The 288358-nt window shown below is 41.8% G+C and overlaps 1 long non-coding RNA gene and 1 pseudogene across 3 annotated transcripts; one reads left to right on the top strand and one right to left on the bottom strand.

Moving 5' to 3' along the window:
• Positions 1-70405: 70405 nt before the first annotated feature.
• LOC131280542 (uncharacterized) lies at positions 70406-158568 on the bottom strand. 3 transcript variants are annotated; one of them, XR_009188149.2, is made up of 5 exons: positions 158430-158568; positions 152027-152122; positions 110598-110674; positions 76639-76789; positions 70406-70728 (listed from the first exon to the last, which is right to left on the bottom strand). It is a non-coding gene; the product is annotated as an uncharacterized lncRNA (long non-coding RNA). The 3 variants fall into 3 exon arrangements; XR_009188151.2 differs by lacking the exon at positions 158430-158568 and adding an exon at positions 152562-152676; XR_011650193.1 differs by lacking the exons at positions 70406-70728; positions 76639-76789 and adding an exon at positions 107661-107907.
• A 20408-nt stretch (positions 158569-178976) lies between these two features.
• LOC131280770 (thyroid receptor-interacting protein 11 pseudogene) lies at positions 178977-182665 on the top strand (annotated as a pseudogene).
• Positions 182666-288358: the final 105693 nt, after the last annotated feature.

Below are 288358 nucleotides of genomic sequence, written 5' to 3' on the forward strand. Positions count from 1 at the left end.
ATTTTTGGTGTAATTTTACATGTTTTATATCCATCCTTGTGTACTCTTGTGGAACACTTCTATTGCCCTCACAGTTACGTTGCTTCCATCTATTCAATACCTATTTCCCCCTTCCCTTAGGGCCCAAAGTGACAGTCAATCTTCATTTCTTGAAGGGCCATGTTCAGAGATACTTGCAACAGTGTTGAGGGCTTGACATGTTCAACTGCCCTAATGCCCTGGGAACCACCATTTCTCTTGAGAGATACAGTTCCCTCTATTTGATGGCATCAGTCTTCCCCAGGATGTGGATATACCTTCATTCTCATTATATAGGTCTCTACCCCAATGATATAACCCACTATGGCAAAATGAACATTCACATATTCCCTAGGAGTCTGTCCTGCATCAAATTATCCCCTTTAAGTATCTTAAACAGGTGACTTCCTTATTATATTTTTGAAAAGGTTTTCTCAGCATTATACTCTCAATGAACACCTGACAACCTCCTATGTTCATATGTTGCTCCACCCTCCCCCCAATTTCTTGGGCAATATTACCCATCTGCCCATCCCTAGCCCCCTCAAGCCCACAAAGCCCCACCAAAAGGTAACCCTATGCCCCCATTTTATCCCTTCCTTGTACACATACTTACCTCCAGCTTATCATAGATTTCACCCATGTAGATGTCAGCTTACATCCTTCCTCTACCCCCCGATTTCCTGTAAGCCTGTCATCCAGTCTCTAATTCTCGGAGGCAGCTTGGTTTACTTATTTCCTATCATTGAGGTCATGTAGTATTTGTCCTTCAAGGCCTGGGTTGCTTCACTCAACATAAGGTTCTCAAGATTCATCCCTGTTATCACGTGTGCTTGTAGTGTATTTGTTCTTAAAGCCGAGTGGTATTCCATTGTATGTATATCACATTTTATTTATCCATTCATCTGTTGATGGGTATTTGGGTTGGTTCCAACTTTTGGCGATAGTGAACAATGCTGCTATGAACATTGGTGTGCATATATCGGTTTGCGTCCTTGTTTTCAGTTCTACTGGGTATATACCCAGCAGTGAATTGCTGGGTCATATGGCAAATCTATGGTTTGTTTTTTGAGAAACTGCCAAACTGTCTGCAAGAATGGTTGGATCATTCTGCATTCCCACCAGTAGTGGATGAGTGTTCCATTCCTCCACCTCCTCTCCAGCATTTGTATTCTTCTGTTTTTTTCATAGCAGCCAATCTTACGGGAGTAAGATGGTATCTCTTTGTAGTTTTGATTTGCAATTCCCTGATAGCTAGAGATTTGGAACATTTTTTCATGTGCTTTTTAGGCATTTGTATTTCTTCTTTGGAGAAGTGTCTGTTTAAATCTTTTTCACATTTTTTAAATGATTGTTTATCTTACAAGTCTCTTATCCGATATATGGTTACCAAATATTTTCTCCCATTGAGTAGGCTTCCGTTTTACTTTCTTAACAAACTCCTTTGAGGTGCAGAAGGCTTTAATTTTGAGGAAATCCCATTTATCTATTTGTTCTTTTGCTGCTCGTGCTTTTGGTGTGAAGTTCATGAAGCCATTTCCTATTACAAGGTCTTGTAGATGCTTCCCTACACTGCTTTCCAAAGTCTTTATGGTCTTGGCTCTTATATTTAGGTCATTGATCCATCTTGAGTTGATCTTTGTATAAGGTGTGAGATGGTAATCCTCTTTCATTCTTTTACATATGGATATCCAGTTCTCCAGGCACCATTTGTTGAATAGGCCGTTCTCTCCCAGTTGAGAGAGTTTGGTGGCTTTATCGAATATTATATGGCTATACATATGAGGTTCTATATCAGAACTTTCAATTCAATTCCATTGGTCTGTGTGTCTCTCCTTATGCCAATACCATGTTGTTTTCACTACTGTAGCTTTGTAGTATGTTTTGAAGTCAGGTAGTGTGATTCCTCCAATTTCATTTTTCTTTTTCAGTATGTGTTTGGCTATTCAGGGCCTCTTTCCTTTCCAAATAAATTTCATAGTTAGTTTTTCTAGTTCCTTAAAGAAGGCTGTGCTGATTTTTATTGGGATTGCATTGAATGTGTAGATCAGTTTTGGTAGGATAGATATCTTAATACTATGTAGTCTTCCTATCCATGAACAGGGAATATTCTTCCATTTATTTAGGTCTTCTTTGATTTCCTTGAACAGTCTTGTGTAGTTCTCTGTGTATAAGTTCTTTACCTCTTTAGTTAAAGTTATTCCCAGGTATTTGATTTTTTTATTGACTGTTGTAAATGGTATTTGTTTCTTGATTTCCTCCTGAGCTTGCTCATTATTGGTGTACAGAAATGCTACTGATTTTTGTGCATTGATCTTATAACCTGCGACCTAACTAAACTCATTTATGAGTTCTAGAAGCTTTGTTGTAGACCTCTCAGGGTTTTCTATGTATACAATCATGTGATTTGTAAATCATGAAATTTTGACTTCTTCCTTTCCTATTTGAATGCCTTTTACATCTGGTTCTTGCCTCAGTGCTTGAGCAAGTACTTCTAAGACAATGTTAAATAGAAGGGGAGAGAGTGGGCATCCTTGTCTTGTTCCTGATCTTAGAGGGAAGGATTTTAGGATTTCACCATTGTAAACGATGTTGTCTGTGGGTTTTTCATATATACTCTTTATCATGTTCAGAAAATTTCCTTGTATTCCAATCTTTTGGAGTATTTTTATCAAGAAAGGGTGCTGTATTTTGTCAAATGCTTTTTCTGCATCTATAGATATAATCATGAGATTTTTTTCCTTCAATCTGTTTATATGGTGTATTAGATTGATTGATTTTCTTATGTTGAACCATCCTTGCATACCTGGAATGAATCCCACTTGGTCATGGTGTATAATTCATTTAATGTGTTGTTGAATACAGTTAGCAAGTATTTTCTTGAGGATTTTTGCTTCTAGGTTCATTAGAGAAATTGGTCTGTAATTTTCCTTTCTTGTGGTGTCTTTGTTTGGCTTTGGTACTAGGGTAATGTTGGCATCATAGAATGAGTTTGGTAATGTTCCTTCTGTTTCCATTTTTTGGAAGAGTTTTAGCAGGCTTGGTGTTAGTTCTTTCTGGAATGTTTTGTAGAATTCACCTGTGAAGCGATCTGGACCTGGGCTTTTCTTAGTTGGGAGGTTTTTAATGACTGATTCTATCTATTTGTGATTGTTTTTTTGAGATCTTCAATTTCTTCTTTCATCAATATAGGCTGCTTATGTGTTTCTAGGAATTTGCCCATTTCCTCTGAATTGTCATTTTTGTTGGAATATAGTTTTTCAAAGTATCCTCTTTTGATAGTCTTTATTTCTGTGGGGTCAGTGGTGATATCTCCTTTCTCATTTCTTATTTTGTGTATTTTCATCTTCTCTCTCTTTTTCTTTGTTAGTGTCGGTAAGGGTTTGTCAATTTTATTGATCTTCTCAAAGAACTAGCCCTTGGTCTTGTTTATCTTTTCAAGTGCTTTCTTATTTTCTATTTCATTTAGTTTTGCTCTTATCTTTGTTATTTCTTTCTTTCTTCTTCCTGTGGGGTTACTTTGTTGTTTTTTATCCTTATGTCTCCAAATGTGCCGTTAGTTCTTCAATTTTTGCTCTTTCTCCTTTTTTGATGTATGAATTTATGGCTATAAATTTCCCTCTCAGTTACTGCTTTTGCTGCATCCCATAAGTTCTGGTATGTTGTGTTATCATTATCATTAGTTTTCAGGTAGTTATTGATTTCTTTTGAGATTTCCTCTCTGACCCACTGTTCGTCTAAGAGTGTGCTATTTAATTTCCATATCTTGGTATGAAATTTGGGCCTCTGGCCCTTGCAGATTTCCAGCTTCACTCCACTGTAGTCAGAGATATTATTTTGTATGATTTCGATATTCTGAATTCATTCAACCTTTCTTTCTGGCCTAACATATGGTCTATCTTGGAGAATGATTCATGTGCACTTGAGAAGAATGTATATCCTGCTGTATTTGGGTGTAATGATCTGTATATGTCTATTAGATCCAGCTCCTCTAATATACTGTTCAAATATTTTGTTTCTTTAGTGATTCTCTTTTGAGATGTTCTGTCCAAAGTTGATAGTGGTGTATTAAAAACTACCACTATAATTGTAGAGGCATCTATTCTTTCACTTAGTTTTTCCAGTGTTTCCCTCACATATTTGGAGGTGCCCTTGTTAGGAGTATAAATATTTATGATTGTTCATTCTTCTTGAGAGATTGTCCCTTTCACTAATATGTGGTATCCTTCTTTGTCTCTCTCAATTGTTTCACATTTAAAGTCCATTTTGTCTGATATTAATATAGCTACTCCTGCCTTTTTTTTGGTTATTGTTTGCTTGTATGATTGTTTTCCAACCATTTACTTTCAGCTTCCATGAATCCCTGGGTCTAAGATGTGTTTCTTGTAGACAGCATATAGATGGGTCATATTTCCTTATCCAATGTCCCAGTCTGAATCTTTTGATAGGTGAGTTTAATCCGTTGACATTCAGTGTTATTCCTTTCAAGGAATTATTTATGTTAGCCATATTTTGATTGGACTTGTGTTTGTCATATTTTGTTTGTATTTTTTTCCTTCTCTTTCTGTCTTTTTTGTTGCTCTTACACTCTCCTCCAGCTCTGCCGGTCCTGTTTTTTCCTTTCTTCCTGCAGAACTCCCTCTGGTATTTCTTGAAGGGGAGGTTTCTTGTTGGCATACTCTTTGTTTGTTTATCTGTGAATATTTTGAACTCTCTATCACTTTTGAATGCTAGTTTAGCTGGGTAGAGTATTCCTGGCTGGAAATTTTTTTCTTGTAGTACCTTGACTATATCATACCACTGCCTTCTTGCCTCCATGGTTTCAGTTGAGAAATCAGCACTTAATCTTTTGGAGCCTCCCTTGTATGTGATGGTTTTCTTTTCCCTTGCTGCTTTTAGAATTTTCTCTTTTTCTTGAACACTGGATAATTTGAAAAGTATATGTGTTGGGGTGGGTCTGTTGGGGTTTATGATGTTTGGGGTTCATTGTGATTCCTGGATATGTACATCTGTCTCTCTCAGTAGATTTGGGAAGTTTTCAGCTATTATGTCTTGCCACACCCCTTCTGTCCCCTTTCCCTTCTCTTCTCCTTCTGGGATGCCTATAATACATATGTTTGTGCATTTTGCATTGTCATTCAGGTCCCTAAGTCCTAGCTGGATTTTTTCCAGCTTTTTATCAATCAATTGTAGTATCTCTTTGATTTCCCATGTACTGTCTTCCACATCGCTAATTCTCTTCTCTGCCTCTTCTAATCTGCTGCTATTTGCTGTGAGCGTATTTTTGATTTCTTGAACTCTGGTGTTCATTCCCATCATATCTGTTATCTCTTTGCATATGTCTGCAATTTCCTCTCCAAGTGTTTTCTTCATATTGTTAAACTCTTCCTTTACTTCATTAAGTTGGTCTCTAATATATGTTCTGAGATCTTTAATGACTTGTCTGATGTTCTGCTCCCCTTCCTGGTTTTTAGTTTGTTCATTGGATTCAGCCATGTTTTCCTGATTATTGGTTTGGTTTGTAGTTTTTTGTTGCTGTCTGGTCATCATTTTATCTTGACGGGTTTAATCACTTCCTTAGCTTCTTTGTCTAGTCTTGGGGATTAATTAGCTGTTGTTCTTGCATAAGTGTTATATCTTCTCCTTGTCACTTTCTTCTTCTTATTCTAATTTCTTGTTGCTGGCTGAGTTCACTTTAAAGGAAAATATTAGGGCCATGGAAAGACAATTGTGTAAGAAAGGACAATGTGTAAAGGAGTATTGGTAATAAATGTTAACAGAGCCACAATATGAGATCTGGGAGAATGGATATTAGATTCATGTAAGTTGTGTAGTTATAGCAGTAAGTAGAGTACCTATAATGAGATAGTCAACTGAATATGTGGAGGAATATAGTATGAATTTAAAAGCCAGTGTTTTCATGAGAAAGGGAAAGAGAAAAGAAAGACAATAGTATCAAGAGTAGATAAAAGACAGAAAACAAAACAAAGGTATTAGCAATTAAATGTTAGACAATTTTAGGACCAAAGAAAGGGGGGTGGAATGTAGGAGAGACAGTAGATGATGGAAGATAGGAAGATGTGGGGGAAAGGGGGTAGTGTGGGTGACCAAAATCAGTTCACACAGAAACGAGGAAATGGAGAATGAGGAAACCCAGCAAATGTAAGGCGTTCCCTGCAGCACCTATTGTATAAATAAGATAAAATAGAATAAGAAGAAAAAGAGAGAAAAGGAAAAAAAGGGGGGTGGGCAGAGAAAAGGGAGGGAAACAAGCAAGTAAAAGAAAAGAAGAAAGGAAAAAAAAACCTAAATAAACGAAAAAGGACCTTGGGGTATACAATGGGAGAAAAGACTAGGAGATAATGAAATATTAGCAACCAAGACAATAAAAAAAAAAAAAAAACACAAACGCTGAAGGCTAGGACAATCAAGGACCTCAGATGGGCCTCAGGGTGTGGTGGATTCAGGGATGGGAAGTCTGCGATATTGCAGACTCAAGAGGTGTGAGTCTCTGATGTGTGGGCCACCAGGGTTTAGGGGACACAGACCAGTTATCAGGGAGTCTGGGAGCACCACAGTGCAACACAGCCTTCAGGGATCCCCGCAGCTGGGTGCCAGCCCTACGAGGGGGGTCACATCCACAAACTCTGACCTCTGTGTCAGAATCCCAAAATTCCCCCTCTCACAAGGGTCTCTTCTGTCACTGTCTCACCAAGTTGACTTCAGGACACCTCCCGCCCTGCAAGCCCCCTATGCAGCCTGCTGGGGGTGCCGCTGTACTACAGACAATTCGGGGACTGCTGCAGATGGACTGCCAGCCCAATGGTGAGGGGCTCTAGCCGGAAGCTCTGATCTCTGTGTCAGAAACCCAAAATTCCATGTCTCGCAAAAATCTCCTCCGTCTCTTTCTCACCAAATCGGCTTCCAGTCACCTTCCGCTCTGCAAGCCCCTGAAACAGCCTTCTGGGGATGCCTCTGTATTACAAACAATTCAAGGACCTCCACAGATCGGCCGCCAGCCCTACGGGGAGGGGCTCTAGCCGGAAGCTCTGATCTCTGTGTCAGAAACCCAAAATTCCACATCTTACAAAAATCTCCTCTGTCTCTGTCTCACCAAATCGGCTTCTATACACCTCCTGCCCTGCAAGCCCCCAAATAGCCCACTCAGAGCTTAGGAATTCCACAGCACAGCAAAGCCTCCAGGAATTGCCGCTACCATGCCGCCTGCTCCAGGGGGAAGTGTCCCGTGCGCAGCCCTGATCTCCATAAAAGAGACCCAAAATTCTACTTTTTACACAAATCTTCTCTGTCACCATCCCACTAAATCAATGTCCAGACACCTCCTGCCCCACAAAACCCTGAAACAGCCTGGTCCAGAAAAATTCCAACCCTGCTCAACTGCTTCTTTGCAGGAGAGATTATAAGGTGCACTCACTCAGACTCCATCTTGCCCCGCCTCCCTCTCAAAGTAATTTTTTTAAAAATACTTTCTGCCAACATGTGTCTTTTGATTGGTGAGTTTAATCTATTTTTTTTTATTTTTTAAAGTTACTTAGAATACATAAATATTACGTTAAAAACATAGGGTTTTCCCGTATGCCCTATTCCCTACACTTACCACATTTTTCCCCATTAATAACATTTTTCATTATTGTGGTGTATTTGTTATAACTGATGAACGCATTTAGGAGCATTGCTTCTAAGCATGGATTATATTTTACATTGTAATTTACACTGTCTCCCACACAATCTTAAATGTTATATCAAGATATATAGTGACCTGTATCTGTCATTGCAGTGTCATTCAGGGCAATTCCCAAGTCCCAAGAATAACCCCATATTGAACCTGTTTTTCCCTCTCCCTGCATATAGAACCTCCAGTGGCCTCTGTCTCCACATCAGTGGTATAAATTTTTCCGTTGTTAGAATCACAACTAGTCTATAGTAGGATACCTGTAAGTCTACTTTAGTCCATAGTTCTTTTCCCAGTCCTGAGGATCCTGGGATGGTGATGCTCATTCCACCTCTAATTGGGAGGGGGCTTCACTCCCAGGGAGCAGATGGATGGGACTCTCTTGCTTACAGTTGTAGACTCTCTACATTCCTTGGGATGATTGTTGCCCATCTTCACCTCCTTGTTACTTGTACTGGGTGAGTCCAGTGAACCTGTAGAGTAGGTGTTTGCAGCTCTGTTGTGATTCAAAGCCCAGCTGGGACATGGACAGCCCAAAGATTTAGGTCTCTTGGAAGTTTATCTTATAAGCTATTTATTTTGAAGCCATTACTTTGAAAAGCAGGATTTATTTAGGCATTGTAAATTCATTTCTTGTACATCTTGTACTGTTTACCCCTCATTTCCTCCATTGGTGCCTTCTTTTGTGTGGAGTTGATCTTTTGTAGTGAAACAGTTTGATCCCATTCTTATTTATTTTTCTGTATTTTTTAGATAATTTCTTTGTGGGCTTATAGTGGAGTTTATATTTAACATCACAAATTAATAATAATCCTTGAGTTGACTAGAACTTACTTTCAGTTTCAACAGTAATAATAAACTAAAAGTTAATAATTAAATACATATAAACAAAATTTATTTCAGAAATGAATTACATTTTAAGATGTTTAACTGAAAATACCTTTGAAACTAATTGATTCTGAAAATACATGCACATTTAAAGGTGATGACTACATTTTGGCAAGATGATGGCATTTGTTCCCTTTCAGAACAAGAAGTTACTATAGGGATAAAAAGCAATAATCAGATGCAGAATGAAATAGAACAGGACAGGTGCAATAGAGGTAGTGAGCACAAAGACCCATATTTAACAGTGGGAGAAATATGGAACCAGGAAACACCCAGAAGTAAGCTGCCATATTTATGAGCATTTTACAGAAACAACAGGAGAGACAGTTCTGTAAGGTAGGAAAAGCGATTCTGAATCATACTACTACCTACAAAGTCAAGGAAAAAAACAAGTAAAATGACCAATAGAAAAAATAGTCATGTCACAAAGGGAATACAGAACAAAAAAGGAGTAAGTGCCTAGTAATAACCCTACAAAGAGAAAAAAGCTTCATCTTGGTGACTTTATACTGTACTTTTTAAAAACAAGTTATAAGGCATTACAAAAATGAAGCAAGATATGAAAAGACACCAGGTAAGAAATACTCAAAAAATGAAGGAACAAATGTGAGGAAAGAACATGAAAAGAAAGGAAAAATTACTTTTAAATGTAATGTAAGCTAGAATAAATACAGTGAATGAGGGAAACGGACTTTGGCCCAGTGGTTAGGGCGTCCGTCTACCACATGGGAGGCCCGCGGTTCAAGCCCCGGGCCTCCTTGACCGGTGTGGAGCTGGCCATGCACAGTGCTGATGCGCGCAAGGAGTGCCGCCCCACGCAGGGGGTCCCGCGCGTAGGGGAGCCCCACGCGCAAGGAGTGCACCCATAAGGAGAGCCGCCCAGCGCGAAGGAGGGAGCAGCCTGCCCAGGAATGGCGCCGCCCACACTTCCCGTGCCGCTGACGACAACAGAAGCGGACAAAGAAACAAGAAACAAGACGCAGCAAGGAGACACAGAAAACAGACAACTGGGGGAGGGGAGGGGAATTAAATAAATAAAAATAAATCTTAAAAAAAAATACAGTGAATGATAAAGCCATATTTGAAATGAATAGAAGGTGAAAAGAGAAAGAAATATTTGAGAAATTAACAGAAATTGTAAAAGATTTGAGAAGATGTGTCAAAAGTTAGTGATAGGTACAGAAGAGCCAATATGTGAATAACTGGAGTCCATGAAAAGACAAAACCAAAGTAGAGTACTGAAACGAATTTTTAAAATGTCATTTTCTTCTGGAAGTAGAAAATGCTTTGAAGCTGCTTCTTAAAAGCGCATACTGAGCAGTGAATGAGAATGAATTTTATGGCAGTATATGTTCTAGTAAAATTGATGGGCTTTAAAGAAAAAGAAAAATCCTTTGTGCATTTAGGTAAAAGCCAGTGGCGTAATAGAAAGAAAATTACAATCCCATCAAGGTTTTGGAAAACAGCACGTCATGTCAGCCCTCTTCTCCAAATTAAGGAGCCCTCAGGGGCGGCTGAGCAAACTAAGGGCTTGGGTGGAAAGGGTTTCTGTCCCCTGGTGGAAGTTCTCAGGACATCCTTCACTTTCTGTGCCTACTTCTACCAGCTAGTTCTTATCTCCACATTCAAGGTCACATAAAGTATTAATAGCAGCTACCTAGTGTTCCCCTGAGTTTTGCTGGATTTCCTGAAATGCCAAAAAGAAAGCTAGAAAAGCAGAGGATTCCATTTGCACTTGTTTCCCTCCACATTTCCTCTTCTTTCTCTTCATCTTTTGTTTTTTTTTTTTAAGATTTTAAAAAATTTATTTCTCTCCCTTTCCATCCCACCCCGCCAGTTCTCTGGTATCTGTGTCCATTTGCTGTGTGTTCTTCTGTGTCCACTTGTATTCTTGTCAGCAGCACCAGGAATCTGTGTCTCCTTTTGTTGCGTCATCTTGCTGAATCAGCTCTCCGTGTGTGCAGCGCCACTCCTGGGCAGGCTGCAAGTTTTTCGTGTGGGGCAGCTCTCCTTACAGGGCACACTGCTTGTTCATGGGGCTCCCCTTCCAGGAGGACACCCCTGTGTAGCACAGCAATCCTTGCTCACATCAGCACTGTACTTGGACCAGCTCACCACATGGGTCAGGATGCCCTGGGTTTGAACCTTGGACCTCCCATGTTGTAGGCAGATGCTCCATCTGTTGAGCCAAGTCATCTTCCCTCTTCATGTTTTCTCACTTCCCAGATCTCTTCTCTTGAATTTAGTACAGGATAATTTCTGGAACCACATTGTCCTGGAACAGTGTTGACAGCTGGGGGAGGGATGGAAGGAAACATTTATGCATCTCCTAGTGACGCAGTGCAGGAAAACACCTGTGTGGCCTGAATAAAGTTCACAGGGAGGGGCATGTGTAGAGCTTGGGGCACAGGGCGGGCTGTCTTACTGGAGCTGTGGGTTTTGAGAAAGCAGGGAGCCCTGGGCCCTGTGGTCCAGAGACGCTGTGGTGGGCCTGGTTCATTCCAGGAGAGCAGGTCAGCAGAGGGGGAGAGCCAGGGTGTGAAACAGGCCAGTCAGTAACCCCTTCCCCAAGTCCTCCAGAAACCCTGCCAGGCCTTGGGAAGTGTTGTGGGGCAGCTGGACAGCACTTTCTCTCAAATGGGAGCCAATTCAGTTTTATTCCTAATCCTGGAATTTTGAATTTGGGTGAAGAGTGGAGTCTAGAAGTGAGTTCAAGGATATGCCTCCCACTGCCTGGCTCCAGGACACACACTCACACCCCTCCCCTGCCCCCACATTCACCAGCACAGCACACAGGCTTACACCTAGAGACTCCCATCCCTGCCCACAGAATCCACGCCAGCTTACAGGAACACCGATGCTTACAAGAACTGTAGTTCTTTACAGGAAAATCACTTTCTCTAACCATACCCCAATCCTTGTTTCTTCCAGGAGATGGAACCAGAATGGTTCTCCAGGATGCTCTGATTTTCTTGTGCAGATTTTTCCTCGGAAGTGAGTGAATCCTGGGAAGTGGATGTGGCTCAGGTGATAGGGCCTCTGCCTTCCTGCCATAGGAAGAGGACCTGGATTTTATCCCTCTGGCCTCCCAGTAAAAAAGAAGAAGAGAAAGCATGCCTGTGTGGCGAGCCAGTGCCCGCGTGGCCAGCCCAGAGTCTGTGCGGTGAGCTGAGCACCGATGCGAGTGCCTGTGTGGTGAGCCTTGTACCCGCACGGTGAGCCGAGTGCCTGCGTGGCAAGCGCCACATGGCGAGCCGGTGCCCGCACAGCAGGGCAGTGCCTGCATGGTCACCCCAGTGCCTGCACAGTGCTCTGAGTGCCCCCACAGTTAGCCAAGTGCCCGTGTGGTGAAGAAGTACCCACGTAAGTGAGTCATGCAGCAAGATGATGATGCAACAACAATGAAAAGTGAGTTAATCTAGAATCCATACTGTTCTGGTTTCTCTTAGAGTAATGCCCAGTTGCCCAAATGAAAACTCTTTGAGAATTGGACCCTGCTGTGCACTCTTTGCTCAGATGCTTTTCTCTTGGTGCTTTAGAAGAACAGATGGGATATGGTGGTCAAGTCAAAGGCCCTGTAATGAAGTGTGGGGACACTTGTGGAAGGGCACATGCTTTGCTTGGGCATACATCTCCCAAGTCCATTTTGCTTTGTGAGTCCAAAATTCTTAATCAGTGAAGGAAAAACTTTGCTGAGATAAAGACCCCTACCAAGTAGTTTATAATCTGCTGCTACTTTTTGTGGGTGCCCTTTTCAAAAAGGGGTCAGTTTGAAGATGCCCCCACTTGACACTCTCCTCTTCTAGGAAATTGTATATGTCAAATATACTGTACATAATTAGATATCCTTATCTGAAGTCAATGGAAAGAGAAAGAAACAAAAAAGATAAGATTTGTATCTTAGACACAGAAGAGCAACCCCACCTCAGCATCAGATGGGGCCACCACATCTTCCTGGTCATTAGGAAGCTACACCATCATTTACTATTTGGGAGCTCAGAGGACATAGAGTATCTCTGACTCATTAGTGTTTAACCATGAATTGCTGAGGGAACATTCTGGCCTTGGACAAGAGGGTAGACTGTGTAGAGTTTTTGGTATAACTCTGTGTTAAGTCATTTCCCTCATATCTCTCCTGAGTCAGATGAGGAAAGGCACTGGGGGCTGTGCTGGGGCTCCCAGGGCACAGAACAAAGACAAAAGGGAAAGTCATGGTGTCGTCCACCTTCCTCAGTGTCAGTCTAGGCTCTGCCCACACTGATGGGCATGTCTCTAAGAATAAAATGTGATTTTCAGAGTAGGGAGGGAGCCAGAGACTTGAAGCTGGGGGTGAGATGAGAGAGGAAGCCCAGGAACCTGGCAGGAAGGCCCATCCCTGCCTCCCTCCACTCCCTGGTCCTGGGAAGAGCTTCAGCTCATTGGTCCTGATCCCACTCAGTCCAGCCCCTCCTAGGCTCCCTGAAGGACCGACCTGGTTCTGGCCTCACACTCCCTGCCTCACCGCCTTTGCCTTCTCTCCTGATGACTACTGAGCCCTCAGATCTCAGGTGTTTCTGTCGTAGAGGCACATTCATTAACTTTTCTTGGGAAGGGCACTCAGCTTTCAACTGTCCCATGAAGTACCCATGACTCTTGATGAAACACTTTGTGCTTCACCTGTTTATGTGATTTCAGCATTTTCCAAGGGAGAGGAACTCACTTGGCCTGCATTCCTGCAAATGCACAGACGCTGGACCCTGGGACCCATTCTCTATCTCCATATCTTTGTGTGTACATATAAAATATGGCCAGAAGAGCTATAGATCAATACCAACAAGAAATTCCAAGGCATTCAAATTAATTCATCATTGTAGGTCAGTGATATTACTCCATGGTAGAACTCATAATTTATTTTAATGTTCTCATCACTTAGAATTTCTACTTACACAAACAGTAAAAATATTAACAATAAATGACAGAAGCCCATTCTGTGCAGTGTGAAGGGTAGGAATGGCATAGTTTAAGTATGTCAGTCCTGTAATTTTGCATGTGCGTATACTGTGTGAGACAGGAAGCTCTTAGAGGCTATCAAGTTGGATGAACTGAAACTCCTGAATCAGGCATAGGTTTCCCACAAGCAGATCGGGTGTAGAGGGACGAACAGCTTGAGACATGAACCCAATTTATTAAGCAGGTCCTAGTGTGTCAGCATTAGACTGTCGGAATGGGTTTTCTGGATATGGGGAAATGGGTGAGATGACCATGAGTGGCCTGCAAGGATCTGGCACATGGAGTGGGAAAGGGGATTGAGAGACTCTGGAGTCACTGATGAGGAGACAGGGAATATGATGTCCACAAGACAGTCATGTCTTCCTGGAGACAAAGTAGACAATGTCTTGGTGGTCAGGGTGGTGGCAGAGGCCGTGCCATCACTGGGAAGGGGCCCATGGGGAGGGAGCATGGGACAGAGAGGAAGGATTATGGGTTTGGGGATCCCAGTGCTAATTCTGGAAGGAGCAGTTGAGGAAGCAGATTCTTACAGCCACTTGCCTGGGCTTCATGAAGGCACTGTACATATATCAATCAGAGTGAAGAAAGTGATGGGGGTGTTCCTAGGAGAGGAAACACTGGGCCCTGCCAGGAGCCCTCCTTCTCATCACACTCTCCCCATCTGTCCTCCCTGACCTGTAGCCTGGATGTCAGCACCTTGTCCTGCACTGGGAGCCAGTCCCAATGCATAGAAGAAGCAGGAATGCTCCCTCACACATTAAGTTAAATCGAGTAAATCATAATGGAGATTTATTTAGTGTGAAAACTTACAGCGCTGAGGCTGTGAAGTGTACAAATGAAAGCACCAGCAGAGATGCTTTCTCACCAGTGTCAGCACTGGTGACCCTCAGGTCCTGCCCCATGGCACAGCTGGCTGCCTGTCTCTGCCGAGATCCCTGCCTTCCCCCCCCCCCCCCCCAGAGTCCACTCTCTCCTGGGGCTCAGCTCTGGGTAACTAGCCATAGCATTCATCTCTTAACAAAATCAGAGAAGGAAATAAAGAACTGCTATATGGTTATTTGCATTTCTTTCTTTTTCCCTTTTATATATTATGATAAAAGATCAATGTTTTTAGTTTAAATGGGTTCACTTCAGAGAAGAAAGGGCATATTATATAGCAAACACTTTTTCTATAACATCTGTAATTTCTAAAAGTACTTTAAGGACATTTTAATTGAACATAAGGAAAGTACAACTACAAAGAAATACATGACTTCTTCCAAAAGGCCACATTGTGATAAAACATGAACACCTAATGTTCAAGGTTGGTTTGCCTGTTTCAAAGTGCTATATTTTTTATAGCTTGAGAATCACCTATTGCTTTAAAAAGTCTTTCAAAATAGCTCCAGCACTGTTGTCAGGTAACATGGCAAAGGGGTATATATGGGCAACTCATCTGAAATGGCTTTTAAAAGAAGATTCCCAGGCCCACCACTTCCAAGTCCAGGTAGGTTGATATGAGGCACAGCTGCAGAGCCGGGAGGTAAGACTGGATTCCCCTCTGTTCTTCTGGTTCTGGTCTCTACTGTATCTTTGAAACATGGTGCTACATTTATGGCTAATTTTGTCTTTCCTGGTGAATCTAGAGGTTTCATAGCATGAACAGAAAGCTTTGGTGCTGGGACAGATGTGTGAGATTGTTTCTAGAAATTTAACAAAAACTTCTGGAAAAGAACTTTTAAGCACACTCTGTTGATTCTGTTTCAGAGGTGTTGTGGGGACACTTTTTCATCCCCCTGCAAGCCAACCATTCACCCACCTAGTAACTCTGCCCAGGTCTTCAGTGAAAAATAGATCCCTTTCTTCCTTTTTGATACCCAGGATGCTTCCCAAAAATCTTCACACCTCATGACATTTGTTTTTTGGTGTGTGAAAATGTCTAATGAAAAGGTTTCTCATTAGAACTTCGTCCACTTTTCCTTCCGTGCAGTTTATTAAATTAATCAGTATCTTTTGTACATCATCCAGCATTTCCTGTTGGAGCTCATTTTCTCTTTTAAGTTCTTCAGTTTGTTCCTCCTTCAGATCTAACTGTTCTGTAAGTGTCGATGCTGCGTCCAAGGCAGCATTCGCCTCATCCAGACGTTCCTGTAATAACACCAGTTTTCCATCCAGATTTTCAGCGATTTTCTTCCATTTACCTATGATCTGATTTTGCTTCGAAATCTGTTGGAAACTGAGGCACAGTGGCCTCTCCAGGAGAGATGTGTTGTCTCCATGCTTGTGCTGTCTTCATGGCTATGCTTACACCCTAAGGAAAGCAGGTAATTAAGAGTTCCAGGCAAATGGGATGAAGCTGTTAAAGGCTGAAAGAAAAGATGAGCACATACCTTTTGTAGTGAATAGTACACTTAGACTTTGTACCTTGAGATAAGATTTTTTAAAATTCCTTCGACTATGCATAATGCTGGTAGTTAATACATGTTGCTGCTTGATGTCACGTATGCTACGTGTTCCTGCTTATTGGCATGTAGGCTACATATGCCTGCTTCTTGTCATGTACACTGGAGTATATAGAGAGCCCCTTGTAAACAATAAAGTTATCTGAGGAGCTATTACTCACAGACCCCCTGATCCCAGCTCTTTCTTTCTTTCTTTTTTGCTCATCTTTTCTCTTAGTTTCCTTCTCCCTTTTCTCTTTCCTTCATTCCTGATACCCTTTGGGTCCAAATCTCCAACATCTGGTGCCCCAACATGGGGCCTGAAGAAGTGAGTCTTCCAAATCAGTATCGGGAACCATGGAAAAGACCTTGTCGAGGGTTGTGTGATGTCCAAAGCAGAGTGACTTGAGTCTTCTTTTAAGTAACATTTTCTGCGAAGTCATCAGGGTAATGGGTAATCAAAAGGGGCGTGTGGAAGCATATTTGCAAGTGTTAGGAACTTTACTGAAAGTTAATGGGGTGCCTGTAAAAAGCTATGAATTACTAGAATTGTTAGCTTTAATACAAAAGCATTGTTGCTGGCTTCAGCCTCAGAGGCATAATGTTTTAAATTTGAAACAGTGGAGATGTGTAATGAAAGCTTTATGAAGAGCATATCAAAAAAGGGAATTCATTCCGTTATCAGTATGGGCCTTATGCTACCCGACAGTGGCAGCTTTAGATCCTTTACAGTCTGAAAAAGGAGAGAAAGATGAAATTATTTCCTAAGCACATAAGTAAATTTGAAATGAAAGAAAGTAAATTGGAACAAGAGCAGGAGCTTGAGGTGAATGGGGAATATTAACTCTTTCATCATCAAAAACTCAGTGAAATGTCCTAATGAAATATCTTCTGTGTATCCAGTGCAACCCTCTGCACCTACCTCATTGCCTTCTGTTCTGTTTTGTTTCCATGGTAATTCTGATTGGTCCTATTTAACCAAAATAATAAAATTAGTACAAAATTTTTCTCAAGGTGGTAAAAGGAATTTTCAGTTTTAAATCAGTAGTTTACTACTAAACTTCAAGTCTCAGTATAGTCTTACAGAGTAGTAATCCAAAAATGTGTGTTAACGGTCTGTCTAAACTGCTAAAAGCTTAACTACATTTATGCTGCTCAAGTTATCTTAACTAATTGCTAATAATTAGTAAAAATGCTTCCAAGCACAAGCTTGCATGTTACAGGCAACATGGGTTCCAGAAGAAATTTTTAAAAGTACAATCTAAGATGTGATATAACAGAGAACTTAAAAGCAACTATACCAAGAAAGTAAGAATTATGAGTCAATTATAAACTGTATGTTTCTGTTAATGTGTTGTAGTTGTTTTGTGTTTGTTTGTTCAATGTCAGTGTATATTTTGATACCCCCAGATGGTGATATAAATTAATAAATATAAAGGACTCTATTCAAATGGCCAAAAATAAGTCCTTATATAATACATAAGTTTAAATACATAAGTTTAAATGTTAATAAGATATCTACAATGATAAAAAAATTGTAAGTCTTGATTAACAAAATTACTGTAAGTCTTTTCATAAAAAATAGTTCTTGCCTAGATTGAAACGAATAGTTTCTTTTTCCTCACAGGATAAAATGAAGGATGTAAAACTTAAATGAATATTAAAGAAGGTTAAAAGTTTGTGGGAATGCTGACTGAAATTTAATAAGTTTTTTTCTAAAAGGTGTGTTTTGTCCTAAAGTAGGATGGCTAGTTTTCATCAACTCTTGGAACTTAAATGCATGTGGCAAGTTGTAGAAGGTATTGTGGTAACTTTAAGTAAGGAAATGTGTTCTGTGAAGGTAAAATTTGTCTTAAAAATAATTATAGTCTACATGGTTATAAATAATTATAAGAAGTTTAATAAAGCATTGTTTAAATAAAGGTATTTAAATGGCTCATTCCAAAAAGTCTTTATTAAACAAAATCTGAATTGATGATACTACTAATAAAAGGTAATTTTATAACAGGAAAACATGGTGGCCAGCCTCCCGTGCCAATTTGCTTCTAGGGGACTGTTTCTAGTATTGCATGCTACTAAGTATTTAAAGTGAAGAAAAGTTCATTATTTTAACAAGCTTGTTTACTATTGATGGCAATTATATGTTGTAAGAAGTTTGCCTGGTAACTTAGTATGTGGAATATATAGAATGTTTTTATTATTAAAAATAATAGTAATAATTTTGTCCTAATGTAAGGGTAAGGCCACGTTGGGAAAATAGGAATAGAACTACATTAGGAAGTAGGAATTGCTAGTGCCTTCAGATAAATAAATAACTTAGGACTGTCTCCAAGGAGAGTGCCAATAAATAACTTAGGACTGTCCCCAAGAAAAGGGCCAGTAAGTAACATGGGGATGCTCACAAGAAGGGGCTTTTAAAAAAAGAAAAAAAATAGATATGCTATCTTCAGCTAACTGCAGTGTTCCGCTTCTGTGCCTGCTTGCTTGCTCGCAAATGCCCCCCTTCCTAAAAGGCTATAAAACCACCCCTTCCCTGAGACTCGGGGCTGCTCTCTCCTCTGCATAGGATGAGGCATTTGCTGCATGGCTAATAAAGCTCTCAACTGGAACTTTATTCAAAATCTGAGTCTGGTCAATATCGCTGGTCTATAACACTAAAATAAAATAATTGGTTACTAAGAAAATATAAAATGCAACAGTCACAAATATTGCTAGTTTGTTGCAAGAAGTTAATGTCCAGCTATGTCACTATCACTTTATTTTAAACATGCAAAGACTTTCTTTAGTATTTCCTTAGGCAACTCAAGCCAACCTGCATTCTCCTACCTGTAGAAAAGTCAACAATGGACTTTTGCAGTGCTTCCCCAAGGCTGTGTGCATAGCCCAACCATCAGTCCTGGCATGGTGATGATAATCTACCTGCATAGAAAAAAACTCAGTGGCTGAAACTCTACTGATGACATTGTTAACCAGTAATCCTTTTCTCAGAATGAAAAGAAACATCAGAGACAATACTATCTTATCTTAAGAGCCTGAACTAGGCAATCAATTGGGACAGGCTGCAGGATCCCTGCTGCTCTATCAAATTCTTCAATATTGTTTAGTTAGGTAAAACAAAACTATAACCTACTATAATTGATAAAGTACAATGTTTTCTCTCTCACTTAGTCTCAAATATTAAAACCATTGTATGTATTAATTGGGAAAGGTCCTTCATGGAAGTAGGAAAACCTCCAGCAAGCTGCTTTAAATAACAGAAGGAAGGTAAATCATGGACATTAACTTAGCCTATGAATTGGATGTAGCAAGCACCCATATTGGCTTTGAGTAGATTTATGGCAAAAGCAAAATTCTGAACAAGTACCCCTTGGGTTTTAATCACAATTGTGGAAGGAGGCCAAAAGTAAAATATAAAAAAGCAATTGTGTGCAGCATAGGAGGTCCTGCTAAAAGTGAAAGACTTAACCCAATAGTGTCTGGTCACTCTAAAGACTGCAAACACTAAAAGCAAGACAGAAATGATGGACTGCTGTAAATCATCCTCAGATTGTGAAAAAACATCTGGGAACATGCTAGTAGTAACAGGTGACTGTCATGTCTCTGCCCACTCCACTAACATCCCTTTTAGGACTGTTGACGCAGATGCCTTTGTGAAGATCCAGGGTCCTACCACTGAAACCTGAGAAAAGGCAAAAGTGGCTCCACTGAAAAGGTGAACATCGATGAGCCATGGCCAGAAAAAGAAAATGCATCTGGATACCAGTGTGAATGATGCAGATTTGGCAGTCAATTATTTGAAATTATTTGAAAGTCAATTATTGCTACATAAGAATTCTTGAAATGGACTAAATGCTTTATTGGACTGCCTCTTATAAGCATTTTGGGACTGATTGGAATCATTACAGCTGCTGCTACTGCTATGGTACCTTTACGTGAAAAGTACAGACTCAACAATACGTGCATGATTGGCATAAAAATGCTAGTGATTTGTGGCATAGCCAAGAACACATTGATGAACAGGTAAATAATCGGGTTAATGAGTTTTGCATATTGAGATGTGATTGGAATGAAAGCAACTTTTGTATTACTCCTCTTGCCTATAATTCATCTGATATAGAATGGGGGGAAATTAAGAATCATTTGCTCGGCCATAAAAGTAATATCTCTGGAAATAATGGAATTACAAAGAAAATATTAGAAATGTCTCAAAATCAAATTCATGTAGCCAATGATAAGGATATTTTCTCAGATATGATTTCACATATTACAAAATTTAACCCAGTTAATTGGTGGAAATCACAGCATTTCCTGTCAGCTTTAGGAATAGGGCTAATCATATTTGTTCTATTGCTCATGATTCTTGCCTGTGCCGGACAGTGCTATTGAAGAAAATTGCAAAGCTTAACAGCCATGGGACATGCAAATAATCTGGTGCTAGCAAAAGCACTTCAATAATTTCCCCAAGTCGAAGAGCTTGGCCAGTAGCCAATGATGTGTAAGACTCTCAGAGGAGGACAACCTAAGACAGGCATGGTCACCTCGACTAAAACAAAAAGGGGGGATGTTGGAAACTGAGGCACAGTAGCCTCTCAAGGAGAGACGTGCTGTCTCCATGCTAGTGCTGTCTCCATGGCTAGCTTTGCAACCTAAGTAATGCAGTAATTAAAAGTTCCTGGCAAATGGGATGAAGCTATTAAAGGCTGAAAGAAAAGATGAGAACATACCTTTTGTAGTGACTAGAACACTTAGACTTTGTACCTTGAGATAAGATTTTTAAAAATTCCTTAGACTACAGATAATGCTGATAGTTAATATGCATTGCTGCTTGATGTCATGTACACTACATGTTAATGCTTATTGGCACATAGGCTACATATGCCTGCTTCTTGTCATGTACACTGGGGTAGATAGAGAGCCCCTTGTAAACAATAAAGTTGTCTGATGAGTTATTACTCGCAGACCCCATGATCCCAGCTCTCTCATTCTTTCTTTTTCTTTCTTTCACTTTCTTTCATTCCTGATACCCTTCGGGTCAAAATCTCCAACAGAAATCCAATGTATCTATTTTTTTCTTTGATTACTTATGCTTTTGATATCATATCCAAGAATCCCCTGCCAAATACAAGGTCTTAGAGGTTTACTCCTGCTTCCTTCTAAGAGTTTTATGGTTTTCATGTTATATTTATGTACTTGATTCATTTGACTTAATTTTTTTATATGGTATGGAGTTCATCCTCATTTTTTTAGTATGTTAACAGCCAGTAGTCCCAGCACCATTTGTTGAAGAGACAATCTTTCCCCTATTGAAGGTTCTTGGTATCCTTGTTGAAAATTAATTTGATGAGGGAAACGGACTTTGGCCCAGTGGTTAGGGCGTCCGTCTACCACATGGGAGGTCCGCGGTTCAAGCCCCGGGCCTCCTTGACCCGTGTGGAGCTGGCCCATGTGCAGTGCTGATGCACGCAAGGAGTGCTGTGCTACACAGGGGTGTCCCTCGCGTAGGGGAGCCCCACGCGCAAGGAGTGCACCCATAAGGAGAGCCACCCAGCGCGAAGGAGGGAGCAGTCTGCCGAGGAATGGTGCCGCCCACATTTCCCATGCCACTGATGACAACAGAAGCGGACAAAGAAACAAGACGCAGCAAAAAGACACAGAAAACAGACAACTGGGGGAGGGGAGGGGAATTAAATAAATAAAAATAAATCTTAAAAAAAAATTATTTGATGATAAATGTATGGGTTAATTTCCAGACTGCATGGTGGATTTTAACCTGAGGCTTAGTCTTTTTGAAATATTATAACATGGGAGTTTGTTTTCTTAAAAAAAAAAAAAAGCATTCAATGTCCCATACTTCACTTATCCCCACCTCCCACTCCCTGAATAGATGACCACTGTAATTAAACAGTACCTTTACATTTATAAGGAAGTATATAGCATGACACGTTTGCCCAATCAGATGGAGTCTGGAAATTGTAAGATGCAAAGGAACTGCTGTTCCTAACACTAACAGGGTTCAAATACTTTTTTTAAAAAGAAATAATCAGCTATTTTGGACCAAAAAAACAAACTGAGCAACCTCCTAAATCTTCAATGCCACCCAGAACCTCCAGAGTTATAAATGAAATAAGTACCCTGTGAACTGCTTGAGTGTTCATATAAACATGAATTTTATTTAGCATGTCATAAAAATATCTGCTAAGTGAACAGATCTTGGTTATTAATATTAAAAGCAGAACATAAGGGAAAGCTATTTTTCCAGGTACCAGGATGTGGTGAAATCATTGTAAAGAGGTATTTATTATTTTTGACATTATTCCTTTTTGATCAAGAGTGTTTGGATGTGAATGTGCTTGTGTGTTTACATACTATAAGTGCAGACTTAAAAATCAATTTAAAGGTTAAAAGTCCCTTTTCTGGGTAATATCCAGTGTCAAAAAAAAAAAAAAAAAAAAAAACAAAGAACAGGTTAATATAGTCCTTGAAGTCAGACTCAGTGTCATATAACATCAAAACTCTCAAGACCTCTGTATTATCATGTGTACCAGTAAAAACTGCTTAATGGCGAAAACAGAATATCAAACGCCTTAATCAGAAACTGGAGGACCAGCTATGTTCTCATTTTTCTTACACCTCATCAATGTGCTTCTCCTCTAACAGCAAGCACAAATTTTAATTTGAAACTCCAGTGTCTATCAAAAAGCAGTCACTAGAAACTAGCAAGACAGTAGCAGAGTAAGGAACTTCTAGAGTCAGCTCCTGCTACAGGGCAGTTAGTAAACACCCAGAGCTCTCTGGAGCTATCTGAAGCACCTGTTTGGGGTCTTTAGGAGGCCAGAAGGGCATCCTACAATATACTTGGAGGAATGGAAGGAGGAGACTGCCCATCTGCAGAGAAGATTCATAAGTAGAGCTCCACTGGAGGCACAAACTGCCTCGGGAGCTGTTCCGCACCTGGTATTGAAAACTCCTCTTCCCAAAAATGGGGGAGGAAGAGATGGTTGGGCACCAACTTCAGCTATTGATGAGTGAATTCAGCAGGCTAAAGTATAATCCTAAGAACAGCTGAAGGTTGAGCCTGTGAAAGTCACAAAGAGGCCAGGAGCCACCATCTTCCACACCCGGGCAGGGCAGAGTAAAAATCCCAGCGCCAGTGGAGATGGGCTTCTTTCCATCCAGATCACATTGCACTCTAGCCTAAGCCCCAGCCCCTCCTCCAGCAGGGAGGAAGCTGCTGTGACCTGTGCTGGGCTCTCTGGGAAATTACCAGCCAAGACATGGAGGCTGGTAATTACTTTACTTTGGCAGTGCAAGTCACCTCAGGAGCTGTTTTATGACTGGAATTGGAAGCTCCATTTACCAAAAACAGGGGAGGAGGAGACAGTTGGCTACGGATTTCGGCTACTGATTAGTAAACTCAGTTGGCTAAGGTAAAACCCTAGGAACAGCTGAGGTGTGAATCTGCCCAAGTCAAAAAAGAGTTGAGTAGCCACCTTTTTTTTTTTTAAGATTTATTTCTCTCCCCTTTCCCCCCCACCCCAGTTGTCTGTTCTCTGTTGCTATTTGTGGTGTCATCTTCTTCATCCACTTCTGTTGTCAGTGACAGGAATCTGTGTTACTTTCTGTTACATCATCTTGTGTCAGCTCTCCATTCCTGGGCAGGCTGCACTTTCTTTCACACTGGGCAGCTCCCTTACGGGGCACACTCCTTGCGCATGGGGCTCCCCTATGCAGGGGACACCCCTGTGTGGCACAGCACTCCTTGTGCACATCAGCACTGTGCATGGGCCAGCTGCACATGAGTCAAGGAGGCCCGGGGTTGAACTGCAGACCTCCCATGTGGTAGATGGATGCCCTAACCACTGGGCCAAGTCTGCCGCCAGTAGCCACCGTTTTTATTCCATCCCCAGCATGAGGGAAAATTGGGCTGACCAAACACCACAGTGATGGTAGGAACCAGTTTCTTTCACCTAGATAGGCCTGCAACCCTACACTAGGCTTCAAGGCCACCTTTGGCAGGGAGGAGGCTACTGGGCCCTGCACCAGCCTATCCAGAGAACTGGAGGTACCTTTGGCTGGCACAGAGTGAATAATCGGAGGTCTACCAGGGCAACTGTGGTCATCTTGGACCTGCACTGTACAGATTGCTGCCCACATCTGCAGCTCCATCCCTGCCCCAGGCAGGATAGTAAGGGCCATGAAGATTCATTAGTCCCTCTGGGGCAACTGCAGTGTAGGCCTGCATGACCTGGATTATTCCACATAGTTGTGACTCTATCCCTACCCCAGCAAAGGAGAAAGTTGGGAGAAGCCTCATGGGTCGCTGAAGCAATGAGGGCAGCTTGAGCCTCCAGAGGTTGTAGCACCAAATCCATCCTTGGCTCCTCCTGCACAACCAGCAAGGAAGACAGGGCAGGATGCCTTAAAATAAGAGAAAAACTGCAACCAGAATAAATACTCTAGTAAGCCAGATGTCAAGACACCAACAAGAAATTAAAATCCACACCAAGAAACAGGAAGATATGCCCCAGTTCAATGAACAAGATAAGCCTCCAGGGAAGCGGACTTGGCCCAGTGGTTAGGGCATCCATCTACCACATGGGAGGTCTGTGGTTCAAATCCCGGGCCTCCTTGACCTGTGTGGAGCTGGCCCACATGCAGTGCTGATACACGCAAGGAGTGCCCTGCCATGCGAGGCTGTCCCCACATAGGGGTGGCCATGTGCAAGAAGTACACACCATAAGGAGAGCTGCACAGCATGAAAGAAAGTGCAGCCTGCCCAGGAATGGCACCACATACACGGAGAGCTGACACAGCAAGATGATGCAACAAAAAGAAACACAGATTCCTGTGCCGCTGACAACAGAAGCAGACATAAAGAAGAACATGCTACAAATGGACAGAGAACAAAAAAATGGGGGGAGGGAGGAAGGGGGAGAAATAAAATAAATCTTTGGAAAAAAAAGAAAGATAAGCCTCCAGATGACAGAAAGTAGTTGAGACAACTAATCATAGATGTTCAAACAAATCTCCCTAGTGGATTCAGTGAGATGGCTAAAGAGATGAAGGATATTAAGAAGATACTGGATAAGCACAAAGAATTTGAAAGCATACATAGAAAATAGCAGATCTTATGGGAATGAAGGTGCAAAAAATGAAATTTTAAAAACTTAGAATCATATAGCAGATTTGAGGTGGCAGAAGAAAGGATTAGTGAGATTGAAGAAATGGCCTCTGAAAGGGAACATACAAAAGAATAGAATAAAAGAATGGAAAAAAATGAACAAGGTCTCAGGGAAATAAATGACAGCAAAAGTCATGCAAGCATACATGCCATGGGTGTCCCAGAAGGAGAAGAGAAGGGAAAAGGGACAGAAGGAATAATGAAAGAAGTAATGGTAGAAAATTTCCCAACCCTATTGAAGGACAGGGATATCCCTGTCCAAGGAGTACAATTAGTCCCATCCGAAAAAATCCAAATACTCATCAGAACATCAAATGCCAAAGATAGAATTCTAAGAACAGCAAGAGAAAAGCAATGCATAATATATAAGGGATACCCAATAAGATTAACTACTGATTTCTCACCAGAAACCATAGAGGCAAGAAGACAGTGGTCTGATATATTTAAGATACTACAAGAGAAAAACGTCAAGCCAAGGATATTATATCCAGAAAAGCTGTCTTTCAAAAAATGTGGGCGAGATTAGAATATTCACAGATAAACAGAAGCTGAGGGAATTTCTAAGCAAGGGACTTTCAGGAAATATTAAAGGGTGTGCTAGAGCCTGAAAAGACAAGACAGGGGAGAGAGGCCTGGAAGGGCGTCTAGAAATGAAGATTTTATCAATACAAGTAACTAAAAGTGTGAAAACAGCGGTGAAATAAAATATGAAGTATAAAACTCAGTCAAGATGAACAATGTAAAGCATTTGTATTAAAAAAACTGCAACTTGATGTTAAAAGAAGTCAAAATAGGCCTAAATAATTGGAGGAACAGTCCATGCTCATGGCTTGTAAGACTGAATATTAAGATGTTAATTCTACTCAAATTGATATGCAGATTCAATGTACTCCAGATCAAAATTCCACCAGCATTTGAAAAAGAATTGAAACATGATTATCAAATTTATTTGGAAGGGTAAGGGATACTGAATAGCCAGAAACACATAAAAAGGAAAAGTGAACCCTCATCTCCAGACTTTAAATCATATTACCTAGCTATATCGGTAAAAACAGCATGTTATTGGCATAAAGAGAGACACATAGACCAATGGAACCAAATTGATGGTTCAGAAACATCTATGATCAAATGATTTTTGACTAGCCTGTCAAACCCACACAGCTTGGGCAGAGCAGTCCATTCAACAAATGGTGGTGAAAGAAATGGATACCCATAGGCAAAAGAAGGAAAGAGGACTCTTATCTCCTACGTTATCCAAAAATTAACTCGACATGGATCAAAAACCTGAAAATAAAATCAAGAAATGTAAAACTTCTTGAAGAAATTGTAGGAAAATATCTTCAAGAATTGGTGGTACAGGGTAGATTCTTTTTTTTTTTAATGTTATTTTTATTTATTTCTCTCCCCTTTCCCCCCCCAACCCCCCCAGTTGTTTGCTTTCTGTGTCCATTTGCTGTGTATTCTTCTTTGTCCACTTGTATCCTTATCAGCAGCACCAGGAATCTGTGTCTCTTTTTGTTGTGTCATCTAGCTGTGTCAGCTCTCTTTGTGTGCAGCACCACCTTGGGCAGGCTGCACTTTTTTTGTGCAATGCGGCTCTCCTTATGGGGCACACTCCTTGCATGTGGGGCTCCCCTATATGGGGATAACCCTGCATGGCATGGCACTCCTTGTGCGCATCAGCACTGCGTATAGGTCATCATATCACATGGGTCAGGAGGTCCTGGGTTTGAACCCTGGGCCTCCCATGTGGTAGGCAGATGCTTTATCAGTCGAGCCATATCCACTTCCCACCATGCCATTTTAACCACTGTAGTTTTGTAGTATGTTTTAAAGTCAATTTCATTTTTCTTTTTCATTATGTCTTTGGCTCTTCGGGGCCTCTTTCCCTTCCAAATAAATTTCATAGATTTTCAAGTTCAATAAAAAATGCTGTGTTGATTTTTATTGGGAATACATTAAATCTTTAGATCAGTTTGGGTAGGATAGATACCTTGATGATATTTAGTTTTCCTTTCCATGTACTGGGAATATTTCTTCATTTATTTAAGTCTTCCTTAATTTCTTTTAACAGTGTTGTTTTCTGTGTATGAGTCTTTTACATCTTTAGTTAAATTTATTCTTGGTATTTGAAATTTTTATTTACTATTGTAACTGGTAATTTTTTCTTGATTTCCTCCTGAGATCCCTCATTATTGGTGTATGGAAATGCTGCTGATTTTTGTGCATTGATCTTATAATCTGTGACTTTACTGAACTCATTTATACGTTCTAGAAGCTTTTTTTTGTAGATATTTCAGAGCTATGTATAGGATCATGTCTTCTACAAAGAGTGAAATTTTGATTTTTACTTTCCAATTTGGATGCCTTTTCTATCTGGTTCTTGCCTCAGTGCTCAAGCAAGTACTTCTAATACAGTGTAAATTGGAGGGGTGATAGTAGGCATCCTTTTCTTATTCCTGATCTTAGAGGGAAAGATTTTAAGATTTCACCATTCTAAATGATGTTAGCTATGGGTCTTTCATATATGCCCTTTATCATGTTCAGAAAGTTTCCTTCTCTTCTTACCTTTTGCAGTGTTTTTATCAGGAAATTGTGCTGCATTTTGTCAAATGCTTTTTCTGCATCTGTATATATGATCATGTGATCTTTTTACTTACATCTATTTAGTGGTATATTACATTGATTGATTTTCATATGTTGAACCAACCTTGCATCCCAGAGATGAAGCCCACTTGGTCATGGTGTATAATTCCTTTAATGTTTTGTTGCATTTGTTTTTCAAGTGTTTTGTTGAGGATTTTAGCATCTAAGTTCACTAGAGAGATTGGTCTGTAATTTTCCCTTCTTGTGGTGTCTTTGTTTGACTTTGTTATCAGGGTGATGCTGGTATCATAGAATGAGTTAGGCAATGTTCCTTCTATTTTAATTTTTTGAAAGAATTTAAGCACGATTGGTGTTTGTTCTTTCCGGAATGTTTGATGGAATTCACCTGTGAAGCTATTTGGCCAGGGCTCTTCATAGTCGGGAAGTTTTTAATGACTGATTCCATCTCTTTATTTGTGATTGGTTTGTTACGCTCATCGATTTCTTCTTTCGACCTTGTAGGCTCTTTATGTGTTTCTAGAAGTTGATCCATTTCCTCTAAATTGTCCTTCTAGTTTGCATATAGTGTTTCAAAGTATCCTCTTATGATAGTCTTTATTTCTGTGGGGTCACTGGTGATATTCCCTTTCTCATTTTGTATTTTATATATTTGATATCTCTTTTTTCTTTATTAATCTAGCTAAGCATTTGTCAATTTTATTGATCCTGCCCAAGAACCAGTTCTTTGTTTTGTTTAGTTTTCTTAGTGCTTTCCTATTTTCTATTTCATTTAGTTTTGCTCTGATCTTTCTTTCTTTCTTCTTCCTTTGATGTTAATTTCTTGTTTTTTCACTAATTGCTCTAAGTGTGCAGTTATGTCTTCGATTTTAGCTCTTTTTTTTGATGTTTGAATTTATGGCTGTGAATTTCCCTCTCAGTACAGCTTTTGCTGCATCCCATAAGTTTCAATATGTAGTGTTGTCATTTTAATTGGTTTCTAGGGAGGTATTGATTTCTTTTGAGATTTCCTCCTTGACCCACTGTTAACCTAAGAGTGTGTTGCATATCTTCCATATCTTTGTGCCTGATCTGGTTCTCTGGCCCTTGTAGATTTCCAGCTTCATTCCACTGTAGTCAGAGAAATTATTTTGTAGGATTTCAGTCCTTCTGAATTGAGACTTTTTTCTGTGGCCTAAACTGTGGTCTGTCTTGGAGAATGTTCCATGTGTGCTTGAGAAGAATATCTATCCTGCTATGTTGGGTGTAATGTTCTGTATATGCCTATTAGTTATAGAACCTCTTATATGTTATTGAAAGTCTTTGTTTCTTATTGACCCTCTGTTGAGATGTTTTGTCTAATTGTGATAATGGTATATTAAATTCCCCTGGAGTAAATGTAGAGGCATGTATTACTGCACTTAATTTTTCTGATGTTTGCCTCATGTATTTGGAGGTGCACTCATTTGGTACATAATTGTTAATGATTGTTCTTCCTTCTTGAAAGATTACCACTTTTACTAATATGTAGTGTATATCTTTGTCTTTCACAATTGTTTTGCAATTAAAGCCCATTTTGTCTGATATTACTATAGCTACTCTTGCCCTTTTTTGGTTATTGTTTGCTTGTAAGGTTGTTTTGTAGCCATTCACTTTCAACCTCCTTGTATCCCTCTGTGTACGGTGGGTTTCTTATTGACAGCATATAGATGGGTCATATTTCCTTATCCATTCTGCCAATATGTCTCTTTACAAGTGAATTTAATCCATTAACATATAGTGTTATTACTCTCAAGGGATTATTTACATTAGCAATATTTTCTTTAGGTTTATTTTACTTTTTATTTCTCTTTGTCTTTCTAGTTGTTCTTACACTCTCTTCCAACTCTGTCTCTTCTGTTCTTTCCTTTTCTCCTGCAGAACTCCCTTTAATATTCCTTGAAGGGCAAGTTTCTTACTAACATGCTCTCTTAGTCTATGTTTATCTGTGAATATTTTGAACTTTCTGTCAATTTTGAATGCTAGTTTTACTGGATAGAGTATTCTTGGCTGGAAATTTTTTTCTTTTAGTACATTATGTCATTCCACTGCCTTCTTCCCTTCATGGTTTCAGATGAGAAATCAGTACTTGGTCTTATTGAGCATCCCTTGTATGTGATGGTTTTCTTTTCTCCTGCTGCCTTCAGTATTTTTTCTTTGTCTTGAGCATTGGATAATTTGACAAGTATATTTCTTGGGGTAGGCCTCTTGGGATTTATGCTGTTTGGGGTGTATTGCGCTTCCTTGACTTGTACATCCATCTTCCTCAATATCACTGGGATGATATAACCATTAAGTAGGTGGGGACTTTTGGAAGTGAGATATTGTTCGGGGACATAGCAGTGAGAGTCTGTTTTTGGGTTGAGGAGAACTGGTCTTTCTAAAATTAAATATGGACAGTTGCACAGAGCTTATTATACAGAGTGATTATTGCAAACAGGACATTACAGAGAAATGCTAAGAATTTGTTCTACTTGTGATATAGATTTATTTGTAACCAATCTTTTAACTTCTTATTAAGAATTCATTTTAATTAATAGCCTCAGAAAACAAAACAACTTTGATATACTTGATCATATCTAAGCATAGATATTTTAGAGTTAACATATATTTTTTAGGAGGTACTAAGCATTTAACTGGGGACCTCATAAAAGAGAAGCAGCCACTCAACCACCTTGTTACACCAAGTCCCAGCATATTCTTCTTTATCTACTCTGGTAGTAATCATCTAATGTACTTTTGCTTTGAACACACCTCTCACATCTTCCAGGTATTGGATGCCTATTCTATGTACAGTGGAACATTGTTTATAAGTGTTTTAAAGATGACTCCTAAACAACAAATTCAGTAATGTTGCTATTATCCAAATACATATTTATAAGGTACAAAATACAGTATTAAAGTAATAATATAAATTCATTGCTTTTTATGTATCTTATTTTCACTATGTGAACATTTGGCAGCCATGTGTGGACACGAAGCTGTGGCAGTCTCCAGTGGAGGTGAGGAGGTGGCATCCTCAGTTGGACACAAATCTGTGGCAACCTCAAGTGGATGGGAAGCTGTGGCAGCCATGAGTGGACACGCACATTTGGTAGCTGTCTGTGGACGTGAAGCTGTGTCAGGTTCAAGTGGGTGTGAACCGGTGGCAGCCACAGGTGGATGTGAAGCTGTGGCAGACATACTTGGACTTGAAGTTGTGGCAGCCTCAGTTGGATGTGAAACTGTGGCAGCATCAAGTGCACGTGCTGCTGTGGCAGGCACAATGGAAGTGAATGTGTGGCAGCAGAAGAAGATGAGAGGCTGTGCCAGACTTGAGCAGACATGAAGCTGTGGCAGCCTTCAGTGGACGCGAAGCTGTGGTAGCCATGAGCAGGGGCAAAGCTTTGGCATCTGTCAATGAATGCAAAAGGCCACTGTTCTCAATAGATGAAGCCTCAGAGAGGGGGTTGAACCTAAAGAGAGACAAAGATTGAGTAGGAAGACCAAAAGGAGAGTTGGGAACTGGTATTTGATCATTAATAACTGGTGTGGGGGAAGGTACAGGGGCAGAAAGGATTGGGGCCTGGCAGGCAATCAGCCAAGACAGTGACTGCTGTGGGGGTTGTACCGGGACTGGCCCAGTGACTGGGGCTTGGCGCAAGGCGTCTGTAGTCTCCACCGAAGGCAGAGAGGAAGAACTGGCAGGCTCGGGGACACTGCTCTCTGCAGAGGCCTCACTTTTACCTTCCTCCACGATGCCGTGGTCCTGTTTTTGCTCAGCCTTCTCTTCCCAGCATGAGTCTCCAGCTGCGGCTCTCTGAGGAAGCTTCAGGGCTGGGGGCTGCTCACTTCCACCCCACGACAGTGGCAGCAGCAGTGGCAATGGCAGCGGCTCAGTCCTTTCCATTTACGGGGCCTGACACTGGCTGGTGTGGGTAGAGCAGCGCTCCTTGACGGCCCAGCTGGACGAGATATTCCTGCATCTCCTCCCCTGGCTGTGAGCCTGGAGAGCTGCGGCCGTGGCTTCCCTCCAGCACGCATGGGGTGGTCTCTCTGACAGCAGCAGGAGGAGGCTGCACCAGGGAGCTGTGCTGCCCCTGGACCGCCCCTTCCAGCAGGCAGGATGCCTCCCGCAGGCCTGTCTGAGCCTGGGGTGGCCCAGTAGTGGACAAAGGAGCTCACAGACGCCTGGGCCTCCTGACACTGGCTCTCTCCTTGTCCGTCCCTACAATGGAGATGCTTGTTCCAGGTCCAGGACCGCCCTGGAAGGACGTGACCACCTCCTCGGGCTCCAGGGGCCTGGATAGGGCCCGGACGCTCCCTCTGGTGTGGGGTCCCTCTTCTGCCTGTCCTGCCCTCTGGTGTCTGCGATGCACCTCCTCCTCTGCTCGCTCTTCTCTGCCCTCTTCTGGGTCCTCTGTCCACTTTCCTTCAGGTGAAGAGGTGGGAGGTGTCTGGATGGCGCCAGCCTCCTTGGCATGACCTGCTCAGGGGCAAACACAGAAGGGACAGTTTGGGCCCTGGAGGAGGGATCCTCACTGCACAGAAGAGTAGCCAAACATCTTGGAGTTGTGAGATGACAGCACTGGCTTCAGACTCTCCCTCCTGAACACGGACGGCAGGACCCCCAGAGAGGAGCAGTGAGGGCTCCGGATGGGGTATCTCCTCTTAGGGGCAACGTAAGTCCCAGAATGTAACTTCATGGCATCCAGGTTGGACAGCCTGTGGGCAGGGCCAGGGAGGGGTGCTGGGGCAATGGGTGATCCGGATGAGCCCCAGGAGCACTGAGGAGGGGATAAACGGGTGGGCGACCCGGGCCCAGAGAAGCAGCTGCAGGGCTGGGAGCAAAGTTGGCTCAGGAAATTGCTCAGGAAGAGCTACCTGTGGCTGCCCAATCGAGGGAGTGGAGTGTGACACTCTAGAGAGGTCAACTAGCTCCCAGCGTCTCCAGGCAAAGACCACACTGGCACTGTTCAGCTCGAGGCTTTATATGCAGCATCTGGACGTGTCACAAAGGGAGGGCATGTCACAGAGGAAGGGTGTGTCACAGATGAGGGCGTGTCACAGAGAGAGGCCATGTCACAGAGGAGGGTGCATCACAGAGGGCATGTCACAAAGAGAGGGTGTGTGAGGGATGGGGAAGAGGAGAGGGAAGGGCAGACGGAAAAGGTGCAGAATGACAAACCGCTAGGCCCAGTGACCCGCCTCAGTGGTCCTCTCCAGCACCCTGTGCGGTCTTGGCATGTCTTCTCCATGGCCGTCCTGTCGATGAACATCACCAAGAGGGCCGCAGAGGTTTCCCAGAGGGCTCGCAATGCCCTGACCTGCCCAGATGCTGCACCCCACACCGTCCCTTCCTGGCACAGCTAGGTTCTCTTCTCTTCTTTCTATAAATTTTGTGAACACAACACTGAAGTTTTAGAACTTCCCTTGGGTCATGGAAATGATAATGCCCAACTCAGGATTTGAACCCCAGGCTCCGTGATTCCAGAGCTCATTCATTTAACCATCAGAGTGTAGGGCCTCCTCCTCATAGAAATTATGTGTTACCACTAAAAAATAATAATACGTAGGGTATTTAGCACCAGGGCACATCTATAATGAGCATATGCGCTGGCTTACTAGGAGCAATTATTTCATTCAACTCAAGTTCACCTTCGTCCACACTGGGCTACTGTACACTACTCAGGCGTGGGGAAGGAACCACCAATTGTCAGTGTTGCAGCAGTGGGTATTTCTCTATTATTTGATTCTTGCTGCACACTTTTTTTGGACTTGTTTGAAGGATTCATATATGTAAGGATATTTTAGATAAAATTTTATCGATCCTGGAAGGTATTTTACAATGAGTGAGGAGGCGAAGATGACAGCAGCAATGAGAGATTGATTACATTAGGGTGATAAATTATATCAGTAAATTAAGGATAATGGGTGTCAGCTTTCTTATCATTGGAAAAAGGAGTTTATTATATAGAGAGGGGGAAGCAGACTTGGTCCAGTGGTTAGGGCGTCCGTCTGCCACATGGGAGGTCCGCGGTTCAAACCCCAGGCCTCCTTGACCCATGTGGACCTGGCCCATGCACAGCGCTGATGGGTACAAGGAGTGCCCTGCCACGCAGGAGTGTCCCCCATGTAGGGGAGCCCCACATGCAAGGAGTGCACCCCGTAATGAGAGCTGCCAGAGCAAAAGAAAGTGCAGCCTGCCTGGAAATGGGGCCACACACATGGAGAGCTGACACAACGAGATGATGCAATAAAAAGAAACGTAGATCCCTGTGCTGCTGACAACAGAAACGGACATAAAGAACACACAGCAAATGGACACAGAGAGCAGACAACTGGGGCAGGGTGGGGGGAGGGGAGAGAAATAAAAATAATAATATAGAGAGAAAGAAACTAGGATAAAGCCTGTGGTAATGAATTGGATTGTGTATGTACAAGTTCACGCACCTAAGGCATGATATTCTTAGCAAATGATGCTTTGAAAAAAAAAGTATAAAAGTTGTCTTTACAGAATTATCTACATTAATAAGTGTCACTTTCCATATTGACTCAAATCCTTTGAGGAGTGTTCCTAAAATATTAGAGTATTCCAAGGTCTATTCTCTATAGCATAACAGGCTGTATTCTTCTTAAGACAGAGCCATATCCATCTTGTTAACCACTGGATTCACCTATATATAGACGAGTGCCTGGCACAAACTATGAGATTAGATGAATGTTAATAGGAATATTTAATATATACCATATGTATTCTCTAAACATGTCAAGTATGATACTAAAATCTAATAAATTATAGTTATAATTTTATGCAAAATATAAATATATATTGAAATACATAGTGTAAGTTTTATATAAATAATATTGAGTGCCTAGTATATGGTAGGCCCTGCATTAGGTGATTCTGTTTCATCCTATTTATTCCTTACAAAAATGAGATGTTTTTGTTATTTTATGCCCATTTTAGAGAGGAGAAAACTACAGCTTAAGAGTTGTGAATTGACGCAAATTTCCCGGACTTCATTCCAGTGGCGTATTTTCCAAGTTGGACATACAGCACCATGGTGTGTGCTGTGGGAAATAAGTGAATGACTGCTACAAAACCTCCTGGATCATTAAGTTTACTTTAAGTATTGTTTTACAAAAGCAATATTATAGTATAAACCATAAAACTTGTTCGAAATTTTCAAAAGCATATAAGAAACATTAAAGAAATTTAAAGTCCACTGCTTATTATGTCAACTGTCCATATATTTGCTTAAGGTACGTGTGTATTAGGCAAGAACTGAACTCAGCTACATTAAAGGGAAAACTGAAATACCAGTGCTTTATTTAAGGGAGGGTTTTATTGTGATGTCTGGAGCTTGACAGTCTCATGCTGGCAATGAGGCCCCACGATGTCACTGGGAGCCCAACTCCCTCTATCACTGGGCTCAGCAAGCCCCATCTCGGGCTGGTCACTTCATGGTCACAAGCTGTCTGCTATTCTGCCTCCACTACTGCATCTGTGTTCTAGACGTAGAGTACTAGTGGAAAAGGACAAAAGTTTAAGGCACAAGCCAACCAAGTTTGTCCCCTTTTAAATGATTTCTTGGAAGTACAAACTAAAATCTTCCTCTTCAACTCCTTAGCTAGAATTGTTTCATGTGGGAAACTATAGCTGCGAGGTAGGTTGGAAAAAATAGTTTTTAGCTGGCCAATTGCCACACCCAAACAAATTGTGATTGTGATTGTAAGGAAGTGGGTGAAAATGTTGCCCTGATAATAATCTGAATGCAAGTGGTGGCTAGAATAGGGCTTTGTCATGCTTTGGAGACAAGTCTATTGCTCATCATTGAATGTCTGCCCTAAGAATTAAGCCTCCTGCAAATGGAGTATGCTTTATTCTACAGATTTGGTAAGGATTGTTCTAATTCTTAACAATACAGTCCGTGAGGATAGTCCTATCCCTTTCAGAATCTACTGACTGCTGCTGGAACTTGCAAGCAGATCATTGATTTAAGACTCCGTAACTTGAGCTGAAGCTTTGCGTCTCTGAAATGAGGAAAGATACTCAAGCTAGGAATGTTCCATTCTCTGCTGATCCTGTGAGTGGTCTCCGCTTTTTATTATTTACAGTGAAAATTGTTCTCTTAATTTCTGAGAATTTGGCTCAAATCATTTAACTGTGGAGAGGCTTTAAAAACCTGAATCATGAAATAAAATGTAGTATATACATACAATGTAAGAAGGAATACAATACTAACACATGGGATAACATGGATGAATCTTGAGGACCTTATGTTGAGTGAAGCAAGCCAGGCATTGTAGGACAAATACTACAGGACCTCTCTGTTATGAATTAAGCAAATCAAGCTGTCTCACAGAGCTAGAGACTGGAAGATAGGCTTACAGGAAATAGAGGGGGCGAGGAAGGTGGTGAACGAATACCCACACATATGATAAAGTGGAGGTAAGTAGTTGTGCAGTGAGGGGATGACAGGAGTATACCATGTCAGCTGGCCCTACTTTGGAGTTTGCGTTTCTGTGTGATGGAGCTGGACTGAGATGTGATCTTTGTTCAAAAGTCTCTCCTGTTACTTTTACCGGATCTGTAGTTGGTGCTGGGGTTTAGTGTATACCCAGGGGACCTGAATCTCTGGACTAACCATGTGATAGCCAGGCCCTGAGCCTCAACAGACTTGCAACTCCTACACTCTGGTTGATTGGACTTACCCCACTCAGCTAACATGGAAGTGAAGAAGGTCAACCCCCACACCAGGGAGCCAAGAGTGCCTACAACTGCAAGCAGGAGAATTGCATCCAGCATCCATGTGGAATCTAAGCCCCATCTTGATATAGATATGGAGTGGACACAACCATTCCAGGGTCACAGGATGGAGGAATAGAGTATGGATTAGAGCGGACTTACTGATATTCTATTCATGAAGTATTGTGATTAGTAATTGAAGAAAATGTGGCATTGGTGTGGTGAAAGTTGCCATGGCGGCTGCTGGGGGTAGGGAGTGTGAGGAAGAGATGTGATGTGGGGGCATTTTTGGGGGTTGGAGTTGTGCTGGGTGGTGCTGCAGGGACAGTTACTGGACATTGTGTGTCCTCCCATGGCCTACTGGGTGGACTGTGGGAGAGTGTAGGCTATGATGTGGACCACTGACCATGAGGTGCAGTGGTGCTCAGAGATGTATTCACCAAGTGCAATGAATGTCTCATGATGATGGAGGTTGTTGTTATGGGGGGAGGAGTGGGGTGTTGGGTGTGACGGGGGTATATGGGAACCTCATATTTTTTTAATGTAACAACAAAAAAAGACCAAAAATAATGAAATAAAAAAATAGAGGAACTGTTGCAAATAGAAATATAGGGCTCTATTGCTTTTATTATTGGGGTCATTCAAAGGAATGTATTATACACCATCTAACATGTGCCAGAATTACAGATATAGCATAATGGTTTTGTTTTGATAAGTTCTGAGAATATCACAAAGATGAAGAATGTGGAGTAAAATTCCTCAAGTGGACATGTAAAGAAGCAATGAAAAACTGTAGTACTCTTTCTGTTTCCTCAAGGATAACCATCATGCAATTGGAAATTGGGAAAATCAAATTCTAATCTTTGGAGCCATGTGCGCAAGTGGTTGAATGCCTGTCTTCCAAATGGAAGGCCCTGGGTCCTGTTCCTGGGCTTCCTGAAAATGCAAGCAAAAAACAAACAACAAGCAAAAATAATGCAGAAATCAACTCAGGGAAGCCAATGTAATTCAGTGGTTGAGCACCAGCTTTCTATATACAAGGCCCTGGCTTCTACCCAAGGCCAGTACCTCAAAAGAAAAAAAATAGCAAACATTTTCGTTTACCATATGTGGTAGTTTGAAATGTGCAGTGAAGCTTGGTTGCCACTGTGGGCCCCAAGGGGAAGGGGAAAGAGGAACAGAATACATGGAAGAGAGGGTAACCAGGGGGCAATGGAAGTGTTGTGCATGATCGTGCAATGATGGATACAGGCTACATTAAATATCACCCAAAATTTATAAAGGCATATAGTCTAAAATGTAAACCATAATGTAATAATGGGTAGTAGCTATATTTCAGTATTTGTACATCAGTTGTAGGAAATGTAACATCCACATGTGAAAATACCCTTGCTGTGGTAAAGGGAAAACAGGGTGGATGTTGGGTATATCAGAGTCCCTTACATTTTATATTTGACTTTAAAATGACCTAAAACTTTTTTGAAGACATAATACAAAAAATCTGATGTAAGACACAGCAGAAGAAATGGAAGAGATTGCATTGCCACTGTACATGCACAACAACACCAATTACAGTGGCAAAAGGCAAAACATCAAAAAATTTTTTACTTTTTTCATTTTTGATACCCCAAATTATTTTTTACTTTTAGTTTTTCTAAATTATTATGTATTTTATTTCTTATCTTTAAATCTATCATTACTATTCAATTTTCCTATTAATTGAATTTGGCAATGTATTAGGCTCCATTTTTGAAGAGGTTTTGGATCACAGAGGGGTTCAACTATGGCAGGGGAGGAGCACTGTTATGGGGTGTCATTGACAGCAGATGCATGGGTGGGAGGGAGTTCTCCAGGGCATACATGTATGGTGTGTGTGTGTGTATATATACGTTCAGATGTTAATCGTGTATTGACATAGTAGGTAGAATTTCACATGACAACTGAGGGAGTGCTGAGTTCACATCCTGGGGAGCTCTGTCACATCCCCCAATGGAAGAGGAACAATCCACCAAGAGCAAAGGCAAAGACCAGTGGAGAAGGATGGTCCAATGATGGGCCCTTGATACTGATGACTATGCTTATGAGCCTGAGCTGTAGGGAATCTAAGAGTTAACTACTGAAAGCCTCCATGTTGCTCAAATGTGGCCATGCTCTAAGTCAAACTAGGCATGTAAATGCATTACCTTCCCCCAGAGCAGGATATGACTCCCAGGGATGAACCTTCATGGTAGTGAGGGTATTTTTACCAAGCACTGCCTGGCGATGCAACAAGAAATAGACATTGACTGAAAGGGGGAAATGGTGAAGAGAAATGAGTTTATAAAGCTAAGAGACTTCAAAATGAGTCAGGAGCTCATCAGAAGGGTCGCACTTATGCACATTTCAGCAGAATCTCAGAGACAGCCAAAGTAGATACAACCCAAAGTAGTGGTGCTCCTGAGGGCTATGGAGACACCCAGGGCCATTGGCCATGACAGATGGCTCTGGAGTTCAGTGCCTTGCCAGTGGGCCCTACATTGAAATTTGTGCTCCTGAGTGTGATGGAGTTGGACTCAGATATGACTTTTCTACACCTGACTCTTCTGTCACTGTTACTGAACCTGTGGTTGGCATTGGGGTTGGTGTATACACAGGAGACTTGAATCTCTGGACTGTCCATGTGTCAGCCTGGTACCAAGCCTGAGCAGAGTTGAAACACCTACTGGCCAGTTTGTTGGACATACCCAGGTCAACTAACAAGGAGGGGAGGATGGTTAACCCCACACCAAGAAAGTCTACAATTGAAAGCACGAGACTCCCATCCATCAGTCATGTGGGATCTAAGCTCCTTCTCAAATTAGAGGTGGAGAGGGCATCGTAATCCCAGGGACCTCAGGATGGAGGAATAAAATATGGATAAGAGTGAACTTACGAGTATTCTAGTATAGAATTATTGTGACTATAGCAATGGAAGAAATTGTACTATTAATGTGGAGCCAGTGACCACAGGAGTTGCCAAAGGCAGGGAGAGGGAAAAAGAGGTATAATATGGGGTCATTTTCAGGACTTGGGAGTTGTCCTGAATGATATTGCAGGGACAGAGGCATGACATTATATATCCTGTCATAACACTGAATGGACTGGGAGAGAGTGTAAACTAAAATGTAAACTATAATCCATGCTGTGTAGCAGTGCTCCAAAATGTATTCATCAAATGCAATGAATATACCACACTAATGAAAGATGTTGTTGATGGAGAGGAGTGGGGGAAGCGGGAGTGGGGTATTTGGGAACCTCTTATATTTTTAAATGTAACATTTTCTGTGATTTATGTATTTGAAAAATATATAATAAGAAATTAAATATAAAAAAACTGAATCATGAAATGCAATTTACTCAAAGTGACTCTACTATGGACAAATTTCTCGTCAAAGAAAGTCCACATTAGCTCAGTCATATTGATCCAAGGTACAAGCCTTGGAGCCTTTTTGTTTTTTCTGAAAAAGCAAAATCCTTAAACCAAGATTGATGGGATTGTCCCATCCCCAGGTGCTCCTTATTGTTATTTTTATTTAATCATATTGTGATCCATGGTGAACAAGGTCCTGCCAACAAAAGGGAGGACAGCACATGATTATCAGCAATCTGTTAGAATTACTTCAAAATACATGGAAACCTTCTCAGGACACAAATCTGAAAATCCAGAGACTCAAATGGGATTTGCTCAGGCTTAGCTCTTTTAGGGGAAAACAAATCTCACTTTTCCTAGTGAAGGCAGGGTACAGTTATTACAATCCCTCCTGCTATAATCCAGCATTTTCAATTCACGCAAATCCCACTTAAAATACAGAATTTAGAGGACACAAGAAGTACGCAGAATGAAAATAAGATACATAAAAAGCAATGAATTTATATTATTACTTGAATACTGTATTTTGTACCTTATAAATATGTATTTGGATATATATTTATTCAGGAGTCATCTTTAAAACACTTATAAACAATGTTCCACTGTACATAGAATAGGCATCCAATACCTGGAAGAGGTGAGAGGTGTGTTCAAGGCAAAAGTACATTAGATGATTACTAACAGAGTAGAGAAAGAAGAATATGATGGGACTGGGTGTAACAAGGTAGTTGAGTGGCTGCTTCTCTTGTATGAGGTCCCCAGTTAAATCCTTAGAACCTCCTAAAAAATATATGTTAACTCTAAAATATCTATGCTTAGATATGATCAAGTATATCAAAGTTGTTTTGTTTTCCAAGGCTATTAATTAAAATGAATTCTTAATAAGAAGTTAAAAGTTTGGTTACAAATAAATCTATATCACAAGTAGAACAAATTCTTAGCATTTCTCTGTAATGTCCTGTTTGCAATAATCACTCTGTATAATAAGCTCTGTGCAACTATCCATGCGACGGCTTGCTCGGTCGGTAGAGGTGGGGTCTGGCTGTGGACGAGGGGTCGGTCCCGCTTGGGATGAGGGGTCAGTCCCACTTGGGATGAGGGGTCGGTCCGGCAGCAGACGAGGGATCGGTCTCACAAGGGGTTGCGCGGTTCGGCTGACGGGGTCGCCCAGCAAAGCCGGCGACGAAGGGGTCGCCCGGAGAAGCCGGCGACGAAGGGGTCACCCGGAGAAGCAGGCGACGAACTGGGGACAAGGGAGGCCAGGCCCTTGTCGGGGGCTCTAAGGACTGGAGGGCGCACGGCAGAAGAACTACCGCGGAGACAAGGTAAACACGCAAGTCCAACTTTATTGAGGTAGAGGCAACAGTTTTATAGGGGCTGGGGAAGGCTGATTGGTCGAAGCCACGCCCTGTTCTGATTGGTTGCCGGTGAAAGGTCAGTGGGCAGTACTGGACGGGGGAGGGGTGGTGGTTAGGGATTGGCTGTCGCTGTTGCTGGGGGAAGGGGCAGGGTTTAGGGATTGGTGGCTGCTGTTGCTGGGGTGAGGGCAGACTTGAGTTTCCCGCCCATGCCTGGCTGTTGCTGCTGTCGGGGGAAGGGAAAAGGGCAGACTGGATTTTTCCGCCCTGCACCTGCGCAGGGAGAAGGAAGAGGAAGGGTACTGCCCCACAGGCATCGTGTGGCGCCACCCGGGAGGAGGGGCGGCCGCGGAAGCATGGCTGCCGAGAAGGGGAGACCCAAGGGCACTCTGCGCCCATGCCGAGCTCTCTTCAGGGGTGGCAGTGAGTCCGACCAGCCACCCTATTATGGGGGCAGCGGCTTGGCCTGCCGCGGCTGCTCCCCCGCCAGGCCAGCAAACCACACTTCAGCCCGAGGGGTGACCGCATATCCATATTTAATTTTAGAAAGACCAGTTCTCCTCAACCCCAAAACAGACTCTCACTGCTATGTCCTCGAACAATGTCTCACTTCCAAAAGTCCCCACCTATTTAATGGTTATATCATCCCAGTGATATTGAGGAAGATGGATGTACAAGTCAAGGAAGCGCAACACACCCCAAACAGCGTAAATCCCAAGAGGCCGACCCCAAGAAATATACTTGTCAAATTATCCAATGCTCAAGACAAAGAGAAAATACTGAAGGCAGCAGGAGAAAAGAAAACCATCACATACAAGGGATGCTCAATAAGACCAAGTACTGATTTCTCATCTGAAACCATGAAGGGAAGAAGGCAGTGGAATGACATAATGCACTAAAAGAAAAAAAATTCCAGCCAAGAATACTCTATCCAGTAAAGCTAGCATTCAAAATTGACAGAAAGTTAAAAATATTCACAGATAAACATAGACTAAGAGAGCATGTCAGTAAGAAACCTGCTCTTCAAGAAATATTAAAGGGAGTTCTGCAGGAGAAAAGGAAAGAACAGGAGAGACAGAGTTGCAGGAGAGTGTAAGACCAACTAGAAAGACAAAAAGAGAAATAAAAACAAGTAAAATAAACCTAAAGAAAATATCGCTAATGTAAATAATCCCTTGAGAGTAATAACACTAAATGTTAAAGGATTAAATTCACCTGTGAAGAGACAGATTGGCAGAATGGATAAGGAAATATGACCCATCTATATGCTGTCAATAAGAAACCCACCGTACACACAGGGATACAAGGAGGTTGAAAGTGAATGGCTGCAAAACAACCTTACAAGCAAACAATAACCAAAAAAGGGCAAGAGTAGCTATAGTAATGTCAGACAAAATGGACTTTAATTGCAAAACAATTGTGAAAGACAAAGATACACACTACATATTAGTAAAATGGTAATCTTTCAAGAAGAAAGAACAATCATAAACATGTATGTACCAAACCAGTGTACCTCCAAATACATGAGGCAAACATCAGAAAAATTAAGTGCAGTAATACATGCCTCTACACTTATCCCGGCGGTCTTTAATATACCATTATCACAATTAGACAAAACATCTCAACAGAGAATCAATAAGAAACAAAGACTTTCAATAACATATAAGAGGTTCTATAACTAATAGGCATATACAGAACATTACACCCAACATAGCAGGATAGATATTCTTCTCAAGCACACATGGAACATTCTCCAAGACAGACCACAGTTTAGGCCACAGAAAAAAGTCTCAATTCAGAAGGACTGAAATCCTACAAAATAATTTCTCTGACCACAGTGGAATGAAGCTGGAAATCTACAAGGGCCAGAGAACCAGATCAGGCACAAAGATATGGAAGTTATGCAACACACTCTTAGGTAAACAGTGGGTCAAGGAGGAAATTTCAAAAGAGATCAAAACCTACCTAGAAACCAACTAAAATGACAACACTACATATCGAAACTTATAGGATGCAGCAAAAGCTGTACTGAGAGGGAAATTCACAGTCATAAATTCAAACATCAAAAAAATAAGAGCTAAAATTGAAGACATAACTGCACACTTAGAGCAATTAGTGAAAAAACAACAAATTAACATCAAAGCAAGAAGAAAGAAAGAAATAAAGATCAGAGCAAAACTAAATGAAATAGAAAATAAGAAAGCACTAAGAAAATTAAACAAAACAAATAACTGGTTCTTGGGCAGGATCAATAAAATTGACAAATGCTTAGCTAGGTTAATAAAGAAAAAAGAGAGATCAAATATATAAAATACAAAATGAGAAAGGGAATATCACCAGTGACCCCACAGAAATAAAGACTATCATAAGAGGATACTTTGAAACACTATATGCAAACTAGAAGGACAATTTAGAGGAAATGGATCAACTTCTAGAAACACATAAAGAGCCTACAAGGTCGAAAGAAGAAATCGATGAGCGTAACAAACCAATCACAAATAAAGAGATGGAATCAGTCATTAAAAACCTCCCGTCTATGCAGAGCCCTGGCCAAATGCCTTCACAGGTGAATTCTATCAAGCATTCTGGAAAGAACAAACACCAATCTTGCTTAAATTCTTTCAAAAAATTAAAATAGAAGGAACATTGCCTAACTCATTCTATGATACCAACATCACCCTGATAACAAAGTCAAACAAAGACACCACAAGAAGGGAAAATTACAGACCAATTTCTCTAGTGAACCTAGATGCTAAAATCCTCAACAAAACACCTGAAAAACAAATGCAACAAAACATTAAAGGAATTATATACCATGACCAAGTGGGCTTCATCTCTGGGATGCAAAGTTGGTTCAACATATAAAAATCAATCAATGTAATATACCACTAAATAGATGTAAGTAAAAAAATCATGATCATATATACAGATGCAGAAAAATCATTTGACAAAATGTGGCACAATTTCCTGATAAAAACACTGCAAAAGGTAAGAAGAGAAGGAAACTTTCTGAACATGATAAAGGGCATATATGAAAGACCCATAGCTAACATCATTTAGAATGGTGAAATCTTAAAATCTTTCCCTCTAAAATCAGGAATAAGAAAAGGATGCCCACTATCACCCCTCCTATTTAACACTGTATTAGAAGTACTTGCTTGAGCACTGAGGCAAGAACCAGATAGAAAAGGCATCCAAATTGGAAAGTAAAATGTCAAAATTTCACATTTTGTAGAAGATATGATCCTATACACAGCCCTGAAATACCTACAAAAAAAGCTTCTAGAACTTATAAATGAGTTCAGTAAAGTCACAGATTATAAGATCAATGTACAAAAATCAGCAGCATTTCTGTACACCAATAATGAGGGATCTCAGGAGGAAATCAAGAAGAAATTACCAGTTACAATAGTAAATAAAAATTTCAAATACCTAGGAATAAATCTAACTAAAGATGTAAAAGACTCATACACAGAAAACTACACAACACTGTTAAAAAAAATTAAAGACTTAAATAAATGAAGAAATATTTCCAGTAAATGGAAAGGAAGACTAAATATCATCAAGGTATCTATCCTACCCAAACTGATCTAAAGATTTAATGTCATCCCAATAAAAAGCAACACAGCATTTTTTATTGAACTTGAAAAACTATGAAATTTATTTGGAAGGGAAAGAGGCCGAAAGAGCCAAAGACATAATGAAAAAGAAAAATGAAATCGACTTTAAAACATACTACAAACCTACAGTGGTTAAAACGGCATGGTGGGAAGTGGATTTGGCTCGACTGATAAAGCATCTGCCTACCACATGGGAGGCCCAGGGTTCAAACCCAGGACCTCCTGACCCATGTGATGTGATGACCAATAGACAGTGCTGATGCACACAAGGAGTGCCATGCCATGCAGGGTTATCTGCAGCATAGGGGAGCCCCACATGCAAGTAGTGTGCCCCATAAGGAGAGCTGCATCACATGAAAAAAGTGCAGCCTGCCCAAAATGGTGCTGCACACACAGAGAGCTGACACAGCTAGATGACACAACAAAAAGAGACACAAATTTCCAGTGCTGCTGATAAGAATACAAGTGGGCAAAGAAGAACACACAGCAAATGGACACAGACAGCAAACAAATGGGGGGGGGGGGGCGGGTGGGAAAGGGGAGAGAAATAAAAAAATAAACCTAGAAAAAAAAGAATCTACCATGTACCACCAGGTCTTGAAGATAGTTTCCTATAATTTCTTTGAGAAACTTTACATTTTTAAATTTTATTTTCAGATTTTTGATCCACTTCAAGTTAATTTTTGGATAAGGTATGAGATAGGAGTCCCTTTTCCTTCTTTTGCCTATGGGTATCCATTTCTTTCACCACCATTTGTTGAATGGACTGTTCTGCCCAAGCTGTGTGGGTTTGACAGGTTGGTCCAAAATCATTTGACCATACATGTTTCTGAACCATCAATTTGGTTCCATTGGTCTATGTGTCTCTCTTTATGCCAATAGCATGCTGTTTTTACCAATATAGCTAGGTAATATGATTTAAAGTCTGGAGATGAGGGTTCACTTTTCCTTTTTATGCTGTTTCTGGCTATTCAGTATCCCTTACCCTTCCAAATAAATTTGATAAGTGTTTTCAATTCTTTTTAAAATGCTGGTGGAATTTTGATCTCGATTGCATTGAATATGCATATCAATTTGAGTAGAATTGACATCTTAATGATATTTAGTTTTATGATCCATGAGCGTGGACTGTTCCTCCAGTTTAGGCCTATTTTGACTTCTTTTAACATCGAGTTGCAGTTTTTTTAATACAAATGCTTTACATTGTTAAGTTTAATCTTGACTATTTGTGTTTTATCCTTTATATTTTATTTTCACCGCTGTTTTCACACTTTTAGTTACTTGTATTGATAAAATCTTCATTTCTAGACGCTCTTCCAGGCCTCTCTCCCCTGTCTTGTCTTTTCGGGCTCTAGCACACACTTTAGTATTTCCTGAAAGTCCCTTGCTTAGAAATTCTCTCAGCTTCTGTTTATCTGTGAATATTCTAATCTCACCCTCATTTTTTGAAAGACAGCTTTTCTGGATATAATATCCTTGGCTTGACGTTTTTCTCTTGTAGTATCGTAAATATATCAGACCACTGTCTTCTTGCCTCCATGGTTTCTGGTGAGAAATCAGTACTTACTCTTATTGGGTATCCCTTATATATTATGCATTGCTTTTCTCTTGCTGTTCTTAGAATTCTGTCGTTGGCACTTGATGTTCTGATGAGGATGTGTCTTGGAGTTGGTCTATTTGGATTTTTTCGGATTGGACTATATTGTACTTCTTGGACAGGGATATCCCTGTCCTTCAATAGGGTTGGGAAATTTTCTACCATTACTTCTTTCATTATTCCTTCTGCCCCTTTTCCCTTCTCTTCTCCTTCTGGGACACCCATGACATGTATGCTTGCATGACTTTTGCTGTCATTTATTTCCCTGAGACCTTGTTCATTTTTTTTTTCATTCTTTTCTTCATCGATTCTTTTGTAGGTTCCCTTTCAGAGACCATTTCTTCAAGCTCACTTACCTGTTCTGCTGCTGCCTCAAACCTGCTATATGATTTCAATTTTTTTTAATTTCATTTTTTGCACCTTCATTCCCATAAGATCGGCTATTTTTTATGTATGCTTTCATGTTCTTCTTTGTGCTCATCCAGTAGCTTCTTACTATCCTTCATCACTTTAGCCATCTCACTGAATCTACTAGGGAGATTTGAACATCTATGATTAGTTGTCTCAACTCCTTTTTGTCATCTGGAGGCTTATCTTTTTTTTCCCCCAAAGATTTATTCATTTATTTTATTTCTCTCCCCTTCCCCCCCCAGTTGTCTATTCTCTGTGTCCATTTGTTGCATGTTCTTTTTGTCCGCTTCAGTTGTTGTCAGCGGCATGGGAATCTGTATTTCTTTTTGTTGTGTCATCTTGCTGTGTCAGCTCTCCGTGTGTGTGGCGCCATTCCTGGGCAGGCTGCACTTCCTTTTGTGCTGGGCAGCTCTCCTTATGGCACGTATTTCTTGTGCATGGGGCTCCCCTATGCAGGGACACCCCTGCGTGGCAGGGCACTCCTTGTGTGCATCAGCACTGTGTGTGGGCCAGCTCCACACAGGTCAAGGAGGCCTGGGGTTTGAACCACAGACCTCCCATGTGGTAGACGGATGCCCTAACCACTGGGCCAAGTCTGCTTCCCTGGAGGCTTATCTTGTTTATTTAACTGGGGCATATCTTCCTGTTTCTTGGTGTGGATTTTAATTTCTTTTTGGTGTCTTGGCATCTGGCTTACTAGTGTATTTATTCTGGGTGCAGTTTTTCTCTTATTTTAAGGCTTCCTGCTCTGTCTTCCTTGCTGGTTGTGCAGGAGGAGCCAAGGATGGAGATGGTACTACAACCTCTGGAGGCTCAAGCTGCCCTCATTTTTTCAGCAACCCATGAGGCTTCTCTCAACTTTCTCCTTTGCCGGGGTAGAGACAGAGTCACAGCTATGTGGAATAATCCAGGTCATGCAGGCCTACACTGTAGTTCCCACAGAGAGACTAATGAATATTCATGGCCCTTTCTCCCCTGCCTGGGGCAGGGATGGAGCTCCAGGTGTGGGCAGCAATCTGTGCAGTGCAGGTCCAAGATGACCACAGTTGCCCTGGTAGACCTCCGATTATTCACTCTGTGCCAGCCAAAGGTACCTCCAGTTCTCTGGATAGGCTGGTGCAGGGCCCACTAGCCTCATCCCTGACAAGGGTGGCGTCGAATCCTAGTGTAGGGTTGCAGGCCTATCTAGGTGAAAGAAACTGGTTCCTACCATCACTGTGATTTTTGGTCAGCCCAATTTTCCCTCATGCTGGGGATGGAATAAAAATGGCAGCTACTGGTGGCAGACTTGGGCCAGTGGTTTGGGCATCCATCTACCACATGGGAGGTCTGCAGTTCAATCCCTGGGCCTCCTTGACCCTTGTGCAGCTGGCCCATGCACCATGCTGATGGACACAAGGAGTGCTGTGCCATGTAGGGGTATCCCCCGCATAGGGGAGCCCCACACACAAGGAGTGCACCCCATGAGGAGAGCCGTCCAGTGCGAAAGAAAGTGCAGCCTGCCCAGGAATGGACAGCTGACACAAGATGATGCAACAAAAAGAAACACAGATTCCTGTGCCGCTGACAACAACAGAAGCGGACAAAGAAGAAGACGCAGCAAGAAGACACAGAGAACAGACAACTGCAGTGGGGGGGAAAGGGGAGAGAAATAAATAAATTAAATCTTTAATAAAAAAATGGTGGCTACTCAACTCTTTCTGACTTGGGCAGATTCACACTTCAGCTGTTCCTAGGGTTTTGCCTTAGCCAACTGAGTTTACTAATCAGTAGCCGAAATCAGTAGCCGAATTGGTGGTCTCCTCCTCCCCTGTTTTTGGTAAACGGAGCTTCCAATACGAGGCACAAAACAGCTCCTGGGGTGACTTGCACTGCCAAAGTAAGGTAATCACCAGCCTCCATGGCTTGGCTGGTAATTTCCTGGAAAGCCCGGCACAGGTCACAGCAGCTTCCTCCCTGCTGGAGGAGGGGCTGGGGCTTAGGCTAGAGTACAATGTGATCTGGATGGAAAGAAGCCGGTCCCCACTGGCACTGGCATTTTCACTCTGGTCCACATCCCCTCGTGCCAGGCGTGGAGTTAAGATGGTGGCTCTTGGCCTCTTTGTGACTTTGATAGGCTCAACCTTCAGCTGTTCTTATGGTTATACTTCAGCCTGCTGAATTCACTCATCAATAGCTGAAGTTGGTGCCCAACCATCTCTTCCTCCCCCATTTTTTGGAAGTGGAGTTTTCAATACCAGGTGCGGAACAGCTCCCGAGGCAGTTTGTGCCTCCAGTGGAGCTCTACTTATGAATCTTCTCTGCAGATGGGCAGTCTCCTTCCATTCCTCCAAGTATATTGTAGGATGCCCTTCTGGCCTCCTGAAGACCCCAAATAGGTGCTTCAGATAGCTCCAGAGAACTCAAGGTGTTAACTAACTGCCCTGTAGCAGGAACTGACTCTAGAAGTTCCTTACTCTGCTACCATCTTGTTGGTTCTCCAGTGATTTCTTTTTGACAGACACTGGAGTTTCAAGTTATAAGTTGCTCTTGCTGTTAGAGGAGAAGCACATTGATGAGGTGGAAGAAAAATGAGAACAGAGCCGGTCCTCCAGTTTGTGATTAGGGTGTTTGATATTCTGTTTTTGCCATTAAGCAGTTTTTATTGGTACACATGGTAACACAGAGCTCTTGAGAGTTTTGATATTATATGACACTGAGTTTGACTTCAAGGACCATATTAACCAGTTTTTTTGTTTTCTTTGGACACTGGAAACTACCCAGAAAAGGGACTTTGGACCTTTACATTGATTTTTAAGTCTGCATTTATACTATGTAAACACGCAAGCACATCCACATCCAAACACTCTTGATAAAAAAGGAATAATGTAAAAAATAATAAATACCTCTTTACAATGATTTCACCACATCCTAGTTCCTGGAAAAATAGCTTTCACTTATGTTCTGCTTTTAATATTAATAACCCCACTTAGCAGACATTTTTATTACATGCTAAATAAAATTAATGTTTATATGAATACTCAAGCAGTTCATAGGGTATTTATTTCACTTATAACTCTGGAGGTTCTGGGTGGCATTGAAGATTTAGGTGCTTACTCAGTTTTTTTTCCTGCTCCAAAATAGCTGATTATTTCTGTTTAAAAAAAGTGTTTGAACCCTGTTAATGTTAGGAACAGCAGCTCCTTTGCATCTTACAATTTTTAGACTCCCTGTGATTGGGCAAACGTGTCATGCTATATACTTCTTAATAAATGTAAAGGTACTGTTTAATTACAGTGGCCATCTACTCAGGGAGTGAGAGGTGGGGATAAGTGAGGTATGGGGCATTGAATGCTTGTTTTTGTTTTTAAGAAAACAATAAACTCCAGTGCTATAATATTTCAAAAAGACTAAGCCTCAAGTTAAAATTCACTGTGTAGTCTGGAAATTAACCCATACATTTATCTTTATTGTCAAATAATTTTCAACAAGGATACCAAGTACCTTCAATAGGGGAAAGAGTGTGTCTTCAACAAATGGTGCTGGGACAACTGGATGTTATTTAACATGCCAAAAGAATGAGTATGAACTACATACCATATAAAAAATTAACTCAAAATGGATCAAGTACATAAATATAACATCCAAAAGCACAAGTAATCAAAGAAAAAAATAGATACATTGGATTTCTGTTGCAGATCTGGACCCAAAGGGTATCGGGAATGAAAGAAAGCGAAAGAAAGAAAAAGAAAGAATGAGAGAGCTTGTATCAGGGGGTCTGTAATAACTCATCAGACAAATTTATTGTTTACAAGGGGCTCTCTATATACCCCAGTGTACATGACAAGAAGCAGGCATACATAGCCTACGTACCAATAAGCATTAACACATAGCGTACATGACATCAAGCAGCAACATGTATTAACTATCAGAATTACCTGTAGCCTAAGGGATTTAAAAAAATCTTATCTTAAGGTACAAAGTCTAAGTGTTCTATTCACTACAAAAGGTATGTGCTCATCTTTTCATTCAGCCTTTAACAGCTTCATCTCTTTTGCCAGGAACTCTTAATTACTGCATTCCTTAGGTTGCAAATGTAGCCTTAGAGACAGCACTAGCATGGAGACAGCACGTCTCTCCTTGAGAGGCCACCGTGCCTCAGTTTCCAACATCCCCCCTTTTTGTTTTAGTCGAGGTGACCGTGCCTGTCTTAGGTTGCCCTCCTCTGAGAGTCTTACCCGTCATTGACTACCGGCCAAGCTCTTCGACTTGGGGAAATTATTGAAGTGCTTTTGCTAGCACGAGATTATTTGCATGTCCCATGGCTGTTACGCTTTGTAACTTTCTTCAATAGCACTGTCCGGCACAAGCAAGAATCATGAGCAAAAGAACAAATATGATTAGCCCTATTCCTAGAGCTGACAGGAAATGCTGTGATTTCCACCAATTAACTGGGTTAAATTTTGTAATATGTGAAATCATATCTGAGAAAATATCCTTATCATTGGCTACATGAATTTGATTTTGAGACATTTCTAATATTTTTCTTTGTAATTCCATTATTTCCAGAGATATTACTTTCATGGCCTGGCAAATGATTCTTAATTTTCCCCCATTCTATATCAGATGAATTATAGGCAAGAGGAGTAATACAAAAGTTGCTTTCATTCCAATCACATCTCAATCCCCTTAACAAGTTTAAATTATACAATTATCTCCAATATGCAAAACAGCAGATTCTAACTCATTAAACGGATTATTTAACTGTTCATCAATGTGTTCTTGGCTAGGCCACAAACCACTAGCATTTTTATGCCAATCATGCATGTATTGTTGAGTCTGTACTTTCACGTAAAGTTACCACAGGAGTACCAGCAGCTGTAATGATTCCAGTTAGTCCCAAAATGTTTACAATAAGCAGTCCAATAAAGCACTTAGTCCATTTCAAGAATTCTTATGTAGCAATAATTGACTTTCAGAAGATGACTGCCAAATCTGCATCATTCTAACCGGTATCCAGATGCATTTTCTTCTTCTGGCCATGGCTCATTGATGTTCACCTTTTCAGTGGAGCCACTTTTGCCTTTTCTCAGGTTTCAGTGGTAGGGCCCTGGATCTTCACAAAGGCATCTGCGTCAACAGTTCTAAAAGGGATGATAGTGGAGTGGGCAGGGACATGACAGGCACCTGTTACTACTAGCAGGTTCCTGGATGTTTTTTCATAATCTGAGGATGATTTACAGCAGTCCATCATTTCTGTCTTGCTTTTAGTATTTGCAATCCACCCCTGGATAGGGATGGGAATCTTTATAATGACCAGACACTATTGGGTTAAGTCTTTCACTTTTAGCAGGACCTCCTATGCTGCACACAATTGCTTTTTTATATTTTGCTTTTGGCCTCCTTCCACAATTGTGATTAAAACCCAAGGGGTACTTTAGAATTTTGCTTTTGCCATGAATCTACCCAAAGCCAATATGGGTGCTTGCTACATCCAATTCATAGGCTAAGCTAATGTCCACAATTTACCTTCCTTTTTTTACTATTTAAAGCAGCTTGCTGGAGGTTTTCCTACTTCCATGAAGGACCTTTCCCAATTAATACATACAATGGTTTTAATATTTGAGACTAAGTGAGAGAGAAAACATTGCACTTTATCAATTACAGCAGGTTATAGTTTTGTTTTACCGAACTAAACAACATTGAAGAATTTGATAGAGCAGCAGGGACCCTGCAGCCTGTCCCAATTGTTTGCCTAGTTCAGGCTCTTAAGATAAGACAGTATTGTCTCTGATGTTTCTTTTCATTCTGAAAAAAGGATTACTGGTTAACAATGTCATCAGTAGAGTTTCAGCCACTGAGTTTTTTTCTATGCAGGTAGATTATCATCACCATGGAAGGACTGATGGCTAGGCTATGCACACAGCCTTGGGGAAGCACTGCAAAAGTCCATTGCTGACTTTTCTACAGGTAGGAGAATGCGGGCTGGCCTGACTTGCTGAAGGAAATACTAAAGAAAGTGTTAGAATGTTTAAAACAAAGTGATAGTGACATGGCTGGACATTAACTTCTTGCAACAAACTAGGAATATTTGGGACTGTTGCATACTACAGTGTTATTTTAATTTATGATGAGGTTGTTTCTGTGACACATAACCTTTTTATAATAATCAAAACCATAAATTAACCACATTGCACTTCTGTTTAATATTATGCTGAAATATTGGTAAATTTATACACTCTTAAGTACTCATCTGAAACTTTTACTCATACAACTTTAATTAACAGAGGGTTAAAAAATCCTGTTAATTTTATAACACTTTTAAGCACTCTCTACTTAACTTATAATGCATTAAATGAACTTAACTATTTTATTACGTTAATTTTTCTTTCAAGGTAAAAGAACAAATCTCTTGTAATGAGTTCAGAATAAAAAGCTACTTTTCAGGATTTGATTTTTAGAAAGCAGGTTTAAACTTATTTTCCTTTAAAAGAGATAAGACCCTTTCTTCTTCAAACACAGGAAATGATGAGATTAAAGCACAAAAAGCTGTTTTGATAAAACAGGCTTTCTTTGTATACTGATTATTCAGGATAAATACTTTTCACAAACTTCTAACAAAACAGACTAATGATTTGAGAGACTTTGAGAAAGGACAAAATGTTTAACTTTACATTACTATACTATTTGATACTAAAGCTTTTAAAACTTTATAGACAGACCCATCAAATCTTAACATTTAACCATAAAGTTTTCTTTTCCACAAAGCTTTTGCACTTTCTATATTTATTCAGGTTTAGTCCCACATTTTATATTTTCTTAGTAACCAATTATTTTATTTTAGTGTTATAGACCAGCGATATTGACCAGACTCAGACTTTGAATAAGGTTCCAGTTGAGAGCTTTATTAGCCACGTGGCGACTGCCTCATCCTACGCAGAGGAAAGAACAGCCCCGCATCTCAGGGAAGGGGTGGTTTTATAGCCTTTTAGGAAAGGGGGCATTTGCGAGCAAGCAAGCAGGCACAGAAGCGGAACACTGCAGTTAGCTGAAGAAAGCGTATCTATTTTTTTCTTTTTTAAAAAGCCCCTTCCTGTAAGCATCCCCATGTTATTTATTCGCCCTTTTCTTGGGGACAGCCCTAAGTTATTCATTGGCATGCTCCTTGGAGACAGCCCTATGTTATTTATTGGCACTCTCCTTGGAGGCAGCCCTAACTTACTTATTTACACTCTTCTTGGAGGTAGCCCTAAGTTATTTATTTATCTGAAGGCACTTGCAATTCTTATTTCCTAATGTAATTCTATTCCTGTTTTCCCAATGGGGCCTTACCCTTACATTAGGACAAAATTATTACTATTATTTTTAATAATAAAAACACATTCTATATATTCCACATACTAACTTACCAGACAAACTTCGTACAACATATAATTGCCATGAACAGTAAACAAGCTTGTTAAAATAATGAACTTTTCTTCACTTTAAATACTTGGTAGCATGCAATACTAGAAACAGTCCCCAAGAAGCAAATTGGCAGGGGAGGATGGCCACCAACAAGTTTTCCTATCATAAAATTACCTTTTATTAGTAGTATTATCAATTCAGGTTTTGTTTAATAATGACTTTTTGGAATTAGCTATTTAAATACCTTAATTTAAACAATGCTTCATTAAACTTCTTATAATTTTTTCTTAAAAATTTTTACTTGATTTTGTAAAAACATTACATTACAAAAAAATATATGAGGACCCCTTCAACCCCACCACCCCCACCCCACTACTCCCCCCCCAGCAACACTCATTCCCATCATCATGACACATCCATTGCATTTGGTAAGTACGTCTCTGGGCACCTCTGCACCTCATGGTCAATGGTCCACATCATGGCCCATACTCTCCCCCATTCCATCCAGTGGGCCCTGTGAGGATTTATCATGTCCGGTGATTGCCCCTGAAGCACCATCCAGGGCAGCTCCAAGTCCCTAAGACACCTCCACATATCATCTCTTCCTGCCATTCCCCATACCCATTAGCCACCATGTCCACTTTTCCCACTCCAATGCCACCTTTTCTCTGTGGACATTGGATTGGTTGTGTCCATTGCACCTCTATGTCAAGAGGAGGCTCAGATTCCTTATGGATACTGGATGCAATCCTCTCGCTTTCAGTTGTAGGCACTCTAGGCTCCGTGGTGTGGTGGTTGTCCTTCTTCAACTCCATCTTAGCTGAGTGAGGTGAGTCCAATAAATCAGATTGTAGGTGCTGGAGTCTGTTGAGGCTCAGGGCCTGGCTATCACATTGTCAGTCCAGAGATTCAGATCCCCTAAATATATCTTAAGCCCCGACACCAACTACAACTCCAGCACAGTAGCATGAAAGTCTTAAGAAGAGAGATCCCATCTGAGTCCAGATTCATCACGCATAAACATCAGCTCCAAAGAAGGGCCATCTGACATGGCAGTTAATCCCATCTGCCATGACCATAGCACCCATGGGCCTCTTTAGCCCTCAAAGGAACCAATATCTGGGGATTGTATCTACTTTATCTGTCTCTTAGACTCTGCTCAGTTGTGCATAAGGGCAATCCTTCTGACAGCCTCCAGACTCTTTTTTAGAGACTCGTAGCCATATAAAGTCATTTCTCCTTTCCATTTCCCCCTTAGATTAGGTCAAACAGCATTTTAAAGTCATGTTATTTTATGTAGACAGGGATATTCTGCTGATCTGCATTGAACCTTCCATTCAAGGTCATTGTCCAGTTGCATCATCCGTTGGTAGTTGATAGTGATCCCTCGGTGCCAGGGAGGCTGATCCCCGGGTGTCATGTCCCACGCTGGGGGTAAGGCATTGCATTTACATGCTGAGTTTGGCTTCAAGACTGGTCACATTTGAGCAACATGAAGGCTGTCAGGAGGAAACTCCCAGGCACAATGCTGCTCTAGGCCTTGTTCTTATTTCAGGCATATCAGCTCACAAGCATAGTCATTAGCGTCAGGGGCTCACTGTTGGACCCTCTTTCCTTCCCAGTCCTTGACGCTGCACTTGGGGGACTGTCGCTGCTCCCCTAGGGACCACGACAGAGCACCACCGGCCAGGAACCCAGTACCCCACCAGCTGTAGTTTTTAATTGTTGCCACTATGAGTATATCCAAACATTACCATGGACCCTGGACATATGTCCTGTATAGCTCCCTGTCAGCCATATATCACCTGTCAATAGTATCCTATACTGTATTCCTCCGTTGCCATTGTTGAACCACTCTGTGATCCAGAACTTCCTGAAAATTGAAGCCCAATATAATGTCAGGATCCCTTACTAGCAAAATGGCATATAGCGATGGGTTTAAAGGTTAGATATAGAATACATGTTGACTTGGAAAAAAATTTACATCCTATCTTTTTCCTTTTCTTTTTTTCCCCTAATTATTGAACTTCTCTTAACAAGAGCCCTAGACCACAGCAATTCATATATACAATATACAGCACTCCCACACATCCACCACAAAACCTTTTCCCTTCCACAGCGATACTCTTACACCCTATTCATATCATATTTACTTAAAGTGATGTACGGAGTCTGAGACAATAGCTTTCAAACAAGGTGACATCTGTGCTTACATTGTGGTGCTTACTTTAGGATACACTGTTTTCTAATTTTTTAGTTACCCTATGTTTTACATTATGGTTTACATTATCAGTCTGTCATCTCCTATATGTTATGGTGTAATATAACATGTTTTATATCCATCCTTGTGTACTCTCGCAAAACTCCTCTCTTACCACCCATTTACCTTGGTTCCACACATTTAACATCCACTTTCCCATCCACCTTGGTGCCCACAATGACAGCGAACCTCCGTTTCCCGAGGAGCCACGTCTAGAGATAGTTGGAATAGTGTTCAGGGCCTAACTTGCTCAACTGCCCCAATGCCCTGGGAGCCACCCTTTCTCTTGAGAGATACAGTTCCCTCTATTTGATGGCATTAGTCCTCCCCAGGATGTGGGTCCACCCCCACTCTCACTCCTTGGGTCTCTACCCAATGGCGCCACCCACTCTGGCAAAATGAGCATTCATACATTCCTCAGGAGCCCGTCCTGCATTGGACCATCCCCTCAGAGCATTCTAAACAGGTAACCTTCTTAATTATATTTTGATATGATTTTCTTGGCATTTTACTCTCCACCAATACCTGACACTCTCCCATGTACGTATGCTACCCTCCCTCCCCCCACTTTTGGGCAACATTACCTATCCGCCCAGCCCCAGCCCCCCACAATCCCCCTCCCAAAGGAAACACCTTGCCCCCATTTTATCTCTTCTTTGTGTTCATACTTACCACCAGCTCGTCATAAATTCCACCCCTGCAGACGTCGGCTCACATCCTTCCTCCACCCCCCGACTTCCTGTAAGCCTATCGTTCAGTCTCTTGCTCTCTGAGGCAGCTTGCTTATATCATATCATTGAGGTCATGTAGTATTTGTCCTTCAATGCCTGGGTTGCTTCACTCAACATAAGGTTCTCAAGATTCATCCATGTTATCACGTGTGTTTGTATTGTTCTTACAGCCGAGTAGTATTCCATTGTGTGTATATACCACATTTTATTGATCCACTCATCTGCTGATGGGCATTTGGGTTGATTCCAACTTTTGGCGATAGTGAACAATGCTGCTATGAACATTGGTGTACGTATATCGGTTTGCGTCCTTGTTTTCAGTTCTGCTGGGTATATACGCAGCAGTGGTATTGCTGGGTCATATGGCAAATCTATGGCTAGTTTTTTGAGAAACCGCCATACTGTCCTCCAGAATGGTTGGATCCTTCTGCATTCCCACCAGCAGTGGATGAGTGTTCCCCTTTCTTCACATCCTCTCCAGCATTTGTATTCTTCTGTTTTTTTCATAGATGCCAATCTTATGGGTATAAGATGGTATCTCATTGTAGTTTTGATTTGCATTTCCCTGATAGCTAGAGATTTGGAGCATTTTTTCATGTGCTTTTTAGCCATTTGTATTTCTTCTTTGGAGAAGTGTCTCTTTAAATCTTTTTCCCATTTTTTAAATGGGTTGTTTATCTTTTTATTTTCAAGATATAGGAGTTCTTTATATATGCAAGTTATAAGTTTCTTATCAGATATATGGTTGCCAAATATTTTCTCCCACTGTGTGGGCTCCCTTTTTACTTTCTTGACAAACTCCTTTGAGGTGCAGAAGGCTTTAATTTTGAGGAAGTCCCTTTTATCTATTAGTTCTTTTGCTGCTCGTGCTTTTGGTGTGATATTCATGAAGCCATTTCCTATTACAAGGTCCTGTAGATGTTTCCCCACACAGCTTTCCAAGATCTTTATGGTCTTGGCTCTTATATTTAGGTCTTTGATCCATCTTGAGTTGATCTTTGTATAAGGTGTGAGATGGTAATCCTCTTTCATTCTTCTACATATGGATATCCAGTTCTCCAGGCGCCATTTGTTGAATAGGCCATTCTCTCCCAGTTGAGAGGATTTGGTGGCTTTATCAAATATTATGTGGCTATATATATGATGTTCTATATCAGAGCTTTCAATTCGATTCCATTGGTCTGTGTATCTCTCCTTATGCCAATACCATGCTGTTTTCACCACCGTAGCTTTGTAGTATGTTTTGAAGTCAGGTAGTGTGATTCCTCCAATTTCATTTTTCTTTTTCAGTATGTCTTTGGCTATTCGGGGTCTCTTTGCTTTCCAAATAAATTTCATAGTTAGTTTTTCTAGTTCCTTAAAGAAGGCTGTGTTTTTATTGGGATTGCATTGAATGTGTAGATCAGTTTTGGTAGGATAGACATCTTAATAATATTCAGTCTTCCTATCCATGAACAAGGAATATTCTTCCATTTATTTAGGTCTTCTTTGATTTCCTTGAACAGTCTTGTATAGTTCTCGGTGTATAAGTTTTTTTACATCTTTAGTTAAATTTATTCCTAAGTATTTGATTTTTTTATTTACTATTGTGAATGGAATTTGTTTCTTGATTTCCTCCTGATCTTGCTCATTATTGGTGTACAGAAATGCTACTGATTTTTGTGCATTGATCTTATAACCTGCGACTTTACTAAACTCATTTATGAGTTCTAGAAGCTTTGTTGTAGATCTCTCAGGGTTTTCTATGTATAGGATCATGTCATCTGCAAATAATGAAATTTTGACTTCTTCCTTTCCAATTTGAATGCCTTTTATATCTGGTTCTTGCCTCAGTGCTCGAGCAAGTACGTCTAAGACAATGTTAAATAGGAGCGGAGACAATGGGCATCCTTGTCTTGTTCCTGAGTTTAGAGGGAAGGATTCTAGGATTTCTCCATTGTAAACAATGTTGGCTTTAGGTTTTTCGTATATACTCTATCATGTTCAAAAAATTTCCTTGTATTCCAATCTTTTGGAGTGTTTTTATCAAGAAAGGGTGCTGTATTTTCTCAAATGCTTTTTTTGAATCTATAGATATAATCATGTGATTTTTTTCCTTCGATCTATTTATATGGTATATTATGTTGATTGATTTTCTTATGTTGAACCATCCTTGCATACCTGGGATGAATCCCACTTGGTCGTGGTGTATAATTCATTTAATGTGTTGTTGAATACGATTAGCAAGTATTTTGTTAAGTATTTTTGCATCTAGGTTCATTAGAGAAATTGGTCTGTAATTTTCCTTTCTTGTGGTGTCTTTGTTTGGCTTTGGTACTAGGGTAATGTTGGCATCATAGAAGGAGTTCGGCAATGTTCTTTCTGTTTCGATTTTTTGGAAGTTTCAGCAGGATTGGTGTTAGTTCTTTCCAGAATGTTTTGTAAAATTCACCTGTGAAGCCGTCTGGCCCTGGGCTCTTCTTAGTTGGGAGATTTTTAATAACTGATTCTATCTCTCTGCTTGTGATTGGTTTGTTAAGATCATCAATTTCTTCTTTCATCAATATAGGCTGCTTATGTGTTTCTAGGAATTTGTCCATTTCCTCTAAATTGTCATTTTTGTTGGAATATAGTTTTTCAAAATATCCTCTTATGATAGTCTTTATTTCTGTGGGGTCAGTGGTGATATTGCCTTTCTCATTTCTTATTTTGTGTATTTGAATCATCTTCTCTCTTTTTTTCTTTGTTAGTCTCGCTAAAGGTTTGTCAATTTTGTTGATCTTCTCAAAAAACCAACTCTTGGTCTTGTTCATCTTTTCAAATGCTTTCTTATTTTCTATTTCATTTAGTTCTGCTCTTATCTTTGTTGTTTCCTTCCTTCTTTTTCCTGTTGGGTTATTTGTTGTTGTTTTTCTAATTCTTTCAAATGTGCAGTTAGCTCTTCAATTTTTGCTCTTTCTTCTTTTTTGATATGAGTTTATGGCTATAAATTTCCCTCTCAGTACTGCTTTTGCTGCATCCCATAAATTTTGGTATGTTGTGTTCTCATTATCATTTGTTTCAAGGTAGTCATTGATTCCTTTTGAGATTTCCTCTTTGACCCACTGTTTTTCTAAGAGTGTGCTGTTTAATTTCCAAATCATGGTGTGAAACCTGGGCTTCTGTCCCTTGCAAATTTCCAGCTTGACTCCACTGTGTTCAGAGATATTGTTTTGTATGATTTCAATCTTTCTGAATTCATTCAGCCTTTCTTTGTGGCCTAGCATATGATCTATCTTGGAGAATGATCCATGTGCCCTTGAGAAAAATGTATATCCTGCTGCGTTTGGGTGTAATGACCTATATATGTCTATTAGACCCAGCTCCTCTAATATACTGTTCAAATGTTTTGTTTCTTTAGTGATTCTCTTTTGAGATGCTCTGTCCAGAGTTGATAGTGGTGTATTAAAATCCCCCACTATCATTGTAGATGCATCTATTGTTTCACTTAGTTTTTCCAGCATTTTTACGTATTTAGAGGCGCCCTTGTTAGGAGCATAAATATTTATGTTTGTTCGATCTTCTTGACAGATTTTCCCTTTCACTGAAATGTAGTATCCTTCTTTGTCTCTCACAATTGTTTCACATTTAAAGTCTATTTTGTCTGATATTAATATAGCTACTCCTGCCTTTATTTGGTTATTGTTTGCTTGTATGATTGTTTTCCAGCCATTCACTTTCAATCTCCATGCGTCTCTGGGTCTAAGATGTGTCTCCTGTAGACAGCACACGGATGGGTCATATTTCCTTATCCAATGTCCCAGTCTGAATCTTTTGATAGGCGAGTTTAATCCGTTGACATTCAGTGTTATTACTTTCAAGGAATTATTTGTGTTAGCTATATTTTGTTTGGATTTGTGTTTGTCATATTTTGTTTGTATTTTTTTTCCCTTCTTTTTGTCTTTTTTTTTTTTTGGTTGTTGTTGTTGTTGTTGCTCTTATACTCTCCTCCTACTTTGCCTGTCCTGTTTTTTCCTTTCTTTCTGCAGAACTCCCTTTAGAATTTCTTGAAGGGGAGGTTTCTTGTTAGTATACTCTTTCAGTTTCTGTTTGTCTGCGAATATTTTGAACTCTCCATCATGTTTGAATGCTAGTTTAGCTAGATAGAGTATTCTTGGTTGGAAATTTTTTTCCTTTAGTACCTTGACTATTTCATACCACTGCCTTCTTGCCTCCATGGTTTCAGATGAGAAATCAGCACTTAATCTAATGGAGCTTCCCTTGTATGTGATGGTTTTCTTTTCTCTTGCTGCTTTTAGAATTTTCTCTTTGTCTTGAGCATTGGATAATTTGACAAGTATATGTCTTGGGGTGGGCTTGTTGGGGTTTATGACCAGTGGAGTGCGCTGTGCTTCTTGGATATGTACATCTGTCTCTTTCAGTAGATTTGGGAAGTTTTCAGCCATTATTTCCTGCAACACTCCTTCTGACCCCTTTCCCTTCTCTTCTCCTGGAATGCATATAATACATATGTTTGAGCATTTTGCATTGCCATTCAGGTCCCTAAGTCCTAGCTGGATTTTTTCTATCTTTTTATCGACCCCTTCTACTATCTGTTTGATTTCTGATGTACTGTCTTCCACATCACTAATTCTCTGCTCTGCCTCTTCTAGTCTGCTGATATTCGCTGCAAGTGTATTTTTGATTTCTTGAACTCTGGTGTTCATTTCCATCATATCTGTTATCTTTTTGCATATGTGTGCAATTTCCCCTCCAAGTGATGTCTTCATGTTGTTAACCTCTTTCATTACTTCATCAAATTTGTCGGTGACAAATGTTCTGAGATCTTTCACTGCTTGTGCTAAGTTCTGCTCCCCTTCCTGATTTCTGATTTGTTGATTGGATTCAGCCAGGTTTTCCTGATTACTGGTTTGGTTTGTAGATTTTTGTTGCTTTCTGGTCATTATTTAATCTTGACGGATTTAATCAGTTCCTTAGCTTCTTTGTCTACTCTTGGGGATGAATTAGCTGTTGTTTTTGTGTAAGTGTTATATCTTCTGTTTGTCACTTTGTTCTTTTTATTCTAATTTCTTGCTGTTGGTTAAGTTCACTTTAAAGGAAAGTATTAGTGCCGGGGAAAGGCAATTGTGTAAGCAAGGGAAAAGTGTAAAGTAGTATTGATGATATAGGTTAACAAAACAAGAATATGAGATGTGGGAGGATGGAGGTTAGATTCATGGAAATTGTGTAGAGTTATAGCAGTAGGTAGAGTACCTATTATGAGGTAGATGATTGAATATGGGAGGAATGTGGTATGAGCTAAAAAGCTGTTGTTTTCGTGAGAGAGGAAAAAAAGAAAAGAAAGGTAATAGTTTCAAGAGTGGATAACAGACAGAAAACAAAACAAAAGTATTAGAAATTAAGACTTAGACACTTCATTGATCAAAGAAAGGGAGGTGGGAGGTGGAATATAGGAGAGACAGTAGATGATGGCAGATATCAAGATGTAGGGGAAAGAGGATAGTGTAGGTCGCCTAAATCAGTTCATATAGAAATGAGGCAGTGGAGGATGAGAAAACCTCAGCAAATGTGAGGTGTTTCCTGGCACACCTATTGTATAACTGAGTTAAAATAAAATAAGTAGAAGATGAGGGACACGAGGGGGAGAGAAAACAGAAAAAGAAAACAAATAAAAAAATAAAAAATAAAAATTTAAAAAAAGGGGGAAGAGAAGAAAGGAAGAAAGGAAAAGGGGGTGGGCTAAGGGTGGGGAACAGGTAGGGGAAAGAAAAAAACACAGATATACACGATCCACAATTAAAAACACCAGCTACACAACAACAACCACAAAAAAAACCCTAACTAACTGAATATTTGGGGGATATGCTGTGAGAACAGACTAGGGGATAATGTGGTGTTATCAATCAGGACATTTAAAAAAAAGTAAAAAATAAGACAAAATGAAAATAAAAACAAAACAAAATGAAACGATAAAAATCGCCAATGTTGAAGGCTAGGGCTTTCAAGGACCTCAGATGGACCTCAGGGCGTGATGGATTCAGGGGTGGAAAGTCTGAGATATTAAAGACTCAAGAGGTGTGATTCTCTGGGGTGTGGGCCACCAGAGTTTAGGGGATTCAGACCAGGCAACCTCCAATCTGGTCAACAGGAAGCCTAGGAGCCCCGTAGTGTAACACAGCCCTCAGGGATCCCCACAGCTGGGTGCCAGCCCTATGGGGGAAGTCAGATCTGCAAACTCTATATTATGTCTGAACCCTGCAATTCACTTACTTAGTAGGGCTCATTAATGTGAGTATATCGCCACTTCAGCTTTTGGACAGCTCCCGCCCTGGGCTTCCATAACACTGCCACTTGAGGGCGTCTTTACACCGCAGCCATTTTACTGGCACAGATCTGAAGCCTGGCCCGTGACGCCGAAAACAGATTCCAAAACCGGAATTCCCAAGCTTCGCAAAATATTCCCTAATTGGCTTCTACACGTGTCCCCCTCCCTCACCGCACCCTGAGACAACTTCCAATTACGTTCCTTTATTGCCTACAGCCTAATTCGGTTGCAGATTGGCAGCTGGGGTGTGGCGGTGGGGCTTCAGGCGGAAGTGCTATTATTTGTGTCCGCCATCAAAAATTTTCCTCTGCTTCACAACAGAACACCGTCTATCTCCCCAAATCGATCCGCAAAGGCAACCCGTCGCATCAACCCGCTAACAGCCCACCCAGGACTCGCGAACTGCCTAGCACCGCAGAGCCACCAAAAAGCTGAGCTGCTGCGCGGCACCACGGCTCCACCCACCCCCAAGAGGGAGGAACCCATGTGCGGGTCTCACCTCCGGTCAATAGAACCCAAATTATATCTTATAGACTGATCCTCTCCGTTACCTTTCCACCAAATCGATGTCCAGACACTTCCTGCCCTGCAAAAATCCTGAAAAAGCCCCGCCTGGGAGAACCTCCAGCCGCGCCCAGCCGTTTCTTCCCAGGAGAAATTGCAAGGCAAGTTCACTCCTCTTATAATTATTTATAACCATACAGACTATAATTATATTACTTTAAGACAAATATTACCTTCACAGAACACATTCCCTTACTTAAAGTTACCACAATACCTTCTACAACTTGCCACATGCATTTAAGTTCCAAGAGTTTATGAAAATTAGCCATCCTTAGGACGAAACACAGCTTTTAGAAAAAACTTATTTTCAGTCAGCATTCCCACAAACTTTTAACCTTCTTTAATATTCATTTAAGTTTTACATCCTTCATTTTATCCTGTGAGGAAAAATAAACTATTCATTTCAATCTAGGCAAGAACTATTTTTTATGAAAAGACTTATAGTAATTTTGTTAATCAAGACTTACAATTTTTTATCATTGTAGATATCTTATTAACATTTAAACTTATGTATTAAAAATAATGAATAAATTTTTAAAAAGTAAAAAAAAGACAACTTTTTATCATTGTAGATATCTTATTAACATTTAAACTTATGTATTATATAAGCAATTATTTAATAATTTTTGGCCATTTGAATAGAACTCTTTATATTTATTAATTTATATCACCATCCGGAGGTATCAAAATGTACACTGACATTGAACAAACAGACAAACACAAAACAATTACAACACACTAACAGAAACATACAGTTTACAATTGACTCATAAATCTTACTTTCTTGGTATAGTTGCTTTTAAGTTCTCTGTTATAGCATATGTTAGATTGTACTTTTTAAAATTTCTTCTGGAATCCATGTTGCCTGTAACATGCAAGCTTGTGCTTGGAAACATTTTTATTCGTTATTAGCAATTAGTTAAGATAACTTGAGCAGCACAAATGTAGCTAAGCTCTTATTTAGGAGTTTAGACAGACCGTTAACACACATTTTTTATTACTACTCTGTAAGACTATACTGAGACTTGAAGTTCAGTAGTAAACTACTGATTTAAAACTGAAAATTCCTTTTAACACCTTGATAAAAATTTTGTACTAATTTTATTATTTTGGTTAAAGAGGCCCAATCAGAATTAGCATGGAAACAAAACACAAGGGAAGGCAATTAGGTAGGTGCAGAGGGTTGTACTGGATACACAGAAGATATTTCATTAGGACATTTCACTGAGCTTTTGATGATGAAAGGGTTAATATTCCCCATTCACCTCAATCTCCCATTCTTGTTCCAATTTACTTTCTTTAATTTCAAATTTACTTATGGGCTTAGGAAATAATTTCATCTTTCTCAACTTTCTTCAGACTGTAAAGGATTTAAAGCTGCCGCTATCTGGTGGTGTAAGGTCCATACTGATAATGGAATGAATTCCTTTTTTTCATATGCTCTTCATAAAGCTTTCATTACACATCTCCACTGTTTCAAATTTAAAACATTAGCCACTGAGGCTGAAGCCAGCAACAATGCTTTTGTGTTAAAGCTAACAATTCTAGTAATTCATAGCTTTTTACAGGCACCCCATTAACTTTCAGTAAAGTTACTAATGCGAATATGCTTCCACATGTCCCATTTAATTACCCACTACCCTGATCACTTCATGGAAAATGTTACTTAAAAGAAGACTCGAGTCACTCTGCTTTGGATGTCACATGACCCTCAATGAGGTCTTTTCCGTGGTTCCTGATACTGATTTGGAAGACACTCTTCAGGCCCCACGTTGGGCGCCAGATGTTGGAGATTGGGACCCAAACGGTATCGGGAATGAAAGAAAGAGAAAAGGGAGAAGGAAATAAAGAAAAAGAAAGAGTGTAAAAGAAAGAACAGGAGAACTGGGACCAGGGGATCTGCGAGTAATAACTTCTCAGAGAACTTTATTGTTTACAAGGGGCTCTCTATATACCCCAGTGTACGTGACAAAGAGCAGGAATGTGTAGCCTATGTGCCAATAAGCAGGAACACGTAGCATACATGACATCAAGCAGCAACATGTATTAACTATCAGCATTACCTATAGTCTAAGGAATTTTAAAAAATCTTATCTCAAGGTACAAAGTCTAAGTGTTCTATTCACTACAAAAGGTATGTGCTCATCTTTTCTTTCAGCCTTTAACAGCTTCATCCCATTTGCCTGGAACTCTTAATTACCACATTCCTTAGGGTGCAAGCGTAGCCATGGAGACAGCACTAGCATGGAGACAGCACGCCTCTCCTGGAGAGGCCACTGTGCCTCAGTCTCCAACAGATTTCAAACCAAAATCAGATCGTAGGTAAATGGAAGAAAATTGCTGAAAATCTGGATGTAAAACTGGTGTCATTACAGGAACGTCTGGATGAGGTGAATGCTGCCTTGGACGCAGCATTGAGACTTACAGAACAGTTAGATCTGAAGAAGGAACAAATTGAAGAACTTAACAGAGAAAATGAGCTCCGACAGGAAGTGCTGGATGATGTACAAAAGATATTGATGAATTTAGTAAACTGCACAGAAGGAAAAGTGGACAAAGTTCTAATGAGAAACCTCTTCATTGGACATTTTCACACACCAAAAAACAAATGTCATGAGGTGTTAAGATTTTTGGGAAGCATCCTGGGTATCAAAAAGGAAGAATAGGATCTATTTTTCACTGAAGACATGGGCAGAGATACTAGGTGGGTGAATGGTTGGCTTGCAGGGGGATCAAAAAGTGTCCCCACCACACATCTGAAACTGAATCAACAGAGTGTACTTAAAAGTTCTTTTTCAGAACTTTTTGTTAAATTTCTAGAAACAATCTCACACATCTGTCCCAGCACCAAAACTTTCTGTTCATGCCATGAAACCTCTAGATTCACCAGGAAAGACAAAACTAGCCATAAATGTAGCACCATGTTTTAAAGATACAGCAGAGACCAGAACCAGAAGAGCAGATGGGAGTCCAGTGTTACCTAGGGTCTGCAGCTGTGCCTCTTATCAACCTAGCTGGACTTGGAAGTGGTGGGCCTGGGACTCTTCTTTTAAAAGCCATTTCAGATGAGTTGCCCATATATACCCCTTTGCCATGTTAACTGACAACAATGTTGGAGCTACATTGAAAGACTTTTTAAAGCAAGAGGTGATTCTCAAGCTAGAAAAAATATAGCACTTTGAAACAAGCAAACCAACCTTGAACATTAGGTGTTTATGTTTTATCACAATGTGGCCTTTTGGAAGAAGGCACGTATTTGTTTGTAGTTGTACTTTCCTTATGTTCAATAAAAACATCCTTAAAGTACTTTTAGAAATTACAGATGATATAGGAAAAGTGTTTGCTATATAATATGCTTTTTCTTCTCTGAATTGAACCCATTTAAACTAAAAACATTGATCTTTTATCATAATATATAAAAGGGAAAAAGAAAGAAATGCAAATAGCCATGTAACGGTTCTTTATTTCCTTCTCTGATTTTGTTAAGAGATGAAACTTGTGGCTAGTTACCCAGAGCTGAGCCTCAGGAGAGAGTGGACTCTGGGGGGGTAAGGCAGGGATCTCGGCAGGGACAGGCAGCCAGCTGTGCCACGGGGCAGGACCTGAGGGTCACCAGTGCTGACCCTGGTGAGAACGCATCTCTGCTGGTGCTTTCATTTGCACACTTCACAGCCTCAGCGCTGTAAGTTTTCACACTAAATGAATCTCCATTATGATTTACTTGATTTAACTTAATGTGTGAGTGAGAATTCCTGCATCTATGCATTGGGACTGGCTCCCAGTGCAGGACAAGGCGCTGATATCCAGGCTACAGGTCAGGGAATACAGATGGGGAGAGTGAGATGAGAAGGAGGGGCTCCTGACAGGGCCCAGTATTTCCTCTCCGAGGAACACCCCACATCACTTTCTTCACTCTGATCGATATATGTACAGGGCCTTCATGAAGTCCAGGCAAGTGGCTGTAAGAATGTGCTTCCTGAACTGCTCCTTCCAGAATTAGCACAGGGATCCCCAAACCCATAATCCTTCCTCTCTGTCCCATGCTCCCTCCCCTGGGCCCCTTTCCAGTGACTGCACGGCCTCTGCCACCACCCTGACCACCAAGACATTGTTTACTTTGGCTCCAGGAAGACATGACTGTCTTGTGGACATCATATCTCCTGTCTCCTCATCAGTGCCTCCAGAGTCTCTCAATCCCCTTTCCCATTCCATGTGCCAGACCCTTGAAGTCCACCTATGGTCATCTCACCCATTTCCCCGAATCCAGAAAACCCATTCCGAAAGTCCAATGCTGACACACTAGGACCTGCTTAATAAATTGGGTTCATGTCTCCAGCTGTTCGTCCCTCTACACCCGATCTGCTTGTGGGAAACCTATGCCTGATTCAGTAGTTTCAGTTCACCCAACTTGATAGCCTCTAAGAGCTTCCTGTCTCACACAGTATACTCACATGCAAAATTACGGGACTGACATACTTAAACTATGCCATTCCTACCCTTCACACTGCACAGAATCGGCTTCTGTCATTTATTATTAATATTTTTACTGTTTGTGTAAGTAGAAATTCTAAGTGATGAGAACATTAAAATAAATCATGTGGGGAAACGGACTTTGGCCCAGTGGTTAGGGCGTCCGTCTACCATATGGGAGGTCCGCGGTTCAAACCCCGGGCCTCCTTGACCCGTGTGGAGCTGGCCATGTGCAGCGCTGATGCGCGCAAGGAGTGCCGTGCCACGCAAGGGTGTCCCCCGCGTGGGGGAGCCCCACGCGCAAGGAGTGCGCCCGTGAGGAGAGCCGCCCAGCGTGAAAAGAAAGAGCAGCCTGCCCAGGAATGGCGCCGCCCACACTTCCCGTGCCGCTGACGACAACAGAAGCGGACAAAGAAACAAGACGCAGCAAATAGACACCAAGAACAGACAACCAGGGGAGGGGGGGAAATTAAATAAAATAAATAAATCTTTAAAAAAAAAAAAAAAATAAATAAATAAATAAATAAATCATGTGTTCTACCATGGAGTAATATCAATGACCTACAACGATGAATTAATTTGAATGTTTTGGAATTTTTGCTTGGTATTGATCTATATCTCCTCTGACCATATTTTTTTTCCTCTGACCACATTTTATATGTACACACAGAGATATGGAGATAGAGAATGAGTCCCAGGGTCCTGTGTCTTTGCATGTGCTGATATACAGCCCAAGTGGTTCCTCTCCCTTGGAAAATGCTGACATCACATAAACAAGTGGAGCACAAAGTGTTTCATCAAGGGTCATGGGTACTCTTCCCTGGAAATTGAGTGCCCTTCCCAAGAAAACCTAATGAACATGACTCTATGACAGAAACACCTAAGACCTGAGGGTCAGTAGTCATAAGGAGAGAAGGCAAAGGCAATGAGGGAGGGACTGTGAGGCCAGAACCAGGTCTGCCCTTCAGGGAGCCCAGGAGGGGGCTGGACTGAGTGGGATCAGGACCAACGAGCTGAAGCTCTTCCCAGGAGCGGGGAGTTGGAGGCAGGGAAGGGCCTTACTGCCAGGTTCCTGGACTTCCTCTCTCATCTCACCTCCAGCTTCAACTTTCTGGTTCCTTTCCTGGCTTTGAAAATCATGTTATATTCTTAGAGAAAATGCCTATCAGATGACAGCAGAGCCTAGAGTGACACTGAGGAAGGTGGAAGACACCATGACTTTCCCTTTTGCCTTTGTTCTGTACCCTGGGAGCCCCAGCACGGCCCCCAGTGCCTTTCCTCATCTGACTCTAAAGAGATATGAGGGAAATGACTTAGCACAGAATTAATCTGAAAACTCCAAACAGTCTGCCCTTTTGTCCAAGGTTGAATATTCCCTGAGCAATTCATGGTTAAACACTAATGCATCAGAGATACTCTGTGTCCTCCAAGCTCCCAAATAGTAAATGATGGTGTAGCTTCCTAATGACCAGGAAGATGAGCTGGACCCATCTGATGCTGCGGTCGGGTTGCTATTCTGTGTCTAAGATATAAATGTTACCTTTTTTGTTTCTTTCTCTTTCCATTGACTTCAGATAAGGTTATCTAAATGTGTACAGTATATTTGACATATATAATTTCCTAGAAGAGGAGAGTGTCAAGTGGGGGCATCCTCAAACTGACCCCTTTTTGAAAAGGACATCCACAAAAAGCAGCAGCAGATTATAAACTACCTTGCAGGGGTCTTTATCCCAGCAACATTTTTCCTCCATCAATTAAGAATTTTGGAATCACAAAGCAAAATGGGCTTGAGAGATGTATGCACAAGCAAAGCATGTGCCCTTCCACAAGTGTCCCCACACTTGCTTAGAGAGCTTTGACTTGACCACCATATCCCATCTGTTCTTCTAAAGCACCAAGAGAAAAGCATCTGAGCAGAGTGCACAGCAAGGTCCAATTCTCAGAGAGTTTTCATTTGGGCAACTGGGCATTACTCTAAGAGAAACCAGAACAGTACAGATTCTGGATTCACTCACTTTTCATTGTTGTTGCATCATCATCTTGCTGCATGACTCACTTGCGTGGGCACTTCTTCACCACACAGGCACTCGGCATGAACTAAATGATCCAGAAGTTAAGGAGATAAAGGACAAACGAGATGTTTTTAAAAAGTTACGTAAGGAAAAAGACCTCTTAATCGAAGCAAAAAGTGCCAAGTAACTTTCGTTAAATGAAAATTTCACTAATAAAGTGAATGAAAATGAACTTTTAAGGCAGGCAGTAACAAACCTGAAGGAGAGAATATCAATTTTAGAAACGGACATTTCTAAACTGAAAGAGGAAAATGAAAAAATAGCAGAAACATCTAGGATAAAAGAAACAGAACATCAAGCATTAAAAGAGGCTAATACCATGATGTCGATGATGCAGTAAGAAAGGGAGTTTGAGTGCCAGGCAATGAAGGAGAAGGCTCTTGTTTTGGAACAACTACTCAAAGGAAAGGAACAGGACAAGACTGGGGAGTTAGATCAGCTTTTAAATGCAGTGAAATCCATGCAGGAGAAGGCAGCTGTGTTTCAACAGGAGAGAGATCAAGTCCTGTTGGCCCTGAAATAGAAACAAATGGAAAACTGTGCCCTGCAGAATGAGCTACAACATTTACATAACAAGGAATTACACTTAAACCGGGAGCTAGAGAGCCTGCATAAGCATGTTTTACAATCAGAAGACTCTTCTACTCGTGAAGCTTTGGCTGCAGAAGACAGGGAGAACAGCCTAAGAAAGAAAGTCACAGCACTGGAAGACAAGCTACTTTCATCCCCTGATGCAATGACGGACGCAAAGTGTCAAGCCAGTTTGCAGGTAGCATCATTGCAGGTCCAACTGAATGCAGTCTCCACACAGAGGGATGAAACTGCACAACAGCTTTCCATCTCACAAGAACAAGTAAAGCAGTATGCTCTCTCCCTAGCCAACCTGCAGGGGGTACTAGACCGTTTCCAGCAAGAGGAAAAAGCTATGTATTCTGCCGAACTACCAAAGCAAAACCACCTTGTAAGGGAATGGAAGACAAAGGCAGAAAATCTGGCAGGAAAACTTTCATCACTACAGGAACGTTTGGATGAGGCGAATGCTGCATTAGACTCAGCATCGAGACTGAGAGAACAAGTAGATGGGAAGGAGGAACAAGTTAAAAATCTTAAAAAACAAAATGCATGCCAACAACAAATGCTGGATGAGGTACAAAAGAAACTGATGAATGTACTACAGAGCACAGAAGGAAAAGTGGACAAAGTCCTAATGAGAAAGCTCTTTATTAGATACTTTCAGACATCAAAAACCAAGTGTCGTGAGCTATTAAGATTAATGGGAAGCAGTCTGGGTATGAAAAAGGAGGAAACGGAAGAGTTGTTCACTGATGGCCAGGGTGCAGTTACCAGGTGGATGAGTGGGTGGCTTGGAGGAAGATCAAAGAGTGTTCCCAATACATCTCTGAAACCTAGTCGACAGCGTGTACTTAATAGTTCTTTCTCAGAACATTTTCTGAAATTTCTACAAACAGAGTCTCATCCATCTGTGCCACCACCAAAATTTCTTCTCATGATATGAATCTCCAAGATCCACCAGGAAGGAAACAACGAGCCACAAATGTGCCACCACATTTTAATTATACAGCAGCATACAAAACCAGTACAAGAGCACCTGAGAATTCATTCTTAGCTCCCTGCTCTGCAGCGGTGCCTCTAATCAGCCTTCCTAGACTCGGAACTGGTGGGCCTGAAATCTTCTTTTGAAACCCAACTCAGATGTGTTGCCCACATTTACAGCTCTGCCATGCCACCTGACAACACCGTTGCAGTTGAACTGAAAGACTCTAAAGCAACGAGCAATCAAGCCAGAAACGACTGTACCACGGTGAAACAAGCAAGCCACCCTTAACCATTATGTGTATATATGTATATATTTTATCACAATGTCACCTTTTAGAAGAAGTCAGGTGTTCATTTGTACCTGTACTGTCCTTATATTTAATAAAACTATCTTTATACTTTTAGAAATTGCAGGTGTCATAGAACAAGTGTGCCATATAATTTCCCTTTTTTCCCTCTGATTCAAACCCTTTTAAACTAAATCATGTATATTTTACCATAATTGACAAAAAAGAAAGAAATGCAAATAGCCATAAAGCAGCTCTTCATTTCCTTCTCTGATTATTTTATGAGACAAGCCCTGTGACTGGTTGCCCACAGCACATCTCCAGGACACAGTAGATTCTAGAGGGGAAGGCAGGGCTCTCGGAAGAGACAGGCAGCTGGCTGTGCCATCGGGCAGGACCTGAGGATCACCAGGGGTTGACAATGTGAGAAAGCATCTCTGCTGGTGCACCGAATTGGGCAGTTCATATCCTCAGAAATGTAACTTTTATGCTACATAAATCTCTATTATGACTTACTTGGTTTAAATATAAGTCGGAGGAAGAATTCCTGAGAATTCTATGCATTGGGCCTGGCTCCCAGTGCAGGACAAGGGTGCTGACATCCGGGCTACAGGTCAGGGAGGACAATGGAAGAGTGGGATGAGGAGGAGGGGTTACTGGCAGGGCCCTGTTTCCTCTCCGAGGAACACCCCACATCACCTTTCTCACTCTGATCGATACATACTCAGTAACTTCATGACACCCAGGCAAGTGGATGTAAGAACCTGCTTCTGAAACTGCTCCCCCCAGAATTAGCACAGGGATCCCCAAACCCATGGTCCTTCCTCTCTTGACTCTCACTCCTGGGCTCCCCTCCCCCTGGGCCCCTTCCCAGTGACTGCATGGCCACTGCCACCACCCTCTCGACTAAGACAAATTCTGTCTTGGCTCCAGGAAAACACGCCTGCCTTGTTTCTGTCATAGCCTCTCAATCCCCTTCCCCATTCCATGTGCCACCCCCTTGCAGTCCACCCAGGTCATCTCACCCAGCTTCCCCTATCCAGAAAGTCCATTCTAAAAGCCCACTGCTAACACACTAGCATCTGCTTTATAAATTGGCTTTATGACTCAACCTTTTCCTCTGTCTCCACCCCATCTACTTGTTGGAAATCTATGCTGGATTCAGGAGTTTCAGCTCACCCAACTTCAAAGCCTCTAAGACCTGCCTGTCTCACACAGTGATACTCACATGCAAAATGATGGGATTGACATACAGAAACTACTCCATTCCTGTCCTTCATTGTACCAAATGGGTTTTTCTCATTAATATCATTATTATCTGTGTAAGTAGTAACTCTAAGTGATAACAATATTAAAATAAATTATGTTTTATCATGGAGTAATATCACTAATGCACAAAAGACCAACTAATCTGAATGCCTTGGAATTTCTTGTTGGTATTGATCTGTAGCTCTTCAAGCCATATTTTATATGTACACACAGAGATATGGAAATAGAGAATGGGTCCCAGGGTCCTGTGGTCTGTGCATTTGCATGGACGCAGGCCAAGTGAGTTCCTCTCTCTTGGGAAATGCTGAAATCACATACAGAAGTGAAGCACAAAGTGTTTCATCAAGAGTCATGGGTACTCAATGGGACAGTTGAAAGCTGAGTGCCCTTCCCAAGAAAACCTAATGAATGTGACTCTATGACAGAAAAACCTGAGATTGAGAGCTCAGTAGTCCTACGGAGAGAAGGCAAAGGCAGTGAGGGAGATAATATGAGGCCAGAACGAGTTCTGCCCTTCAGGGAGCCCAGGAGGGGGCTGGACTGAGTGGGATCAGGACCAACGAGCTGAAGCTCTTCCCAGGACCAGGGAGTGGAGGCAGGGAAGGGCCTTCCAGCCAGCGTCCTGGGCTCCCTCTCTCATCTCACCTCCAGCTTCAAGTTTCTGGCTCCCTCCCTACTCTGAAAATCAAAAGCTATATTCTTAGAGACACGCCCATCAGATGTGGGCAGAACCTAGACTGACACTGAGGAAGGTGGAAGACATCATGACTTTCCCTTTTGCCTTTGCTATGGGCCCTGGGAGCCCCTTCTGCCTACCTGCAAGCCTCAGTTTCTGAGCCCAAGTGAATGCCACTTTTTTCTCAAACAGGCCCAAATCAATAAATTCATCCTGACCCAAATTTCTTTTCAGACATCTCAAAACTGTAGCTTCAAGAACAAAACCTTCTTTCTCCACAAAATACGTAAGGGGTTAAAAACACGCTAGTCCAGATCCCTGCCTCTTATGAACATTGAAAGAGTCATACCATGGGGTGATATTCTGGATCACTATTGCCAACACATGCTGAAGCCAGCTAGTAAGACAGGAAGTCAAGAGTCAGATCTGGAACCTGGCAAAGAGTCCAGAGGGACATCAGTAACCTCAAGATGGCTGTGGGACCCCTCAAACAGTTCTGGCATCCAGAAGACAATTTCCTCCACAAGCCAGGAGAAGCCCAGGATATTCCACAAGGACTTAATAATTGGGCCCTCCTGGGGGATTGATGGGAGAGGAAATCAATCAAAACAACAAACAGCTGCAACACATACCCTGCCGTTAGCAAAGTGTGGAATAATTTATAGTTTGAATGCAAGCACCTCACCCTGTCTCAGTCCCAGTGCTGGGTTGCCCTGCTTCTGCCTTCTGCACCCTTCTCCCGCTGAGTTCTACCACATGGATCAACATGCAAGTCAAACCTGGACACTTATAAACTATAATGGGAAATTGTAGTCTGTAACTCAGCCTGCTTGATCACTTCTCAGCATCTTTCTCTCTACCTGGGACCTGTGATCCGTCATTTTCTCCCATTTCTCTTCCCACCCGACCTGAATAAATTACTGGCCTAACTCAACAGATGTGCTCTTCTTTTTTCCCCTCGATGTGCTCTTGAAATTCACTTCTGCAGCTCAGTCAAGAACCTAGACAAAATCTGGTAACAATGCCATGAACTGTCAGTAGCCTCTTGATTAGTGGAAACAGAGGGTTCTTAAGGTCCTTGAAAATAATCAGAGGGCAGAGTCAGCTTTACAACTCCCACTGGAGAAGCTAGCTATCTTATATAGAGATGGGGATTCCCTTTCTGAATGATGAGATCATTCTCCTTTTAAGAATTTCAAACAAAAGGATGAGATGTCACTCATTGCTGACAGCAATCTCCTCATTGATTGTAGAAGAATTCTGCCATCTATGCCATCAACTCACTGATTAAAGTCCAGGAAAGACCCTTGTATAGAAATTAGCTCAGTGCTTTCTTGACCAAACAAATGCACACTTCACCTGATTGAGTTGACAAAGTCTACCCATTACACCAACTGAAAATGGGCAAGGTAGAGACTTAAATCTTCAGGCTTTTCATATCCTGCTTGAGCCCTGAATCTCAGCAGAGGTGCAAGAACACCTACTCTCCAGATCATTGTATTTGCCCAGAGCAACTAATAAAATGATCCCAAAAGACAAGGAGTATCTACAACTGCAAACAAAACATTTCCTTCATCTGCCCTATAAGATCTAAGTCTCCATGCTATCTGAAGGAGAGCAAGCATCACAATTTCACACTCAAGATAGAGGAATGAATAAACATAAGTAAGGATGCAACCAGGGACCAAAGTAGATCTTGTATCATTCAAATAACAGAAAACATTTTAATGCTGATTTAAAGGAAGTGGTTACCAGACTTTCTTTTGGGAGGGGGAGAGAAAAGAAGGTAGAAATCAGAATATTTTTAGGGCAACTGAATTTTTCTGCATGACATTGTTATGATGGTTATGGGCCATTATACATTCTGCCAATATCTATAAAATTGTATGCGGAAAAGTGTAAACTAAAATGAAAACTATAGAGCATAGAAGTAGCAGTGCGCCAATATTCATCAATTCTAATAAATGTAACATACAAATGGAAGAAAGTATTCTAGGGGAAATGGGAGAGGCAGACAGGTAGGTTATACTGAGAGCTGTCCCCTTGGTGGACTGATACAAAAGTCTTTACTTAAGAAGATACACAGAAGAGGAGAGAGCTCTGTTTTGTTTCATCCTGTGGCCATGGGGAGAGAAGAGTCACTCACCTGTCACTTTGCAGCTGAAGACAACAGAGCAGCTGAGCAGCTGAGCAGGCCTGGAAGGAACCAGCCCTATGACAGAGACTGAGGCAGGAAGCCCTGGGAGCCCAGGCAGAGGTCTCCTCCCTACGGCTTCCACTCCGGGCAACTGACTCTCCTGAGAAAACAATGAGTAGGACTCTTAGGGCCTTGTAACTGTAAACTTTTACCCAAATGAATACATTTTAAAGCCAACAGAGTTCTGGCACTTTGCATCAGCACCCCGTTGGCTGACTAATACAGCTATAAGTCTTTATTTTTTTTTCGTATTAACAAAATATGGATTAGTGAGAGTGTGAAAAATGAGAATACTCGGAAATAACTGGTGGTGTTGTTAACTGGCCAACTGTATTTCAGAATGTTTTGGCTCTTCCCAATGTGTTAAAAATAGAATTTTCATGTATCTGGAAAATATCATGTGCTGGAAAGCATGGTCATCAATAATCAACATGGGGATGAATCTACTAGTACCCCTCAAATTCCACCTTGTGTTTTACACATCTGTTTGCAAGGGAAACCCACCTTTTCTCCAGAGCTCTGCAGTCAGTGTGCTCTGCTACAAACAATGCATCTCAGTCTTGTTTTCACCATTCCCCAATAAGGGCAGCCAATCCTCCTCACAACTTTTGTATGTGAATTTTAAATAAATGAACTAGAAGGGAAGCTAGCCATTATTAAAACCAAGACAGTTTTTCTGTTTCCAGCTCATTTCCAATCTCCAAAGCCCTAAGGCTCTGACAGGGAAATCATTAGTAACTGGCCTCCCAGCCAGGGGCTCAAAGGCGGGCTCGGTTCAAGCACAGTCCTGATCAGCACCCCCTCCTTCAGTCCTTTCCTTGACAGAAATACCTGAACACAGACATATCCATGGGCCACAGATCTGTTACTAGGGTTGTCCTGATGGACATACACCTCCTTGGAGGCATGAGATTCCTATGGCTGTTTCGAAGAGGATAAATTTGGGAATCAAAGCAACATGTATTACCATCCTTAGAATTCTCGTATTTAAGTCTGAAATAGGATTCATTGTGCCAAATCATGGTATTTATAGGAATGCATCTCCTCTACAGACCCTAGGAGAGAATCTAGTTTCAGATTCTAGAGTAGGGTTTCTTGAACTCGCTCACTCATGGCCTCTTGGCCATGTTGAAAACTGATGTGATCAGTCTACTTCAGTAGTTATATAGTCTTGTTATTGTCCTGCTACCTAATATCCCTCTCGTCCTCAAGGACACCTGTCAATGTGTATAGGGCCCACTGAAAACTCCAGGAATTCTCATCTCAAAATCTTGAATCATACCTGCAAAGACCCTCATGCATATCAGCCATCATTCGCAAGTGTCTTGTTTAAGAACCTAGATATATTTGGTGCTACATATTCAGCCTAATACATTGCCCTGGTGGACCAATCCTCAGGTGTTACCTTCTCAGTGGTCATTTTATTTTCTAGTGTACAGTAAATATGTGTTATTCTATGTGTGTTTGTCTTTGATGTTTAAATTATTTTTCATAGGCACACATGTGATCCATCTGGGCCTCTCAAAATGAGTGTACTGCTGTTCTTTATGTTTGTAATCTGGAAGTATATAATTAAGAACTTACAGGAAGGGCACCTTCTGAAGCAGAAGGCCTCTGTTAGTCTGGTGTATGCCCACTGTGGGTACATATCCTTGTCAGCCCATGGGGAACAATGTCCCTACTGAGCTTCCCCATAGCTTAGAAGAAGGGCTCTCCCACATGCACATGAGGACCCCTGCTTCCAGGGTAAGGACAGATTCAGAATTGGAAAGTTTATGACTCTCTTCTCTGTGAACTGGGTGTGTCCTCAGGGAGATCACCTCATGGACTTGGAAATCTTGGAGTTCACAAGTGTCTTAGGGATTGGTGGGGATGGATGAATGGTGAGGTTTCATCTCACTTACTGTGGTTAACCGTGTCCTCATGTGTCCTATGTCAGGTACAGCAGGGGGTGTCAGGCCCACATCAGGTGAAACCCTCAAAGACCCTTTTGTCACCTCATATTTTGGTAGGTTCTTCATCACAGCCCAGTGTTCCAACTAAGTCTGGATCCTTCAGTCCTGAGAATACCATCACGGTGGAAGAGTGGCACTGCATTCACTTCTACTGCCTACTCCAAACCTTTCTACCAGAGCAGAATATCGATGCCAGAGATACGCCAAAGAACCAGCTCCTGTTTCAGCTGAGCTCCAGGACTGTCTTGGAAAGAGCAGTGTATCACTGTTTAAGAATCACTGTGAGAGAAATGTAGTGGGATTCCAGGCACCAATGCCCCCCCACAGCTGGCACAATGGGGATGGCCACTAGGTGGAGTGAAGGATCCATGAATCACTGATGCCCATCTGATGAACCAGGGCAGAGAGAGCTTAAGTAGGACCTTCTTGAATTAGCCTGATTATTTCTTCTCCTTAGAGAGAAAACAACTTACCAATAGTGTCTACCTTTCTAATATGTGCGGGTATGTTTGCAGGTGCTAACCTAAGTATATGTGATAATGTGTTTGATATTCTATATCAATATGTACGTAACACAGGTTATGCTATGCACATTTTCATGGGTTCATGTGTTTGCATTAGCATGTGGGTAGCTATGTTTTACTCTGGGAAATGATGTCTTTGTGTCTGTGTGTGTCTAAGTGGGAAAGAGTGTGGATTAACTTGGGTGTAGTAGTGTACATGAATCTTAGTATACGTGTTAGCCTGGGGTGGCTCGAATGGCTGAGTGTGGGTTAGCATGTGATTGTGTTAGTGGTTTATGGCAATGAACATATATCATTTATGGATCCTAATGTCTACATTCTTACGTGTTTATGTGGCAGTACATTGGTATATATGTAAGTGTGATTATGGTTTTGTGTCTTTTATCCCATTTCTAATTGGATGATTTGACTAAAGGACAGGACCATATATTTCATGATAATTCCTAAATTTCCAGAAAAATTCAGATGCTGCACAAGTATGCCTAAAAATCTGTAAGTTGTGATTTGATGACATCTCCCGACTGGATTTTCAAAATTTCATCCCTGGCATGAATGCTTCTGGTTTCCGACTACTTTGTTTCTGAGCCCTTGGTTCCATGGACCTCAGTTTCTCCTGAATCTTGCCTTGGACTCAGTCTTCCTAAACTCCCCTGGCACTGATAAAATCCTGGCCCCTGGAATCCATGTGGCTGGGTCCCCCTTTCACCTGCTTGACTAGAGAAGCTGGACTCCATGGTTCCAAACGCTCCCTCCACCTGCAGCAGGTCCTGCCCTGGCACTCAGTAATGTTGAGGTCCCCTGCACTTATCCTTGGGTCCTTGGTCTCCACCTCACCATAGTTCACATTCCTGGACTCGAAAATCTTGAGGTCCCTTGCACCTGCCCTGCACCTGCACTTTGATTCAGTGATCTTGACCTTCCCCTCACCTTCTCTTTGACATTATCCCTGAGGTGCATCTTCTTGACTTCCACAAGCACAAACCCTGGCCTTGAACTATGGGCTTGGTGTTACTGAGACAACCTTACAGTCAGTCCTGCTGTTCCTGTACAGCTGTAGGTCTGATGTCCTATATTCTTCTCCCTAATATGTGTCCACACAGCATATCTTCATTGGTTTTGAGCATACAGGCTGATGGATGTAGATGACAGCTAGAACTGTCCTTGGCAGGCATCTTGGACTGGGATGGCTGAGCTATAGCTGTGAGTCAGTATGGCTACTATTGCTAGCCAAGTTTTGCAGCCCTTGGCAGGCTCCTCTGGTTAAAACGCAGTCCTTGGTCAGCAAAGCTACACACTCTGCTCTCAGCTGCTGGACCCTACAGGTGTCCACAGAGCTACTCATTACTTCAAAGAAGAGCTGTCCAGGGTACAGGAGAAACACAGACCCTTAGGGAATATTCCAGATGACAAAATCAACCTCTCCTGCCTTTGCACAACTCTGGCATTGTGGGGCCATGAGCAACCCCTGAAAGCCCCTCTGCAGGGGAGAGTTGAATCTGGGCTCACACTACCTCTCTTCATTTTATCTCACGCAGTAATACACCAACATACTCTTGGCTTTCAGACTATCCACTGGAGGACATGGTAGGTTCTAGGCATTTTTCTTGGACATGATGGACTTGCCCTTCATAGTCTGTGTAGTGCTTCTTCATTCCATCAATCCTGAACCCCAATCAATCAGCAGACACCCCAGCAGGGGGTCTGCTGGAAACAGCCCATCTACTAGTTACTGAGGGTGAACTCAAAGGATACAGGAGAGTCTCAGAGACTCCCCACTCATTACCCAACTCTCCCCCAGACTCCACCATCTGCACCCAACATTCAACACCTTGAGAAAATGATCCCACAATGTCAATCTTCCTCTCACTCACATTCACTCACAAAGCCAATATATTTATTTTTCTACAAAAAAAATTCTATTAAACTTCCATATTATGAACCTAGCTAAGCTAAAACCCCATGATAAATTGCTGCTTTTCAGTTCTACTCAATGAATGTGAAGACCTCAGAATCCCAGGGCTGGGGCTCTCCTCTCCCAGAGTTGTAGGTTCAGGACTGAGCTGGTTTCAATCAGCTGGGTTAGGGACCCAGTTGTCATTTCCTCGCACCATAAAGCAAGGTCTAGTGTTGGATACCGGACAGTGCCTAGAGCAGGTATGAGTGTCCTGGTGGCCTTAGAAGAGGTAGCATTCAGGAAAATGGGATTTCACATTATATGATTGTGCTAAACTAAAACTGATACCAATCATTTCATTTTAACAAAAGAACATGAAACATGGAAATAAGTATCAATATATCTCCACTTCGTGGACGTAAAACTACAAAAGACGTAAAACTACAAAAAGAATAAAAGACAATTAAGTGACATGCCTATGAACACATATTTGGTAAATGTGAGCCCAAATCTACATCACTAGACTGGAATTCCTACGTGAACAAGACACAGTTTCACAAACTTACTGACGTTTACACCCTGGACAGATGCCGTTCTGTAGTAGGAATCAATTGTGTTGTGAATGCATTCTAGTGTTTACCTGAGTAACAGGCAGAGGACCAGGGTTCAGGAATTTTTCTTCAGGCGTCTCTGTCACATCATGGATCCTCATTTATGTCTCCATATCACCTTCCTTACCAATATATCTACATTTTAAAAATAGATTCTTGAGGGATATCTGACATCTCAAAAATGACATACATTTAAATTATAAAATTCTTTATGTACTTTGATATGCATACACTCACGCAACCAGCACCACAATCAAGAATGTGAGCAAATCCAACAACCCTACAAGTGTTCTCTTCTCCATTTCTAATTCCTCCATCCTACTTCTTCCAACTCCCAAAACGTGCCCAGCTAGGACAAATCTTTATGTAACACTGTATTACGATGCATCTTCCAGAATTTATAAAAATTGAATCATAATGTACGTGCTTTATTTCTTCACCTTCTTCACTCGGTGCAATTTGGTAATCCATCCATATTGTGAATCCGAAGTAATCATGACTCTACTACTGAGTAGTATTTCTAGTATCGTAATAAATGCATATACCCCCCCCCCCAGTGCATTCATCTACTCACCTGCTTATATTAGGACTGTTTCTAGTTTCTAGCTGTTAGAAAGAAGTCTGATACTCAGGAAAAAAGGGCCTATATTATTCCTACAACAAAATCATTAAGAAAGTGAAGTCGTTTTATACATAAGTATAAAAGAGAGAAATTTTAAAGTAAAAATATTTTTAAAAATTGGGATATTAAAAAATAATGAAAAAACATTTGAAGAAAAAGTAACGTTTTTTTGCATTTTGCCTTTCATCACGGTAAGACAGACAGTTATTCTGTATGTACAGTGACATTTTCTTCAATTTATGCACCCAGTGTCATATATTTTTTTTCATTTATTCTTCAAAGAAATTTTAGGTCATAGTAGAGTCACATACAGAATATAGGGGATTCCCATATAACCAACATTCTTCCCCTTTTCCTCTTTCCCACAACGATAGGATTTTATGTGTGGAAAGTACATTTGGTCAACTGATACACAAATATCTAAACATAGTTAACTAACCACCATCAATGATTCACCTTATGGTTTACATTTTGGACTATATATTTTTATAAAATCTGATAAAATTTAACATGGCCTTAATCCATTACTGCAAGATCATGCAGAATTTTAAGGTTTCTTATCTGGTTTATTATAACCTTTTATATCTAGTTTTATTTACATTACTTTTGAAAAAGTATATTCCAGTATACAAAATGTATCAAGATCAAGAGCTTTCATTTATTTGCAGTGATATTACTCATTACTCTTCACCTATATTACTTTTCCACGGGGATAGGCTTGAATATGTTTTCTAGTTGTCATTATATACGAACTTTTTTCTTGAAATTCTGGACCTTAGTATGATTCAGGATAGCTTTCTCAACCTCACAAACCTCTCTCTCTCGCTGTTATTTCACTGCAATGCTAAAACTATGGAAGCGTGATTCTTTCTATTTTTCAATTTTTAAAAAAGCTTTAGATTACATAAATGTTATATAAAAAATAGAAGAGATTCCCATATGCCCCACCCCCTCACACACTTTCCCATGTGAACAATACCTTCCATTAGTGTGGTACATTTGTTGCACCTGATGAACACATACTGAAGCATTGCTACTATGACCATAGTTTACATTATAAAGTTGCCCAACATAATTTTATATGTTGTGACAAAATAGATCATTGGCTTTATCTATCATTGCAGTATCATGCAGGACACCTCCAGTGTTCCAAAAATGCACTCGTATTACTCCTGTTCTTACCTCTCCCCACCCACAGAACCTCCAGTGGCCATGGCATTTATACCAATGATAAAAGTAATTCCATTGCTGGAATAATAATAAGTCCAGTAAAATAATAAGTCTACCTTAGTCCACTTTTCATTCCACAATACTGAAGATTTGGGGATGCTGATGCACACTCTGTTTCTAGTTCAGTGGGCGTTTAGGTCCCATCAGGCAGTTGGATACTAAAATCTACAGGAGCTTGCTTCCCTATTTCCTGCTTCCAAATTTCATCCACTCTTAAGTATGGATCTTCACACTCCTTACCTCCATTCTCTATTTTGTTTTTCCATCTGATTATGGCCCCTTACTTAACATTTTCAAAGGGAACAACTACAATAAATCTAGATATGATCTTAATTTTCATTTTTTTACATGCATCTTTTCAATTTATTCAAACAAGAATTTAGCGTGCCATTACTTTTAACAGGTTCTCACCTTTAGTATATTGTTAAGAGCTTGGGACTCTAGGTTAGTGTTCACAGAAAATGTTAGAATTTTCTTTACATATTAACCCACATAAGGTTGTTTCATTATCCATTTTCAAAATTAAAATCAATGTCTAAATAAAAACAGATGACATGTGTATGTTTCCTTTCATTGTCTGTAAAATGAAGGGCTTTTTCTCATTGATTTTTTTTTTTTGCCGATTTTTCAAAATTAACCTGATGGTATGAGCTCTCAGGAAGGAATTTCACAGCCAACTTGCCTCTCAAAAGACAGCTATGCCTCCTTCAAAATGAGGCTTCTCTTTAGGAACATCAGGATCCTCACTAGACTTCAATCAACCCCAAAGATGCTTTCAAAAATGTCATGTCTTTACAAATTTTCATTGAATATTCTTCTGCACTCTGCAACTTTGGTTTGCATCTATATATGCTAGCTACCAACTTTCAAGTCCCAAGGTGAAAGACTGGACATTATCTTTACATGTGCATGTTTGCAGTATCAATTACCTTGAAAGGTGTTTTCAATTACATGTCTTCAAATGCATTTTATTTCTGAATTTGGGCTTATGGATATTTATGAGTATTTTGTTCTTATGATTATTAAATTTTAGTTTTTTATTGTATTTAAGTACTGTGATTTCATTGATTTTTATCATTCATGTGAGGCATTTGATTGATTTAAATTTCTTAATTTTTTATTGCCTTTTTAAAAAAGATAAGTAGATCGCACAAAATACGTCAAAAAACATGAGGTTCCCGTTTACCCCAATCTTCAATCACCAACCCACATGTCCCATATCAACATCCGCTTTCATCAGTGAAGCACATTCACTGCATTTGGTGAATACATCCTGGAGCACTGATATACCACATCGACTGTGGATTACATTGTAGTGCACACTCTCCCCCAGTCCATTCAGGGGGTTAAGGAAGGATATATGATGTCCTCCATAGGACTCTGCAATATCATTCTGGACAACTCCAAGTCCCAAAAAGGCCCACTATCATACCTCTTTTTCCCTCTCAGAGCCCTCAGCATCTTCCGTGGCCAACAACTCCACATCAATGATACAATTTCTTCCATTGCTAGAGTCACAATAGTTCTATAGTAGAATGCCAGCAACTCCACTCCAATGCACATTATATTCTTTCATCTTCTGGAGCCTGGGACGGAAATGTACACTCTACCTCTAAATAGAGAAGGGGCGTACATCCCACATGGTTGATGGATGGAATTCTCCTGCATGCAGTTGTAGAAACTCTCGGTTAGCTGATGTGGTGGATGAACATTTCATCTTCCTGTTAGCTGACATGGGTACCAGAATAAGACCGGGGTAAATCCAATGAACTGGAGAGTAGGTGTTACCACTCTACTGAGGATCAGGGTCCAGCTAGTACATGGAGAGTCCAGAGATTCAAGTCTTCTGAATATATATAAACCCGAATGTAAACCATAAGTTCACTAAAAGTGACAGAAGAGGCATGCATAGAAAGGTGCCATCTCAGTCCAACTCAATCACACTCAGGAGCACAAATTCCAAAGTAGGTCCCACTGCCAAGGCATTGAACTCCAGGGCCACCTGCAATGACTGTGGGTCTCAGGAGTCCTCAGGAATACCACCACCTGGGGTTGTATCTACTTTGGCTGTCTCAGGAATCCTGCAGACATAGGATGAGCACGACCCCTCTGAAAACCTCATAACTCATTTTGAAGTCTCTTAGCCTTATAAACTCACCTGTCTTTACCATTTCTCCCTTGTATTCAAGGATTATTTTCTGCTTACATCAATAGGTGGTGACTGGTAGGAATACCTTGGCGCCAGGGGGGATCATCCTCGGGAGTCAGGTCCCATGCTGGGGGGAAGGTAATGCATTTACATGCTGCTCATTGAGGGAACGGATGTGGTGGTTGAACATTTCACCTCCCTGTTAGCTGACATGGGTAATAGGGTAAGACCAGGGTAAGTCCAATGAACAGGAGAGTAGGTGTTGCCACTCTACTGAGACTAAGGTTCCAGCTGGCACATGGACAGTCCAGAGATTCAAGTCTCCTGAGTATACACAAACCTGAATGCAAACCGTAAGTACACTAAAAGTGACAGAAGAGGCAGACATAGAAAGGTCACATCTCAATCCAACTCCACCACACTCAGGAGCACAAATTGCATAGTAGGTCCCAGTGGCATGGCACTCAACTCCAGGGCCCCCTGCAATGACTGTGGGTCTCAGTAGGCCTCAGGAGTACCACTATCTGGGCTTGTATCTACTTTGGCTGTCTCAGGAATCCTGCAGACATGGGCATGAGACCCTCTGATGACCACATAACTCATTTTGAAGCCTCTTAGCCTTATAAACTCATTTGTCTTTACCATTTCCACCTTGTATTCACGGTTTTTTTCTGGTTGCATCAACAGCTGGTGATTGGTAGTAATACCTAGGCACCAAGGAGGCTCAACCCCGGGAGTCATGTCCCATGCTGGGGGGGAGGTTATGTATTTACATACTGAGCCTAGCTTAGAGAGTTTCCACATTTGAGCCACATAGAAGCTCTTAGGAGGTAACTCTTAGGCACCCGGCAGCTCTACACCTAGTTCAAATTTCAAGCACACACGCTCAAAACCAAACACATCAGTATCAAGGGCCTATCACTGGACCATCCTTCACCACTGCTCTTTACCCCTGCCCTTGGGGGATTGTTGCTGTTCCATTGGGGAATGTGACAGAGTTCCGTTGACAAGGAACTCAGCACTCCCTCAGTTTTCATGTGTAACTCAACCTACTATGACAATATCCAACAAATATCCAAACATTTTTATATACCCTATACATATGCCCTGGAAAACTCCCTCCGAACCATGTGTCCACCATCAATGACACTCCACACGGGTGCTCCTCCCTTGTCATAGCTGAACCCCTCTGTGATCCAAAACTTCTTCAAAAAAGAAGACTGACATATTGCCAAATTCAATTAGTAGGAAAATAAAATAGTACTGATAGGTTTTAAGATTAAATATAGAATAACACTACTTTAGAAAAAGTAAAAATAAAAAATAAATTGGGGTATTAAAAATGAAAAATATTAAAGTTGTTTTTTACTTTTTGCCTTTCATCACAGTAATACGTGTTGAAATGTATGTAGTGGCAAGGCAACCACGTCCACTCCTCAGTGTCCACATCCTCTTTAATTTTTAATTTTGTTCTCAAAGAAGTTTTATATCAAAGTAAAATCACATATACAATACAGGGCACTCCTATATACCCAATATCAAACCCTTCTCCCCCTTCCCCAGCAATGACTTTTTATATGTGGATGCTATATTTGCCACAGCTGATGTACAGATATTGAAACATACCTACTAACCATGGTTTCATTATGGTTTACATTATAGCTTATATTTTACTGCACACAGTTTAAAATCTTTAGCTTCATTATTTTTTACATTATGATTTACATTTTAGACTACACACTTTCACAAATTTTTGGTAAAATTTAACATGCCCTTTGTCGATCATTGCATGACCTTGTGGACCACTTCCCCTACCCCAGTTACCCCTCTTCCGTCTATTCACCTCTTCTCTCCACCTCTCCTCAGGACCCCCAGGGACAACCAAGCTTCACTGCTTGAAGAACCAGATTCCACATTCTTGCAACAATGCTGAAGGACTGAGACACTAGACTGTCCTCCCCAATTGGGAGACACCAATGCTCTCAAGAGACACCCTACCCTCTGTTTGAGAATATCAGGCCTCCCCAGGACGGCAGTACAGCACCTTCCTGCTCATTGCATTGGTCTCCACGCAATGATATAACACTCTAGGACGAGATGAGCACCCACACACTCCCTAGCAGCCTCTCCCACGTGCACCCTGTGCCAGGTGCCACCACCAGACTCCTTAAACAAATAACACTTCCTTATTCTATTTTCTAAAGATTTTTCTCAACATTATACTTTCAACCATACACCTGACAATCTCCCATGTTCACCCTCTCCCCCAAAAAACTCCCCCAACTTCACAGACCATCTGTCCTATCCTCCCAAACCTAGTTGACCTCTAGCATTCAAAGCCCCACCCAATAGTATGTCTATGTCCCCGTCTTATCCCTTCTGTGCACAACTACTTACTTCCATTCTATCATAGATTTCACCCATGTAGATGTCCATTGACAACTGTCCTAGCTCCCACAATTTCCTATAAGCCTAACCTCCCATCTCTTAACTCTCTGAGACAGCTTGATTTGCTTAATTCATATCAGAGAAGTCATGTAGTACTTATCATTCAATGCCTGGCTTGGTCCTCTCAAAATAAGGTACACAAGATTCACCTATCTTATCTCACGTATTAGTTCTCTGTTCCTTCTTACAGCTGAGTAGTATTCCATTGTATGGATATATCACATTTTGCATATACCACATTTTATGAATTGTGCACATCACATGGTCCAAGGACTCATCAGTAACTTTTACACATACTATATGTCAACACTTTATTTTACAAATAACCTCTAGCAAGAAAGAAATGCTTTCATTTTGTGTACTGATCTTAGATTTTTATGAACATAAAAATTCTGCAAGCCGCATTTTACTGTGATTCTCTTACTAAGCACCTTGAAAATATATGCAGTATTAATAACCGTGTGGATTGAAACCATGAAAATGTTGCTCTCCTACCAATGGGGTAACATTCTAAGATTTCAGAAATGCACATGCAGGCTTCCCTGAAACCTGGGGACATTCTGCTGCTCAGTGAGGGAACTGTCAGTTGTGGAAGTCACTGAATCATGTTCACAGCAGCATCTATACCACCTGCTTGTAGCATCTCTCTTTTTTCTTTTTTCTTTTTCCTTTCTTTTTTAGTTAGGCCAGGAAAAAGAATTTATTAAGAAATGGGGGAAAGGACAGAGCTTGCAGAGAAATGGAGAGATGGATGGAAATAATCACAAAAATTTGGTGTGAGCTTTTATAGGCAGAGTAAATGAGTACTGGCTTGTGTGACACTTTTAAAATTATTAAGTATTCCTCCCATTAGCAATGCTAATAAGAGGGGCCGAAGCTGTTATTGGCTACCCTACCAATGGTGGGAGCCAATGTTGAGTCTGATCCGGATATCCAGCACCTCTCCTCAACCCAGGAAAGAGTCTCAACTGGAACCTCAAGGTCAAGGACTCAGTGGGGATTCATGGCCACGGTGTCTACTGGCCATGTTGTGGCTCATCTTCTCATTTCCCTATGCTAAACAGCCTCAACTCCCCCCTCAGAGAGTTCATGCCATTATTCTTAAGGGCTGCTGAGGGGCAAAGGTCATTCTTCTGCAGTTAATTCCTGCTGGTTAGGGTGGTAGTCCCTGCCTGACAGGGAATGAACCTACTTGGCAATTCTGTGTTTCAGGGAAGATGGGTCCAGCACCCTGGCGGGTACTGGATGAAATCCCCACATGACTAGTAGAGCATTGATTATGAAAGAAATAACCTTAATTAGACTTTTGAAGGTAAATGGTCCGACTAAAAGAATAAAGAAGATGGTGGTAAACAGACCCAAAAAGGGGGCCAGTCACGATGTCCTGGAACCCAAGCATGTTGAAAGGCCAGGGGCCTTCAGAGGCCACTTCCTCCAAAGTTGATGGAAACAGCAATCTTCCTTGACTTCTTTATGCTCCTGGTCAACCCTAGGGGCAGACTGTGGTGAACCTGATGAGTGTGGGTATAAATGGCCAACCGAGGTTCCCACAGTAGTGGTTATGCTTACGACAGCAGGAGAGGTGTGAAGATAGGCACTGCCTTAGACATAACCTAACAAAGATAGTATACGCAACAACAAGATGAGCTTATTGCAAACAAAATAAAGGTGGTACTTAAGAGAGCCATTTCTTTCTCTTTTAGCCACATTCATTAACTCCTTATGAAATGAATGAACTTATCAAGATTTTTGACACATTCGATACCATTCTGCATATGATGTAGAAGAGAAATTACATTCATCAGGTGTATAGGTACAGTACTTAATTCCAATCAGTGCACTAATCAATGCATAAGTTTCTCTTTCAGCTGCAGTGAATACATCTCAGATCCAGTTTTGCAATACCATACATGGTCCCTCTCCACAGGAGCAGGTCATAACGCCAATTGTGGTAATTTTTGCTCTACTTGTTATGTCCTTCACACAGCCAGCATGCTGCAGCACACTTGATCCTAGAGACAGACTAGGAAGGTAAGGCTCCAGGGTTTCATCTGCCTTGTGCATAGAGGCCTTCAGCACTAAGAAACTGAACCAATCTGAAGGCAGTGTTCATTGTACAACTGGCCATATCAAGCCCTCGCCAGCTGCTCCAGGAGTCTGAAACTGCAACGTCCTCTCCATCCACCTCAGGAACGTAACCAGAGATGCGGTAGATCATTTTGAAGAGATCAGTGACCACCTCAGCCAAGAACTCAAATGGAGAGGCAACATGCAGGGAACTTCAGCCAGGGTGGGATGCACAAGAGAGTGTAAATGAGATAGACTTCAGTATTGTTAATCTTTATAACTTTATAAATATTTCCAAGGCAATATATAACATACTAAGTATGACGTGATTATGTAAATTAATGGATATTATACTTGAGCACTACAGTAGAAAGTACTTTCTTCATTATTTTGTGAAAACTACTGGTCCCAATACAATCAAGATTACCTTTCTTTACCACTACTTTCAGTTGTAGATTTCTTTATTTCTCCCATGTGGTAGGTGGACGTCCTATCCTCTGGGCCAAATCCGCTTCCCTTTACTTCTTTAATATGCAGATTGAGGTGGCCTCTCACAGGATTTCTTGCAATGAAGCTACTTTTTGTTATTAATATCAATTTACATTCTTAATAATGGCTTCCTGGAACTAGCCATTTATATGCTTCAGTTTAGAAGATGCTTTTACGAACTCATAATGAAGCATAACCACATAGACTGGATAGTTTTCATTGAAATAATTTTATTAAATTACAATTAGGGAATGTTTTGCTAAGAAAAAGGCAAAAAGTCTAAATGCTATATAAAACAGCTTTATTCAATTAAATGAGTTTCAGGTGATATCAAATGATAATAACTGGGAAATCACAATAGAAAATAATTAGTTAGAGGTATAGCAAAGAAACAAAGTATGTATAAACACTCACCAAACTGGGGGAAAATAACATCTGATCCTTTACAAGGCCAGGAAGTCCCTTTAGTGGACAATCAGAGTCCCAGTTGGAAAAACAGTCCCAGGCAGAGCAGCGCCACCTTGGTGAGACTTGAATCAGAAGCCAAAATGTGCCCCAATTTATACGAGACCAAATCTATGATTTCAGGGTGATCATGCAACTTGTGAATTGTCAGCTCCCCCTAGAACAACAATGCCCATCTCCAGGGCAATGGCCAGTTCCCCTGAGGAGGGACACTGTGCCCCAAAGAGCTCTGTTCTACACATGGAACTCTGAGCAGGAACATGAAGATATTCAGCTTTTAGTTTTACAAAGGATACAAACGGGAGGTGTAAGTGCCACCTCTGATAACTTGTTCCTGTTAAACATTTGTTTTTTTGCTTACTAGGTAAAGGGGTTGTCTGCATAACAGTATTACAACATTCTAAAGGACAGTGCACAAGTTAATCATTCACAAGTGTAGGCTAAAACAGAAGACACTATTGATTTGAAAGCTTATGAATTCACAATTACTAATAATTTTCCTATAGTACATCAGGGGAGCAGATATGGGTCAAGCAACTGGGCTCCCGCCTACCATATAGGAGGTCCCACACTTGATTTCCAGGGCCTCCTGATGAAGACCAGCTGGCCTGCATATCACAGAGCTCTGTCAGCCTGTGCCAGGGAGAGCTGATGGCCTGAATGGGGGACAGCGGATGGCCCGCGCCACAGAGACCTGGCAACCCATGCTGTGGGCAGCTGGCGCAGCAAGATGATGCAACAAAGTGAGATGCGGAGGAGAGACGGTGAGAGATGCAGCAGGCAGGGGAGATGAGACAGCTCATGTGATTGAGCGTGTCTTTCCCACACCCGAGGTCCAGGGATCAGTACCCAGTGCCTCTTGAAGAAAAAAGAAGACATGAGAAGAATGTATGAGTGCAAAAACAACAGAGTGGGGGGAATAAATAAATCAAACAAATCTTGTAAAAATATTATAATTAGTAACCACTGAAGTTTACTTTGTTCATTGAAGGGAGGGCAGATCTATATTTCCTTCTTTTAACTTAATTTCATTAAACATGAACTTACAACTTTCATTCTCTTAAAGATTCAATAAATATTAATTAATTTAGTTGGTATTATATAAACACAAGGAGAGCATACCAAAGTTAAAGAAAATTGAAGCCATTATACTGGATTCCAAGAATGTTCTTTTATTTCATTTACAAGGGGCTTATAACATTTTCTTAATAAAATTGTAAAACTGTGAATCATTTTAAGAACATACTGAATGCGAGGTTCGGGAATATATTATAATCCATTTAACTTGTTTTAATTATAATTTAGAAAAGATCTTTCCATAGAAGCTTTCAAGGATATTCCCCTTACTTCATGAAATTTGTTACGAGGATTAATAACCACCCTTATTTTAATGTGTTAAAAGGTTTAAATTGGAAAACTACAGGTCAAACTGGTTCTTCATTCCCCAGCCTAGAAAACATTTTTTTTTTTTAAAGATTTATTTATTTATTTAATTCTCCCCCCCCCCCCCCCGTTGTCTGTTCTTGGTGTCTATTTGCTGCGTCTTGTTTCTTTGTCCACTTCTGTTGTCGTCAGTGGCACGGGAAGTGTGGGCGGCCCCATTCCTGGGCAGGCTGCACTTTCTTTTCACGCTGGGTGGCTCTCCTCACGGGCGCACTCCTTGCGCATGGGGCTCCCCCACGCGGGGGACACCCTTGCGTGGCACGGCACTCCTTGCGCGCATCAGCACTGCGCATGGCCAGCTCCACACGGGTCAAGGAGGCCCGGGGTTTGAACCGCGGACCTCCCATATGGTAGACGGACGCCCTAACCACTGGGCCAAAGTCCGTTTTCCTAGAAAACAGTTTTAATCTGCCATAGGAAGCCCCTCCTCATAACTTTTAGAAAGAAAGAGAAAGCCCTGGCAGTTGGGTACATTAAAGGGCTCAGGAAAATCTTTCCCCTTCCCAATTCCCATATGCCCCTCTCTCTCCCCTTCCCACACTTGCCCACATTAATAACATCCCTCATTTGCGCGGTACATTTGTTACAATTGATGAACACTTATAGGAAAACTGCCACTAATTGTGGATTATACTTTATATTATATTTTAAATTCTCTTCCAGACAAATCTGTAAGCTATGAGAAGACATATAATGGCCTGTTTTGTGAAAGGGAATGTCCTGAAAATGCCCACATATAATACCTATTTTCGCTTCTCCTTCCTCTCAGAACTTTTGGTGGCCACTGCTAACACATAAATGATAAAAGTTATTCCATCATTAGAATCACAATAAGTTTATGGTAGAATAGCAATAAGCCTATGCTGGTGGAGCATTCATTCACCAAGCATGAGGATTCTGGGATGGTGATGCCAACTCTGACTCTAATTAAGATGGCTTAGTTCCCATGGGGCAGATGGATGAGACTATCTTCTTGTAGTTGTACACTCTCCCTGTTCCTTGGAATAGTTGTTGTCCATTATCATCTCCTTGTCAGTTGTCCTTGGTCCTAAGACCTGGAAAGTAGGTGTTGCAACTCTGTTGAGATTTAGGGCTCAAATGGGAAATGGAAAGCCCAGAAGTTTAAGTCTCTTGGAAATAAACCTATCAACTCTAGTCCCAACTGTGGGTTCAAATAAAAGTGGCAAAACAGCTTTGTGTAGGGAAATCACAACTGAGTTCCATCTCTGTCACACTGGGGAGCATGAATTCCAAAGGAGAAAAGAGGGCCCACTGGCAAGGAGCCAAACTCCTGAGATGACTGCCCTCCCTGCAGGGTGTGGATGTCTCCAGAGGCCTCAGGAGACCTGCTAATTGAGGGAATATTTACTGTGGGAGTGAATGAGATCCTGTTGAGACGTGCATATTCATAACCTCTAAAATGACCTCCAGGCTAACTTTACTTTTTACTTCAAAAAATTTTTTATGTTTTTTATGTTTCTGTCTTTATTTGATTTTTTAATGCTACAATAAAAATATATAAGGTCCCCATATATACCCCAACCCCCTACTCCCCCCATAACAACAACCTACTCCATCATGAGACATTCATTGCATTTGGTGAATGCATCTCTGAGCACCGCTGCACCTCATGGTCAATGGTCCACACCACAGCCCACACTCTCCCAGAGTCCAACCAGTGGGCCATGGAAGGACATACAATCTACGATAAGTGTCCCTGCAGCACCACCCAGGACAACTCCAAACCCCAAAAATGCCCGCACATCACATCTCTTCCTCCCACTCCCTACCCCCAGCAGCCACCATGGTTACTTTCTCCACACCATGCCACATTTTCTTCGATTATTAATCACAATAGTTCATGAACAGAATATCAGTAAGTCCGCTCTAACCATACTTTATTCCTCCATACTGTGGACCATAGAATGGTTGTGTCCACTCCACATCTATATCAAGAGGTGGCTTAGATTCCACATAGATGCTGGATGCAATTCTCCTGCTTTCAGTTGTAGGCACTCTCGGCTCCCTGGTGTGGTGGTTGACTTCTTCACCTCCATGTTAGCTGAGTGGCGTAAGTCCAATAAACCAGAGTGTAGGAGTTCCAAGTCTGATGAGGCTCAGAGCCTGGCTATCACATGGTCATTCCAGAGATTCAGGTCCCCTGGGTATATATTAAACCCCGCCACCAACTACAGTTCTGGTAAAAGTAACAGGAGAGACTTGTGGACAAAGGTCACATCTGAGTCCAGCTCCATCACACAGAAACACGATCTCCAAAGTAGAGCCAACTGACATGGCATTGAACTCCATCTGCCATGACCATAGAACCCGTGGGTCTCTGCAGCCCTCAGAAAAAGCAATACCTGAGGTTGTATCTACTTTATCTGTCTCTAGGGCTCTGCTCAGGTGTGCATAAGGGCAATCTGTCTGATAACCTCCAGGCTCTTTTTGGAGACTCATAGACATATAAACTCATTTGCCCTTTCCATTTCCCCCTTTTGTTCAGTTCAAAAAAAAAAAAAGCCTTTTTAACTCCTGGTATTACATGTAGACTGAGATATTCTGTTGGTCCTTGTTGACCCTTTTATTCAAGGTCATTTTCTAGTTACATCATCAGCTGGTACTTGGTAGTAATCCCTCGGCAGCAGGGAGGCTCATCCCTGGGGGTCATGTCCCATGCTGAGGGGGAGGCAATACATTTACATGCTGAGTTTGGCTTTGAGACTGGCCACATTTGAGCAACACGGAGGCTCTCAGGAGGGAACTCTTAGGCACCCTGCAGCTCTAGGCCTTGTTCTTAATTTAGGTGCACAGGCTCACAAGCATAGTCATTAGTATCAAGGGCTCATTGTTGGACTGTCCTTTTTTGGTCTTTGCCGTTTCACTTGGGGGATTGTTGCTATTCCTTTAGGGACTGTGACAGAGCTCCCCTGGCGAGGAACTCACCACTCCCTCAGTTGCTGTTTTTAATTGTAATCACTATGAAAAGATCCAAACAGTTTTATGTACCCTGGATATATGCCCTGGGGAACTCCCTGCCAACCATGTATCTCCTGTCAATAACATGCCACACCAGTATTCCTCTCCTGCCATTGTTGAACCTCTCTGTGATCCAAAACTTCTTCAAAAATGAAGCCCAATATATTTCCAGGTTCTATTAATAGTAAAATGGAATATAGTGAAGAGTTTAAAGGTTAGATATAGAATACATATTAATTTGGAAAAATTACAGTAAAAATAAATTGGAGTATCAAAAAATTTAAACAAGCAAAAGCTTTGTTTTTGGTGTTTTCCCTTCCATCACTGCAGTAAGTGCTCCCCTGTATGCAAATTGGCAAGGGAACTTCTTCTGCCTTTTCCTCAGAGTCTATGTCCTTCTTTTTTTCTTTCACCCTAATTATTGAGCTTATCTTCACAAAAGTTTTAGATCACAGTAATTCATATATACAATATACAGTACTCCCACACACCAACTTAAAAACCTTTTTCCTTCCACAGCAATAATCTTTTTACATATTCATCCTATATTTATTTAAACTGATGTACAGATATTGAGACAACAGCTTTCAAACAAGGTAACGTTTGGGTTTACATTGTGGTTTATGTTTTAGACTATACAATTTTCTAAATTTTTAGTTATCTTATGTTTTACATTATGATTTACATTTTACCTGATCAGCCACTATATATTTTTGGTGTAATTTCACATGTCTTATATCCATCCTTACGTACTCCTGTGGAACACATCTACTGCCCACACAGTTACATTGATTCCATCTATTCAATACCTCTCTCCCGCTCCCCTTAGGGCCCACAGTGAAGGTCAATCTTCATTGTTCCAAGGGCCATGTTCAGAGATATTTGCAACAGTGTTGAGGGCTTGACATGCACAACTGCCCTTAATACATTGGGAGCCACCATTTCTCTCGAGAGATACAATTCCCTCTATTTGAGAACATCAGTCCTCCCCAGGATGTGGGTATACCTTCACTCTCATTATATGGGTCTCTATCCAATGATATAACCCCCTATGGCAAAATGAGCACTCACATTCCCTAGGAGCCTGTCCTATGTCGGATTATCCTGTTTAAGCATCCTAAACAGGTTTCACAGCATTATACTCTCAGCCACATACCTGACAATCTCCTATGTTCTTATGTCCCCAACCCTCCCCTCAATTTCTTAGGCAATATTACCAATCCTCCCATCCCTAGCCCCCTTCAAGCCTGCACAGCCCCATGCAAAGGTAAACCTTTCTCCCCATTTTATCCCTTCCTTGTACCTCCAGCTTATCATAGATTTCACCCATGTAAGTGTCAGCTTACATCTTTCCTCTACCAACCCCTCTTCCCCCCATTTCCTTTCAGCTTATCATCCAGTCTTTACCTCTCTGAGGCAGCTTGGTTTACTTCTTTCATATCATTGAGGTCAGGTAGTATTTGTCCTTCAATGCCTGGGTTGCTTCACTCAACATGAGGTTCTCGAGATTCATCCATATTATCACGTGTTTTTGTAGTGTATTCGTTGTTAAAGATGAGTCCATTGTATGTATATACCACATTTTATTTATCCATTCATCTGTTGATGGGCATTTGGGTTGATTCCAACTTCTGGCAATAGTGAACAATGCTGCTATGAACATTGGTATGTATATATTGGTTTGTGTCCTTGTTTTCAGTCCTACTGGGTATATACCCAGCAGTGGAATTGATGGGTCATATGGCAAGTCTATATCTAGTTTTTTGAGAAACCGCCAAACTGTTCTCCAGAATGGCTGGATCCTTGTGCATTCCCGGGAGCAGTGGATGAGTGTTCCCATTCCTCCATATCCTCTCCAGCACTTGTAGTCTTCTGTTTTTTTCATAGCTGCCAATCTTATGGGAAAATGGTATCTCATTGTAGTTAGATTTTCATTTCTGTAATACCTAGAGATTTGGAGCATTTTTTCATGTGCTTTTTATCCATTTGTATATATTTTTGAAGAAATGTCTCTTTAATCTTTTTCCCATTTTTAAAATGGGTTCTTTGTCTTTCTATTTTCAAGATATAGGAGTTCTTTAAATATGCAGGTTATAAGTCTCCTAATCAGATATATGGTTACCAAAAATTTTCTCCTATTCTGTAGGCCCTCTTTTCACTTTCTTTTTTTTTTTTAATTGATTTTGTAAAAATATTACATTAAAGAAATATGAGGTCCCATTCGACCCCACCACCCCCACCGCACCCCTCCCCCCCCAGCAACACTCACTCCCATCATCATGACACTTCCATTGCATTGGTAAGTACATCTCTGGGTATCTCTGCACCTCATGGTCATTGGTCCACATCATGGCCCACACTCTCCCCCATTCCATCCAGTGAGCCCTGGGAGGATTAACAATGTCCAGTGACTGCCCCTGAAGCACCATCCAGGGCAACTCCAAGTCCCAAAGGCGCCTCCACATCTCATCTCTTCCGGCCATTCCCCATACCCATCAGCCACCATGTCCACTTTTCCCACTCCAATGCCACCTTTTCTCTGAGGTCCTTGGATTGGTTGTGTCCGTTGCACCTCTATGTCAAGAGGAGGCTCAGATTTCACATGGTTACTGGATGCAATCCTCCTGCTTTCAGTTGTAGGCACTCTAGGCTCCATGGTGTGGTGGTTGTCCTTCTTCACTTTCTTGACAAACTCCTTTGAGGGGCAGAAGGCTTCAATTTTGAGGAAGTCCCGTTTATCTATTTGTTCTTTTGCTGCTCGTGCTTTCGTTGTGAAGTTCATGAAGCCATTTCCTATTACAAGGTCCAGGAGATGCTTCCCAAAACTGCTTTCCAAAGTCTTTATGGTCTTGGGTCTCATATCTAGGTCTTTGATCCATCTTGAATTGATTTTTGTATAAGGTGTGAGTTGGTAATCCTTTTTCATTCTTTTGCATATGGATATCCAGTTCTCCAGGCACCATTTGTTGAATAGGCCATTCTCTCCAGCTTGAGAGGGTTTGGTAACTTTATCGAATATTATATGACTATATATATGAGGATCTATATTAGAACTCTCAATTCAGTTCCATTGATCTGTGTGTTTCTCCTTGTGCCAATACCATGCTGTTTTCACTACTGTAGCTTTGTAGTATGTTTTGAAGTCAGGTAATGTGATTCTTCCAATTTCGTTTTTCTTTTTCAATATGTCATTGGCAATTCAGGCCCTCTTTCCTTTCCAAATAAATTTCATAGCTAGTTTTTCTAGTTCCTTAAAGAATGCTGTGTTCATTTTTATTGGGATTGCCTTGAATGTGTAGATCAGTTTTCATAGGATAGACATCATAATAATATTTAGTCTTCCTATCCATGAACAGGGAATATTATTCCATTTATTTAGGTCTTCTTTGAATTCCCTGAACAGTCTTGTGTAGTTCTCTGTGTATAAGTTTTTTACATCTTTAGTTAAATTTATTCCTAGGTGTTTGATTTTTTAATTGACTATTGTCAATGGTATTTGTTTCTTGATTTCCTCCTAAGCATGTTCGTTATTGGTGTACAGAAATGCTATGGATGTTTTTGCATTGATCTCATAACCTGGGACTTTACTAAACTCATTTATGAGTTCTAGAAGCTTTGTTGTAGACCTCTCAGGGTTTTCTATGTATAGGATCATGTCATCCACAAATAATGAAATTTTGACTTTTTCCTTTCCAATTTTAATGCTTTTTATATCTGGTTCTTGACTCAGTGCTCAAGCAAGTACTTCTAAAACAATGTAAATAGAAGAGATGATAGTGGGCATCCTTGTCTTGTTCCTATCTTAAAAGGACAGATTTTAGGATTTCACCATTGTAAACGAGTTGGCTGTGGGTTTTTCATATATATTCTTTATCATTTCCAGAAAATTTCCTTGCAGTGTTTTCATCAAGAAAGTGTACTGTATTTTGTCAAATGCTTTTTCTGCATCTATAGATATAATCATGTGATTTTTTCCTTCAATCTGTTTTTATGGTATATTACATTGATTGATTTTCTTATGTTGAACCATCCTTGCATACCTGGAATAAATCCTACTTGGTCACGGTGTATAATTCATTTAATTTGTTCTTGAATACGGTTAGCAAGTATTTTGTTGAGAATTTTTGCGTCTAGGTTCATTAGAGAAATTGATCTGTAATTTTCCTTTCTTGTAGTGTCTTTGTTTAGCTTAGGTACTAGGGTAATGTTGGCATTATAGAATGAGTTAGGTAATGTTCCTTCTGTTTCAATTTTTTGGAAGAGTTACAGCAAGACTGGGTTAGTTCTTTCTGGAATGTTTTGTAGAATTCACCTGTAAAGCCATATGTCCCTGGACCCTTCTTAGTTGGGAGATTTTTAATGACTGATTCTATCTCTTTACTTGTGATTGGTTTGTTGAGATCGTCAATTTCTTCTTTCATCAATACAGGCTGCTTATTTCTTTCTAGGAATTTGTCCATTTCCTTTGAATTGTCATTTTTGTAGAAATATAGTTTTTCCAAGTATCCTCTTATGATAGTCATAATTTCTGTGGGGTCAGTGGTTATATCTCGTTTCTCATTTCTTATTTTGTGTATTTGCATCTTCTCTCTTTTTTTCTTTGTTGGTCTAAGGGTTTGTCAATTTTATTGATCGCAAAGAACCAGCTCTTGGTTTTATTTATCTTTTCAAATGTATTTTATTTTCTATTTCATTTAGTTCTTCTCTTATCTTTTTTTCTTTCTTTCTTTCTTCTTCCTGTGGGGTTACTTTGTTGTTTTTTTTAACTAATTCCTCTAAATGTACCGTTGGTTCTTCAATTTTTGTTTTTTTTTTTTAATGTATGAATTTATGGCTATAAATTTCCCTCTCAGTACTGTTTTTGCTGCGTCCCATAAGTTTTGGTATGTTCTGTTATCATTTTCATTAGTTTCAAGGTACTTAGTAAGTTCTTATGAGATTTCCTCTTTGACCCACTGTTTTTCTAAGAGTGTGCTGTTTAATTTCCATATCTTGGTGTGAAATCTGGGCCTCTGGCCCTTGCAGATTTCCAGCTTCGCTCCACTGTGGTCAGAGACATTATTTTGTATGATTTCAATCTTTCTGAATTTATTGAGCCTTTCTTTGTGGGCTAGCGTATGGTCTATCTTGGAGAATGATCCACATGCACTTGAGAAAAATGTATATACTGCTGTATTTGGGTGTAATGATCTGTATATGTCTAATAGGTTCAGCTCCTCTAATATACTGTCCAAATTCTTTCTTTCTTTATTGATTCTCTTTTGAGATATTCTGTCCTAAGGTGATAGTGGTGTATTAAAGTCTCCCATTATGATTTGAGAGGCATCTATTCTTTCACTTAGTTTTACCAGTGTTGGCCTCACATATTTGGAGGCACCCTTGTTAGAAGCATAAATATTTATGATTGTTCGTTCTTCTTGACAGATTGTTCCTTTCACTAATATGTAGTATCCATCTTTGTCTCTCAAAATGTTTCACCTTTCAAGCCTATTTTGTCTGATATTAAGGTGGCAACTCCTGCCTTTTTTTGGTTATTGTTTGCATGTAAGATTGTTTTCCAGCCATTTACTTTAAAACTCCTTGAATTCCTGGGTCTAAGATGTGTTTCTTGTAGACAGCACATACGTGGGTCATATTTCCTTATCCAATCTTCCAGTCTGAATCTTTTGACAGGTGTGTTTAATCCACTGACATTCAGTGTCAGTACTTGCAAGGAACTATATTTATGTTAGCCATATTTTGTTTGGACTTGTGTTTGTCATATTTTGTTGCTTTATTTCCGTCTCTTTTTGTCTTTTTTGTTGCTCTTACACCCTCCTCCAACTCTGCCTCTCCTGTTTTTTTCTCTCTTCCTGCACAACTCCCTTTAGTATTTCTTGAAGGACAGAGTTCTTATTGCCATACTCTTTTAATTTCTGTTTATCTGTGAATATTTTGAACTCTCCATCATTTTTGAATGCTAGCTTAGTTGGGTAGAGAATTCTTGGTTGGAAATTTATTGTAGTACCTTGACTATATCATACCACTGCCTTCTTGCCTCCATGGTTTAAGAGGAGAAATCAGCACTTCATCTTATGGAGCCTCCCTTGTATGTGATGGTTCTCTTTTCTCTTGCTGCTTTTAGAATTTTCTCTTTCTCATGAGCATTGGATAATTTGACAAGTATATGTCTTGGTGGGCCTGTTGGGATTTATGGTGTTTGGGGTGCCTTGTGCTTCCTGGACATGTACCATCCATCTCTCTCAGTAGATTTGGGAAGTTTTCAGCCATTATTTCCTCCAACACCCTTTCCAGGCACACTTTGAACTCTTATCCACATAAACTCATTTGCATTTACCCTTTCCGCCTTTTCTTCAATGACTTTTTCAAGTTGAACTACTAGGTGCCTGGTAGCAGCCCCTTCTTGCCAGGGAGCCTCATCCCTGGGAGTCATGTCCCATGCCAGGGGCAACATAGTGCATTTCTATGCTGACATGGCTTAGAGGACACACTTGAGCAACAAGGAGGTTCTCAGGTGATATCCCTTAGGCAGCCTATAATACTAGGATAAGTTTCAATTTCAAAAGTAAAGATTGCTAAGTATAGTCATCAATATCAAGGGTCCATCAATGGTCCATCCTCCTTCAATAGTCACTGTCCCTGTACTTGGGGGATTCTTGCTATCCATTAGGGAATGTGGCAGAGCTCCCCAGGATGGGAATTCTATATTCTATTGTTTATTGTGTCAATCTCCACACACCGTGACAACACCCCATGAATATTTCACCTCATGCAAATGCCTTATACGTATGCCCCAGGTGAACTTCTTCCCATGCATCCCCCAACACTGACACCCCACACCAATGATCCCCCCCTTCCACAGCTGTAACCTGTCTGGGATCCAGAATTTCTTCAAAACAAAGTCAACAAAATAACCAAATACATTTAATAAGAAAATGAAGTAATCAAACTATTAAAACTAAGAAAGTTAAAAAATTTTTTACATTTTGAAATAAAAAATTAAATTTAAAAAATTCCATTATGTCTTTCATCACTATAAGATTTACTGTCCTGTAAGCAAAGTGACATTTTTTCCATTGCTTTCCCCAGTGTATTATTTTTTCTTCTTAAAGAAGTTTTAGGTTATAGTAAAGTCATGTAGAGAATACAGCGCATTCCCATATATCCAACATCCTCTTCCTTTTCCTGTTTCCCCTATTAATTACATTTTACATGTAGATGGTGAATTTCTTACAGATGAGGTACAAATATTGAAGCATTCCTGCTAACAGTGGTCAATGATTCACATTATGCTTACAAGTTGGACCACGCACTTTTTAAAATTTTGATGAATTCTTACACATCCTGACCCATCATTGTAAGATAAAGTAAAAATATTCCAATGCCCCATGTTCCATCTATTGTATTCTTCCTCCCGCTTTCCTCAGGAGTCACGGGAACCACCAAGCTTCACTCCTTGAAGAACAAGATTCATAATTACTTATGGTAACATTGAAGGCTTGACATACTGGCCTGTCCTCACCTATTAGGCTCTGTCTTCTCTCTCTAAAGACTCCCACCCTTCTATTTAAGAACATAGCAGCACTCCCTAGGATGGGAGTCCATCACCTTCCCATTCATTGTGGGTCTCCACACACTGAAACAGCCCACGATGACAGGATGAGCACTCACACACTCCCCACAAGCCTGCCAAGGTGCACCCGCTCCTGCATCGCTCCCTCATCAAACACCCTAAACCAGTACAACTCCACTGCTGCAAAGGCCAAAAGAACATACCTAATGTTCTAGTTTCTACTGCAAAACCCCAGCGATCATCTACTCCCTCCCCCAATACTCCCCCCAGTTCCATGGACAGTGCAACCCCCCACCCTACCGCCCTCACAGACGACCACCACCCATCCCAATACCATCACTACATCACTGTCATGTCCATCCAGTGCACAACTACACCCGTCTACTTACCACAGATTTTGCCGACATGGACATTGGCTCACAGCCCTTTATGCCATTTCTGAGAGACACTTAAATTAGACACCCTTGTCTGATTCATTCAAAATTGGGAAAGGATTAAAATAAAGTGGATGTTTATTGACAAAACAGCTGTGTTTCATGGACAGGACACTGACCTTGGATTTTCCACTCCCAGGTGTGAATCCAGCTCTAAGTTATTAATTTGTGAGATGAGGGACAAAACGGGGTCCCTGTTATGGGACGAGCGGGGTCCCTGTTGCGGGACGAGTGGGGTCCCGTTGTGGGACGAGTGGGGTCCCTGTTGCGGGACGAGTGGGGTCCTGTTGTGGGACGAGCGGGGTCCCTGTTAAGGGACGAGTGGGGTCCCGTTGTGGGACTGAGGGGTCCCTGGCATGGGGAAGAAAGCTTCGTACGGCCACTGAGGCTTCTCTCGGGGGCTCCGAAGGCGTGGAGGGTGCACGACCCAGGAAGGAGTCGCGGAGACAGGCTGATGGCACAAGTCTGGTCCATTGCGGAAGGGGATGCAGATTTATAGGATTGGGGAGTGGTGTGGCGGGTTCTGACTGGCTAGGGCAAATGCTGTTTCCATATAAGGCAATGTTCTGGCATTGGGCTAGTGGTTGGCCAGTAGAGTATGTGCTAACTCTTGATAGGCTGACACTGTTACTAAGCTGATAGGTGGTTGTAAGCTGTTGCTGGGCAAACAGCGTACTAAGAGATTAGGTTTAAGGGAGGGGGAGGGGAAGTGAGAGCTGGGCTAGGCAGGAGATAGGAAGGGGGAGGGCGGTGCCGGCTAGCCGTTAGCAGCAAAGGCCTAGTCAGGCGTGGTCACCTTGTCTGGGCCCAGTGGGCAGAGGCGGTGTCACCTCTTGCCGCACTGTTTGCCACTGAGGCAAGCCGGGTGCCCCTCCTCCCACATCTCCCCCTTTGTTTTTAATATACCGGGGCTCTCAATGTTGGGGGGGGGGAGGAGCAGAGGTGAAGGCAAGGGTGGAGGTGCTCAGGCACGCGCTCCTGAGAGTTTTATTGGTGCCTCTTGATCATAGCGGGTCGGTATAATCCCCCGACATGGAAGGAGAAAGCCATCCAGCGATTCTCCCAGACCGCCGTGGATCGTATGAGGTCGCCAAGGTTCAGGAGCAGCAATGCAGAGTGAAAAGATAGGGGTGAGAAGAGAGGAGGGGGGGTGCCAGGTTATGGAGTGAGGCGGCGGAGGTTCTCGGGGCCCTTACCCTCGGAGCGGTGCAGTGGTGGGGTTGCTTTGGCCCCACGTTGTGCTGTGGTGGGGTTGCTTTGGCCCCATGTTGGGCGCCAGTGTGCGGGGGAATCTCTTCCTGACGGGGGCAGCTGGAGGGGTCAGGAGAGCCGCACTTCAGCGGGGTTCGAGGTCACGGCAGACAACCTCGGGGGCTCTCAGGTGTGGAGGACGCACGGCGGGGGGAAGGAAGGAGCCGCGGAGACCAGGTCTGTGCGCAAGTCCGATTTATTGAAGAAGTACAGTGGGTTATATAGGAGGTGAGGAGGGTGGGGGGGGTGAACGGGTCGGTAGGGGATTGGCGGAAGCATGGGCGGACTTGTGGTTGGCTGCTGTAAGCAGTTACTAGGGACGGGGGCAGATATCAGGTTAGCTCTGGACGGTTGGCGAAGGAAGTGGGTAGCAATCAGAGGCGGGAGTCTGCTATCTGAGCTACTAGGGCAACTGTCTGAGGAGATAGGCCAACAGTGAGATGTCAGGCAAGACATTGAACTTTTTAAAAAAAAAGACTTACTTATTTATTAATTCCTACCCCCCCCTTTTGACGTGTTTTTGGCTATGTGTTCTCTGTTTCTATTTGCTGCGCAATTTTTCTATATTTGCATGTCTCCCTTTGTTGTGTCATCTTGCTGTGTCAGCTCTCCGCGATGTGCAGGGAAACCTCCCTTACCAAGGAGGCCCAGGACATGAACCCAGGGTCCCCCATATGGCAGGTGGGAGCCCAACTGATTGAGCCACAGCTCCTTCCCTGCAATGCACTTTTTTTAAAAAACTGATTTATTGAAATACATCACCCACACACAAACACACATGAACAGTAAGTGTATTGTAATAGTTGTGAAAGAAAGGAATAAACATATATAATATCAGACAGGACTTCCATGACTCACCTACCACCAATAACATATTCTTGTCAAACCTTTTAAACTAATGATTCAAGAGCATAGTCAAAATATTACTATTAACCAAAGTGTTTTCCCCCAAGCCTCCCTATTATTATCTTCATGTCATATATATATATGAACATACATAAACAATCTGAGGAACATGGAGGCTCTCAGAGGTAACTCTTAGGCACCCTGCAGTTCTATGCCCAGTTGAAGCTTCATGCACACAGGCTCATTATCATAGTCCTCAGTATCAAGGGCCCATCATTGGGCCATCCTTCCTCACTAGTGTTTGCCCACTTAGGTCCTACAGTTATGACAGATGGCTCTGGAGTTCACTGCCTTGCCAGTGGGCCCTACTCTGGAACTTGTGATGGAGTTGGACTCAGATGTGATCTCTCTAGATATCCCTCTTCTGTCACTTTTACTGAACCTGAGGTTGGTGCTGGGATAGGTGTATGCTCAGGAGACTTCAATTTCTGGGCTGTCCATGTGCCAGCTGGGCCCAGAACCTAAGTAGAATTGCAATACCTACTCTCTGGTTCGTTGGACTTACCCAGGTTAATTAACAGGGAGGTGAGGATGGTCAAACACCACACCAGGGAATTGAGAAAGTCTTCAACTGCAAGCAGGAGAATCCCATCCATTGGTCACGGGGGATCTAAGCCCCATCTCGATTTATAGGTGGAATGGACATCGCCATCCCAGGGTCCTCAGGATGGAGGAATAAAATATGAATTAGGATGGACTTACTGGTATTCTACTATAAAATTATTGTGACTCTAGCAATGGAAGAAACTATGTCATTGATGTGGAGACGGTGGACATGGGAGTTGCTGAAGGCAGGAAGAGGGAAAAAGACGTGTGATGGGGGGACATTTTCAGGACTTGGATGTGTCTTGAATGAAACTGCATGAACAGATGCGGGACATTATATATCCTGTCATAACCCAATGAATGGATGGAGAGACAGTGTAAACTACAATGTAAACGATAATCCATGCTGTGTAGCAGCGCTTGAACATGTATTCATCAAATGCAATGAATATGCCACACTGATGAAAGACGTTGTTGATATGGGAGGAGTTGGGGGGTAGGTAGTGGGGTATATGGGAACCTCTTCTATTCTTTAATGTAACATTTTGTGTAATCTCTGAATCTTTAAAAAAAAGACACTGACTTAAAAATAACACCCAGAACACAAAAGAAAGAAAAGCAACACAATTAAAAATGGGCAAAGGACATGAATAGTTAAGTCTCCGGAGGACATAACAATTACCAATGATGACATGAAAAGCTATTCAAAGACATTATTCATTAGGGAAATTCAAATGAAAACAACTTATATACTACAATAGCCAAAATAAAACCATGAAAGGAAAAGAATACGTGCTAGAATGTGAATAAATAAGAGCGCTGATACATTGCTTGTTAACCAAGAGCTTCCATACCCTCTAGCCCCTTCCTTGTTCTAGTCAAGTCAAGTTCCCTGAGCAAGGTGACAGTATCTTTGTCTCCCAGGTCCCTTGGAGAACATGTTAGAGGAGCTTCTGACTGACAGGGTAGATCAAGGGCCATATCTAAGGCCAAGATAAAGTCACCTGTTTTTCTCTAAAATAGATATGTTCCTTTCTTGCATTCATTCTTGTTCAATTGAGTACAGACAAGAAAACACGACCATGTACACTACAGATGCCAGCTGCCATTCTGGGGGAGGAGACATATCGAAGAGGGGATTCCTAATAAAGGACACCTGATAAAACAAGCAGCCTCAGCTTATAAGCTGTATGGTAGGGAGCCTTTTCCTATGAAGCAATTTTTCCTCTTTGAATTAAGGCACTCGTAATTGCCACCAAATGGACAGGAACAGCTCATGTAGGTACCCTACAAAATTTTCTTCGGTCTTTGAATTTAGTGCTATTTCTAAAATCACCAAGATTTGGTTTTCTAAATTCACCAAGATCTGAGCAAACACTGTACGGCATGACTCTCACAGAGTTTTATTTTCTCTAATTGCAGGGGGCTTCAAGAGCAAGCTAAGAGAGTACATATTATGGAATCACTCAGCTTTGAGGGGAAAAAAGTAGATGATTTCAAAACCACAGTATTTGAGTTGCCTGGAATTGAATCCAATCCACCAAAATGGTTGCTTTTCATCAAGGAGAAATTCCTAGAGAACATATGGCAAATGCATGGTCAGCATATGTGGATCCATGTGGTTGAAAAGATCTGGAAGATGTAAAAACAACAATGGCAATTTTGGAAATTTACGAGATATTTTACAGAACACACAGAAGGCACCACGGGACACTGTTGTTGAATTTTTAAAAAGTAGAAACATAACATTCGTACATAAACATACATCAACAATAAATTTATAATAGGGGAAGGGGACTTGGCCCAACAGATAGGGCATCCACCTACCACATGGGGGCTCTGCAGTTCAAACCCAGGGCCTCCTTGACCCGTGTGGACCTGGCCCATGTGCAGTGCTGATGCGTGCAAGGAGTGCCCTGCCACGCAGGGGTGTCCCCTGCGAAGGGGAGCCTCATGCGCGAGGAGTGCGCCCTGTAAGGAGAGCCACTGAGCGCGAAAGAAAGTGCAGACTGCACAAGAATGTTGCAGTACACACGAACGCAACAAAAAGAAATGCAGATTCCCGCTGCTGCTCACAAGGATAGAAGCAGTCACAGAAGAACACACAGTGAATAGACACAGAGAGCCGACAACTGGGGTGGGGAGGGTAGAGAAATAAAAAGAAAAATGTGTAATAGTTCTGAACTTAGGAAACAAACATACATAACATCAAATAAACATATATATCATCTCACCCTACCACCAATAACTAGCATTGTTTTTAAACCTTTTTGACTAATGATTAAAGAGCATTGTCAAAATATTACTAATAAACAAAGTATTTTTCCCCTAACCATCCAATGATTATCATCTTTATATCATTTATATATGAACATACATAAACAATTAAGTATATAGATAAAGTTGTGAACCTACAAACCAAACACGCATAACATCCTACAGGGGTCCCATACATCGACCCTCCACCTTAAGACGTTTCTTACAAACTATGAAAGAACACTGTCAAAAATCTTACTACTAATCATAGTTCTTCTCTTGCATTTGGTCTGTTTTTCCTCCAACCCACCCTATCATTTTTTAAATATGTATATATATTTTTAATAACAAAAGTTATACTTATAAAACAATCACATACATGCGCAAAACTCCCAAACAACACTCCTCCATCAACACACCACAATGTGCTGTGTCATCTGCTACAGGTAAAATAATATCATCTGATTATTGCCATGTCCGTAGTGTACATTTGCCTCACATTTTCCATACTGCCTCAGTATCAACATAGTACATCTTTTGCATAGATTCAAGAATAATATACTATTGCCACAGTCCAGAGGTCACTGCAGCTGTATTTTTCCCATGCTTCTCCACATTCCCAAAACCCTGCAGTACTGACTTACATTTGTTCGAGCTCACAAAGGACACTCGTGCATCTGTACCATCAACCACAATTCCACATAATTGGACTACCATTTTCAGTCACATCCCATTTTATAAACTAGCTGTTACTCACTATGTGTTACCATCAACTCTATACATTTCCACAATATTACAGTAAAGCTAATTAAAACATCTACATACATTAAACATCAGTACTCCACTCAGTCCTTCTCTTATCTCATTTAAGAATCCACCACCTTCCACCAGGTCTTGAAGATATTTTCCCATTTTGGGGAAGTGGTGCTTTCAATTCCAGCCTCGGGACAGCTCCTCAGGCGGGCTGTGCCACCAGAGGAGGATGGGCCCCGGTCTCCTGGGCGTGGAGCCTCTACTTACGAGTCTTCTCTGCAGATGGGCATCTCCTGCTTCCACTCCTTCAAGGATGATGCAGGATGCTCTTCTGGCCTCCTGGAGCCTTCCAACACGTGCTTCATCTAGCTCCAGAGAGCTCTGGGTGTTTGCTAACTGCCCTGTAGCAGCAGCTGCCATTAGGAGCTTCTTCTTACACCGCCAACTTGCTGTATAGTTCTCATTGAATTTTAATTCCATTTCTATACTAATTATCACAAGTTAGTTTACGTTGCCATTAACTACAAAAACAAGCACTCTAATTCACATTTCCTTCCTCCTACTGTCTTTGCTATTCTTCTTATAGTAAGAAAGATGGCCAGACCAGCAGCTCACACTGAACTTGTTAATCCACAAACTCCAAACACTCTACCCATCTGTCCAAAGCCAGAATATTCCAAGTAATACATGGTTAAAATGCCAATGTGCTCGGAGATACTCTGTGTCCTCCCAGCTCCCAAGGAATAAATGATGGTTGAGGTTCTCAATGACTAAGAAGATGAGGTGGCACCATCTAATGTTGCGGTGGTGCTGCTATTCCATTTTACGATACAAATTTTACCTTGTTTCTTTATCTTTCCAGTGATTTCATATAAAGAGACCTAAGCATATACCTGTATTTGATATTAACAAGTCTGTAGGAGAAGAAAGTGTCGAATGGGGTCCTATTCAAACTGACCCCTTTTGAAAATGAGATTCTCAAGAGGCAGCAGCAGATTATTAACTATATGGTAGGGGTCATTACCTCAGCAACAATTTTCCCTCCATCTATTAAGAATTTTGTAATTGCAAAGCAAAATGGGCTTGAGGGATGTATGTCCAAGCAAAGCCTGTGCCCTTCCACAGATGTCCCGATACTTCCTTATGGGGCCTTTGACTTAACCACCATTTCCCACCTATTCTTCTAAAGCACCAAGAGAACACAGGACCTGAGCAAACACTACACAGCATGATCTGATACAGAGTTTTCATTTCTGTAATTGGGCATGACTCTAAAAGCAAGCAAAAACAGTGCATATTCTGGAATCACTCACTTTTGAGGAAAAATCTGTATAAGAAGATCAGAGACTGACTGCTGGCTTTGTCTGAAGAATCATTCTGGTTCCATATGCTAGAAGAAACAAGAATTGGGGTTTGGTTAGAGAAACTGATATTCCAGGTAAAGAACTACCGTTCTTATAAGCATCGGTGGTCCCGTAAGCTGGCATGGATTCTGGGTACAGGTACTGGGGACTGTCTATGTGCAAGCCTGTGGGGGTGCTTGTGAATGTGGGGTCAAAGCAGGGGGTGTGAGTGAGAGGGGCAGTGGGTGGCATATCCTGGAATACACTTCCTAGCCTCCACATTTCACCCAAATCCAAAATTCCAGGATTAGGAATGAAACTGAACTGGCTCCCATTTCAGAGAAAGCGCTGTCCAGCTGCCCCTCAGCACTGCCCAAGGCCTGGCAGGGTTTCTGCAGGACTTGGGGAAGGGGCGATTGACTGGCCTGTTTCACACCCTGGCTCTCCCCCTCTGCTGAACTGCTCTCCTGGAATGAACCAGGCCCACCACAGCGTCTCTGGACCACAGGGCCCAGGGCTCCCTGCTCCTCTCAGAACCCACAGCTCCAGCCAGACACGGCTGCCCTGTCCCCCAAGCTCTACTCATGCCCCTCCCTGACAACGTTCCTCAGGCCACTGCGGGTTTTCCTGCACTGGGCCACATGGACACGCATAAATCTTTTCCCCCCTCCCTCCCCCAGCTGTCAACACTGTTCCAGAACAAATCTGATTCTCCAAATTTTCCTGTACTAGGGTCAAATAAAGAGATTTGGGAAGTAAAAAGAGATGAAGAGAAAGAAGAGGAAATGTGGAAATCAGAAGAAGAGAAGAAGGGAAACAAGTGCACATGGAATCCACGGCTTTCCTAGCTTTCTTTTTGGCATTTCAGGAAATTCAGGAATACTGAAGGGAACACAACGGAAGCTGCAATTAATATTTTATGTGACCATGCAAGTGAAGAAAAGAACTAGCTGATGAAAATAGACACAGGAAGTAAAGGGTGTCCTGAGAACTACACAGGGAACAGAGACCCTTTCCATACAAGCCCCTGGGGTGCTTGGCCATCCACCCAATGGCTCCTTAATTTGGAGAAGTGGGCTGGCAGGTGTCTGTAGGGTCAACATGGACAGCTTCCTCCTCCATTCCTCTCTCTGCCTTCCCAGATTCCAGAACAAGTGTTTGTGTTGCAGATCCTAGTACTGACAGCTACAAAGACCACGCATGAACTGAGGGTCTTAGCTGGAACCTCAGAGGAGCTGGTGTTTGGAGACTGAAAGAAGACATAAAACCAAACAAATGGAGATGCCTCAGGACTGGACCCCTTATACATTTTCTCTAATCAACCAATTCAGTGAAAGTCAAGTTTTTACTACAATAGATTTAAAGTGAGTTTTAGAATAAGGATTTACTTTTAATATTAGGTATTATATTAAACAATATTTAACCCTCACTAGTTTTTTTCTTAATATTGATTAATAAAACAAACACATATACAGATAAGCACCCTAAAGAGAGACAGAGTTCCCTGGATTATCTGAAGTCTGTCTTCCTGGTGGCTTCCACCAAGGACACTCCCTCTCTCATAGAACCCTCATTTAGTCATAGCTGAACAAGCAATGGTAAATTTAATACTTAGCATCTGTCCTCAGGCCAATGTCTTTCTAAACACTTCCTTTATTGAACTCTGCTCACTCACATGGAAGGGAACAAGGGAACATTATGACCCATGACCCATGGTCTAAGTGTAATACTTGGTCTTCCATGCCTTTTACACGTGGACATGAGTTGTCATGGGTATAAAATTAATGACTCCATTTTCCATTCACACGATGCACGGTTTTCAAAACCTTGATGAGATTCTAATGTTCTTACTATTATGCCACTTGGTTTTTTCTAAATGCACAAAGGATTTCTATTTTTCTTTAAAGTCCATCTATTTGACTAGAATATATATTGCCATTATAATCATTCTCATTCAGTGCTCTGTTTGAGAGCAGCAAGAGACAAGCAATGCGTGACACATGAGGGATTTCCAGTAAGATTAAATGCAGATTTCTCATCAGAAACCATGCAGAAAAGAACAGAGTGCAATGATGTATGTAAGACACTGTAAGAGAAAAACTTCAAAATAAGAATTTCACATCTGGCAAGACTGTATTTCAAAATTGGGATGAATATAGAATATTCACAGATAAACAGAAATTGAGAGAGTTTATAACAAAGAGACTAGCTTTGCAGGAAATACTAAAGGGTGTGCTCCTGCAGAAAAAAACAAAAACAAACAAGAGAGAGAGGCTTGGAAGAGAGTCTACAAATGAAGATTGTATCAGTAAAAGTAACAGAGTATCAAAAGAGTGGTGAAAATAAAGGATGATAGATAAAACCACAATATTTAGGAATGAACATAACCAACATTGCAAAGCACGTGTATAAAGAAAACTACAACTCACTGTTAATTTCAAAAAGATGTAAATAATTGGAAGGACATTCCATGCTCACAGACTGGAACATTAATGTTATTAAATGCCAATTCTACTCTAGTCGATACACAGATTCAGTGCAATCTGATAAAAATTCCACCAGCATTTAAAAAATAAATGGAAAGCAGGATTACAAAATTTATTTGAAATGGGGAGGGGTCTTGAATAGTCATCACATCTTAAAAACGATAAGCAAAGTTGGACGACTCTCACTTCCATGCACTCTCACTCTGGATTTTAACTCATATTACCTATCTGCAGGGGAAAAAAAACAGCATGGTGCTGGCATAAAAAAAGACACATAGACCAATGGAAACAACACGATGGTTTCAGAAACAGACCACCACATCTAGGGTCAAGAGATTTTTTACAAACCTGTCAAACACACCCAGCTCAGGCACAACTGTCCATTCAATAAATCTACATGGGAGATCTATAGAGCCATACCCAAAAGAAATAAAAAGGACCCTGTAGCAGTTTGATATTATTCATAAATTTCAAAAAGAAATATTGGATTATGTTTGTAAACTTGTCTTTTCCTCTGGGTATATAGATTACACTGGATTCCCAGGTTTACTTGATTCAGTAAACTTAACCTACTTGTGTCAGTAGGGCCTTGAGCACCAGCCCCATGGTGGGATGGGACTCTCCAATAAAAAGTATGGCAAGGACAGAATTGAGGGTTTTTGATGTTGCAGTTTTGATGCTGGAGTTTGATGCTGAAGTCTTAAGGTGGGGCCACAAGAAGGAAGCACAGAGAGGGAAGAGAAGCAAGCCCCAGGAAGGGAGGAACTCAGGAAGCCTGAGCCCTAGCAGATGTCGGCAGCCACCTTGCTCCAAACAAGTGAAAATACACTTTGGTGAGGGAAGCACCTTAACCTTTAGGGCCTGCTATCTGTAACCTCCTACCCCAAATAAATACACTTTCTAAAAACTAACCAATTTCTGGTATTTTGCATCAGCACCCCCTTGGCTGACTAATAAAGAATTTGTTCCTGAGGTGTGGGGAAGTTCTTTGGTAATTACCAAAATGCTGGAAAGGTTTTAAAAAAGGGCAAGGGGTATTTTTTTAAGGAATTGTGAGATATTTGGAAGAAAAGACCTATAGTGCTTGAAGAGACTACTGATAGCAATATGGAGGCTAAAGAGACTTTTGATGATGCCTTAAAAGTAAATGATGAAATTATTATTGGAAACTGGAGGAAAGGCAATCCATGTTTTAAAGTTGCAGAGCACTTAGCAAGATTAACTCCTGGTATTTTATGGAAGGCAGAATTTGAAAATGCAAGCCTGGGCATTTAGCTGAAGAAAATTCCAAATGGAGCTGGAGAACGCAGCTTGGCGTCTGCATCCAGTTTACAGCAAAATGCTAGATGAGAGAGATACGCTGAGGACTGAACTGTCAGGAATAAAGAAAACAGAAACGGATTCCGGAACTTCCAAGCTTCTGGAGATGAAGATCCCTGATGAAAGTGCCCCACTGGAGGACTTAACTAAACTAGGAACTGGTAAATCAAGATTGAAGATATACTTATCTAGGAAAGACTTGTGGGAAGACTTACTGTCTGTAGGCATGTAACCCTGCTTCCTACATGCTAAAACAAGGTTTATGAGAGAGCTGTATGAACAAAAAAAAAAACAACTCTCAGCCTGTAATAAAAAGGACAGGGGAAGGAGAGATTGAAGGAGAAACAGCTTTAAGAGAAAAATCATGGAAGCAGAGATCTGGAATTAGGACATCACCCTGGGACAAGAGAGGAACCCCACACATATGGACAAAGGGTGATTTTGCCAGCAGTTGAAGAGGGTGGATGTTCCTGACCAATGTTCTGGGAGACTTTTGCTGCCCCATGGTACAGAGAGGGTAGAACACATTCCCCAAGGAATAGGGCAGTTAAAGTCAGCACTCCACAGGTATGAGAGAGGTGGACCCCTCCCCCAAAGGTTAGAGAAGACCAGGTGGTCAAGTCACTACTCTGAGGGAGCTGAGGTTGTATGCCAGAGGTTAGGGAGAATGTTGTTTTCACATCACTCTACTAGGGGGGGTGAAGACTCTAACCCAAAGATTGGGTATGGTGTGGCAATCACCCCAACATTCCTGGAGGGAGAGATCTGGACGTCAACGACACGATGCTTGATGAGGGTAGAAACAAGAAAATAACCTTTGGACAATTCAGTGGAAAGGGCAGTTCCACACATGGACCCAAGAAGAAGAAACCATCACCTTAAGAATAACTCTAAGACTGAAATTGAATGGAGGATGCCCTGCAGCTTTACTGAAATGTTGAGGACCCATGACTCATGTTTCCCTCCCAGTTTCTCTACAATATAAGGAAAATGTTTACCCTTTGTCCATTTCTGTATTGGAATTAGATGAATTATTTTGTAAGTTTCAGAGATCTATAGAAAACTTTGCCCCAGCACAAACTGTATTTCTTTATATTGATTGCCACGTGATTTACTACTTGCATTGTAACTGACTTAAATTTTTTTTTATTGGTAATGCCTTTTTATAATTTAGAGGGTGGGGTGTAGCAGTTTGCAATTATTATTATTATTTTTTAAGATTTATTTATTTATTTAATTCCCCCCCCCCCGGTTGTCTGTTCTTGGTGTCTGTTTGCTGCGTCTTGTTTCTTTGTCCGCTTCTGTTGTCATCAGCAGCACGGGAAGTGTGGGCGGTGCCATTCCTGGGCAGGCTGCTCTCTCTTTTCACGCTGGGCGGCTCTCCTCACGGGCGCACTCCTTGCGCGTGGGGCTCCCCCACGCGGGGGACACCCTTGCGTGGCATGGCACTCCTTGCGCGCATCAGCGATGCGCATGGCCAGCTCCACACGGGTCAAGGAGGCCCGGGGTTTGAAGCGCGGACCTCCCATATGGTAGACGGACGCCCTAACCACTGGGCCAAAAGTCCGTTTCCCCAGTTTGCAATTATTCATGAATTCTAAAAAGAAATATTGGATGATGTTTGTAAACTGGTCTTTTCCCCTGGACATATGAGATTATACTGCACTCAGTATACTTGAGTAGTTAATCAAGTAAACCTCTTATGTCACTTGGGCACTGAGTACCTGACCTTGGTGGGTGGGGATTGACAGATAAAAGGCATGGCAAAGGACAGAGTTGAGGGGTTTTGATGTTAGAGTTTTGATGATGGAACTTGATGCTGAAGCCTTATGCTGGAGGCCCAAGAAGTAAGCACACAGAGGTCAGAGAAGCAAGCCCCAATAAGGGAGGAACTCAGGAACCCTGAACCCTCACAGATGTCAGCAGCCGTCTTGATCCAACAACTGAAAACACACTTTTGTGAGGGAAGCAACTTATGCTTGATGCCCTGGTATCCGTAAGCTCCTACCACAAATAAATACCCTTTATAATCACCGGACATTGTAAATCCTCACAGGGCCTACATGATGGAATAGAGGAGAGTATGGGCCATGATGTGAACCAATGTATATGAGGTGCAGAGGTGCCCAAAGATGTACTTACCAAATCCAATGGATGTGTCATGATGATGGGAACGAGTGTTGTTGGGGGGGGGGAGAGGGGGGGTGGGGGGGTGGGGTTGAATGGGACCTCACATATATATTTTTAATGTAATATTATTACAAAGTCAATAAAAAATAAAAAAATTTAAAAAAAAAAAAAAAAACAAATAAATACCCTTTATAGAAACTTACTCTGGCAGTTTGATATAATTGATGAATTCTAAACAGAAATACTGGATTATGCTTCTAATCTGATCTGTATCTGGGCATGACAGAGTTATGATTAAGACTTTGACTAGGCCACCTGATTGGGGCATTGATTCCCCACACCATGGTGGGTGGGGACTAACAGATAAAAGGCCAAACAAAGGACAGAGTTGGAGCTTTGGATGCGAGGGTTTCTGATGCTGAAGTTCGATGGTCAAGACATAAGCTGGAACCCTGGAAAGTAAGCTCACAGAGGAAAGAGAAGCCAGGCCCAGGAAGAAAGGAACCTTAACCCAGAGAAAAGCAAGCCCCATGAAGGTAGGAACCCAGGAAACCTGAGCCCTAGCAGACATTGGCAGACATTTGCTCTCCAAATAGACTTTGGTGAGGGAAGTAACTTATGCTTCATGGCCTGGTATCTGTAAGCTCCTACCCCAAATAAATACCCTTTATAAAAAACAACCAATTTCTGGCTTTTTGAAGCAGCACTCCATTGGCTGACCAATACACCAAACCATTTCTGTTATTTTGCATCAGCACGCATTTGGCTATTACAGACCCCTCCCTCACACCTTGTACAAAAATTAACTCAAAATGGAACAAAAACCTAAACATAACAGAAAGAACCATAAAGGTTCTAAAAGAAAATGTAGGAAAATATCTTCAAGAGCTGGTGATGGGTCGTAGATTCTTAAAGGAGATTAGAGAAGGACTGAGGTGGACTACTGATGTTTAATGTACGTGGAAGTTTTAAGTAACCTTACTGTAAAAAGTGTGGAAATGTACAGAATTGATGGTAACACATTATAGTGAGTAACAGACGGTATATGGACGGGAATATGGCTGAAAAGTGTACTCTAGGGATGTAAATGTCAATTAACAGAAAGCTGGAGAATCATCTAGGAACTGAATAGCACAGTAAAACCAGAGGAGAATGAGAAATGTGGTTGACTATACAGATGCAAGAGTGTCCTTTGTGATCAAGTGCAAATATAGATCACTATTGCAGGGTGGTGGGAATGTGGAGAAGCATGGGAAAAACACAAAGGGAGTGACCTATGGACTATGGTTAATGATAATAATGTAATATTCATGAATCAATGCCAAAGATGTACTGTGTTCATAATGTGAGAGGACGGAAAAAGTGTGCCAACTGTAAACTATGGCCGCAGTAATAACCTGATGATATCGTCTCATAACCTGTAACATATATACTACCACGTTGTGGAGTGTTGACAGAGGGGTGTTGAATCAGAATGCTGCATATCTGCATGATTGGTTTGTAGGTTTATAACTACCATCATAAAAATATATTTAAAAAATAACAATAGCATAATTGGAGGAAAAACACACAAATGTAAGATAAGGACTATCGCTGGTAGTAAGATTTTGATGACATTCTTTCATAATTTGTAACAAATGTTGCAAAACAGTGCAAGGTATTGCAGGAGCATTTCTGTATGGGACCCCTGTATGACTGTATGCATGTTCACATTGTAAGTTCACACCTTTTACTACACACATTGTTTACCTATGTTCACGTATGAATCATACAAAATACTACTATTATGGTGGGTTGGGGGAAAAATACACCAAACATAAGATACTTTAGTTAGTAGTAATATTTTGAGGATACTCTTTAACGACAAGTTAAAAATATTTCACAACCATGTAAGGCACTGTTGGGAGGGTGAGGTATGAGAGCCCTGGATGACGTTAAGTATGTTTGTTTTGTAAGTTCACAACTATTACTATAAACTTATAGTTTATGTATTTTTAGGTATGAATGATATACTTCAATAAATGAACAAAAATGAAAAGAAAATACACAATTCAAAAGTTCCCTGGGTACGATCAATAAGAAAATGGAGGTAAAACAGGCAAGAGTCAGTGAGATGGAAGTTAGATGAGTAAAATGAGTTAATGAGGAACATGGGGAAAAAAGGATTGAACTAAAGTTAATGGAGCCTTAGAGACATGTAGGACAGTTAACATTCATGCCAAATGCTCCTAAAAACAAACTAGCAAAACGAGTGAATAAACCAACTCAAGGGCGTTGAGTATATGACTCAGCGAATCAGTGCCAGCTTCTCACAATAAGGTCCCAGGATCACTGTCCAGCCCTGCAACCACAAAAAGAGAAAAGAAAAATTTACCTAAGTCAGCGGAGACAAGACTGGAGATAGGGATCAAAAGAGGAGGAGGATGGGAAGCGGAATTGGCCTAGTGGTTAGGGCATCGGACTACCACATGGGAGGTCCGCGGTTGAAACCCCAGGCCTCCTTGACCCGCGTAGAGCTGGCCCATGCGCAGTGGTGATGCGTGCAAGGGGTGCCCTGCGACACAGGGGTGTCCCCGTGTAGGGGAACCCCATGTGCAAGGAGTGTGCCCCGTAAGGAGAGCTGCCCAGCATGAAGGAAAGTGCAGCTGCCCAGGAATGGCGCCGCAGACACGGAGAGCTGACACAAGATGACGCAACAAAGAGAAACACAGATCCCTGTGCCGCTGACAACAGAAGTGGACAAAGAGGAACACTCAGCAGATACACACATAGAGCAGACAATGGCGGGGGAGGAGAGAGAAATAAATAAAATAAATAAATCTTTAAAAAAAAAGAAGAAGAGGCGGAGGAAGCAGCCAAGTCCTGAGGGGGAATTTACACAACCAAGAAATAGCCAGTGACAATTGCAGAAGAGTCACTGGCTAACCTCCAAGGGAGGGGGAATGGCAAACAAACACACGTAAACCGGCAAATATTTAAACAGACATTTCTTAGAAAGAAGATATACAAAGGGCCAATACGCATATGGAAAGATGCTCAAGTCCATTAGCCATTAGGGAAAGGCAGTTGAAAAGCATGATGACTCATCACTTCACATCCACTCAAAGGGCTATTATTTTAAAAATTGGAAAAGAGCAAGTGCTAGTGAGGAAGTATATAAATAGCAAACCTTATTCACGGGTGGTAGGAATATAAAAATGCACCCAGTGTGGAAAACAGTTTGGCAGTAACTTGAAAAGTTAGACTTAGAATTAACATATGACCTGGCAATTCCACTTCTACATATATTTCCAAAACAAATGGAAAAGCAGGGATTCAGACAAGTATTTGTATACCAATGGTCACCGCACAATAGACAAAAGGTAGAAGCAAATATCCTCCAACAAGGGCTGCCGAGGCTGTAGCTGCGGGAGGGGTGAGCCTCGCTGTCTGGTAGAGGCGTGGGTGGCCGCGGCCTCTGGGCTGGGATGAACCGTGCTCCCGCTGGAGGCAGCACAGCCAAGCTGCAGCTAAGGCCAGCACAGCGGTAGCAGCTGGACTGACCATTGCTGCTGCAGGATTTGCAGGCCGTTAGGTTTTGCAAGCCATGAAGCATATGGAGCCTCAAGTAAAACGAATTTTTCAAAGTCTCCCAACATCTGCCTTCAGTGGTGGCTATTACAGAGGTGGGTTTCAGCCCAAAATGACAAAACCAGAGGCAGCATTCATACCAGGTGGAAGCCCTACTGCCAATAAAGGAAAACTAAGGGATGCTCATAGACGAATTATGCTCTTACATCACCCAGGCAAGGGAGGATCTCCTTATTTAGCAGCCAAAATCGATGCAGCTAAAGATTTACTACAAGGTCAGGCTAAGAAATGAAGTAAATGTAGGACGAATTTTAACTTCATACCAATTTATGCGTATGATTACCAACTTTTTATGATAAAATACCTCAAAGTTGTAATTTGTAAGAAATGAGTTGGGACAAAGCCTTGTTGTAATTGTTTAAACTTGAGAATTTAAAATCATACTATAGACTAGGAAATTTGGAGGTTTTTAATGATAAATGTACTTAGACCATTTAAATAAAAATATTATTCATTACTCATTTAGCTAATAATCTAGTAACTATGTGTACCAGGCATTCTACAAGGGGAGGTGAGCCAGTCCCTGCACCCACAGACTTCTCAGACTAATGGCAGGCTGGTAAACAGGTAATTAAAATACAGTGTGATGTTCTGATGGAATTCGCACAAACTGTTGTAGTGATTGTTACCTTGTTAGGAGAACACAGAAAACCACTTTGTAAAAGGCAACGGCCCAACTACTTGGAACCTTGTAGCTAAGTGACACAATCTTGATAGAAGAAATTGATCCAACTATATATATGTAACATATATACATATATATATGTAACAACTACGATAAAAAGAAAAACAACTCCACCAACACATAAATGGATGAACAAAATGTGGTAAATACGTAAGACAGAATATTATACAGGTATAAGAAAGAAGGAAGTCCAGATGCATGTGACAACATGGATGAACACTGAGGACATTATATTCAGTGAAAAAAGCCAGACACAAAAGGAAAATCATCGTATGCTCTCACTGATAGCAACTAATGATACTAAGCAAACTCATGCATTTAGACTCTAGACTACTTTACCAAGGGATAGAATGGGGGTAGAGAATGGAGAGCTCATGCTTAAATTGCACAGAATTTCTATTTCAGGTGATTGTAAATGTTTGGAAATGGACAGTGATGGTGGTAGCACATTATTGCAAATGTAGTTAACTGTGCAGAATTATGTTTATGAATATGGTTGAGAGGAGGAGTTTAAGGTAATATGCGTTACTAGAAGGAAAGTTAGAAGTCAAAACAGGGTTGTTTACTGAACGCTGTTGTGGATGATGGACTGGGTTAACAATACAAATACAAGACTGTTCTTTCATGAATCCTAGCAAATATATGACACTATGACATGTTGTTAATAATAGGATGGTATATGGGAAAAAAAACCTAATGTAAACTATGGATTTAGGTATCAGTAATATCTTATTTTCCTTCATCAGTCCTAACAAAGGTAGCACACTAATGCAAAGTATCAATACAGGGATACATGAGAACAATGTATTTTTCATATGACTTTACTATAAACATACAACCTCGCTAATTATTTAAAAATTGCAAAAATTTAAGAAAGCATTAGGCTAACTGAAAGAAACCAGACATGAAGTACTACATATTCTATTATTTCATTACTGTAAAATGTAAGGATAAAGAAATTTATAGAGATGGAAATAGATTAGTTGTTAGCCAAGGCTGGGGAATAATAGAGGGATTGAGACGTGACTGTTAAGAGCTATGGGGCTTTCCTTCCTGGAGTGAGATAATGTTCTAAACTTGGTTGTGGTGATGAATGCACAACTCTTTGAATATACTAAAAGTCACTGTGGACACTTTGCATAGATTGTCTGGTATGTGAATATATCTCAAGAAAACTGCTCCTAAAACTTGGTGCACACATTGTGAGGTCCTTGTAGTTCAGTATAAGAACTTTTGATTTTACTGTAAACTGGGAATATATGGGGTTCAGTAAAGAGTAACAAGGGACAAGACCTGCCTTAGGCTTTCACAGGATCACTCTAGCTACAAGATAAGAATGGGCCACAGAGGGAAGCAGGCCAAAATGCAGACCAGGTAGGAGCTATCACAGTATTCCAGGTAAGAGACATGGTGGATTAGACAGAGCACTAGCTGTGTAACAAATGGACCACACTAATGAAAGATGTTGTTCCTGAGGGAAAGTGTGCTTGGGGGAAGGGTGGGGTATATGTCAGTCCCCTCTATTTCTGATGGAACATATATGTCATCTAAAGCTACTTTGTAAATTAAAAAACATTTTTTTTTTTGATTCTGACATGGAAGCAGAAGAATCAGTGGAGTGGTCAGGATAGGCAATAGAAATACTGAGGCATCATCAAACCCATTTCATATTTGAAAACATGGACACAGAATCCTAAGGGAGAGTGCGCTGAATGAGATCCATAAAAAACAAAGAGGACACATCAGTCTTCAACAAACTTTAAAATACTGATCCACAAAAGATAAACTATAAAGGCAAACTACTGACCAGAAAAAATATTTACAAACCTAACTATGACAAAGAAAGAACAGATATCTAGAAAATCTGGAGCTGATATATGGAACAGGTATGTAGAAAATTGGGAGTGGATGTGGCTCACGCGGTAGAAAGCCTGTTTCCCATATGGGAGGTTACAGTTTCAATGCCGATACCTCTTAAGACAAAAAAAACAAACAACAGAGAACCAGCAAAAAAACAAATAGACAACTCAAGGGAGCCAATTTGGCTCAGGGGTTGAGGGCTGCCTTCCCACTTATGAGATCCTGGCTTCAATGCCTGGACATTGTTCTAGGAAATTTAAAAAAACCCTCATATCTAGAATATATTAAAAGAATTTCCAAAATTCAATCATAAAAACATTAGTATTAGAAAGGACAAAATATATGAACAAATATTCCTCCACAGTAGATATATGGATGGAAAATAAGTACATGAAGAGATGCGCAATATAATTGGCAATCAGGAAAATGAAAACTACACCATTATGAGGTATAACCACATGTAATCAAGACAAAAATAAACTGACAATACCAAATGCTGGTTAGAAGGCAGAGAAGCTAGATCTCTCATGTATTGCTCGAAGGGATGTAAAGTGGTATAGTCGCTCTGAAAACTAGTTAGCAGTTCCTTGTAAAACTAAATATACACTTATCATACAGCCTGGCAAGGGCACTCCTGCACGTTAATCACATAGAAATGAAAACTAAGCCCAACTAAAGCATGACTTTCTTCTTTGAAAAGATTAATCAAACTGATAAACCTCTACGCTAACCAAACATAAAATAGAGAAGACACAAATTACCAATACCAGGAATGGAAGAGAGGTCATCCCTCCTGGTTCCATGGACATTAAAAGGATACCCTAGAAAGTGGATCTGGTCCAACGGATAGGGCGTCTGCCTACCACATGGGGGGTCCTTACCCATGGGGACCTGGCCCACGTGCAGTGCTGATGCACACAAGGAGTGCCATGCCATGCAGGGCTGTCCACCACGTAGGGGAGCCCCACACACAAGGAGTGTGCCCTGTAAGGAGAGCTGCCCAGGAGTGGCACCACACACATGGAGAGCTAACACAGCAAGATGACACAACAAAAAAGAGACACAGATTCCCGATGCTGCTGACAAGAATGCAAGTGGACATAGAAGAACACACGGCGAATGGACACAGAGAGCAGACACCTGGGGGGTGGGGGAGAGGGGAGAGAAAAAAAAAGGGTATTCAAAGACGACTATGAACATCCCTACATCCAATAGTTTGATAAGTTAGATGCAATGGCCCAAAACTCCTTGAGAGATACAAATCATCAAAACTAATACAAGAACAAATGTATAATCAGAATAGACCTATAGCCAGTAAAATTTTGAATAAAAAAATCTATGACATTTGAAAAAAGAAAGGACCAGGTTCAAATGATTCATTCTATCAATCATTTAAGGATAAATGAAAACAGTTCTCCACAATCTCTTTCAGAAAACAAAGGGAACATTTCCTAACTCGCTCTAGGAGGCCAACATTACCCTAATCCTAAAACCACATAAAGATATTTTTAAAGTGGAAAATTGCATACCAATATGTCTCATGAACATAAAAACAAATTTTCTCCCATTGTCTGGCAATGTCCGGCTGACTAGAGGTCCCTGGAAGGAAAATTCACATGACAGTACATACCTATCTTTATTATTATTATCAATCTTTCTTATTATTTTGTATTTGGTGGGAAAAAAATACATGCTCATATTAACAAAAAATCAAATGCTGAAGTGAGTACACAACTAAAGGTAATCCTCTCTCTCATCCAGCCCCTGCTCCCAGACGCCACTTACCAATTTCTCTCACCTCCTTCCATGAACAGATCAGCCAGGTATAAGCATATATATCTGTGGTTGACTGGACATTCCATTTTTTGCGCATTTTAAAATTTCTACCCAAATAACTAAGTTATTCAGGCATTAAGTCAAACTTCCTTAAGTAAATTTCCATAACAGACCTAATAACGGGACAATATAACATAAAGTCACATCAGAATAGCCTTAGTGGAACGGGTGACATGAAAAGGGAGGACAACAGACATAACCCAGGACTGCCCTGGACAGGTGGGAACACACCACGTTAAGGTACAAATCCGGGCTCTGGAGTCCCCTCGGGTCCACGGCAGACACACGCGCCACCTCCCACTCCAGCCGCCGGGACACCCAGTGGAGTAAAGGACAAGGAGCGCAGATGAAGGGGGGCTCCCTCAGTGCACAGGGCTCACACCTACCACAATCCTCCCAGGTGCGAGCTCAAGGCGGCCTAGACCTGAGGAGCCACAGCCGTCGCCCAAGGCCTGGCGCTGAAGCCTGGACACCACCAACTGCCAAGGCCTGCAGCCCGGAGCTGAGCATCATGGGAGGAGGGGGCAGCTTCCAGGACCACCCACATGAGGCCCCCCCAGACCCAGGGACAGCCAGGGCCGAGGGACTGCGATGGCCCCGCCCACCTCCTGGCTCAGGCACCCCAGGGAACAGACGCTGGACCAGCTGCACCATTCCTCAGCCTGTGCCTTGTTTTTCATCTTTACCATTCTCCATTTAAGACTTTCAGTCCTTTCTACTTTTTTATCCTTCTCTTTAGACTTAAGCATTATCTTGTCACCTTACTTCGTGGAGATTACATTTCAATCTTGAACTCTTTTCCCATTGTTCTTATTTTCTTCTTCTCATTCATTTTTTTTGGGGTTTTTTTTTTCCACTTATGATGTATTGTCATATATTATTTCATTTTCTTAATGCCTTTCATATTCTTTTCAGAAAGTATATTTCAGTACATCATGTAGGTCATGATGAAGAGTTTTCATTCATTTGTGGTGGGATATACTGCACTTATTTCTTTCGTATTTGAATATAACATGAATTCTTTTGTTTTTATTCGTAGAATTTTTTAAAATTATGGATGATAGTGAGATTCAAAACAACTTTTCTAATCACATGGGTCTACTTTTCTTTCTAGATTTTTAATAGGATTTTTTAAAGGATGAAAGCTTTCTTCATTGTATTTCTGCATTCTGTACTTCTACCACTCTTATAAACGGGTCCTCACTCTCATTACTTCTATTGTACCTTGTGTTATCTATTTTCTTTCTCCCACTGACTACTGAATATTCCTCTTACATGTACTCCTCTCTTGAAGAGAAACATTAACACATTGCCAAATATAGTCATTTTCTAAACATGTTTGCACATTTTGAAAATCAGTTATTTGTAAGTTATTTAAATGAGTTACACTGGATTTCATGTCTTATGTTTTATGTGTAAATGGACTGTATTCCTACAATCATTAGCTTTTAGTTTCTATTTATGTTATAATGAAATTTTTTCTCTTTATACTTTATGTTTGAGTCATTTGGCCAATTATTAATTTTCTCTTCAGCTTTTTTTTAAGATTTATTTTTTACTTATTCCCCTCCCTTCCAGCTGTCTGCTCTCTGTGTCCATTCACTGTGTGTTCTTCTGTGACTGCTTCTATCCTTATCAACCGCACCGGGAATCTGTGTTTCTTTTTGTTGCATCATCCTGTTGTGCCAGCTCTCCATGTGGGCGGTGCCATTCTTGGGCAGGCTGCACTTTCTTTCGTGCTGGGCAGCTCTCCTTACAGGGTGCACTCCTTGAGTGAGGGGCTCCCCTATGCCGGAGACACGCCTGCGTGGCATGGCACTGCTTGTGCACATCAGCACTGTGCAGGGGTCAGCTCCACACGGGTCCAGGAGGCCCAGGGTTTGAACCATGGACCTCCCATGTGGTAGGTGGATGCCCTATCCACTGGGTCAAGTCGGCTTTCCTTCTCTACAATTTTGTATCAATCTTGTCATACGTTTTTTTTTGCTCAAACATACTGGGTGTTAGCAATGGCAGTTCATATTCAGCAAATTTTAAAAAACTGTCTATTGCTTTAGATTCACAATCACATAGGTTCAGTATCATTTATATCTGGACTATACAATTACCACCATATGGCATTACATCTGTCTTCAGGAATATAAACCAATATGTTCAAAATAATCTTTCTGTTTCCCATGGTCCTCAAGGATAATGGTTAATACTCTCATTGTTAAAGTTAAAAGTACTATTTTATAAATAACCTCTAGGAAGAAATATTCATTTAATGGGGTTTTCTCAATTTTTAAAGTTTAAGAACACATAAACATGCCAGGCATATGGTCATGATCTTATTATTAAAACTTGAACACATGTACCTTAGTAAGAAGTAATTCAAAACCATAAAAACGGATTTCTTCAAATATTAGCTCATATCCTCGGATTTCAGAAATGCACTCACAGGCACCCCACATCCTGGGGACTTTTTGCTGCTCTCTGAGGGGACGGTCACTGGTGGAACTCATTCCACTCTGTGCACAGCTGCATCGACATGACCCACTGCTAACATTATACTCAAAAGAGAAAGCCTGAAAGTCTTCCCATGAGGGCCGGAACAAGATCTGTCAGCTCACGTTCATCACTGCTATTCAACATCGTAATGGAAGTTACAGCCAGAGCAAATGGGCAAGAAAATACATAAAATCATCCAAATTGGAATGGAAAAAATAACTCTCCTCATACACAAATGACACAGTGTTTTAAAACACAATCCCACAACACTACTGCAACAAATAAAGACATTAAGTAAACTTGCATTGTATGAGATATACACTCAAAAGCCAGTTTTGTGTATATAGCAGAAAATAATATGAATTTTTTAAAGAAAATCCATTCATTTGCTCTCTAACAAATAAAATACCTAAGGATGAATTTAATGAAAGGGTGAAGCAGTTGAACAACTAGCAAACATAGCCCAATAAAATTTTAGCAAGACCTAAATATATACCAATACATCTACTTTTCATGGATGGTAAAACTCATACAGTTCTAATATCAAGACTACCCTAAGGTGTCTGCCCTGCTTCCTCAGGGGGTCTTTCACTTTACCACTGTTTCCCTTCTGTGTTTTAAAATCACCAAGCCATGAGCAAATACAACACAACATGGTCCTCTCCTCCTCATGTTTTCTTTTCTGCCATTGCAGGTGACCTTGAAAGCTAATGAAATCATTTATGTAAAAACCTTGAAATAAATGGTTTATAAAGACAAAGTTATGTATTGTCTCAAAAAATCTTTCCATAGGTGACTTATAAATTACAGAAAGAAAATTGGTGAGTTTGCAATGGAGAAACTTGGCACACTCCACCTGAACCAAGTGCTCAAAATCCACTTCATCAGCAACTACACAGACTGACATGAGGTGCCCCCTAATGTGAAGCATCTAAGAAGGACATAATGTTCTTTCTGTGGTATTACTGACAAAGTGCATACTCTTAAATAAAGAAATAAAAACCTCAAAAAGGAAAGAAAGCAAATGAAAATGGCAGCTATTCTGGCTCATCAAAGTATGCTGAGAATAACTGAGATAAAATAGGGGGCTTCCTGCAAGCTGTAGGCTGGAGACCTAGCCTGGTCACAGCCTCAAAGGAGGATGTGGACATGATGAAAGACTTCCCATTCAGGAACTGTCCTTCTTTGCAGAGTCTCCAGGAATGGATCTGTCTGCTTTCAGGGTTACGGGATATGCTGTGGGGAGGCTTAAGGGAATCATGTGAGTCTCTGTGGTGTGACTGTGAGACTATGTGTGAGCTTGTGGGGGTCTCTGTGTGCATTTCCCCAGGTGAGATGGACTGCTCAGGCTCTAGTGCTCCAAGGGGCAGGGCCTTAATGTGACCCCAGGCGTGTGGCTCCAAAGCTCTGCACTACAGACCTGCAGGCATCACTCAGTCATGGGAACATTAGAAACCATGCAGGGAAGCAGATGTGCCTCAAGAGATTCAGCTCCTGCCTACCATATGTGAGGTTCCTGGTATGGTTCCAGGAAGCTTGCATGAAAGGCAGGCTTGGGAAACTGACACAACAAGATGATGCAATGAGACACAAGAGGAAAATACATAACAAGATACACAACAAAGCAGGGATAAGAGCTTCCCGGTGCCTCCTGAAGACGTCAGCAAGCTGGCACAGTGGGCAGCCACAGCAAGCTGACACAACGAGATAATGCAACAAGAGACACGAGAGGAAAACTATGATGACAGAAACAACAAAGACCGGAAACAGAGGTGGCTTAAGTGATTAGGCAAATCCCTCTCACGTCAGAGGTCCCGAGTTCAGTTCCCAGTGCCTCCTGTAGAAATAAGAGCAGACACAGCACGTTTAAACAATGAGGGCATAGAGAGAAAAAAGGCAATGAAAATAAGTCTTTAAAAAAACAACAAAAAGGAAAGAAAAACATCCACCACAAGAACAAAAAAAGAAACCACAAGGGAGTTCCTCCCTCTGTGCATGTGTTTACAATTACCTGAGTCTACAGAGAGATCAAACTATCCACCTTTATGAGGTGGCCTCCAGATCTCAGGGCCTAGGGAAGCTAGCTGTGCACACAACTTCAGACTCTGGCATTAGTTCCTGACGTCCAAAACTAAAAGAAAGCCCACATGACTCTGCTTATAGCAGTTTGCTATTACTGATCAATTCCAAAAAGAAATATTGGATTATGCTCATAAATTGGTCTTTTCCTCAGGGTATAATACATTATCTAGGATTCAGAAGTTTACATGATTAAATAATGATCAAGACTTGGATGGGGCCACATCAGCAGGATGTTGCATCCCTGCCCCTTGGTGGGTGGGACTCACAGAGAAAACAACATGACAAAAGACATGGTTAGAATTTTTGAGCTGGAGCCCAGGAAGTGAACACACAGGAGATCATCGCCAGAGGAATAGAGAGAGCTCCGTAGACACAGCAGAAGCCCGAAGGAGAGGACAGAGATGTTTGCCTGATACTCTACAGCTGACCTCGTAGAGAGAGGCAAAGCCTAGAGAGCCTTCTAGTCTAGAGCTGACCTTCTGGTGAACACACAGGGGCTGGATGTGGAGAGAAATGAACCCCAGGAAGAGAGGAACCCAGGAAGCCTGAACCCAGGCACACATCGGCAGCGATCTTCCTCCAGCTTGTGGCAACAGACTTTGGTGAGGGAAGTAACTTGCACTTTAGAGCGTGGTAAATAAACTTCTACCCCAAATAAATAGCTTTTATAAAGACCAACAGATTTACGGTATTTTGCACCAGCACCCCTTTGGCTGACACTGGGTTCAGAGCCCAGTTTTTAAACAACAACAGGGAAAAGACTAACAATCCAGGATTAACATAGGATCAAAGAGGAGAAATAACACACAGCCTCCCACCACCAAAGTCCAACAAAAAGAAACAAACTGAGCATCTGAGGAAACTGCATCCTAATCAGTTGCCTAACATCAGCAAAAATTTACAAGACAGCGAAAAAAAAATGTAACACATGGCCCAGGAAAAGGAATATAATAAAACCTCAAAAGAAACACAGGATTTGAGAAAACTAATTAATGAGATGCATACACAGTTCCAAAATCAAATTGAGATGAAAGAAAAATATGGCGAAAGAAATGAACGAGATCAAGAAGAAACTGAACAAGCACAAATGAAAATATGAAACCCGAAATAGAAAAGTAACAGAGCTAATAGGAATTAAAGACACAATAGGTAAGATCAAAATCACATTAAAGACATACAGCAAACTTGAAATAAACCAGAAAGAATAAGTGATACCAAAAGACAGAAGAGCTGAAATTGCAGAGAGAAAAGAATGGGGAAAAATGAACACGGGTTCAGAGAAGTTGAATGACAACTCAGAAAGTAACAACAAACATCTCATAAGAGATCCAGAAGGAGAAGAGAGGGGAGGGGGGGGAAGGAATATTTGAGAAAATACTAGTTGAAACTTTCCCAACTCTGTTGAAAGAAATTAACCTACATGTCTAAGAACCCCAGTGTATCTCAATCATAATAAATCCAAATTGACTTATTCCAGACACATACTACTGAGAAAGTCAAACGTAAGAGATAAAGAGAAAATTCTGAGAGCAGTAAGACAGAAGGGAACCATTATTTACAAGGGACACCCAGTAAGATTTAGTACAGATTCCTCATAAGAAACCATGGAGGCAAGCACACAGCACTATGATAAAATTAGGAGACCAAAAGAGAAAAACTGCCAGCCAAGAATTCTGCATTCAGCAAAACTGTCCTTCAAATATGAAGGTGGGTATATAATATTCACAAGCCAAGAAAAATACAGTTCACAATAAAGAATCCATCTTGCAGGATATATTAAGGGAAGCTTTAGAACTTGAAAGAAAATGGAGAGTGAAGCTTGGAGGAGGGAAGGGAAGAAGAGAAGGAGAATGAAAAAACTAAAAAGACAGACCAAAATGTTATATGACATATGATAACCAAAGAAGAAAATGGTGGAAAGAAATAATGCACTTACAGTAATATCACTGAATATGAATAGGTTAAACTCACCAATTAAGAGATATAGGGTGACAGGATGTATTAAAAAAAAAATGAGTCAGTCGTATGCTGCGTAACAGAGACCCACCTTAGACTCAGGCATACAAACTGCCTGAAAGTGAAAGGTTGGAAAAAGATACTCCATGCAAATAGTAACCAAAAACAAGCAGGATTAGCTACGCTAATATTGGAGAAAACAGACTATAAGTGCAAAAAAGTTAAGAGAGATGCAGAAGGCCATTAAATATTAATAAAAGGGACAAGCAATCGGGAAGGTATAACAGACATAAATATCTATGCACCTAACCAAGGTCCCCCAAAACACATGCAACAAACTCTCAGAAAATTGAACAGAGAAACAGGCATCTCTACAATAATCACTGGAGAATTTAATAAATCTCTCACATCATTAAATAGAACTAGAGAGAAGACCAACAAGGAAATAGAGATCTGAAACAGTATGATCAATAAGTTAGACCTAACACACATATACAGAACACAGCATCCAAACACAGTGCATTATACATTCTTTGAACATACCCATGCATCCTTCTCAAGGATAGACCACATATCAAGGCACAATACAGCACTCAATAAATATAAACATAATCAATTTATGGAAAGCATCTTCTCAGATCATAAGCGTCAAAATCAAACTCAATGACAGAGAGAAAATGGTAAATACATAAATGTATGTACTCTAAACAACACAGGCCTAAATAATCAGCGGGTCAAATAAGAAATTGCAAGTGAAATCAGTAAAGGTATTCAGACAAATGAAAGTGAGATCACAACTTATAAGAACTTATGGGATACGGGAAAGGCAGTCCTGATATGGAAATTTGAAGACTTGAAAGCCTATATTAAAAAAAGAAGAAAGAGCTGAAATCCAAGAATTAACTGAACAACAGAAGAAACTAGAAAAAGAAGAGCAAACCATCCGCAAAGCAAGCAGAAGAGGTAAGAAAGATTAGAAAAGAATTGAAGGAAATTAAGAAAAAAAAATAGACAAAACCAAACGCCAGTTATTTAAGATGGAGATCAGGAAAACTCACAAACCCCTACCAAGATTAACAATGAAAAAAAAAGAACCTAATAAATACAATTGGAAATGAAAGAGGGGAAGTTATGACTGATCCCACAGAACCAAAAAGGATCATGAGAGGATATTCTCAGAAACTGTATGCCAACAATATAAACAACCTAGATGAAATGAGCAAACTCCAAGAAAAGCACAACTAACCTCCATTAACACTACAAGAAATAGAAGAACTTACCAAACCAATCTCATTTAAGGACACTGAAACGGTCTTTAAAAATCTCCCAACAATGAAAAAATCCAGGACCAAGTCATTTCACAGGTGAATTCTACCAAACATTTCCAAAAGAATTAACACCAAGTGATCTGCAGATTAAATGCAATGCCTATCAAAATCTCTGCAGTCTGTTTTCTGGTTTTGTTTTGTTTTTTGTAGAAATGGGAAGAGTTGATCCTCACATTCATATGGAATAGCAGGAGGCCCCAAATAGCAAAATCAATCTTTCAGAAGTTGAACAACTCTATAACAAGCACACGAAATCAGGATATCATCACATGTTATACAGCATAACATATAAAGAACTAGAAAAACCTGATCTGTTCTCCAGGGGAGAAAACAATCAGCAGATTCGGCCCCAAATGAACCACAGGAGGAATTCTTAGCCAAAGCAGTTATTAAGTGTCTGCTCAATGAGAAAGGTCAGTCCTCTTGGAAGGAAAGAAAAGATAGTTCTGAACAAAGAAACATAAACAATGAAAAGACATAAAAAGAAACTTTAGACCTACATATAAAACATCTCAAATTCAAGGACAACCAGCAAGACGGTGGCAGAGTAAGGAGCTGCTAAAGTCAGCTCACGCTGCAGGACAGCTAGTAATCCCATAGAGCTATCTACAGCACCCGTGTGGGGGCTCCGGGAGACCAGAAGAGCATCCTGCAACACCCCTGAAAGCATGGAAGGAGGCCACTGCCCATCTGCAGAGAAGATTCCTAAGTAAAGCTCTCCATGTCCTGGAGGCGGGCGCCCATCCTCCACTGGCAGCACAAGCTGTCTCAGGAGCTATTCTGCAGCAAGAATTGGAAGCTCCACTTCCCAAAAAAGGGGGAGGAAGAAAAGATGGGGCACCAGCTTCAGCCACTGATTAGTAAATTCAGTGGGCTAAAGAATAATCCCTAGAACGGCTAAAATTTGAACCTGTCCTAGTCAGAAAGAGGCTGGTAGCCATCATTTTAACTCTGCCCCTGGTACGAGGGGAAATTCACAGTGGTGGTAGGGACAGGCTTCCTTCCATCCAGACTGGACTGCAGCTCTAGCCTAAGCCCCAGCCCCCCTCCAGCAGGGAGGAAGCTGGGGGGCCTGCACCAGCCTCTCCTGGAAACACAGGCCATGCCATGGAGGCCAGTGATGATCCTACTCTGGCTGCCTCAGGAGCTATTCTGGAATTGGAAGCTGCATTTCCAAAAACAGGGAAGGAAGAGATAGTTGGCATCGATTTGAGCCACTAATTTGAACATTTCATGGCCTAAACTATACCCTTAAGAACAGCTGAAGTTTGAACCCGTCCAAATCTGAGCGAGGCCAGTAGACACCATTTTTGACTCTGCCCCAGCGTGAGGGAAGCTGGGCTGGCTGAAAATAATAGTAATGGTGGCGTCCGCATTCTTCAGTGAGATTGGCCTGCAGCCCTAGCCGAGGCTTCAGCCCTATCTCTAGCAGGGAGGAAGCTGGTGAGCCCTGCACCACCTCTCCAGGTAGCCGCAGGTACATTCAGCTGGCAGCCTGAATCGTGGGAAGTCTACCGCGGCAACTACTATCACTTTGCACAGGCGCAGGAAAGCTTGTTACCCACACCTGCAGCTCCATCCCCACCCCAGGCAGGGGAGAAAGGGATTGAAGCTTTATCAGTCTCTCTGGGGGACCACAGACTAGGTCTGCACGCCTTCAATTATTACACACAGCTGTGGCACTATCTCTACCCAATCAAAGGAGAAAGATGGGAGGAGCTTCAGTCCCTGAGGTAATGAGGGCAGCTTGAGACCCCACAGCTTCCAGCACCAACTACATCCTTGGGTCCTACTCAAACCAGCAAGGGAGAAACGGCAAGAAAGCCCTAAAGTAAAGAGCAAAACTGCAACCAGAATAAATAAATCATGTAAGATGCCAAGACACCAGCAAAAACTGCAATCCATCCCAAGAAACAGGAAGATAGGGCCCAGTTACAGGAACTAGATAAACCTCCAGATGATATAAAGGAGTTTAGACAACTAATCATAGATGTTCCAACAAATATCCTTAACAAATTCATTAAGATGGCTAAAGAGATTCAGGATATTAAGAAGACATTGGATGAGCACAGAGAAGAATTTGAAAGCATCTATAGAAAAATAGCAGATGTTATGGGAATGAAAGGCACAATAAATGAAATTTAAAATACACTTGAGTCATATCAGAGCATATTTGAGAAGGCAGAAAAAAGGACTGGTGAGCTTGAAGAAATGCCCTATGAAAGGAAACATACAAAAAACATATGGAAAAAGGCATGGAAAATTTTGGACAAGGTACTGGGGAAGTAAATGAAAACAAGTGATGTGCAAACATACGTGTCATGGGTGTCCCAGGAGAATGGAAGGGAAGGGAAAAGGGGCACAAGGAATATTGGAAGAAATAATGGTAGAAAATTTCCCAACCCTACTGAAGGACAAGGATATCCATGTTCAGGAAGCATAATGTACTGTCATCTGATTGAATCTGAATAGACCAAGCCTGAAAACACATATTAATCGGAATGACAAATGACAAAGAATTCTCTGTCTTCAAGAGAAGCAAGAGAAAAGCAATGCATAACATATAAGGGACACCCAATAAGATTACGTGCCAATTTCTCATCAGAAACCATGGAAACAAAAAGACAGTGCTATGATATATTTAAGATACTGCAAGAGAAAAATGTCCAGACAAGGACCTTATATCTGAAAAAACTGTCTTTTGAAATTGAGCATGAGTTTACTTGAAAGTATCTCTGAACATGGCCCTTCAAGCAATGAAGATTCACTGTCACTGTGGGCCCTAAGGGGAGGGGGGAAGAGGTCTTGAAGAGATGGAACCAATGTACCTGTGTGGGCAATAGAAGTGTTCCACAAGATTACGCAAGGATGGATGTAAGACATGCTAAATTACACCAAAAATATATAGGGGCTGATAGGATAAAATGTAAATCATAATGTAAAACATAAGTTAGCTAAAACTTTAGAAAACTGCATACTCTAAAATATAAACCACAATGTAAACACAAATGTTACCTTCTTTGGAAGCTGTTGTCTCAATATCTGTACATTAATTTCAGTAAAAACAGTATGAATATGTAAAAAGATTATTGCTGTGGAAGGGAAAAGGGTTTTATGTTGGATACGTGAGAGTACTGTATATTGTATATATGAAATACTGTGATGCAAAACTTTTGTGAAGATAAGCTTAATAATCAGGAAAAAAAAGAAAAAGATAGGACGTAGACACTGAGGAAAAGATGGAAGAAGTTGCTTTGCCAATTTGCATACAGGGCAACACTTATTGTAGTGATGGAAGGCAAAACATCAAACACAAAGCTTTTGCATTTTTAAATTTTTTGATACCCCAACTTATTTTTACCGTAATTTTTTTAAATTAATATGTATTCTATATCTAACCTTTAAACTCATCACTATATTCCATTTTCCTATTAATGGAACCTGGCAATATATTGGGCTTTGCTTTTGAAGAAGTTTTGGATCACAGAGAGGTTCAACAATGGCAGGGGAGGAATACTGGTGTGGGATGTTATTGACAGGGGACACATGGTTGGCAGGGAGTTCTCCAGGGCATATATCCAGGGTACATAAAAATGTTTGAATATTTTCATAGTGATTACAATTAAAAGCAACAACTAAAATAAATAAATAAATAAAAGCAACAACTGAGGGAGTGCTGACTTCCTAGTCAGGGGAGCTCTATCACGGTCCCTAAAGGAACAGCAACAATCCCCCAAGTGCAAGTCCAAAGACCAAAAAGGAAGGAAGGTCCAAAAATGAGCCCTTGATACTAATGACTATGATTATGAGCCTGTGCACCTGAAAAAAGAAAAAGGCCTAGAGCTGCAGGGTGTCTAAGAGTTACCTCCTGAGAGGCTCCGTGTTGCTCAAATGTGGCCGGTCTCAAAGCCAAACTCAGTATGTAAATGTGTTGCCTTGCCCCCAGCGTGGGACATGACTCCCAGGGATGAGCCTCACCGGTGCCAAGGGATTACTACCAAATATCAGCTGATGATGTAACTAGAAAATGACCTTGAATAAAAGGGTCAACTCAGACCAGGAGAACATCTCGGTCTACATGTAATACCAGGAGTTAAAAATGCTTCTGACCAGAATAAAAGGGGGAAATGGAAAGGACAAATGAGTTTATATGGCTATGAGTCTCCAAAAAGAGCCGGAAGGTTATCAGAGCGGTTGCCCTTATGCACACCTGAACAGAGTCCCAGAGACAGATAAAGTAGATACAACCCTGGGTAATGGTTCTGCTGAGGGCTACACAGACTCACAGATTCTATGGTCATGGCAGATGGAGTTCAGTGCCATGTCAGTTGGCCCTACTTTGGAGTTTGTGTTTCTGATAGATGGAGCTGGATGCAGATGTGATCTTTGTCCACAAGGCTCTCCTGTTACTTTTACCGGAACTGTAGTTGGTGCTGGCGTTTAATGTATACCCAGGGGACCTGAATCTCTGGACTGACCATGTGTGATTGTTAGGCCCTGAGTCTCAAAAGACTTGCAACTCCCACACTCTGGTTTATTGGATATACCCCACTCAGCTAATATGGAGTTGAAGAAGGTCAACCACCACACCAGGTTGCCAAGAGGGACTACAACCAAAAGCAGAATTGCATCCAGCATCATGCGGAATCTAAGCCCCCTCTTAATATAGATGTGAAGTGGACACAACCATTCTAAGGTCCACAGGATGGAGGAATAGAGTATGGATTAGAGTGGAATTACAGATACTCTATTCATGAACTATTGTGATTAGTAATCGAAGAAAATGTGGCATTGGTGTGGAGAAAGTGGTCATGGTGGCTGCTGGGTTAGGGAGTGGGAGGAAGAGATGTGATGTGGGGGTGTTTCCAGGACTTGGAGTTGTACTGGGTGGTGCTGCAGGAACACTGACCGGACATTGTATGTTCTCCCATGGCACACTGGGTGGACTGTGGGAGAGTGTGGGCTATGATGTGGACCATTGACCATGAGGTGCAGGGGTGCTCAGAGATGTATTCACCAAATGTAATGAATGTTTCATGGTGATTGAGGAGGTTGTTGTTATGGGGGGAGGAGGGTGGATGGTTTATGGGTACCTCATATTTTTTGAATGTAACATTAAAAAAATAAAGACAAAAAGAAAACAAAAGAACTTCTAAGAAACTTCTTTATTATATTTACTGGACTTTTGCTCTACAGAATGTCCATTTGTTCTTTTTATACTTTCTATTTCTTTATTGATATTCTTCTTTGTTATATGGGACATCAATACCATAAGTTCATTTAATTCTTTAAGCATGGCTTCTTTTACCTCTGGGAACACATTTACAATAGCTTCTTCTAACTTTTTGTCTGCTGAATACAAAATCTGGGCCTTCTCAATAGCAGTTTCTGTTGCCTGTTCTTTTTTTCTCCCTGTGTATGAGCTACACCTTCTTGTTTATTTGCTTGCCCATATATTTTGTTGAAATCTAGACATTTTATTTAATTTATTGTGGAAACTCTTATATTGTTCCTGCCTTTCCCCCCAAGGCTGTCACTATTCTTTACTAGTTTGCTTGTTTATTTCTTAAGTGGCCTTGAAGGCCTAGGTCACTGAAGACAAGCATTTGCTCCTTTGCATGCTTATTTTCTAAGTGACCTTGCTGGTGAGTTTCCCTCAAGCATGTAGCCCCTTATATTTCTTCTAAGGGGCCTTCTACAGGTACTCAGTCACCCCGAGTCTCCTTACTCCACCACTGACAGTGGTTTGAGCCCATATCTTCTTTGACTGTGTCTGTCCCTGATTTCTCTGTTAAGCTGCTAGCTTGTCTTCTATCAGTATCAGATAGCTCATATTCCTGCACTGCAGTTAGACTCCACTAATTTCTAGCTTATTGCTGTTTTATGAAGGAGGTACTAGGGAAAAGACCCAGGAACCAAGACCCTCGTACATGGGAAGCAGGTGCTCAAACCTCTGAGCTATATCTGCTCCCCTATCATCTTGAACAATATTCTGGGTCACAGAATGCTCCACAATATTATCCAATTGATGTCAGGCCCCACTGCAGTGGTAATTTTTGAGGACAATATCTGAGGATTGCATGGAGTGCTCTTCATGTATGTTTCCTTCTTTGTTTGTGACTGTTAAATTTCTAGTGAGTCTGCCTTTTCCCTTATTACTGTAATCCTGCGAAAGGTCTCTTTTTGATTGCTCCCAACCAAAATCTCCATGATTTTAGACAGTGCCCTTAGCCTGGACATCGAAGAACACACAGTGAATGGACACAGAGAGCAGACAACTGGGGGATAGGGGGAAAGGGAGAGAAATAAATAAAAATTGTTAAAATAAAAATAAAACACCTTAGATAACTTCCCCCAGTATGGGACATGACTCCAGGGATGAGTATCCCTGGCACTGTACTACCAAGCACCAACTGGCAATGCAACTGGAGAAAGACCATGATCGAAAGGGGGAAAAGTTAAAGAAAAATGAGTTTATGTGGCTAAAGACTTCAAAGTGAGTCAAAGGTCATTCTAGAGATTATGCTAATGCAAATTTCAGCAGGATCTCATTGACTGCCAAAGTAAATACTACCAGACACTATATTCGGGGCAGATACCTGAGGAATTTGTTGCCTTGACAGTGGGCCGTACTTTAGAGCTTATGCTCTCCAGTGTGAAAGAGTTGGACTAGAATTTGGTTCTGCTACACATGGCTTTTCTGACCCTTCTATTTGAACCTATAATTAGTATAGCATATGTCCAAGAGACTTCAATCTTTCCGTGCCTCTGTATCAGCTGGGTCCTGAATCTCATCAGAGTTGCAACACCTACTCTCTAGTTCATTGGACTCACCTAGGACAACAAAGAAGGAGATGATGATGGACAACAAACATCCCAAGGAACTGAGAGTCTACAACTAACTGCAAGCAAGGAAGTCCCATACATCTGCCCTATGGAATCAAAGCTCCCTCTCAATTAGACGTGGATTGGGCATCACCATCCCAGAATACTCAGGATTCGGGAGTGAACTATGGACTAAAATAGAATTACTGGGAATCTACTATAGACTTATTGTGATTCTAGCAGTGTAAGAATTTATATGACTGATGTGGAGGCAGGGGTCACAGGAGGTTCTGAGGGAAGGGAGAGTGAAAATCAGGAGTAATACCGGGGTAATTTTGGGACTTGGGAATTGTCCTGAATGACATCGCAATGATAGATATAGACCACATAAATGACGGATATTGTTAATATCCAAAATGTGGGAGGTGTAGTGATTGGGGTATGTGAGAAACCCCTATAATTTTATGTAACATTCATGTAATCAAAGTATCTTTTTAAAAAGTAAAAATGAATGAATAAATAAAAAACAAAAAAATCTGCACAGTCTGATGAATAGGATGCACCTAATACCTGGGTAGGTGCTCTAGTATTTCCAGCCTTGACAACCTCCTAAAACTTAGCTGAATACTTGAATCAATGCTGGCTCCAAATTAGTACTAAACTTGGATGAGGCTAAAACAACAATCTCCTCATGATGAAGTTTCACCTCCCATTTCAGACTGCACTCAGTGAGCTTCATTCCCAATTTTTGATAAGCTACTGGGCAGAAGTCAACTCCCTTGACCCCTCCATCCTCGGGTAGAGGAAAATATTGTGGACAAAAGAGCAATTGTGATGGTTTCCAATGCTCCACCAGACTATTATTAGTTATGTCCACTCATGGAATCACTGAATCAGTGGTTGCATGAAATGTACTAATTAGTTTCCTTAATAGGGAACCTGGAGAATACGTGTACTGTAGGAAGGGTAAGATGTTGGCAGAGTAGGGAGTTCCCTTCAGGGCAGTTAAGAATCATCCAGAGCTACCTGGTGATTTAACCTATTTATGGGACTCAGGAGACCTGAAGAGCATTCTACAAGATCCTTGGAAGAAAAGGAGGAGGAGACTGCATATCTGCACTGAAGATTCATGAGGAAAGCACTACATGCTGCAGAGTCTGGTGCCCATTCCCCACTGGCAGGGCAAGATGCTTTGGGAACTATTTTCTGGATGGAGTTGGAAGCTTCATTTCCAATAAACAGGGGAGGAAGAAATGATTGGGTGCCTACTTCAGTCACTGATGAGTAAATTTGGCTGGATGAAGTACAGCTGAAGATTGGACCTGTACAACTCAGAAAGAGACTGGTAGCCTTCATTTAAACAATGCCTCCAGCGGAAGAGAAGCAGGGCTACTTTAAAGTCACAGTGAAGGTAGGGACAGGCTTCTTTCCATGCAGGTGCGACTGCTGACCTAGGCTGGGCTCAAGCCACGACTCCAACATGGAGGAAGCTGGGGACTTGTACCAGACTCTCCAGGCCACTAGAGTCACTTTCAGCCAACAGAGACGAGGAGAGGGCTCTACTGTAAGGCCACATGTCCATTCCCAATGCATTCTGGTGAAGTGTGTGCTTGGAACTGTTCAACATCAGTCCTGCAGGACTGATCCTTGCCCTCCCAATCACCTTAAGGTCAACACGGAGTTTCACCAGTTAAGTACTGAGAGGGGTGGAGAGTTTGGGGTGGCCTTGACTGCCTCAGGTTAAGCTTTCCAGGGGAAAGGTTACATTAACACTCTTCACTTGCTGGGCTGCTCTAACAAATACCACTGACTCTTGCCTTAAACAACAGGAATTTATGGTCTTGCAGGGTGGGAGGCTAGATGTCCAAAATCGGCATGTCAGCAGGATCACTTTTATGGTCAACAGCATTCTGGTGGCAGGTTGCCAGCAACGCACAACTGCATCCCTGCCTCCACCACCTGGCCATCTCTTCTCTGTCTCCCACTGCTGAGTGGGTTCCAATTTCCTCTACTTATAAGCACTCCAGTCGTATTGGGTTAAGGTCCACCCTCATGCAGACTGGCTTCACTGCCGTGAATGGGATCGTTGAAGGTCATGTTCATAAATGAGTTCACAGCCATAGTGTAGGAGATCAGGACCTGACATGTCATTGTGGAGGCCACGATGCAACTCATAATAAAGACTGAGACGCTCTGGGGTGCCCCCCCATGCAAGCAGGGGAGCTCCTCTGGCCCAGCTTTCTATCTAGTGGGTACTCAGCAGGCGCGACTGGGAGCTGCCCAAGTGCTGAGGGCCCTCTGCCCCAGTGGAGGCCTGTTCAGGGCCCAGGTCACCCCATGGCACCTTGTCCCAAACTGAGGTTATATAAAATTCTGTAATAATATGTATGTAAAATACCAATAAAAACAAAGCCTGAAGGAAAATGTACTTGCAGTGATCACTTGGGATGAGTGAATGGATAAGTTCCTTTTTTTATTTTATAATATTAAAATTAAAATAAATATAACTGGTTTTATTATATTTTTAGAAGGAGTATTTTTTATAACTGTTTCATGTCAAAATATACTCAAAAAATGTATGTTTTTTAAATCAAACTTAAATTTTTAAAATTTAAAGTCAAAGGTAAAGGTTGCTGGTGGCTTTAAGAAAAAATAATGGCAAGAAGCAGACGTGTCTCAACTGACAGAGCATCCGTCTACCATATGGAGAGTCCAGGGTTCAATCACCAGAGCATCCTGAGCAGTGTGGTAAGCTGGCCCACACACAGTGCCGCCGCGTGCAAAGAGTGCTGTGGCATGCAGGGGGGCCACATGTAGGGGTGCCCCACACACAAGGAGTGTGCCCCGCAAGGAGAGCCACCCCGCGTGAATAAAGTGCATCCCACCAAGAAGTGGCACCACACACACAGACAGCTGACGCAGCAAGATGATGCAACAAAAAGACGCAGTTTGCCAGTTTCGCTGCATAAGAACACACAGCGAATGGACACAGACAGGAGACAATGGGGGGGGGGAGGGAAGGGGAGAGAAAGAAATAAAATAAATGTTTTTTAAAAAAAGGTTATTAGAGAGAAAAAAGGAAGAGCACCAGAAAGCCGTCCATTTCTTCATAAGCAGCTGTCGGTACTGGTTGTGTTGAGGGTAGGGGTCATAATGAATCATTAAATCATATAATATCATAAAATCATTATGTCAGCCTCTTTCCTTCACAGCTCCCACTCATCACATGTGCTAAATGTGGTATTACGTCTGCCACCCCAGAGTCCTAGACCCTCCCCTCAGTGCTCCATCAGTGTCACTCTTCAAGGGAAATTTATATGAAGGCTGCTCAGCCTAGCAATACGTAAACACACTGTATGCCAAAACAGAGACCCACCTTAGATGCTGGGATACAAACTACCTGAAAGTGAAAGGTTGGAAAAAGATACTCCATCCAAATAGTAACCCAGAAAGAGCAGGGGTAGCTATCCTAATATTGGACAAAACAGACTATAAATGCAAAAAAGTTAGAAGAGATACACACGGCCATTAAATACTAACAAAGGGACAATCAACCAGCAAGATGTCACAGGCATAAATATCTACGCACCTAACCAAGGTCCCCAAAATACATGAAAGAAACACTGGGAAAACTGAAGGGAGAAATAGACATCTCTACAATAATCATTGGTGACTTCAAAACACTTCTCACATCATTAGATGGAACTAGACAGAAGACCAATAAGGAAATGGGGAACTGAAACAATATGATCAATGAGTTAGACCTAACACACATAGAAAGAAGGCAGCATTCAAATTCACTGGGATATACATTCTTTACGCGTGCCCAAGGATCCTTCTCCAGGATAGACCACATGGTAGGGCATAATACAGCTCTCAATGAATATAAAAAGATTGAAATTATATAAAGGATCATCTCAGATCATAGGGGAATGAAACAAAATAAATAACAGACAGGAATAAGGGAACTTGGCAAATGTGTGGAGGATTAACAACACACTCCAAGATAATTAGTGGGTGAAAGAAGAAATTGCAAGTGAAATCAGACAAATGAAAATGAGATCACAATTTATCAAAACTTATGGGATAAAGCAAAGGCAGTCTTGAGAGGGAAATTTATACACCTAAAAGCCTGTATTAAAAAAGAAGAAAGAACTAAACTCAAAGAATTAAGTGAACAAAAAGAGAAATTAGAAAAAGAACAGCAAACCAATCCTCAAAGAGAAGAAATAATAACAATTAGAGAAGAAATAAATGAAATTGAGAAGAACAAAAATAGAGAAAATAAAAACCAAAAGCAGATTCTTTGAGAAGATTAGTAAAATTCACAAACTCCTAGCAAGATTAACAAAGAAAAAAAAAAAACTAATAAACACAATTTGAAATGAAAAGGGGCAACCCAAGAACTAGAAAGGATCCTAAGAAGATATTCTCAGAAACTGTATGCCAATAAACTAAACAACCTAGATGAAATGGGGAAAGTTCTAGAAATGCACCTAACCTACATTGACACTACAAGAAACATAAGAACTTAACAAACCAATTACAATTAAAGGCACTGAATCTGTCTTCAAAAATCTTCCAACAGAGGAAACTCCAGGACCATATGGCTTCACAGGTGAATTCTCCCAAACATTTCAAAAGAATTAACACCAATCCTGTTTAAACTCCTCCCAAAATTCAAGAGGAGGGAAAATAACCCAACACATTATAGGAAGCCAACATCACCGTAATACCAAAGCAAACAAAGACACTGGAAGGAAAAGAAAATTACAGACCAATCTATATAATTAAGATCGATGCAAAAATTATCAACAAAATATTTATAAATCGAATCCAGCAGCACATCAAAAGACTTATCTATCAAAACCAAATGGGATTGGGAAACGGACTTTGGCCCAGTGGTTAGGGCGTCCGTCTACCATATGGGAGGTCCGCGGTTCAAACCCCGGGCCTCCTTGACCCGTGTGGAGCTGGCCCACGTGCAGTGCTGATGCGCGCAAGGAGTGCCGTGCCACGCAAGGGTGTCCCCCGTGTGGGGGAGCCCCACGCGCAAGGAGTGCGCCCGTGAGGAAAGCCGCCCAGCGTGAAAAGAAAGAGCAGCCTGCCCAGGAATGGCGCCGCCCACACTTCCCATGCCGCTGACGACAACAGAAGCGGACAAAGAAACAAGACACAGCAAATAGACACCAAGAACAGACAACAGGGGAGGGGGGAAATTAAATAAATAAATTAATTAAAAAAAAAAAAAAACAAACAAAAAAAAAAAAACAAATGGGATTTATTCCTGGTAGGCAAAGCTGGTTCAACATAAGAAAATCAATCAGTGTAATACACCACATTAACAAAGTGAACGAAATAAAACCAAATGATCGTCTCAATCAAGGCAGAAAAAGCATTTGACAAAATCCAACACTGTTTCTTATAAAAACATTTCAAAACACATGAGTAGAAGGGAAATTCCTGAATATGGTAACAGGCACATAAGAAAAAACCCACAGCTAACATCGTACCCAGGGGGAATGGCTGAAAGCTTTTTCTCTGAGACCGGGAACAAGACAAGGATGTCCACTAGCACCATTGATCTTCCACATTGCAATAGAAGCTCTAGGTAGAGCAGCTAGAGAAAAAATAAAGGCATCCAAATAAGAAAAGAGGAAGGAAAACTCTGTTTTCGGAAGGCATGATCTTATATTTAGGAAATTCTGAAATGTCTACACCGAAGCTACTTGAGCTAATAACTGAGTTCAGCACAGTGACAGGCAGCAAGATCGACATGGAGAAATCAGTAATGTTTAGGTACACTAGCACTGCACAACCTGAGGAGGAAATCGGGGAAATTCCATGTACAATAGCAACAAAAAGACTCCAATACCTAGCAATCGATTTAACAAAAGCAGCACAGGACCTATAAGGAGAAAATTACAAAACAATGCTAAAAGAAATTTAAAAAGACCGAAACAATTGAAAAGACATTCCGTGTTCATGGACTAGAATACCAAATACCATAAAAAGGTGAATCGTACCCAGATTGATTGATATATTCACTGCCATACCACTGAGAATTCCAACAGTCTACTTTACAGAAATAGGAAAGACAATTGCCAAATCATTTGGAAGGGAAAGTGCACACGAGGAGCCAAAAGTATTCTAAAAAAGAATAGCAACAAAGGAAAAATTTCACTGACCTTGAAACATATTACAAAGCTACAGTGGACAAATCAGCATGATACTCCCATGAAGAGAGACACATCAATCAGTGGAAAAGGACTGAGAGTACAGAAATAAACCCTCACCTCTATGGTTAACTAGTTTTTGACAAGCCTACCAAGTCTGTGTTAATGGGAAAAAAACAAACTCTTCAACGAATTCCTACAGAACAGGTTATAAATAACCAAAAGAATTAAAGAAGACCCCTATCTCACTCTCTATACAAGAATCAACTCAAAATGGATCAAACACCCAAATATCAAATAAGTACCAGAGAACCAGGAAGATGGCAGAGGAGTAAGGAGCTCCTACAGTCCGCTCCTGCTGCAGGGCAGGTAGCAAACACCCAGAGCTCTCTGAGCCAGCTGAAGCATCGTTTGGGGGCTCCAGGACGCCAGAAGAGCTTCCTGCAACATCCTTGGGAGAGTGGAAGGAGATGACTATCTGCAGAGAAGACTCGTAAGTAAAGGCTCCACGCCCTGGAGGCCGGTGCCCATCCTCCACTGGAGGCACAAGCCACCTCGGGAGCTGCTCTGAGGCTGGATTCAAAGCTCCACTTCCCAAAACCGGTGAGGAAGAGATGGATGGGCACCAACTTCAGCTGCTGAAGAGGAAATTCAGCGGGCTACAGTATAATCCTGAGAAGAAGTTTGAGCCTGTCCAAGTCAGAAAGAGGCCGGGAGCTGCCATCTTAACTCCACGCCTTTCACGAGAGGAAGCGGGGTGGACTGAGGATCCCAGTGCTGGCGGGGACCGGCTTCTTCCCACCAAGATCACATTGCAGCTCCAGTCTAGGCCCCAGTGCCACCAACAGCCAGCAGGGAGGAAGCTGCGGGGACCTGAGCCAGCTCTCTGGGAAATTACCGGCAAAGCCAGGGAGGCCGGTGATCATCCTACTCTGGCGGCCCAAGCTGCCCCAGGAGCTGCTCTGTGACAGGAATTGGAAGCTCCATTTCCCAGAATCATGGAAGGAGAAGACAGTTGGCTGCCTATTTCAGCTACTGATGGGGGACTTGGCTGGCTAAGAGATAACCCTGGCAACAGGGGTTTGAGAACCAGCCCAAGTCAGAAACAGGCCAGTAGGTGCCATTCTGACTCCACCCCCAGCCTGAGGGAAGCCGGGCTGATTGAAACTCTCAGTGTGGGCAGGAACCAGTTTCTTTCCCGCAGATCAGCCTGCAGCCTGCCTAGGCTTCAGCCCTGCCTCTGGCAGGGAGGACACTGAGGAGCCCTGCACCAGCCTGTACAGGTAACTGCAGGGAACTTTGGCTGGCACAGACTGAAAATCAGAAGTCTACCAGGGCCACTGCGGTCACCTTGGACCCGCACTGCAAAGACTGCTGCCCACACCTGCAGCTCCATCCCTGCCCCAGGAAGGGGAGAAAGGGATGTGAGGCTCCATCAGTCTCTCTGGGAAACTACAGTCTAGGCCTGCACGTGGATTATTCCACATAGCTGTGGCTCTGTCCCTACCCCTGGCAAAGGAGAAAGTTGGAAGAAGCTTCATTGGTCCCTGGCGCAATAAAGGGGACTTAACCCTCTATAGCATACAGCACCAACTACATGCTTGGCTCGTACTGCACAATCAGCAAGGGAGGAAGGATAGGAAGCCCTAAACTAAAGAGAAAGACTGCACCCAGAATAATACTCTAGGAAGCCAGATGTGAAGATACCAACAAAAAATTACAATCCACACCAACAAACAGGAAGCTACGGCCCAGTTAAAAGAACAAGATAAGCCTCCAGATGACATAAAGGAGTTGAGACAAATAATTATACATGTTCCAACAAATCTCCTTAATAAATTCAATGAGATAGCTAAAGAGATTAAGGCTATTAAGACGACATTGGAGGAGCACAAAGAAGACTTTGAATGCATACACAGAAAAATACCAGATCTGCTGGGAATGAAAGGTGCAATCAGTGACATTAAAAAAACATTGGAGGGAAACGGACTTTGGCCCAGTGGTTAGGGCGTCCGTCTACCATATGGGAGGTCCGTGGTTCAAACCCCGGGCCTCCTTGACCAGTGTGGAGCTGGCCATGCGCAGCGCTGATGCGCGCAAGGAGTGCGGTGCCACACAAGGGTGTCCCCCGCGTGGGGGAGCCCCATGCGCAAGGAGTGCGCCCGTGAGGAGAGCTGCCCAGCGTGAAAAGAAAGAGCAGCCTGTCCAGGAATGGCGCCGCCCACACTTCCCGTGCCGCTGACGACAACAGAAGCGGACAAAGAAACAAGACGCAGCAAATAGACACCAAGAACAGACAACCGGGGGAGGGGGGGAATTAAATAAATAAATAAATCTTAAAAAAAAAAAAAAAAAAAAAAAAAAAAAAAAACATTGGAATCATATAATAGCAGGTTTGAGGAGGCAGAAGAAAGGACTGGTGAGCTTGAAGATATGGCCTCTGAAAGTGAACATAAAAAAGAAGAGTTGAAAACAATGGAAAAAATTGAACAAGGTCTCAGGGAACTAAATTACAGCAAAAGGCATGCAAACATATGTGTCATGGGTATCCCAGAAGGAGAAGGGAAGGGAAAAGGGGCAGAAGGACTATTTAAACAAATAATAGTAGAAAATTCCCCAACCCTATTGAAGAACATCGGTAACCCTGTCCAAGAAGTACAACATACTCCCATCACAAAAAACCCAAATAGACCAACTCAGACACATACTCATCAGAATGTAAAAGGCCAAAGACAAGGAGAGAATGCTGAGAGCAGCAAAAGAAAAGCAATGCATAACATATAAGGGATAGTCAATAAGATTAAGTACTAATTTCTCACCAGAAACCACGGAGGCAAGAAGACAGTGGTCCAATATATTTAAGATACTACAAGAGAAAAACTTCCAGCCAAGAATCTTATATCCAGCAAGACTGTCTTTCAAAATGGAAGGTGAAATTAGAATATTCACAGATAAACAGAAACTGAGTGAATGTCTAAGCAAGAGACTAGAATTTCAGGAAATACTAAAGGGTGTGCAAAAGGAAAGACAGGAGACAGAGGCCTGGAAGAGAGACTAGAAATGAAGATTATATCAAAAAAAGTAACCAAGAGTGTCAAAAAAAATAGGGAAAATAATCTACGACAGATAAAACTAAAATAGGAATAAACTTAGCCAATGATGAAAAGCACTTGTATTCAGAAAACTGCAACTCAAAGTTAAAACAAAGCAAAAAAGCCCTAAATAACTGAAAGCATACTCCATGCTCATGGATTAGAAGGCTAAATATCATTAAGATATCAGTTCTACTCAAATTGATATACAGAGTTAATGCAATCCCAATAATGATTCCACCAGCATTAAAGGAAAAATTGAAAACACAATCATTCAATTTACATGGAAGGGAAAGGAGTCTTGAATAGCCAGAAACACCATAAAAAGGAAAAGTGAACCCTCATCTCCAGACTTTAAATCATAATACCTACCTATCGTAGTAAAAACAGCATGGTACTGCCCTAAAGACAGACACAATAGACCAATGGAACCAAATTTCTGGTTCAGAAACAGACCCTCACAGGTATGGTCAAGTGATTGTTGACTAGCCTGTCAAATCACACACCTCGGGCAGAACAATCCATTCAGCAAATGGTGTTGAAAGAATTGGACATCTATAGCTTAAAGAAGGAAAGAGGACACCTATCTCATACCTTATCCAAAAATTTACTCAAAATGGATCAAAAACTAAAAATAAAAACAAGAACCATAAAACTTCTAGAAGAAATTATTGGAAAATATCTTCAAGACCTAGTGGTAGCTGGTGGATTCTTGAAGGAGAAAAGAGAGGAACTGAGTGGACTATTGATGTTTAATGTATGTAGAAGTTTTATTTAGCTTTGCTGTAAAAGTGTGGAAATGTATAGAGTGGATGGTAACACACAGTGAGTAACAGCTGCTTTATAAATGGGGATATGACTGAAAATGATAGTCTAGTTATGTAAATGCCACCTGACAGAATGCTTGAGAATAATCTAGGAAGTGGATAGCACAGTAAACCAAGAGGTGGGTGAGAATTGTGGTTGATGGTACAGATGCAACAGTGCCTTGTGAGCTGCAACAAATGTATATTACCACTGCAGGGTGTTGGGAATGTGGAGAAGCATGGGAAAAATACAGCTGGAGGGACCTATGGACTGTGATTAGTAGTAATAATATAATATTCTTACATCTATGCAAAAGATGTACTATGTTGATACTGCGGCAGTATGGAAAAAGTGAGCCAAATGTACGCTATGGACATGGCAATAATCAGATTTCTGCACATGTGCATAATTGTTTTCTAAGTTTACAACTTTTGTCATAAAAATATACATATTTAAAAAATAATAGGGTGGTCTGGGCAAAAAACACACCAAATTTAAGATAAGAACTATGATTAGTAGTAAGATTTTGATAGTGTTCTTTCACAGTTTGCAACAAACGTGTCATGACAATACAAGGTTTTGGTGGAGGGTTGATGTTTGGGACCCCTGTATGACGTTATGCATCTTTGCTTTGTAAGTTCACAACTTTTACTATACACTTGTTTATGTATGTTCATATATAAATGATATAAAGATAATAATTGGATTGGTTAGAGGAAAAATACTTTGTATAGTAGTAATATTTTGACAATGTTCTTTAATCATTAGTTTAAAAGGTTTAAAAACAGTGCAAGTTATAGGTGGTAGAGTGAGATGGTATATGTTTGTTTTTTAAGTTCACAACTATTATACATTTATTGTCTATGTAAAAAAAAAACAAACCAAGTACCATAAAACTACTAGAAGAAAATGTAGAGAAATGCCTCAAAGACCTTGTAGTATGTGGTGGTTTCTTGGACCTTACACCCAAAGCACAAACAACAAAAGAAAAATTAGATAAATGGGACCTCCTGAAAATTAAACACTTTTGCACGTCCCAGGACTTTGTCAAAAGGGGGAAAAGGCAGCCAATTCAATGGGAGAAAACACTTAGACATCACATGTCGAATTAGGGATTAATATAGAGGATATATAGAGAGATGTAACAACTCAACAATAAAAAGACAAACGACCCAATTACAAAATGGGAAAAGACATGAATAGACATTTGTCCAAAGAAGAAATACAAAAGGCAAAAAAACACATGAAAAAATATTCAACATCATTAATGATTAGAGAAATGCAAATCAAAAGAGATATGATTTCACGGCTATCAGAATGGCCACTATGAAAAAGTCAGAGGACTACAAGTGTTTGAGAGGATGTGGAAAGACAGGAACACTTATTCACTGTTGATGGGAATGCAGAAGGCTACAGCTGCGGTGGGGGACTGTTGGGCAGTTCCTAAAGAAGCTGAATATAGACTTGCCACGGGACCCTGCAACAGCACTACTGAGCATATTCCCAGGAGAACTGAGAGCAGTGACATGTCCTGCACACCTGCACACCTACATTCTTAGTGGCATTATCCCAACCGCCAGAAGCTGGAAACAGCCCGGGTGTCCATCAGCCGGTGACTGGATAAACACACTGTGCTGTATTCACACTGTGGAACATCGTGCTGGGGTATGAAGAAGTCAAGTCGTGAACCCGATGACAACATGGATGAACTGGAGGACAGGATGGTGAGTGAAGCAAGCCAGACACAAAAGGACAAATACAGGAGGCTTGCACTACTCTCACCTAATTGCATTGTGTAACATAATGTATGTTTCCATTTATACAAAATGTAAATATAAATCAATTTATACAGGAAAAAAAAAGTATTTGTGCAAAAATACCTAGAAATGGGATCTGCGGACAGCAGGGGAAGCAAAGAGAGATCAAGAGGTGATGTTTTTTCTTAGTTGTTTTTTCATTTATTATTATTATTGAAATAATGAAAATGCTCTAATGATGACTGAGGTGATCAACCCACGACTTTGCGATTGTGCCAAATACCACTGACTGCGCACTGTGGATGAACTGTATGCTTTTTTAAAAAAAAGGCAAATAGTGCGGCTGGGGCGGCTTGCACCCCGATGCTGACAGGGGGGTTTGGAGGGGTCAGACTAGACCGCAGTGGCGTCTGATGCTAGGGCAGACAGCATCAGAGGGGCTCTCAGGCGTGGAGGACGCACGGCGAGGGGAGGAAGAATGCCGTGGAGACCAGGTCTGTGTGCAAGTCCGTTTTATTAAGGAAGTGCAGTGGGTTATATAGAGAATGAGGAGGGCGGGGTAGAGCAGGAGGAGGGAGGGCTACGGGGCGGCAGGGGATTGGCAGAAACTTGTGGGCGGACTTGTGGTTTTGTGCTGTTAGCTGTTGCTAGGGAAGTGGGCAGATTTCAGGTTATGGTGCAACAAAACAGCACTTAAAAATGGGAGAAATATGAGAATACACATTTACCAAAGAAGAAACGTATGATTCTTTTCATCACTAGGGAAATACATGCTAAAATCTGCTATACATAATAAAATGGTTAAAATCAAGAGACATAATACCAACCATTAAAGAAAAGGTGGAAAAACTGGAGCCCTCACACATTTCTGGTGACAATGCAAAATGGTGCTGCCACTTTGGGAAACATTTTGTCAGTTTCTTAAAAATGTAAACTTACCATAATTCATCCTGACTCCGCTCCAAAAAGTCTTTCCAAAACAAATGAAATTGTTTCCGTTCAATAATTCCTAGAGCAAGTGTACGGCAGCCAAAACTGGAAAAAAAAAATACACATCTATGAGCTGGAGCATGGATAACAAAAGGCGGTGCATTCATAAATAGATCCGCACCTCTACCTATCTAATCTCAGGCACCTCCCCACCACGCTGCCCTTGGAAGCAGCCCACCAGGCCTGTCTACAACCTACCTGGAGGACACGCAGGCCTCTACAGGACTAACTTCAGTGCCAATTACAGATATAAATAGAAGGTCAGAAGAGCCATGTGTGGGGAAACAACAACTGAGCCCAATTCAGTCACTCTAGGGGACCATAAATTCCAAAGTAGGGACCACTGGACAGGCACCAAACTCCTGAGCTGTCTGCCCTGACTCAAGTGTCTGGATGCTTCTGGAACACTCAGGAGACCAGCTACATGGGGTAGTATAGACTCTGGCAGTGAAAGAGACCCTGCTGGGACATGCAGAAGCATTACCTCTGGGATGACCTCTGGGCTCACCTCCCTTTGAAGTCTCTTAGCCGCATAATTGATTTGTCTTTATTGTTTCCTCATTTTGGTCAAGGTCTTTTTCCAGTTGCATTGCTAGTTAGTGCTTGGCAATAATCCCTCCGTGCCAGGGAGTCTCATACCCTGGAGTCATGTCCCACACTGGGGGACAGATAATGTATTTATAGGCTAAGTTTGGCTTAGAGAGAGGCCACATTTGAGGAACAAGGAGGCTCCACGAGGCAAATCTTAGGCACCCTATAATAGAAGGCCAAGTTTCAATTTCAAGTGTGAAAGTTCATAAGCACACACAGTCATCGAAATCAAGTGTCCATCAGTAGACCACCCTCCTCCACTAGTCATTGGCCCTGTACTAGGGGGATTCTTGCTGACGTCTTAGAGAATGTGGCAGAGCTCCCCAGGATGGGAATTTAACATTCCTTTGGTTACTGTCTGAATCTCCATCCACCATGGCGATGCCCCACGAACGTACATTTATGTGCCTTATATGGACGCGAGGTGGGCTTCCTCCCATGTTATCCCGTCCCTGACATCCCACTCCCGTGATCCTGCCACAGACAGAGAACCACAGTGCTGGAGAGGACGTGGAGAGACAGGAACATTAACTCACTGTGGGTGGGAAAGCAGAGTGGTACAGCCCCTGTGGAGGACTGTTTGGCAGTTACTAAAGAAGTTAAAGATAAACTTGCCACATGACACTGCAATATCACTACTGGGTATACAGCCCTGATAGCAGGGACACAAACGGACATCAGCACACCCATGTTCAAAGCAGTATCATTCGCTATTGCCGAAAGTTGGGAACACCCCATGTGTCCATCCGTTGATGAATGGATAAACGTACTGCGGTGTATTCACATGAAGGAACATTACACAGCAGTAAAAAGAAATGAAGTCATAAAGCCCATGACACCATGGATGAATCTAGGAGATATTATGTTGAGGGAAGCAAGCCAGACACAAAAGATCAAATACTATATGGTTGTGTTACTATGAACCAAATCTATCGTGTAATAGAATGTATGATTGGAAAAAATTTATCATATACCCAATATATTCAATTTATAATTGTATTGTTTTTACTCAAGTGTTTTCTTCTCTTTAAGTTGTTTATATATTCAATTATTAAATGCACAAAAGAAAAAGAAAATAGATGAGGTTACACTGAAGAGTTGAGTTTGGGGACTTTAAAATGTGATCTGTTGCTCAAGAAAAAGAGGTAACAAAATAGAGATAGAGTAACCAAAAGGTTATTTTTTAGCATAGTAAAAATCACGTGTGAAATATGAATGTGGATAAAACTGCATATATCACTGTAATCTTTGAAAATGAACAAATGTATGTTAACACTACAAAATATTAATATATCACGGGCTTGAGGTTTTTCTTTTTAAAGTACTGAAAAAGATTCTAAAAAAATTTATAATGATGAATGCACAACACTGTGATTATACTAAAAGCCACTGATTACACACTTTGGATGGTTTATATTTGTATGTGAATATATCTCAATAAAACTGCTTAATACATAAATAATTGTGCTAGAGCAGCCAAAAATGGAAGCTATATCCAGCAGGGAAACAGATAGAGAGGTGTGAAGAATTTTCTCATTAGTTTATATTTCTTACTACTGAAATAACGAAAATATTCTAATGATGACAGAGGCAATGAATGCACATCCATGTGATTATACTAAAAGCCACTGATTACACACTTTGGATGGTTTATATTTGTATGTGAATATATCTCAATAAAACTGCTTAATACATAAATAATTGTGCTAGAGCAGCCAAAAATGGAAGCTATATCCAGCAGGGAAATAGATAGAGAGGTGTGAAGAATTTTCTCATTAGTTTATATTTCTTACTACTGAAATAACGAAAATATTCTAATGATGACAGAGGCAATGAATGCACATCCATGTGATTATACTAAATACCATGCATTGTACACTCTGAATGAATTCTATGCTTTATTAATATCAATAAAACTGAATTGTTAAAAACATACATGTATCAATAAAATTAATTTGTTAAAAAAAAAGAAAGGACTGTTAATCCTCATCCAAAGATTTCATTGCTAAGCTTTTCTTGTAAAACCTTCCTGGATTTTCCCACTGAGAGCACACTGTATTCTTCCTCGTCACACTTAGGATCTGCTGAGCGACAGGGCACTAGGAGAACAGCGTGGTCATCTGCATGGAAGTGACAGGGCCCCAGCAGCCCTGCCTGGCTCCCCTTCCAGGAGGCAACCCTGTGAAAACCACCTTCAGAAGTGCAGGGGGAAGTGCAGGGGACAAGAGAAGGGGGTGGGCTGAGAAGGTCCAGCCATCTGTCCTGAGTGAGAGCAGAGGCTCCACAGCCCTGAGCTGCTTCCCTAGAATGGGCCCAACTCTTCTAAGAGGCCGAGAACAGTAAGCACAGAGGCGTCCTCTGCAGCCAGGCTCCTTTAAGGCCAGCTGGCTGACTGCTCCTGGCAGACAAAGCAGGGCAACAATGGTGTCCCCAAGGCATCCAGGTCATCCCCCCCCCCCCGCCAAGGAGAGGCTCCTGGAGCTCCTAGAAATGCTCAGCACACCCCTGGGCTCCCACAGCAGCCTCGGGCAGGCCGCCTGACCAGCAGGCGCCCTTTCCCAGGCTGTGCAGAGGGTCCTAGCAGGCACCCAAATCCAGTGGCCCCCACTGGCCAGCTGCCCTCCTCCGGCCCTAGCAAGCTATCACCTTAGAAAGAGCTCACGAACTCAGCGTTACTCCAGGAAACCACACTTCTAAGAAAACTTGTCACCACTACCAAAAGGAAAGAGTGTCCTGGGACCAAGGGGAGCCCTGAGGAAAGCCAAGCCTGAGGCTGTCCAGGGGCTCCAGTGCAGCCACAGCCAGAAGGGGACACAGCGGTGTGGGCCCTAGAACCCAGCCCTCACCTGCCCTGTGGAATCCAGAAAGCAGAAAGCAGTAAAACAGGACACACAGACAAGGAAAGGCTCAAGAAACTCACCAGGGTTGTGACCCAAAGAACACAAATGCCTGAGAGCAGGAGGAACCACACCTGCAGACCTCTGGGGCCAGATACACACTTTTAGACGCAAACTGTGGTGGTCCCTGCAAAGCTCCCAGGCCGGGCACAAACCTGCACCCAGAGGCCCCTCCCGTGAGGGCCCCACTCACTGTGCTCCCTGCAGGCACCGGGGGTCACTCACGCTCCCCCTGGGCCTCCCAGGAGCCCTTCCCCAGGAGCCCCCAATTCCCCCTCAGCAGTGACCCCTGGAAGAGCCACTGCTGCAGGCCAGTCCCTGAGCCTGGCCTTTCCAGGTGGGAGGAGAAGAGGGAGAAGCAGCCTCCGCCTGGCTCCAGGGGCCATCTGAAGTGTAGGGCCTTGGCAAGGGGGCGCTGAAAGGGGAAGCACCCAGGGACCTGGGAGGGCCAGGAGGGTGCAGGGCAGGGCCAAGGGGTGGACCATGGGGGACCCTGGGCAGTGCAGGGAGGGAGGGGGAACTGTGGAGAGGGAGAAGGGACCATGGAGGGGAGGGGGGACCACAGGGGTGGAGGAGGGATCATGGGGGGCAGGAAGGGCTGTGGGGGGCAGGAGAGACCGAGGGGAGGCAGGAGGGACTGAGGGGGAAGGAGGGAATGTGGGGGTGGGCAGCAGGGACAGTGGGGGGAGAAAGGACCTTGGAGGAGACCATGGGCAGGGAAGACCATAGGCGGGAGGGATCAATGAGGAGGACAAATTTTGAGGGGACACTGAGGGCGGGGAATCATGGGGGGAGAGAGAAAGAGGGACTTTGGGAGGACAGGAGGAACTGTGGGGTGACAGGAGGACCGTGGGAGTGCTGGAAGGAAAGTTGGAGGAAGGGAAGATGGTGGGGGGACAGGAGGGACCATGTGGGGGGACCAGGGTTGGGGAGGATCATGGGAAGGAGGGAACATGGAGGAGGATGGACTTTGGGGGGGACACAGTGGGTGGGGGGACAATCACGGGGAGGAGGGACCGTAGGAGAGGAGGAGGAACTGTGGAAGGGCAGGAGGGACCGTGGGGGGGATGAGGGACCATGTGGGGGAGGAACTGTGGGGAGGCAGGGACCGCGAGGGGAGGTGATACTGTGGGGGGCACGAGGGACTGTGGAGGTGGTAGGAGGGATCGCGGGGGCGGGCAAGGAGGACCATGGGGGTGGGGAAAAACCCTGGGGAGGAGGGAGGAGCCGTGGGAGTGGAGGGAGAATGGCACACCAGGAGGTGCGTGGGGGGAGCAGGAGGGACCATGGAGGAATAAGAGGGACCATGGGGGGATAGGAGGGACCTTGGCAGGGGAGGAGGGGCCATGGGGGGATAGAAGGGACCTTGGTGGGGGAGGAGGGATCATGGGGGGGATAGGAGGGACCTTGGCTGGAGAGGAGGGGCCATGGGGGAGGCAGGAAGGGGGGGCAGGAGGAGCCATGTGGGGGTAGAAAGGATTGTGGGGAGGATGGACTGTGTGTGGGGGTGATTCATGGGAGGGGCAGGATGGCCTGTTTGGGGAGGGACAATGTGGGGACAGTAAGCGGGAAGGAGGGACCATGGGGGGATAGGAGGGACCTGGGGGGGACAGGAGGAACCTTGGCGGGGGAGGAGATACTGTGGGGGGGCAGGAGGGTTCGTGGGGGGTAGTAGAGGCCGTGAGGGGGCTAAAGGGACCTTGGGGGAAGGGACTGTGGGGGAGAAGGGAAGGTAGGGGTGCAGGAGGGACTGTGAAGGGGCAGGAGAGACCTTGAGGGTGAGGGACCTTGGTGAGGTGGGAGTAGCCATGAGGATGGAGAGAGCGTGGGGCACCAGGAGGGACCATCAGGAAACAGGAGGTACTGTGCGGGGAAGAAGAGGGACCTGGGAGGGGACAGGAGGGACTGCGGGGGGAGGAAGGAGAGTGGGGGACAGGAGGAGCCATGGGGGACAGGAGCCTTGGGGGGGGCAGAAAACATTGTGTGGGGGAGGGACCGTGGATGGGGGCTGGTTCATGGGGGGGATAAAGGAGGGGACTTTGGAGGGTCAGGGACCAAGGGGGGGCTGCACGGCCTGTTCGGGGAGGGACAACGGGGGGGTGGTCTTGGGGGGAGGGACAGTAGATGGGGAAGAGGGACTTAGGTGAGGGCAGGAAGGACCATGGGAGCCAAGGAGGGACCTGGTGTGGAGAGGGACAGCGGGGGTTAGGAGGGAGAGTGAGGGGGAGGGAGTGGGGGGGGACAGGCGGGAGTGGGGAGACAGGGAGCGTTGGGGGGGTAGGACCTTGCAGGAAGGGGGACTGTGAGGAAGAGGGGGGACTAAGTGGGAGGAGGAGGCGCTGTGGGACTGGAGGAACCCTGGGGGCAACATTCAGGGGCCAGAGGGGCCCTGGGGGGGTACACGGGGGACGGTGGGGTGTTCAGGACCATGGGGGGCGCAGGAGGGGCGGGGATGAGGGCGGGCCACCCTTCCCGTGAACCCCCGGGACCTTACTGTGCCGCGGGCCCGGCACCACAGTCCCGCACGGCCAGGACCCCGACAGCAACCTGCGCCCCCCCCCACTGCACCCTGCGCCCCCCCCCCGAGTGCACCCCGCCCCACCCCGACTGCACCCCGCGCCCTCTCGACTGCACCCCCGCCCCCAGCCCCGCTCCACCCCGGAAGCAGCGCCTGCAGCGCCTCCGCCAGGCCCCGCCCGGGCCCCACCAGGCCCTGAGGGCGCGCAGGACCCGGGCCCCGCACGACTTCCCGGGACCCGCGCCCCCGACGCCACCAGCGGGGAGCTCCTCGCCCCCTTCTCCGCGCCCCGGGGGGTCCCCGCGCGCCTGCCCCGCCCCGACTGCCAAGTCCTTCCCAAACTTACCGCTACCCGGGCGGGACACGGGCGGGGTCCCTGGGCAAGGGCCGAGCGCTCCCGCAGCCCCCACGCCCGCCGACCACACGCCCTCCCGCCCTCGGGGTCCCAGGCGGCGCCCCCGGAACACCCAGCAGGGCCTCGTGCGCCCCACACCCCGCCAGCTCTTCAAAGCGCCGCCAGCCCCGGAGGGGCCGGGGCTTCAGGGGCGGAGCGTCTGCGTCTGCGCCAGAGCTTGAGCCAATGAGCTATCGCCCCGCTCCGGGACGCCACGCCCCTACGGGGGCCTGTCCTACCCTTGATGGACAGCCAAAGGCACCCAATCACCTACTACCCGGCTTGATCCCCGGACACCTGTGCAAAAACCAAACACCTACACCAATAATGACCAATAGAAGGAGGAAATCAAGAAATAAACCGTCATTTATAATAATAATATAAAAACATCACATACTTAGGAATAAATTTAAATAAAGATGTAAATGACAAACACAGAAATCTACACAACACTTTAATCAAAGAAGACGTAAACAAATGGAAAAATATTCCCTGTCCATCAATAGGAAGAATAAACGTCATTAAGGTGTCTAAACTGCCCAAAATAATCTACAGGGTGAATGCAATCCTAATAAAAATAAACACAGCATTTTTTACTGATTTGGAAATACTCCCTGTGAAATGTATTTGGAAGGGCAAGGTACCCTGAACAGTCACAGACATATTGAAAAAGGAAAATGAAATCAAGGAAGGGCACTACCTGACGTTAAATCATACTACAAACCTACAGTGGTCAAAACTGCATTGTACTGTCACAAGGACAGACATACTAACCAATGGAACTGGACTGAGAGTCGGGATATAGATCCTGATGTATAGAGTCACCTGATGTTCGACAGGGCACCAAGCCCAATCAACTGGGAGAGTATGGCCTCGGCAACAAATGGTCCTTGGAGTACTGCATATCCATATGCAAAGGAATGACAGATGAACACCTGATATAAAAATCAACACAAGGTGCATCAAAGATCCAAATATAAAAGCCAAGACTTAGGAATATACCCTAAGGAAGAATCTACAAGACCTTGTGACAGGAAATGGCTTCATGAACTTCACACTCAAAGCAGGAGCAGAAAAAGAAAAAATAGATGAAAGGGACCTCCTCAAAATTAAAACCTTTTGTACTTCAAAGAAGTTTCTCAAGAAAGTGACAAGACAGCCTCCCTAATGCAAGGAAATATTTGGTAACCAGATACCTGAGGGAGCCTAATATCGAGCATATGGAAAGGAATCCTTTATCTCAAAATAAAGAGACAAACAACCCATTTTAAAAAATGGGCACGAGATTTGAACAGACATTTTTCCAAAGAAGAAATACAAATGGCTAAGAAGCACATGAAAAGATCCTCAACATCAATAATTAGAAGGGAAATGCAAATCAAATCTATAGTGAGATACCATCTTACACCCATTAGACTGGCTACTATAAAAACGAAAGGACTTCAAGTGTTGGAGAGGATGTGGAGGAAGGGGAACCCTCATTCCCTGCTCGTGGGAATATACAATGGCCAGGCATTGTGGAGGACAGATTGGCAGTTCCTCTGTGCTTACTGTTCTGGGCCTCTTAGAAGAGTTGGTCCCATTCTAGGGAAGCAGCTCAGGGCTGTGGAGCCGCTGCTCTCACTCAGGACAGATGGCTGGACCTTCTCACCCCACCCCCTTCTCTTGTCCCCTGCACTTCTGAAGGTGGTTTTCACAGGGTTGCCTCCTGGAAGGGGAGCCAGGCAGGGCTGCTGGGGCCCTGTCACTTCAATGCAGGTGACCACGCTGTTCTCCTAGAGCCCTGTCACTCAGCAGATCCTAAGTGTGACGAGGAAGAATACAATGTGCTCTCAGTGGGAAAATCCAGGAAGGTTTTACAAGAAAAGCTTAGCAATGAAATCTTTGGATGAGGATTAGCAGTCCTTTTCTTTTCTTTTTTATTTTAATAAATTGATTTTATTGATCCATGTATATGTTTTTAGGAAATCAGTGTTTTATTGATGTTTTAAGAGAAGCATACAGTTCATTCAAAGTGTACAACCCATGGTATTTGGTGTAATCGCGTTGATGTGAATCGTTACCTCAGTCAGCATCAGAATATTTTCATTATTTCAATAAGAAGAAAAATAAACTAATAAGAAAATTCTTCAAAACTCTAACGGATTTCCATGCTGGAAATAGGAGCACAATTAAATTTATGTATTCAGGAATTTTATTGAGATATATTCACATACCACACAATTTATCCAAAGTTTATAATCAATGACATTTATTATAATCACAATGTTGTGCATTCATCACCATAAAAATTTTTAGAACATTTTTAGTACTTTAAGGAAAAACCACGCCCCTTAGCAGTCCTTCCCCATCCCTACATAACCACAAATGTAACTTCATCTTTATAGACTGATTTACATTTTATATAAATAGAAGCATGCAGTAGGTTGTAGTTTCTGTCAGGTTTCTTTCAGATACCAGAAGTGATAATAAAATATTAGCATTTTGTAGTGTTAACATACATTTGTTCAATTTCAAAGAGAACAGTCATATCTGCAGTTTTATCCATAGTCATATTTCACACTTGGTTTTACTATGCTGAAAAATAACGTTTGATTACACTCTCTTGTTTGTTACATCTTTTTCTTAAGTAACAAAGTTTAAAGTCTCCAGTGCTCAACTCTTTACTGTAACCTCACTTTATTTTTTACTTCATTTTTTACATTTAATAATTGAATATATAAAGAATATTTTAAAAAGAAAACCCTGTTGGATAAAATCATACATTTCTAAAATATATTGCATACATAAACACTTTTTTTCAATCATACAAAATATTACACAATATATTTGGTTAATGGTAACTTGCTCATATGGTATTTGTCCTTTTGTGTCTGGCTGGCTTCCCTCAACATAACGTCCTCCAGATTCATCCACGTTGTCATATGCTTTATGACGTCCTTTCTTCTTACTGCCCGCATAATGTTCCGTCATGTCAATACACCACAGTTTTTTTAATCAGGGCAAGTGCCTGACAGCCACAACTGGAAAAAAAATACAAATATCTATTGGCTGGTGCCTGGGATGTGCTTCACTCACCATCCTGTCCTCCAGGTGCATTCCCGTTGTCGTGTGGTTGATGACTTTATTTCTTCTTAGCACTGCATGATCTTCCGTCGTGTGAATACAACACAGTTTATCTGTTCATCAGCTGTTGGACACCTGGGCTGTTTCCAGGTTTTGGCAATTGTGAATAACGCCGCTATGAAGGTAGGTGTGCAGATTTCTGTTGATATCACTGTTCTCAGTTCTTCCGGGAATGTACCCAGTAGTGGTGGTGCAGGATCACGTGGCGAATCTATATTCCACTTCTCTAGGAACTGCCAAACAGTCCTGCACAGTGGCTGTAGCATTCTGCATTCCTACAAACAGTGAATAAATGTTCCTGTCTTTCCACATCCTCCCCAACACTTGTAGTTCTCTGACTTTTTAATAGTGGCCCTTCTGATAGCTGTGAAATGATATCTCATCGTGATTTGCATTTCCCTAATCATTAATGATGTTGAATATTTTTTCATGTGCTTTTTGACATTTGTATTTCTTCTTTCAACAAATGTCTATTCATGTCTTTTGCGTCATTTGTCTTTTTATTGTTGAGTTGAAACATCTCTCTCTATATCTGGGATATTAAACCCTTATCCGACATGTGATTACTAAGTATTTTCTTCCATTGAATTGGCTGCCTTTTCCTTCTTCTGACAAAGTCCTGGGAGGTGCAAAAGTGTTTAGTTTTAAGGAGGTCCAATTTATGTAATTTCTCTTTTGATGTTTGTGCTTTGGGTGTAAGGTCCAAGAAACCACCACATAACACAAGGTTTTTAAGATGCTTCCCTACATTTTCTTCTAGTAGTTTATTGGTACTTGCTTTTATATTTAGGTCTTTGTATCCATTTTGAGTTGATTCTTTTTTTTATGTTATTATCATTTATTTATTTATTAATTTTTTAGAAAGCTTTTAAATATACTTCTCTTCCCTTCCCTTCCCCCCACACCCATTGTCTGTTCTCTGTGTCCATTCATTGTGTGTTCTTCTGAGTTTGCTTGCATTCTTGTCATTGGAACCGGGAATCTGTGTCTCTTTTTGTTGTGTCGTCTTGCTGTGTCAGCTCTCCGTGTGCATGGCACCACTCCTGGGCAGGCTGAACTTTTTCGCACAGGGCGGCTCTCCTTGTGGGGGCGTGCTCCTTGGGCACGGGGTTTCCCTACGGAGGGCACACCCCTGTGGGGCACGGCACTCTTTGCGTGCATCAGCGCTCCGTGTTGGCTAGCTCACCACATGGGTCAGGTGAGCCTGGGTCTGAACCCTGGGCCTCCCATCTGGTAGGTGGATGCTCCATCAGTTGAGCCAAATCTGCTTCCCTTGAGTTGATTCTTATATAGAGAGTGAGATAGGGGTTGCCTTTCATTCTTTTGGTTACAGATAACCTGTTCTCCCAGCAGCATTTGCTGAAGAGTCTTGTTTTTTCCCCATTAACACAGGCTTGGAGGGCTTGTCAAAAACCACTTGACCATAGAGGTGACGGTTAATTCCTGCACTCGCAGTTCTATCCCACACATCGCTCCCTCTGTATCTTTTTATTGCAGTATCATGCGAATTTGTCCAGCGTAGCTTTGTAATATGTTTCAAGGTCAGCCAGTGAAATTACTTCTGTGTTGTTGTTCTTTTTTAGAATACTTTTGGCTATTCACATGCACTTCCCTTCCAAGTGGTTTGGTAATTGTCTTTTCTGTTTCTCTAAAGTAGGCTGTTGAAATTTTGCTTGGTCTTGCAGTGAATCTATAAATCAGTTTGGGTAGGATTCACATCTTTATGGTGTTTGGTCTTCCAGTTCACAAACATGGAATGTCTTTCCAATTGTTTCGGTCTTTTCAAATTTCTTTGAGCATTGTTTTGTAATCTTCTCCCTATAGGTCCTGTACGTCTTTTGTTAAATTGATCGCTAGGTATTTGAGTCTTCTTGTTGCTATTGTAAATAGAATTTTCCCCTTTTTTTCTCCTCAGAATGTGGAATACTAGTGTACAAAAATATGACTAATTTCTCCGTGTTGATCCTGCTGCCTGCCATTGTGCTGAACTCATTTATTAGCTCAAATAGCTTTGTTGTAGACATTTCAGAATTTTCTAAACATAATGTAAGGTGACTTCCTCTTTTCTTATTTATACGTCTTCAATTATTTTTTCTTCTCTAATTGCTCTACCTAGAGCTTCTGTTACAATGCTGAATAACAATGGTGCTGGTGGGCATCCTTGTTTAGTTCCCAGTATTAGAGGGAAAGCTTTCAACCTTTCCCCAGTTGGTACGATGTCAGGTGTGGGTTTTTCATGTGTGGTTTTTATCACATTCAGGAATAATCCTTCTATTCTTCTGTTTTGAAATGTTTTTATAAGAAATGATACTGGATTTAATCAAATGCTTTTTCTGCCTCGATTGAAATGAGCATGTGTCTTTTTTTCCTTCCATTTATTAATGTTGTGTATCACAATGATCGTGTGTCTTTTTTTCCTTCCGTTGATTAATGGTGTGTATCACAATGATTGATGTTCATATGTTGAACCAGGCATGTCCACCAGGAATAAATCCCACTTGATTGTCATGTATAAGAGTTTTGATATGCTGCTGGATTCAATTTATAAATATTTTGGTAAGAATTTTTGCAACAATGTTCATTAGAGGGGTTGGTCTGTAATTTCTTTTCTTTACTGTGTCTTTATTTGGGTTTGGTATTACAGTGATGTTGGCTTTCTAAAAAATGGTGGGTTATTTTCCCTCCTTTTCAACTTTTTGGAAGAGTTTAAACAGGATTGGTGTTAATTCTTTTTAAAATGTTTGGTAGAATTCACCTGTGAAGTGACATGGTCCTAGATTATTTCATTGTTGGGAGATGTTTAAAGACAGTTTTAGTGTCCTTCAATATGATTGGTTCGGTAAGTTCTTTTATTTCTTGTAGTGTTAATGTAGGCTGGTTGTGCTTTTCTTGGCGTTTGCTCATTTCCTCTAGGTTGTTTAGTGTGTTGGCAGACAGTTTCTCAGAATATCCTCTTATGATCCTTTTTAGTTCTGTGGGATCAGTCATAACTTCCCCTCTTTCATTTCCAATTGTATTTATTAGGATCTTTTTTTTTTTTCGTTGTTAATCTTGGCAGGGGTTTGTGAATTTTACCGATCTTCTTCTCAAATAACTGGCTTTTGGTTTTGTCTGTTTGTTTTTATTTTCTTTCTCAATTTCCTTCAATTCTATTCTAATCTTTCTTATCTCTTCTGCTTGCTTTGAGGATGGTTTGCTGTTCTTTTTCTTGTTTCTTCTGTTGTTCAGTTAATTCTTGGATTTTAGCTCTTTCTTCTTTTTTAATATAGGCTTTTATGTCTTTAAATTTCCCTCTCAGGACTGCATTTCCTGTATCCTGTAAGTTTTGATAAGTTGTGATCTCGCTTTCATTTGTCTGAATACCTTTACTGATTTCACTTGCAATTTCTTATTTGACCCGCTGATTACTTAGGAGTGTGTTGTTCAGACTACATACATTTGTGAATTTACCTTTTTCTCTCTGTCATTGATATTGATTTTGATTTTGATTCCCTTCTGGTCTGAGAAGATGCTTTGTATAAATTGATGATGTTTATATTTATTGAGTGCTGTATTGTGCCCTGATATGTGGTCTGTCCTTGAGAAGGATGCAGGGAGGGGTACGTTCAAAGAATATCTAATGCACTGAGTTTGGATGCTGTGTTCTGTATATCTGTGTTAGGTCTAACTGACTGATCAGATTGTTTCAGGCCTCTATTTCCTTGTTGGTCTTCTGTCTAGTTCTATCTAATGTTGTGAGAGGTGTTTTAAAGTCTCCACTGATTATTGTAGAGAGGCCTGTTTCTCTGTTCAATTTTCCCAGAGTTTGTTCCATGTATTTGGGAGACCTTGGTTAGGTGCGTAGATATTTATGTCTGTTATACCTTCCTGGTTGCTTGTCCCTTTTATTAATATTTAATGGCCTTCTGTATGTCTCTTAACTTTTTGCACTTACAGTCAGTTTTCTCCAGTATTAGTATAGCTAAGCCTGCTTGTCTTTGGTTACTATTTGCATGGAGTATCTTTTTCCAGCCTTTCACTTTCAGGCAGTTTGTATCCGTGGGTCTAAGGTGGGTCTCTTGTACGCAGCATACGACTGACTCATGCTTTTTTTTAATACATCCTGTCAGCCTATATTTCTTAATTGGTGAGTTTAATCTATTCTTATTCAGTGATATTACTGCAAATGGGTTATTTCTTTCCACCATTTTCTTCTTTGGTTATCATATGTCATATCACATTTTGGTCTGTCTTTTTACTTTTTTAGTTCTCCTTCTATTCTTCTATTCTCTCCTCCAAGCTTCACTCTCCTTTTTCTTTCAGGTTCTAAGCCTTCCCTTAATATATCCTGCAAGACGGATTCTTTATTATGAACTATATTTGCATTGGCTTGTGAATATTATATACCTGCCTTCATATTTGAAGGACAATTTTGGTGAATGCAGAATTCTCGGCTGGCAGATTTTCGCTTTTGGTCTCCTAATTTTATCATAGTGCTGTGTGCTTGCCTCCATGGTTTCTTATGAGGAATCTGTACTAAATCTTACTGGGTGTCCCTTGTAAGTAATGGTTCTCTTCTCTCTTACTGCTCTCAGAATTTTCTCTTTATCTCTGCCGTTTGATTTTCTCAGTAGTATGTGTCTTGGAATAGGTCTATTTGGATTTATTCTGATTGAGATACAGTGGGCCTCTTAGACATGTAGCTTAATATCTTTCCTCGGAGTAGGGAAATTTTCAACTATTATTTCCTCAAATACTTCCCTCCCCACTCTCCTCTCTTCTCCTTCCAGATCTTTTATGACATGATTGTTGTTGGTTTTTGAGTTGTCATTTAACCTCTCTGAGCCCATGTTCATTTTTTCCTACTCCTTTCTCTCTATAATTTTAGCACTTCTGTCTTTGGTATCACTTATTCTTTCTTCCTTCATTTCGAGTTTGCTGTATGCCTTTAATGTGTTTTTAATCTTACTACTGTGTCTTTCCTTCCCATTAGCTCCGTTACTTTTCTATTTCGGGTTTCACATTTTTTTGTGTGCTTGTTTAGTATCTTCTTGATCTCATTAATTTCTTTAGCCATATTTTTCTTTCAATTTGATTTTGGAACTGTGTATGCATCTCATTAATTAGTTTTCTCAAATCCTGTGTCTCTTTTGAGGCTTTGTTATATTCCTTTTCCTGGGTCATGTCTGTCATTTTTTTAGTCTGGCTTGTAAATTTTTGCTGATGCTAGGCATCTGATTAGGATGCAGTTTCCTCAGATGCTCAGTTTCTTTCTCTGTTGTTGGGCTTTGGTGGTGGGAGGCTGTGTGTTATTGCTGCTCTTTGATTCTGTGTTCTTCCTGGATGGTTTGTCTTGTCCCTGTTCTTTGCTCAAAACAGGGCTCCGCACCCAGTGTCAGCCAAAGGGGTGCTGATGCAGAATATCATTAATCTGTTGCCTTTATACAAGGTGTTTATTTGGGGTAGAAGCTTATTTACCACGCTCTGAAGTGCAAGTTACTTCCCTCACCAAAGTCTGTTGCCACAATTTGGAGGAAGATGGCTGCCGATGTGTGCCAGGGTTCAGGCTTCCTGGGTTCCTCTCTTCCTGGGGTTCAATTCTCTCCACGTCCAGCTCCTGTCTGTTCACCACAAGTTCAGCTCTAGACTAGAAGGCTCTCTAGGCTTTGCCTCTCTCTACGAAGTCAGCTGTAGAGTATCAGGCAAATATATCTGTCCTCTCCCTTGGGCTTCAGCTGTGTCTAAAGAGCTCTCTCTGTTCCTCTGGCGATGATCTCCTGTGTGTTCACTTCCTGGGCTCCAGCTCAAAAACTCCAGCCATCTCTTTTGTCATGTTGTTTTCTCTGTAAGTCCCATCCACCAAGGGGCAGGGATACAACGTCCTGCTGATGTGGCCCCATCAAAGCCTTGATCATTATTTAATCACGTAAACCTCTGAATCCAAGATAATGTACTATACCCTGAGGAAAAGACCAATTTATGAGCCTAATCCAATATTTCTTTTTGGAATTCATCAGTAATATCAAACTGCTATGCCCAGTAATGGGTTGCAGACTTGCTTCCTGGGGCCTTCGGAGGGAAGCCATAAAGGATAGCAGAAGCCTCTGCAATTTATTTTTAATTTACTCATGTGTTCTACCTAGTTCTGCTCCTGGAAGGTACTCTTTGGCAGCCCTTTCAGGTCAGTGCCTGGCTGGAGCGTTTTTGCTGTGACACAGACTGGAACAGTGTGGTAGAGGTTCTTGCCTGGAGATGAAGAGCCTTGTAATTTAAACTTTCTCAGAAAGAATTCGTCAGACTTCTCCAGCAACCCCCTCTCTTTTCCTGGGTAGGAAATGGTTCCACTCCCCTCTATGTCCTCCACAGTCATTCCAGGTTAGTAGAGTAGGAGATTGAGAGGGTCAGATCTCCTTAGTCCTTTGCAGGCTCCCAAGGCAAACAATGGGCTGGTACTGCCCAGCCCGGTAGAGCTCCTGGGACTCCGCAGACCAAATTTGTGGGTTCAAAGTTTTCAGCCTTAGGCTGTGTCCCTCTCTCTCCTCTTTGCTGCAGAGGCGAGTCCTCCACACTCAGTCCTGGCTATAAGAGAGTGAGATTGAGGGGTCCCACCTGGCCTGGAAAGGCTGGTGGGGACACAGCAGACCAGATTTGTGGGTTAGAATGTGCAGCCTTAGATGGTGTCCCTCTCCGTCCGCTTTCCAGGGGCTGTGGATCCCTGGAGACCCCTTTGTCTAAAGTTGGCTGAGAGGCCTGAGTATTGTGAAGTCCTTAGAGTCGGGGAGGGTGCCAGGAGCAGTAGCTGCTGCTTTCCAGTCACAGTTCTTCTGCCGCGATTCCCCTCCTTTGTCCGTCTCTGTTCTGGGTGGGGTTCAGCCTTCACCTGCTGTCCTAAAGCCTAGAGATCTTTTTCCAGTCTGTTTCAGCCTGTCCTGCAGATACTTTTCTGGAGGAGGAAAGAGTCCCATGTCTTTGTATTCTGCTCTCTTCTTGGAATTCGTGACTGGTGTCTTCTTTTTTTAAAGGTTTATTTATTTATTTATTTATTTATCTCCCCTCCCTCCCCCACCCCAGTTGTCCTCTGTGTCTGTTTTGCTGTGTGTTCTTCTTTGTCTGCTTCTGTTGTTGTCAGCCCCACGGGAATCTGTGTTTCTTTTTGTTGCATCATCTTGTTGTGTCAGTGCTCTGTGTGTGCTGTGCCATTCGTGGGCAGGCTGCACTTTCTTTTGCACTGTGCAGCTCTCCTTCCGGGGCGTACTCCTTGCGGGTTGGGCTCCCCTATGCGGGCGTACTCCTTGCGGGTTGGGCTCCCCTATGCGTAGCATGGTGGTCCTTGCGCGTGTCAGCACTGCACATGGGCCATCTCCACACGGGTCAAGGAGGCCCGGGGTTTGAATCGCGGACCTCCCGTGTGGTAGACAGACGCCCTAACCACTGGGCCAAGTCCGCCGCCCTCATTGTTTTTATATAGGTAATCTTTTTTTTAATTTAACTGACTTCTTTCAATCCTTTCAAAACTAATACTATCTGAACATAATTTGCCTAGATATATATTTTTATTTACTTTCAAAAGATACGTAGATCACACAAAATGTGACATTAAAAGCGGTAGGAGGTCCCGATGCCCCACCCCGCACCCCACACTTATCCCACATCAAGAACTTCTTTCATTAGTGTGGTACTTGCATTGCATTTGATGAATACATTTTGAAGCACCGCTACACAGCATGGGCTATTACTTACAGTGTAGTTTAAACTCTCTTCAGTCCATCCAGTGGATTCTGGTAGGATATGTCATGTCCTGCATCTGTCCCTGCAATATCAATCAGCACATCTCCAAGTCCTGAAAATGCCTCTGCATCACACCTCCTTTTCCCTTTCCCTGCGTTTAGCAACTCCAGAGGCCACTGTGTCCACATCAATGATACAATTGCTCCTATTGCTAGAGTAAAAATAATTCTGTTGTAGAATACCATTAAGTCCACTCTAGTCCATATTTTCTTTGTCTATCCCTAGGACCCTGGGATGGCGATGCTCACTCCTTCTCTCGATTGAGAAGGGGCTTCTTTCCCACATGGCTGGTGGATGTGACTCTCGTGCCCACAGCCGTAGACTGTCTTGGTTCCCTGGTGTGGTTGTTGTCCATCCTCATCTCCCTCTCAGCTGACCTGGGTAAGTCCAATGAAGTGGAGTGTAGGTGGTGCAGCAATACCACTGAGACTTAGGGCTCAGGTGGAACCTGGACAGCCCAGAGAGTGAAGTCTCCTGGGCATACAGAAAACCCAGCATCCACCAGAAGTTCAATAAAAAGGGACAGAAGAGGCATTGTAGAAAGTCATATCTGAGTCTAACTCCATCACAGGAGGACAAATTGCTAATTAGGGCCTACCGTTAAGGCACTCACATCATACACAAAAATTAATGCCAAATGGATCAATGACCTTAATACAAGAGCTAAAACATAAAACTGTTAGAAGAAAGTAAAGGGGAAATTTTCCAGGACCTTGGATTTTGTAATGGATTCCTAGATATGATACCAAAAGCCTGAACAACAGAAGAGAAACACTGATAACTGGACATCATCCAAAAAAAAAAATGTGGGGGTGTTATCAAGAATATGAAATGATAACTACAGAATGGGAGAAAATAGTTGCAAATCATACTTCCAATAAGGGCTTATTACCCAGAACATACGAAGAAAGTTTTTAATACCATAAAAAGACAACCCAAAAGAAAATGATCAAAGGACTTCAAGAGACATTTCTTCAAAGAATACATACAAATGGTCAATAAGTACATGGAAAGATGCTCCACATCATAAGTTATTAAGGAAATGCAAATCAAAACCACAATGAGATACCCCTTGACACATACTCAATGATTATTAGTGAAAGAAAATAAAACTACAGAAAATAACAAGTGTGGATGGGGATGTGGAGAAATTCCTGTTGGAATTGAATTATGCCCTCCCCTTCCCAAAAGGCATGATCAGGTCCCAATCTCGGGCCCTGCGGGTGTCAACCCATTTGTAAATAGGACCTTTGCAGATGGTATTACCTAAGGTCTGTCCAAACTGAATGAAGGTGGGCCTTAATCCAATTTGGCCGAGGTCCTTCTAAGCAAAGGAAACTGGAAACTGGGAGAGAAGCCACAGGGAGCAGTCAGCAGCTAGAAGTCAATGGGTCCAGAAGAGGGAAGAGAAGATGCCACCCTGTGCATTTTGTCATGTGACAGAAAAGCCGAGGAACCACAGAACACAGCCAGTCACAAGACACTGACCCCAGGAAGGAGCCAGCCTTCCAGTCTCTGAAAGTCTTAGCCAATAAACTCCTGCTGTTCAGGCAAATGACTTCATGGGAATTGTTTTAGCAGCCAAGACACTAAAGGAGTTTTTGGGAATGGAAAGTGAGGTGCTCCTATTACGAATACCTAAAAATATGGGAACAGCTTTGTAATAGGTATGGAGTAAAGGCTAGAAGAATTGTGAGCATTCAAAAAATGAGTGAGAGCTGGAAAAAAAGTTTGTTATCATCTTGGAGAATGCGTAATTCATCATGAACAAAATGTGAGTAGAACTGATGTTAAAGGTACCACCGGCAGGGCCTTCGAAGAGAATGATGACTGTGGCATTGGAAGTTTGAAAAGACCCAGTCCTTGCTAAACAGCAGAGAACTTAGTAAAACTGAGTTTCTGATGTTGGATGGAAGGCAGAATTTTAGAGTGATGAACTTGGACATTAAGCTGAGGAGACAGATATCCCAGCTAAATGTGGAAGGTACAGCCTGGTTTCTCCTCACAGCTCATAGTGAAATCAGAGAGGAAAGAGAGAAACAGAGGATTGAATTGTTAAGCACATACACATAAACAAATAAAACAGTGATTGATGATTTGAAAAATTCTCAGTTTATCCAGATAATGTTTCTGAAACTAGGGTCAGAAATGGCTCTATCAGAGACTTCCTGAGCTTTCAGAGAGTTCCCAGAAGACAGGGTCCAGGTAAGGGTGAAACCCAACACCCTATGCTAAAGAAGGTGTGGCTGAACAGGGGTCCACTCGGCCATTTCAGTGGAGGTCAGGACTGGAAATGCACTTGCCCAGGCAGGATCTGTGGACTGTTCTATTGTCTGATGGTGTGGCTCCCCCTGAACCACACGCAAAGCCAACAAGGTTTTCTCCAATCTTGTATGAGTGGAACCACTGCCAGCCTGGACTGAGGGGAACAGAGAAGGCCTGAACTGATGTGCTTAGAGATGGTGAGTCTTGTGCCATGTTGTTCAAGGAGAGAGCCACCACCCAGAGCTTGGAGATCGTGGGGCTGTGCGCTGGACTTGGGTACTAATGGAGAACCGGGCCACCATTCCAATGCTCGGAGAGTGTGGAACCAGTGTTTGGGGAGAGCAGGGCCTCTACACAAAGGCTTAGAAGAGGTGGGCTGCTGCTCTATCAGGCACAATGGACTAAGCATCAAGCCACAGGTGGCTTTCATATCTTGAGAGCTAATAGAGTTTGCCCTGCTTGGTTTTAGAATCGTATGGAACCCATGACCTCTGTTTTCCTGCTAATTTGTCCTTTCTGCAATGGGAATATTTGGTCTACGCCTGCTCCACCATTGTACATTAGATGCCGATAAGTGGTTTTCCAGGTTTCCACGTCCATCTGAAAGGGGAATTTTGCCCCAGGATGGACCATACCCGTGACAGATTTTGCTGAGAGTTTATTTGAGAGTTTATTCTTAGCATTGTTCTAAAATGGCATAAGGTTTTGGGGATGTTGTGAAGGAACTCACGTATTTTGCATTTGTGAAGAGCATATCTTTGGTGATAGGTAGCAAGGGAGGACTGTTGGGGATTGAATCATAGCTACGACAAAAGGCACGTTCAGGTCCCAACCCCTGGTCCCATGGGTATGATCTCATTTGTAAACAGGAACCCTGAAGATGTTATTAGTTAAGGTGTGCTCAAATGAATGAAGATCCATGTAGCTGAAGTCCTTATGGGCAAAGGAAACTAGACACATGGAAAGCAGCCCCGGGGAACAGCCAGAAGCCAACAATCAAAGGAAACTGGAACAGAAAAACAGAAGACGTTACTATGTGCATTGTCATGTGATGGAAAATCAAGGAACCACAGAGACTGCAGGCCAGCTAGAAGACACCAACCCCAGGAAGAAGCAAGACTTGTAGGCTCCGAAGTCTTTAGACAATACATTCCGGTTGTTAGTCACACCCTGGCAAGGTGTTTGTTTTAGCAGCACGGAAACTAAAACAGAACCCTCCTGAATTGACAGTGGGAATGTAAAATGCTGCCATCTGGCCATTCTTCAAAAAGTGGAACATACAATTACCATATGACCCAGAAATTCTGTCCCTAGGTATATATTGAAAAGAACTGAAAACAGGGACTCAGATAACTGGACAACAATGTTCAGAAGAGCATTATTCACAATAGCCAAGGGTAAAAATGACCCAAATGTCTATCAGCAGGTGAATGGGTAAACAGACTGTGGTACACATATACAGTTGAATATTATTTAGTCATAAAAAGGAGTTTTGATTTATGCTCTAACACGGAAGGAACTTCAACACATTATGTTAAATGAAAGCAGCAAGGCATAAAAGGACAAATATTCTGAGTCCATTACCATGAAACAGCTAAAGTAAACCAAGCCATAGAGAAAAAGAGAAGATTAGAGGTTACCAGGGGCCAGTGGGAGATGGAAAGGGCAGTCATTGCTTAGTGGACACAGAGTTTCTGTTTGAAGTGATGAAAAAGTTTTGGTAATGGATAGTGGTAACGGCAGTATAACATTGCCAGTGTAATTAATGCTGTTGAATTGCAGGCATAAACATGGTTAAAATGACAAAATTTATGTTACATAGGTTGCCACAATACAAATAATTTTTTAAAAGAATTTGAGGAAATGGGATGGTTAGTACAAATGCTAACTTCAGACACAAGTCATTGATTTGTAATTTGGTGAAATATCCTCTACCTAAAAATCACAAGGTAAGAATATATCAGGTAGAAATGTTGAGCTACTTTCAGTAGATGGAAAAAACCCAAAAAGACATCCACTGAGACTCACTGAATGGACATGTACTATCAAGCAGCCTAGTACAACTGACCAAAAAGAGAAGACTGTGTTGAAATTTGGCTGACAGTGCACCCGGGAAAAAGGATACACCATAACAATGGATCTGTAGAAAGGCAGACAGACTCACTACCAAGATTAATGTGGACAAGCTAAGCCAGTCCAGTTATTTTTCCATTGTTTCCACTGAAAGACCAATGAAGATATGCAGGATATACATACAGTATTTATCTTTTAAGGTTAACATACTGAGAAGAACTTATCTTTTCACTGTTTCCACTGAAGGAATGATATAATTAGGAAGAATATACATACATTATTTGGGGGACCATGTTTAAGGTAAACATATTGAGATAAGAAACTCGATAGACTCAGGGAAGCATAGAATATATTTTTTGTAAGTTCCAAGATGTGTTAAGTAATAAATTGTTTAGATATTGCTAACTTAACAAAAACACTCGGGGGAAACAGATGTAGCTCAAGTGATAGGACTTCTGCCTACCAGGTGAGAGGACCTGGGTTTGATCCCTGGGGCCTCCTGGTGAAAAAGAAGAAGAGAAAGCATGCCTGTGTGGTGAGCTGAGTGATTGCACGAGAGCCCACGTGGCGAGCCAAGTGCCGCTGTGGCAAGTCGAGTGCCCACGCAAGTGCCCACGTGGCGAGCCAAGTGCCTGTGTGAGTGCCCACGTGGTGAGCCAAGTGCCTGTGTGAGTGCCCACGTGGCGAGCCAAGTGCCTATGTGAGTGCCCACGTGGCGAGCCAAGTGCCCACATGGTGAGCCAGTGGCAACATGGGTGAGTCACACGGCAAGATGATGATGCAACAAGAAAAAAAAGGGAGATGGAGGGGAGAGTCAAGGAGAAACACAGAAAAAACCAGGAACTGTAGTGCCACAACTGACAGGGAACCTCTCTGCACATCAGAGGTCCCCAGAAGCGAATCCCAAAGAATCCTAGAGGAGAAAAAACGAGAAGAAAAGACAAAAAGAGAAAGAGAGAGAGAAATAGATACAGAAGAATACAGATTAAAAAAAAAAAAAGCAGGGCAGGAGAAGGTAGGAAGGGGAAGGGGAAAACACTTGTATGTTTTTTTTTAAGTAGATTAAAATAAAGAACCTCTCTATGATGGACATCATTGAATTTAGACAAACATTTGGAAAATAACAAAATTCTTTGCCATACATATAAGAAACTATCAACTTACATTTATTTCTTTTTTTATTTTTTATTTTTGTCTTTATTTTTTAATGTTACATTCAAAAAATATGAGGTCCCCATATACCCCCCACCGCCCTCCTCCCCCCATAGCAACATTCTCCTCAGTCATCATGAGACATTCACTGCATTTGGTGAATACATCTCTGAGCATCGCTGCCCCTCATGGTCAATGGTCCACATCATAGCCCACACTCTCCCACGTTCCATCCAGTGGGCCATGGGAGGACATACAATCTCCGGTAATTGTCCCTGAAGCACCACCCAGGACAACTCCAAGTCCCTAAAACACCTCCACATCTCATCTTTTCCTCTCATTCCCCACACCCAGCAGCCACCATGGCCACTTTCTCCACACCAATGCCACATTTTCTTCCATTACTAATCACAATAGTTCATGAATAGAATATCAGTAAGTCCACTCTAATCCATATTCTATTCCTCCATCCTGTGGACCGTGGATTGGTTGTGTCCTTTCTAGTTTACAAAGCACTTTCACAAAGCTTATGTCAACAAACTCACACAGAGACTATCTACCAAGGTACAGAACAAAGTTGTGTTGAAACAGTCACCAAGGCACAAGCAGCCCTCAGCTCAGTCCTGGCTTTATTGCTCTCCTGGCTGTGCAACCTCAGGATTCAGTCACTCAAGTCTCTTCAGGTCACATTAACTTCAGTTTCATTTTGATCCTTACAATAATCATATGTGGCAGTTGGCGAAATAAATATCATCCCCATTTCACAGATAAAATAACAGGAATGCAGAAATTAAATGGCATGGTCAAGTTCACCCAGCTACTGAGTAGCAAAGCCACGACTTGATGCCATATCTAATATTCTGTGATTGTGCCAAGCTTTGAGTCCAACGACATGAAAATATAAATCTAATGGGAAGAAATATTTGGTTAGTGAGTGGAAGACTGGCATATATACATTGATTTAACAGGAAATATGCAACGAGAATGAGTCACTCTTTGACTACGCATTGAATTAGATGCCAACCATGAAAATGGATACAGCTTCTCTTCAAAACGATCTAAAGTATTTTAAAAACAGGAATCTAAACCAGGAAAATCAAAGGCACACAATCTTTAAATCAAAGGCATCTGATCTTACACATAGTTGACCACTCTTAGCATTTATTGATTGCTGTACCTAATACATGATACTAAGGAAGAATAGAAATAGGGCCAAAGTAACATACCCAAACCACTCTAGGGAACCATTCTTAGGAATCCACCAGAACATCCTGCCACCCAACAAATTATAGATGTAACTCAACTTGCATAATAATGTTCCTTAAAATATAGCATGGAAAAAAATCCAAATTCATTGAATTGAATCACTGCCAATGCATAATGCAAAACTTTTAAAGAAATATTACATTTACGTACAACCTACAACATTTTTGTTAATGGAATCACTATATGATGACAGGACTGCTGAATTAAGATTCATATATTATACAAGATCTATGAATGTTATAAATTGAATAAATTGTTAAGGGGATCAAACTGCAAGGGAATGGTCAGAGTTGGAAGGAGAGTTGCTTTTCTGGAAGAGCAAGTTCTGGAAAGGAAGGGGATTCCAAGTCAGGTAGGAAACATAAAGGGACAGAGATCAATAAAGAAACACAACACAAGATATGAGCGGATAAAGAATATGACAGGTAGGTTCTATGGCATGTGCAAAGGTCCAGTGGCAGCAAAGAGTGAAACATGAACAGGGAATTCTAAAATAATAGTGTTTTCACTGGGGTAAAGGCTTTAAAGAAGGTTCCTCATGAGAATCCTAGGAAAGTGGACATTTTGCACAAAGGCTTGTATGTCAACACAGTGAACCTTATGGTACATGATGGATTATAGACATTGTAACAAGAAAATAAAAGGGGCTTTAGATTATATAAATGGTACATCAAAAATATCGGGGATTCTCATATACCCCAAACTTCCTGCTTCTACACTTTTACCCATTAACATCTTTCATCAATATGGTATATTGGTTGCAATTAATAAACACAGATTGAACTTACCAAATGCAATGGATGTGTCAGGATGATGGGAGTGAGTGTTGCTGGGGGGGAGGGGTGCGGTGGGGGTGGCGGGGTTGAATGGGACCTCATATTTTTTTAATGTAATATTTTTACAAAATCAATTTTAAAAAAATTAAAAAATAAATAAATAAACACAGATTGAAGCATTGCTGCTAAGAGTGGGGTATAGTTTACGTTACGCTTTACATTTTGGACCACACAATTACCTATGTTTTGACAAGTGTACAATGGCTTGTATATGTCATTACAATATCACGCACAGCTATCTGAATATCTCAAAAATAATAGGGGCTGAAGACAATGTATGAGAAAACTATAAATTTATCTCAGTCTGATTTACTGAAGGAGATGTATTAATTCATTACTCTTTCCTTAATTGTAACGATCATGAATTCTAACAAAACTTCTATACCAACCCAATCGCTTGGTGATGAGGTAGTACTTGGGAATCCTTAATTTTATGTAAGACTGTCCTGTAAAACCACAAATTTCTAATGGAAATATTTTTTCAAAAAATTACAAACTATAAAGTATCTCTATGAGAAATAAAAGAGAACCTAAATGAAAAATATAGACTACCTAGATGAACAGAGAGATATAACTTTCTCTTTTTAAAAAAATTCTTTAAAAGATTTATTCATTTATTTATTTCTCTCTCCTTCTCCCGCCCACCCTGCTTCTCTGTGTCTGTTTGCTGCATCTTCTTTGTCCGCTCCTCTTGTTGTCAGAGGGGCTGGAATCCGTGTTTCTGTCACCTTGCTGTGTCAGCTCTCTGGGTGTGCGGCACCATTCCTATGCAGACTGCACTTTCTTTGGTGCTGGGCGGCTCTCATTACGGGGCGCACTCCTTGCGCATGGGGCTCCCCTATGCGGGGGACACTCCTACGAGGGGGACAGCCCTGTGTGGCAGGGCACTCCTTGCGCGCATGAGCACTGCGCATGGGCCAGCTCCACACGAGTCCAGGAGGTCCGGGGTTTGAACCACGGACCTCCCATGTGGTAGAAGGATGCCCTAACCACTTGGCCAAGTCCGCTGCCTGAGATAGACCTTTTTGATGGGCTAGAAACCTTAATGTTATGTCAGTTTACTCTGAATTAATCTATAAATTGAACGGCTGCAATGAAAATTGCACTGATATTTTGGAGAAATTGACAAGTTTATTTTAAAATTGGTAAGAAAAGGTAAGAGAGCTAGAATAGCCCGTGTGAGAATTAAATGAGAAAATGCATATGAAGCACTAGGCAAAGTGTCCAGCACTTGTACTAAAATAAGACAGTCAATAAATACCATAATTTAAATGCTGCATCTTAAAATCATTACAATTTTGAGCTTCTCACACATTAATGAGCACAACACCTGCTTATCTTCTTAAACGTTGTTTCTGAATCAGCAGATCTGGGATGTTGCCCGAGACTGCGCATTTCTAAAAGAAGTGAACACACATTTTAAAAATTTGAAATGAATTCCATTTTTTCTATTTTTTCACTTTTTCCTTTCCAAGTATTACAAAATATTTATTTTTGAATAAAATATATACTTCTAAGAGAAATAAGTACGAGGCATATTCTTGCCCTAAACAGATTAAAATGTAGAGAAAACAACCTAAAAATCAACTGTCATAAAATTGGACTCCAATAAGCCACTGCTCTCTCAGGGCAGGTGTCCCTGCACTGGGGTGGAGGCGGCAGGAGTTGCCCGTGGAACCGGGGAAAGTCAGGAAAGCAGAGGAAGAAAAAGCCCATTCAGATGGGGGGAAGGTGTGGGAAGGAGCGGAGGCTCCGTGGACCTGACTGAGTCACTGGTGGAGGCCTGTGGTCAAGTCCCAGGCCAGGTCTTGGTGTTTCTGGGCAGAGTCGGGCAGCTGGGGGGAGCCCCTGAAGCTGGTGTTGCCCAGCAACCCCTCACTGTGCTGCGGAATCCTAAGTGCTTAGATTTGGACTAGTTCCATCAAGGCAGCAGTTGGAGGACACTTGGTGGGAGAGTCTGACCACATCGGCTGCTTCACTCAGAGCAGACCGTGTAGGTCCTTGACCCACAGCGATGTCGTCCTGGCTTGGTGACCTCGGCTCCAGCTTGGGACAAACTCTGGGCAGAGTGAGGGGCAGCCTGGCTTCTCTCACTGGACAGAGGTCAAACTTGACAACAGGATTGCTAATGGAAGGCATGGAGGACGTGGAAGCAGCTTTACCTAACTCGAGCAGAGAGGAGAGCGAATCCATTCATTCAACCTTAAAATCAGTGAATGAGAGACTTAAACACTGTGCAGACCTAGAAGAGCAGCATGAAGCCTCACAGCTTCAAGTCAAGCAGCGATCTACAAGTTACCAAAATGAATTATAAGAGGAAGATGTAGACATCAGTCATCTTAGAGTAGGACAGATTGTGCTACAGGAGCAGGTGCAGAATCTGCAGCCAGCCACTGAGTCTGACGTATCTCAACTGTATATGGTAAAGGGTGATCTTCAAGAGGAAACACAACATCATCAGAAGACAACTGAAGATCAAAACCAGAGTGAGATTCAAGTGCTTCAGTTTTTAGAGGAGCACAAAAAGGAAAGGGATGAGTTTCAATACCAGCATGAGCAAATGAATACCTCACAGACCCAGTTTTGCTTAGAGAAGGATGAGGAAACAAGGAATTTGCAAGACACTATTGAACAAGCCAGAACCCAGATGCAGGAAGGAAGACAGGGACTTCAAACAGAAAATTTGGATATTTCTGTTGAAAAGAAAGTTGAGAGCCTTAAAATAGAATATGGAAGTGAAAGGCTTGATTTATCTAAAGGTGAAATTGAAATGTTAGTAAAGGGGATAAAAGAAAGGGAATTAGAGATTAAAATTCTAAATGAAAAGAATATATCTTTAAGAAAGCAGATTGATCAGCTGTCCAAAGAGGAGCTTGTGAAACTAACTCACATAATCCAGCAGAAAGATTCGGAAATACAAGCTCTTCATGCAAGAACCTCTTCAGCTCCCTACACCCAGGATGCTGCTTATCTCCAACAGCAAATGCAGGCCTTTGTCCTGGAGAGAGAACACGTATTAGCTGTTCTCAGTGAGAGGACTAGGGAAAATAGCCACCTAAAAAGAGAATACCACAAAATGGTGGACATAGTCTCTGACAAAGAAGCAGTCCTTAGGAAGCTGCAAGAAGAAAATAAAACCTTGTGCACTCGATTTGAAAGTAGTGACCAGAATATGTTTAGAGAAACTGTGCATAATTTATCATATATCATTCGAGAAAAAGACATTGAAATAGATGCATTGAGTCAGAAATGTCAGACTTTACTGACTGTTTTACATGCATCCAGCACTGGTAACGAGGATGGAGGTGTTAACAGTCATCACTTTGAGGAGGTACTACAGGAACGGGATAAATTAAAGCAACAAGTAAGGAAATGGAAGGGTGGAAACAGCAAGTGACGACCACAGTACAAAACATACACTGTAAGTCAGCCCAAGTACAGGAGGAATTTCATCAACTTCAGGCTCAGGTTTTGGTTGACAGTGAAAATAACTGTAAATTCCAAGGAGAGCGTACTGAACTAATCCAACGTTACAAGCAGAACGAAAGCAAACTCAAAAATTTTGGGAAGAAATTAGCACAAGTTCAGCACAGCCTAGGGCAGCTTTGCAACACCAAGGATCTTCTTTTAAGAAAACTTGATATCATTTTACCACAGCTCTCCTCTGGACCATCACCTGTTTCACAGTCAGCAAAATCTCTCAGGGATACTAAATCTGATGTACTGAGGGAGCCTTCTAAATTACTTCAACAAGAGTTACAAGAGTTAAGAAAATCACTGCAGGAAAAAGATGGAACAATCAGCACTCTACAGGAAAAGAATCACAGATTATGTCATTTAATTGCTGCCACCCCAGAGCTAGAAGGAAAAGAACATGAACAAAATGATCCAGAAGTTAAGGAGATAAAGGACAAACAAGATGTTTTTAAAAAGTTACTTAAGGAAAAAGACCTCTTAATCGAAGCCAACAGTGCCAAGATCCTTTCGTTAAATGAGAATTTCACTAACAAAGTGAAGGAAAATGAACTTTTAAGGCAGGCAGTGACAAACCTGAAGGAGAGAATATTAATTTTAGAAATGGACATTTCTAAACTGAAAGAGGAAAATGAAAAAATAGCAGAAACATCCAGGGTAAAGGAAACAGAACATCAAGCATTACAAGAGGCTAATACCATGATTTCAATCATGCTGCAAGAAAGGGAGTTTGAGTGCCAGGCAATGAAGGAGAAGGCTCTTGTTTTGGAACAACTACTCAAAGGAAAGGAACAGGACAAGGATGGGGAGTTAGATCAGCTTTTAAATGCAGTGAAATCCATGCAGGAGAAGGCAGCTGTGTTTCACCAGGAGAGAGATCAAGTCCTGTTGGCCCTGAAACAGAAACAAATGGAAAACAGTGCCCTGCAGAATGAGCTACAACATTTACATAACAAGGAATTACACTTAAACTGGGAGCTAGAGAGCCTGCATAAGCATGTTTTAGAATCACAAGACTCTTCTACTCGTGAAGCTTTGGCTGCAGAAGACAGGGAGAACAGCCTAAGAAAGAAAGTCACAGCACTGGAAGACAAGCTACTTTCATCCTCTGATGCAATGACGGATGCAAGGCGTCAAGCCAGTTAGCAGGTAGCATCATTGCAGCTCCAACTGAATGCAGTCTCTGCGCAGAGGGATGAAATTGCACAGCAGCTTTCCATCTCACAAGAACAAGTAAAGCAGTATGCTCTCTCCCTAGCCAACCTGCAGGGGGTACTAGACCGTTTCCAGCAAGAGGAAAAAGCCATGTATTCTGCCAAACTAGCAAAGCAAAACCACCTTGTGGGGGAATGGAAGACAAAGGCAGAAAATCTGGGAGGAAAACTTTCATCATTACAGGAACGTTTGGATGAGGCGAATGCTGCATTGGACTCAGCAACAAGACTGAGAGAACAGTTAACTCTGAATGAAGAACAAGTTAAAAATCTTAAAAAACAAAATGCATACCAAGAAGAAAGGCTGGATGAGGTACAAAAGTAACTGACGAACGTACTAAAGAGCATGGAAGGAAAAGTGGACAAAGTCCTAATGAGAAAGCTCTTTATTACTTTCAGGCACCAAAAACCAAGCGTTCTGAGGTATTAAGATTAATGGGAAGCAGTCTGGGTATGAAAAAGGAGGAAATGGAAGAGTTGTTCACTGATGGCCAGGGTGCAGTTACCAGGTGGATGAGTGGTTGGCTTGGAGGAGGATCAAAAAGTGTTCCCAATACATCTCTGAAACCTAGTCGACAGCGTGTACTTAATAGTTCTTTCTCAGAACATTTTCTGAAATTTCTACAAACACAGTCTCATCCATCTGTGCCACCACCAAAACTTTCTGCTCATGATATGAATCTCCAAGATCCACCAGGAAGGACCCAACGAGCCACAAATGTACCACCACATTTTAAATATACAGCAGCGTCCAGAACCAGTACAAGAGCACCTGAGAATCCATTCTTAGCTCCCTGCTCTGCAGCGGTGCCTCTAATCAATCAGCCTTGCTAGACTCGGGACTGGTGGGCCTGGGAATCTTCTTTTGAAACCCGTCTCAGATGTGCTGCCCACATTTACAGCTCTTGCCATGCTACCTGACAACACCGCTGCAGTTATACTGAAAGACTCTGAAGCAAAAGGCAATCAAGCCAGAAATGACTATACCACTGTGAAACAGGCAAACCACCCTTAACAATTGTGTGTATATATGTATATATTTTATCATAATGTCACCTTGTAGAAGAAGTCAGGTGTTCGTTTGTACCTGTACTGTCCTTATATTTAAGAAAACTACCTATGTTTATACTTTTAGAAATTGCAGGTGTCATAGAACAAGTGTGCCATATAATCTCCCTTTTTCCCCTCTGATTTAAACCCTTTCAAACTTAATTGTCTCTCTTTTACCATAATTGACAAAAAAAAAAAAAAAAAAGAAATGCAAACATCCATAAAGCAGCTCTTCATTTCCTTCTCTGATTATTTTATGAGAGACAAGCCCCATGCCTGGTTGCCCACAGCACATCTCCAGGACACAGTAGACTCTGGAGGGGAAGGCAGGGATCTCGGCAGAGACAGGCAGCCAGCTGTGCCATGGGGCAGGACCTGAGAATCACCAGGGGTTGACAATGTGAGAAAGCACCTCGGCTGGTGCACCGAATTGCACAGTTCATATCTTCAGAAACATAAGTTTTATGCTAAATAAACCTCTATTATGACTTACTTGCTTGAATTAAAAGTGCAGGAAGAATTCCTGAGTATTCTACGCATTAGGCCTGGCTCCCAGTGCAGGACAAGGGTGCTGACATCCAGGCTACAGGCCAGGGAGGACAGATGGAAGAGTGGGATGAGAGAGAGGGGTTACTGGCAGGGCCCTGTTTCCTCTCCTAGGAACACCCCACATCACCGTTCTCACTTTGATCGATACATACTCAGTAACTTCATGACACCCAGGCAAGTGGATGTAAGAACCTGCTCCTGAAACTGATCCCCCGAGAATTAGCACGGGGATCCCCACACCCATGGTCCTTCCTCTCCTGACTCTCACTCCTCGGCTCCCCTCCCCCTGGGGCCCATCCCAGTGAATACATGGCCACTGCCACCACCCGCTTGACTAAGACAAATTCTATTTTGGCTCCAGGAAGACAGGCCTGCCTTGTTGCTGTCATAGCCTCTTGATCCCCTTCCCGATTCCATGTGCCACCGCCTTGCAGTCCATCCATGTCATCTCACCTTTTTCCCCTATCCACAAAATCCATTCCTAGAGCCCACTGCTACCACACTAGAATCTGCTTTATAAATTGGCTTTATGACTCAACCTGTTCCTTTGTCTCCACCCCATCTGTTTGTGGGAAATCTATGCCAGAATCAGGAGTTTCAGCTCACCCAACTTCATAGCCTCTAAGACCTTCCTGTCTGATACAGTGACACTCACATGCAAAATGATGGGATTGACATAATGAAACTACTCCATTCCTACCCTTCATTGTACCAGATGGGTTTCTCTCATTAATATTCTTATTCTCTGTGTAAGAAGAAACTCTATGGGATGACAATATTAAAATAAATTATGTTTTACCATGGAGAAATATCACTGATGCACAAAAGGCCAACTGATCTGAATGCCTTGGAATTTCTTGTTGGTATTAATCTATAGCTCTTCTGGCCATATTTTACATGTACACACAAAGATATGGAGATAGCGAATGGGTCCCAGGGTCCAGTGTCTGTGCATGTGCAGGAATGCAGGCCAAGTGAGTTCCTCTCCCTTGGAAAATGCTGAAATCACATAAACAGGTGAAGCACTAAGTATTTCATCAAGAGTCATGGGTACTCCATGGGACAGTGGAAAGCTGAGTGCCCTTCCCAAGAAAACCTAATGAACGTGCCTCTATGACAGAAACACCTGAGATCTGAGGGCTCAGTAGTCATCAGGAGAGAAGGCAAAGGCGGTGAGGCAGGGAGTGCGAGGCCAGAACCAGGTCGGTCCTTCAGGGAGCCCAGGAGGGGCTGGACTGAGTGGGATCAGGACCAACGAGCTGAAGCTCTTCCCAGGTGCAGGGAGTGGAGGGAGGGACGGGCCTTCCTGCCAGGGTCCTGGGCTTCCTCTCTCATCTCACCTCCAGCTTCAAGTTTCTGGCTCCCTCCCTACTCTGAAAATCACAAGCTATGTTCTTAGAGACATGCCCATCAGTGTGGGCAGAGCCTAGACTGACACTGAGCAAGGTGGAAGACACCATGACTTTCCCTTTTGCCTTTCTTCTGTGCCCTGGGAGCCCCAGCACGGCCCCCAGTACCTTTCCTCTACTGACTCAGAAGAGATATGAGGGAAATGACTTAACACAGGGTTTAATGGGATTCAGGAGAGAATGAAGAGAAGCTATACAAGTTAAAATAGTGATGACTACTTTCTAATACGGACACTGTGATGGTGATACGTATCAGTGAATAAAGTGAATACCTGTGAATTTTACACTAGAAATGTTCAAAGTTTAAGGTATAATTCAAGGAAACTAGTTGAACAGGGAGATCACACATTGCCAGAGAAAAGAGAAGGGGCTTGAGTTATGAATTACAGAGGTAGAAGAGAAAAACTGGGGGCATTCACTATCCACTTTGTAGTAATAGTTACACAGATATATGTACATATATTCCCTGTGTTTTTTATTTCAGTAAGTTATTCACGGGAAAAGGAATAGATTTTAATTAATTTCAAACTCTAATGTTCTCACCAAGAGAGTGTTTCAGTAGGTGAAAGCTCTCGTACCTCTGCTGTTCTCAGGGTTCCTTCCAAAATCCGCGAGTATACTTGACCCATTTACCTGGAATTTCTGCATGGTAATGAACTTGGTAAACATGCGAACATTTTTCCCCCCAAATTTCTGAAAATTATGCCTATGAAGTTTATTAAATGATCATTTTCTATTCTCAAGTAATGCTTTACCTGAAATTTTCCTTGCATTCTCCACAATTTCACTATTACCTTGTCAGTATAGATTCCCTTTTTTCATATAAAGTATTTGTTGTAGGGTTCCATTGGCTGCTCCCACCCCATAGACTATGACACTACTTCATCAGCACCTAAATTTAACACTGAGCCCCTGGGAAGGAATGAGATTTATCCAGCACTCCACTTCCAGAACCAAGCATGTTGCACTCTGCTGTCATACAACCCAATGCTATGTTGTAAAGACTGGTTCTGAGAATGAAAACATACCAATGTTATAGCACTATAAATAATTCTGAAAAGTCTTGAAGAATGTAGAGATTTTAAACTGAAGTAATATAATACAGGAAAGACTAAAAAATGGTGACACAATCCCGGCATACAAATGAAATGGCCTGCATTTCAACAGAAAGTTACTTTTTCAACAATTTATTTAAGGTAGAAATATGGAATACCTTGACAGAGCCAGTACCAAAATGGCTGCACAACAAAATTAATTCTGAGTATTCTCATTGACTAGTGCCTCAAAACTTCTTCATTATGTTATTATTACTGATTCAAGTGTTATAAAATTTTAGCAATCTTGCCATAAACACAGTCTTTCTTAAAAAAGGAAGTTTGAGATCACTTTTCAGTTTCCTATAGCCGTATTTTTCACACCCTTCAACTGCCTAGTGCTACAATTGCTAATTAATTAACAATGCAGGCAATTCTTAATAGACAAATAGCTAATCTAAGGAACTGTCAGGTATGAGGCAACCTAATCCTGGATGGGGTATTCAGCGGAGGACAGTGGTGTTAGTCCTGTGGGACAAGGAGGACTTAAAGCATGAGGATCAACTCAGAAAACTGTTTCTGTCCAACTGACTTCTAGGAAATCGCTGATTGGTGAATCCTTTCCACTGAGAGACAATAACCCATTCACCAAACAGACACACACCAGGCTGCTCAATTCAGTGATCCCTGGGCTGGTATTGAGACGTCACGAGTAGAAATGTCCCCTCCATGTCTAATTGCTCAATTTGAAAGGAAAAGTTAGATGTGCACTACATACTGCATCATTAAGGTTCACCTTGAGAGTGTGTGTCTACCTGGAGCTTCCTTTGCTGACACATCTTGGAGAAAACATGATTCCTATCACCAAGAACAGATCCAGGTTTCTGGATTACTCATGAAATCACTGCTTCTCCCACTCTCTACCAGGGATCTCTGGACCTGGGATGGTCGGTGACTTCCCACTGGTGGGCATGAATTTAAGCAGTGGGGAGACCATGGTCACAGCTTGTAGGTCTGCATAATAGGCCTGAACTCTAGGGGTACCTTTGACTACACAGCACTCCACAACTGAGGATTCTCATGGCAACCTCAGGAATCAGCACGTCCTCCTAGGGTCAACTTTCCAGTCCTTCCATGCTCTCACTGTGCCATCTTCTTGCTTCTCCCCAAGGTAATCCTGTACACCATCACCTTCCCTCATTAACTGAAAGGATTTGTAATTCTAGAAACCACTTACATGATTAAGAAACTTCATATATCCTTCAAGTCTTTATTCTGATTCTGATCCAATTCCTCAAAAGAAATTATGTTGTCCTGCCCCATGCTACAGATGGAACTGGTAGAATTCATTGTCTCATGCTTTCTGCAGCAACTACAAAATGTAAATCTGATAGCCCGATGGTCTCTGCTATAAAATCTTGGCTTACCCTGAGCAGTCATGTTCCTCCTTCACTCTCCTTCTATCTCACTACCTTCTCTCCCAGGCTTCCATGATTATCACCTGCCTCCAGATGATCTCCTTACTTCCCAAACTCTGCCACCAAAGAAAGAGTTTTCAGTCACCCAAGATATCTACACTATATCTTTTTCCTTTCAATTCAATTAAATAATATTATTGAATAACCATCTTAAAATATTTTGCATTCAAGTCCATCAGTTCTAGGAACTGCTTTTATGTATCCATGTTTCAAGCTCAAATCATGTTTTTATTGCTATTCCCTTTCGGTGAACATGCATATACACATTCCTACATATTATAAAAGAGTACATGTATATTCTGAGATTTTTTCTGCTTCAGAATGTGCTTGAAACTGTGAACAGAACATGCATTGTCCATCTCTGTAAAGGTCTCAGTCTGAGAATTTCCAGACAAAATTGGGACCACTCTGTAGAGGCCCGTGTTCTCAAGGAAAAGGAGGAAGTGGGTAATCCTGGCATGGACATAGGGGTATCATCTAAGAAACTACTTTCTTCTCTCCATCTCATGTGGCATCAAGTAATAGGCCTGTACACTTAAAGACCTTTATAACTTATGATTCTATGCAAAGCCCTTTAATTTAATATCACATTTCTTATACACACACATATGTACAGAGCGTCAAAAATATATAGTACATATAAATGATGAAACAACAGAATAATGCATGATTTTTTTCATACAAAGTGTACTCATGATACATTAATTTAGAAAAAATATTTCAGGCATGTATCAGTCATTCATTAGCATATTATTTTTCCCTAAATAGACAATGTTATAATATAAATGCATCATCAAGCTCCCCATTAGAGTGAACTGAGATGCCAGTAGATGAGCAAAAACATCGTGTCCCCCTCCTCCTGCGTGCTGCAAGCCACAGGTTTCTCAAGGCTGAGCTTGGCTGACAGTCCTCACAGAGAGGCCACACCTCCTCAGAGCCCTGTGTGGGTGAAGTCCAGCAAGCTCCCACTGCCTGCACCTCGCCCTGCTTGCCCTGCCAGAAAAGGCTTCCTCATCAGCGTGACTTGTGCTTGAGGAGTAAGAGTGCCTCTGACTGGTAGTGAAGGCCCACGTGCTCCTTCAGTGCCAAGCACAAAGGAAAAGACAGGAACCCCCTTCCAGAACAGGCTTCAGGCTGCTGGCTTTCTGATTCCCAGGTTCCTGGGGAGAGGCTGGGACATGAGGGGGATGGACAGTGCTGGGAACACGATCCAAGTGTCCCAGCCCTCCTCCCAGGCAATGCTTACCCACCTCCTAGGCCACTACCCCCAGGCCAAGCACCAGAAGAATTCACTTTTAACCCAGGCTATACTCAGGCTCTAATTCTAACCCCCTTCCCTTGAGCTAGCATTTCCTGCCTATTGAGGTACTGTATAAATTCACACCTGCACCTTCCACGAGGGGCCAAAGTCCTTCAGACCCCCGCCGTTCAGAAAGCTTCCCCATAATAATCTTCTGCCTGCCTGCAAGCCTCAGTTTCTGGGCCCAAGTGAGTGCCACTTTTTTCTCGAACAGGCCCAAATCAATAAATTCATCCTGACCCAAATTTCTTTTCAGAGATCTCAAAACTGTAGCTTCAAGAACAAAACCTTCTTTCTCCACAAAATACTTAAGGGCTTAAAAACACTCTAGGCCAGATCCCTGCCTCTTATGAACATTGAAAGAGTCATACCATGGGATGATATTTTGGATCACTATTGCCAACTCATGCTGAAGCCAGCTAGTAAGACAGGGAGTCAAGAGTCAGATCTGGAACCTGGCCAAGAGTCCACGGGGACATCAGTAACCTCAAGATGGCTGCGGGACCCCACAAACGGTTCTGCCATCCAGAAGACCATTTCCTCCACGAGCCAGAAGAAGCCCAGGATATTCCCCAAGGACTTAATAATTGGGCCCTCCTGGGGGATTGATGGGAGAGGAAATCAATCAAAACAACAAACAGCTGCAACACGTACCCTACCATTAGCAAAGTGTGGAATAATTTACAGTTTGAACGCAAGCGCCAAGCTCTCTTGCTCTCTTGCCTTCCCCCTGTCTCAGTCCCAGTGCTGTGTTGCCCTGCTTCTGCCTTCTGCACCCTTCTCCTGCTGAGTTCTACCACATGGATCAACATGCAAGTCAAACCTGGACACTTATAAACTATAATGAGAAATTGTAGTCTGTAACTCAGCCTGCTTGATCACTTCTCAGCATCTTTCTCTCTACTTGGGACCTGTGATCTGTCATTTTCTCCCATTTCTCTTCCCACCCGACCTGAATAAATTATTGGTCTAACTCAACAGATGTGCTCTTCTTTTTTCCCCTTGATGAGCTCTTGAAATTCATTTCTGCAGCTCAGTCAAGAACCTAGACAAAATCTGGTAACAATGCCATGAACTGTCAGTAGCCTCTTGATTAGTGGAAACAGAGGGTCCTTAAAGTCCTTGAAAATAATCAGAGGGCAGAGTCAGTTTTACAACTCCCACCGGAGAAGCTAGCTATCTTACATACAGATGGGGATTCTCTCTCTGAATGATGAGATCATTCTCCTTGTAAGAATTTCAAACCAAAGGATGAGACGTCACTCGTTGCTGACGGCAATCTCCTCATTGATTGTAGAAGTATTCTGCCATCTATGCCATCAACTCACTGATTAAAGTCCAGGAAAGACCCTTATATTGAAATTAGCTCAGTGCTTTCTTGACCAAACAAATGCACACTTCACCTGACTGAGATGACAGAGTCTACCCATTACACCAGCTGAAAATGGGCAAGGTAGAGACTTAAACCTTGAGGCTTTTCCTATCCTGCTTGAGCCCTGAATCTCAGCAGAGGTGCAAGAACACCTACTCTCCAGATCATTGAATTTGCCCAGAGCAACTAACAAAATGATCCCAAAAGGCAAGGAGTATCTACAACTGCAAGCAAAACATTTCCTTCATCTGCCCTATAAGATCTAAGCCTCCATGCTCTCTGAAGGAGAGCAAGCATCACTATTCCACACTCAAGATAGAGGAATGAACAAACATAAGCAAGGATGCAACCATGGACCAAAGTAGATCTTGTATCATTCAAATAACAGAAACTTTTTAGTGCTGATGCAACGGAAGTGGTCACCAGACTTTCTTTTGGGAGGGGGAGAGAAGAGAAGTTGGAAATCAGGACATTTTTAGGGAAACTGAATTGTTCTGCATGACATCGTAATGATGGTTATGAGCCATTATACATTCTACCAATACCTATAAAATTGCATGCTGAAAAGTGTAAATAAAATCAAAACTATAGAGGATAGAAGTAGCAGTGCACCAATATTCATCAATTCTAATATATGTAACATACAAATGGAAGAAAGTATTCATAGGGGAAATGGGAGAGGCAGACAGGTAGGTTATACTGAGAGCTGTCCCCTTGGTGGACTGATACAAAAGTCTTTACTTAAGAAGACACATGGAAGAGGAGGGAGCTCTGTTTTGTTTCATCCTGGGGCCATGGAGAGAGAGGAGTCACACACCTGTCACTTTGCAGCTGAAGAGAACAGAGCAGCTGAGCAGCTGAGCAGGCCTGGAAGGAACGAGCCCTATGACAGAGACTGAGGCAGGAAGCCCAGGGAGCCCAGGCAGAGGTCTCCTCCCTACAGCTTCCACTCGGGGCAACTGACTCTCCTGAGAAAACATTGAGCAGGACTCTTAGGGCCTTGTAACTGTAAACTTTACCCCAAGTAAATACCTTTATAAAAGCCAACAGACTTCTGGCACTTTGCATCAGCACCCCGTTGGCTGACTAATACAGCTATAGTCTTTTTTCTTTTTTCATATTAACGAACATATGGATTAGTGAGAGTGTGAAAACTGAGAATACTCGGAAATAACTGGTGTTGTTGTGAACCGGCCAACCGTATTTCAGAATATTTTGGCTGTTCCCAATGTGTTAAAAATAAAATTTTCATACATCTGGAAAATATCATGTGCTGGCGAGCATGTTCATAAATAATCAACATAGGATGAATCTACTAGTCTCTGACAACTTCCACCTTGTGTTTTACACATCAGTTTGCAAGGAAAACCACCTTTTCTCCAGAGCTCTGCAGTCACCCTGCTCTGCCACAAACAATGATCTCAGTCTTGTTTTCATCATTCACCAACAAGGGCAGCCAATCCTCACAACTTGTGTACGTGAATTTTAAATAAATGAACTAGAAGGGAAGCTGGCCATTATTAAAATCAAGGAAGTTTTTCTGTTTCCGGCTCATTTCCAGTCTCCTAAGCCCTAAGGCTCTGACAGGGAAATCATTAGTAACTGGCCTCCCAGCCAGGGGCTCACAGGCGGGCTCGGTTCAAGCACAGCCCTGATCAGCACCGGCTCCTTCAGTCCTTTCCTTGACAGAAATACCTGAACACAGACTTATCCATGGGCCACAGATCTGTTACTAGGGTTGTCCTGATGGACATACACCTCCCTGGAGGCATGAGATTCCTATGCTATTTTGAAGAGGATAAATTTTCGAATCAAAACAACACATATTTCCATCCTTAGAATTCTGGTATTTAAGTCTGAAATAGAATTCAGACTCACTGCGCCAAATCATGGTATTTATAGGAATGTATCTCCTCTACAGACTCTAGGAGAGAATCTAGTTTCAGCTTCCAAAGTAGGGTTTCTTGAATTCTCTCACTCACGGCCTCTTAGGCCATGTTGAAAACTGATGTAATCAGTCTACTTCAGCAGTTACATTGTCTTGTTACGTCCTGCAACCTAATAGCCCTCTCATCCTCAAATAAGGACACTTGTCAGTAAGTATAGGGCCCACTGAAAACTCCAGGAATTCTCATCTCAAAATCTTGAATCATACCTGCAATGACCCTCATGCCATATCAGCCATCATTCACAAGTGTCTTGTTGAAGGACCTAGATATATTTGGGGCTACATATTCTGCCTAATACATTGCCTTGGTGGACGAATCCTAAGGTGTTACCTTCTCAGTGGTCATTTTATTTTCTAGTGGACAGTAAATATGTGTGTTATTGTGTGTGTGTTTGTCTTTGATGTTTAAATCATTTTTCATAGGCACGCATGTGATCCATCTGGGCCTCTCAAAATGTGTGTATTGCTGTTCTTTACGTTTGTAATCTGGAAGTATGTAACGAAGAAATTATGCAAACAGCACCTTCTGAAGCAGAAGGCCTCTGTTAGTCTGGTGTATGCCCACTGTGGGTAGATATCCTTGTCAGCCCATGGGGAACAATGTCCCAACTGAGCTTCCCCATAGCTAAGAAGGGCTCTCCCACATGCACACGAGGACCCCTGCTTCCTGGGTAAGGACAGATCCAGAATGGGAAACTTTATGACTCTTCTCTGTGAACTGGGTGTGTGCTCAGGGAGATCATCTCATGGACTTGGAACTCCTGGAGTTCGTAAGTGTCTTAGGGATTGGTGGGTATCGAGATGAATGGTGAGTTTTCATCTCACTCACTGTGGCAGACCTTGTCCTCAGGTGTCCTATGTCAGGTACAGCAAGGGATGTCCAGCCCACATCAGGTGAAACGCTCAAAGACCCTTTTGTCACCTCCTATTTTGGTAGGTTCTTCATCACAGCGAGTGTTCCAACTAAGTCTGGATCCATCAGTCCTGAGAGTACCATCACGGTGGATGAGTGGCACTGCATTTAGTTCTACTGCCTACTCCAAACCTTTCGACCAGAGCAGAACATCTATTCCAGAGATATGCCGAAGAACCAGCTCCTGTTTCAGCTGAGCTCCATGACTGTCTTGGAAAGAGCAGTGTATCACTGTTTAAGAATCACTGTGAGAGAAATGTAGTGGGATTCCAGGCACCAATGCCCCTGCACAGCTGGCACAATGGGGATGGCCACTAGGTGGAGTGAAGGATCCATGAATCACGGAAGCCCATCTGATGAACCAGGGCAGAGAGAGCTTAAGTAGGACCTTCTTGAATTAGCCTGGTTATTTCCTCTCCTTAGAAAACATCTTACCAATAGCGTCTACCTTTCTAAAATGTATGGGTATGTTTGCAGGTGCTAACCTAAGTATATGGGATACTGTGTTTGATATTCTATATCAATATGTACGTAACACAGGTTATTCTATGTACATTTCCATGGGTTCATGTGTTTGCATTAGCATGTAGGTAGCTACGTTTTACTTGTGGGAAATGATGTGTGTGTGTCTGTGTGTGTCTAAGTTTCTTACTGTGGGAAAGAGTGTGTATTAGCTTGGGTGTAGTAGTGTACGTGAATCTTACTATACGTGTTAGGCTGGGGTGCTTCTACTGGGTGTCTGAGTGTGGGTTAGCGTGTGACTGTGTTAGTGGTTTACAGCAATGAACACATGCCATTTATGGATCCTAATGTCTACATTCTTATGTGTTTATGTGGCTGTACATTGGTGAATGTGTAAGTGTGATTATGGTTTTGTGTCTTTTATCCCATTTCAAATTGGATGATTTGACTAAAGGACAGGACCATATATTTCTTCATAATTCCTAAATTTCCAAAACAAAATTCACATGCTGCACAAGTATGCCTAAAAATCTGAAAGTTGTCATTTGATGACATCTCCCCAATGGATTTTCAAAATTTCATCCCTGGCATGAATGCTTCTGGTTTCCAACTACTTTGTTTCTGAGCCCTTGGCTCCATGGCCTCAATTTCTCCTGAAACTTGCCTTGGACTCAGTCTTCCTAACCTCCCCTGGCACTGATAAGCTTCTGGCCCCTGGAATCCATGTGGCTGGGTCCCCTTTTCACCTGCTTGGCTAGAGAAGCTGGACTCCATGGTTCCAAACGCTCCCTCTACCTGCAGCAGGTCCTGCCCTGGCACTCAGTAATGTTGAGGTCCCCTGCACTTATCCTTGGGTCCCTGGTCTCCATCCCACCCTTGTTCACATCCCTGGACACGATGATCTTCACGTACCCTTGCACCTACCCTGTACCTACACTTTGATTCAGTGATCTTTACCTTTCCCTCACCTTCTCTTTGACATGATCCCTGAGGTGCATCTTCTTGACTTCCACCTGCATGAACCCTGGTCTTGAATTATGGGCTTGGTGTTACTGAGACAAACTTACCATCAATCCTGCTGTTCCTGTACAGCTGTAAGTCTGATCTCCTACATTCTTCTCTCTAATATGCGTCCGCACGGCATATCTTCACTGGTTTTGAGCATACAGGCTGATGGATGTAGGTGACAGCTAGAACTGTCCTTGGCAGGCAACTTGGACAGGGATGGCTGAGCTATAGCTGTGAGTCAGTATGGCTACTATCGCTAGCCAAGTTTTGCAGCCCTTGGCAGGCCCCTCAGGTTCAAATGCAGCCCTCGGTCATCAAAGCTACGTACTCTCCTCTCAGCTGCTGGACCCTACAGCTGTCCACAGAGCCACTCATCACTTGAAAGAATAGCTGTCCACTGGTACAGGAGAAACACAGACCCTTAGGGAATATTCCAGATGACAAAATCAACCTCTTCTGCCTTTGCACAACTCTGGCACTGTGGGGCCATGAGCAACTCCTGGAAGCCACTCTGCAGGGGAGATTTGAATCTGGGCTCACACTACCTCTCTTCATTTTATCTCACTCAGTAATACACCAACATACCCGTGGCTTTCAGACTATCCATTGGTGGACATGGTAGGTTCTAGACATTTTTCTTGGACATGATGGACTTGCCCTTCATAGTCTGCATAGTGTTTCTTCATTCCATCAATCCTGAACCCCCAAGGGTGTCTGCTGGAAACAGCTCATCTACTACTACTAGTTACTGAGGGTGAACTCAAAGGATACAGGAGAGTCTCAGAAACTCCCAGCCATTACCCAACTCTCACCCAGACTCCATCATCTGCACTCAACATTCAACACCTTCAGAAAACTCCTACAATGTCAATCTTCCTCTCACTCACATTCACTCACAAAGCCAATATATTTTTCATACAAAAAAAAAAATTTCTATTAAACTTGCCATATTATGAAACTAGCTAAGCTACAACTCCATGATAAATCGTTGCTTCCCAGTTCTACTCAATGAATGTGAAGACCTCAGAATCCCGGGGCTGGGGCTCTCCTCTCCCAGAGTTGCAGGTTCAAGACTGGGCTGGTTTTAATCAGCTGGGTTAGGGACCCAGTTGTCATTTCCTCGCACCATAAAGCAAGGTTTAGTGTTGGATACTGGACAATGCCTAGAGCCGATATGAGTGTCCTGGTGGCGTTAGAAAAGGTAGCATTCAGGAAAATGGGATTTCCTATTATAAAGTTGTGCTAAGCTAAAACTGATACCAATCATTTCCTTTTAACAAAAGAACATGAAACATGGAAATAAGTATCCATATACCTCCACTTCACAGATGTAAAACTACAAAAAGAATAAAAGACAAGTGACATGCCTATGAACACATATTCAGTAAATGTGAGCCCAAATCTACATCACTAGACTGGAATTCCTACGGGAACAAGACACAGTTTGACAAAGTTACTGATGTTTACACCCTGGACAGATGCCTTTCTGTAGTGGGAATCAATTGTGTTGTGAATGCTTTCTAGTGTTTACCTGAGTAACATGCAGAGGACCAGCGTTCAGGAATTGTATTTCAGGAATCTCTCTCACATCATGGATCCTCATTTATGTCTCCATATCACCTTCCTTACCAATAGATCTACTTTATAAAACAGATTCTTGAGGGACAACTGACATCTCAAAAATGACATAGATTTAAATTATAAAATTCTTTATGTACTTTGATATGCATACACTCATGCAACCAGCACCACAATCAAGAAAGTGTGCAAATCCAACAACCTTACAAGTGTTCTCTTCTCCTTTTCTAATTCCTCCGTCCTACCTCTTCCAACCTCCCAAAACATGCCCACCTAAGGACAAATCTTTATGTTACACTGCATTACTATGCATCTTCCAGAATTTATAAAAATTGAATCATAACGTATGTGCTTTATTTCTTCACCTTCACTCAGTGTAACTTGGTAATCCATCCATATTGTGAATCCCAAGCATTCATGACTCTACTGCTGAGTAGTATTTCTAGTATTACAATAAATGCATATAGCCCAGTGCATTCATCTACTCACCTGCTGATATATATTAGGACTGTTTCTAGTTTCTAGCTGTTAGAAAGAAGTCTGATACTCAGAAAAAAAGGGCCTATATTATTACTACAACAAAATTATTAAGAAAGTGAAGTAGTTTTATACGTAAGTATAATAGAGAAAAAAATTAACAAAAAGTAAAAATATTTTTTAAAATTGGGATATTAAAAAATAATGAAAAAATATTCCAAGAAAAAGTAACATGGTTTTTTGCATTTTGCCTTTCATCATGGTAAAACAGTTATCCTGTATGTACAGTGACATTTTCTTCAATTTATGCACCCACTGTTTGCTTGTTTTTTTTTTTTCTTTTTTTTTTCAAAGAAATTTTACATCATAGTAGAGTCACGTACAGGATATAGGGAATTCCCATATAACCAGCATTATTCCCCTTTTCCCCTTTCCCACAACGATACGATTTTATGTGTGGAAAGTACACTTGGTACAACTGATACACACATATCTAAACATAGTTAACTAACCACCTTCAATGATTCACCTTATGGTTTTCATTTTGGACCATATAATTTTATAAAATCTGATAAACTTTAACATGGCCTTAATCCATTACTGCAAGATCATGCAGAATTTTAAGGTTACTTATCTCGTTTATTATAACCTTTTATATCTAGTTTTATTTACATTACTTTTGAAAACGTATATTCCAGTATACAAAGTGTATCAAGATCAAGAGCATTCATTTATTTGCAGTGATATTACTCATTACTCTTCCCCTATATTACTTTTGCATGGCAATAGGCTTGAATATGTTTCCTAGTTGTCGTTATATATGAACATTTTTCTTGAAATTCTGGACCTTAGTATGATTCAGGATAGCTTTCTCAACCTCACAAACCTGTCTCTCTCGCTGTTATTTCTCTGCAATGCTAAAACTGTGGAAGCTTGATTCTTTCTATTTTTCAATTTTTCAATAAGCTTTAGATTACATAAATGTTATATAAAAAATAGAGGAGATTCCCATATGCCCCACCCCCTCACACACTTTCCCATGTGAACAATACCTTCCATTAGTGTGGTACATTTGTTACACCTGATGAACACATATGGAAGCATTGCTACTAACTGTGACCATAGTTACATTATAGTTTCAAGTTGCCCCACATAATTTTATATGTTCTCACAAAATAGATCATGGGCTTTATCTATCATTGCAGTATCATGCAGGACAGCTCCAGTGTCCCAAAATTGCACCCGTATTACTCCTGTTCTTACCTCTCCCCACCCGCAGAACCTCCAGTGGCCGCGGCGTTTATACCAATGATAAAAGTAATTCCTTTGCTGGAATAATAAGTCCAGTAAAATAATAAGTCTACTTTACTCCTTTGTTTAATCCCCAATACTGAAGATCTGGGGATGCTGATGCGCACTCTGTCGCTAATTCAGTGGGGCTTTAGATCCCATCGGACAGTTGGAAGCTAACTCCTACAGGAGATTGCTTCCCTATTTCCTGCTTCCAAATTTCATCCACTCTTAAGTATGGATCTTCACACTCCTTACCTCCATTCTCTATTTTGTTTTTCCATCTGATTATGGCCCCCTACTTAAACTCTTTTTTTCAAAGGCAACAACTACAATAAATCTAGACATGATCTTAATTTTCATTTATTTTTTACATGCATCTTCTCAATTTATTCAAACAAGAATTTAGAGTGACATTACATTTACCAGGTTCTCACCTTTAGCATATAGTTAATAGCTTGTGACTCTAGGGTAGTGTTCACAGAAAACGTTAAGACTTTTCTTTACATACTAACCCACATAAGGTTGTTTCATTATCCATTTTCAAAATTAAAATCAATGTCTTAATAAAAACAGATCACGTGTGTATGTTTCCTTTCTTTGTCTGTAAAATGAAGGGCTTTTTCTCATTGATTTTTTTTGCCGGGTTTTCAAAATTAACCTGATGGTATGAGCTCTCAGGAAGGAATTTCACAGCCAGCTTGACTCTCAAAAGACAGCTATGCCTCCTTCAAAATGAGGCTGCTCTTTAGGAACATCAGGATCCCCATTAGACTTCAAGCAACCCCAAAGAGGCTCTCAAAAATGTCATGTCTTTACAAATTTTCATCAAATATTCTTCTGCATTCTGCAACTTTGGTTTGCATCTATATATGCTAGCCACCAACTTTCAAGTCCCAAGGGAAAAGACTGGACATTATCTTTACATGTGCATGTTTCCAGTATCAATTACCTTGAAAGGTGTTTTCAAGTACATGCCGTCAAATGCATTTTATTTCTTAATTTGGGCTTATGGATATTTATAAGTATTTTACTCTTATGATTATTAAATTTTAGTTTCTTATTGTATTTAAGTACTGTGATTTCATTGATTTTTGTCATTCATAGAGGCATCTGATTGATTTTACTTTTTAAATTTTTATTGCCTTTTTAAAAAAGATAAGTAGGTCACACAAAATATTATGTTAAAAAACATGAGGTTCCCCTTTACCCCAATCTTCAATCCCCCCACACACTTGTCCCACATCAACATCCCCTTTCATCAGTGAAGCACATTCACTGCATTTGGTGAGTACACCCTGGGGCACTGATACACCACATGGACCACAGTTTACCTTGTACTTCACACTCTCCCCCAGTCCACCCAGTGGGTTAAGGCAGGATATATGACGCCCTCCATTGGACCCTGCAATATCGTTCTGGACAACTCCAAGTCCCAAAAAGACCCCCTATCACACCTGTTCCTCCCTCTCGGAGCCCTCAGCCAACTTTCATGGCCAACAACTCCACATCAAAGATACTATTTCCTCCATTGCTACAGTCACAATAGTTCTATAGTAGAATGCCAGCAACTCCACTGCAATCCGTATTATATTCTTCCATCTTCTGGACCCTGGGAACGCAATGTACACTCTACCTCTAAATAGAGAGGGGGCTTACATCCCACACGGTTGATGGATGGGATTCTCCTGCATGCAGTTGTAGAAACTCTCAGTTCCTGATGTGGTGGTTGAACATTTCCCCTCCCTGTTGGCTGACATGGGTAATAGGGTAAGACCAGGGTAAGTCTAATGAACTGGAAAGTAGGGGCTGCCACTCCACTGAGACTAAGGTTCCAGCTGGCACATGGACAGTCCAGAGATTCAAGTCTCCTGAGTATATACAAACCTGAATGCAAACCAGAAATATACTAAAAGTCATAGAAGAGGCATGTGTAGAAAGGTCACATCTCAATCCAACTCCATCACACTCAGGGGCACAAATTCCATAGTAGGTCCCACTGGCATGGCACTCAACTCCAGGGACACCTGCAATGACTGTGAGTCTCAGTAGGCCTCAGGAGTACCACTACCTGGGCTTGTATCTACTTTGACTGTCTCAGGAATCCTGCAGAGATGGGCATGAGACCCTCTGATGACCGCATAACTCATTCTGAAATCTCTTAGCCTTATAAACTCATTTGTCTTTACCATTTCCACCTTGTATTCAAGGTTTTTTTTCTGGTTGCATCAACAGCTGGTGATTGGCAGTAATACCTAGGCACCAGGGAGGCTCATCCCCGGGAGTCGTGCCCCATGCTGGGGGAAAGGTTATGTATTTACATACTGAGCCTAACTTAGAGACTTTCCACATTTGAGCAACATGGAAGCTCTTAGGAGGTAACTCTTAGTCACCCTGCAGCTCTAGGCCTAGTTCAAATTTCAAGCACACAGGCTCAAAACCAGAGTCATCAGTATCAAGGGCCTATTGCTGGACCATCCTTCATCACTGGTCTTTACACCTACACTTGGGGGATTGTTGCTGTTCCATAGGGGAATGTGACAGAGTTACGTTGGCAAGGAACACAGCACTCCCTCAGTTTTCATGTGTAACTCAACCTACTATGACAATACCGAACAAATATCCAAACATTTTTATATAACCTATACACAAGCCCTGGAGAACTCCCTCTGAACCATGTGTCCACCATCAATGACACCCCACACGGGTGATCCTCCCTTGTCATAGTTGAACCCCTCTGTGATCCAAAACTTCTTCAAAAAAGAAGACTAATATATTGCCAAATTCAATTACTAGGAAAATGAAATAGTACTGAAAGGTTTTAAGATTAGAAATAGAATACACACTAATTTAGAAAAACTAAAATAAGTTCCACTATTAAAAATGAAAAATATTAAAGTTTTTTTTTACTTTTGCCTTTCATCACCGTAATATGTGTTGAACTGTATGTAGTGGCAAGGCAATCTCTTCCATTCCTCATTGTCTACATCCTCTCTTTTTAATTTTTAATTTTGTCTTCAAAGAAGTTTTATATCAGAGTAAAGTCACATATACAATATGGGGGACGCCTATATACCCAATATCAAACCCTTCTCCCCCTTCCCCAGCAATGACTTTTTATATGTGGATGCTATATTTGCCAAAGCTGATGTACAGATATTGAAACGTACCTACTAACCATGGTTCCATTTTGGTTTACATTATAGTTTATATTTTAGACTGTATACAGTTTAAAATCTTTAGTTTCATTATGCTTTACATTATGGATTACATTTTAGACTATATACTTTTACAAATTTTTGGTAAAATTTAACATGGCATTTGTCCATCATTTCATGATCTTGTTCAACACTTCCACTACCCCAGTTACCCCTCTTCCATCTATTCACCTCTTCTCTCCACCTCCCCTCAGGACCCACAGGGACAACCAAGCTTCACTCCTTGAAGAACCAGATTCCCAGATTCTTGCAACAATCCTGGCGGCTTGAGACACTAGACTGTCCTCCCCAATTGGGAGACACCAATGCTCTTAAGAGACATACTACCCTCTCTTTGAGAATATCAGGACGGCGATACAGCACCTTCCTGCTCATTGTATTGGTCTCCACCCAATGATATAACACTCTAGGACAAGATGAGCACTCACACACTCCCGAGCAGCCTGTCCCACGTGCACCCCGTGCCAGATGCCACCATCAGATTCCTTAAACAAGTAACACTTCCTTATTCTATTTTCTAAAGAGTTTTCTCAACATTATAGTTTCAACCATATACCTGATAATCTCCCATGTTCACCTTCTCCCCCAAAATACTCCCCCCAATTTCGTAGACCATCTGTCCTATCCTCCCAACCCTAGTCTACCTCTACCCTGCAGAGCCCCACCCAATATTACCCTATGACCCCATCTTATCCCTTCTGTGCACAACTACTTACTTTCATTCTATCATAGATTTCACCCATGTAGATGTCAATTCACAACTGTCCTAGCTCCCCCAATTTCCTGTAAGCCGAACCTCCCGTCTCTAACTCTCTGAGACAGCTTGATGTGCTTAACTCATATCAGAGAGGTCATGTAGTATTTGTCCTTCAATGCCTGGCTTGCTTCTCTCAAAATAAGGTACACAAGATTCATCTATGTTATCTCACATATTAGTTCTGTGTTCCTTCTTACAGCTGAGTAGTATTCCATTGTATGGATATATTCACATTTGGCATACACATTTTGTGAATTGTGCATATCACAGGGTCCAAGGACTCATCAGTAACTTTTGCACATACTATATGTCAACACTTTATTTTACAAATAACCTCTACAAAGAAAGAATTGATTTGATTTTGTGCACTGATATCTTAGATTTTTATGAACACAAAAATTCTGCAAGCCACATTATACTGTGATTCTCTTACTAAGCACCTTGAAAAAATGTATAGTAGTAATATCTATGTGGATTGAAACCATGAAGATGTTGCTCTCCTACCAATGGGGCAACATTCTAAGATTTCAGAAATGCACATGCAGGCGTCCCTGTACCCTGGGGACATTCTGCTGCTCACTGAGGGAACTGTCAGTTGTGGAAGTCACTGAATCATGTTCACATCATTATCTATACTACCTGCTTGTAGCATCTCTCTTTTTTCTTTTTTTCTTCCTTTCTTTTTTAGTTAGGCCAGGAAAAAGAATTTATATATTGAGAAATAGGGGAAAGGACAGAGCTTGCGGAGAAATGGAGAGATGGATGGAAATAGTCACAAAAATTTGGTGTGAGCTCTTCTAGGCAGAGTAAATGAGTACTGGCTTGTATGACAGTTTTAAAATTATTAATTTTTCCTCCCCGTAGCAATGCTAATAGGAGGGGATGAAGCTGTTCTTGGTTACCCTACCAATAGTGGGGGCCAATGTTGAGTCTGCTCTGGAATATCCAGCACCTCCCCTCAGCCCAGGAAAGAGTCTCAACTGGAACCTCAAGGTCAAGGACTCCATGGGGTTTCATGGCCACGCTGACTGCTGGCCATGTTGTGGCTCATCTTCTCATTTCCCTATACTAAACAGCCTCAACTCCCCCCTCAGAGAGTTCATGTCATTACTCTTAAGGGCTTCTGAGGGGCAAAGGCCATTCTTCTGCAGTTAATTCCTGCTGCTTAGGGTGGCAGTACCTGCCTGACAGGGAATGAACCTACTTGGCAATTTTACTGTGTTTGAGGGAAGATGCGTCCAGCACCCTGGCGGGAACTGGATGAAATCCCCACATGACTAGTATAGCATTGATTAAGAAAGAAATAACCTTAATTAGACTTTTGAAGATACATGGTCTGACTAAAAGGATAAACAAGATGGTGGTGAACAGACCCAAAAAGGGGGCCAGTCACGATGTCCTGGAACCCAAGAGTGGGAAAAGCCAGGGGCCTTCAGAGGCCACTCTCTCCCAAAGTTGATGGAAACAGCAATCTTCCTTGACTTCTTTATGCTCCTGGTCAACCCTAGGGGCAGACTGTGGTGAACCTGATGAGTGTGGGTATAAATGGCAAACCCAGGTTCCCACAGTAGTGGTTATGCTTAGGACAGCTAGGAGAGGTGTGAAGATAGGCACTGCCTTAGACATAAACTCACAAAGATAGCATACACAACAACAAGATAAGCTTATCGCAAACAAAATAAAGGTGACACTTAAGAGAGCCATTTCTTTATCTTTTAGCCACATTCATTCACTCCTTATAAAATGAATTAACTTATCAAGATTTTGAACATGTTCAATACCATTCTGCATAAGATCTAGAAGAGAAATTATCATATTCATCAGGCGTATACGTACAGTACTTAATACTAATCAATGCACTAATCAATGCATAAGTTTCTCTTTGAACTGCAGTGAATACATCTCAGATCCAGTTTTGCAATACCATACATGGTCCCTCTCCACAGGAGCAGGTCATAACGCCAATTGTGGTTTAAGTTCGCCTCACGGTACTCTGGTAATTTTTGCTCTACTTGTTATGTCCTTCACACAGCCAGCATGCTGCAGCACACTTGATCCTAGAGACAGACTAGGAAGGTAAGGCTCCAGGGTTTCATCTGCCTTGTGCATAGAGGCCTTCAGCACTAAGAAACTGAACCAATCTGAAGGCAGTGTTCATTGTACAACTGGCCATATCAAGCCCTCGCCAGCTGCTCCAGGAGTCTGAAACTGCAACGTCCTCTCCATCCACCTCAGGAACGTAACCAGAGATGCGGTAGATCATTTTGAAGAGATCAGTGACCACCTCAGCCAACAACTCAAATGGAGAGGCAACATGCAGGGAATTTCAGCCAGGGTGGGATGCACAAGAGAGTTTAAATGAGATGGACTTCCGTATTGTTAATCTTTATATACTTTCTAAATACTTCAGAGGCAACATATAACATACTAAATGATATTACTTTCGACAAGATTATGTACATTAATGGGTATTATACTTGAGCACTACAGTAGAAAGTAGTTTCTCCAACATTTTGTGAAAACTAAGAGTTCCCAATACAATCAAGATTACCTTCCTTTACCACTACTTTTATTTTTAGATGTATTTTTATTTATTTCGCACATGTGGTAGGCAGACGCCATATCCATTGGGCCGAATCCCCTTCCCTTTACCAATACTTTAATATGCAGATTGACGTGGCCTCTCACAGGATTTCCTGTAATGAAGTTACTTTTTGTTATTAATATCGATTTACATTCTTAATTAATAATGGCTTCTTGGAATTAGCCATTTATATGCTTCATTTTAGAAGATGCTTTTACAAACTCATAATGAAGCATAACCACATACACTGGATAATTTTCATTGAAATAATTCTATTTTTTGAAGATTTATTTATTTATTTAATTCCCCCTCTCCCCAGGTTGTCTGTTCTCTGTGTCCATTCGCTGCGTCTTGTTTCTTTGTCCGCTTCTGTTCTCGTCAGCGGCACGGGAAGTGTGGGCGGTACCATTCCCGGGCAGGCTGCACTTTCTTTCGCGCTGGGCAGTTCTCCTTACGGGGTGCACTCCTTGCGCGTGGGGCTCCCCTACGTGGGGACACCCCTGCATGGCAGGGCACTCCTTGCGCGCATCAGCACTGCGCATGGGCCAGCTCCACACGGGTCAAGGAGGCCCGGGGTTTGAACCGCAGACCTCCCATGTGGTAGACGGATGCCCTAACCACTGGGCCAAGTCCGTTTCCCTGAAATAATTTTATTAAATTACAATTAGGGAATGTTTTGCTAAGAAAAAGGCAGAAAGTCTAAATGCGATATAAAAACAGCTTTATTCAATTAAATGACTTTCAGGTTATATCAAATGATTATAATAACTGGGTAATCACAATAGAAAATAATTACTTAGAGGTATAGCAAAGAAACAAAGTATGTATAAACACTCACCAAACTGGGGGAAAATAACATCTGATCCTTCACAAGGCCGGGAAGTCCCTTTAGTGGCCAATCAGAGTCCCAGTTGGAAAAACAGTCCCAGGCAGACCAGCCCCGCCTGGGTGAGACTTGAACCAGAAGCCAAAACATGCCCCACTTTTATACGAGACCAAATCTATGATTTCAAGGTGATCATGCAACTTGTGATTTGTCAGCTCCACCTGGAACCACAACGTACAACTCCAGGGCAATGGCCAGTTCCCCTGAGGAGGGACACTGTGCCCCAAAAAGCTCTGTTCTATACTCGGCACTCTGAGCAGGAACATGAAGATATTCAGCTTTTAGTTTTACAGAGGATACAAACGGGAGGTGCAAACGCCACCTCTGATAACTTGTTCCTGTTAAACATTTGTTTTTTTGCTTACTAGGTATGGGGGTTGTCTGCATAACAGCATTACAACATTCTAAACAACAATGCACAAGTTAATCATTCGCAAGTCTAGGCTAAAACAGAAGACACTATTGATTAGAAAGCTTATGAATTCACAATTATTACTCATTTTCCTATAGTACATCAGGGGAGCAGATATGTCTCAAGCAACTGGGCTCCCGCCTACCACATAGGAGGTCCCAGGCTTGATTTCCAGGGCCTCCTGGTGAAGACCAGCTGGCCTGAGTATCACAGAGCTCTGTCAGCCGGTGCCAGGGAGAGCTGATGGCCTGAATGGGGCACAGCGGATGGCCCGCGCCACACAGAGCTGGCAGCCCATGCTGTGGGCAGCTGGCGCAGCAAGATGATGCAACAAAGTGAGATGAGGAGGAGAGACAGTGAGAGACGCATCAGACGGGAGATGAGGCAGCTCATGACTGAGCGTGTCTTTCCCACACCCGAGGTCCAGGGATCAGTACCCAGTGACTCTTGAAGAAAAAAGAAGACACGAGAAGCACATACGAGAGCAAAAACAACAAAGTCTGGGAGGAATAAATAAATAAAACAACTCTTTTAAAAACATTACAATTAGTAACCACTGAAATTTACTTTGTTCCTTGAAGGGAGGGCAGATCTACATTTCCTTCTTTTAACATAGTTTCATTAAACATGAACTTACAACTTTCATCATCTTAAAGATTTAATAAATGTTAATTAATTTACTTGGTATTATATAAACATAAGGAGAGTATACCAAAGTTAAAGAAACTTGAAGCCATTATAGTTTATTCCAGCAATGTTCTTTTTCTTTCCTTGACAAGAGGCTTCTAACATTTTCTTTAATAAAATTGTAAAACTGCGAATCATCTTAACACCACACTGAATGCTAGGTTCTGGAATATATTACAATTCATTTAACTTGTTTTAATTATAATTTGGAAAAGATCTTTCCATAGCTTTCAAGGACATTCCTTTTACTTCATGAAATTTGTTACGAGGATTAATAACCACCCTTATTTTAATGTGTTAAAAGGTTTAAACCGGAAAACCACAGGTCAAACCCATTCTTAATTCCCCAGCCTAGAAAACAGTTTTAATCTGCCACAAGAAGCCCCTCCTCAGAGCTCTTGGAAAGAAAGAGAAGGCCCTGGCAGTTGGGTAGATCAAAGGGCTCAGGAAAATCTTTCCCCTTCCCAATTCCCATATGCCCCTCTCTCTCCCCTTCCCACACTTGCCCACATTAATAACATCCCTCATTCGTGTGGTTACAATTGATGAACACATATAGCAAAACTGCCACTAAGTGTGGATTATACTTTATATTTTAAATTCTCATCTAGACAATTCTGTAAGTTATGAGAAGATCTATAATGGCGTGTATCACGCAAGGGAATGCCATGAAAATGCCCCCATATGATACCTCTTTTGCCTTCTCCTTCCTCTCAGAACTTTTGGTGGCCATTGCCAACACATAAATGATCGAACTTATTCCACCACCAGAATCACAATAAGTTTATGGTAGAATAGCAATAAACCTATGCTGGTGGAGCATTCATTCACCAAGCATGAGGATTCTGGGATGGTGATGCCAACTCTGACTCTAATTAAGAGGGGTTAGTTCCCATGGGGCAGATGGATGAGACTATCTTCTTGTAGTTGTAGACTCTCCCTGTTCCTTGGAATGGTAGTTGTCCATTATCATCTCCTTCTCAGTTGTCCTTGGTTCTAACACCTGGAAAGTAGGTGTTGCAACCTGTTGAGATTTAGGGCTCAACTGGGAAATGGAAAGCCCAGAAGTTTAATTCTCTTGGAAATAAACCTATCAACTCTAGTCCGAACTACAGGTTCAAATAAAATTGGCACAACAGCCTTGTGTAGGGAAACCACAACTGAGTCCCACCTCTGTCACACTGGGGAGCAGAAATTCCAAAGGAGAAAGGAGGGCCCACTGGCAAGGAGTCAAACTCCTGAGTTGACTCCCTCCCTGTAGTGTGTGGATGTCTCCAGAGCCCTCAGGAGACCTGCTAATTGAGGCAATACTTACTGTGGGAGCCAATGAGATCCTGTTGAGACGTGCATAATCATAACCTCTAAAATGACCTCCAGGCTCACTTCGTTTTTTAATTTTTAAATATTTTTTAATTTTTAAAAATTTCTTACGTTTTTAATTTTTCTTTCTTTGATTTTTAATGCTACATTAAAAAAATATGAGGTCCCCATATAAACCACCCCCTTCTCCTGCCATAACAACAACCTCCTCCATCATGAGACATTCATTGCATTTGATGAATACATCTCTGAGCACCTCTGCACCTCATGGTCAGTGGTCCACACCATACCCCACACTCTCCCACAGTCCAACCAGTGGGCCATGGAAGGACATACAATCTCTGGTAACTGCCTGGCTATCACATGGTCAGTCCAGAGATTCAGGTCCCCTGGGTAAATATTAAACCCCAGCACGAACTACAGTTCTGGTAAAAGTAACAGGAGAGGCTTGTGGACAAAGGTCAAATCTGAGTCCAGCTCCATCTATCAGAAACACAAACTCCAAAGTAGGGCCAACTGACATGGCACTGAACTCCATCTGCCATGACCATAGAACCTGTGGGTCTCTGCAGCCCTCAGAAGAACCAATACCTGGGGTTGTATCTACTTTAGCTGTCTCTGGGACTCTGCTGAGGTGTGCGTAAGTGCGACCCGTCTGATGACCTCCCGGCTCTTTTCTGGAGACTCGTAGACATATAAACTCATTTGTCCTTTCCTTTTCCCCCATTTACTCAAGGTCAAAATGCATTTTAACTCCTGATATTACATGTAGGCTGAGATCTTCTGCTGGTCTGTGTTGACCCTTTTATTCAAGGTGATTTTCTTATTTTTTTAATTATTTATCTTTTATTACATTCAGAAAATATGAGGTTCCCATATACCCCCCACCCCCCTCACCCCACTTCTCCCCCCATAGCAACAATCTCCTCCATCATCATGAGACATTCATTGCATTTGGTGGATACATCTATGAGCACCGCTGTACCTCATAGTCAGTGGCCCACATCATAGCCCACACTCTCCCTCGCTCCATCCAGTGGGCCATGGGAGGACACACAATGTCCGGTAATTCTCCCTGCAGCACCACCCAGAACAAATCCAAGTCCCAAAAACTCCTCCACATCTCATCTATTCCTCCCATTCCCCACACCCAGGAGCCACCATGGCCACTTTCTCCACACCAATGCCACACATTCTTCGATTACTAATCACAATAGTTCATGAATAGAATATCAGTAAGTCCACTCTAATCCATATTCTATTCCTCCATCCTGTGGACCTTAGAATGGTTGTGTCCACTCCACCTCTATACCAAGAGGGGACTTAGATTCCACATGGATGCTGGATGCAATCCTTCTGCTTTCTATTTTAGCCACTCTTGGTTCCATGGTGTGTGGTTGATTTCTTCAACTCCATGTTGGCTGACTGGGGTAAGTCCAATAAACCACAGTGTAGGAGCTGAAGTCTGTTGAGGCTCAGGGCCTGGCTATCATATGGTCAGTCCAGAGATTCAGATCCTCTCGGTATATATTAAACCCCAGCACCAACTACAGTTCTGGTAACCGTAACGGGAGAGGCTTGTGAAAAAAGATCACATCTGAGTCCAGCTCCATCACACAGAAATACAAACTCCAAAGAAGGGGCAACTGACACGGTGTTGAACTCCATCTGCCATGACCGTAGAACCTGTGGGTCTCTGTAGCCCTCAGAAGAACTGATACCTGGGATTGTATCTACTTTATCTGTCTCTGGGACTCTGCTGAGGCGTGCATAAGGGCGACCCCTCTGATAACCTCCCGGCTCTTTTTTGGAGACTCATAGCCATATAAACTCACTTGTCCTTTCCATTTCCCCCTTGATTCAGGTCAAAAAGTATTTTTAACTCCTGGTATTATATGTAGACTGAGATATTCTGCTGTTTTCGAGTTCAACCTTGTATTCAAAGTCATTTTCTAGTTACATCATCAGCTGGTAGTAGTCCCTCAGCACCAGGGAGGCTCATTCCCGGGAGTCATGTCCCACGCTGGGGGGAAGGGAACGCATTTACATGCTGAGTTTGGCTTCGAGACTGGCCATATTTGAGCAACATGGAGGTTCTCAGGAGGTAACTCCTAGGCACCCTGCAGCTCTAGGTCTTGTTCTTATTTTAGGTGCACAGGCTTACAAACACAGTCATTAGGATAAAGGGCTCATGGTTGGACCTTCCTTCTTTTTCGGTCTTTACCATTGCACCTGGGGGATTATTGCTCTTCCTTTAGGGACTGTGACAGAGCTCCCCTGGCTAGGAACTCAGCACTCCCTCAGTTGTTGTTTTTAATTGTAACCACTATCAAAATACCCAAACATTTGTATGGACCCTGGATATATGCCCTGGGGAGCACCCTGCCAACCATGTGTACCCTGTCAATAGCATCCCACACCAGTATTCCTCTCCTGCCATTGTTGAACCTCTCTGTGATGCAAAACTTCTTTAAAAATAAAGCCCAATATATTCCCAGGTTCCATTAAAAGTAAAATGGAATATAGTGATGAGTTTAAAGGTTAGACATAGAATACAATTTTAAAAAGTTAATGTAAAAATAAATTGGGGTATCAAAAAATTTTAAAAAGCAAAAGCTTTGTTTTTGGTGTTTTCCCTTCCATCACTGAAACAAGTGTTGCCCTGTATGCAAGTTAGCAAGGCAACTTCTTCTGTCTTTTCCTCGGTGTCTACATCCTTTCTTTTTCTTTTTCTTTTCCTAATTATTGAGCTCATCTTAACAAAAGTTTTAGATCCCAGTAATTCATATATACAATATACAGTACCCCACATATCCAACATAAAAACCTTTTGCCTCCCAAAGCAATAATCTTTTTACATATTCATATTATATTTACTGAAACTGATGTACAGATATTGAGACAACAGCTTTCAAACAAGGTAACATTTGGGTTTACATTGTGGTTTATATTTTAGACTATACAATTTTCTAAATTTTTAGTTATCTTATGTTTTACATTATGATTTACATTTTAGCTGATCAGCCACTATATGTTTTTCGTGTACTTTAACATGTCTTATATCTATCCTTGCATACTCTTGTGGAACACTTCTACTACCCACACAGTTACACTGATTCCATCTATTCAATACCTCTCTCCCCCTCCCCTTAGGGCCGACAGTGAAGGTCAATCTTCATTGCTTGAAGGGCCCTGTTCAGAGATACTTGCAATAGGGTTGAGGGCTTGACATGCTCAACTGCCCTAATGCATTGGGAGCCACCATTTCTCTCGAGAGATACAATTCCCTTTATTTGAGAACATCAGTCCTCCCCAGGATGTGGGCATACCTTCACTGTCATTATATGGGTCTCTATCCAATGATATAACCCACTATGGCAAAATGCGCACCCACACACTCCCTAGGAGCCTGTCCTGTGTCAGATTATCCCGTTTAGGCATCCTAAACAGGTAACCTTCCTTATTGCATTTTCGAAAAAGTTTTCGCAGCATTATACTCTCAGCCACATACCTGACAATCTCCTAAGTTCATATGTTCCACCACCCTCCCCGCAATTTCTTAGGCAATATTACCCATCCTCCCATCCCTAGCCCCCCTTAAGCCTGCAAAGCACCACCCAAACATAACCCTATGCCCCCATGTTATCGCTTCCTTGTACAAATACTTCCAGCTTATCATAGATTTCACCGATGTATGTGTCAGCTCACATCCTTCCTCTACCCCCCCCCAATTTCCTTTAACCTATCATCCAGTCTCTAGCTGTCTGAGCCAACTTGGTTTACTTCTTTCATATCACTGAGGTCACGTAGCATTTGTCCTTCAATGCCAGGCTTGCTTCACTCAACATAAGGTTCTCAAGATTCATCCATGTTATCACATGTGTTTGTAGTGTATTCGTTCTTAAAGATGAGTAGTATTCCATTGTATGTATATACCATACTTTATTTATCCATTCATCTGTTGATGGGCATTTGGGTTGATTCCAACTTCTGGCAATAGTGAACAATGCTGCTATGAACACTGGTGTGCATATATCGGTTTGTGTCCTTGTTTTCAGTTCTACTGGGTATATGCCCAGCAGTGGAACTGCTGGGTCATATGGCAAATCTATACCTAGTTTTTTGAGAAACCGCCAAACTGTCCTCCAGAATGGCTGGATCCTTCTGCATTCCCACCAGCAGTGGATGAGTGTTCCCATTCCTCCACATGCTCTCCAGCACTTGTTGTCTTCTGTTTTTTTCATAGCTGCCAATCTTATGGGAGTAAGATGGTATCTCATTGTAATTCTCATTTGCATTTCCCTAATAGCTAGAGATTTGCACCATTTTTTCATGTGCTTCTTAGCCATTTGTATATCTTCTCTGGAGAAGAGTCTCTTTAAATCTTTTTCACATTTTTTAAATGGGTTGTTTGTCTTTTTATTTTCGAGATATACTAGTTCGTTATATATGCACGTTATAAGTCTCCTATCAGTTATATGGTTACCAGATATTTTCTCCCATTGTGTAGTCTCTCTTTTCACTTTCTTGACAAACTCCTTTGAGGTGCAGAAGGCTTTAATTTTGAGGAAGTCCCATTTATCTATCTGTTCTTTTGCTGCTTGTGCTTTTGGTGTGAAGTTCATGAAGCCATTTCCTATTACAAGGTCCTGAAGATGCTTCCCTACGCTGCTTTCCTAGGTCTTTAGGGTCTTGACACTTATATTTAGGTCGCTGATTCATCTTGAGTTGATTTTTGTATAAGGTGTGAGTTGGTAGTCCTCTTTCATTCTTTTGCATATGGAAATCCAGTTCTCCAGGCACCATATGTTGAATACACCATTCTCTTCCAGTTGAGAGGGTTTGGTAGATTTATCGAATATTATATGACTATATATATGAGGATCTATATTAGAACTCTCAATTCGGTTCCATTGGTCTGTGTGTCTCTCCTTGTGCTAATACCATGCTGTATTCACTACTGTAGCTTTGTAGTATGTTTTGAAGTCAGGTAGTGTGATTCCTCCGATTTTGTTTCTCTTTTTCAATATATCTTTGGCTATTTGGGGCCTCTTTCCTTTCCAAATAAATTTCATACCTAATTTTTCTAGTTCATTAAAGAATGCTGTGTTGATTTTTATTGGGATTGCATTGCATGTGTAGATCAGTTTGGGTAGGATAGACATCTTAATAATATTTAGTCTTCCTATCCGTGAACAGGGAATATTCTTCCATTTATTTAGGTCTTCTTTGATTTCCTTGAACAATCTTGTGTCGTTCTCTGTGTATCAGGTTTTTCCATCTTTAATTAAATTCATTCCTAGGTATTTGATTTTTTTATTGACTATTGTAAATGGTATTTATTTCTTGATTTCCTCCAGAGCTTTCTCATTATTGGTGTACAGAAATGCTACTGATGTTTTTGCATTGATCTTGTAACCTGCGACTATACTAAACTCATGAGTTCTAGAAGCTTTGTTGCAGACCTCTCAGGGCTTTCTATGTACAGGATCATGTGATCTGCAAATAATGAAATTTTGACTTCTTCCTTTCCAATTGGAAAGTCTTTTATATCTGGTTCTTGCCTCAGTGCTCGAGCAAGTACTTCTAAAACAATGTAAATAAAAGAGATGACAGTAGGCATCCTTGTCTTGTTTCTGATCTGAAAGGGACAGATTTTAGAATTTCACCATTGTAAACAAAGTTGGCTGTGGGTTTTTCATAAATATTCTTTCTCATGTTCAGAAAATTTCCTCATATTCCAATCTTTTCCAGTGTTTTTATCAAGAAAGGGTGCTGTATTTTGTCAAATGCTTTCTCTGCATCTATAGATATAATCATGTGATTTTTTTTTCCTTCAATATGTTTATATGGTGTATTATATTGACTGATTTCCTTGTGTTGAACCATCCCTGCATACCGGGAATGAATCCCACTGGGTCATGGTGTATCATTCACTTAATGTGTTGTTGGATACGGTTAGCAAGTATTTTGCTGAGGATTTTTGCGACTAGGTTCATTAGAGAAATTGGTCTGCAATTTTCCTTTCTTGGTGTGTCTTTGTTTGGCTTTGGTAATAGGGTAATGATGGCATCATAGAATGAGTTAGGTAATGTTCCTTCTCTTTCGATGTTTTGAAAGAGTTTCAGCAAGATTGGGTTAGTTCTTTCCGGAATGTTTTGTAGAATTCACCTGTGAAGCCTTCTGGCCCTGGACTCTTCTTAGTTGGGAGGTTTTAAATGACTGGTTCTATCGCTTTACTTCTGATTGGTTTGTTGAGATCATCAATTTCTTCTTTCAATATAGGCTGCTTATGTGTTTCTAGGAATTTGTCCATTTCCTCTGAATTGTCATTTTTGTTGGAATATAGTTTTTCAAAGTATCCTCTTATGATAGTCTTTATTTCTGTGGGGGCCGGGGTGATATCTCCTTTCTCATTTCTTATTTTGTGTATTTGCATCTTCCCCCTTTTTTTCTTTCTTAGTCTAGCTGAGGGTTTGTCAATTTTATTGATCTTCTCAAAGAACCAGCCTTGGTTTTATCTTTTCAAGTGCTTTTTTATTTCCTATTTCATTTAGTTCTCTTCTTATCTCCGTTATTACTTTCTTCTTCCTGTCAGGTTACTTTCTTGTTTTTTTACTAATTCCTCCAAGTGTGCAGTTAGTTTTTCAATTTTTCCTCTTTCTTCTTTTTTGATGTATGAATTTATGGCTATAAATTTCCCTCTCAGTACTGCTTTTGCTGCGTCCCATAAGTTTTGGTATGTTATCATTTTCTTTAGTTTCAAGGTAGTAATTTCTTTTGAGATTTCCTCTTTGACTCACTGTTTTTCAAAGAGTGTGCTGTTTAATTTCCATATCTTGGTGTGAAATCTGGGCCTCTGGCCCTTGAAGCTTTCCAGCTTCGATCCACTGTGATCAGAGATATTATTTTGTATGATTTTGATCTTTCTGAATTCACTGAGCCTTTCTTTGTGGCCTAGCATATGGTCTATCTTGGAGAATGATCCATGTGCACTTGAGAAGAATGTATATCCTGCTCTATTTTGGTGTAATGATCTATATATGTCTATTAGGTCCAGCTCCTCTAATATACTGTTCAAAGATTTTGTTTCTTCATTGATTCTCTTTGGAGATGTGCTGTCCAAAGTTGATAGTGCTGTATTAAATACTCCCACTATAATTGTAGAGGTACCTATTCTTTCACTTACTTCTTCCAGTGTTTGCCTCACGTATTTGGAGGCACCCTTCTTAGGAATGTAACTATTTATGATTGTTCATCCTTCTTGAAAGATTATCCCTTTCACTAATATGTAGTATGCATCTGTCTCTCAAAACTGTTTCACATTTCAAGCCTATTTTGTCTGATATTAATGAAGCTACTCCTGCCCTTTTTTTGGTTATTGTTTGCATATAAGATTGTTTTCCAGCCACTCACTTTCAACCTCCTTGAATTCCTGGGTCTAAGATGTGTTTCTTGTAGACAGCACATAGATGGGTCATATTTCCTTATCCAATCTTCCAGTCTGAATCTTTTGACAGGTGTGTTTAATCCATTTACAGTCAGTGTTATTACTTTCAAGGAATTACTTATGCTAGCCATATTTTGTTTGGACTCGTGTTTGTCATATTTTGTTTATTTCCTTCTCTTTTTGTCTTTTTTGTTGCGCTTACACTCTCCTCCAGCTCTGCCTCTCCTGTTTTTTTTTCTTTCTCCCTGCAGTACTCCTTTAGTATTTCTTGAAGGGCGGGGTTCTTATTGCCATACTCTTTTAATTTCTGTTTATCTGTGAATATTTTCAACTCACCATCATTTTTGAATGCCAGCTTAGCTGGGTAGAGTATTCTTGGTTGGAAATTTTTTTCTTGTAGTACCTTGACTATATCAGACCACTGCCTTCTTGCCTCCATGGTTTAAGATGAGAAATCAGCACTTCATCTTACAGAGTCTCCCTTGGATGTGATGGTTCTCTTTTCTTTTCCTACTTTTAGCATTTTCTCTTTGTCATGAGCATTGGATAATTTGACAAGTATATGTCTTGGGATCAGCCTGTTCGGATTTATGGTGTTTGGGGTGTGTTGTGCTTCCCGGACATGTCCATCCATCTCTCTCAGTAGATTTGGGAAGTTTTCAGCCATTATTTCCTCCAACACCCCTTCCAGGCTCACTTTGAACTCTCTTACCATATAAACTCATTTGCATTTACCCTTTCCCCCTTTTCTTCAATGACTTTTTCCAGTTGAACTACTAGGTACTTGGTAGCAATCCCTTGTTACCAGGGAGCCTCATTCCCGGAAGTCATGTCCCATGCCAGGGTGAAGATAGTGCATTTCTATGCTGACATACATGGCTTAGAGGACACACTTGAGCAACAAGGAGGATCTCAGGACATATTCCTTAGGCAGTCTATAATACTAAGCTAAGTTTCAATTTCAAAAGTAAAGATTCCTAAGTATAGTCATCAATATCACGGGTCCATCAATGGTCCATCCTCCTTCACTAGTCACTGCTCCTGTACTTGGGGGATTCTTGCTACTCATTAGGGAATGTGGCAGAGCTCCCCAGGATGGGAATTCTATATTCAATTCTTTATTGGGTGAATCTCCACACACCTTGACAATACCCCATGAACATTTCACCACATGCAAATGCCTTATAAGTATGCCCCAGGTGAACTTCTTCCCATACATCCCCCAACACTGACATCCCACACCAATGATCCACCCCTTCCACACCTGTAACCTGTCTGGGATCCAAAATTTCTTCAACATTAAGTCGACAAAATAACCAAATACATTTAATAAGAAAATGAAATAATCAAACTATTAAAACTAAGAAATTTTAAAAATTTTTAAATTTTGAAATAAAAAATTCAATTTAAAAAATTCCATTAGGTCTGTCATTACTATAAGATCTACTGTCCTGTAAGCAAAGTGACTTTTTTTTTCATTTTCCTCCATTGTATTTTTTTTTTTCTTAAAGAAGCTTTAGGTTATAGTAAAGTCATGCAGAGAATACACCGCATTCCCATATTTCCAACATCCTCCCCCTTTTCCTGTTTCCCCTATTAATTATATTTTACATGTGGATGGTGAATTTGTTACAAATGAGGTAAAAATATTGAAGCATTTCTGCTAACAATGGTCAATGATTCACATTATGCTTTACAAGTTGGACCATGCACTTCTAAAAATTTTGATGAATTTTTACATATCCTGACCCATCACTGTAAGATAAAGTAGAAATATTCCAATGTCCCATGTTCCATCTATTCCATTCTTCCTCCCCCTTTCCTCAGGAGCCACGGGAACCACCAAGCTTCACTCCTTGAAGAACAAGATTCATAATTACTTATGGTAACATTGAAGGCTTGACATACTGGCCTGTCCTCACTTGTTAGGCTCTGTCTTCTCTCTCTAAAGACTCCCACCCTTCTATTTCAGAACACAGCAGCACTCCCTAGGATGGGAGTCCATCACCTTCCCATTCATTGTGGGTCTCCACACACTGAAACAGCCCAACTATGACAGGATGAGCACTCTCACACTCCCTACAAGCCTGCCAAGGTGCACCCGCTCCTGCATCACCCCCTCATCAAACACCCTAAACCAGTACAACTCCACTGCTGCAAAGGCCAAAAGAACGTTCCTAATGTTCTAGTTTCTACTGCAAAACCCCAGCGATCATCTACTCCCTCCCCCAAAACTCCCCCCAGTTCCATGGACAGTGCAACCCCCCACCCTACCGCCCTCACAGACCACCACCGCCCATCCCAATACCATCACTGCACCACTGTCACGTCCATCCAGTGCACAACCACACCCTTCTACCTTACCATAGATTTTGCCCATATGCACCTTGGCTCACAGCCCTTTATGCCATTTCTGAGAGACACTCAAATTTGACACCCTTGTCTGATTCATTCAAACTGGGAAAGGATTAAAATAAAGTGGATATTTATTGACGGAACAGCTGTTGTTTCATGGACAGGACACTGACCTTGGAGTTTCCACTCCCAGGTGTGAATCCAGCTCTAAGTTATTAATTTGTGAGATCTCAGGGAAGATACTGCACTTTTTTAAAAAAAGATTTACTTATTCATTTATTTATCCCCCCCCCCCTTCTTTTTGACATGTTTTTGGCTATCTGCTCTCTGTTTCTATTTGCTGTGCATTTTTTCTATATTTGCTTCTCTCCCTTTGTTGTGTCATCTTGCTGCGTCAGCTCTCCGCGGTGTACAGGCCATCTATTTCTGTGATGTGCAGGCAAACCTCCCTTACCAAGGAGGCCTAGGACATGAACCCAGGGCCTCCCATATGGCAGGTGGGAGCCCAACTGTTTGAGCCACAGCCGCTTCCCCGAAAAGCACTTTTTAAAAAAATTGATTTATTGAAATACATCACCCACACACAAACATACATAAACAATAAGTGTATAGTAATAGTTGTGAAAGAAAGGAATAAACATATATAACATCAGACAGGACTCCCATGACTCACCTACCAACAACAACTTATATTCTTGTCAAACCTTTTAAACTAATGATTCAAGAGCATTGTCAAAATATTACTATTAACCAAAGTGTTTTCCCCCAAGCCTCCCTATTATTATCTTCATGTCATATATCTATGAACATACATAAACAATTTGAGCAACATGGAGGCTCTCAGAGGTAACTCTTAGGCACCCTGCAGTTCTAGGCCCAGTTGAAATTTCATGCACACAGGCTCATGATCACAGTCATCAGAATAGAGGGAGCATCACTGGACCATCCTTCTTGACTAGTGTTTGCCCACCTAGGTCCTACAGTTATGACAGATGGCTCTGGAGTTCAGTGCCTTGCCCGTGGGCGCTACTCTGGAACTTGTGCTCCTGAGTGTGATGGAGTTGGACTCAGATGTGATCTCTCTACATATGCCTCTTCTGTCACTTTTACTGAACCTGAGGTTGGTGCTGGGATGGGTGTATGCTCAGGAGATTTGAATTTCTGGGCTGTCCATGTGCCAGCTGGGCACGGAGCCTTAGCAGAATTGCAATACCTACTCTTTGGTTCGTTGGACTTACCCAGGTTAATTAACAGGGAGGTGAGGATGGTCAAACACCACACCAGGGAACTGAGAAAGTCTTTGACTGCAAGCAGGAGAATCCCATCCATTGGTCATGGGGGATCTAAGCCCCATCTCGATTTACAGGTGGAATGGACATCACCATCCCAGGGTTCTCAGGATGGAGGAACAAATTATGGACTTATTGGTATTCTACTATAAAATTATTGTGACTCTAGCAATGGAAGAAACTATATCACTGATGTGGAGACAGTGGCCATGGGAGTTGCTGAAGGCAGGAAGAGGGAAAAAGACGTGTGATATGGGGACATTTTCAGGGCATGGCGGTGTCTTGAATGAAATTGCATGAACAGATGCAGGACATTATATGTCCTGTCATAACCCAATGAATGGATGGAAAGACAGTGTAAACAATAATGTAAACGATAATCGATGCTGTGTAGCAGCGCTTGAACATATATTCATCAAATGCAATGAATATGCCACACTGATGAAAGACGTTGTCGATATGGGAGGAGTTGGGGGGTAGTTAGTGGGGTATATGGGAACCTCTTTTATTCTTTAATGTAACATTTTGTGTGATCTCTGAATCTTTAAAAAAAAGATACTAAGAAATAAAAATAACACCCACAACATAACAGAAAGAAAAACAACACAATTAAAAATGGGCAAAGGACATGAATAGGTAAGTCTCCGGAGGATATACCAATTACCAATGAGGACATGAAAAGGTATTCAAAGACATTATTCATTAGGGAAATTCACATGAAAACAAGTTATATACTATGATAGCCAAAATAAAAACATGAAAGGAAAAGAATAAGTGCTAGAATGTGAATAAATAAGAGCGCTGATACATTGCTTGTTAACCAAGAGCTTCCATACCCTCTAGCCCCTTCCTTGTCCTAGTCAAGTCAAGTTCCCTGAGCAAGGTGACAGTATCTTTGTCTCCCAGCTGCCTTGGAGGACATGTTAGAGGAGCTTCTGACTGACAGGGTAGATGAAGGGCCATATCTAATGCCAAGATAAAGTCACCTGTTTTTCTCTAAAATAGATGTTCCTTTCTTGCGTTCACTCTTTTTCAATTGAGTACAGACATGAAAACACGACCATGAACACTACAGATGCCAGCTGCCATTTTGGGGGAGGAGACATATAGAAGAGGGAACTCCTAATAAAAGACACCTGATAAAACAAGCAGCCTCAGCTTATAAGCCGTATGGTCGGGAGCCTTTTCCTCTAAAGCAATTTTTCCTCCTTGAACTAAGGCGTTTGTAATTGCCACCAAATGGATAGGAACAGCTCATGCAGGTACCCTCTACAATTTTCTTCGGGTCTTTGAATTTACTGCTATTTCGAAACTCACCAAGATCTGAGCAAACACTGTACAGCATGACTCTCACAGAGTTTTATTTTTTCTAATTGCAGGGGGCTTCAAGAGCAAGCTAAGAGAGTACATATTATGGAATCACTCAGCTTTGAGGGGAAAAAGTAGATGATTTCAAAACCACAGTATTTGAGTTGCCTAGAATTGAATCCAATCCACCAAAATGGTTGCTTTTCATCAACTAGAAATTCCTAGAGAACATATGGCAAATGCATGGTCAGCATATGTGGATCCATGTGGTTGAAAAGATCTGGAAGATGTCAAAAGGACGACGGCAATGTTGGAAATTTAGGAGAGATACAGAACAAACGATAGGCACCATGGGACACTGTCATTGAATTATTTTGAATAGAAATATAACATACGTACATGAACATATATCAACAATAAATGTATAATAGGGGAAGGGGACTTGGCCCAACGGATAGGGCATCCACCTAACACATGAGAGGTCCGCAGTTCAAACCCCGGGACTCCCTGACCCGTGTGGACCTGGCCCATGTGCAGTGCTGATGCGCGCAAGGAGTCCCCTACCACGCAGGGGTGTCCCCCGCGTAGGGGAGCCCCAAGTGCAAGGAGTGCGCCCTGTAAGGAGAGCCGCCCAGTGCCAAAGAAAGTGCAGCCTGACTAAGAATCGTGCAGCACACATGAACAAATACAAGAAAAAGAAACGCAGATTCCCGCTGATGCTGCTAAGGATAGAAGCCATCACAGAAGAACACACAGTGAATGGACACAGAGAGCAGACAACTGGGGTGGGGAGGGGAGAGAAATAAAAAGAAAAATGTATAATAGTTGTGAACTTAGGAAACAAACATACATAACATCAAATAAACATATATAACATCTCACCCTACCACCAATAACTAGCATTGTTTTTAAACCTTTTTGACTAATGATTAAAGAGCATTGTCAAAGTATTACTACTAAACAAAGTAGTTTTCCCCTAACCATCCGATTATTATCTGTATATTATTTATATATGAATATACATAAACAATTAATGTATAGTAGAAGTTGTGAACCTACAAAGCAAACATGCATAACATCGTACAGGGGTCCCATACATCAACCCTCCATCATGAGACGTTTGTTACAAAGTATGAAAGAACACTGTCAAAATCTTACTACTAATCATAGTTCTTATCTTACGTTTGGTGTGTTTTTCCTCCAACCCACCCTAACATTATTTTTAAAATATGTATATGTATTTTTAACAACAAAAGCTGTAACTTATAAAGCAATCATGCACATGCGCAAAACTCCCAAACAACACCCCCCCATCAACACACCACAATGTGGTGTGTATCATTTGCTACAGATAAAATAATATCATCTGATTATTGCCATGTCCATAGTGTACATTTGGCTCACATTTTCTATACTGCCTCAGTATCAACACAGTACATCTTTTGCATAAAATCAAGAATATTATACTATTACTACTAATCACAGTCCATAGGTGACTCCACCTGTATTTTTCCCATGCTTCTCCACATTCCCAAAACCCTGCAGTAGTCATATACATTTGTTCGAGCTCACAAAGGACACCCATGCATCTGTACCATCAACCACAATTCTCACCCATCTCTTGGTTTACTGTGCTATCCAGTTCCTAGATTATTCTCAAGCATTCTGTCAATTGGCATTTACCTAATCGGACTACCATTTTCAGTCACATTCCAATTTATAAACTAGCTGTTACTCACTGTGTGTTAACATCGACTCTATACATTTCCACAATGTTACAGTAAAGCTAATTAAAACTTCTACATACATCAAACTTCAGTACTTCACTCAGTCCTTATCTTATCTCATTTAAGAATCCACCACCTACCACCAGGTCTTGAAGATATTTTCCTGTTTTGGGGAAGTGGAGCTTTCAATTCCAGCCTCGGAACAGCTCCTGAGACGGGTTGTGCCACCAGCGGAGGATGGGCACCGGCCTCCTGGGCGTGGAGCCTCTACCTACGGGTCTTCTCTGCAGACGGGCATCTCCTCCTTCCACTCCTTCAAAGACAATGCAGGACACTCTTCTGGCCGCCTGGAGCCTTCCAACAGGTGCTTCATCTCATTCCAGAGAGCTCTGGGTGTTTGCTAACTGCCCTGTGGCAGGAGCTGACTCTAGGAGCTCCTTACTCTGCCACCATCTTCCTGTATAGTTGCCATTGAACTTTAATACCATTTCTACACTAATTATCACAAGTTAGGTTAGGTTGCCATTAACAACAAAACCAAGCACTCTAATTCACATTTCCTGCCTCCTACTGTCTTTGCTATTCTTCTTATACTAAGAAAGATGGCCAAACCAGCAGCTCACACTGAACTTGTTAATTCACAAACTCCAAACACTTTACCCACCTGTTCAAGGCCAGAATATTCCAAGTAATTCATGGTTAAAATGACAATGTGCTCGGAGATACTCTATGTCCTCCCAGCTCCAAAAAAATGATGGTTGAGGTTCTCAATGACTAAGAGAATGAGGTGGCACCATCTAATGTTGAGGTGGTGATGCTATTCCATTCTATGATACAAATTTTACCTTTTTTACTTCTTTATCTTTCCAGTGATTTCTTATAAAGAGACATAATCATGTACCTGTATTTGATATAAACAACTTTGTAGGAGAAGAAAATGTCGAATCGGGTCCTATTCAAACTGACCCCTTTATAAAAAGGGATTCTCAAGAGGCAGTAGCAATTACCTCAGCAACACTTTTCCCTCCATCTATTAAGAATTTTGTACTTGCAAAGCAAAATGGGCCTCAGAGATGTATGTCCAAGCAAAGCCTGTGCCCTTCCACAGGTGTCCCGATACTTCCTTATGGGGCTTTTGACTTAACCACCCTTTCCCACCTATTCTTCTAAAGCACCAAGAGAACATAGGACCTGAGCAAACACTACACAGCATGATCTGATACAGAGTTTTCATTTCTGTAATTGGGCATGACTCTAAAAGCAAGCAAAAACAGTGCATATTCTGGAATCACTCACTTTTGAGGAAAAATCTGCATAAGAAGATCAGAGCATGCTTGCTGGCTTTGTCTGAAGAATCATTCTGGTTCCACATCCTAGAAGAAACAAGAATTGGGGTATGGTTAGAGAAACTGATATTCCAGGTAAAGAACTACCGTTCTCATAAGCACTGGTGGTCCCGTAAGCTGGCATGGATTCTGGGTACAGGGACTGGGGACTGTCTATGCAAGCCTGTGGGGGTGCTTGTGAATGTGGGGTCAAGGTAGGGGGTGTGAGTGAGAGGGGCAGTGGGGGACATATCCTGAACACACTTCTAGCCTCCACATTTCACCCTTATCCAAAATTCCAGGATTAGGAATGAAACTGAATTGGCTCCCATTTGAGAGAAAGTGCTGTCCAGCTGCCCCTCAACACTTCCCAAGGCCTGGCAGGGTTTCTGGAGGACTTGGGCAAGGGGCTACTGACTGGCCTGTTTCACACCCTGGCTCTCAGCCTCTGCTGACCTGCTCTCCTGGAATGAACCAGGCCCACCACAGCGTCTCTGGACCACAGGGACCAGGGCTCCCTGCTCCTCTCAGAACCCACAGCTCCAGCCAGACAGGGCTGCCCTGTCCCCCAAGCTCTACTCATGCCCCTCCCTGAGAACCTTCCTCAGGCCACTGGGCGTTTTCCTGCACTGGGCCACTTGGACACGCATAAATCTTTTCCCCTCTCCCTCCCCCAGCTGTCAACACTGTTCCAGAACAAATCTGATTCTAGAAATTATCCTGTACTAGGGTCAAATAAAGAGATTTGGGAAGTAAAAAGAGATGAAGAGAAAGAGGAGGAAATGTGGAAATCAGAAGAAGAGAAGAAGGGAAACAAGTGCACATGGAATCCGCGACTTTCCTAGCTTTCTTTTTGGCATTTCAGGAAATTCAGGAATACTGAAGGGAACCCAAGGGTAGCTGCAATTAATATCTTATGTCACATTGCAAGTGAAGAATAGAACTAGCTGATGAAAATAGACACAGGAAATGAAGGGTGTCCTGAGAACTACACAGGGAACAGAGACCCTTTCCATACAAGCCCTTAGGGTGCTTGGTCATTCACCCAAAGGCTCCTTAATTTGGAGAAGAGGGCTTGCAGGTGTCTGTAGGGTCAACAGGGACAGCTTCCTCCTCCATTCCTCTCTCTGCCTTCCCAGATTCCAGAACAAGTGTTTGTATTGCAGATCCCAGTACTGACGGCTACAAAGACCATGCATGAACTGAGGGTCTTTGCAGGAACCTCAGAAGATCTGTTGTTTGGAGACTGAAAGAAGGCATAAAACCAAACAAATGGAGATGCCTCAGGACTCGACCCCTTATACCCTTTCTCTAATCAGCCAATTCTGTGAAAGTCGGGTTTTTAGTACGATAGATCTAAAGTGAGTTTTAGAAAAAGGCTTTACTTTTAATATTAGGTATTATATTAAACAATATTTAACCCCCACTAGTTTTTTTCTTAATATTGATCAATAAAACAAACACATATACAGATAAGCACCCTAAAGAAAGATAGAGTTCCCTGGATTATCTGAAGTCTGTCTTCCCAGGGGCTTCCACCAAGGATACTCCCTCTCTCATAGAACCCTCATTTAGTCATAGCTGAACAAGCAACTGTAAATTTAATACTTAGCATCTGTCCTCAGGCCAATGTCTTTCTAAACACTTCCTTTATTGAACTCTGCTCACTCACATGGAAGGGAACAAGGGAACATTACGACCCATGACCCATGGACTAAATGTAATACTTGGACTTCCATGCCTTTTATACTTGCACATCAGTTTTCTTGGGTATAAAATTAATGACTCCATTTACCTTTGACACGATGCACTGTTTTCAAAACGTTGATGATATTCTAATGTTCTTTCAATTATGCCACTTGGTTTTTTCTAAATGCACAAAGGATTTCTATTTTTCTTTAAAGCCCACCTATTTGACTAGAATATATATTGCCATTATAATCATTTTCATTCAGTGCTCTGTTTGAGAGCAGCGAGAGACAAGCAATGCGTGACATATAAGGGATATCCAGTAAGACTAAACACAGATTTCTCATCAGAAACCATGCACGAAAGAACAGAGTGGAATGATGTATTTAAGACACTGTAAGAGAAAAACTTCGAAATTAGAATTTCCCATCTGGCAAGACTGTATTTCAAAATTGAGGCTGAGTATAGAATATTCACAGATAAACAGAACTTGAGAGAGTTTATAACGAAGAGACTAATTTTGCAGGAAATACTAAAGGGTGTGCTCCTGCTCGAAAAAACAAAAACAGGAGAGAGAGGCTTGGAAGAGAGTCTACAAATGAAGATTGTATCAGTAAAAGTAATAGAGTAGCAAAAGAGTGGTGAAAATAAAAGATGATAGAAAAAAACCTCAATGTTTAGGAATGAACTTAAGCAACATTGCAAAGCACCTGTATACAGAAAACTACAACTCATTGTTAATTTTAAAAAGATCTAAATAATTGGAAGGACTTTCCATGATTGTAGACTGGAAAATTAATATTATTAAATGCCAGTTCTACTCTAATTGATACACAGGTTCAGTGCAATCTGATTAAAATTCCACCAGCATTTAAAAAAGAAAAGGAAAGCAGGATTATAAAATTTATTTGAAATGGGGAGGGGTCTTCAATAGCCATCACATCTTAAAAACGATAAGCAAAGTTGGAGGACTCTCACTTCCATGCACTCTCACTCTGGATTTTAACTCATATTCCCTACCTGCAGGGGTAAAAACAGCATGGTCCTGGCATACAGAAAGACACACAGACCAATGCAAACAACATGATGGTTTCAGAAACAGACCACCACATCTAGGGCCAAGAGATTTTGGACAAACCTGTCAAACACACCCAGCTCAGGCACAACTGTCCATTCAACAAATCTACATGGGAGAACTGTAGAGCCGTAGACAAAAGAAAGAAAAAGGACCCTGTAGCACTTTGATATTATTCATACATTTCAAAAGAAATTTTGGATTATGTTTGTAAATTATCTTTTCCTCTGGGTATATGAGATTATACTGGATTCACAGGTTTCCTTGATTCAGTAAACTTAACCTACTTGTATCAGTAGGGCCTTGAGCACCAGCCCCATGGAGGGTTGGGACTCTCCGATAAAAAGTATGGCAAGGACAGAATTGAGGGTTTTTGATGTTGGAGTTTTGATGCTGGAGTTTGATGCTGAAGTCTTAAGGTGGAGCCACAAGAAGGAAGCACAGAGAGGTAAGAGAAGCAAGGCCCAGGAAGGGAGGAACCCAGGAAGCCTGAACCCTTGCAGATGTTGGCAGCCATCTTGTTCCAACAAGTGAAAACAGACTTTGGTGAGGGAAGCACCTTATGCTTTATGGCCTGGTATCTGTAACCTCCTACCCCAAATAAATACACTTTCTGAAAACCAACCAATTTCTGGTATTTTGCATCAGCACCCCCTTGGCTGACTAATATAGAATTTGTCCCCGAGGTGTGGGGAAGTTCTTTGGCAATTACCAAAAATGCTGGAATGGTTTTAAAAAAGGGCAAGGGGTATTTTTTTAAGGGATTCTGAGATACTTGGAAGAAAAGACCTATAGTGCTTTGAAGAGACTGCTGATAGCAATATGGATGCTAAAGAGACTTTTGATGATGCCTTACAAGTAAGCGATGAAACTATTATTGGAAACTGGAGGAAAGGAGATCCATGTTTTAAAGTTGCAGAGCACTTAGCAAGATTAACTCCTGGTATTTTATGGAAGGCAGAATTTGAAAATGGCAAGCCTGGGCATTTAGCTGAAGGAATTTCCAAATGAACCTGGAGAATGCAGCTTGGCGTCTGCTTTCAGCTTATAGCAAAATGCTAGATGAGAGAGATACGCTGAGGACTGAACTGTCAGGAATAAAGAAAACAGAAACAGGTTCCAGAACTTCCAAGCTTCTGGAGATGAAGATCCCTGATGAAAGTGCCCCACTGGAGGACTTAACTAAACTACGAACTGGTAAATCAAGATTGAAGATATACTTATCAAGGAAAGATTTGTGGGAAGGCTTACTGTCTGAACGCGTGTACCCCTGCTTACTACATGCTAAACCAACAAGGTTTATGAGACAGCTGTATGAACAAAAAAAAAACTGTCAGCCTGTAATAAAAAGGACAGGGAAAGGAGAGATTGAAGGAGAAACAGCTTTAAGAGGACAACCATAGAAGTTGAGATCTGGAATTAGGACATCGCCTTGGGACAAGAGAGGAACCCCACCCATATGGACAGAGGGTGATTTTGCCAGCAGTTGAAGAGGGTGGATGTTCCTGACCGATGTTCTGGGAGAGTTTTGCTGCCCTATGGTACAGAGAGGGTGGAACACATTCCCCACGGAATAGGGCAGTTAAACTCAGCACCCCACAGGTCTGGGATGGGTGGACTCATCCCCCAAAGGTTAGGGAAGGCCAGGTCGTCAGCTCACTACTCTGTGAGAGGGTTGAGCCTGTATGCCAAAGGTTAAGGAAGGCCAGGTGGTCAACTCATTGCTCTGAGAGAGCTGAGGTTGTATGCCATAGGTTAGGGAGAACGTTGTCTTCACATCACTCTACTGGGGGGGTTAAGACTCTAACCCAAAGATTGGGTAAGGTGTGGCAATCACCCCAACACACTTGGAGGGAAACACATAGACCTTGGTCAATGCCACGATGCTTCATGAGGGTAGAAACAAGAAAATAACCATTGGACAAGTCAGTGGTACGGGCGGTTCCACATATGGACCCAAGAAGAAGAAACCATCATCTGAAGAATAACTCTAAGACTGACATTGAATGGAGGATGCCCTGCAGCTTTACTGAAATGTAGAGGACCCATGGCTCATGTTTCCCTCCCAATTTCTCTTGATTATAATGAAAATGTTTACCCTTTGTCTGTCCTTTTCTGTATTGCAAGTAGATGAATTGTTTTGTAAGTTTCACAGGTCTATAGAAAACTTTGCCCCAGCACAAACTGTATTTCTTTAAATTGATGGCCATGTGATTTAGTACTTCCATTGTAACTGACTTAAATTTTTTTTTATTGGGAATGTCTTTTTGGAATTTAGAGGGTGGGGTGTAGCAGTTTGCAATTATTGATGAATTCCAAAAAGAAATACTGGATGGTGTTTGTAAACTGGTCTTTTCCTCTGGACATATGAGATTATACTGCACTCAGTATTCTTGAGTAGTTAATCAAGGAAACCTTTTATGTCACTTGGGCATTGAGTACCTGACCTTGGTGGGTGGGGATTGACAGATAAAAGGCATGGCAAAGGACAGAGTTGAGGGTTTTTGATGTTAGAGTTTTGATGATGGAACTTTTGATGATGCTGAAGCCTTATGCTGGAGGCCCAAGAAGTAAGCACACAGAGGTCAGAGAAGCAAGGCCCAATAAGGGAGGAACTCAGGGAACCCTGAACCCTCACAGATGTCAGCAGCCATCTTGATCCAACAATGGAAAACAGAGTTTTGTAAGGGAAGCAACTTATGCTTAATGCCCTGGTATCTGTAAGCTCCTACCCCAAATAAATACCCTTTATAGAAACCGACTCTGGCAGTTTGAGATAACTGATGAATTCCAAAAAGAAATACTGGATTATGCTTCTAATCTGATCTGTATATGGGCGTGACTGAGTTATGATTAGGGCTTTGACTAGGCCACCTCATTAGGGCACTGATTCCCCACACCATGGTGGGTGGGGACTAACAGATAAAAGGCCAAACAAAGGACAGAGTTGGAGCTTTTGATGCGAGGGTTTCTGATGCTGGAGTTCGATGGTCAAGACATAAGCTGGAGCCCTGGAAGGTAAGCTCACAGAGGAAAGAGAAGCCAGCCCCAGGAAGAAAGGAACCCTGAACCCAGAGAAAAGCAAGCCCAAGGAATTAGGACCCAGGAAGCCTGAGCCCTAGCAGACATCGGCGGACATTTGCTCCAAATAGACTTTGGTGAGGGAAGTAACTTATGCTTCATTGCCTGGTATCTGTAAGCTCCTACCCCAAATAAATACCCTTTATAAAAACCAACCAATTTCTGGCATTTTGCAGCAGCACCCCATTGCCTGACTAACACACCAACCCATTTCTGTTACTTTGCATCAGCACGCATTTGGGTGACTCATTCAGACCCCTACCTCACACCTTGTACGAAAATTAACTCAAAATTGAACAAAAACCTAAACATAAAAGCAAGAACCGGGAGGCAGACTTGGCCCAGTGGTTAGGGCATCCGTCTACCACATGGGAGGTCCGCGGTTCAAACCCCGGGCCTCCTTGACCCATGTGGAGTTGGCCCATGCACAGTGCTGATGCGGGCAAGGAGTGCCGTGCCACGCAGGGGTGTCCCCCGCGTAGGGGAGCCCCACACGCAAGGAGTGCGCCCCGTAAGGAGAGCCGCCCAGTGCCAAAGAAAATGCAGCCTGCCTAAGAATGGCGCCACCCACATGGAGGAATGACACAACAAGATGACGCAGCAAAAAGAAACAAAGATTCCTGTGCAGCTGACAACAGAAGCGGCCAAAGAAGACACAGCAAATAGACACAGAACAGACAACCGGGGTGGGGGGGAGAGGAGAGAAATAAATAAATAAACCTTTAAAAAAAAAAACAGAGCAAGAACCATAAAGCTTCTAAAAGAAAATGTAGGAAAATATCTTCAAGAGCTGTGGTGGGTTGTAGATTCTTAAAGGAGATAAGAGAAGGACTGAGATGGACTACTGATGTTTAATGTAGGTAGAAGTTTTAAGTAACCTTACTGTAAAAAGTGTGGAAATGTATAGAATTGATGGTAACACATTATAGTGAGTAACAGACGGTATATGGACGGGAATATGGCTAAAAAGTGTACTCTAGGGATGTAAATGTCAATTAACAGAAAGCTGGAGAATCATCTAGGAACTAAATAGCACAGTAAAACCAGAGGTGGATGAGAACTGTGGCTGACGGTACAGATGCAAGAGTGTCCTTTGCGATCGAGAGCAAATATACATCACTATTGCAGGGTGGTGGGAATGTGGAGAAGCATGGGAAAAATAGAACTGGAGTGACCTATGGACTGTGGTTAATGATAATAATGTAATATTCATGAATCAATGCCAAAGATGTACTGTGTTGATAATGTGGGAGGATGGAAAAAGTGCACCAACTGTAAGCTATGGCCTCGGTAATAACCTGATGATATTGTCTCATAACCTGTAACATATATGCTACCACGTTGTGGAGTGTTGATAGAGGGGTGTTGAATCAGAATTCTGCATATCTGCATGATTGTTTTCTAGGTTTATAACTACCATTATAAAAATATATTTAAAAAATAAAAACAGCGTAATTGGAGGAAAAACACACAAATGTAAGATAAGGACTATAGTTGGTAGTAAGATTTTGATGATATTCTTTCATAATTTGTAACAAATGTTGCAAAACAATGCAAGGTATTGCAGGAGCATTGATGTATGGGACCCCTGTATGACTGTATGCATGTTTACATTATAAGTTCACACCTTTTACTATACACACCGTTTACCTATGTTCACGTATGAATCCTACAAAATACTACTACTATGGTGGGTTGGGGGAAAAATACACCAAACGTAAGATACTTTGGTTAGTAGTAATATTTTGAGGATACTCTTTAATGTTTAGTTAAAAATATTTCACAACCATGTAAGGCATTGCTGGGAGGGTGAGGTAGGAGAGCCCTGGATGACGTTAAGTATGTTTGTTTTGTAAGTTCACAACTATTACTATAAATTTATAGTTTATGTACTTTTAGGTATGAGTGATATACTTCAATAAATGAACAAAAGTGAAAAGAAAATACACAATTCAAAAGTTCCCTGGGTGCGATCAATAAGAAAATGGAGGTAAAACAGGCAAGAGACAGCGAGATGGAAGTGAGATGACTAAAATGATTTACTGAGGATCACGGGAAACAAAAGATTGAACTAAAGTTAATGGAGCCTTAGAGACATGTAGGACAGTTAACATTCATACCAAATGCTCCTAAAAACAAACTAGCAAAACAAGTGAATAAACCAACTCACGGAAGTTGACTACGTGACTCAGCGGGTCAGTGCCAGCTTCTCACAATAAGGCCCCAGGATCAACGTCCAGTCCTGCAACCACAAAAACAAAAACGAAATATTTACCTACGTCAGCGGAGACAAGACCGGAGATGGGGATCAAAAGAGGAGGAGGATGGGAAGTGGACTTGGCCCAGTGGTTAGGGCGTCCATCTACCACATGGGAGGTCCGCTGTTCAAACCCCAGGCCTCCCTGACCCGTTCAGAGCTGGTCCATGCAGTGCTGATGTGCACAAGGAGTGCCCTGCCATGCAGGGATGACCCTGCGTAGGGGAGCCCCACGCGCAAGGAGTGCGCCCCATAAGGAGAGCCGCCCAGTGCCATGAAAGTGCAGCCTGCCCAGGAATGGTGCCACACACCCACACCACACATCTTGAGCTGACACAACAAGATGACGCAACAAAGAGAAACACAGATTCCTGTGCCGCTGACAACAACAGAATGGGACAATGAAGAACACCCAGCAAATAGACACACGGAGCAGACAACGGTGGGGGGGGGGAGATATAAATAAAATAAATAAATCTTTAAAAAAAAAAGAAGAAGAAGAGGAGGAGGAGGAAGCAGCCAAGTCCTGAGGGGGAATTTACACAACAAAGAAATAGCCAGTGACTAACCTCCAAGGGAGGGGGCATGGCAAGCAAACACATGAAAATGGGCAAATATTTAAACAGACATTTCTTCAAAGAAGATATACAAAGGGCCAATAAGCATATGAAAAGATGCTAAGTCCATTAGCCATTAGGGAAAGGCACATCAAAAGCATGAGGACTTATGACTTCACACCCATTAAAAGGGCTATTATGTTAAAAATTGGAAAAGAGCAAGTGCTAATGAGGAAGTATGTAAACAGCAAACCTTATACACAGGTGGTAGGAATAAAAAAAATGCACCCAGTGTGGAAAACAGTTTGGCAGTAACTTGAAAAGTTAGACTTAGAATTAACATATGACCTGCCAATTCCACTTCTAGATATATTTCCAAAACAAATGAAAAAGCAGGGATTCAGGCAAGTATTTGTATACCAATGGTCACCGCACAGTAGACAAAAGGTAGAAGCAAATATCCACCAACAAGGGCTGCCGAGGCTGTAGCTGCGGGAGGGCTGAGCCTCGCTGTCTGGTAGAGGCGTGGGTGGCCGCGGCCTCTGGGCTGGGATGAACCGCGCTCCCGCTGGAGGCACCACAGCAAAGCCCCAGCTAAGGCCAGCACAGCGGTAGCAGCTGGACTGACCATTGCTGCTGCAGGATTTGCAGGCTGTCAGGTTTTGCAAGCCATGAAGCATATGGAGCCTCAAGTAAAACGAGTTTTTCAAAGTCTCCCAACATCTGCCTTCAGTGGTGGCTATTACAGAGGTGGGTTTGAGCCCAAAATGACAAAACGGGAGGCAGCATTCATACTAGGTGGAAGCCCGACTGCCAATAAAGGAAAACTAAGGGATGCTCATAGACGAATTATGCTCTTAAATCACCCAGACAAGGGAGGATCTCCTTATTTAGCAGCCAAAATCAATGAAGCTAAAGATTTACTACAAGGTCAGGCTAAGAAAAGAAGTAAATGTAGGATGAATTTTAAGTTCATATAAATTTATGCATATGATTACCAATTTTTATAATAAAATGCCTCTTAGCTGTAATTTGTAAGAAATGAGTCGGCACAAAGCCTTGTTATAATTGTTTAAACTTGAGAATTTAAAATCATACTATAGACTAGGATATTTGGAGGTTTTTAATGATAAATGTACTTAGACCATTTAAATAAAAATATTATTCATTACTCATTTAGCTAATAATTTACTAACTATGTGTACCAGGCAATCTACAAGGGAAGGTGAGCCAGTCCCTGCACCCACAGAGTCCTCAGACTAATGGCAGGCTGGTAAACAGGTAATTAAAACACAGTGTGAGGTTCTGATGCAATTAGCACAAACTGTTGTAGTGATTTTTACCTTGTTAGGAGAACACAGAAAACCACTTTGTAAAAGGCAACGGCCCAACTACTTGGAACCCTGTAGCTAAGTGACACAATCGTGATACAAGAAATTGATCCAACTATGTATATGTAACAACGCACATTTCTTACATTAAAAACTGTGATAATAAGATAAAAAGGAAAAAAAGCCAACTAACTGATAAAAGGATAAACAAAATGTGCTAAATACATATGACAGAATATTATACAGCTGTAAGGAAGAAAGAAGTCCAGATGCATGTGACAACATGGATGAACACTGAGGACATTATATTCAGTGAAATACGCCAGACACAAAAGGAAAATCATTGTATGCTCTCACTGATAGTAACTAATGATAATAAGCAGACTCATACATTTAGACTCTAGACTAATTTACCAAGGGATAGAATGGGGGTAGAGAATGGAGAGCTCATGCTTAAATTGCACAGAATTTCTATTTCGGGTGACTGTGAATGTTTGGAAATAGACAGTGATGGTGGTAGCACACTATTGCGAATGTAGTTAACTGTGCAGAATTATGTTTATGAATGTGGTTGAGAGGAGTTTAAGGTAATATAAGTTACTAGAAGGAAAGTCAGAAGCCAAAACAGGGTTGTTTAACTGAACGCTGTTGTGGATGATGGCCTGGGTTAACAGTACAAATACAAGACTGTTCTTTCATGAATCATAGCAAATATATGACACTATGACATGTTGTTAATAATAGGATGGTATATGGAAAAAGGAAACCTAAAGTAAACTATGGACTGTAGGTATCAGTAATATCTTATTTTCCTTCATCAGTCCTAACAAAGGTAGCACACCAATGCAAAGTATCAATAGAGGGATACATGAGAACATTGTGTTTTCCACATGACTTTACTATAAATATACAACCTCGCTAATTATTAAAAAATTGCACAAATTTAAGAAAGCATTAGGCTAACTGAAAGAAACCAGACATAAAGTACTTCATATTCTATTATTTCATTACTATAAAAAGAAAGGATAAATGAATTTATAGAGATGGAAATAGATTAGTTGTTAGCTAAGGCTGGGGAATAACAGAGGGATTGAGAGGTGACTGCTAAGAGGTATGGGGATTTTCTTCCTGGAGTGAGAAAATGCTCTAAACTTGACTGTGGTGATGAATGCACAACTCTTTGAATATACTAAAAGTCACCGTGGACACTTTGTATAGACTGTCTGATATGTGAATATATCTCAAGAAAACTGCTCCTCAAACTTGGTACACACATTGTGGAGGTCCTTTTAGTTCAGTATAAGAACTCTGGATTTTACTGTAAGCTGGGAACGTATGGGGTTCAGTAAAGAGTAACAAGGGACAAGACCTGCCTTAGGCTTTCACAGGATCATTCTGGCTACAAGAGAAGAATGGACCACAGAGGCAAGCAGGCCAAAATGCAGACCAGATAGGCAGGTATCACAGTATTCCAGGTAAGAGACATGGTGGATTAGACAGAGCAGTAGCTGTGTAACAAATGGACCACACTAATGAAAGATGTTGTTCCTGAGGGAAAGTGTGCTAGGGGGAAGGGTGGGGTATACAGGAATCCCCTCTATTTCTCATGGAACATGTATGTCATCTAAAGCTACTTTATAAATAAAGAAAAAAAATTTTTTTTTATTTTGACATGGAAGCAGAAGAATCACTGGAGTGGTCAGGCTAGGCAATAGAAATACTGAGGCATCATCAAACCTATTTCATATTTGAAAACATGGAGACGGAATCCTAAGGGACAGTGCGCTGAATGAGATCCATAAAAAACAAAAATGACACATCAGTCTTCGACAAACTTTAAAATACCGATCTACAAAAGATAAACTATAAAGGCAAACTACTGACCAGAAAAAAATATTTACAAACCTAACTATGACAAAGAAAGAACAGATATCTAGAAAATCTGGAGCTGATATATGGAACGGGTATCTAGAAAATCGGGAGTGGATGTGGCTCAAGCGGTAGAAAGCCTGTTTCCCTTATGGGAGGTTCCAGCAGCAGCGCCGATACCCCTTAAGAAAAAAACATCAACAGAGAACTAGCAAAAAAACAAAAAAACAACTCAAGGGAGCCAATTTGGCTCAGGGGTTGAACGCTGCCTTCCCACTTATGACATCCCGGGTTCAATGCCTGGACATTGTTCTAGGAAATAAATAAAAAACCTCATATCTAGGATGTATTAAAAGAATGTCCAAAATTCAATCATAAAAACATTATTATTAGAAAGGGCAAAATATATGAACAAACATTTCACCACAGTAGATATATGGATGAGAAATAAGTACATGAGAGATGCGCAATATAATTGGCAATCAAGGAAATGAAAACTACATCATTATGAGGTACAACTACATGTAATTAAGACAAAAATAAAGTGACAATACCAAATGCTGGTCAGAAGGCAGAGAAGCTAGATCGCTCGTATATTGCTGGAAGGGATGTAAAGTGGTATAGTCGCTCTGAAAACTAGTTAGCAATTCCTTCTAAAACTAAATATACACTTATCATACAGCCCAGCAAGGGCACTCCTGCACGTTAATCACAGAGAAATGAAAACTAAGCCCAACTAAAGCATGACTTTCTTCTTTGAAAGATTAATCAAACTGATAAACCTCTAGGCTAACCAAACATAAAATAGAGAAGATACAAATTACCATTACCAGGAACGGAGGAGAGGTCATCCCTCCTGGTTCCACGGACATTAAAAGGATACTCAGGGAAGCAGACTTGGCCCAGTGGTTAGGGTGTCCGCCTACCACACGGGAGGTCCGTGGTTCAAACCCCGGGCCTCCTGACCCTGTGGAGCTGGCCATGCGCAGCGCCCATGCGCACAAGGAGTGCCCTGCCACGCAGGGGTGTCTCCCGCAAAGGGGAGCACCACGTGCAAGGAGTGTGCCCCGTGACGAGAGCTGCCCAGGAGTGGCACCGCACACATGGAGAGCTAACGCAGCAAGATCACACAACAAAAAAGAGACACAGACTCCCGGTGCTGCTGACAAGAATGCAAGTGGACACAGAAGAACACACGGCGAATGGACACAGAGAGCAGACACCTGGGGGGTGGGGGAGAGGGGAGAGAAAAAAAAAAAAGGATATTCGAACAAGACTACGAACATCCCTACATCCAACAGTTTGATAACTTAGATGCAATGGCCCAAAACTCCTTCAGAGATACAAACTATCAAAACTAATACAAGAACAAATGTATAATCAGAATGGCCCTATAGCCATTAAAATTTTGAATCGAAAATCAATGACATTTCAAAAAAGAAAGGACCAGGTTCAGATGATTCATTCTATCCATCATTTAAGGATAAATGAAAATTCTCCACAATCTCTTTCAGAAAACAAAGGGAACATTTCCTAACTCACTCTAGGAGCCCAACATTACCCTAATGCTAAAACCACATAAAGATATTTTTTAAATGGAAAATTACATACCAATATGTCTCATGAACATAAAAACAAATTTTCTCCCATTCTCGGGGAATGTCCAGCTGACTAGAGGTTCCTGGAAGGAAAATTCACATAACAGGACATACCTATCTTTATTATTATTATCTATCTTTATTATTACTTTGTATTTGGTGGAAAAGAAACACATGCTCATATTAGTAAAAATCAAATGTTGAGACAAGTACACAACTAAAGGTAAGCCTCCCTCTCATCCAGCCCCTGCTCCTCAGTTCTACCCCCTCCCAGACACCCACTTAACAATTCCTCTCACCTTTTTGCATGAACAGGCCAGCCAGGTATAAGCATATATATCTATGGTTGATTGGACATTCTATTTTTTGTGCATTTTAAAATTTTCACCCAAATAATTCAGTTATTCAGGCATTAAGTCAACCTTCCTGAAGTAAATTTCCATAACAGACCTAATAACGGGACAATATAACACAGTCACATCAGAATAGTCTTAGTGGAACGGGTGACATGAAAAGGGAGGACAACAGACATAACCCAGGACTGCCCTGGACAGGTGGGAACACACCACGTTAAGGTACAAATCGGGGCTCTGGAGTCCCCTCGGGTCCACGGCAGACATACGCGCCACCTCCTGCTCCAGCCGCGGGGACGCTCAGTGGAGTAAAGGACAAGGAGCGCAGATGAAGGGGGGCTCCCTCAGTGCACAGGACTCACACCTACCACAATCCTCCCAGGTGCGAGCTCAAGGCGGCCTAGACCTGAGGAGCCACGGCCGTCGCCCAAGGCCTGGCGCTGAAGCCTGGACACCACCAACTGCCAAGGCCTGCAGCCCGGAGCTGAGCATCATGGGAGGAGGGGGCAGCTTCCAGGACCACCCACATGAGGCCCCCCCAGACCCAGGGCCAGCCAGGGCCGAGGGACTGCAATGGCCCTGCCCACCTCCTGGCTCAGGCACCCCAGGGGACAGACAGCTGCACCATTCCTCACCCTGGGACTTGGTTTTTATCTTTACCATTCTCCATTTAAGTTTTTTCAACCTTTTCCACTTTTTTATCCTTCTCTTTCGACTTTAGCATTATCTTGTCACCTCACTTCGTGGAGATTACATTTCAATCTTGAACTCTTTTCCCATTGTTCTTATTTTCTTCTTCTCATTAGTTTTTCAGGTTTTATTTAAACTTATGATGTATTGTCATATATTATTTCATTTTCTTAATGCCTTTCATCTTCTTTTCAGAAAGTATATTTCAGTACATCATGTAGGTCATGATGAAGAGTTTTCATTCATTTGTGGTGGGATACTCTACACTTTTCCTTTAGTACTTGAGGATAACATGAATTTTTTGTTGTTATTCGTACAATTTTTAAAAACTATGGACGATAGAGTCAAAACAACTTTTCTAATGACACAGATCTACTTTTCTTTCTAGATTTTTAACAGATTTTTTTAAAGGATGAAAGCTTTCTTCATTATGTTTCTGCACTCTGTACTTCTACCACTCTTATAAATGGGTCCTCACTCTCATTAACTTCTATTGTACCTTTTCTTATCGATTTTCTTTCTCCCACTGACTACTGAGTACTTCTCTTATATGTACTCCTCTCTCGAAAGAAATTTTACCACATTGCCAAATCTAGTCATTTTCAATACATGTTTACACATTTTCAAAATCAATTATCTGTAAGTTATTTCAATGAGTTACACTGGATTTCATGTCTTATTTTTTATGTGTAAATGTACTGTTTTCCTACAATCACTAGATATTAGATTCTATTTATGTTATAATGAAATTTTTGGTCTTTATACTTTAAAATTCACTTCATCAACAACTACACACACTGACATGAGGTACCCCTGACGTGAAGCCTCTAAGAAGGACATAACGTTCTTTCTGTGGTATTACTGACAAAGTGCATACTCTTAAATAAAGAAATAAGAACCTCAAAAAGAAAAGAAAGCAAATGAAAATGGTAGCTATTCTGGGCCCATCAAAGTATGCTGAGAAAAACTGAGATAAAATAGGGGGCTTCCTGCAAGCTGTAGGCTGGAGACCTAGCCTGGTCACAGCCTCAAAGGAGGATGTGGACATGATGAAAGACTTCCCATTCAGGAACTGTCCTTCTTTGCAGAGTCTCCAGGAATGGATCTGTTTGCTTTCAGGGTTACGGGATAGGCTGTGGGGAGGCTTCAGGGAATCCATGTGAGTCTCTGTGGTGTGACTGTGAGACTATGTGTGAGCTTGTGGGGGTCACTGTGTGCATTTCCCCGAGGTGAGATGGACTGCTCAGGCTCTGGTGCTCCAAGGGGCAGGGCCTTAATGTGACCCCAGGCGTGTGGCTCCAAAGCTCTGCACTACAGACCTGCAGGCATCACTCAGTCATGGGAACATCAGAAACCACCACGTAGGGAAGCAGATGTGCCTCAAGAGGTTCAGCTCCTGCCTACCATATGGGAGATTCTTGGTTTGGTTCCAGGAAGCTTGCATGAAAGGCAGGCTTGGGAAACTGACACAACAAGATGATGCGACAAGAGACACAGGAGGAAAAATGTAACGAGAGACACAAAAAAGCAGGGAGAAGAGGTTCCCAGTGCCTCCTGAAGATGACAGCAAGCTGGTTCAGTGGGAAGCCACAGCAAGCTGACACAACGAGATGATGCAACAAGAGACACGAAAGGAAAAACATAATGACAGAAACAACAACGACCAGAAACAGAGGTGGCTTAAGTGATTAGGCACCTCCCTCTCACATCAGAGGTCCCGAGTTCAGTTCCCAGTGCCTCCTAAAGAAATAAAAGCAGACACAGCAAGTGTATACAATGAGGGGATAGAGAGAAATAAAGCAATGAAAATAAGTCTTTAAAAACAACAACAAAAAGGAAACCAAAAAAACCACCACAAGAACAAAAAAAGAAACCACAAGGGAGTTCCTCCATCTGTGCATGTGCTTACAATTACCTGAGTCTACAGAGAGACCAAACTATCCACCTTTATAAGGAGGCCTCCAGATCGCAGGGCCTAGGGAAGCTAGCTGTGCAGACAACCTCACACTCTGGCATTAGTTCCTGACGTCCAAAACTAAAAGAAAGCCCACATGACTCTGCGTTACATCACAATCCTGAGAGTTGTGAGGAATCACATAGAATGACCTGCCAACCTCCACGCTGACGTCACAGCCAGGAGCTCTGCCACAGCACACAGGCATTGGGAAGGGAAGTTAGTGCACTGGATTACAGCGTTCCCACGGACCCCCTAGATTCTCAAATCCTAGGAGTCACATAGGAGGGTCTCTGATGAGTAAGAACTCAGATTCCACTTGTTTCTTAACCTGGTGTGCAAAACGTTGGTTGAAATGCAACTAGAGAGCAACCTTAGAGGGAGTCACCACTGACCCTCTCCGTCCCTCCAGAAGGACTGTCCCACTGCCAAGGGCCAAGAATTCAATGAACAAACACACATGGTGAAGAACAGGAAGACTGGATGGAAAAATACACAGTAATTAAGTGGTCAGTTTTAAATGGTAAGATATCAATATTTTCATATCTATAATTACTATATTTACCACAAAGATTAGTGAATGAATATGAAAGAATGGATTGCCAATAAGGGAACTGATTCCAACAAAAAAAGACTGCCTCTAATCAAGTAGAAATTCCATTAGTATATTTAGTATATTTAGTAAATGAAGTGCCAGTTTATGCAGATCCATGGAGACCAAATTCATTGGAGATGTCAAGAAGACACCAGTGGGAAGTGGACTTGGCCCAGTGGTTAGGGCGTACGTCTACCACACGGGAGGTCCGCAGTTCAAACCCGGGGCATCCTTGACCCGAGTGGAGCTGGCCCATACGCAGTGCTGATGCACACAAGGAGCGCCGTGCCATGCAGGGGTGTCCCCCATGTAGGGGAGCCCCACGCGCAAGGAGTGCGCCCTGTAAGGACAGCCGCCTAGCGTGAAAGAAAGTGCAGCCTGCCCAGGATGGTGCCGCACACACAACAAGATGATGCAACAAAAAGAAACACAGATTCCCGTGGGACTGACAACAACGGAAGCAGACAAAGAAGAACACACAGCAAAACAGACACAGAGGACAACTGGGGTGGGGGAGGGGAGGGGAGATAAATAAATAAATAAATAAATCTTTAAAAAAAGAAGACACCAGTGAGGAATTCCAAGAAGATAGCAGAATAGAAAGATATGGGACTCTCTCCTCCTCCAGAAAAGTATCTGCAGGACAGGTTGAAACAGACTGGAAAAAGATCTCTAGGCTTTAGGACAGCAGGTGAAGGCTGGACACCACCCAGAACAGAGACGGACAAAGGAGGGGAATCGCGGCAGAAGAACTGTGACTTGAAAGCAGCAGCTACTGCTCCTGGCACCCTCCCCGACTCTAAGGACTTTACAATACTCAGGCCTCTCGGCCAACTTTAGACAAAGGGGTCTCCAGGGATCCACAGCCCCTGGAAAGCTGACGGAGAGGGACACCATCTAAGGCTGCACATTCTAACCCACAAATCTGGTCTGCTCTGTCCCCACCAGCCTTTCCAGGCCAGGTGGGGCCCCTCAATCTCACTCTCTTATAGCCAGGACTGAGTGTGGAGGACTTGCCTCTGCAGCAAAGAGGAGAGAGAGGGACACAGCCTAAGGCTCAAAACTTTGAACCCACAAATTTGGTCTGTGGAGTTCCAGGAGCTCTACCGGGCTGGGCAGTACTGGCCCATTGTTTGCCTTGGGAGACTGCAAAGGACTAAGGAGATCTGACCCTCTCAATCTCCTACTCTACTAACATGGAATGACTGTGGAGGACACAGAGGGGAGTGGAACCATTTCCTACCCAGGAAAAGAGAGGGGTTTGCTGGAGAAGGCTGAAGAATTCTTTCTGAGAAAGTTTAAATTACAAGGCTCTTCATCTCCAGGCAAGAACCTCTACCACATTGTTCCAGTCTGTGTCACAGCAAAAACACTCCAGCCAGGCACTGACCTGAAAGGGCTGCCAAAGAGTACCTTCTACTAGCAGAACTAGGTAGAACACATGAGTAAATTAAAAATAAATTGCAGAGGCTTTTGCTAGCCTTTACGGCTTCCCTCAGAAGGCCCCAGGAAGCAAGTCTGCAACCCATTACTGGGCATAGCAGTTGGATATTACTGATGAATTCCAAAAAGAAATATTGGATTATGCTCATAAATTGGTCTTTTCCTCAGGGCATAGTACATTCTCTGGGATTCAGAGGTTTACAGGATTAAATAATGATCAAGGCTTTGATGGGGCCACATCAGCAGGACGTTGCATTCCTGCCCCTTGGTGGGTGGGACTTACAGAGAAAACAACATGACAAAAGAGATGGCTGGAGTTTTTGAGGTGGAGCCCAGGAAGTGAACACACAGGAGATCATCGCCAGAGGAACAGAGAGAGCTCTTTAGACACAGCTGAAGCCCAAGGGAGAGGACAGAGATGTTTGCCTGATACTCTACAGCTGACCTCGTAGAGAGACGCAAAGCCTAGACAGCCTTCTAGTCTAGAGCTGAACTTGTGGTGAACAGACAGGAGCTGGACGTGGAGAGAAATGAACCCCAGGAAGAGAGGAACCCAGGAAGCCTGAACCCTGGCACACATCGGCAGCCATCTTCCTCCAACTTGTGGCAACAGACTTTGGTGAGGGAAGTAACTTGCACTTCAGAGCGTGGTAATTAAGCTTCTACCCCAAATAAATACCTTGTATAAAGGCAACAGATTAATGATATTTTGCATCAGCACCCCTTTGGCTGACACTGGGTGCGGAGCCCTGTTTTGAGCAAAGAACAGGGACAAGACAAACCATCCAGGAGGAACACAGAATCAAAGAGCAGCAATAACACACAGCCTCCCACCACCAAAGCCCAACAACAGAGAAAGAAACTGAGCATCTGAGGAAACTGCATCCTAATCAGATGCCTAGCATCACCAAAAATTTACAAGCCAGACTAAAAAAAATGGCAGACATGACCCAGGAAAAGGAATATAACAAAGCCTCAAAAGAGACACAGGATTTGAGAAAACTAATTAAGGAGATGCATACACAGTTCCAAAATCAAATTGAAAGGAAAATGAAAGAAAAATATGGCTGAAGAAATGAATGAGATCAAGAAGATACTGAACAAGCACACAAAAAAATGTGAAACCCGAAATAGAAAAGTAACAGAGCTAATGGGAAGGAAAGACACGATAGGTAAGATTAAAAACACATTAAAGACATAAAGCAAACCCGAAATGAAAGAAGAAAGAATAAGTGATAGCAAAGACAGAAGAGCTAAAAATACAGAGAGAAAAGGCTGGGAAAAAATGAACATGGGTTCAGAGAGGTTGAATGACAACTCAAAAACCAACAACAAACATGTCATAAGAGATCCAGAAGGAGAAGACAGGGGAAGGAGGGGGGGGGGGCTAGTATTTGACGAAATAATAGTTGAAAGTTTTCCAACTCCAGGGAAAGAAATTAACCTACATGTCTAAGAAGCCCACTGTATCCCAATCAGAATAAATCCAAATACACCTATTCCAAGACACATACTACTGAGAAAGTCAAACCTCAGAGATAAAGAGAAAATTCTGAGAGCAGTAAGAGAGAAGAGAACCATTACTTACAAGGGACACCCAGTAAGATTTAGTACAGATTCCTCATGAGAAACCATGGAGGCAAGCAGACAGCACTATGATAAAATTAGGAGACCAAAAGAGAAAAACTGCCAGCCAAGAACTCTGCATTCAGCAAAATTGTCCTTCAAATATGAAGGTGGATATATAATATTCACAAGCCAATACAAATAGAGTTCATAATAAAGAATCCATCTTGTAGGCTATATTAAGGGAAGCCTTAGAACCTGAAAGAAAAAGGAGAGTGAAGCTTGGAGGAGAGAATAGAAGAATAGGAGGAGAACCAAAAAGGTGAAAAGACAGACCAATATGTGATATGACATATGATAACCAAAGAAGAAAATGGTGGAAAGAAATAACCCATTTACAGTAATATCACTGAATAGGAATAGATTAAACTCACCAATTAAGAAATATAGGCCGACAGGATGTATAAAAAAAAAGCATGAGTCAGTCGTATGCTGCGTACCAGAGACCCACCTTAGACCCACGGATACAAACTGCCTGAAAGTGAAAGGCTGGAAAAAGATACTCCATGCAAATAGTAACCAAAAACAAGCAGGCTTAGCTATACTAATATTGGAGAAAACAGACCGTAAGTGCAAAAAGTTAAAGAGAGATACAGAAGGCCATTCAATACTAATAGAAGGGACAAGCAACCAGGAAGGTATAACAGACATAAATATCTATGCACCTAACCAAGGTCTCCCAAATACATGTAACAAACTCTGGGAAAATTGAACAAAGAAACAGGCCTCTCTACAATAATCAGTGGAGACTTTAACACACCTCTCACAACATTAGATAGAAGAACTAGACAGAAGACCAACAAGGAAATAGAGACCTGAAACAATCTGATCAGTCAGGTAGACCTAACACACATATACAGAACACAGCATCCAAACTCAGTGCATTAGACATTCTTTGAAGGTACCCATGCATCCTTCTCAAGGACAGACCGCATATCAGGGCACAATACAGCACTCAATAAATATAAGCATCATCAATTTATACAAAGCATCTTCTCAGATCAGAAGGGAATCAAAATCAAAATCAATGACAGAGAGAAAAAGGTAAATTCACAAATGTATGTAGTCTGAACAACACACTCCTAAATAATCAGCGGGTCAAATAAGAAATTGCAAGTGAAATCTGTAAAGGTATTCAGACAAATGAAAGCGAGATCACAACTTATCAAAACTTACGGCATACAGGAAAGGCAGTCCTGAGAGGGAAATTTAAAGACTTAAAAGCCTATATTAAAAAAGAAGAAAGAGCTAAAATCGAAGAATTAACTGAACAACAGAAGAAACAGGAAAAAGAACAGCAAACCATCCTCAAAGCAAGCAGAAGAGGTAAGAAAGATTAGAATAGAATTGAAGGAAACTGAGAAAGTAAAAAACAACAGACAAAACCAAAAGCCAGTTATCTGAGACGGAGATCGGTAAAATTCACAAACCCCTACCGAGATTAACAACGAAAAAAAAGATCCTAATAAGTACAATTGGAAATGAAAGAGGGGAAGTTATGACTGATCCCACAGAACTAAAAAAGATCATAAGAGGATATTCTGAGAAACTGTCTGCCAACAAACTAAACAACCTAGATGAAATGAGCAAACACCAAGAAAAGCACAACCAGCCTACATTAACACTACAAGAAATACAAGAACTTACCAAACCAATCACATTTAAGGACACTGAAACTGTCTTTAAAAATCTCCCAACCAATGAAAAAATCCAGGACCATTGTCACTTCACAGGTGAATTCTACCAAACATTTTAAAAAGAATTAACACCAATCCTGTTTAAACTCTTCCAAAAAGTTGAAAAGGAGGGAAAATAACCCACCATTTTTTAGAAAGCCAACATCACTGTAATACCAAAGCCAAATAAAGACACAGTAAAGAAAAGAAATTACAGACCAATCTCTCTAATGAACATTGATGCAAAAATTCTTACCAAAATATTTATAAATCGAATCCAGCAGCATATCAGAAGTCTTATACATCACAATCAAGTGGGATTTATTCCCGGTAGGCATGCCTGGTTCAACATACAAACATCAATCACTGTGACACACAACATTAATAAACGGAAGGAAAAAAAGACACACGATCATCTCAATCGAGGCAGAAAAAGCATTTGATTAAAACCAGTATCATTTCTTATAAAAACATTTCAAAACAGATGAATAGAAGGATTATTCCTGAATGTGATAAAAACCACACATGAAAAACCCACACCTGACATCGTACCAGCTGGGGAAAGGTTGAAAGCTTTCCCTCTAATACTGGGAACTAAACAAGGATGCCCACCAGCACCATTGTTATTCAGCATTGTAACAGAAGCTCTAGGTAGAGCAATTAGAGAAGAAAAAATAACTGAAGACCTATAAATAAGAAAAGAGGAAGTCACCTTATATTATATTTAGAACATTCTGAAATGTCTACAACAAAGCTATTTGAGCTAATAAATGAGTTCAGCACAATGGCAGGCAGCAGGATCAACACGGAGAAATTAGTAATATTTTTGTACACTACTATTTCACATTCTGAGGAGAAAAAAAGGGCAAAATTCTATTTACAATAGCAACAAAAAGACTCATATACCTAGCGATCAATTTAACAAAAGACGTACAGGACCTATAGGGAGAAGATTACAAAACAATGCTCAAAAAAATTTGAAAAGACCTAAACAATTGGAAAGACATTCCATGTTTGTGGACTGGAAGACCAAATACCATAAAGATGTGAATCCTACCCAAACTAATTTATAGATTCACTGCAAGACCAAGCAAAATTTCAACAGCCTACTTTAGAGAAACAGAAAAGACAACCACCAAACCACTTGGAAGGGAAGTGCATGTGAATAGCCAAAAGTATTCTAAAATAGAAGAACACAGAAGTAATTTCACTGGCTGACCTTGAAACATATTACAAAGCTACACTAGAAAAATTCGCATGATACTGCAATAAAAAGAGACGGAGTGAGCGATGAGTGGGAGAGAATTGCGAGTGCAGGAATTAACCGTCACCTCTATGGTCAAGTGGTTTTTGACAAGCCCGCCAAGCCTGTGTTAATGGGGAAAAAAACAAAACTCTTCAGCAAGTGCTGCTGGGAGAACAGGTTATCTATAACCAAAAGAATTAAAGGCAACCCCTATCTCACTCTCTATACAAGAATCAACTCAAGGGAAGCAGATTTGGCTCAACTGATAGAGCACCACCGACCATATGGGAGGCCCAGGGTTCAGACCCAGGCTCACCTGACCCATGTGGTGAGCTAGCCAACACGGAGCGCTGATGCACGCAAAGAGTGCCGTGCCCCGCAGGGGTGTGCCCTCCGTAGGGAAACCCCGTGACCAAGGAGCACGCCCCCACAAGGAGAGCCGCCCTGTGCGAAAAAGTTCAGCCTGCCCAGGAGTGGTGCCGCGCACACGGAGAGCTGACACAGCAAGATGACACAACAAAAAGAGACACAGATTCCCGCTTCCAATGACAAGAATGCAAGCAAACTCAGAAGAACACACAATGAATGGATACAGAGAACAGACAGTGGGTGTGGGGGGAAGGGAAGGGGAGAGAAGTATATTGAAAAGCTTTCTAAAAAATTAATAAATAAATAAATGATAATAACATAAAAAAAAAAAGAATCAACTCAAAATGGATACAAAGACCTAAATATAAAAGCAAGTACCAAAAAACTACTAGCAGAAAATGTAGGAAAACATCTTAAAAACCTTGTGGTACGTGGTGGTTTCTTGGACCTTACACCCAAAGCACAAACATCAAAAGAGAAATGAAATAAATTGGACCTCCTTAAAACTAAACCCTTTTGCACCTCCCAGGACTTTGTCAAAAGGGGGAAAAGGCAGCCAATTCAATGGAAGAAAATACTTAGTAATCACATGCCCGATAAGGGTTTAATATCCCAGATATAGAGAGAGATATTACAACTCAACAATAAAAAGACAAATGACGCAAAAGACATGAATAGGCATTTGTTGAAAGAAGAAACACAAATGTCAAAAAGCACATGAAAAAATATTCAACATCACTAATGATTAGGGAAATGCAAATCACGACGAGATATCATTTCACAGCTATCAGAACGGCCACTATTAAAAAGTCCAAGAACTACAAGTGTTGGGGAGGATGTGGAAAGACAGGGACATTTATTCACTGTTGGTAGGAATGCAGAATGCTACAGCCACTGTGCAGGACTGTTTGGCAGTTCCTAGAGAAGTGGAATATAGATTCGCCACGTGATCCTGCACCACCACTACTGGGTACATTCCCGGAAGAACTGAGAACAGTGATATCAACAGGAATCTGAACACCTACATTCATAGTGGCGTTATTCACAGCTGCCAAAACCTGGAAACAGCCCAGGTATCCATCAGCCGGTGAACAGATAAACTGTGTTGTATTCACACGATGGAAGATCATGCAGAGCTAAGAAGAAATAAGTCATAAACCACATGACGACGGGAATGCACCTGGAGGACAGGATGGTGAGTGAAGCACATCCCAGGCACCAGCGAATACATATTCGTATTTTTTTTTCCAGTTGTGGCTGTCAGGCACTTGCCCTGATAAAAAAACTGTGGTGTATTGACACGATGGAACATTATGCGGGCAGTAAGAAGAAAGGACGTCATAAAGCATATGACAACGTGGATGAATCTAGAGGACGTTATGTTGAGGGAAGCCAGCCAGACACAAAAGGACAAATACTATATGAGCAAGTTACCATCAACCAAATATATTGTGTAATATACTGTATGATTGAAAAAAAGTGTATATGTAAGCAATATATTTTAGAAATATATGATTTCATCCAACAGGGTTTTCTTTTTAAAATATGCTTTATATATTCAATTACTAAATGTAAAAAATGATGTGAAAAATAAAGTGAGGTTACACTAAAGAGTTGAGCATTGGAGACTTTAAACTTTGTTACTTAAGAAAAAGATGCAACAAACAAGAGAGAGTAATCAAACCTTATTGTTCAGCATAGTAAAACCAAGTGTGAAATACGACTATGGATAAAACTGCAGATATGACTGTTTCCTTTGAAACTGAACAAATGTATGTTAACACTACAAAATGCTAATATTTTAATATCACTTACGCTATCTGAAAGAAACCTGACACAAACTACTACCTACTGCATGCTTCTATTTATATAAAATGTAAATCAGTCTATAAAGATGAAGTTACATTTGTGGTTATGTAGGGATGGGGAAGGGCTGCTAAGGGGCGTGGTTTTTTCTTAAAGTACTAAAAACGTTCTAAAAATTTTTATGGTGATGGATGCACAACATTGTGATTACACTAAAAGTCACTGATTATAAACTTTGGACAGATTGTATAGTATGTGAATATCTCTCAATAAAATTCCTAAATACATAAATCTAATTGTGCTTCTATTTCCAGCATGGAAATCCGTTAGAGTTTTGAAGAATTTTCTTATTAGTTTATTTTTCGTATTACTGAAATAATGAAAATATTCTGATGCTGACTGAGGAAATGAATGCACATCAACGCGATTACACCAAATACCATGGGTTGTGCACTTTGAATGAACTGTACGCTTTTCTTAAAATATCAATAAAACACTGATTTCCTAAAAACCTATACATGGATCAATAAAATCAATTCATTTAAAAAAAAAAAAAAAAAAAAAAAGGACTGCTAATCCTCATCCAAAGATTTCATTGCTAAGCTTTTCTTATAAAACCTTCCTGGATTTTCCCACTGAGAGCACACTGTATTCTTCCTCGTCACACTCAGGATCTGCCGAGTGACAGGGCACTAGGAGAACAGCGTGGTCATCTGCATGGAAGTGACAGGGCCCCAGCAGCCCTGCCTGGCTCCCCTTCCAGGAGGCAACCCTGTGAAAACCACCTTCAGAAGTGCAGGGGGAAGTGCAGGGGACAAGAGAAGGGGGTGGGGTGAGAAGGTCCAGTCATCTGTCCTGAGTGAGAGCAGTGGCTCCACAGCCCTGAGCTGCTTCCCTAGAATGGGCCCAACTCTTCTAAGAGGCCCAGAACAGTAAGCACAGAGGCGTCCTCTGCAGCCAGCCTCCTTTAAGGCCAGCTGGGTGACTGCTCCTGGCAGACAAAGCAGGGCGACAATGGTGTCCCCAAGAACCCAGGTCACCACCCTGCCAAGGAGAGGCTCCTGGAGCTCCTGGAAATGGGGTTAGGAAGGACCGTGCAGGGGCAGGAAGGAGCATGGTGAGCTCGGCCCGTGAGCACGGCCCGTGGGGACAGCGGAGGGACCTTTGGGGTGGAAGGAGTGTGAGGGGGCAGGAGGGACCTGGGGAGGAGGGACCACGGGGGGCGGGCAGGATGGAGTAAGGGGTGAGGAGGGACCGCCGTGGGAGGAGCGACCCTGCGGAGGGGGGAGGAACCACGGGGGTGGAGGCGGCACGGCGGGGCAGGAGGGACCATCTGGGAACAGGAGGTACCGTGGGGGGAAGAGGGGGAGCTTGGAGGGGATGGAAGGGACATTGGGGGAGGCAGGGCCGTCCGTAAGAGGGAGGCATGGGCGGGGGACAGACCCTGAGGTTAGAAGGGACCTTGGGGGAGGAAGGAAACTTAGGGTATAGGAGGGAAAGTAGGAGGAGCAGTTGGGGCCATGGGGGGACAGAAGAAATTGTGGGGGAAAGGAAGAGTGGGCAAGGATGTGATCATGGGGGGGACTGGGGTGGGGAGAAGAGACTTTGGAGGGGCAGGGACGGAGGGGGGCAGGAGGGACCAAGGGGGGTACTGTGGGGGTGATGGTGGGGGGAGACAAGTGGGGAGGAGACTTTCGGGGAGCATGAGGGACCATGGGGACCGAGGAGGGACCCTGTGTGGGAGGGAGATTAGGGCAGGGAAAGGGACCCTGTTGAGGCTGGACGGACAGTGGGGGGTCAGGAGGGACAGTGGGGAAACAGGAGGAAGGTTGGGGAGGGCAGGGGCCTTCCAGGGGGAGGGACTGAGGGAGCAGGGCAGACTGTGTGGGAGGAGGGGCGGGGGGGGGCTGGACGAACCTTTGGGGGTGGGGGGACATGCAGAGGACAGGAGGGACCGTGAGGGGGCAGGAGCGACCAAGAGGGGGCAGGAGGGACCTGAGGGAAGAACGCACCAGGGTGGGGAGGGCAGGCCGCGCTTCCCGTGAACGTCGGGACCCTTATTCTCACACGGGGCTCGCGCCGCAGGCCTGCCGGACGGGCCAGGACCACCACTGTACCCTGCCCCCTGCCCCCTGCCCCGGCCCCCTACTGCACCCCTTGCCCCCGCCCCCGCGCCGCCCCCGGAAGCAGCGCCCCCGCCCGGCCCCACCCGGGCCCCAACGGGTCCTGAGGGCGCGCAGGACCGGGACCCCGCACGACTTCCCGGGACCCGCGCCCCCGACGCGGCGGGGGGGGGGGGGAGGGGGGGAGGGGGGGCGGGCCGGGGATAGGGAGGGGGCGGTCCGCGCCCGGGCCGGGGGGCGTCCCCTCCCGCCTGCCCCGCCCCGGCGCCAAGTCCGTCCCAAACTTACCGATACCCGGGCGGGACACGGGCGGGGTCCCTGGGCAAGGGCCGAGCGCTCCCGCAGCCCCCACGCCCGCCGACCACACGCCCTCCCACCCTCGGGCTCCCGGGCGGGCGCCCCCGGAACACCCAGCACGGCCTCGCGCGCCCCACACGCCGCCAGCTCTTCAAGGGGACGCTGCCCGGGGACGGGGCGGGGCTTGACGGGCGCAGCGGCGGCGCCAGCGCCTGGGCCAATCAGCTCCCGCCCCGCTCCGGGACTCCACGCCCCTAAGGGGGCACGTCCTACCCTTGACGGACAGCCACAGCCACCCAATCAACATGCTGTCCGACCTGCTCCCTGGAAACCACCTGCGCAAAAATCAAACCCAGCATACCAACACTGAGCAATCTGAGGAGGAAGTCAAGGAAAAAAAATATCATTTATAATAATAATTTTAAAGATCACATACCTAGGAGTAGATTTAACTACAGATGTAAATGAGAATCACAGAAAACTACACAATACTTTAATCAAAGAAGATGTAAATAAATGGAAAAATATTCCCTGTCCACCAATAGGAAGAATAAATGTCAGGAAGGCTTCTCTACTGCCCAAAATGATCTACAGATTTAACGCAATCCCAATAAAAATCAACACAGCATTTTTCACTGATTCAGAAAAACTACCTATGAAATTGATTTGGAAGGGCAACGGACCCTGAACAGTCACAGACATATTGAAAAAGGAAAACGAAATCAAGGAGGCGCACTACCTGACGTTAAAATATACTACAAACCTACAGTGGTCAAAACTGCACCGTATTGTCACAAAGATAGACACGCTAACCAATGGAACTGGACTGAGAGTCGTGATACAGATCCTGACATACAGAGACACCTGATATTCCACAGGGCACCAAGCCCGCTCAACTGGCACAGAATGACCTCGGCAACAAATGGTCCTTGGAGAACTGGATAGTCATATGCGAAGGAATGAGAGCCGAACACCAATTCACACCGCATATAAAAAGCAACACAAGAGGCATCAAAGATCTAAGTATAAAAGCAGAGATCATATAGACCTTCGAAGATAATGGAAGGACCCAGCTACAGGACCTTGTGATAGGAAATGGCTTCGTGAACTTCACACGCAAAGCAGGAGCAGAAAAAGAAAAAACAGATGAAAGGGACCTCCTCAAAATTAAAACCTTTTGTACCTCAAAGAAGTTTCTCAAAAAAGTGACAAGACAGCCTCCCTAATGGAATGAAATTTTTGGTAACCAGATACCTGAGGGAGCCTAATAGCCAGCATATGGAAAGGAATCCTTTATCTCAAAATAAAGAGACAAACAACCCATTTAAAAAATGGGCAAGAGATTTGAACAGACATTTCTCCAAAGAAGAAATACAAATGGCTAAAAAGCACATGAAAAGATGCTCAACATAAACAATTATAAGGGAAATGCAAAGCAAATCACTAATGAGATACCATCTTACACCCATTAGACTGGCTACTATTAAAAACGAAAGGACTTCAAGTGTTGGAGAGGATGTGGAGGAAGGGGAACCCTCATTCCCTGCTCGTGGGAATGTACAATGGCCAGGCATTGTGAAGGACAGATTGGCAGTTCCTCCGTACTTACTCCTCTCAGCCTCTTAGAAGAGTTGGTCCCCTTCTAGGGAAGCAGTTCAGGACTGTGGAGCCGCTGCTCTCACTCAGGACAGATGGCTGGACCTTCTCACCCCTACCCCCTTCTCTTGTCCCCTGCACTTCCCCCCTGCACTTCTGAAGGTGGTTTTCACAGGGTTGCCTCCTGGAAGGGGAGCCAGGCAGGGCTGCTGGGGCCCTGTCACTTCCATGCAGATGACCACGCTGTTCTCCTAGTGCCCTGTCACTCGGCAGATCCTGAGTTTGACGAGGAAGAATACAGTGTGCTCTCAGTGGGAAAATCCAGGAAGGTTTTATAAGGAAAGCTTAGCAATGAAATCTTTGGATGAGGATTAGCAGTCCTTTTTTTTTTTTTTTTTTTTTTAAATGAATTGATTTTATTGATCCATGTATAGGTTTTTAGGAAATCAGTGTTTTATTGATATTTTAAGAAAAGCGTACAGTTCATTCAAAGTGCACAACCCATGGTATTTGGTGTAATCGCGTTGATGTGCATTCATTTCCTCAGTCAGCATCAGAATATTTTCATTATTTCAGTAATACGAAAAATAAACTAATAAGAAAATTCTTCAAAACTCTAACGGATTTCCATGCTGGAAATAGAAGCACAATTAGATTTATGTATTTAGGAATTTTATTGAGAGATATTCACATACTATACAATCTGTCCAAAGTTTATAATCAGTGACTTTTAGTGTAATCACAATGTTGTGCATCCATCACCATAAAAATTTTTAGAACGTTTTTAGTACTTTAAGAAAAAACCACGCCCCTTAGCAGCCCTTCCCCATCCCTACATAACCACAAATGTAACTTCATCTTTATAGACTGATTTACATTTTATATAAATAGAAGCATGCAGTAGGTAGTAGTTTGTGTCAGGTTTCTTTCAGATAGCGTAAGTGATATTAAAATATTAGCATTTTGTAGTGTTAACATACATTTGTTCAGTTTCAAAGGAAACAGTCATATCTGCAGTTTTATCCATAGTCGTATTTCACACTTGGTTTTACTATGCTGAACAATAAGGTTTGATTACTCTCTCTTGTTTGTTGCATCTTTTTCTTAAGTAACAAAGTTTAAAGTCTCCAATGCTCAACTCTTTAGTGTAACCTCACTTTATTTTTCACATCATTTTTTACATTTAGTAATTGAATATATAAAGCATATTTTAAAAAGAAAACCCTGTTGGATGAAATCATATATTTCTAAAATATATTGCTTACATATACACTTTTTTTCAATCATACAGTATATTACACAATATATTTGGTTGATGGTAACTTGCTCATATAGTATTTGTCCTTTTGTGTCTGGCTGGCTTCCCTCAACATAACGTCCTCTAGATTCATCCACGTTGTCATATGCTTTATGACGTCCTTTCTTCTTACTGCCCGCATAATGTTCCATCGTGTCAATACACCACAGTTTTTTTATCAGGGCAAGTGCCTGACAGCCACAACTGGAAAAAAAAAATACGAATATGTATTCGCTGGTGCCTGGGATGTGCTTCACTCACCATCCTGTCCTCCAGGTGCATTCCCGTCGTCATGTGGTTTATGACTTATTTCTTCTTAGCTCTGCATGATCTTCCATCGTGTGAATACAACACAGTTTATCTGTTCACCGGCTGATGGATACCTGGGCTGTTTCCAGGTTTTGGCAGCTGTGAATAACGCCACTATGAATGTAGGTGTTCAGATTCCTGTTGATATCACTGTTCTCAGTTCTTCCGGGAATGTACCCAGTAGTGGTGGTGCAGGATCACGTGGCGAATCTATATTCCACTTCTCTAGGAACTGCCAAACAGTCCTGCACAGTGGCTGTAGCATTCTGCATTCCTACCAACAGTGAATAAATGTCCCTGTCTTTCCACATCCTCCCCAACACTTGTAGTTCTTGGACTTTTTAATAGTGGCCGTTCTGATAGCTGTGAAATGATATCTCGTGTGATTTGCATTTCCCTAATCATTAGTGATGTTGAATATTTTTTCATGTGCTTTTTGACATTTGTGTTTCTTCTTTCAACAAATGCCTATTCATGTCTTTTGCATCATTTGTCTTTTTATTGTTGAGTTGTAATATCTCTCTCTATATCTGGGATATTAAACCCTTATCGGGCATGTGATTACTAAGTATTTTCTTCCATTGAATTGGCTGCCTTTTCCCCCTTTTGACAAAGTCCTGGGAGGTGCAAAAGGGTTTAGTTTTAAGGAGGTCCAATTTATTTCATTTCTCTTTTGATGTTTGTGCTTTGGGTGTAAGGTCCAAGAAACCACCACGTACCACAAGGTTTTTAAGATGTTTTCCTACATTTTCTGCTAGTAGTTTTTTGGTACTTGCTTTTATATTTAGGTCTTTGTATCCATTTTGAGTTGATTCTTTTTTTTTTTATGTTATTATCATTTATTTATTTATTAATTTTTTAGAAAGCTTTTCAATATACTTCTCTCCCCCTTCCCTTCCCCCCACACCCACTGTCTGTTCTCTGTATCCATTCATTGTGTGTTCTTCTGAGTTTGCTTGCATTCTTGTCATTGGAAGCGGGAATCTGTGTCTCTTTTTGTTGTGTCATCTTGCTGTGTCAGCTCTCCGTGTGCGCGGCACCACTCCTGGGCAACTGAACTTTTTCGCACAGGGCGGCTCTCCTTGTGGGGGCGTGCTCCTTGGTCACGGGGTTTCCCTACGGAGGGCACACCCCTGCGGGGCACGGCACTCTTTGCGTGCATCAGCGCTCCGTGTTGGCTAGCTCACCACATGGGTCAGGTGAGCCTGGGTCTGAACCCTGGGCCTCCCATATGGTCGGTGGTGCTCTATCAGTTGAGCCAAATCTGCTTCCCTTGAGTTGATTCTTGTATAGAGAGTGAGATAGGGGTTGCCTTTAATTCTTTTGGTTATAGATAACCTGTTCTCCCAGCAGCACTTGCTGAAGAGTTTTGTTTTTTTCCCCATTAACACAGGCTTGGCGGGCTTGTCAAAAACCACTTGACCATAGAGGTGACGGTTAATTCCTGCACTCGCAATTCTCTCCCACTCATCGCTCACTCCGTCTCTTTTTATTGCAGTATCATGCGAATTTTTCTAGTGTAGCTTTGTAATATGTTTCAAGGTCAGCCAGTGAAATTACTTCTGTGTTCTTCTATTTTAGAATACTTTTGGCTATTCACATGCACTTCCCTTCCAAGTGGTTTGGTGGTTGTCTTTTCTGTTTCTCTAAAGTAGGCTGTTGAAATTTTGCTTGGTCTTGCAGTGAATCTATAAATTAGTTTGGGTAGGATTCACATCTTTATGGTATTTGGTCTTCCAGTCCACAAACATGGAATGTCTTTCCAATTGTTTAGGTCTTTTCAAATTTTTTTGAGCATTGTTTTGTAATCTTCTCCCTATAGGTCCTGTACGTCTTTTGTTAAATTGATCGCTAGGTATATGAGTCTTTTTGTTGCTATTGTAAATAGAATTTTGCCCTTTTTTTCTCCTCAGAATGTGAAATAGTAGTGTACAAAAATATTACTAATTTCTCCGTGTTGATCCTGCTGCCTGCCATTGTGCTGAACTCATTTATTAGCTCAAATAGCTTTGTTGTAGACATTTCAGAATGTTCTAAATATAATATAAGGTGACTTCCTCTTTTCTTATTTATAGGTCTTCAGTTATTTTTTCTTCTCTAATTGCTCTACCTAGAGCTTCTGTTACAATGCTGAATAACAATGGTGCTGGTGGGCATCCTTGTTTAGTTCCCAGTATTAGAGGGAAAGCTTTCAACCTTTCCCCAGCTGGTACGATGTCAGGTGTGGGTTTTTCATGTGTGGTTTTTATCACATTCAGGAATAATCCTTCTATTCATCTGTTTTGAAATGTTTTTATAAGAAATGATACTGGTTTTAATCAAATGCTTTTTCTGCCTCGATTGAGATGATCGTGTGTCTTTTTTTCCTTCCGTTTATTAATGTTGTGTGTCACAGTGATTGATGTTTGTATGTTGAACCAGGCATGCCTACCGGGAATAAATCCCACTTGATTGTGATGTATAAGACTTCTGATATGCTGCTGGATTCGATTTATAAATATTTTGGTAAGAATTTTTGCATCAATGTTCATTAGAGAGATTGGTCTGTAATTTCTTTTCTTTACTGTGTCTTTATTTGGCTTTGGTATTACAGTGATGTTGGCTTTCTAAAAAATGGTGGGTTATTTTCCCTCCTTTTCAACTTTTTGGAAGAGTTTAAACAGGATTGGTGTTAATTCTTTTTAAAATGTTTGGTAGAATTCACCTGTGAAGTGACAATGGTCCTGGATTTTTTCATTGGTTGGGAGATTTTTAAAGACAGTTTCAGTGTCCTTAAATGTGATTGGTTTGGTAAGTTCTTGTATTTCTTGTAGTGTTAATGTAGGCTGGTTGTGCTTTTCTTGGTGTTTGCTCATTTCATCTAGGTTGTTTAGTTTGTTGGCAGACAGTTTCTCAGAATATCCTCTTATGATCTTTTTTAGTTCTGTGGGATCAGTCATAACTTCCCCTCTTTCATTTCCAATTGTACTTATTAGGATCTTTTTTTTCGTTGTTAATCTCGGTAGGGGTTTGTGAATTTTACCGATCTCCGTCTCAGATAACTGGCTTTTGGTTTTGTCTGTTGTTTTTTACTTTCTCAGTTTCCTTCAATTCTATTCTAATCTTTCTTACCTCTTCTGCTTGCTTTGAGGATGGTTTGCTGTTCTTTTTCCTGTTTCTTCTGTTGTTCAGTTAATTCTTCGATTTTAGCTCTTTCTTCTTTTTTAATATAGGCTTTTAAGTCTTTAAATTTCCCTCTCAGGACTGCCTTTCCTGTATGCCGTAAGTTTTGATAAGTTGTGATCTCGCTTTCATTTGTCTGAATACCTTTACAGATTTCACTTGCAATTTCTTATTTGACCCGCTGATTATTTAGGAGTGTGTTGTTCAGACTACATACATTTGTGAATTTACCTTTTTCTCTCTGTCATTGATTTTGATTTTGATTCCCTTCTGATCTGAGAAGATGCTTTGTATAAATTGATGATGCTTATATTTATTGAGTGCTGTATTGTGCCCTGATATGCGGTCTGTCCTTGAGAAGGATGCATGGGTACCTTCAAAGAATGTCTAATGCACTGAGTTTGGATGCTGTGTTCTGTATATGTGTGTTAGGTCTACCTGACTGATCAGATTGTTTCAGGTCTCTATTTCCTTGTTGGTCTTCTGTCTAGTTCTTCTATCTAATGTTGTGAGAGGTGTGTTAAAGTCTCCACTGATTATTGTAGAGAGGCCTGTTTCTTTGTTCAATTTTCCCAGAGTTTGTTACATGTATTTGGGAGACCTTGGTTAGGTGCATAGATATTTATGTCTGTTATACCTTCCTGGTTGCTTGTCCCTTCTATTAGTATTGAATGGCCTTCTGTATCTCTCTTTAACTTTTTGCACTTACGGTCTGTTTTCTCCAATATTAGTATAGCTAAGCCTGCTTGTTTTTGGTTACTATTTGCATGGAGTATCTTTTTCCAGCCTTTCACTTTCAGGCAGTTTGTATCCGTGGGTCTAAGGTGGGTCTCTGGTACGCAGCATACGACTGACTCATGCTTTTTTTTTATACATCCTGTCGGCCTATATTTCTTAATTGGTGAGTTTAATCTATTCCTATTCAGTGATATTACTGTAAATGGGTTATTTCTTTCCACCATTTTCTTCTTTGGTTATCATATGTCATATCACATATTGGTCTGTCTTTTCACCTTTTTGGTTCTCCTCCTATTCTTCTATTCTCTCCTCCAAGCTTCACTCTCCTTTTTCTTTCAGGTTCTAAGGCTTCCCTTAATATAGCCTACAAGATGGATTCTTTATTATGAACTCTATTTGTATTGGCTTGTGAATATTATATATCCACCTTCATATTTGAAGGACAATTTTGCTGAATGCAGAGTTCTTGGCTGGCAGTTTTTCTCTTTTGGTCTCCTAATTTTATCATAGTGCTGTCTGCTTGCCTCCATGGTTTCTCATGAGGAATCTGTACTAAATCTTACTGGGTGTCCCTTGTAAGTAATGGTTCTCTTCTCTCTTACTGCTCTCAGAATTTTCTCTTTATCTCTGAGGTTTGACTTTCTCAGTAGTATGTGTCTTGGAATAGGTGTATTTGGATTTATTCTGATTGGGATACAGTGGGCTTCTTAGACATGTAGGTTAATTTCTTTCCCTGGAGTTGGAAAACTTTCAACTATTATTTCGTCAAATACTAGCCCCCCCCCCCTCCTTCCCCTGTCTTCTCCTTCTGGATCTCTTATGACATGTTTGTTGTTGGTTTTTGAGTTGTCATTCAACCTCTCTGAACCCATGTTCATTTTTTCCCAGCCTTTTCTCTCTGTATTTTTAGCTCTTCTGTCTTTGCTATCACTTATTCTTTCTTCTTTCATTTCGGGTTTGCTTTATGTCTTTAATGTGTTTTTAATCTTACCTATCGTGTCTTTCCTTCCCATTAGCTCTGTTACTTTTCTATTTCGGGTTTCACATTTTTTTGTGTGCTTGTTCAGTATCTTCTTGATCTCATTCATTTCTTCAGCCATATTTTTCTTTCATTTTCCTTTCAATTTGATTTTGGAACTGTGTATGCATCTCCTTAATTAGTTTTCTCAAATCCTGTGTCTCTTTTGAGGCTTTGTTATATTCCTTTTCCTGGGTCATGTCTGCCATTTTTTTTAGTCTGGCTTGTAAATTTTTGGTGATGCTAGGCATCTGATTAGGATGCAGTTTCCTCAGATGCTCAGTTTCTTTCTCTGTTGTTGGGCTTTGGTGGTGGGAGGCTGTGTGTTATTGCTGCTCTTTGATTCTGTGTTCCTCCTGGATGGTTTGTCTTGTCCCTGTTCTTTGCTCAAAACAGGGCTCCGCACCCAGTGTCAGCCAAAGGGGTGCTGATGCAAAATATCATTAATCTGTTGCCTTTATACAAGGTATTTATTTGGGGTAGAAGCTTAATTACCACGCTCTGAAGTGCAAGTTACTTCCCTCACCAAAGTCTGTTGCCACAAGTTGGAGGAAGATGGCTGCCGATGTGTGCCAGGGTTCAGGCTTCCTGGGTTCCTCTCTTCCTGGGGTTCATTTCTCTCCACGTCCAGCTCCTGTCTGTTCACCACAAGTTCAGCTCTAGACTAGAAGGCTGTCTAGGCTTTGCGTCTCTCTACGAGGTCAGCTGTAGAGTATCAGGCAAACATCTCTGTCCTCTCCCTTGGGCTTCAGCTGTGTCTAAAGAGCTCTCTCTGTTCCTCTGGCGATGATCTCCTGTGTGTTCACTTCCTGGGCTCCACCTCAAAAACTCCAGCCATCTCTTTTGTCATGTTGTTTTCTCTGTAAGTCCCACCCACCAAGGGGCAGGAATGCAACGTCCTGCTGATGTGGCCCCATCAAAGCCTTGATCATTATTTAATCCTGTAAACCTCTGAATCCCAGAGAATGTACTATGCCCTGAGGAAAAGACCAATTTATGAGCATAATCCAATATTTCTTTTTGGAATTCATCAGTAATATCCAACTGCTATGCCCAGTAATGGGTTGCAGACTTGCTTCCTGGGGCCTTCTGAGGGAAGCCGTAAAGGCTAGCAAAAGCCTCTGCAATTTATTTTTAATTTACTCATGTGTTCTACCTAGTTCTGCTAGTAGAAGGTACTCTTTGGCAGCCCTTTCAGGTCAGTGCCTGGCTGGAGTGTTTTTGCTGTGACACAGACTGGAACAATGTGGTAGAGGTTCTTGCCTGGAGATGAAGAGCCTTGTAATTTAAACTTTCTCAGAAAGAATTCTTCAGCCTTCTCCAGCAAACCCCTCTCTTTTCCTGGGTAGGAAATGGTTCCACTCCCCTCTGTGTCCTCCACAGTCATTCCATGTTAGTAGAGTAGGAGATTGAGAGGGTCAGATCTCCTTAGTCCTTTGCAGTCTCCCAAGGCAAACAATGGGCCAGTACTGCCCAGCCCGGTAGAGCTCCTGGAACTCCACAGACCAAATTTGTGGGTTCAAAGTTTTGAGCCTTAGGCTGTGTCCCTCTCTCTCCTCTTTGCTGCAGAGGCAAGTCCTCCACACTCAGTCCTGGCTATAAGAGAGTGAGATTGAGGGGCCCCACCTGGCCTGGAAAGGCTGGTGGGGACAGAGCAGACCAGATTTGTGGGTTAGAATGTGCAGCCTTAGATGGTGTCCCTCTCCGTCAGCTTTCCAGGGGCTGTGGATCCCTGGAGACCCCTTTGTCTAAAGTTGGCCGAGAGGCCTGAGTATTGTAAAGTCCTTAGAGTCGGGGAGGGTGCCAGGAGCAGTAGCTGCTGCTTTCAAGTCACAGTTCTTCTGCCGCGATTCCCCTCCTTTGTCCGTCTCTGTTCTGGGTGGTGTCCAGCCTTCACCTGCTGTCCTAAAGCCTAGAGATCTTTTTCCAGTCTGTTTCAACCTGTCCTGCAGATACTTTTCTGGAGGAGGAGAGAGTCCCATATCTTTCTATTCTGCTATCTTCTTGGAATTCCTCACTGGTGTCTTCTTTTTTTAAAGATTTATTTATTTATTTATTTATCTCCCCTCCCCTCCCCCACCCCAGTTGTCCTCTGTGTCTGTTTTGCTGTGTGTTCTTCTTTGTCTGCTTCTGTTGTTGTCAGCCCCACGGGAATCTGTGTTTCTTTTTGTTGCATCATCTTGTTGTGTGTGCGGCACCATCCTGGGCAGGCTGCACTTTCTTTCACGCTAGGTGGCTGTCCTTACAGGGCACACTCCTTGCGCGTGGGGCTCCCCTACATGGGGGACACCCCTGCATGGCACGGCGCTCCTTGTGTGCATCAGCACTGCGTATGGGCCAGCTCCACTCGGGTCAAGGATGCCCCGGGTTTGAACTGCGGACCTCCCGTGTGGTAGACGTACGCCCTAACCACTGGGCCAAGTCCACTTCCCACTGGTGTCTTCTTGACATCTCCAATGAATTTGGTCTCCATGGATCTGCATAAACTGGCACTTCATTTACTAAATATACTAAATATACTAATGGAATTTCTACTTGATTAGAGGCAGTCTTTTTTTGTTGGAATCAGTTCCCTTATTGGCAATCCATTCTTTCATATTCATTCACTAATCTTTGTGGTAAATATAGTAATTATAGATATGAAAATATTGATATCTTACCATTTAAAACTGACCACTTAATTACTGTGTATTTTTCCATCCAGTCTTCCTGTTCTTCACCATGTGTGTTTGTTCATTGAATTCTTGGCCCTTGGCAGTGGGACAGTCCTTCTGGAGGGACGGAGAGGGTCAGTGCTGACTCCCTCTAAGGTTGCTCTCTAGTTGCATTTCAACCAACGTTTTGCACACCAGGTTAAGAAACAAGTGGAATCTGAGTTCTTACTCATCAGAGACCCTCCTATGTGACTCCTAGGATTTGAGAATCTAGGGGGTCCGTGGGAATGCTGTAATCCAGTGCACTAACTTCCCTTCCCAATGCCTGTGTGCTGTGGCAGAGCTCCTGGCTGTGACGTCAGCGTGGAGGTTGGCAGGTCATTCTATGTGATTCCTCACAACTCTCAGGATTGTGATGTAACGCAGAGTCATGTGGGCTTTCTTTTAGTTTTGGACGTCAGGAACTAATGCCAGAGTGTGAGGTTGTCTGCACAGCTAGCTTCCCTAGGCCCTGCGATCTGGAGGCCTCCTTATAAAGGTGGATAGTTTGGTCTCTCTGTAGACTCAGGTAGTTGTAAGCACATGCACAGATGGAGGAACTCCCTTGTGGTTTCTTTTTTTGTTCTTGTGGTGGTTTTTTTGGTTTCCTTTCTGTTGTTGTTTTTAAAGACTTATTTTCATTGCTTTATTTCTCTCTATCCCCTCATTGTATACACTTGCTGTGTCTGCTTTTATTTCTTTAGGAGGCACTGGGAACTGAACTCGGGACCTCTGATGTGAGAGGGAGGTGCCTAATCACTTAAGCCACCTCTGTTTCTGGTCGTTGTTGTTTCTGTCATTATGTTTTTCCTTTCGTGTCTCTTGTTGCATCATCTCGTTGTGTCAGCTTGCTGTGGCTTCCCACTGAACCAGCTTGCTGTCATCTTCAGGAGGCACTGGGAACCTCTTCTCCCTGCTTTTTTGTGTCTCTCGTTACATTTTTCCTCCTGTGTCTCTTGTCGCATCATCTTGTTGTGTCAGTTTCCCAAGCCTGCCTTTCATGCAAGCTTCCTGGAACCAAACCAAGAATCTCCCATATGGTAGGCAGGAGCTGAACCTCTTGAGGCACATCTGCTTCCCTACGTGGTGGTTTCTGATGTTCCCATGACTGAGTGATGCCTGCAGGTCTGTAGTGCAGAGCTTTGGAGCCACACGCCTGGGGTCACATTAAGGCCCTGCCCCTTGGAGCACCAGAGCCTGAGCAGTCCATCTCACCTCGGGGAAATGCACACAGTGACCCCCACAAGCTCACACATAGTCTCACAGTCACACCACAGAGACTCACATGGATTCCCTGAAGCCTCCCCACAGCCTATCCCGTAACCCTGAAAGCAAACAGATCCATTCCTGGAGACTCTGCAAAGAAGGACAGTTCCTGAATGGGAAGTCTTTCATCATGTCCACATCCTCCTTTGAGGCTGTGACCAGGCTAGGTCTCCAGCCTACAGCTTGCAGGAAGCCCCCTATTTTATCTCAGTTTTTCTCAGCATACTTTGATGGGCCCAGAATAGCTACCATTTTCATTTGCTTTCTTTTCTTTTTGAGGTTCTTATTTCTTTATTTAAGAGTATGCACTTTGTCAGTAATACCACAGAAAGAACGTTATGTCCTTCTTAGAGGCTTCACGTCAGGGGTACCTCATGTCAGTGTGTGTAGTTGTTGATGAAGTGAATTTTAAAGTATAAAGACCAAAAATTTCATTATAACATAAATAGAATCTAATATCTAGTGATTGTAGGAAAACAGTACATTTACACATAAAAAATAAGACATGAAATCCAGTGTAACTCATTGAAATAACTTACAGATAATTGATTTTGAAAATGTGTAAACATGTATTGAAAATGACTAGATTTGGCAATGTGGTAAAATTTCTTTCGAGAGAGGAGTACATATAAGAGAAGTACTCAGTAGTCAGTGGGAGAAAGAAAATCGATAAGAAAAGGTACAATAGAAGTTAATGAGAGTGAGGACCCGTTTATAAGAGTGGTAGAAGTACAGAGTGCAGAAACATAATGAAGAAAGCTTTCATCCTTTAAAAAAATCTGTTAAAAATCTAGAAAGAAAAGTAGATCTGTGTCATTAGAAAAGTTGTTTTGACTCTATCGTCCATAGTTTTTAAAAATTGTACGAATAACAACAAAAAATTCATGTTATCCTCAAGTACTAAAGGAAAAGTGTAGAGTATCCCACCACAAATGAATGAAAACTCTTCATCATGACCTACATGATGTACTGAAATATACTTTCTGAAAAGAAGATGAAAGGCATTAAGAAAATGAAATAATATATGACAATACATCATAAGTTTAAATAAAACCTGAAAAACTAATGAGAAGAAGAAAATAAGAACAATGGGAAAAGAGTTCAAGATTGAAATGTAATCTCCACGAAGTGAGGTGACAAGATAATGCTAAAGTCGAAAGAGAAGGATAAAAAAGTGGAAAAGGTTGAAAAAACTTAAATGGAGAATGGTAAAGATAAAAACCAAGTCCCAGGGTGAGGAATGGTGCAGCTGTCTGTCCCCTGGGGTGCCTGAGCCAGGAGGTGGGCAGGGCCATTGCAGTCCCTCGGCCCTGGCTGGCCCTGGGTCTGGGGGGGCCTCATGTGGGTGGTCCTGGAAGCTGCCCCCTCCTCCCATGATGCTCAGCTCCGGGCTGCAGGCCTTGGCAGTTGGTGGTGTCCAGGCTTCAGCGCCAGGCCTTGGGCGACGGCCGTGGCTCCTCAGGTCTAGGCCGCCTTGAGCTCGCACCTGGGAGGATTGTGGTAGGTGTGAGTCCTGTGCACTGAGGGAGCCCCCCTTCATCTGCGCTCCTTGTCCTTTACTCCACTGAGCGTCCCCGCGGCTGGAGCAGGAGGTGGCGCGTATGTCTGCCGTGGACCCGAGGGGACTCCAGAGCCCCGATTTGTACCTTAACGTGGTGTGTTCCCACCTGTCCAGGGCAGTCCTGGGTTATGTCTGTTGTCCTCCCTTTTCATGTCACCCGTTCCACTAAGACTATTCTGATGTGACTGTGTTATATTGTCCCGTTATTAGGTCTGTTATGGAAATTTACTTCAGGAAGGTTGACTTAATGCCTGAATAACTGAATTATTTGGGTGAAAATTTTAAAATGCACAAAAAATAGAATGTCCAATCAACCATAGATATATATGCTTATACCTGGCTGGCCTGTTCATGCAAAAAGGTGAGAGGAATTGTTAAGTGGGTGTCTGGGAGGGGGTAGAACTGAGGAGCAGGGGCTGGATGAGAGGGAGGCTTACCTTTAGTTGTGTACTTGTCTCAACATTTGATTTTTACTAATATGAGCATGTGTTTCTTTTCCACCAAATACAAAGTAATAATAAAGATAGATAATAATAATAAAGATAGGTATGTCCTGTTATGTGAATTTTCCTTCCAGGAACCTCTAGTCAGCTGGACATTCCCCGAGAATGGGAGAAAATTTGTTTTTATGTTCATGAGACATATTGGTATGTAATTTTCCATTTAAAAAATATCTTTATGTGGTTTTAGCATTAGGGTAATGTTGGGCTCCTAGAGTGAGTTAGGAAATGTTCCCTTTGTTTTCTGAAAGAGATTGTGGAGAATTTTCATTTATCCTTAAATGATGGATAGAATGAATCATCTGAACCTGGTCCTTTCTTTTTTGAAATGTCATTGATTTTCGATTCAAAATTTTAATGGCTATAGGGCCATTCTGATTATACATTTGTTCTTGTATTAGTTTTGATAGTTTGTATCTCTGAAGGAGTTTTGGGCCATTGCATCTAAGTTATCAAACTGTTGGATGTAGGGATGTTCGTAGTCTTGTTCGAATATCCTTTTTTTTTTTTCTCTCCCCTCTCCCCCACCCCCCAGGTGTCTGCTCTCTGTGTCCATTCGCCGTGTGTTCTTCTGTGTCCACTTGCATTCTTGTCAGCAGCACCGGGAGTCTGTGTCTCTTTTTTGTTGTGTGATCTTGCTGCGTTAGCTCTCCATGTGTGCGGTGCCACTCCTGGGCAGCTCTCGTCACGGGGCACACTCCTTGCACGTGGTGCTCCCCTTTGCGGGAGACACCCCTGCGTGGCAGGGCACTCCTTGTGCGCATGGGCGCTGCGCATGGCCAGCTCCACAGGGTCAGGAGGCCCGGGGTTTGAACCACGGACCTCCCATGTGGTAGGCGGACACCCTAACCACTGGGCCAAGTCTGCTTCCCTGAGTATCCTTTTAATGTCCGTGGAACCAGGAGGGATGACCTCTCCTCCGTTCCTGGTAATGGTAATTTGTATCTTCTCTATTTTATGTTTGGTTAGCCTAGAGGTTTATCAGTTTGATTAATCTTTCAAAGAAGAAAGTCATGCTTTAGTTGGGCTTAGTTTTCATTTCTCTGTGATTAACGTGCAGGAGTGCCCTTGCTGGGCTGTATGATAAGTGTATATTTAGTTTTAGAAGGAATTGCTAACTAGTTTTCAGAGCGACTATACCACTTTACATCCCTTCCAGCAATATACGAGCGATCTAGCTTCTCTGCCTTCTGACCAGCATTTGGTATTGTCACTTTATTTTTGTCTTAATTACATGTAGTTGTACCTCATAATGATGTAGTTTTCATTTCCTTGATTGCCAATTATATTGCGCATCTCTCATGTACTTATTTCTCATCCATATATCTACTGTGGTGAAATGTTTGTTCATATATTTTGCCCTTTCTAATAATAATGTTTTTATGATTGAATTTTGGACATTCTTTTAATACATCCTAGATATGAGGTTTTTTATTTATTTCCTAGAACAATGTCCAGGCATTGAACCCGGGATGTCATAAGTGGGAAGGCAGCGTTCAACCCCTGAGCCAAATTGGCTCCCTTGAGTTGTTTTTTTGTTTTTTTGCTAGTTCTCTGTTGATGTTTTTTTCTTAAGGGGTATCGGCGCTGCTGCTGGAACCTCCCATAAGGGAAACAGGCTTTCTACCGCTTGAGCCACATCCACTCCCGATTTTCTAGATACCCGTTCCATATATCAGCTCCAGATTTTCTAGATATCTGTTCTTTCTTTGTCATAGTTAGGTTTGTAAATATTTTTTTCTGGTCAGTAGTTTGCCTTTATAGTTTATCTTTTGTAGATCGGTATTTTAAAGTTTGTCGAAGACTGATGTGTCATTTTTGTTTTTTATGGATCTCATTCAGCGCACTGTCCCTTAGGATTCCGTCTCCATGTTTTCAAATATGAAATAGGTTTGATGATGCCTCAGTATTTCTATTGCCTAGCCTGACCACTCCAGTGATTCTTCTGCTTCCATGTCAAAATAAAAAAAAAATTTTTTTCTTTATTTATAAAGTAGCTTTAGATGACATACATGTTCCATGAGAAATAGAGGGGATTCCTGTATACCCCACCCTTCCCCCTAGCACACTTTCCCTCAGGAACAACATCTTTCATTAGTGTGGTCCATTTGTTACACAGGTACTGCTCTGTCTAATCCACCATGTCTCTTACCTGGAATACTGTGATACCTGCCTATCTGGTCTGCATTTTGGCCTGCTTGCCTCTGTGGTCCATTCTTCTCTTGTAGCCAGAATGATCCTGTGAAAGCCTAAGGCAGGTCTTGTCCCTTGTTACTCTTTACTGAACCCCATACGTTCCCAGCTTACAGTAAAATCCAGAGTTCTTATACTGAACTAAAAGGACCTCCACAATGTGTGTACCAAGTTTGAGGAGCAGTTTTCTTGAGATATATTCACATATCAGACAGTCTATACAAAGTGTCCACGGTGACTTTTAGTATATTCAAAGAGTTGTGCATTCATCACCACAGTCAAGTTTAGAGCATTTTCTCACTCCAGGAAGAAAATCCCCATACCTCTTAGCAGTCACCTCTCAATCCCTCTGTTATTCCCCAGCCTTAGCTAACAACTAATCTATTTCCATCTCTATAAATTCATTTATCCTTTCTTTTTATAGTAATGAAATAATAGAATATGAAGTACTTTATGTCTGGTTTCTTTCAGTTAGCCTAATGCTTTCTTAAATTTGTGCAATTTTTTAATAATTAGCGAGGTTGTATATTTATAGTAAAGTCATGTGGAAAACACAATGTTCTCATGTATCCCTCTATTGATACTTTGCATTGGTGTGCTACCTTTGTTAGGACTGATGAAGGAAAATAAGATATTACTGATACCTACAGTCCATAGTTTACTTTAGGTTTCCTTTTTCCATATACCATCCTATTATTAACAACATGTCATAGTGTCATATATTTGCTATGATTCATGAAAGAACAGTCTTGTATTTGTACTGTTAACCCAGGCCATCATCCACAACAGCGTTCAGTTAAACAACCCTGTTTTGGCTTCTGACTTTCCTTCTAGTAACTTATATTACCTTAAACTCCTCTCAACCACATTCATAAACATAATTCTGCACAGTTAACTACATTCGCAATAGTGTGCTACCACCATCACTGTCTATTTCCAAACATTCACAGTCACCCGAAATAGAAATTCTGTGCAATTTAAGCATGAGCTCTCCATTCTCTACCCCCATTCTATCCCTTGGTAAATTAGTCTAGAGTCTAAATGTATGAGTCTGCTTATTATCATTAGTTACTATCAGTGAGAGCATACAATGATTTTCCTTTTGTGTCTGGCGTATTTCACTGAATATAATGTCCTCAGTGTTCATCCATGTTGTCACATGCATCTGGACTTCTTTCTTCCTTACAGCTGTATAATATTCTGTCATATGTATTTAGCACATTTTGTTTATCCTTTTATCAGTTAGTTGGCTTTTTTTCCTTTTTATCTTATTATCACAGTTTTTAATGTAAGAAATGTGCGTTGTTACATATACATAGTTGGATCAATTTCTTGTATCACGATTGTGTCACTTAGCTACAGGGTTCCAAGTAGTTGGGCCGTTGCCTTTTACAAAGTGGTTTTCTGTGTTCTCCTAACAAGGTAAAAATCACTACAACAGTTTGTGCTAATTGCATCAGAACCTCACACTGTGTTTTAATTACCTGTTTACCAGCCTGCCATTAGTCTGAGGACTCTGTGGGTGCAGGGACTGGCTCACCTTCCCTTGTAGATTGCCTGGTACACATAGTTAGTAAATTATTAGCTAAATGAGTAATGAATAATATTTTTATTTAAATGGTCTAAGTACATTTATCATTAAAAACCTCCAAATATCCTAGTCTATAGTATGATTTTAAATTCTCAAGTTTAAACAATTATAACAAGGCTTTGTGCCGACTCATTTCTTACAAATTACAGCTAAGAGGCATTTTATTATAAAAATTGGTAATCATATGCATAAATTTATATGAACTTAAAATTCATCCTACATTTACTTCTTTTCTTAGCCTGACCTTGTAGTAAATCTTTAGCTTCATTGATTTTGGCTGCTAAATAAGGAGATCCTCCCTTGTCTGGGTGATTTAAGAGCATAATTCGTCTATGAGCATCCCTTAGTTTTCCTTTATTGGCAGTCGGGCTTCCACCTAGTATGAATGCTGCCTCCCGTTTTGTCATTTTGGGCTCAAACCCACCTCTGTAATAGCCACCACTGAAGGCAGATGTTGGGAGACTTTGAAAAACTCGTTTTACTTGAGGCTCCATATGCTTCATGGCTTGCAAAACCTGACGGCCTGCAAATCCTGCAGCAGCAATGGTCAGTCCAGCTGCTACCACTGTGCTGGCCTTAGCTGGGGCTTTGCTGTGGTGCCTCCAGCGGGAGCGCGGTTCATCCCAGCCCAGAGGCCGCGGCCACCCACGCCTCTACCAGACAGCGAGGCTCAGCCCTCCCGCAGCTACAGCCTCGGCAGCCCTTGTTGGTGGATATTTGCTTCTACCTTTTGTCTACTGTGCGGTGACCATTGGTATACAAATACTTGCCTGAATCCCTGCTTTTTCATTTGTTTTGGAAATATATCTAGAAGTGGAATTGGCAGGTCATATGTTAATTCTAAGTCTAACTTTTCAAGTTACTGCCAAACTGTTTTCCACACTGGGTGCATTTTTTTTATTCCTACCACCTGTGTATAAGGTTTGCTGTTTACATACTTCCTCATTAGCACTTGCTCTTTTCCAATTTTTAACATAATAGCCCTTTTAATGGGTGTGAAGTCATAAGTCCTCATGCTTTTGATGTGCCTTTCCCTAATGGCTAATGGACTTAGCATCTTTTCATATGCTTATTGGCCCTTTGTATATCTTCTTTGAAGAAATGTCTGTTTAAATATTTGCCCATTTTCATGTGTTTGCTTGCCATGCCCCCTCCCTTGGAGGTTAGTCACTGGCTATTTCTTTGTTGTGTAAATTCCCCCTCAGGACTTGGCTGCTTCCTCCTCCTCCTCTTCTTCTTCTTTTTTTTTTAAAGATTTATTTATTTTATTTATATCTCTCCCCCCCCCCCCACCGTTGTCTGCTCCGTGTGTCTATTTGCTGGGTGTTCTTCATTGTCCCATTCTGTTGTTGTCAGCGGCACAGGAATCTGTGTTTCTCTTTGTTGCGTCATCTTGTTGTGTCAGCTCAAGATGTGTGGTGTGGGTGTGTGGCGCCATTCCTGGGCAGGCTGCACTTTCATGGCACTGGGCGGCTCTCCTTACGGGGCGCACTCCTTGCGCGTGGGGCTCCCCTACGCAGGGTCATCCCTGCATGGCAGGGCACTCCTTGTGCACATCAGCACTGCATGGACCAGCTCTGAACGGGTCAGGGAGGCCTGGGGTTTGAACAGCGGACCTCCCATGTGGTAGATGGACGCCCTAACCACTGGGCCAAGTCCACTTCCCATCTTCCTCCTCTTTTGATCCCCATCTCCGGTCTTGTCTCCGCTGACGTAGGTAAATATTTCGTTTTTGTTTTTGTGGTTGCAGGACTGGACGTTGATCCTGGGGCCTTATTGTGAGAAGCTGGCACTGACCCGCTGAGTCACGTAGTCAACTTCCGTGAGTTGGTTTATTCACTTGTTTTGCTAGTTTGTTTTTAGGAGCATTTGGTATGAATGTTAACTGTCCTACATGTCTCTAAGGCTCCATTAACTTTAGTTCAATCTTTTGTTTCCCGTGATCCTCAGTAAATCATTTTAGTCATCTCACTTCCATCTCGCTGTCTCTTGCCTGTTTTACCTCCATTTTCTTATTGATCGCACCCAGGGAACTTTTGAATTGTGTATTTTCTTTTCACTTTTGTTCATTTATTGAAGTATATCACTCATACCTAAAAGTACATAAACTATAAATTTATAGTAATAGTTGTGAACTTACAAAACAAACATACTTAACGTCATCCAGGGCTCTCCTACCTCACCCTCCCAGCAATGCCTTACATGGTTGTGAAATATTTTTAACTAAACATTAAAGAGTATCCTCAAAATATTACTACTAACCAAAGTATCTTACGTTTGGTGTATTTTTCCCCCAACCCACCATAGTAGTAGTATTTTGTAGGATTCATACGTGAACATAGGTAAACGGTGTGTATAGTAAAAGGTGTGAACTTATAATGTAAACATGCATACAGTCATACAGGGGTCCCATACATCAATGCTCCTGCAATACCTTGCATTGTTTTGCAACATTTGTTACAAATTATGAAAGAATATCATCAAAATCTTACTACCAACTATAGTCCTTATCTTACATTTGTGTGTTTTTCCTCCAATTACGCTGTTTTTATTTTTTAAATATATTTTTATAATGGTAGTTATAAACCTAGAAAACAATCATGCAGATATGCAGAATTCTGATTCAACACCCCTCTATCAACACTCCACAACGTGGTAGCATATATGTTACAGGTTATGAGACAATATCATCAGGTTATTACCGAGGCCATAGCTTACAGTTGGTGCACTTTTTCCATCCTCCCACATTATCAACACAGTACATCTTTGGCATTGATTCATGAATATTACATTATTATCATTAACCACAGTCCATAGGTCACTCCAGTTCTATTTTTCCCATGCTTCTCCACATTCCCACCACCCTGCAATAGTGATGTATATTTGCTCTCGATCGCAAAGGACACTCTTGCATCTGTACCGTCAGCCACAGTTCTCATCCACCTCTGGTTTTACTGTGCTATTTAGTTCCTAGATGATTCTCCAGCTTTCTGTTAATTGACATTTACATCCCTAGAGTACACTTTTTAGCCATATTCCCGTCCATATACCGTCTGTTACTCACTATAATGTGTTACCATCAATTCTATACATTTCCACACTTTTTACAGTAAGGTTACTTAAAACTTCTACCTACATTAAACATCAGTAGTCCATCTCAGTCCTTCTCTTATCTCCTTTAAGAATCTACAACCCACCACAGCTCTTGAAGATATTTTCCTACATTTTCTTTTAGAAGCTTTATGGTTCTTGCTCTGTTTTTTTTTTAAAGGTTTATTTATTTATTTCTCTCCTCTCCCCCCCACCCCGGTTGTCTGTTCTGTGTCTATTTGCTGTGTCTTCTTTGGCCGCTTCTGTTGTCAGCTGCACAGGAATCTTTGTTTCTTTTTGCTGCGTCATCTTGTTGTGTCATTCCTCCATGTGGGTGGCGCCATTCTTAGGCAGGCTGCATTTTCTTTGGCACTGGGCGGCTCTCCTTACGGGGCGCACTCCTTGCGTGTGGGGCTCCCCTACGCGGGGGACACCCCTGCGTGGCACGGCACTCCTTGCCCGCATCAGCACTGTGCATGGGCCAACTCCACACGGGTCAAGGAGGCCCGGGGTTTGAACCGCGGACCTCCCATGTGGTAGACGGATGCCCTAACCACTGGGCCAAGTCTGCCTCCCGGTTCTTGCTTTTATGTTTAGGTTTTTGTTCAATTTTGAGTTAATTTTCATACAAGGTGTGAGGTAGGGGTCTGAATGAGTCACCCAAATGCGTGCTGATGCAAAGTAACAGAAATGGGTTGGTGTGTTAGTCAGGCAATGGGGTGCTGCTGCAAAATGCCAGAAATTGGTTGGTTTTTATAAAGGGTATTTATTTGGGGTAGGAGCTTACAGATACCAGGCAATGAAGCATAAGTTACTTCCCTCACCAAAGTCTATTTGGAGCAAATGTCCGCCGATGTCTGCTAGGGCTCAGGCTTCCTGGGTCCTAATTCCTTGGGCTTGCTTTTCTCTGGGTTCAGGGTTCCTTTCTTCCTGGGGCTGGCTTCTCTTTCCTCTGTGAGCTTACCTTCCAGGGCTCCAGCTTATGTCTTGACCATCGAACTCCAGCATCAGAAACCCTCGCATCAAAAGCTCCAACTCTGTCCTTTGTTTGGCCTTTTATCTGTTAGTCCCCACCCACCATGGTGTGGGGAATCAGTGCCCTAATGAGGTGGCCTAGTCAAAGCCCTAATCATAACTCAATCACGCCCATATACAGATCAGATTAGAAGCATAATCCAGTATTTCTTTTTGGAATTCATCAGTTATCTCAAACTGCCAGAGTCGGTTTCTATAAAGGGTATTTATTTGGGGTAGGAGCTTACAGATACCAGGGCATTAAGCATAAGTTGCTTCCCTTACAAAACTCTGTTTTCCATTGTTGGATCAAGATGGCTGCTGACATCTGTGAGGGTTCAGGGTTCCCTGAGTTCCTCCCTTATTGGGCCTTGCTTCTCTGACCTCTGTGTGCTTACTTCTTGGGCCTCCAGCATAAGGCTTCAGCATCATCAAAAGTTCCATCATCAAAACTCTAACATCAAAAACCCTCAACTCTGTCCTTTGCCATGCCTTTTATCTGTCAATCCCCACCCACCAAGGTCAGGTACTCAATGCCCAAGTGACATAAAAGGTTTCCTTGATTAACTACTCAAGAATACTGAGTGCAGTATAATCTCATATGTCCAGAGGAAAAGACCAGTTTACAAACACCATCCAGTATTTCTTTTTGGAATTCATCAATAATTGCAAACTGCTACACCCCACCCTCTAAATTCCAAAAAGACATTCCCAATAAAAAAAAATTTAAGTCAGTTACAATGGAAGTACTAAATCACATGGCCATCAATTTAAAGAAATACAGTTTGTGCTGGGGCAAAGTTTTCTATAGACCTGTGAAACTTACAAAACAATTCATCTACTTGCAATACAGAAAAGGACAGACAAAGGGTAAACATTTTCATTATAATCAAGAGAAATTGGGAGGGAAACATGAGCCATGGGTCCTCTACATTTCAGTAAAGCTGCAGGGCATCCTCCATTCAATGTCAGTCTTAGAGTTATTCTTCAGATGATGGTTTCTTCTTCTTGGGTCCATATGTGGAACCGCCCGTACCACTGACTTGTCCAATGGTTATTTTCTTGTTTCTACCCTCATGAAGCATCGTGGCATTGACCAAGGTCTATGTGTTTCCCTCCAAGTGTGTTGGGGTGATTGCCACACCTTACCCAATCTTTGGGTTAGAGTCTTAACCCCCCCAGTAGAGTGATGTGAAGACAACGTTCTCCCTAACCTATGGCATACAACCTCAGCTCTCTCAGAGCAATGAGTTGACCACCTGGCCTTCCTTAACCTTTGGCATACAGGCTCAACCCTCTCACAGAGTAGTGAGCTGACGACCTGGCCTTCCCTAACCTTTGGGGGATGAGTCCACCCATCCCAGACCTGTGGGGTGCTGAGTTTAACTGCCCTATTCCGTGGGGAATGTGTTCCACCCTCTCTGTACCATAGGGCAGCAAAACTCTCCCAGAACATCGGTCAGGAACATCCACCCTCTTCAACTGCTGGCAAAATCACCCTCTGTCCATATGGGTGGGGTTCCTCTCTTGTCCCAAGGCGATGTCCTAATTCCAGATCTCAACTTCTATGGTTGTCCTCTTAAAGCTGTTTCTCCTTCAATCTCTCCTTTCCCTGTCCTTTTTATTACAGGCTGACAGTTTTTTTTTTTGTTCATACAGCTCTCTCATAAACCTTGTTGGTTTAGCATGTAGTAAGCAGGGGTACACGCGTTCAGACAGTAAGCCTTCCCACAAATCTTTCCTTGATAAGTATATCTTCAATCTTGATTTACCAGTTCGTAGTTTAGTTAAGTCCTCCAGTGGGGCACTTTCATCAGGGATCTTCATCTCCAGAAGCTTGGAAGTTCTGGAACCTGTTTCTGTTTTCTTTATTCCTGACAGTTCAGTCCTCAGTGTATCTCTCTCATCTAGCATTTTGCTATAAGCTGAAAGCAGACGCCAAGCTGCATTCTCCAGGTTCATTTGGAAATTCCTTCAGCTAAATGCCCAGGCTTGCCATTTTCAAATTCTGCCTTCCATAAAATACCAGGAGTTAATCTTGCTAAGTGCTCTGCAACTTTAAAACATGGATCTCCTTTCCTCCAGTTTCCAATAATAGTTTCATCGCTTACTTGTAAGGCATCATCAAAAGTCTCTTTAGCATCCATATTGCTATCAGCAGTCTCTTCAAAGCACTATAGGTCTTTTCTTCCAAGTATCTCAGAATCCCTTAAAAAAATACCCCTTGCCCTTTTTTAAAACCATTCCAGCATTTTTGGTAATTGCCAAAGAACTTCCCCACACCTCGGGGACAAATTCTATATTAGTCAGCCAAGGGGGTGCTGATGCAAAATACCAGAAATTGGTTGGTTTTCAGAAAGTGTATTTATTTGGGGTAGGAGGTTACAGATACCAGGCCATAAAGCATAAGGTGCTTCCCTCACCAAAGTCTGTTTTCACTTGTTGGAACAAGATGGCTGCCGACATCTGCAAGGGTTCAGGCTTCCTGGGTTCCTCCCTTCCTGGGCCTTGCTTCTCTTACCTCTCTGTGCTTCCTTCTTGTGGCTCCACCTTAAGACTTCAGCATCAAACTCCAGCATCAAAACTCCAACATCAAAAACCCTCAATTCTGTCCTTGCCATACTTTTTATCGGAGAGTCCCAACCCTCCATGGGGCTGGTGCTCAAGGCCCTACTGATACAAGTAGGTTAAGTTTACTGAATCAAGGAAACCTGTGAATCCAGTATAATCTCATATACCCAGAGGAAAAGATAATTTACAAACATAATCCAAAATTTCTTTTGAAATGTATGAATAATATCAAAGTGCTACAGGGTCCTTTTTCTTTCTTTTGTCTACGGCTCTACAGTTCTCCCATGTAGATTTGTTGAATGGACAGTTGTGCCTGAGCTGGGTGTGTTTGACAGGTTTGTCCAAAATCTCTTGGCCCTAGATGTGGTGGTCTGTTTCTGAAACCATCATGTTGTTTGCATTGGTCTGTGTGTCTTTCTGTATGCCAGGACCATGCTGTTTTTACCCCTGCAGGTAGGGAATATGAGTTAAAATCCAGAGTGAGAGTGCATGGAAGTGAGAGTCCTCCAACTTTGCTTATCGTTTTTAAGATGTGATGGCTATTGAAGACCCCTCCCCATTTCAAATAAATTTTATAATCCTGCTTTCCTTTTCTTTTTTAAATGCTGGTGGAATTTTAATCAGATTGCACTGAACCTGTGTATCAATTAGAGTAGAACTGGCATTTAATAATATTAATTTTCCAGTCTACAATCATGGAAAGTCCTTCCAATTATTTAGATCTTTTTAAAATTAACAATGAGTTGTAGTTTTCTGTATACAGGTGCTTTGCAATGTTGCTTAAGTTCATTCCTAAACATTGAGGTTTTTTTCTATCATCTTTTATTTTCACCACTCTTTTGCTACTCTATTACTTTTACTGATACAATCTTCATTTGTAGACTCTCTTCCAAGCCTCTCTCTCCTGTTTTTGTTTTTTCGAGCAGGAGCACACCCTTTAGTATTTCCTGCAAAATTAGTCTCTTCGTTATAAACTCTCTCAAGTTCTGTTTATCTGTGAATATTCTATACTCAGCCTCAATTTTGAAATACAGTCTTGCCAGATGGGAAATTCTAATTTCGAAGTTTTTCTCTTACAGTGTCTTAAATACATCATTCCACTCTGTTCTTTCGTGCATGGTTTCTGATGAGAAATCTGTGTTTAGTCTTACTGGATATCCCTTATATGTCACGCATTGCTTGTCTCTCGCTGCTCTCAAACAGAGCACTGAATGAAAATGATTATAATGGCAATATATATTCTAGTCAAATAGGTGGGCTTTAAAGAAAAATAGAAATCCTTTGTGCATTTAGAAAAAACCAAGTGGCATAATTGAAAGAACATTAGAATATCATCAACGTTTTGAAAACAGTGCATCGTGTCAAAGGTAAATGGAGTCATTAATTTTATACCCAAGAAAACTGATGTGCAAGTATAAAAGGCATGGAAGTCCAAGTATTACATTTAGTCCATGGGTCATGGGTCGTAATGTTCCCTTGTTCCCTTCCATGTGAGTGAGCAGAGTTCAATAAAGGAAGTGTTTAGAAAGACATTGGCCTGAGGACAGATGCTAAGTATTAAATTTACAGTTGCTTGTTCAGCTATGACTAAATGAGGGTTCTATGAGAGAGGGAGTATCCTTGGTGGAAGCCCCTGGGAAGACAGACTTCAGATAATCCAGGGAACTCTATCTTTCTTTAGGGTGCTTATCTGTATATGTGTTTGTTTTATTGATCAATATTAAGAAAAAAACTAGTGGGGGTTAAATATTGTTTAATATAATACCTAATATTAAAAGTAAAGCCTTTTTCTAAAACTCACTTTAGATCTATCGTACTAAAAACCCGACTTTCACAGAATTGGCTGATTAGAGAAAGGGTATAAGGGGTCGAGTCCTGAGGCATCTCCATTTGTTTGGTTTTATGCCTTCTTTCAGTCTCCAAACAACAGATCTTCTGAGGTTCCTGCAAAGACCCTCAGTTCATGCATGGTCTTTGTAGCCGTCAGTACTGGGATCTGCAATACAAACACTTGTTCTGGAATCTGGGAAGGCAGAGAGAGGAATGGAGGAGGAAGCTGTCCCTGTTGACCCTACAGACACCTGCAAGCCCTCTTCTCCAAATTAAGGAGCCTTTGGGTGAATGACCAAGCACCCTAAGGGCTTGTATGGAAAGGGTCTCTGTTCCCTGTGTAGTTCTCAGGACACCCTTCATTTCCTGTGTCTATTTTCATCAGCTAGTTCTATTCTTCACTTGCAATGTGACATAAGATATTAATTGCAGCTACCCTTGGGTTCCCTTCAGTATTCCTGAATTTCCTGAAATGCCAAAAAGAAAGCTAGGAAAGTCGCGGATTCCATGTGCACTTGTTTCCCTTCTTCTCTTCTTCTGATTTCCACATTTCCTCCTCTTTCTCTTCATCTCTTTTTACTTCCCAAATCTCTTTATTTGACCCTAGTACAGGATAATTTCTAGAATCAGATTTGTTCTGGAACAGTGTTGACAGCTGGGGGAGGGAGAGGGGAAAAGATTTATGCGTGTCCAAGTGGCCCAGTGCAGGAAAACGCCCAGTGGCCTGAGGAAGGTTCTCAGGGAGGGGCATGAGTAGAGCTTGGGGGACAGGGCAGCCCTGTCTGGCTGGAGCTGTGGGTTCTGAGAGGAGCAGGGAGCCCTGGTCCCTGTGGTCCAGAGACGCTGTGGTGGGCCTGGTTCATTCCAGGAGAGCAGGTCAGCAGAGGCTGAGAGCCAGGGTGTGAAACAGGCCAGTCAGTAGCCCCTTGCCCAAGTCCTCCAGAAACCCTGCCAGGCCTTGGGAAGTGTTGAGGGGCAGCTGGACAGCACTTTCTCTCAAATGGGAGCCAATTCAGTTTCATTCCTAATCCTGGAATTTTGGATAAGGGTGAAATGTGGAGGCTAGAAGTGTGTTCAGGATATGTCCCCCACTGCCCCTCTCACTCACACCCCCTACCTTGACCCCACATTCACAAGCACCCCCACAGGCTTGCATAGACAGTCCCCAGTCCCTGTACCCAGAATCCATGCCAGCTTACGGGACCACCAGTGCTTATGAGAACGGTAGTTCTTTACCTGGAATATCAGTTTCTCTAACCATACCCCAATTCTTGTTTCTTCTAGGATGTGGAACCAGAATGATTCTTCAGACAAAGCCAGCAAGCATGCTCTGATCTTCTTATGCAGATTTTTCCTCAAAAGTGAGTGATTCCAGAATATGCACTGTTTTTGCTTGCTTTTAGAGTCATGCCCAATTACAGAAATGAAAACTCTGTATCAGATCATGCTGTGTAGTGTTTGCTCAGGTCCTATGTTCTCTTGGTGCTTTAGAAGAATAGGTGGGAAAGGGTGGTTAAGTCAAAAGCCCCATAAGGAAGTATCGGGACACCTGTGGAAGGGCACAGGCTTTGCTTGGACATACATCTCTGAGGCCCATTTTGCTTTGCAAGTACAAAATTCTTAATAGATGGAGGGAAAAGTGTTGCTGAGGTAATTGCTACTGCCTCTTGAGAATCCCTTTTTATAAAGGGGTCAGTTTGAATAGGACCCGATTCGACATTTTCTTCTCCTACAAAGTTGTTTATATCAAATACAGGTACATGATTATGTCTCTTTATAAGAAATCACTGGAAAGATAAAGAAGTAAAAAAGGTAAAATTTGTATCATAGAATGGAATAGCATCACCACCTCAACATTAGATGGTGCCACCTCATTCTCTTAGTCATTGAGAACCTCAACCATCATTTTTTTGGAGCTGGGAGGACATAGAGTATCTCCGAGCACATTGTCATTTTAACCATGAATTACTTGGAATATTCTGGCCTTGAACAGGTGGGTAAAGTGTTTGGAGTTTGTGAATTAACAAGTTCAGTGTGAGCTGCTGGTTTGGCCATCTTTCTTAGTATAAGAAGAATAGCAAAGACAGTAGGAGGCAGGAAATGTGAATTAGAGTGCTTGGTTTTGTTGTTAATGGCAACCTAACCTAACTTGTGATAATTAGTGTAGAAATGGTATTAAAGTTCAATGGCAACTATACAGGAAGATGGTGGCAGAGTAAGGAGCTCCTAGAGTCAGCTCCTGCCACAGGGCAGTTAGCAAACACCCAGAGCTCTCTGGAATGAGATGAAGCACCTGTTGGAAGGCTCCAGGCGGCCAGAAGAGTGTCCTGCATTGTCTTTGAAGGAGTGGAAGGAGGAGATGCCCGTCTGCAGAGAAGACCCGTAGGTAGAGGCTCCACGCCCAGGAGGCCGGTGCCCATCCTCCGCTGGTGGCACAACCCGTCTCAGGAGCTGTTCCGAGGCTGGAATTGAAAGCTCCACTTCCCCAAAACAGGAAAATATCTTCAAGACCTGGTGGTAGGTGGTGGATTCTTAAATGAGATAAGATAAGGACTGAGTGAAGTACTGAAGTTTGATGTATGTAGAAGTTTTAATTAGCTTTACTGTAACATTGTGGAAATGTATAGAGTCGATGTTAACACACAGTGAGTAACAGCTAGTTTATAAATTGGAATGTGACTGAAAATGGTAGTCCGATTAGGTAAATGCCAATTGACAGAATGCTTGAGAATAATCTAGGAACTGGATAGCACAGTAAACCAAGAGGTGGGTGAGAATTGTGGTTGATGGTACAGATGCATGGGTGTCCTTTGTGAGCTCGAACAAATGTATATGACTACTGCAGGGTTTTGGGAATGTGGAGAAGCATGGGAAAAATACAGGTGGAGTCACCTATGGACTGTGATTAGTAGTAATAGTATAATATTCTTGATTTTATGCAAAAGATGTACTGTGTTGATACTGAGGCAGTATAGAAAATGTGAGCCAAATGTACACTATGGACATGGCAATAATCAGATGATATTATTTTATCTGTAGCAAATGATACACACCACATTGTGGTGTGTTGATGGGGGGGTGTTGTTTGGGAGTTTTGCGCATGTGCATGATTGCTTTATAAGTTACAGCTTTTGTTGTTAAAAATACATATACATATTTTAAAAATAATGTTAGGGTGGGTTGGAGGAAAAACACACCAAACGTAAGATAAGAACTATGATTAGTAGTAAGATTTTGACAGTGTTCTTTCATACTTTGTAACAAACGTCTCATGATGGAGGGTTGATGTATGGGACCCCTGTACGATGTTATGCATGTTTGCTTTGTAGGTTCACAACTTCTACTATACATTAATTGTTTATGTATATTCATATATAAATAATATACAGATAATAATCGGATGGTTAGGGGAAAACTACTTTGTTTAGTAGTAATACTTTGACAATGCTCTTTAATCATTAGTCAAAAAGGTTTAAAAACAATGCTAGTTATTGGTGGTAGGGTGAGATGTTATATATGTTTATTTGATGTTATGTATGTTTGTTTCCTAAGTTCACAACTATTATACATTTTTCTTTTTATTTCTCTCCCCTCCCCACCCCAGTTGTCTGCTCTCTGTGTCCATTCACTGTGTGTTCTTCTGTGATGGCTTCTATCCTTAGCAGCATCAGCGGGAATCTGCGTTTCTTTTTCTTGTATTTGTTCATGTGTGCTGCACGATTCTTAGTCAGGCTGCACTTTCTTTGGCACTGGGCGGCTCTCCTTACAGGGCGCACTCCTTGCACTTGGGGCTCCCCTACGCGGGGGACACCCCTGCGTGGTAGGGGACTCCTTGCGCGCATCAGCACTGCACATGGGCCAGGTCCACACGGGTCAGGGAGTCCCGGGGTTTGAACTGCGGACCTCTCATGTGTTAGGTGGATGCCCTATCTGTTGGGCCAAGTCCCCTTCCCCTATTATACATTTATTGTTGATATATGTTCATGTACGTATGTTATATTTCTATTCAAAATAATTCAATGACAGTGTCCCATGGTGCCTATCGTTTGTTCTGTATCTCTCCTAAATTTCCAACATTGCCGTCGTCCTTTTGACATCTTCCAGATCTTTTCAACCACATGGATCCACATATGCTGACCATGCATTTGCCATATGTTCTCTAGGAATTTCTAGTTGATGAAAAGCAACCATTTTGGTGGATTGGATTCAATTCTAGGCAACTCAAATACTGTGGTTTTGAAATCATCTACTTTTTCCCCTCAAAGCTGAGTGATTCCATAATATGTACTCTCTTAGCTTGCTCTTGAAGCCCCCTGCAATTAGAAAAAATAAAACTCTGTGAGAGTCATGCTGTACAGTGTTTGCTCAGATCTTGGTGAGTTTCGAAATAGCAGTAAATTCAAAGACCCGAAGAAAATTGTAGAGGGTACCTGCATGAGCTGTTCCTATCCATTTGGTGGCAATTACAAACGCCTTAGTTCAAGGAGGAAAAATTGCTTTAGAGGAAAAGGCTCCCGACCATACGGCTTATAAGCTGAGGCTGCTTGTTTTATCAGGTGTCTTTTATTAGGAGTTCCCTCTTCTATATGTCTCCTCCCCCAAAATGGCAGCTGGCATCTGTAGTGTTCATGGTCGTGTTTTCATGTCTGTACTCAATTGAAAAAGAGTGAACGCAAGAAAGGAACATCTATTTTAGAGAAAAACAGGTGACTTTATCTTGGCATTAGATATGGCCCTTCATCTACCCTGTCAGTCAGAAGCTCCTCTAACATGTCCTCCAAGGCAGCTGGGAGACAAAGATACTGTCACCTTGCTCAGGGAACTTGACTTGACTAGGACAAGGAAGGGGCTAGAGGGTATGGAAGCTCTTGGTTAACAAGCAATGTATCAGCGCTCTTATTTATTCACATTCTAGCACTTATTCTTTTCCTTTCATGTTTTTATTTTGGCTATCATAGTATATAACTTGTTTTCATGTGAATTTCCCTAATGAATAATGTCTTTGAATACCTTTTCATGTCCTCATTGGTAATTGGTATATCCTCCGGAGACTTACCTATTCATGTCCTTTGCCCATTTTTAATTGTGTTGTTTTTCTTTCTGTTATGTTGTGGGTGTTATTTTTATTTCTTAGTATCTTTTTTTTAAAGATTCAGAGATCACACAAAATGTTACATTAAAGAATAAAAGAGGTTCCCATATACCCCACTAACTACCCCCCAACTCCTCCCATATCGACAACGTCTTTCATCAGTGTGGCATATTCATTGCATTTGATGAATATATGTTCAAGCGCTGCTACACAGCATCGATTATCGTTTACATTATTGTTTACACTGTCTTTCCATCCATTCATTGGGTTATGACAGGACATATAATGTCCTGCATCTGTTCATGCAATTTCATTCAAGACACCGCCATGCCCTGAAAATGTCCCCATATCACACGTCTTTTTCCCTCTTCCTGCCTTCAGCAACTCCCATGGCCACTGTCTCCACATCAGTGATATAGTTTCTTCCATTGCTAGAGTCACAATAATTTTATAGTAGAATACCAATAAGTCCATAATTTGTTCCTCCATCCTGAGAACCCTGGGATGGTGATGTCCATTCCACCTGTAAATCGAGATGGGGCTTAGATCCCCCATGACCAATGGATGGGATTCTCCTGCTTGCAGTCAAAGACTTTCTCAGTTCCCTGGTGTGGTGTTTGACCATCCTCACCTCCCTGTTAATTAACCTGGGTAAGTCCAACGAACCAAAGAGTAGGTATTGCAATTCTGCTAAGGCTCCGTGCCCAGCTGGCACATGGACAGCCCAGAAATTCAAATCTCCTGAGCATACACCCATCCCAGCACCAACCTCAGGTTCAGTAAAAGTGACAGAAGAGGCATATGTAGAGAGATCACATCTGAGTCCAACTCCATCACACTCAGGAGCACAAGTTCCAGAGTAGCGCCCACGGGCAAGGCACTGAACTCCAGAGCCATCTGTCATAACTGTAGGACCTAGGTGGGCAAACACTAGTCAAGAAGGATGGTCCAGTGATGCTCCCTCTATTCTGATGACTGTGATCATGAGCCTGTGTGCATGAAATTTCAACTGGGCCTAGAACTGCAGGGTGCCTAAGAGTTACCTCTGAGAGCCTCCATGTTGCTCAAATTGTTTATGTATGTTCATAGATATATGACATGAAGATAATAATAGGGAGGCTTGGGGGAAAACACTTTGGTTAATAGTAATATTTTGACAATGCTCTTGAATCATTAGTTTAAAAGGTTTGACAAGAATATAAGTTGTTGTTGGTAGGTGAGTCATGGGAGTCCTGTCTGATGTTATATATGTTTATTCCTTTCTTTCACAACTATTACTATACACTTATTGTTTATGTATGTTTGTGTGTGGGTGATGTATTTCAATAAATCAATTTTTTTAAAAAGTGCTTTTCGGGGAAGCGGCTGTGGCTCAAACAGTTGGGCTCCCACCTGCCATATGGGAGGCCCTGGGTTCATGTCCTAGGCCTCCTTGGTAAGGGAGGTTTGCCTGCACATCACAGAAATAGATGGCCTGTACACCGCGGAGAGCTGACGCAGCAAGATGACACAACAAAGGGAGAGAAGCAAATATAGAAAAAATGCACAGCAAATAGAAACAGAGAGCAGATAGCCAAAAACATGTCAAAAAGAAGGGGGGGGGGGATAAATAAATGAATAAGTAAATCTTTTTTTAAAAAAGTGCAGTATCTTCCCTGAGATCTCACAAATTAATAACTTAGAGCTGGATTCACACCTGGGAGTGGAAACTCCAAGGTCAGTGTCCTGTCCATGAAACAACAGCTGTTCCGTCAATAAATATCCACTTTATTTTAATCCTTTCCCAGTTTGAATGAATCAGACAAGGGTGTCAAATTTGAGTGTCTCTCAGAAATGGCATAAAGGGCTGTGAGCCAAGGTGCATATGGGCAAAATCTATGGTAAGGTAGAAGGGTGTGGTTGTGCACTGGATGGACGTGACAGTGGTGCAGTGATGGTATTGGGATGGGCGGTGGTGGTCTGTGAGGGCGGTAGGGTGGGGGGTTGCACTGTCCATGGAACTGGGGGGAGTTTTGGGGGAGGGAGTAGATGATCGCTGGGGTTTTGCAGTAGAAACTAGAACATTAGGAACGTTCTTTTGGCCTTTGCAGCAGTGGAGTTGTACTGGTTTAGGGTGTTTGATGAGGGGGTGATGCAGGAGCGGGTGCACCTTGGCAGGCTTGTAGGGAGTGTGAGAGTGCTCATCCTGTCATAGTTGGGCTGTTTCAGTGTGTGGAGACCCACAATGAATGGGAAGGTGATGGACTCCCATCCTAGGGAGTGCTGCTGTGTTCTGAAATAGAAGGGTGGGAGTCTTTAGAGAGAGAAGACAGAGCCTAACAAGTGAGGACAGGCCAGTATGTCAAGCCTTCAATGTTACCATAAGTAATTATGAATCTTGTTCTTCAAGGAGTGAAGCTTGGTGGTTCCCGTGGCTCCTGAGGAAAGGGGGAGGAAGAATGGAATAGATGGAACATGGGACATTGGAATATTTCTACTTTATCTTACAGTGATGGGTCAGGATATGTAAAAATTCATCAAAATTTTTAGAAGTGCATGGTCCAACTTGTAAAGCATAATGTGAATCATTGACCATTGTTAGCAGAAATGCTTCAATATTTTTACCTCATTTGTAACAAATTCACCATCCACATGTAAAATATAATTAATAGGGGAAACAGGAAAAGGGGGAGGATGTTGGAAATATGGGAATGCGGTGTATTCTCTGCATGACTTTACTATAACCTAAAGCTTCTTTAAGAAAAAAAAAAATACAATGGAGGAAAATGAAAAAAAAAGTCACTTTGCTTACAGGACAGTAGATCTTATAGTAATGACAGACCTAATGGAATTTTTTAAATTGAATTTTTTATTTCAAAATTTAAAAATTTTTAAAATTTCTTAGTTTTAATAGTTTGATTATTTCATTTTCTTATTAAATGTATTTGGTTATTTTGTCGACTTAATGTTGAAGAAATTTTGGATCCCAGACAGGTTACAGGTGTGGAAGGGGTGGATCATTGGTGTGGGATGTCAGTGTTGGGGGATGTATGGGAAGAAGTTCACCTGGGGCATACTTATAAGGCATTTGCATGTGGTGAAATGTTCATGGGGTATTGTCAAGGTGTGTGGAGATTCACCCAATAAAGAATTGAATATAGAATTCCCATCCTGGGGAGCTCTGCCACATTCCCTAATGAGTAGCAAGAATCCCCCAAGTACAGGAGCAGTGACTAGTGAAGGAGGATGGACCATTGATGGACCCGTGATATTGATGACTATACTTAGGAATCTTTACTTTTGAAATTGAAACTTAGCTTAGTATTATAGACTGCCTAAGGAATATGTCCTGAGATCCTCCTTGTTGCTCAAGTGTGTCCTCTAAGCCATGTATGTCAGCATAGAAATGCACTATCTTCACCCTGGCATGGGACATGACTTCCGGGAATGAGGCTCCCTGGTAACAAGGGATTGCTACCAAGTACCTAGTAGTTCAACTGGAAAAAGTCATTGAAGAAAAGGGGGAAAGGGTAAATGCAAATGAGTTTATATGGTAAGAGAGTTCAAAGTGAGCCTGGAAGGGGTGTTGGAGGAAATAATGGCTGAAAACTTCCCAAATCTACTGAGAGAGATGGATGGACATGTCCGGGAAGCACAACACACCCCAAACACCATAAATCCGAACAGGCTGATCCCAAGACATATACTTGTCAAATTATCCAATGCTCATGACAAAGAGAAAATGCTAAAAGTAGGAAAAGAAAAGAGAACCATCACATCCAAGGGAGACTCTGTAAGATGAAGTGCTGATTTCTCATCTTAAACCATGGAGGCAAGAAGGCAGTGGTCTGATATAGTCAAGGTACTACAAGAAAAAAATTTCCAACCAAGAATACTCTACCCAGCTAAGCTGGCATTCAAAAATGATGGTGAGTTGAAAATATTCACAGATAAACAGAAATTAAAAGAGTATGGCAATAAGAACCCCGCCCTTCAAGAAATACTAAAGGAGTACTGCAGGGAGAAAGAAAAAAAAACAGGAGAGGCAGAGCTGGAGGAGAGTGTAAGCGCAACAAAAAAGACAAAAAGAGAAGGAAATAAACAAAATATGACAAACACGAGTCCAAACAAAATATGGCTAGCATAAGTAATTCCTTGAAAGTAATAACACTGACTGTAAATGGATTAAACACACCTGTCAAAAGATTCAGACTGGAAGATTGGATAAGGAAATATGACCCATCTATGTGCTGTCTACAAGAAACACATCTTAGACCCAGGAATTCAAGGAGGTTGAAAGTGAGTGGCTGGAAAACAATCTTATATGCAAACAATAACCAAAAAAAGGGCAGGAGTAGCTTCATTAATATCAGACAAAATAGGCTTGAAATGTGAAACAGTTTTGAGAGACAGATGCATACTACATATTAGTGAAAGGGATAATCTTTCAAGAAGGATGAACAATCATAAATAGTTACATTCCTAAGAAGGGTGCCTCCAAATACGTGAGGCAAACACTGGAAGAAGTAAGTGAAAGAATAGGTACCTCTACAATTATAGTGGGAGTATTTAATACAGCACTATCAACTTTGGACAGCACATCTCCAAAGAGAATCAATGAAGAAACAAAATCTTTGAACAGTATATTAGAGGAGCTGGACCTAATAGACATATATAGATCATTACACCAAAATAGAGCAGGATATACATTCTTCTCAAGTGCACATGGATCATTCTCCAAGATAGACCATATGCTAGGCCACAAAGAAAGGCTCAGTGAATTCAGAAAGATCAAAATCATACAAAATAATATCTCTGATCACAGTGGATCGAAGCTGGAAAGCTTCAAGGGCCAGAGGCCCAGATTTCACACCAAGATATGGAAATTAAACAGCACACTCTTTGAAAAACAGTGAGTCAAAGAGGAAATCTCAAAAGAAATTACTACCTTGAAACTAAAGAAAATGATAACATACCAAAACTTATGGGACGCAGCAAAAGCAGTACTGAGAGGGAAATTTATAGCCATAAATTCATACATCAAAAAAGAAGAAAGAGGAAAAATTGAAAAACTAACTGCACACTTGGAGGAATTAGTAAAAAAACAAGAAAGTAACCTGACAGGAAGAAGAAAGTAATAACGGAGATAAGAAGAGAACTAAATGAAATAGGAAATAAAAAAGCACTTGAAAAGATAAAACCAAGGCTGGTTCTTTGAGAAGATCAATAAAATTGACAAACCCTCAGCTAGACTAAGAAAGAAAAAAAGGGGGAAGATGCAAATACACAAAATAAGAAATGAGAAAGGAGATATCACCCCGGCCCCCACAGAAATAAAGACTATCATAAGAGGATACTTTGAAAAACTATATTCCAACAAAAATGACAATTCAGAGGAAATGGACAAATTCCTAGAAACACATAAGCAGCCTATATTGAAAGAAGAAATTGATGATCTCAACAAACCAATCAGAAGTAAAGCGATAGAACCAGTCATTTAAAACCTCCCAACTAAGAAGAGTCCAGGGCCAGAAGGCTTCACAGGTGAATTCTACAAAACATTCCGGAAAGAACTAACCCAATCTTGCTGAAACTCTTTCAAAACATCGAAAGAGAAGGAACATTACCTAACTCATTCTATGATGCCATCATTACCCTATTACCAAAGCCAAACAAAGACACACCAAGAAAGGAAAATTGCAGACCAATTTCTCTAATGAACCTAGTCGCAAAAATCCTCAGCAAAATACTTGCTAACCGTATCCAACAACACATTAAGTGAATGATACACCATGACCCAGTGGGATTCATTCCCGGTATGCAGGGATGGTTCAACACAAGGAAATCAGTCAATATAATACACCATATAAACATATTGAAGGAAAAAAAAATCACATGATTATATCTATAGATGCAGAGAAAGCATTTGACAAAATACAGCACCCTTTCTTGATAAAAACACTGGAAAAGATTGGAATATGAGGAAATTTTCTGAACATGAGAAAGAATATTTATGAAAAACCCACAGCCAACTTTGTTTACAATGGTGAAATTCTAAAATCTGTCCCTTTCAGATCAGAAACAAGACAAGGATGCCTACTGTCATCTCTTTTATTTACATTGTTTTAGAAGTACTTGCTCGAGCACTGAGGCAAGAACCAGATATAAAAGACTTTCCAATTGGAAAGGAAGAAGTCAAAATTTCATTATTTGCAGATCACATGATCCTGTACATAGAAAGCCCTGAGAGGTCTGCAACAAAGCTTCTAGAACTCATGAGTTTAGTATAGTCGCAGGTTACAAGATCAATGCAAAAACATCAGTAGCATTTCTGTACACCAATAATGAGAAAGCTCTGGAGGAAATCAAGAAATAAATACCATTTAC

Source organism: Dasypus novemcinctus, chromosome 12 (assembly GCF_030445035.2).
Source record: "Dasypus novemcinctus isolate mDasNov1 chromosome 12, mDasNov1.1.hap2, whole genome shotgun sequence".
Classification (NCBI taxonomy): domain Eukaryota; kingdom Metazoa; phylum Chordata; class Mammalia; order Cingulata; family Dasypodidae; genus Dasypus; species Dasypus novemcinctus.